Source organism: Podarcis liolepis, assembly GCF_965112155.1.
Source record: "Podarcis liolepis genome assembly, chromosome: 3".
Lineage (NCBI taxonomy): Eukaryota > Metazoa > Chordata > Lepidosauria > Squamata > Lacertidae > Podarcis > Podarcis liolepis.
Genome location: NC_139557.1, coordinates 89,311,205 through 89,559,130, shown reverse-complemented (window position 1 = coordinate 89,559,130; position 247,926 = coordinate 89,311,205). Strand labels below are relative to the sequence as shown.

The 247,926-nt window shown below is 44.5% G+C and overlaps 4 protein-coding genes and 4 long non-coding RNA genes across 25 annotated transcripts; 4 read left to right on the top strand and 4 right to left on the bottom strand.

Moving 5' to 3' along the window:
• Positions 1-46,002: 46,002 nt before the first annotated feature.
• On the bottom strand, positions 46,003-50,969 carry LOC310704155. The gene is made up of 2 exons (XR_014524607.1): positions 50,427-50,969; positions 46,003-46,241 (listed from the first exon to the last, which is right to left on the bottom strand). It is a non-coding gene; the product is annotated as an uncharacterized lncRNA (long non-coding RNA).
• Positions 50,970-57,099: 6,130 nt separating this feature from the next.
• Positions 57,100-112,925, top strand: LOC310704139 (uncharacterized protein). 4 transcript variants are annotated; one of them, XM_083497221.1, is made up of 7 exons: positions 57,271-57,971; positions 67,525-67,603; positions 69,857-69,901; positions 69,995-70,036; positions 70,228-70,716; positions 89,458-89,511; positions 110,113-112,925. In XM_083497221.1, exons 2-7 carry the CDS (start codon positions 67,544-67,546, stop codon positions 110,239-110,241), a joined length of 819 nt encoding a protein of 272 aa, XP_083353347.1. In that variant the 5' UTR covers positions 57,271-57,971; positions 67,525-67,543; the 3' UTR covers positions 110,242-112,925. The 4 variants fall into 4 exon arrangements, with proteins under 4 accessions (XP_083353345.1, XP_083353348.1, XP_083353347.1 ...); XM_083497219.1 differs by lacking the exons at positions 69,857-69,901; positions 69,995-70,036 and having other exon boundaries at positions 57,100-57,971; positions 70,226-70,716; XM_083497222.1 differs by lacking the exons at positions 69,857-69,901; positions 69,995-70,036 and having other exon boundaries at positions 57,244-57,971; positions 70,105-70,716.
• LOC310704160 lies at positions 75,375-77,540 on the top strand. The gene is made up of 2 exons (XR_014524612.1): positions 75,375-76,082; positions 77,383-77,540. It is a non-coding gene; the product is annotated as an uncharacterized lncRNA (long non-coding RNA).
• On the bottom strand, positions 106,709-110,225 carry LOC310704159. Its single transcript, XR_014524611.1, has 2 exons — positions 110,094-110,225; positions 106,709-109,509 (listed from the first exon to the last, which is right to left on the bottom strand). It is a non-coding gene; the product is annotated as an uncharacterized lncRNA (long non-coding RNA).
• Positions 110,315-126,397, bottom strand: LOC310704154. Its single transcript, XR_014524606.1, has 5 exons — positions 124,013-126,397; positions 119,702-119,790; positions 118,369-118,570; positions 117,490-117,640; positions 110,315-115,014 (listed from the first exon to the last, which is right to left on the bottom strand). It is a non-coding gene; the product is annotated as an uncharacterized lncRNA (long non-coding RNA).
• A 1,512-nt stretch (positions 126,398-127,909) lies between these two features.
• LOC310704147 (uncharacterized protein) lies at positions 127,910-145,303 on the top strand. Of its 8 annotated transcripts, none has more exons than XR_014524591.1 (4): positions 127,910-128,580; positions 128,908-128,954; positions 129,636-129,801; positions 142,193-144,171. XR_014524591.1 is itself a non-coding variant. In XM_083497235.1 (4 exons), the coding sequence occupies exons 1-4, from the start codon at positions 128,502-128,504 to the stop codon at positions 145,164-145,166; spliced, it is 315 nt and encodes a 104-aa protein (XP_083353361.1). In that variant the 5' UTR covers positions 127,910-128,501; the 3' UTR covers positions 145,167-145,303. The 8 variants fall into 8 exon arrangements, 1 of the variants encoding a protein (XP_083353361.1); XM_083497235.1 differs by lacking the exon at positions 129,636-129,801 and adding an exon at positions 145,103-145,303 and having other exon boundaries at positions 142,193-142,317; XR_014524592.1 differs by lacking the exon at positions 128,908-128,954 and having other exon boundaries at positions 127,912-128,580.
• On the bottom strand, positions 141,529-162,138 carry SLC4A1AP (solute carrier family 4 member 1 adaptor protein; the record flags this gene model as incomplete). 3 transcript variants are annotated; one of them, XM_083497185.1, is made up of 14 exons in its annotated part: positions 141,529-141,856; positions 144,178-144,247; positions 145,946-146,001; positions 146,831-146,929; positions 149,394-149,619; positions 150,142-150,253; positions 150,796-150,985; positions 151,633-151,702; positions 153,043-153,203; positions 153,532-153,671; positions 156,819-156,879; positions 159,076-159,198; positions 159,530-159,719; positions 161,156-162,138. In XM_083497185.1, the coding sequence occupies 14 exons, from the start codon at positions 162,095-162,097 to the stop codon at positions 141,807-141,809; spliced, it is 2,490 nt and encodes an 829-aa protein (XP_083353311.1). In that variant the 3' UTR covers positions 141,529-141,806. The 3 variants fall into 3 exon arrangements, with proteins under 3 accessions (XP_083353311.1, XP_083353313.1, XP_083353312.1); XM_083497187.1 differs by having other exon boundaries at positions 146,840-146,929; positions 161,156-161,758; XM_083497186.1 differs by having other exon boundaries at positions 149,394-149,616; positions 161,156-161,758.
• Positions 161,286-174,466, top strand: SUPT7L (SPT7 like, STAGA complex subunit gamma). 6 transcript variants are annotated; one of them, XM_083497208.1, is made up of 7 exons: positions 161,391-161,877; positions 163,193-163,410; positions 164,125-164,424; positions 164,939-165,457; positions 169,403-169,727; positions 171,605-171,842; positions 173,286-174,466. In XM_083497208.1, the coding sequence occupies exons 4-7, from the start codon at positions 165,045-165,047 to the stop codon at positions 173,546-173,548; spliced, it is 1,239 nt and encodes a 412-aa protein (XP_083353334.1). In that variant the 5' UTR covers positions 161,391-161,877; positions 163,193-163,410; positions 164,125-164,424; positions 164,939-165,044; the 3' UTR covers positions 173,549-174,466. The 6 variants fall into 6 exon arrangements, with proteins under 6 accessions (XP_083353335.1, XP_083353334.1, XP_083353336.1 ...); XM_083497207.1 differs by lacking the exon at positions 163,193-163,410 and having other exon boundaries at positions 161,752-161,877; XM_083497209.1 differs by lacking the exons at positions 163,193-163,410; positions 164,125-164,424 and having other exon boundaries at positions 161,286-161,407.
• The last annotated feature ends 73,460 nt before the right edge of the window (positions 174,467-247,926 follow it).

Sequence of the window (247,926 nt, the reverse complement as noted above, 5' to 3'; positions counted from 1 at the left end):
GGTTACAGACCCTTCAGGTCACAGATTTCGCTAACCCAGAAATAGTACCTCAGGTTAAGAACTTTGCTTCAGGATGAGAACAGAAATCGCGTGGCGGCGGCAGCGGGAGGCCCTATTAGCTAAAGTGGTACCTCAGGTTAAGAATAGTTTCAGGTTAAGAACGGACCTCCAGAACGAATTAAGTTCTTAACCAGAGGTACCACTGTATCCAGAGGGCACTAGCTTAGTGAGATGCTCTACACAGATGTTGATTAACTCCAACTCCCATCATCCCCATCCATTAGCCATGTTAGCTGGGGCTGATGGGAGTTGGAGTCCAACAGCATTTGGCTGCCACTGGTTCTCCATCCCTGTTTATGAAAGAAGGAAGTGCAAAACACCAAAGGGAGCTGAGCAGCAAATGAATACCTCAACTCTCCCTTTTCAGCAGACATTTGCTACAGAAGAAACTTCCTTGGTTGGGTTAGTTCCCCAAACCTGCTTTTATTTTCTGTCAAGTCACTTCCAATCCCACTTGGCCTCGCAACATACGCAGGTCTGAACTCTCTGCTGCTGACGCACACAGAGCATAGGATGACCTTTGCTCAGTCCCTGCCAGAAGATCGTCTTTCCTCTTTCTATTTCATAAGAGCTGTCCATCTGTCCTTTCTCCTGTGACACCCTCGGAAGTGGGGGGGGGGGAGAGGATTACATAACAACTTGTCTAGAAACACCGTGCTGTGATTTCAATCTGGCCGGGGGGGGGGTGTGGAGAGGGAGAGAAGATGTGGGGAGAGGATGTGTGTGTTGCTCTTTTGTAATGCCCAGTGACCACAAAGTCCAAGCTGGAGTTTAAAAAACTGTTAGAGCAAGGATGTGGCTGTTATAGCTCAGGGATAAGCATCACCCACAGCTCCTTTGCTAAATGGCCAGCTTGCAACAGCTTTGGTGAAAATAGATGATTCTAGCATCACAAAAGTAACCACTTCCCAAAGGCTGCTGCCTTTGAAATCTTCATCGTTTAATTCGTCCCCTAGTTAAATCCACACTCAAGGCTGCTAAAAACATGAAAATATTTACACAATGACAAACACAACAACAGTAGTCATTAATAAAGAAAACACATTAAAAAGCACAAAACCAAACCGAGCAAATCGCCATGTAAATCATAAAGAGATTTAAAAATAAATATACAAACATTTAATAATAACAGCAGCAGTAACAAAAACCCCAAACAATGTCCCAGCCCAAGAGTCTGTTCAGCAGCCTCTGCTTTTGTAGTTGGAGTCAGTCACAAAAGCATCTACATCACAGACTTAAACTGATTAAAGGCCATCCACTCTTCCCAGGAACGCTTTGAACTATAGTTCTGTGCGGTGAATGCAGCTATGGAAATCTCTAAAAGTGCTCTCACAGTACTACAATTTCCAGAACTCTTTGAGGGAAAGACTTGACAATAAAACTGAAATAAAATCTGCACAGTAAAGGTAAAGGGTAAAGGGACCCCTGACCATTTGGGCCAGTCGCGGTTGACTCTGGGGTTGTGGCGCTCATCTCGCTTTATTGGCCGAGGGTACAGCCTTCGGGTCATGTGGCCAGCATGACTAAGCCACTTCTGGCGAACCAGAGCAGTGCACGGAAACGCTGTTTACCTTCCCGCCGGAGCGGTACCTATTTATCTACTTGCACTTTGACGTGCTTTTGACCTGCTAGGTGGGCAGGAGCAGGGACCGAGCAACGGGAGCTCACCCCGTCATGGGGATTTGAACCGCCAACCTTCTGATCGGCAAGTCCTAGGCTCTGTGGTTTAACCCACAGCGCCACCCGCACCCCCTGCATACAGTAGATATGTTCAAAAACAGCCCATACTACGTAACCAGCATGATATTCACATAGCATTTGATGAGCTCCTTTTAGAGTTGTAGAACTGTAGAATGGAAGACACTTATTCCAATCCTAATTAACCAGAATTTTCCCTTTCTGGGAAAATTGTTTGCACTATGGGGAGTAGGAGGCATCAGAAGTGGAAAAGGCAACAGGATTTAGTGAGCAAGAAAAGTCCATGGCAGAGAGAAGTCCAGAATCAGACACAGGAGCTGGAGAGGAGCGGGGACCAAGAGACTGAGATGAGCCAGGCTGCTGAATAAGCCAGGCTCTCTCCCACTCCTGCTACGACCAAACACTGCCCCCTACCCTGATCTCCCAGATCCCGAAGAGGTATGAAGAGGGAGAAGCAAAGACAGACAAGATAAAGGAGCCTCAGGTTGCTTGGGAAGAAACTGAAGGAGACTCAGGGAGCTGTGGGAATGTGGGGACCTTCAGTCCTCACAACTGCCTCATAGGGGAAAGTTCCACCAGGAAGAGCTGCTGTGTTCACTAGGCCTGGATTCCTGGACTGTCTTGTTTCTTTGAATAAAGAGTTAACTTCACTGAAGCCGTGTGAGTTACTGCTGACCCACTCCTGGCACCCGCCCCTGATAGTTATTCTATGACTGTTGTTGCCATGCATTGTTCTTTATTATGATTTTAAGTTGCAGTTTAGGGGTCCCTTCCAACTCTACAATTCTATGATTATATGAACTGAAACAACAACAACAACAACAACAACAACAACAACAACAACAACAACAACAACAACAACAACACAGTTGTACCTCGGAAGTCGAACGGAATCTGTTCCGGAAGTCTGTTCAGCTTCCAAAACATTCAGAAACCAAGGTGTGGCTTCTGATTGGCTGCAGGAAGCTCCTGCAGCCAATTGGAAGCTGCAGAACCCGTGTAGGACGTTTGGATTCCAAAGAACCTTTGCAAACCATAAACACTCACTTCCGGGTTTGCAGCGTTTGGGAGCCAAAACATTCGACTTGCAAGGCGTTCGACTTCCAAGGTACGACTGCAATATTGTATCTGAGACATTTCCAATACATGCACAAATCAGCCCTGCTTAGCTCTGAAAACCCAATCTCCTGTGACCTTTGACAGCGTCTGCTATAAAGAGCCCCAGGAAGCAACATCTAGATCAGGTCTCCATTGCACCATAAAGAGACGCGCCACTGATACATGAGCAAAGGCCCCGAGATCCACACAAGCGTTTCCAGGCATCTCTGTGTGTCAGGCAGGAGCCTCGCCGGCTTTCTGCTCCCTTAGGAGCTTTTGGCTATATATAGTTCTGGCTCCTACTGCACCATTTGCCTCCTGGTCAGAGATCTCTTTAGCAATAACGAACTGAGATTACACAAAGAGCTTTAGAAAAGAATTTCTCCCCTGCAGGGCTCTATTACTTCCACTATCTACAACTGTCATATCTGTAAAGGGCAAGGATGGGGGGAAGTGGAACTAAAAAAACCTTTTAAAAAATCACCCCAGAATCCTCCAAGTGGAACCACATTGGGACGAAAGTCACAAAACTGTCTTGGGCCTGTGAGATTCCAGTTTATTTTTCGTGGGCCAAAATAAAAGTAAACAAATAGAATACAGTGGTACCTCGGGTTAAGTACTTACTTCATTCCGGAGGTCCGTTCTTAACCTGAAACTGTTCTTAACCTGAAGCACCACTTTAGCTAATGGGGCCTCCTGCTGCCGCTGCGCCGTCGGAGCATGATTTCTGTTCTCATCCTGAAGCAAAGTTCTTAACCTGAAGCACTATTTCTGGGTTAGCAGAGTCTGTAACCTGAAGCATATGTAACCTGAAGCGTATGTAACCCAAGGTAGCACTGTATACCCAATTTATGCATGGCGTATATTGTGAAGGCGGGGGAGAAAAACCAGCTGGAAATACCACCAATGAAATCCTAGATTGGTTTTAATATCAACCATCTCTCTTCCAAGAGAGCACCACAGGACTGGTGTGAACCACAAAGGTGCAAATTGTATTTTATTTTACTGATTTATATAGGGTTGGATCTTAACCAGGCTTAGAGTATATCCATTTAAATAAATGGGACAAGCGAGCCATGACTAGCATGCACCATTCATTTCCATGGGTCTACTCTCAGTCAGTGGAGGATGAGACTCTTACTCAGGGTCATGGGTCAAGATCCATGTTGGGCAAAAGATCCCTGCATTGCATGGGGTTGGTCTAGATGACCCATGGCCCCTTCCAGCTCTACAATTCTATGATGGGAAATTTTTACACTGCCTTTTTAAATGCATATGCAATACCTATGGTTAAGAGAATTAAAATCACATTATCATTGGAAAAAACACTCTCACAATAAGATACAACAGAGGCAGGCACAGTCAATCTAAACGTCACAGGATTATTGTGAGGAAAAATGTTGGGGGGCATTGTACTTCCTGGAGGAAAGGTGAGATCAGTGCTTTTTTCTGGGGGGATGCAGGGGTATGCATACCCCTAAACATTTTTTGAATCTAACAGGAGAAGAAACTACATTTTTTTAAAAAAAAGTTTCATCTCTAACGTAGTGAATCGTCAGCAACCTCCGATGGCAGCCTTTTGTCCATTTACTGTATTTATTTCCGCCGATTTGAATCATAAAATGGTGATTTTCTTGAGTCAAAATGAGAGTACCCCTAAACATTTTTTTAGGAAAAAAAGCACTGGGTGAGATATATACGTAATTATAAAATAAATAAATTCCGTGTGACTTCCATGCTTAGAGTCGCACCCCAAGTCAAATTTGTTGAAACAAAGCCAGTTTAGCTCAAATGATTTCCATTCAGATTGTTTTAAATCAAAATATCCTGGATAGCAGATGTGATAATAGATGTTTCTGCGCTGTTAACCACTTATTTGCCTCTTCGGAACCTGATTATATTTGATTTTTGTGGGGAGGGGAAACCTGCTAGTTAATTTACTGGAAACGCTGTCGATTGGCCATTCGACTGAACAAACGAAATGGTGAAGAAACCCAGAGAAACTCCTAACTCTTTCCTCTGAAGATGCAGAAGTCAGGGACAACAGAAGAGAGCACAGCTGTTGAGAACTAAATAGGAACAGATGCAGCCTTTATTTGGGACATGAAAAAGCAGTAAAAGTGATCAAATAAAGCGACTGGAAACAAACCAGACGGAAATGGAAGACCGAGGAAGAACTCGTACATCAGCATTATATGCCAGCTTGAAATGCTGTCGATATAAATATAGATGGATTGAAAAATAAGAAACAGGTTTCATCTATTTTATTTCAACGCTGGTCAGGTGTGGTTGTAGCACCCACCTCCCATGTGACAAATCTCAGGGGACTTTGCCGAATCAACATCCTCCACACCAGGACTTACACTGTTGTTCATTCCTATTTTTAGGAATGGGGAGTGGAAGCATTGTTTGTTATATTCGAATCCTGCCTTTCCTCCAAGTTACTAAGGGCAGTGCACTTCCTACCATCACTAGTTCCATTTACACAACAGCCCTGTGAAGTAGGTTATGCTACTGCAGGCAATAATTTGAGCTGCTTGTTCACACTGACTAGCCCGGGGTGGGGTGGGGGACACAGCTTCTGTGAATATCCAGAACACCATTCTGTGTTTCAGCCATGAATCCCAGCTTAGCTCCTGCACCTATTTTTAAGAACGTAAGAAGAGTCCTGCTGGATTAGATCAAAGGCCCACCTTGTTAAGAATCCTCTTCTCACAGTGGCCAACCAGATGTCTGTGGGAAGCCCACAAGTGGGACCTGAGTCCACACAGCATTTTCTTGTCCACAAACCCCAGCAAGTGATAGTCAGAGAGGTATACTGCCTTTGACAGCGGAAGCATAACATAGCCCTAATGGTTGGTAGCAACTGATAGTCTTCTCCATAAATCTATCTGACTATCCCATTTTTTAGAGCCATCCAAGTTAGTGGGCATCATTGCCTCTTGTGGCAGCAAATTCCAGCGCTTAACTCTGCACTGTGCGAAGACATTAATTTGACTGTCCTGACTCTTAGAATCATAGAAGGGATATTCCAAGGGGGGCCCAGGTGGAAAATGTGCAAATGGGGGGCCACAGCACAAGGCATGGAGCAGGGCCAAAGAGGTAAGTGAGAAGTGAAGAAAAATACCATTTAAGAAAACAATCCTGATTGGCTGGCTATCTTACCCTTGTGTAACAAGCCTCACGTACTAAGTCATAGAATCATAGAATCATAGAGTTGGAAGAGACCACAAGGGCCATCGAGTCCAACCCCCTGCCAAGCAGGAAACACCATCAGAGCACTCCTGACATATGGTTGTCAAGCCTCTGCTTAAAGACCTCCAAAGGAGGAGACTCCACCACACTCCTTGGCAGCAAATTCCACTGTCGAACAGCTCTTACTGTCAGGAAGTTCTTCCTAATGTTTAGGTGGAATCTTCTTTCTTGTAGTTTGGATCCATTGCTCCGTGTCCGCTTCTCTGGAGCAGCAGAAAACAACCTTTCTCCCTCCTCTATATGACATCCTTTTATATATTTGAACATGGTTATCATATCCCCCCTTAACCTCCTCTTCTCCAGGCTAAACATGCCCCGCTCCCTTAGCCGTTCCTCATAAGGCATCGTTTCCAGGCCTTTGACCATTTTGGTTGCCCTCCTCTGGACACGTTCCAGTTTGTCAGTGTCCTTCTTGAACTGTGGTGCCCAGAACTGGGCACAGTACTCCAGGTGAGGTCTGACCAGAGCAGAATACAGTGGCACTATTACTCCTCCTCTTCATACAAAGGAGAAGTACCCAACCCTTTTCTACTCCTTCCCCTAGGTGACCCAATGTCAGATGGTCAGATGGTCAGATGAGAAAGGGTTCCTGCCTTGAATTGTTGCGCCGAAGAAGACATTTCAGCAGGTAGAGTTTGTATGACACAAACTTGTTGTTTAGTCGTGTCTGACACTTTGTGACCCCGTGGACCAGAGCATGCCAGGCACTCCTGTCTTCCACTGCCTCCCGCAATTTGGTCAAACTCATGTTAGTAGCTTTGAGAACACTGTCCAACCATCTCGTCCTCTGTCATCCCCTACTCCTTGATGACATGAGCTACAGCTGCTGAAATTCCCTCTTTTACACACCTAGCAAAGCTGCAGGAGCTCTAGTCAACAAATTTGCCTCTGTACGTGATTGAGATTAACCAAAGCTGTTCTAAGAGGGATGCGATGGCAGATTTATTACTGTAGAAAAGAAATGTTATCTGTGTTCTGTGTTATATGCCCAGCACTACCCTCAGCTTCTGTTGCTATGGAGACACTGGTTGACCCGATGGTCCTTGATTTCAGGTCATTTCAGTGAAAACAATTGGATGTGATCGGGAAATACATGAATCCAATGTTCTCTCTCTCTCTCCCCTTCCTCTCAAGTGCAACTATCTCTTCTTTGACAGCACTTCACCACATCAACTCCAGGATACACTTTCAAATATAACCAGCTTTGATTCATTGTCCACAGTTCTGCCACCACCATTATTGCAAGTCCGATGGTCTCTTCCTGACCAGCAGTTATCGGGGGCAGCCCTACCATTGAGCAGACAGAGGTGATCACCTCAAATAGCTAAATTTCTTTTGTTTTTACAATGTGGTCTCACATGGCAAATACCTTGGCCAGCCTTGTGTATTATGAACCTTAGACCTGAGTGGGAGCACTATTTCCTGTTTCATCTCAGGCAGAAAAAAAAGTATTGGTCAGCCCTGCCAATTATTACTGCCAATTAGGTTTATAAAATTATAAACAGTGTGGATAAATCAACATTTTCCTCCCTCTCTCCACAACGTGGAGTCACCAATTAAGTTGATTTGCAGGAGGTTCAGTTCAGACAAAAAGAAGTATACTTGTGATACATCAGAATGAATGGAAGACATTGGCTGTTGCAAGATACAGAGACAACTAGAACTTTAGAAGACTTAGAAGCATAGCACTGTAAAGTCGGAAGCACTGGCGGAAGAAGAGGGAGCGGGGGGAGCACCACGATCCCGGTGGGGTGCCATTGTGGCTGCCTCCCCTCCCGTGTTGGGCGCCATGCCCCCAGGACACACACCATGCCCCTGTGGGCAGCATGCCACCCCCCCCAGGGAATGCGCCATGCCCTCGGGACATGCGCCAGCCACACCCCCGCCAGCTCTCCACCCCCGGTGCTGGAGCATGAAGCTCCGCCACTGGTCGGAAGTGTTCCTGAGTGTCATCTAGTCCACCTTCCTGCAATTAAAACTTTTTGAAAGCAAAAGCATGGTGCATGGTACATAGGTCTATCAACAGGAATTTGCCTGCTAAATGAGGTATCCATGTACTAACTAGAGCGGCCTTGTGCCCCACTTTACAGAGGACAGACATCTACCCGAAGGGCTGTCAGGGGGCAGACGTTTATCTGAAGGGCTATCCAGACCATAGATGCTTTAAAGAAGAGAGCACAGGGTCCTTGTCGTTGTGCATCAATAGTTAGTACAGGGGTGGGGAACTCAGGGCCTTCCAGATGTTGTTGGACTGCAGCTCCCATTGTGGCCAACGTGACCAATGGTCAGGGATGATGGAGGCTGCAGTCCAGCATCATCTGATGACCACCTGCCATGGATGCTTTAGTTGAGATTCCTGAATTTCAGGGGGTTGGACTACAATTCTGTGAAGGGCCATAAGTGCACCATTCTTCAGCGCCTGATCCCAGTCTTCCCTCACTATGGTGAGAGGCAGTGCATTTCTATTTAAGTTATGGGCAATTCTTTATAAACGTGCATACACACACACACACACACACACACACACACACATTAGTGTATGCAAATCTTTTGCAGATTGGGGCCCTCTTTCCTTTTCCTTTTCGCAATGCATTAATGGGCACCCAAACATGTCTCAATATCAGCTGCCGGAGACAAAGAACAGGAGCCAACACTGGTCTTTGATCCTCCTAAAGCTTTTTTGGCTGGTCAGCACTGCTGGCAACAGAACGCTTGGCTTGATGGACTTTTGTCCTGGTTCCTCCTATTCTTATGGAAGCTTCTCTGAGACTGAAATGTGACTTCTAAGATTCCCCCTTCCTTAGAACAGAGAGCTGGCCGGATACCAGGGATAGACACCAAATGGCACTTTCTTTTGCTCCTTCTTCCCATTTCTCCTCCTTCTTTTTTTTTTTTGCAAAGCTGGCAGCTCCTCCAAACACACATCCAACCAACGCACAATGCATTTAAACACACACACACACACACGGGGGGGGGGGGGGAGAGAAACCACCCAGGCCATCTGGCTAAATGCTCCTTGAAAACGAGAAGACAAGAAAAACAACACTCTTGGAGTTGGCAGCTGAATGAAACTCAGCCTGAATGTGGACTTTCTCCCTGTGGTGCGTACAAAGGACAGCTTCCACGTCTCCTTTGCAATGAACTGGATGCAGCCAGGGGGTGGGGTGGGGGATCAAGGCCAGTCCTTTGGCTGGGATGTGGTGACTTTTCCTTAGCGAAACATGGACTCATTAATTAACATCACTTTCGAAAGGGCCCTGCGCTCTCCACCACTAGGTGTGCCAATCTGCCCTTCTGTCAGTTCTATTGCTATAGCATTAGAGCCCTCTACTGGAATTCCAACTTCAGGTTGTCTGTTCCTTGAAGGAGCTGCTCCGTTGTGGCTCTTTAGGCCAAGGAAGCAAAGCAGAGGCTTTGCGGAAGAGCTGCAGAACTTTCCACACAAAAATCGTTTGCTCTTGGTTTACTGAATTCTTTTTCTTTATGGCCTGAAGTGGGTGCAGTTGTCCCTATAAACGCATATACTGTAGCCTTTGGGGTAGTGTACTGTAAAGATAAAACTTGTTTTTTAAAAATAAGAAAATGGAGGGTTTATTCTATCAGGTTCATCACCGTAGTTCATAGGATGGGAGATGCCTGGCTTGGCAGCAAAAGCACCTGTGAAGAGGATCTCAGGATTACCGCTGATCACAAGCAGCATGTGAGTCAGCAGTGTGATGCAGCTGCAAAAAACAAACCGGCATGTGAGATTTTAGGCTGTCTGAACAGAGCCGTTGTTTCTCAGTCACAAGAAGGAATCATTCCCCTTTATTCTGCCCTGGACAGTCCTGGACTACCTGAAGGTCAAAACAGTATGGAGCAACGTCATACAAAGGAACATAGGAAGCTGCCAGGCCATGTGGTTCATCTAGTTCAGTACTGTCTACACAAACTGGCAGCAACTCTCCAGAGTTTCGGACGGGGGCTCAGCCAGAGCATGAGACTCTTAATCCCAGGGTCGTAGGTTTGAGCCATATATTGGGCAAAAGATTCTTCTCAACCTGTGGGTCCCCAGATGTTTCGGGACTACAACTCCCATCATTCCTAGCCAGCATGACCAGTGGTCAGGGATGATCTGGGGACCCACAGGTTGAGAACCGCTGGACTAGATGATCCTTGTGGTCCCATCTAACTCAATAATTCTACGATTTGGAGACCCTTTTGTTCCTTCAGTGCTTCCCCGTTCTAAGCAGATGCCTTGCCCTTTGCAGTCCCGCAGCCTTTGATCCAGCCCTTGCAGATGGCATCTCCAAAGGGTACTTTGTTGTGTGTACATCAATGCACGCATCATGTGCACAGTTCGATGACACAGTTGTGCTCACTCCCCCATAAGCACATGCTCCCTGATTCAGAAGACAGTCACCCATGTACCAAAAGTGATGTCAATCACACAGCTCGCCCCTAAACAGAAACACATCCTCCACACCACATTGTAGCTCCATTTAGACAAAAAGATCAAAAACAGTAATTTGCTTTGCTGGGGATTAGGTCATCCATTGATTGCATTTCAACCACTTTTGGGATGATGCCATTGATTTTTATTCGGTCTGCTCATCTAAGGAATAGTTCCATACTCTATGAAGCTCCACTGCTAAATACCAGAGTAACTGCAAGTTTATACAAACAAATAGAGGCATAAACAATCAATCCATATAGACTACAGAGTGAAATCTACAATTCACATTAAATATAATTTTTTGCAGCAGAGTGCATCATAAAGCACAAAAATCTTAATGTCACACATTGCACTTAGCACATCAATTCGTTTGATATAAGAGCAGGAAATGGGTCCTTTTATTACTTATTTTCATTCAACGGGCTACCTTGTCCTTCAAAGCCTGAACTGAAAATATAAATCTGTGCTGTATCATCTCATATGAGGGGTTGTCAACCTTTTGGGGCCCACTGACATTGTTGTTGTCATTGCTGCGTTTAGTTGCTTTACTCACAAAAAATGTCTCAAAGTGACTTTACACAGTATAAACACTTAAACCAATTACAAAAAAAAACCAGCAAAAACTTTAAACACATCTATACAAATAAAAAGGCAGGCCATAGGGAACCTGCTCCACTAAAAGGGGTGAAAAGTACTCAAAACCCTTCAAATCAAGGGCCAAAAGCCGGGGGGGGGGAGGTTTCGTCTTGCACCTAAAAATAAAGATGATACCATGCAAACCTCCCTGGAGAGAGGTTTCTACAAGTAGGAAGCCCTGTTTATATGTTGACACCTTCTGGACCTCCTGTGGACATGGGCTTCAAATGAAAAAATGCAGGGCCTGGGTCAGGTCATGTGGGGAGAGGTGGAATTTTGGCGTTTTTATAAAAAAACTTTGGGGTTTGTCTCAAAAAAGCTCAGCTGTTTTGGTGGTTTCCTAAAAGAAAGCTCCACAATGTTGGGGTCTGCCACTTTTGGGGTGTCCTGGTTTTTACTTTTTGAAATATGGCAACCCTAACTTTGTGGGCTACCAAGGACACCACTGACCCTGTAGGGAGGGCTTTTTTTCATCCAGAACTTTCCGGAACACAGTTCCAGCACCTCTCAGGTGGGCACCATAGCCATTACACAAGAACAAGGGTTTGCGGTGAGTTCCAGCACCTCTTTTTCTAGAAAAGTGACACTGCCTGTGGGTGACACATTGGTGACCCCAGCCTCATAAAACTTTCAGTGGCTTGTTCATAGGGTTACATTATTTGTGGGAAGGCATTACTGGTAAGTTTGATCAGGGATGCATTAGCACATTCATATGCATAAAAGCAAACTATATTCGGAACATACATTTTAAGAGACCATTCTCCACTTTTTCTTCATAATGGCATATGATTACCTTGCCTGTACTTTGCAGCAAAAAAAATAATAATTCTCCTTCCACGGTGGACTGGAAAGGAGTGGAACAGCTTGTGCTAGCGCAGCTAATTTTCACTCACAAATTGCAAATAACCAAGTAATTAGGCTGTAGAGATCTTTCTGTGTGTTTCTGACGTAAGATGGAGATTTGGATTGATAGCAATAACCCCGCTTTCTGCAGGGAAGGGAAACTCTATGAAGATGGTCTACTCCTGGAGACTTATGGAATTTGAATGTTCTGGAAGGTTTTCTGATCCACAAGGCTGGTGATTTCTGTTGAGGTCCTGGCATCACTGTGAAATGGGGAGATGCGGAGGTCCATGGACACAGCTGTCCCCTCTCGGTCACTGCAGAGCCTCTGTGGCTCCCTGGTTCTCTAGGAAGCTGAGGGCTATGAAGATGGCCTCACGACACCTGAAGAACAAGTGGTCCAAGTCTCATAGCAAGGACAACCAAGTCCCTGCCTGAGCACATGATCACGCATGATGGTGATGAAGGTGGCAAAGAAGCAGCTTTATAGCCTGTTTGCCATTCAGTAGAGTTGTTTTTTTGAGCAGTGAAGGGGCTGTGGCAATCGAGCCAAACTAATTTGGTTCCCTATCCTAATTTGGTAGGACAAAATCACTTGGATTTGCACCAACCTTGCAGCTTGTGACGATTCCGGAGGAGGTGTTTCAGACGACGCCTGCTCGGGTGTGGTGGGCTGAATTTCATGTGGCCAGATGCTTGGATCTGCACAGCCACTTTTGACCCTCATCCTTCCTGGGAAATATGATCTAGCCAGAGTGGGGAGACTGAGTGGGTCTAAGGTGTGGTGAATGCTCTTTACAAAAGAGAGTGATACCTGCTTCCATTAAAGAGCCATTGGTGAGTCAACTTCTTACAAAGCGCCACCCTGCCCAGATCTTCAGGTGTTTGATGACTGCCCAATTGCAAATATCCCCATCCTCTGAATTTCATAGATCTACAAGCAGTGCTTTTTTTCTGGAAAAATAGCTGCAGGTACTCACCACGAAGTTGTTACAGTAAGTGCCACTCTTTTTAACAACAACAAAAGAGAGGTGCTGTTACTGCGTACCCCCTGAAAAAAACCACTGTCTATAGGTCTGCCGTGGCACTGCATTCTGGGTAAATTAAGACGGCGAGTGGCTTCTGAGGATGCAATCCAGCTTGGCTTCACCAAGCCAAGTCTTAATGCCACCCAATGACCACTAAAATCTGAGGGCCTGGCAAGGAGGGCAGTACCAGTCGCAGATTACCAAATAGGCACTGGCCTTTCAGGGGCCCTGTGACAATGGATCAAAATAATATTGATTTGATTATGAAACAAAAATACAAAGATGTATTAGGAGATAATTTGCAAAGGGGCCTCCCAAGATTTCAACTGCCTAGGGCCCTCCACAGGATTTAATCTGGCATTGTGCAGTACACTGTGTTGCTTCCACAACTATGACAGCAGCAGAAAAATGTGTGGCCACAACTGAGGATGGCCAACCCATGGGACTACTCTAATGTCTTGTGCCGGGCCTGCTGTACAGTTCAAACTCAGCTCAATACAAAGCACGCAACCTCCTATTTATGTGTTGCTTACAGGACGGGAGCAGTTGAATAGACTTCGATTGCTTAGATTTAATCTCAAACGGCTTCTTGAATAAAAACACCAGACAGACACAAAAGCGTGCTCATTTTCTAACCGCACATTTAAAAGGACTTATTATGCTCATTTATGAAACTGACATCAAGATTAGCTGTTCTGAGTTGCCAATTTGACGAACAAAGACTCTCTTTCCAAAGCTACCTCTGGGGACAATGAAACCCCATCACCAAACTTCATATTGTTCAGTGTTTAAAGGGCTACCATAGTGCTTTTGGACTCAGAGAGTTCATTATGGGCCATGGCCCCAGACATGCTGATTTGCAGAAACAGATGGAATTGTGCAAATTAAATAGCCATCTGGAATTCGCTGTGCTCCCAAGTTGCAATGTGGGACAGTCAAACAAATGTCAGAGAAGCGTACAAAAAGATTCTATGAGACAGGAGAGCACGGGAGGGCTGGAAAATACAGGAATGTAGAACCCAGCTTCTTTGTAAATACAAAATTCTAGGCAAGGCAGTAGTGGATGTTTCCTTTCTGAATACAACACAGGATCACTTTCCTGTTAAGAATGAACGGTTCTTAAAAATGCAGAACAGCTGAAATTTGTTTGTATGTTTCAGATATTTTATACACCGCCCTTTCCCCAGCACTAGGTGGCCTACAGTACATCATACAACAGAAACATTAAAATAAAATACAACAATAAAAAACATTAATGTAAAATATAACAGAATAAAATCATTCATCCATGCATGCATGCAAAACAGCAATAACAAGCCTAAGCTGCAACTGACATCAATATTATGGGGTTCCAAAGTCCTGGAAAATATAAACAAGTTTTGCCTGTTATCTAAATATAGCTAGTGTGGACAACTGCCGTATCTCAATGGGAAGGGTTCCATAAACAAGGCACCACCACTGAGAAGGCCATGTTTCGTGTCACCACCTTGCTGCTACGCTGGTCCTCAAGATTACAAACAATGTCTCTCTGGCAGATCTAAAGACTTGGGGTGATGGCTATTAGGAAACATATTATGTCATGTAAACAGAACCCAGGTCATTTAGGGCATTGCATTCCATCAACACCTTGAATTGGGCCAGGTAGTCTACAGTGCAGTACCTTCGGCATTGGACTGATATGACGGCAGCCCAATAACAACTTGGCTGCAGTATTCTGCACCAGCTGCAACTTCTGGACTATTTTCAAGGGAAACCCCATGTAGAGTGCATCACAGTAGTCTATACGAGAGGCTTTTAGTCTGTGGATAATTAAGACCAGGCTATCCTTGTGCAGCTTGACACACACCTAATCACAGAACAGGCTACCCACCTCATTCCTGGGTCCGAGAACCAGTGACCCACAGAACCTTCATCTTGTTGGGATCCAGCTTTAGTTTATGGGTCCTCATCCAGGCCATTGCAGTAGGTGGGTCTGATTCTGTGCTATAACTAAGGCCTGCTGGCCCTCCAGGAGTGCCACAAAACCCAGCTTGCCTGCCCACATCATTCACAGTACTGGGTCACATGCTGGTTGCCCATGTAACACCTTTTAAAAATGTGGGACTAATTTCCTGATTCAGAAAGCAGCAACATTGGGATCATGGACGAGGAACAGTTAACTTTGGACCTGGGAGGTTATCTATTGTATGCATTTATTACAGAGATTTTCAGCTCTCATCCTTGGAACAAGTTCCCAGGGTGTCGTACAAAGGATCAAAATATAATTACAACAATTAAAGTATATAAAGAGTGTTACCAAGAGCAGCAGACTCTAAATGAGCAGCAAGAACCCATCAGCCCAGCAGAGATAAAATGGATTAAATTAAATCAAATCAGGAACAGCCTGGGAAAATACAAACAAATGTTAGATGCTGAAATAGCATAATTGGGGAGCCACCACCAACTTGCCATCTCCCTGGTAACCACTGTCCCATCTCGGATGGTTGGAAGCCAAAAAACTTTGTTAAAGATCTGACACAGGCCATTAGAAACCCTAGACCCAGGCCAAAAAGGAGTTTACAAGGTTAAGACAAGCACTTTTAATTGAGCCCAGAAGTCAGTGCAATTGACAGATCACCAGCACAATATGATCCAAACCCACCAGAGTGACAGCATGGTGTAGTGGTTAGAGCATTGGGCTAGGATCTTAGAGACCCGGAGTTGAAACTCCCGGTTAGCCATGAAGGTCACTGGGTGATCTCTGGACGATCACTGTCTCTCAACCATAAAACAGGAAGGGGGAGAAGCATGTACACCCCACTTCAGCTCCTGACACTGAAATAATACAAGTGTAATAATTATAATTTACAAATACAGTAATAGAAATAGCAGCCAGTCCCGTTCTGGTGTTATCAGCTAAAATCCCAGTCTGGCCAATATAGTTGTTGCTTGGCCTCACTGCAGCCTCCCTTTCAGGTGTGTTGTGAGGATAAATCACTGAAGGGTGCTAAAGCATAAATACAATATTTGCCCATCTGCCTTAATGAGGATTGAGTAGAGATCTCCTCTTATGCAAATTTCATAATGGTCATCAAAAGTAAAAAGTCCAGGCTTCTTAAACCTGATTTGGAGCAGCAGTGTGAGGACTGACTGCCCTTTTTCTAATATTCCGCAGTTTGAAGTAACTCCACTGCTTGAAGTAAGGGGCGAATAAAAAAGTTACAGCTTTGCAAAATTAACATAGAAGCTTATATAGTTACCTAATGCTGGGTTTTTTCCCCGCCTAGCCTCCACATCTCTAGTTACTATACAATATTTTGGACGCTTTCCAGGAATGCTTATTTTTATTTTGTCGGTTTGTATGAAGAAACATGCAGGTGAGAATCCCCTCCTGTAAGGTGAACACTTACAGCCAGCAGACTTACCACCTTACCTGCTGCTTCTGAGAATTTAGCATTTCAGTTGAAGACAGCTGCTGTTTTATAGTACTGGCAGTTTTTAATGGATCCCTGCTTCCATGCTATGGTGGTTACCCGTGATATACTGTATACCAATGGAGGCTGGTTCAGAACATGAGAAGAAAACAAGTAACGTTTGCTGCTGTTTCTCTTTATACATATAAAAAAAAACCTGCACAATTTTGCCACTACTTGTTTTAAACCACTGCACATTAGTTTTTCTGAAAATAAACAACTAAATGCTTGCTCATTCGCCCGAAAGGTGGAATTGAACCACTCTGTCGCTAAACAGCTACAGGTTTGAAGCCTGCACCCCAGACCACTGAGGATCATCCGGGCATCAAAGAAGTAGCAGTCTTTCGGTATATAAACCTCTCCCTTTGCATGTACTTCCAGCATACAACGAGCATGCAAGCAAACGGCGGAGCAATTCTAGACGGGTCTGTCGTCCCTATAGTACCTGGCTAGGCAATGCCTTTCTCGTGTGTGACTCTATCTCTTTCTTTATCAATATTTTCTGACTATATACCCTCAAACCTTTCCACTTTGTTCTCATTTTAGTTCCCGCAATCCCTTCATGCAAATATTCCTGACGCTCATTGGCTTACTCCCTCCTTTATGGCCGGGCTTCGGAAGAAGAGGAGCGTGTTAAAGGGACAGCACCGCTTTTCCGGAGCGTCTGCGCGTGGCGGTTTGCTGGGCGACGGCGGGCAGCTGATCGAGAGCAGCCCTTCCTCGTAATCTGCCTGCATCGCCACTCGCTGCTTAGGCACATGCATGAGCGCCCAGGGGCGCTTCAGAGCACCTTCAGTGGGTGCCTTAAGGGCACCCTGGGGGCGTAAAGCACTTTTGTGGGTTTCTGAACAGAAATGCGGGCCCTGGCCTGCTCTTATATCTTCCTGGCCTAGGGTGAGACTGCTGCTTGAATATATTGACATGACAGGCGGCGTATATGAGGAGGGAACTGTACTCTGCATGTGCTCAGAGGCAAGCTCATCCCGGGCTCAGGCTATGATTTGTGGGCGCACTCTGCATTTGCTCAGAGGTAAACTCATCATGTCACAGATTTCTGCGTTTGCTCAGGGCCAAGTTCATCCAGGGCTCAGGCCTGGAGGTTTATCAAGCGTGAAGCGCATCCATTGTCCTCTGGGCCTGCTGGTTGGTGGGCATCCGTCTGCCTCGGGAGACGATGGAGGGGTGCTCCTCTGGGGGTGAGGTCGGTGCAGAGGGAGGAAGCTAAGCTGAGAAAGGGGTTAAAGGTAAAGGGACCCCTGACAGTTAGGTCCAGTGGTGGCCGACTCTGGGGTTGCAGCGCTCATCTCGATTTATCTGCCGAGGAAGCCGGCGTACAGCTTCCAAGTCATGTGGCCAGCATGACTATGCCGCTTCTGGCAAACCAGAGCAGCGCACGGAAACGCCGTTTACCTTCCCACCGGAGTGGTACCTATTTCTCTACTTGCACTTTGACGTGCTTTCAAACGGCTAGGTTGGCAGGAGCAGGGACCGAGCAATGGGAGCTCACCCCGTTGTGGGGATTCGAACTGCCAACCTTCTGATCGGCAAGCCCTAGGCTCTGTGGTTTAGACCACAGCACCACCCGCGTCCCCTCGAGAAAGGGGTTGGTGCCCCCCAATTTGCTCCCACCCATCACTGAAGAAATTCAGCCCTCCTTTATAGTAAGGCTGTTCTTCTTTGGCAATCACTTGTAGCCGAGTAAGATTGTCTTCCATAAACGCAGTTTTAACAATGAGTCCGTAAATGACTGTGGAGGCCAATTCTGGACTCACACGTCCTTCCACAGTGGGGACATTGGTTCCCGGGCGGGAACTGATCACAGTGTGGATTTCCAAGCATGTCTTCCTCTTAGCACATTTCTCCCTTGCGTTCTGAGTTCGAGTGTCTTCAAAGTCCATGACACCTTTGGTAAAGGCTGTTCTCCAACTGGAGCGCTCGCAGGCCAGTGTTTCCCAGTTGTCAGTGTTTATACTACATTTTTTTTTTTAGATTTGCCTTGAGACAGTCTTTAAACCTCTTTTTTTGACCACCAGCATTACACTTTCCATTTTTAAGTTCGGAATAGAGTAGTTGCTTTGGAAGACGATAATCGGGCATCCGCACAACATGACCAGTCCAAGGAAGTTGATGTTGAAGAATCATTGCTTCAACACTGGTGATCTTTGCTTCATCCAGTACACTGATATTAGTGTACAGTATCAGTAAGGCTGTTACTGGGTAATTGGACATACAAGAGCTGTCTGTCTGTTCCTGCAAGTGGAATATTGTGTTATTATGAAATGGCCTCTGAGAGCCAAGCTGGGGAACTTGCAGCCCCTCCATATCTTGTTAGACTCCGACACCCATCAGCCCTAGCCAGTGTATCCAATGGCAGGGGATGATGGGAGCTGTAGTCCAACGACATCCAAGGGTCCCAGATTCCCCACCCATTATTCTTCAACATTACCTTCATTGGACTGGTCATGTTGTGCGGATGCCTGATTATCATTTTACAAAGCAACGTCTCTATTCCCAACTTAAGTGTGGGAAGCGAAATGCCGGGAAGACAATGAAAGAGGTCTAAAGATGCTCTCAAGGCAAATCTTTAAAAATGCAGTATAAGCACTGATAACTGGGAAACACTGGCCTGCGAGCGCTCGGATTGGAGAACAGCCTTTGAAGAAGCAGCACGAACTCAGGGCGAAACGTGCCAAGAGGAAGGCACGTTTGGCAAACCTTCACTGTGATCAACTCCCGTCTAGAAACTTAAGTCCCCACTATGAAAGGACGTGTCGATCCAGAATTGGCCTCCACAGTCACTAACGGACTGAGAGAAGCCAATCTTCCTCGATCGCCAAAGAAAACAGCCGGGGGTCCCTTCCAAGATGCTGCTGGACTCCTAATTCCCGCCAGCAGCCACGGGCTATTTAGTCAGGTCTGCCCAGAGACTTAGAAAGTGTAGGTGATTTTAACGTACGAATACTTTCACTTTCGCAGGTTCTAAAGCACTCGTGGCGAACTGCCCCTTGCTTTCCTCGTTCTATCTATGCGGCGTTTTGCAATCAAGCGGCGCAGAAAGGGCGCGGAAATAAATGAAGTTACGCATTTGCAGCCCGGCCTTAGCTGGAGGGGCGCGCCGCGTTTGGCCGCCCCTGGCTGCAGAGTGTCCCCGAGGGGGCTGAGAAGGTCACCGGTTCACCGTCCTGATCTGCACTCGGGTCAGAGGGAGGCGCTGCGAGTGGGAAAGGGCGCGCCTTCCCTGCCGATTCCCAGAAGGAGCGGCTCCGGTTTCCCCTCGGGCGCTGCTTTCCCTCCCCACTCCGCCGGGAAATGAGAGCCGCTTCTCGGGCCTAAGCTCCCCCGCTCTCTCCTCGGCCCGGGTCGCCGAGTTCCTGCCGAGACGAGCCTCGGGTTTCTTCCCCCTACATGCTCCCGCCGGAGCCGGTGGCGCAAGTCAGCTACCGGGACGCCTGAGGCCGCGCCTTCCCACGCCTACCTAGAGATTTCCAGTGTGGGATTTTGTTTGCACTATTGGGCATAATCACCATCATTTTTAGCATCAGTTTTTTAAAATTTTATTTAAATGCATTTCAGTAAAGAATTTATAACCTGTTCTCTGTCCCTTCCCAATACTGTATAGGCAGGAATGGCTTTGCTGACAGAGAAGTCAAATAATAACCTAAAAAGTTAATTAGGCATGTCCAGGCCTCCTCTTAGTTCAATGTTTGTTGGCTTAGGACCTTAAGAGCTACCAAGAACTTGTCATTACTGAGGAGATTGCTAATAACGGTGGACAAACGGTGCTTACTATCCAGAAAAGGAGATCCCGGGCTCCAGTCTGTCTGGAAACAACGCCGTTATGTTTTTTGGAAGCGGCTTCCCCCATCCTCTTTTCATTGTTATATGGGGGTTCTCTGGATTACATCCAAATTGGTTGCACTTTACATTTATTTATTTAGGCGCGTTATTGTACAGTATCCCTCCCTTTGCAGAAGCCAAAAGGCAGCCTACAACAAAATCAAAACAGAATAAGAATATGTAAAAATCAACATAATAACACAAAGCAGTAAAGTACAAACAATTCATAATTCACTGAGCAGCAATTCACCAATAGCAGCAATAGCCACCAATCTTCCTTTTTTTAAAAAAAGGTAGTCTTTTTTGTCTGCAGGAGTCTTGGAGAGTTCCTTGCTAAGCATTATCTTATGGTGCCAAATGGCCACCAAAGAAAAGTGCGTCTTGTCCTGTCAAAAAACAAACAAACGGAAACTATAAACAGATGGGGCCAGACTTATCTTAGTAGGGAGGGAGTTCCACGTGCAATGAGCACTGACAAGGCGATGAACTTGTGCCACCGGTTTCAAAGGGTCCTAACTTAGTTTGAATCCAGCGGTCTGAATTTGTTTATTGCATTTTTGGTTTCCCCCCTTTTAAGAAACTTAGGACGGTTTGCACAGTTCTGCGCACCCTCGTTTTGTCACAACAACCCTGTGAGGTAGACTAGCCTAGAAGCGAGAGATTGGTTCAAGTTCAGCCAGTGAATTTCATGGGAGAGTAGGAATTTGATCTGCCTTGTCTTTATTTGACAATCTAACCACTATCCCACACTAGCTCTGTAGTGATTTAGTGGTGGTGGGAGAAAGTGACAATGAACAGGCAGAATGACACTTTCAACCCGTTTTTTGTTTTTGTTTTTACTACTAAATTTCTCGGAATGAACAATAGCAATGGAAACAGGTGTAGGACCCAAATTAAGCCCTGCTGAAAGATAGGCTGCCCATTAACATTGAGCTTCCCCTGCAGGAGAGTTTTGGTGCAGGGTTGCCACCTTTTTCGCTGATCCCTGCTCCTGTGCGTTTAACCACAGCATATCATGTTGTTGGAAGACTACCTGGAGCCCCCGTGAAACAACAGAAAGCAGTAAAGTAATACTGTATTATATTTCAAAGGAAAATACTTCAGGTTCACACACAAGGCAGGGACAAGGGTTGGGCAATGGAAACACATTGCCTTAGGGAATTCCTACTGTATTTATCCTGGCGCAATTCCTGAAAGCTACAAGAAGCAGCATGTTCGCTTGGGACTGATGATTGATGATGTTCTCAGCCCAAAGGTGTTGGACCCTGCTGACCTTCTAGATGTAAACCAGAAACATTGCTGAAGAGCAATCACAATTCCGGTGTTGGGTTACTGTACTTTTCAACTTTCTCATCTGTTCACCCTCCTACCTTGGTTTTGCTTTTGCTTCTTATATGCATAGTCTAATCTTAAAGTCACAGCATTTCATATGTCATCAGGGTGAATATGTGGATGTGGAGATGTGTCTCCATGGCAGATCTCGATTCTTTCCTATTTGGTTTTGGATACGACTAAACAACAAAAATTTGCCCAGGCTGTGATGCGAGTGGCGCTCTGGTCTAAACCACTGAGCCTAGGGCTTGCTGATCAGAAGGTTGGCGGTTCCGCGACGGGGTGAGCTCCCGTTGTTTGTTCCCAGCTCCTGCCCACCGAGCACTTCGAAAGCATGTCAAAGTGCAAGTAGATAAATAGGTACCACTCCAGTGGGAAGGTAAACAGCATTTCCGTGCGCTGCTCTGGTTCACCAGAAGCGGCTTAGCCATGCTGGCTACATGACCTGGAAGCTGTCTGCAGACAAACGCCGGCTCCCTCGGCCAGTCAAGCGAGATGAGCGCCATAACCCCAGAGTCGTCTGCGACTGGACCTAACGGTCAGGGGTACCTTAACGTATTTGCCCATGCATTTGAACATCATTATTATTAGGAAAGGGGAAAAAATATTTCATCATGAAGATGAGCTACCAAAGCTGTTGTCCACAGCCTGTATTGTTAGAAATCCCTACAAATTCAAAAGAAATTCTCCCAAAGATTTTGCAGTAAAGGCCCATAGCTCAATGACAGATCAACCACATAGAATTCAGAAGGTCCTCTGTTCAATTCCCCGCACCTCCAGGTACATCTGGGAAAGAGTCCTGTCTGAAACCTGGTAGACCTGGCTCCAGCCAGTATAATACTGAGCTTGATGGACCAGTGGTGTGTGTCTCTGTAGCAACTTTGGGATTGTTCTTAGAGAGCTGGGGGGAGGGATGTTCCCCCTTTTTGAGAGGCAACATGGGATCACAGAGGTTTCCTATCACCATGTATTAGCTCACTTACTTGGACCATCCAAAAATACGAACAATATATATTGCAGATTACTGATCCAAACTCTTTACTTGGGACACTCCTTGGTCCAATGTACATTAATCCAATGGGGTGGGTCCGGTGGGGAAGACATGTGGAGGAGCCTGCTTTGAGGTGGGAATAGTAGACTAGATGACCACTTCATTTGTTCAAGCCTGGCTATTCTGTTACGAGAAGCTAGAACATTCAACTTTCTCTTTATGATATGTGTAAAAAAACAGACACTGTGTAAGCTCCTTGGGGCAGGGGGCATCTTTGTGTGTGTGTGTGTGTGTGTGTGTGTGTGTGTGTGATGCACATAGAGGGCACTGTGCAAACTAAAACCCAGGCATTCTTTTCCAAAGGTCCATTGCAAGAGGCCAGATATGCTTATTTACTTGTCTAGAGGAGTTGCAGAATAAGCTGCTGAAACTTATTTGTGTGTGTGTGTGGTCATCAGTACCTAGTACTCATCAGGACAGAAACTACCTGATTTTCTTTTGTGCTATTGCTTCAGTATTATTATGTCTACTTCAAAAAAATAAAATAAACCCTTCTAAAGGACATTCTGGTTCTAGCAGCCTGTCTGAATGTTTCTAGGCATTTTCATTGCTTTGGGCTTGTGCCCTTTCCTGTCTCGTATAAGTGCCCCTGATTTTGTGTCATTCAGCCTTTATCATTAAATAATTATTTTGGGGTGAAGTGCCGGGAAGGTGGGGGTTGAAAGGGCTGCTATTTTTAGCCAAAGCAATGAAATCTCAGCTGCTGGTGACGTTGGTGCTGAAATGTCAGTGTGAAACAGATTGGAACAAATTAAGAGTGTGGTGCCGTCATCAAGAGAGCCAGGCTGCCTGCCAGTGGGGTTGGCTTGGATGCATTGCAGAGAGAGCCTAGGTGGGGTGTGGGGAAAGAGACTCAGGAACAAACAATACCAGTGAACCCCCCCCCCCAAAAAAAAAGGTCAAAGAAAAAGCACCTTTAGATGTGTCACGCCTGCATTATGATGGTTGAATAGAAAAGAGGGATCCAGGGGTAAATAAGATCTTGGGAACAAACTGTGTTATTTCCAGGTTGGTTGTGATTTTGAACAAACTGGGTCAAGTCCTTCTCTGATGTCACACCGATGACTCACGTCAAGGAACAAGGTAGCCTTTGTGCCTTGTTGCTGTTTTTCTCGGATGATGCAAATGTGGGAATGAGGGGGCAAGTTTCAAAGCAATTAGATGTTATGTGATTTCATTAATTCTTGACGGTCGGTTCCAGGAGCTCTCAGGAACTGAGCTGGAAACAGGAAACTTTTGATATGTTGAAACTGAGCTGCAGGGAAAGAGAAAAAAATATCTTCATTTAATTCCCCCACATGCTCCCCAGCAAAATGAAAAGTGGGAAGCATCTATTCTAGACCATTTGTTTATGTGCTTTCAACTGATAAAATAAAATAGAGCATCTCAGTCGCCTTTATTCATAGATATGCCTTGGCAAACTAGTCTTTGTTATGCAGAATTTCTGAAAAACAAAGTTGTTAGGTTTTGGTTTTTTTAAATCAGATGCTTAGCTCTTCCGTTGAAATCAGACAATTTGATATTCCAGAAGTTCACCCTCTAACTTTTGGAGAGTGACTGGTGGGAATGGTGATTGGGGGACAGAGGTGTTGTGCTTGTCCCTGCAGCTCTCCTTCCCGGATCAACACCTAAGAAGAATACCTGTGTGAAGACATCAGAGAATTCCTGCTACAAATCTCAAAAATTGGAGAAACCACGAATCTTTAACATGCATAAAACCACTGTACATTTGTAATGTAGAGATCGGGTAAATTTGGTTTATTAGGTCCAGAATGAGCATTCGTCCTCCCACATCTCACCTCTTTCCTAATGGGCTGTTTCAGCACTTCTAGCACGGTTTCCCATTACATCCACACTTGGAAACCATGGTTTAATCATACCAGGAAATGGTGGCTTAACCCAGATCTGGTTGGTAAGCAGGGATTCCGGTGGTGTCCAAACTTTTTTCAAAGAGGGCCAGATTTGATGAAGTCAAGGGCCGACCAAAGGGCCAACCAGAGTTGTTGACCTTTAGTTTAGGACTGAAGTTATTGATCTTTTTAAATGATTTTACCAGGAAATAAGCTGCCACAGGGGCTGAATTAAACCAACCGGTGGGCCGGATTAGGCCCCCCAAACAGACTTTGGACATGCCTGATCAAACTGTGATATCAGTGCTGAAGAAGGCTGTGCCGTAGGAGGAGAGGGGAACTGGTACATGAGCAGCTTTTTCAAACATGGACACTTCACTGCCAAGATTAAATTTCCTGTTGGAAATGAAGTCTATGAATTGCACTCAGGATGCGTTTAATGCTGCCAACATGGAGTAAGTGGCAAAAAATAAAATAAAATATCAAGCCTTCTATTACTGTACAAGAATCATTCCTTGAATGTTTTTTTGTGTGTAGAATTTGCTACTGGCTACTGTTTCAGAGTGAGAGATGATACTGGAATAAAGGGGCTATTCTGTAAACTGATCTTATCTCACTGGATTCAGGTAGGTGGCCACAGTCAAAATATATATAAAAATAAAAAATTTGTCCAGTAGCACCTTAGAGACCAACTGAGTTTGTTCTTGGCATAAGCTTTTGTGTGTGTGCATGCATACTTCTTCAGATACTGCTACTGGACTTTGCCCAGATTCTAACTTGTCTGAATTAATTTTAAGATGCATTTTAATTAATTGATGTCTGTTTCATGCATATTGTGTTGTTTTTATGATGTTTTTATGAGCCTGGCCATGGCCGGGGAGGGCGGGTTACAAATAAAATAATAAGAATAATAAGAATAATAATTATTATTTCAGTATAACACCTTTTCATGGACTCCAGGTCCATACCTTTTTCTTCAGTTTGAGAGGTCCTATATGGGCAGCCAGCAGAGGAAGTGTACTGAAGCATTTGCTTATTTATCAGTCTCACACCTGATGGTCAGAAATAGCTTGAGCAGCTGAGTTACCATAAGGAAGAAGGGAAAAAGGATGTTAGTTGTTTAACTGAATCATTCCCATATTGTTGGTGCTGATAAGGAAGGACACCTGGCAGATACTCACAGGGAGTTGTAAGAAGAGAGGAATTTTTGCACTGAGGTAATTTCCTAACATTTGTTGTGTGTCCCTCTGCTGGTAACAGTCTACATGCTTTTCCATTTTGTGCCTGGGAATTTCTCATAGATTAAGCCAGAGTCCTGCTGGATTAAGAAGGCAGTATTATACAACAATGTAGTCAATGTCGATCTCTCCAGCCCTTGTTGGACTCCAAATCCCATCAGCTAGGGATAGCCAAGGGTCTGGGATGAGGGGCTTTGTAAGCTAGCAACATCTGGAGGTCACCATATTGGCTATCCCTGTAGCTATCCTGAAATAAGCTCCATGGAACATAGTGGGACTTACTTCTGAGTAATTATGCTTAGAATTGCTTCGCTATCTGTTCAATAAGCCAAATCTATACAAGAGAGGGAAACCTGAAAGGCGAAGAAAATCATGTTTTAGCTTACAGCTAAAATATTTATTGGGGATTTCCCCCCAATATTTTTATTTTATTTTCCAAAATAATAAAACTTTTATAATTTAAATACAATAGGTGGGCACAAGTTTAGTAGTTGGTGGGAGAGAATTGTTATCCAACAAAGGTATTTCTCATTATAACCTTTTACTACCCTTCTAAGCCCAGTCAGTCGCTCTGAGACGGCTACACCCCAAATGTTGTTGAACCATACTTCGGAGAGTAGCTTATGTTTTTGACAAAAAATGTTTATGTAGGAACCACTTTTAAATTTAAAATCTTCATCATCAAATGCTCCAAAGCAATTTTATTTTTGTAGCGTTTAACAGCTTACCACACCTTACAATTCTTTACTGGGGTGGGATTCAATCACGTTCAGGCAAAATTCAGGTTGCACAGCTATGGTTGATGGGGAGGTCTTGAACAACCAACCTGCTTCCTCCAAGGAGTGGATGTTTGTGTGTGATAAATAAAATAATAGAGAAATGCACTGGAAAGTGTGGGATAGCAATTGCTTTGATGCGACGTCATCTCACCTTTCCCACAAACAAATCAGAATGAATTTTCAATAAATAGCCAGGGTCTTTTACTCTCCCTGCAAACCAGTCAGGATGAATGCTCAGCACAACCAAATGGCTGGTAGTGCCTCCGAAGAGGTCTCGCTGCAACCTTGGGGAGAAAGTTAAGTTCTGGCTGAGTTCTTTGCTTCTGGCCACTCAGGCTGACAGACAGTTGTTCTTTCTGAGTGTACTGGTATCTTCTGATAACAGGTCCTGCAGGGTTCTGTCGCCTTTTGAAATTTCAAAAACCTGGTTGCCTTTGTCCAACTTTTATAATCTCTTATCAGTGAATTTACAACTAGAACAGTGAAGCATCTCTGTCTCAAAGCACTTTCAATTTTCTTTAAAAAGGATGTCTGTCTGTTCAACCCCAGGGAGTTTCAAAGCTGACTAATAATGTGAACCATGGTTTCCTATGTCATCTGTCACGGAAGGCATAAGGGAGACACCAGGCGGGAAGCTCAACAAGACTCTTATTCTTACAGAACGGCAGCTGGAAACTCCGGGCTCCACCCAAATGCCATTAAGTTCAATGCCACCTAGCGGTGGGAAACCATATAATGAGACTAGCCACATGGTCTCCAAATTATTCACTGCGCGCACTGAAAATGTGTGGAAAAGAGGGCAGTCACCACCATTTACATTATTAGATGTTCAGATTCCAGGTGGTAGTGCAAGGTGACTTAAATAACACACAATGTGTGAGGCACGGTGTAGTTAAACTACCACCTGAAATCCATCTCTGCTACCATTTGTGAGGCTTTATTGAAGCTCATTCAGATATGGCATTGGCCTCCAGTCCAGCTGAGTTGTGTAAATTACAACGTCTTTCCTATGTGTTGAAGAGGCTGTAAAGATATAGACACCCTGTATCGCTTATGGTAGACTTGGGATAAGGTTACTGGGCATTCCTTTTGATGTGTATTCATCAAATTGTACAGCAGCCCTTAGCATCCTCTGCTTGCTTCCCTATCTACATATGGAAGGGGTTACTAGGCCTCTGTCCCACGGTGTTATGATACTGAAGCTACTTGTGGCAATATGGCTCTGTGCCTAAAATCGGGGATCCTGGTCTTTTCACACTGCACACACAAGATGCATTCATACCTTCAGCTAAGCTTGTGAAGTTCAGGGGACAGCAGATGTGATCTGTCCAGGAGCTGCCTCCTTTGGTGTGTTCTGCTACTTTAGGGGTTGTGGTGGGGTGCATATGTGCCCACAGAGGCTGTCCCTAGTACCCATGGGGTCCCCTCCCTTTCCAAGCTGCAATTCGAATTGAAAGAAGTATTCTCTTGTAGCTAGTAGAATAGGGAAACTGGGATGCAGGTGGCACTGTGGTCTAAACCACTGAGCCTCTTGGGCTTGCTGATCAGAAGGTCAGCGGTTTGAATCCTCGTGACGGGGTGAGCTTCTGTTGCTCTGTCCCAGCTCCTGCCAGCCTAGCAGTTCAAAAGCATGCCAGTGTAAGTAGATAAAAAGGTACCACTGTGGCGGGAAGGTAAATGCGTTTTCGAGCGCTCTGGTTTTCGTCACGGTGTTCTGTTGCCCCAGAAGCGGTTTAGTCATGCTGGCCACATGACCCGGAAAGTTGTCTGTGGACAAACGCCGGCTCCCTCGGCCTGAAAGCGAGATGAGACCACATCCCCATAGTCGCTTTTGACTGGACTTAACTGTCCAGGGGTCCTTTACCTTTACCTTAGAATAGGGAGCAATGTGCGATTGGTGTGGACAGGGCCCACAACAGTTTCTCCCGTTTGCAAATGTTTCTGTGGGTCCAAAATGTTTGGCAACCCTTGCTTTCCTTCCTTTCATTCGTAGCAGGGCATGTATCCAAACAAGGACATTCCTTGTTGACCTGAGTCAACCGATCTCTGACTAATCGGTCTATCCCAGTGACTATCTGTCCATAAGTCTTAGTGGCTCACCACTCCATTCATTTAAGGCCCTCTCAGGCTGCAATCCTATGAATGGTACTTGAATTCTATGCCCTGCTAAATTCTATGGATCTTCTAAATAAGCATGCATTGTATTTTGCTGCCAGTCACATACGGTCTACATGAGATGCACCCTTGCCATTGCCGCCCAATGCTGAGTTAGTTGAACAAAGGTCTTCTTTGTATCAGAGGCAATCTTTCATGCATGTAGTGCCAAAGCTTGTTGTGTTCTTGCCCTTTTATCCAGCTTCTGGTCTTCCCCTTGTTTCCTCCACCCTCCAGACATCTCCCCACAAACTTCCAGCTCAGCTGTCCCACCTTCAGTAGGTCAGGTGTCCCAGCGTGGGAGAAATGAATCTCAACCACAATTGAGAAATGTGTGGTTTGAAAGGCTTCGTTTCATCTATTTCTTTCATTTAGGTTGTCTGCATTCGGTATGATTAATATTGAAAGGTTATGTGCTACCGCCAGCTCAGATCAGAGCTGCAATCAGTAAAAGCAAGACTTGGAGATGGCTGCGGGGGGCTTGTTTGTGCATCTCATGCAATGCAACATTTCCTTGCCTGAACTTGGGAAACTTGGATCTCACTGCCTTGGAAAAACGAAATGAAACTGTGTTTATTTTGACTGATTTTAATCCAAGTCAGGGTTTGGGATTCAGTGTCTTTACGGCCAGTCAGCTGGTAAAATCCTGAAATAGTGGAGCTCAATGTGATATTCCTGTTATTTGTAAATACCCCCTTCTATGTTTTTCTGCATCTGCAATTCCTGATACAGTTTGTGACTGCTAAGCTCTTGTTTCCAGGTTGTGATCAATTCTGTGCGGCAGAGATACAGCCTGTGACTCATAAGCATTGAGTCACTGAACTGGAGCTCAGTGGTGTTCCAGCAGCAACACTTCAGCAGTGACGGAACAGGCTTGGCAATGAGAAAGCAGCCGCTACTCACTCCCAGCATGTGCATGCCGCTAGTCAGTGGGGATCCAAATCCCCTTTCCTCTGATGCTTCTTACACACCAGCAGGCTCCTAAGGTAGCCTGAGGATAACTTCAATAACCACTGGGCAGGAGATGATCAGCTTAGATTGTACCTGCCTGATGCTTACCTGTCTAGCTGCCCATTTCCCTCCCCGCCCCCCACCTCCACATAGCAGTTTATTCTTGGCTGGGTGCTGCTCATGCGTGCAGATTTGGCCTGTTGCCTACATGTAAAGGTTAAAAAATAGGTAAAGGACCCCTGGGCGGTTAAGTCCAGTCAATGGCGACTATGGGGTTGAGCCTGTGACCTATGACCTGGATTCAGGAATTAAGTAGTTATAATAACGCCAGGAGTGCCTGGCGCGCTCTGGTCCATGGGGTCATGAAGAGTCGGACACGACTAAACGACTAAACAACAACAATAACGAAAGGGTGGCCAAAACCCAGATAATGCAAGCAGGTAACCTGCCAGACAGGAGATAAACAACACACTCAGGATTCTGTTTTAGACCGCCCCTTGTGATGTATGTATGATGTTTCTGGGGGTGGTCTGGAGTTTGGGGTGGGCAATTCCAAAAGTCTATATAAGGGCGGGCACACCTTTGTTCTGGGTCCTCCTCCTCCTCTCTCCTGCGTGTAGTGGGAGAAACCTGTTGCAACAGCTTTAATAAAGATCAGGCTTACTAGCTGCTTTGCTTCTCAGTATTCTCTGGCTGGCCTCTGTTATTTTCTCCTACCAGTAGAAAACCTACAAAAGGACTCTATAAGGGCTCTTGTGTACTCCATAAGGGAATAAGGGCAGATTTTGTTTACAACACCTTGGGAAGTAAGGAACCACAGAACTGTGGAGTTGGAAGGGACATCGAGGGTCATCTTGTCCAACCCCCTGCAATGCAAGAATCTTTTGCCCAATGTGGGGCTCAAACCCACGACCCTGAGCTTAAGGATCTCATGCTCTACCGACTGAGATAACGAGGACCATTTCAAATGGGCCCCAGTAACCTACTGACCTTTTGTGACTTGTAAAGAGATTATGTCCTTCGCATTCCCCTGTGAACAATCCTAAGACTTCCAGTTCTAAGGGGATGTGAGAGTAAGTTGCATTGAACTCGGTGGCTTTTGGTTGTGAGTAAAATATGTGCAGGATTAGGATGCACGCGTGAGTCATTCAGCAAGCAGGCCCTTGGGATAAAACCGAGGAGACCTGCCTGGCAGTCCTGTGCGCCCCCAGCCCCTTTTGCTTTCCATCTGCGTTTCTTCCTGTAAAGATCTGGTGGTGGCAATAGTGGCAATGAAAGTGGGGAAATAAAATCTCTCCTTCCAGATGGCAGAGAGGATGCATGCTCTCCGTTATTGGCAAAAACAAGCTCTTCTCAGGATGTGCAAGTCACAGTATTGCAGCTGGAATAATCTCCCCCCCCCCTTTTTTTTCTTTTTAAGGATGAGCACAAGAGAAAGCGAGAAGCAAAAATGATAATTAATTATGAACATTACTGAATTAATATTTGAAACCCTCAAGGAATTAATTTCACCAGAGCAGGGGATGTGCCTGCTGGTATCTAATTTATAATTAAAGGCTCAAACAGATAATATTTTTGTCTGTTTAGTTATCTTCCTTCCTCCCCTACCTTTCGCCTTCTTACATTCTTAATCTGCGGCTGGGTATTCATCCAGAGGAAGCTGAGGCAGGAAATATATTTAGACATTTCTCCTAAGTAGGTGTTGCATTTGGGTGGAAAGACAAAATACTAAGAGCCAGTTTGCATGTTAACACTAAGCCAAGCCAGGCTGGGGGTGGGCTACGGATGAGCCACCCCTGCTGTAGGTTTATGAATCTGGCAAACATATCCCAAGAATGGACACAGCCTTACAAGAAGATCTCCGAGGACTGTACATGGAACAGATCCACCTTTAAAAACTGATATTGCAAAACATTTTGTGTGAGAAGAGGATTGCAGTAGTAAATTTACTCATTCACGTGAAGTCACACTGAAAGTAGCATTCTAAGGGGTGATGACCGTAACACTTTGGGGGTGTGAAAAATGGATAGGATGGTAGTACCTGTTCCTGATTAATAATGACTCCAAACTGAGACAGCACAAGATGTAGCCATGCCCACCAATGTGGTGGCTTTAAAAGGGGTCATAGACAAACCCATGGAGAATAAGGCTCTCAGAGGCTGCTAGCCAACCTGGCTGTGTTCTGTCTCCACTACTGGAGGCAGTACCCCAGTTGTTGGGAATCACAAGTGGCAGGAGTGCTGTTGTGCTCAGCTCTTGCTTGTGGGCTTGGGCCCTGTGAAAATAGGTGATGTATTGCCTGAAACTGGTCTAAATGTAAAATCGTGAGAGCTATTTTAGAATTTCCAATCAGGCAATGTATCATGAATCCCCAGCCCCACTCGCTGCCAGCATTGCCCCCTTCATATATATATATATATATATATATATATGTTTTCGTAGATTTTCACGGGTACAGGAATGCAGGTTTTGGTGTCCTCGGGTGTCTTCCCGTGTAAAAGTTGGGGTGTCTAGGCGACGTTTCGACGAGGTCTCACTCGTCATCTTCAGGCTGGTGCTTTCGGCTTCTTGTTACTGGAACAGAGCGGGATCTCAGTGTTTGAGTTCCTATAAATACTGTAGAGGGGTGTGGTGTATTGCCTCAAAAGTTCTGGGCAGAGGGGAAGTTCCCAGGCTAGTGTTCTTTTCTTCTTTTGTTCCTTAATTACTTGAGGGATATCTTGAGTGATTTCTTGAGTGATATTCTGAGTACCACTTAGGTGGGTCATTAGGTGTGGATTAGTTGCTAAAGCCTTCGTGTCTTGACCTCTTGAATTTGTGAAGAGTTTTTCTGGGAAGATGGCTGTACTGCACTTAGTTGTGCTTTGGCTTGGCTTCGTGTATAGGGGCGAGCTGTGGTTTTGTGCCCTGTGCCAGCCAGATCTGTGTAGGGATTGCAGGGGGGTGCAGCATCCGGAGGTGCCACTATGGTTTGGTTACTGGATGGTGTCTGTAATTTATCTGTGGAGAGGGTCTGGGTTTGGGTCTGGTGTGGTTGATTGGTGGCGGCGTTCTGTGTGCCTCTGGATCTGGTGTCGGTTTTTGTGGGGAGGGCTAATTTCCAGATGTCTGGCAGGCGGGACGTGTCGTCACGCTTGTTCATGTTGTGAGGGTGTTTCTCTATCTCGATGGCTTCCATGATTATTCTCTTGTGGTGATGTTCCATGTTAAAGAGCAATTTGGAATCTGCAAAATTAATTTCGTGTCCTGTTTCTTTCATGTGTTGGAAAAGAGAGGAAGATTTTTCTTCTTTTTTGACGGCATTCTTGTGTTCTGCGATACGTGCATTTATTCGTCTGTTTGTTTGTCCAATGTACGTGGCTGGGCAGACTTTGCAGGGTATTTCATAGACCCCTTGGTTTTCCAACTGGATTTTATCTTTGGGGTTTCTGAGGATATTGGCTATTTTTTGGTTGGTGCAAAAGGCTGTTTTGATATTGTGTTTATGGAGGATTTTGCTAATTTTATCTGTAGTGCCCTTGATATAAGGAAGGAGGGCCATGCCATTGTTTTCTTCTGTGTCTTGGTTTTTGGGGGGTGTTTCTTTTTGGATTAGCTTCGTAACCCTGTTTTGCTGGTATCCATTGGCGATTAACACATTTGAGAGATTCTGTAACTCAGTTGTCAAGTGGTCTTTGTCAGCCAGGCGTTTGGTTCTGGAGATGAGGGTCTTGGCAAACTTTGGCTCAGATATGTTGACGACACCTTTGTAATTTGGCCACACGGGAAAGAAAAACTAGATAGCTTCCTCACACATCTCAACAGCCTACACCCCAAAATACAATTCACTATGGAAATAGAAGCCAACAACCAGCTTCCCTTCCTTGACGTCCTAATCTACAAAAAACCTGATGGCTCCCTAGGACACACTATCTACCGGAAAAAAACACACACCAACCGCTACTTACATGCTCAATCACACCACCACCCTGCACAAATAAACTCCGTAGCCAAGACCCTCATCTCCAGAACCAAACGCCTGGCTGACAAAGACCACTTGACAACTGAGTTACAGAATCTCTCAAATGTGTTAATCGCCAATGGATACCAGCAAAACAGGGTTACGAAGCTAATCCAAAAAGAAACACCCCCCAAAAACCAAGACACAGAAGAAAACAATGGCATGGCCCTCCTTCCTTATATCAAGGGCACTACAGATAAAATTAGCAAAATCCTCCATAAACACAATATCAAAACAGCCTTTTGCACCAACCAAAAAATAGCCAATATCCTCAGAAACCCCAAAGATAAAATCCAGTTGGAAAACCAAGGGGTCTATGAAATACCCTGCAAAGTCTGCCCAGCCACGTACATTGGACAAACAAACAGACGAATAAATGCACGTATCGCAGAACACAAGAATGCCGTCAAAAAAGAAGAAAAATCTTCCTCTCTTTTCCAACACATGAAAGAAACAGGACACGAAATTAATTTTGCAGATTCCAAATTGCTCTTTAACATGGAACATCACCACAAGAGAATAATCATGGAAGCCATCGAGATAGAGAAACACCCTCACAACATGAACAAGCGTGACGACACGTCCCGCCTGCCAGACATCTGGAAATTAGCCCTCCCCACAAAAACCGACACCAGATCCAGAGGCACACAGAACGCCGCCACCAATCAACCACACCAGACCCAAACCCAGACCCTCTCCACAGATAAATTACAGACACCATCCAGTAACCAAACCATAGTGGCACCTCCGGATGCTGCACCCCCCTGCAATCCCTACACAGATCTGGCTGGCACAGGGCACAAAACCACAGCTCGCCCCTATACACGAAGCCAAGCCAAAGCACAACTAAGTGCAGTACAGCCATCTTCCCAGAAAAACTCTTCACAAATTCAAGAGGTCAAGACACGAAGGCTTTAGCAACTAATCCACACCTAATGACCCACCTAAGTGGTACTCAGAATATCACTCAAGAAATCACTCAAGATATCCCTCAAGTAATTAAGGAACAAAAGAAGAAAAGAACACTAGCCTGGGAACTTCCCCTCTGCCCAGAACTTTTGAGGCAATACACCACACCCCTCTACAGTATTTATAGGAACTCAAACACTGAGATCCCGCTCTGTTCCAGTAACAAGAAGCCGAAAGCACCAGCCTGAAGATGACGAGTGAGACCTCGTCGAAACGTCGCCTAGACACCCCAACTTTTACACGGGAAGACACCCGAGGACACCAAAACCTGCATATATATATATATATATATATATATATGTATAATTTTATTAACATATCAGTTCCAACAGTCATACAACATATCTTCTCATCTTATACAATATTTTAGACTTCCGTCAACACCTCTGATGATTTCCCGTTCTTTATCACTTATTCTGCATTTCTTAATTTCTATATTACATTTAATTATCCTTAACTAATAATTCTCTTCATAGTCTTTCTTGCAATATTTCAAATAATCCACTTTACAAAACTTCTTGCAGTCCTACTAACGTAATCTGTTCATCACAATTACTTTTCAAATAGTTCATATATTTACTCCAGTCTTCTAAAAATTTCTGATGCTGAAGGTTTCGAATCCTTCCCGTTACTTTATCTAATTCTGCATTGTTATGTATTGAAGTTCTCACCCTGGCCACCAGGAGTATTGTGTATGTAGTTTTCACTCAGGTCCACGTCAGTTATTTTAGGCGGGAAACCCTGGGTTGTTGTTGCTACATTGTTGACAGCCGGCTGCCTATAAAAGCAGGCCGGCTGAGCTGTTTGCTGTTCAGTTCTGTCCAGCTTACAAATAAAGAGCTGCTCTGGAGAAATCGCTGTGTTGTCTGCTATGTTCGCCACCAACTTAACATGCATAGTCAGCATTGCCCCCTTCAATCAGGCCTCCTGATGGCCACCTGATACCCGCCCACTCCCTCCCTCCACAGCCTAGCCGCCAGCCTCAAGAGTGGGGCTTGCCTGCCTGCCAGCCGATGCCTTCCTTTCTTTGCCTGGCCGCATGAGCGCTGGCAGGCTGCCCCCTCCCTGCGTTCCTCCTCGTGCCAAGCAGAATGGTGGCTCCAGGTAGCCACTGCTTGCATGTCAGGACGAGGCACAGTTGGCAATTCCGGGGAGGCTGGCGGCTCTGTGGTGCTGTGCCATGCCCTGGCTGCTGCATTCTGCCCAGGGCAGTGCCACCCACCACCAGAGCCAGTGTGGTGTAGTGGTTAAGAGCGGTAGACCCATAATCTGGTGAACCGGGTTCACGTCTCCGCTCCTCCACATGCAGCTGCTGGGTGACCTTGGGCCAGTCACACTTCTCTGAAGTCTCTCAGCCCCACTCACCTCACAGAGTGTTTGTTGTGGGGGAGGAAGGGAAAGGAGAATGTTAGCCGCTTTGAGACTCCTTTGGGTAGTGATAAAGCAGGATATCAAATCCAAACTCCTCCTCCTCCTCCTCCTCTTCTTCAAGAGGCAAAAGCTGCACATGGTGACGCTAATCTGTGGCCAGCAATTGCCCTCTTCCTCCTTTCTGACATCGTAATATACTGCCGTATCGCAAAGTTTAGCCGGCGATATTTTACAGTGTTGGGAAGCAGATATTCAAAGCACTCCTACCTCTTTAGCAGTCATGGCTTCTTGCAAAGAATCCTAGGAGCAGTCGGTTGTTAAGGGTGCCGAGAGTTTCTAAGAGACCCCTAGCAAATGAGGGTTTGCAGGATTTCTTTGGGGGAAGCCATGGCTGCTGAAGTAGTATATGTGTTGTGGTTGTGACCTAGGGTGCTGGACTGTGTTCCTGTGTTAGCTTCTGTGGGTAGCAAAGGAAGAGAATAGGAAAGACAAGTTGGGGCTATCAAACCAGACTCACACCCCGCAAGAAAGGTATTTGTGTGCGCCTTGCTGCAACAGGGACTTTTCTCCTTCCTGGGACAGGAAGTTGCGAGTGCATATCCTCCCACTTAATACTGTAGGGTGAAAGGAAAAACTCGCACAGCCTCCTGCCATGTTAGTTTAAAATACAGCCTTGGCCTTTAGTGCTCTTTGTTATATAAACACAAGTAGCACAGACATATTAATCAGCCTGCCATGGAGGGCGGAACTGAGCAGCAACCTCAAATGCCACCCACTCCTCATTCTCTCTCCCATTTGATGTTGCTATTTTAAGAAACACATTATTTCCTGCTGTGATTTTATATTTTTACCCAGCTTCTAATTCAGGCTCTGAGGTAAGCAGTGACATACATATCCCTCCTCTTTACCTCTCCGACCTCCTTAATTTGGTTCCTCTCATTCTCTCTCTCCATCACCCACTCTCGACTTCTTTTTTATGTTTGAAGGGGAAATTGCTGCCCATCTCCTGGGCAGCTGAGTGTTTCATAGGTCAGTTTGTTCCTCCAAGCCACAGAAGCCAAGCTATGCGGTTGTAGCAGAAACCTTTCTCTCTTTTTAACTTCAACTTCCATCGTCCCTGATCATCAGCGTTGCTGGCTGGGCTCCACCAACACCTGCAAGGCCATGTTCTGCATCCCTGCCCTAGATGCAATGGATGCTTCTAGAATGAGAAAGCTCCAGATCTGTCCTCTAAAGGAGAGATGGAGAAGCTGTGACTTGCCAAATGTTGTGAGGACTACAACTCCCATCAACCCTGACGGTTGGCCACGATGGGAGTTTCCTGTGCAACATCCAGTATTTTGGCATAATACCTACAAACCGGCCAGCTTGTTGACCACAAGTGCCTTCTCTGGAGACAATTTTGTCTACTTCTGAGAAAGACTTGGGGCTCTTCCAGATGCTCTGTTTATTCAGTATACATTCTGATTTGCTTACATAACGCTTAGGCTGAGCGTAGATGGTGTCCTGTTTTATTGAGCATTTGATTTGTTTGCAAAGCGTTTATATGTTTTCTGGTTGATCATTTTTTCATCCCACACTTCCTGGTCATTTCACAGTCACTTTCCGAACCACGAAAAGTTGATTTCTTTTGTTAAGTGTATTTTCTGTGCTAGGTTGACAGGGTGCTTTAATCCACTTCCATTGCACAAAACTACATTTCTGTGATGCACCTGAATCGTTCCTGCAGACTAGTGACAGTCTGGTAAGGGCACCCTTAGAAACAATGAAGAAGAAGAAGAAGTCAAGGAGTTGGCATCTTGCAGCCAAAGGGCAGCATGTTTGGAAATCAATGCTGCCTTCAAACTGTCATCATTTTGCAGAGAGATTCAAGCTCGTACCAGAACTTTTTGCACGGTTGAAGTGCTTTGGTTCAACAAATCCACTTAGAAAAACACACACCATTTTTTTGCCAGTTTGGAAAGTGACAGGGAAATGCCCCTAAAGGTGTGGGATGAACAAATGATCAATGTGCAGGTGTATGAACAATGCTCATTGTTGCATAATGTCCTCATAAACAAATCAGAACGGATGCTCAATAAAGACCAGACATAGTCTAGCCACCCTGTAAGCTTTCTGTAACCAAAAGAGGGTGAATGTTGAATACAATAAACAAGTTATCTGGAGGAGTAAGAGTCTGGAAGCACCTTTAGGGTACAGAGTGACAAATAAGTCGGTTTCAGTTTCTCTCTATCCTTTTTCCAGTCTTAACTTCAGTTCTCAACATTTTTACAACACTTTGCCATTTTTCTTTAAAAAGTCCCTATGAATGAGTGTGAATTTCTCCTAATCTGCACCTTTGTGATGTGCTTTTGCTGGACACGCACATTTTTGCAAAATAGTTTCCCCTAATACAGTGCATTTTTGCATGTTACATTCACTCATGTGTGCATTTCCTCCACACATTTTACTCTGCTATATGAATATTCCAACACATTACGTAGCCAAAGACCTCCACTGCAAAATTTAAAGAAGTGCAAATTTCAAAGGCCAGCTGCGTTTCACTTGGTGTATTGCTTTCTGCTGCAGCCAATCAGAAGCCATGGAACCCACATCACATGTTAGGGTTCTGAAGAATGCCCACAAACTGGAACACTCACTTCTGGGTTTGTGTCATTCGGGAGCCAAAACATTTGACTCGCAAGGCGTTCGACTTTGGAGGTACGACTGTACAATAAATGAGATTCCAACTCAACACTGGGAATAAATTTCTGACAGCAAGAGCTGTTTGACAGTGGAATAGACTGCTTTGGAGGTTGCTGGACTCTACTTCACCGGAGGTTTTAAACAGAGGTTGCATGGCTATCTCTCAGGGATTCTTTAGCAGTGATTCCCACATTGCAGTGGGTTGAACTAGATGCCCCCTGGAACCCCTTCCAAATCTACAATTATATGATTTTATTCCTCATCCCTCCCCTTAAGAACAATGGAACAGAAGGAAAGATTGTGGAGCATGCATCCTGCTACCAAAGGGCAAGGAGAAATTATTAAGTGGCACAAGCTAGAGAGAAGAATAAATCAGAACGAGAATCTAGGCAAGGCCTCATTGCATCAACTATTTCCCCCAAGGCTGCTCAATCAGCCTTTCCTCCTTATTGCCATTTATACTACTGTTTGTAAACACCCGTTTTTCTGTTGCTACTTGTAGGGGCTTGGAGAGAAGAGAGATGAGGCTCCTGGTGGTTTTAAGGGGTCACGGAGTCCAAATGCTGCCTTCATATTGGCATAAAAGGTAAAGGGACCCCTGACCGTTAGGTCCAGTCGTGACCGACTCTGGGGTTGTGGCTCTCATCTCGCTTTATTGGCCGAGGGAGCCAGCGTACAGCTTCCAGGTCATGTGGCCAGCATGATTAAGCCGTTTCTGGCGAACCAGAGCAGCGCACAGAAACGCCGTTGACCTTCCCACCAGAGCGGTACCTATTTATCTACTTGCACTTTGACGTGCTTTCGAACTGCTAGGTTGGCAGGAGCAGGGACTGAGCAACAGGAGCTCACCCCGTCACGGGGATTCGAACCACCAACCTTCTGATCAGCAAGTCCCAGGCTCTGTTGTTTAACCCACAGCGCCACCCGCGTCATATTGGCATGCTTGATGGTTAATAACTGCGTGCAAGAGTCAACTTTGGCATGGACAGGTATCAGCATAGTCCTCCTGGCTCCTGGGGGCCTAGAGTTGGTTTTATGGACAAGGCAGTCTCTGCGCATGCAAAGGAAGGTTCTGGAACTCGGAGGCAGCTCAGCTGGCATCGGGGAAAGTGCAGCCACTGCCCATTCCACCCACCCGTCCCGGTTCTCAGACTTAGATCACTCCCTGTGTAATGATTGCCAAGACAAAGGACGTGCTGTTTGTGCGTGGCCTGGTGCCAGCGAAATATTGACATCATATCATTTCTTTGCTCACACACTCGCCAAGTCCCGACGTGCTCAAAGAATCAAACCATTTTGTGGGGCTCTATCTCTCCCATGAGTTTGTGTAGGCACAAGCCACAGCTCAGACAGGAGGGCGGGATGTGTGTGTGTGAACTGTACTAGAAGGCAACATATTTTTCTGAGTTTGTCTTGCAAGAAGCTCTTGAAAAACTAGCGCTTTGGAATTCAACTCCTTAAGTATTTAGGCTGCCAACTTGTGCTTGCTTGCTTGGAAGAAAGGCACTGAAAGGCTTCAGAATAAAAATGAACAGGATCAGGCCGCAAATGAAATTCTGCTAATCCCAGTTCCCTGATGAGTGTATTGCTGTTGTATGATGTACTGTATTGTTGTATGATATATTGCTGATGTATGATAAAAATACATTTGTTGCACTTAACTTTTGGTTTTCAGTTCTTGGGCACACACCTGAAATGTGTAAAGATGTCCTAAGCTTAATGGTGAAAATGCAGAGAATGCTTGGCCAGTACTCCATCATGTTACAGTAGTTTTCTGTACCAGCCCGTTCTTCACTACCTTTCGCAACTGGATGATAGATAATGCTCGTAAACTGATTTGCAGCAGCCAACACAATCATACCTGGTGCTTGGATAAATGGTACTGGCAGCATCCCAAGTCTGTGGAATGCCAAACGCTGGAGCCCACCCACTTTGAGTTTCCTCCTTCCCAAGAATGGACATGAACATTCATTACAGCCAGGATGGGGAACTTCTCACCCTCCAAATGCAGTTGGACTACAACTCCCATCATCTCTGGCCCATTGGCCATGCTGGAGGGGAGTGATGGCAGTTGTAGTCTAACAGTTTCTGGAAGGACGCAGGCTCTGCCAATTTCTTTAAGTGGCAGTCACCTAAAGCTCAGCTTCTCCTGGTCTTCAATATGAGCAAGATTCCTCTAGGGTTGCCATATGTCCTCTTTTTCCAGGACACGTCCTCTTTTTCATGGGAAGAGTCGTCATAGCGATCCATAGTTAAAAATGGAAGTTGGGAGACTTCCGGGGTGGCGCCATCGGTAATGGTGGACTCCCTCTGATCCGGAGGGACCAGCTCCACGGAAAACGGGTCTTTTCTGCTACGGCGAAGCGGGGACCCTTTGAAAAATCACAGGCGGATGAAGCCTGTGACCATGGGACTTGGCGGGCACCTTTCGCGCCCCCCCAACTCGTAAAGGAACCCAGTTACGGGCTCCGGAGCGAAGAGGGGCAAGTGGCGCGGTGCTGAGAGTCAACTGCTTCTTCCGTGGAGGGAAGCTGCATAGCCGTTGCCGGAGAGCGCTGCCTTTTTCCTGGGACAATTTGGCTTTTAAAACAATTACCCGTGAGTAGCTCAATTGGACTTTAAATAATGACCTGCGAGTAGAAAGGTAAATTGGACTAAGAAATTCTTCTCAATTTGGCACTGAAACGGGAAGGTCTAAACAGGAAGTCAGCCTTCCGTTTCTTGTAGATAGATTAAAGCAAAGACATGGCAAACTAGAGATCAGAAAATCGTTTGTAAAGGATTAACTTTCATCATTTAAAATTGTTGAACCCCCTTCGGAAGCAGGAGAAGAGGGGAGATTTTTTCTGGACTGGTTAAACCTGCAGAAGAGAGTGTAAAGAAAGGTAATTTTCCACCGTCTCGGACCTGGGAGTGGGGTGTCAGGACTGACGTTCTTTGGGAAGTTCATTGACCATAGACAAACGTCTTTGACAGATAGTTAAAAGAAGAGAAACATAGTGATTCCATTGTTCTCCTTCGCATTTTAAAGGAACAAATATTGACAAAATATCTGAAAAAAGAAATTTTGTTGCCAGATCTACTTTTAAAAGAAAAGATCAAATAGAAGTTCATCCCCTAGAGGGAGCCTGTGAAACTGTTACTAAATCTAAATCGGGGAGCTCTGCAGCTGCAACAGATTACGATCGTGGGAACAGACTTCTGACCTTGTATAACAATGTATTCAGAAGCTCTGGTGCGTGCTTTCTGTAAAACAAGTGCTTTATTGGAACAGTTACATGAGAAGACAGACTTGATGACTGCTTCGATCAGATATTTTGGACAGGTAGTGGGTAACTATATACAACCCACCCAGGAATCAAATCAGGATTGTGCTCTGACTGATCAGATGAGGGAAGAAGATGTTGCTGGACCTTGGGTGCCAGAGATGGAGAGAGCTGTGACCCAGCAGGAACATGAGTGGTTGGATTTGACAAATGAACTTGGAAAAAGCCAGGCTTGGAGAGATAGAGTTTGGTTTGGAAATGGGGGGTTGGATAGACCCCCCCCCCCATGCAGGGATATTGTGACTTTCCAAGTCTGGCAATGGGCCGTGAGATCTTTGGGGATGTGGGGGCTCTTAATTCTGGAGGGATTTTGAAACATGTTTTTAAATACCACATGGAGCTTAGTGTGGACTATGGAAAAGGGGCTGATTTGTTGAGAAGGGTCAAAAACACTGTCAAGCTGGAGTTTCCACGAGTGAAAGGAGCAGGAGACAAAGTAAAGTACAGGTATAAATATGAAGAAGAGCTGCGGAAGGGACATGGAAGAGACTTAAGGGCCTCGGACATAAGATTGCCAGGTTAATGAGCTAGATTGATGGGATAGAAAGGACTGACAAAACCCAGGACCAGGAGGAAGAGACGCTGGATGAAGATTGGAAGAAAGATTTAAAAATTTTTTTATTAGGATTGTTTTATAAAATTGATGAATGTTAGAAAAATGTTGGAACGAAATTATTTGGCTTTAGAAAAATGTTAAAAGAAGTATGTAAGAATATGTTATGGTTATGAGAAACTGGTATAAATAAGATCTAAGTTTTAAGTTTTAGGGTCTTTTATAGTAAGATAAGGTTAAAATAGATTAAGGTAATTTAATGACAGAATATTACGAAAAATGGAAAGGATTTGCTGTGATAATTAACAACTAGGATACAAAAAAGGGAGGAGTGAGGAGGTCGATGAAATAAGGTAATGACAGTTAAGGATTTTGGAATATTGGATTTGTTTTAAAAATTTTGTGGTTTATTTTTGCTTTCTGATTGTCTTGTGTTACGTGTTTTGTTGTTACTTTTTGATTTTGATTTTTATTAATTGGTATTGCTTGATCGTGGTTTGTTTTTATTTTGTTTTTTCTCTTTCTTTCTTTTTGTTTTTCATGTAATTTTAAAATTCTTAATAAATATCATTTTTTAAAAAAATAGAAGTTGGCATTTCTGATCATTTCTGGAGAAGCGTGATGCAAAGTTGAGGGAGGGTGAGGCTGTTTTGCATGCGCGGGATTCTCTCGGCCACTCTGATTTCTGTCGGTGATGATATAACTTTACACTGCCGGGTTTAAATCAGTCCTTGAAGAATTAGTCCATGCCCTGCAAAGGGAGAAAGCGTTGTGTTGTGGCTCCTTTAAAGCGAGAAGCCCGTAGCTGTGGTCAGATTCACCACTGCTGGGAAATGAATCTCTGGAAACCGCATTTTTCTCAAGAGTGCCTTGCGGGCTGGTTACTAAATTTGGTTACTGGGCTTAAATAATGCAGCATGGCAGGGCCCAGTGGGTTTGAACATTGCCACATCCAGATAATCTTCGGGGTGGCTGAGATCTCTCTCTCTCTCCCTCTCTCCAGCCTCCACGTGAGGCCTTGAATCTGACAAGGGACATCATCTTAAATAATCGGCACTAGCAGAGATGAGTCCGAGCTGCAAAGTTCTGTTTGCTTCGGAGAGAGACCTCTAATTTCGACAGTGCCTTTCAGTGCGCTGTCTCGCGCAGCGCTGCCTCCCCGCAGCACACACAAATAGATGCAATGAGGGAGACACACCACGGAAGATATCAATGTGACATTGCTCCCATGAAAGCCTTCCCCACACAAAGTCCTTTTCTTCTTGCTCCTTGTCTGCTGTTGCTGAAGTACACACAAATCCAAGAGGAAGGGAGGGCAAAGGACCCACAGTCCTGCTCTGGTCTGAGCCCATAGAAATATAGAAAGTATAGGAGCAGAAACCCCTGCTTTGGGGTGATATTTGGGGTGATATTTCATGCTCCAGACCTCACCACAGTCTTATGCACCAGAGCATCCATATCTGGCTAGCTCAGTAGTGTGGATAAACCCGGAGTGTGACGGACTATTATTCCAAATATTCACTTTGGTCTCCTCCAGATGATCTTCTTATTCAGCAGTTTATTCAGCATTCATTCTGATTTGCATACAGGGTGTTTACAGAGTGGCTGGGGAAACCCAGCCAGATGGGTGGGGTGTAAATAATAAATTATTATTTTTATTATTATTACACATATGCCTGCTAATCTTTCATTCGTCTCACACGTTTCTGTGCATTTCTCATCACTTTCCTAATGGCAAAAAGTCAGTTTATTTTCTAAATCAGATTTGCTGTGCTAGGGTAACGGAGTAGTTTAATTGCACAACCCTAAATTTCCAGGATGTACTTGACTCCTACCCACAAAATAGAGACAGTTTGGAGGCAGCCTTATGTACTGGCTATGCTTGCAAAACAATTGGGGTGTTGTGTTGGGTAAGCTTTGCTTTTAAAAAGGGAGGTATGTGGCTGTTCTGTGTGGATGACTGGGTTCCTTATGAGATAGGAGAAATCAAGAATAAAATGAAATATTGAAAAGAATGAACAGCCCCATGACAAATGCCCTTAAAATATTCCGTTTGTAATTTCATCTTGAATGGATCTTCCGAACGTTGATCTGAATCTCGCCCTTCCACACCTGAAATTGCTCCCCCGGCTGCAAACCTCTGTTTGTCTGTCCACTTTGTGTGTATTCAAGTGTGCCATCAAGTGACAGATCAGACCAAGGAGACAAGATGTGCTTCACAGCTTGACTCCCACTGAGACATTCCTTAATGTGATACTAAGGTCACTTTCAGATGACTTATTGAGCATTCATTCTGATTTGTTTGCGGAGAAGTTAGACTACTTCTGTTAAGCAGGTGTTCTCCTGCACCGCCCAGAGCATTTCCTCATCACTTTTCTTACTGCAGGAAGTCTGAACTTCTGGGGAAGCAGCTTTGTTGTGCAAGACTTCTGAAATAACTGGTGTCATGGGTTTCTTTGCCAGGGGTTCCTGGAACAAACTCTTTCTGTCCTTTAGAGTGTGGTGTTAAAAAAACACACAAAAAGGTAAAGGTAAAGGGCCCCTGGATGGTAAAGTCCTGTCAAAGGTGACTATGGGGTTGCGGTGCTCATCCCGCTTTCAGGCCGAGGGAGCCGGCGTTTGTGTGGTGTAGTGCTTAGAGTACTGAACTGTAGACCTGGGAAACCAGGGTCAAATCCCTACTCTGCCACTAAGCTGACTGGGTGATCTTGGGCTAACCTCCCTCACAGGGTTGTTATGGGGTTGAAAAGAGGTGAGGAAGAACCATGCTCCTTGGAGAATTCCTTTGCCTGGGATCCCAAAGTACTATGGCAGGATTTGCTGTGGGCTCAAGTCTTACCAACTCAGAATACACACAGTTTCTTACATCCAGCACCCACCCACCCAAGCCCAACAAATTAAGCGTCACCATTACAGCGGTACCTCGAGTTACAAATGCCTCAGGTTACAAATGCTTCAGGTTACAAACTCCACTAACCTGGAAGAGTTACCTCGACAACTTTACCCCAGGATGAGAACAGAAATTGTGCGAAAGCATTAGCGAAAGCACACCTCTAGTTAAGAACAGTTTCAGGTTAAGAACAGACCTCCGGAATGAATTAAGTTTGTAACTAGAGGTACCACTGTATCCTTAACTTGCAGCTGCTTTTTGTCCTTTTCCTCGCTTTGCACAAATGCAACCGTCAAGCTGTCCATGGTGGAAAGCAAAGACGGGTTTAAAAAACCTCCAAAGAAAAATGTTGGACAAGCTCATTCCACCTCGAAGATTTTCAGAGAGAAGCTAAAGTGGGGGGGTGGGTGGAGATTTGGGGGGGGGGGTTGTTGTTGAAAACTGGTAGCCATAAATTGATTGGGATGCAATCATCTTCTACAGATTGGGTATGAAGACATGCTCAGAGCTATAATGTTATAATTTTATTCCATAATCAATCTCTTTCTGCACCGAAGGTTCCTCGGGTGCTTCCACCGACTCTCCCTTTAAATCAGGTAACACTTGGCAGGAGATTGAATTGACAACGTCTCCTATAAGCAGCAGTTTGCACAGCAGGGTACCTCGGTGGCTCTTCGGCTTGGTTAGCTGGGAGATCAACACTTGTCAGAACCCCACCAGCCTCTCCACCCTCTCTCTGCTTCCATTGTTCTAAAGCAAGGACAGATAAAGCAATATTACACCTTTCCCTTTCTATATAGAGGTAAGCTCAGCCTTTGCTCAACAGACAATGGCTCACCAGATTCAGTATGCCACATTTTTAAAACCTCTTGTTCCCCAAGATCAGCCCTGCAAGAGGTCATTGCGCTAAGGGAGGGCTGCTTTACCACTCAGTCTGATGCATGTTGACTAGGAAGTATGTCCCCTTGAGGCCAATGGGGCTGACTCCGAAGTCAGCACACACAGGGCAGGGCATGCTTGGCATGCAGAAGGTCCTAGCTTCAGTCCCCATATGGTGTCTCCAGGTAGGGCTGGGAAAGAGAGAGAGACACTGCCAGTCAGTGTCATAGACAGTACTAACAATCTTCCACAAGATACACTGAGTGGCTCCTGCTATGTAAGTTATTTAAAAGGCCTGGATGAACAGAAAGGTCTCAAAGACCACAGAGATGGCACCAAGCCAGCCTCCCAGGGAAGGCTGTTCCCAACCGGGGTGCCACTACTGAAAAGGCGCTCTCCCTAGCGGTCGCCCGCCTCCATTTGGTGCAGGCACTTAAGCAGGTCCTCTGGAAAGGATCTTAAGTTCCAGGTAAGTGAATATAGAGGTAAACAGTATTTCAGGCCACTTGGTCCCAAGCCATTGAGATCTTTAAGGGCTTAACCCAGCATTTGGGACCAGAAGTCAACATGGAGCCAGTGCAACTGATAAAACACAGGCACCATATGATCAAACTGCCCAGGTTAATAACCTTGCAGCCCTGTTCTGGATCATGGTAGCTTCTGGGTCTTTGTTAATGGCAACACATTTTTCAACACGTACTCTTAAATCAGGTGTGGAGAATCTTGGCCCTCCAGATGTTGCTGAACTACAACTCCCATCCTCCCTGGCTATTGGCATGCTTGCTAGGGCTCATGGGAGTTGCAGTTCAGGAACATTGGGAGGGGAGAAGAAATCCCCTCTCCTGCTCTAAATGGTTACCAGAGCATGGATACATGCACCCAAGCAATCGCCTCGCAGGTAAGCTCACGTGTGGCGTATCAGTTGATAAGCGGACAGGGTGAACCCAGAAAAGGTTAGGAATAATCCCAGAGGAGGCGATGACTCAGTGGCAGAGCATATGTTTGAAAGGCCAAATTCAATCTCTGACGTTGCCAGCAAAAGCCTTTTGGGTGGAAGGGCTAGGAAAAGAACATTACCTGGGGAGATCTGCTGCCAGTCAGGATAGATAGCAGCGAGTTAGCTAAATGGCCCCTGGTCTGACTCAGGGTCCCTCCCAAACATCTTTTTTATTGAGCATTCCTGATGATTTCCTCATGAGGGTATCAGGGCAGTTATATGGGGTCTCACTTTTGATAACAGTTTGTGCCTTCAGGTGTTTCAGAGCAGAAACTTCCCCCTGTAACTTTCTGGACCACGAACGTCCCAGTTTATTTTTCATCCTGCTTTTGTTGCGCTGCAGCAGAAGAGTGCCTCTCCAGACAGGAACACTGGGGAGGCATTGCAGAACAACTAATAAAGCAGAACGATGTGCGGACAGTCCAGTATCAATCCACCACTATTGCACTATCAATGACTTTTTCCAGGAAACGCCTATGAAAAGCCAAACATAAAACCCAGTCTGGAGAGCCCAGTGTAGGCTGGCTTATTAGGGAAAATGGAGCATTGCCCCCTCAGCCTCAGTTTGCTCTCAGCCAGCTCCAACCTGCCTGCCTTCTTTTTTTACAGGCAACCAGTTCAGGGAGTGGCACTGCTTGTCTGCGTCCTCTTCCTTGGTGTCAGTTTTGCCCTCATAGAACTCAGCAGGGAGCTGGCTGGGGGACAGAATTGCTTGACTCTGCCTGTTATTGGCTCTAGTTCCACCTAGTGTTGGTCCTCCTGCCTTTTGCTATGCCTTCTCCCAGTGCACACCAGCCACCACTTGGTGGGGAGGTGATCCTCAGTAAAAGGAAGCTCTGCAGCTTATTTTAAGCTTCATGGAGAGAACTCAGGTAGCTATGCTTTTGGATAATTCAAGCCTTTTCTAGCTAATGCTTAATATGAACTGAACATTAAAAAAAAAAACAAACAGGGTGTGTTGAAAGACCCTGAAAGAACTTTGACCCCATAGGGCAGGAGTGGCTCACCTGTGTGTCTCCCTCTCACCCAATGTTGCTGGAACTGCAACTCCCATCATCCCTGACTAGGGCACATGCTGGCCAGGGCTGATGGGATTTGAAGTCCAATCACATTTCGCAGGCCACAGGTGAGCCAAGCCTGCTGCAAATAGGTATTTTAGGATCATAGAGTTGGAAGGAACCTCAAACGCCATCTAGTTCAACCCTGTCCATGCAGGAAGTTCACTGCTACAGCATCTCTGACATGTAGTCATCTAGCCTCGGCTTACACAACTTCAACAGGGGAAAGTCTACCACCTTCTGAGGCAGCCTGCTCCGCTCCTACTTCCAGCTCTGCGACAGGTAACATCACTTTGCAGAAGAAATCAGTTCTGAATGCCCTCCATAACCTCTTCAGCTCCTTTTCTCTTGTAACACATCTACTGGCCGCAAATCAGCAAGCATTAATGCTCCTTTGCTGCCCTCTGGTGACAATTGCACATTTCATAAATTAGGAGTGAGTGTGAAGGTCTTATGCTGCCCCTTGCCGTTCAGCCCTTCTCATAACAGAAACTCGAACTATGCCACAGGCGGCTTATGTTTGGGTTGCCTTTCCATGTTTGCAGTTTACCTGGCTGGAGAGCTTTCCAGCATAAAAACATATGCATTTTGCTCCTGTGGTTTCCTTCTCTTGCAGGTCCTTCAACTATGGCCTACACTTTTAGAGGAGGTATTCCAGAGGGCAGAAGGCAGGGAAATCAAGGGTAGGTGCCACCTGAGCCAATGACAGGCAGAACCACCTCCTTCTGCTTCTGATCCGACCCTCCTCCTCCCTGCTGTGTTGTACAAAACTGAAACTAAAGAGGAGGAAGCTGTCAGTCGGTACAACCATTGGAGTTGTAAGTAAGAAGCCAAGAAGCCAGAGCTGGAGCAGCTTCCACTTACAGTTGCCACCATTGTTTTGGCAAAATACTGGCGGGGGGGGGGGATGCAGGGGTGGCTTTTTTTCACCTGATGCAGACTAAGCAATGCATTACAATCTATTGCAGCCTAACAGGGTGGCCCCTCTGGAATTTGCCACACACACATACACATGAATTTGTAAATCTGTCTGTGCTTTGCTGCACAGACCTTAAATACATGACATTTCATGCACCCTTTCATGTAAATGCGCATGTACAGCAATACATGCAGGCCAGGGCAAATAAGTAAATAAATGGGGGAGGGCATATTCTGACGAGGGAATGAGCTTTGTTAAATTTCTGAAAGAGAGAGAAAATATTAGGTGGGGAGCAATCCTTGTGGAGAGCTATTTCACCCCCAACCCTCCTCTTTCAAATGTCATGCAGATAACTTTGTTTGGAAATGGGGCTTCTGGGCTACGCTGACACAAAGCGGCTTGCTTCTAGAGCCTCAGAACCTGTTCCTCCTTGAAGGACGGGGCCCAGAGCTCACAGGCTGCAGCTCTGCAGATGGCTGCCTTAATTCAGCCAAAACAGCAGGGAACTGGAAGCAACAACATGAAAGCCTTGCCCTGGTTTGGTGCTCCTTGGAGGCAGGATGAGGAAAGGATCCTCTACTTGGCTGAGAGAAAGAGTACATAGCAGAATGCAGAAATATGGGACAAACACTGTCCTGCAATGAATCAATACAGGATGTAGCATTTTACACTGAAAGACAGGACGATCCTGTATTATACAGGATGGGTTGCAACACTGCCTCCATGGCTGTCGGGAACAGGAAGAGCCCAGGTTCCCCCCTTTCCTTTCCAGCTAATGTTGTCATACGGGAGAGGAAGAGAGTTGTTGTGGACCTGGGCCAATGGATGACAATTACAAGAAAGGAGATTCTGGCTAAAAACTAGGAGGAATTTTCTGACAGTGAGAGCTGTTTGACTGTGGAATGAACTGCCTTGGAAGGTGGCTGACTCTCCTCAATGGAGGTTTCTAAACAGAGGTTGGGTGGCCCTCTGTCAGAGATTCTTCAGCTATGATTCCTGTAGATGACTCCTAGGGTCCCTACAGGTCTATGATTCTAATAATAAACAAGCATGCAAATAAATCACTGCTGAGGTGCACCTACCATTGTGAGGCCTGAGGAGATTCTGGTGATGCATCCCCAGCGGTTGCCATTGGCTACGGACTACCTGTGACATCACAAAGGCCCATGGCAACTGGGTGGGTATAAAAGTGAGCCCTTTCCTCTTTCCCAACAGATCACAGTGGGCAACAGCTGGGACAGGAAGTGTTGCCCATTTTGCTACTTGGAGGAGGGGAATCAGCAGACGGACAGAAGCAATCGTCTAGCTGTGGGATGCTGTGGAACGATAATAAGGCAAGTTCACTTGCTGAGCAGAGTTGGGTCTTGAAGGTGGCTGGCACTCATTGTCAGAAACTGGCTCACATCTAGTGATGGACCTAACTGAACCTGGAAGATGTTAGTGGGTGGAAGCCAATGGGTTCTCATTCAGATATCAGTGAAATGCCATGAGGCTGAAGCAGGTGGATGTTTGTAGATTTACGCTCGTTGAAATTCACTTTCAGAAGCCAGTTGACAAAAGCCAGGGGATATTTGTGGGTTGAAGTTGGGGCACAAATAGGTAACAGTACATATGAAGGTTGAACTGTAAATATTTTTTTAATAAGAAGCAACTCACTGCTGTGGTGCCCCCGCAACCATCAGGTCTAGGAAGGTTGCGCTGTTGCCATTAGCTACAAACTGCCTCTGATGTCACAAAAGGACATGGTGGCTGAGGGGAAAGAAGCAGTTATTAGTGGGAGGGGGAGAGAGGGAAGAGCACCAGGAGAAGCAGACTGAGGCAAAGGTGCCCAAGGGGTGGCACTACCTGTTGGTTTCCTTGGTCTCAGTGTGGCCTTCGTAGGATGGGGACAAAAAATGGTTTTTGAAAATTGAAGGTGGTTTATTTTTATTGTTTTTGCATATTATGAGTAATACTACTACAACCCCATGCTTCTTCTCTTGAACATAAACAGGATGATTAACAGTTAAATTCAGGCCCAAATTCACCCTCCACCCCAACTGCTACTTCACTTTTTTGAAAAGCTTTTGAAAACCACGGTTAGGGCCAAATACAACTTTAGTTTCTGCCCTGTCTTAATTATCTCAAACGTGTATTCATTTATTTTTGTGTGTTACACAGACACAGCTGAATTCGTATTTTATGTGGGGTATAGTTTGTTGCTCATGACGGGTTCCGATTTTGACACTTGGAACAATGTTCATTGACAATGTAATGAATGGATGATGCCGCTAGATGGTGCTTGAGCCCTCTGGCATGGAGAAATTCCCCCCATCACTTTTTAAAATGTATGTTGTTGTCTTGTTCTTCCTAAAGGCAGAGGAGAAGGATTAGTCAAAAACGAGGGAAAGAACCCTCAACAAAACAGAGCTGGGAGTTGATTTGAATTTTACTTCCCCTCTCAAATGAAAATGCTTGCATATTTTCATATACATCAACAGATGCTATTACACTTTTTGTCCTTAAAATGGCAACAAAGAATGCCTCTTCCCTTAGGAGTGACACTTTCTAAACCAGACGATGCTTGTTCCGTTTCACAATTCCTTTGATTCCCTTGGGATTGGGAGGGGAAATCAATTAGGAGTGATGAAATGGAATGAGCTGACCATTGGTGGCTATAGCATTGTATCCCTTCAAACACTAACAGTCCATCAGACTCCCATCTGACCCAGCCAGCATGGCCGATGGCCAGGGATGATGGGAGCCGGAGTCCAACAACATCTGGAGGAGATGTCCCCAGAGTAGACTTTCCTTCTTCCACGAGAGCTCTTCTCTTCCCACCCACCCTCCATTAGGCTTGCATGATGATCAAGTTCTCTGTGATGCATGGATACTGTTCAACTGAAGAAGCTGCCCTTCTTGAATCACCACCTCCTGATACACATCTCTTAGGAGTCTAGGAGGCTTCTTGCAGTGGCATGGTGACTGGCTTAGTTAAAAGTGCCAGGGATTGGATGTTAAGTGTTAATAGCTGGATTTTAAATGCCCCTCTCTGTTCTTTGGCGAGAGGCTTTTTTTCTTCTTCCTAAAAAAACATGGCACGAAAATAATCTCTTCTCTCTTTGGCGATCACTCATAGCCAAGTAAGATTCTCTTCCATAAACAGGGTCTTAACAGTGAGTCCATAAGTGACTGTGGAGGCCAATTCTGGATCCACACGTCCTTCCACAGTGGGGTCATAGCTTTCCGGGCAGGAGGTGATCATGATGATGGTTTGCCAAGCATGTCTTCCTCTTAGCACGTTTCTCTCTTTCGTCCTGAGTTCGAGCAGCTTCAAAGCCCATGACACCTTTGGTAAAGGCTGTTCTCCAACTGGAGCACTCACAGGTCAGTGTTTCCCAGTTGTCTGTGTTTATACTACATTTTTTTTAGATTTGCCTTGAGAGAGTCTTTAAACCCCTTTTGTTGACCACCAGCACTGCGCTTTCCATTTTTAAGTTCAGAATCTGTTACACTGTTGATAGCATATGCCTCCATTTTGATTCTTAATTCACTACAATTTCAAATGTTTATACAGTCAGCTATTTGGTTAAGTCTGATTAGCCTTTGGGAACATCTAGCATTGTATATTGAGATATTTGGATGAACTTTACATTGACATGGCCCTACTTGTAAGTCATAAGAAAATCTGAGTATTTAATTTAGGCCTTTGATTTTTTATTTATTGGGGTGTGTGTAGACATCCTGCTCCAGAAGTCTTGGGGTGAATAATAACAACTAAAAAGCCAATGTAAAATATTCGCTTGAAATGAAATACCAATCCATCTACTAGCTCATGGGAGTGTTTCCAAAAACAGGAACAGCATGTGAATCTCATAAACAGCCAAGGCTTGAACTACAGTGCCCTTTATTTATTTTCTTACAATTATTTCCCACCTTTCATCCTTCATGGAATCTAAGGTAGGATGGTTCCCAGACACTCATCCACTCCAGGCACTACCCAGACCCAGGTTAGTATAGCTCCAGCAAGACAATGGCCTTGTGTGCCTTCAGACCAGATCTGAACAACAGAATGATCGTCATATACTGCAAGGTTTCCTGGAACAGTTCACTGGTAAGTGCCTTTGTTCTTCAGCTCAAAGGACCTTAGCTCAGGACCTGCTGGAACTCGACAGATGAACAGCCGTGAGATAATAATTATGGCATGGAGCTGCTCCGCTCTGCACAGAGTGCCCAGCACCCATCGGATAATAACGGTGCTCAGGGAGTATTCGCAAGGTCATTAGCAAATTTCCTTTGGCGCTCCTGCCTGGGTTCTTCAAGAGGACACACCACAAGGCTGTGTATGACAAACATTGCTCTGGTGTAACTTCCCCTTTTAAGCCTGCTGTACTTTTGCAATCTGTAAGGGTACAAGTGGTACCCTTTTTCAAGGAAGGAGAATGTCCTTGCTCTGCCTTCCTAGTTGCAGCTAGTTCCCTTGGGCATGGCCAGGATTTTTGGTAGGGTGAGCCTTTTTTGGAGAGAGATCGACCCCAAAAGTTGTTGAGCTTTCGGGGGGAGATAACGGGTAAAAATCCCTCCCCAAAGAGGACATTACGGGGGGCAGGCTTTGGCTAGAGGGGGCAGAACCTCAGTTAATTGAGTATTTTTAATGCTTTCCAATAATTTTTGAGGATTTCCTCCCCCCATGCTGGTTGCCCTAGTCTCCTGAATAAGCAAACTGAGTGTGGCAATGTTCTCTGATCAGAATGGTAGTCTGTCTTTGCCTTTAAAAGGAGCACGTGCACACATATGTAGTTACGTAGAAATGTACCTATCCTTTCATTTAGTTAAACATGCTTCTTTAGGCATAGTTCTGGCTTTTTTGGGTGGCGGGGGGAGGGGGAAATCATGCCAAACATAAGTTCGGTTAGATACCATGGTGAGACACCATGCCCAGGGACAACTCTACCAGCAGTGGAGTTCTAAATACACTACTGGGCTAGTCAACATGGTGGCCTCCAGATATTTTGCACTGACAACTCCCACCAGCCCTACCCATTGGCCATGCTAGCTGATGACAGCTGCCGTCCAAAACACCTAGAGGGCACCCTGCTGACTATCCCTGCACTAGAAAATAAGCTCTGATGAATGCAGCAGTGCTTACTTCTCAGGAAAGATGCATAGAGTATTGCGGTGCCAGTCTCTAAAAAGCTATCATCTGTATACTGCCTCACTACAGAACAGCTGGTAAAATGTGGACTGGATGAGGTAACTGTTAGGTGGATATGTAGTTGGATGACTGACCCAACCCAAAGAGTGCTCACTAAGGGTTCCCCGTCATCCTGGGGGAAAGTGACAAGTGGGGTGCTGCAGGGTTCGTTCCTGGGCCCATCGTTCATTGGAATTCATATTTCTTGGGAGACAGGGGAGGAGTGCGCCTTTGGGGGTGAAGTCAAACTGTTGGAAGGCTACAACACCTGCTGTGTCTGTAGAAACTGATATGGGAGAGAGATGTTTTGTTGCAGCTGGGGCAGATAAAGGCGTCTGAGAGGTCATTCCTCCTCTGGTCACTGCTATGGATGTACAACCTGACTGTCAACGTCTTTATAAATGACTTGGATGAAAGGATTGAAGAGATGCTCATCACATTTGCAAATGATACCAAACTGGGAGGGGGAAGCTAATGCTGCAGAAGACAGAATCAAGATTCAATGTAACCTTAAACAGATTGGTGAACTGACAATAGGGACAAATGTAAGTTTTTGCACTTAGGCTGGAAGAACAAGCTGCATAAATAAAAGATGGGGGACATCTGGCTTGCCAGTCCTACATGTGAAAAGGATCTAGGTGTTTTAGTAGACCAAAAGCTTAACATGAGCCAACAGTGTGAGACAGCTAATGCTTTTCTAGGCTGCATCAACGGAAGTATAGTGTCCCAATCAAGTGAAGTAATAGTCCTTCTCTATTCTGCCTTGGTCAGGCCAGCCACATCTGGAGTACTGTGTCCAGTTCTGGGCACCACCATTTAAGAATAATATTGACAAGCTGGAATGTTTGCAGAGGAGGGTGACCAAGGGCTTATTCAGCTCACACCCTGGAGTACTGTGAAGAGGAGGGCAACCAAGATGATCAAGGGTCTGGAAACCAAGCCCTATGAGGAGCAGTTGAAGGAGCTGCGTGTGTTATCCTGGAAAAGTGGAGACTGAGAGGAGATATGATAGGCATCTTCAAGTATCTAAAGGGCTGTCAGATGGAAGTCCCATATTTTTCGCGCCATTGGATGCACCGGACCAAAGGACGCACCGGACCATAGGAGGGGGAGAACAGGGAATTTTTTTTTCTTGTTCTCCCCCTCTAAAACAAGGTGCGTTCAAGGTACATTCACCAGAGCTTGATCCCTGAAGATCCCTGAAGTCTTTGGAGCGCAGCGCCCCGCTGCCCTGCAGAGGTTTGCGCACAGCCATCCCCAAGCTAGAACAGCGAGACGGAGCCCTCCATCTCACTGTTCTGGCTTGGGAACAGCTTTGCTAGCTTCTGCAGGACAGCGGGGTGAAGGCACCCTGCTGCCCTGCAGAGGTTTGCGCGCAGCCGTCCCCAAGCTAGAGCAGCGAGACGGAGCGCTCCGCAGTGCTCCGTCTTCCTGTTCTGGCTTTGGGCTTAGCGGTACAGCCTGCATTCGCTCTATAGGACACACACACATTTCCCCTTAATTTTTTGAGGCGGAAATGTGCGTCCTATAGAACGAAAAATACGGTAAGCTTCTTTTCTCCTCCTCTGGAGGGTACGACCCAATCCAATGGCTTCAAGTTACAAGAAAATAGATTCCTACTAATCATCCAGAAGTACTTTCTGATGGTAGGAGCTGTTTGATAGTGGAACGAACTCCCTGGGAAGGTGGTGGACTCTCCTTCCTCGGAGGTTTTTAAGTTGAGATTCCTTCATTGCAGGGGTTGGACTAGATGACTCTGGAGGTCTCTTCCAACCCTACAATTCTCTGCTGGAGTGTAGGCCACTGAAGCTAATGCCATAATGAATTTGTTAGTTCTGAAGGTGCCACAAGGCTCTTCATCGTACGCACATTCATGGGTGCTATACAAAAATACAGCGGCTAACAAAATAGATCAGTTATTGCTAGCAAAGCATTTCAGCTTCTGTCTTCACATTGTGCTGGAAATAATGAATCTCTGTTTTGTTAGTCTCTGTAATAAATATACAACGTTAGTGATTCATGGCATCCTACTAGGATGCAGAGCAAACTTTCTGAAGTGCTGAATAAAACTTTTAAAATCCAGAGAGCCTAGGACTTGCCGATCAGAAGGTTGGTGGTTCGAATCCCTGTGACGGGGTGAGCTCCCGTTGCTCGGTCCCTGCTCCTGCCAACCTAGCAGTTCGAAAGCACGTCAAAGTGCAAGTAGATAAATAGGTTCCGCTCCGGCGGGAAGGTAAACAGCAGTTTCTGTGTGCTGCTCTGGTTCGCCAGAAGTGGCTTAGTCGTGCTGGCCACATGACCCGGAAGCTATACGCCGGCTCCCTTGGCCAATAAAGCGAGATGAGCACCACAACCCCAGAGTCGGCCACGACTGGACCTAATGGTCAGGGGTCCCTTTACCCTTTTATGCACACATACACACACACACACACACACACACACACAAATATGTGTGTGTGTGTGTGCGCACACACACACACACACACACACAGTATGCTGCTAGTGATCCCCAGCCCTCGTCTCAAGAGTGGTGGGGGATCCTTTCGGATTTAAGGATCTGCAGCTGCCAGGGCTTATGGCATCCGGCGCCTCTGGATCTCCCAGCCCGGAGGGAGGGTGCGCGCGCGCGTGAAAGGCGACTTTCCCCTTCTTCCTTTTGGTTTCCCTTTAAATGGAAGCCCCGCCCACTGAAATTGACACAGTCCTCCTCGGCCGGGCCAATGGGCGCCTCGGAAGCGTGTTCTGTTTGTTACAAGTTTCACACAGCTCGAAAGCAGCGAGAAGGGAGCGTGGAAGACAGAAAAAGGAGCCGGGCCGGGTGCGCGAGGGAGGAAGAGCGCGTGTGCCCAGGAGGAGCGATGCTGGCCAGGGGCTGCCGGCGACGGGGAAGCGAGTGAGCAGCATGGCACGTTAGACCCGCTGCCATGAGCGGAGCCCCGGGCCTCTGCTGGGAGAGCTCGCTCATCTCTTCCTAAGTTCTTGCTGCTGCTCCCCTTTTGCCTCTCTTGCTAAGCTCCGCTATAGCTGCTCCTTTACCTCGGCTGCCTCCGCAGCCTGCGAAGCAAATGAAAGGATTTGCTGTGTAATATCTATACGTGTTGGAAGAAAAGGAAGGGGCGGGGGGGACAACAACCAAAGACTGTGCGTGGCAGTATTTTTCATCAGCAAAACCCAGACCCATCCAGGCTGTTGTCTGGAAGGAAAGGGGCGCAAGATCGAATTTCTCTCTGCAGATCCTGCCCTCTCCAAGCTACAAGTTGTGTGTACCTGAAGTTGCTGAATGCAAGCTATTCTGAGTGCCTCCAAGCGTGGCGGCGGCGGCGGCAGCAGCCGATCTAGATGTGCGTGGGTGCTTAACTCTTTCCCGGCTCTCTGGATTTGTACCATGCTCAAGATCCTCACGAAGAAGCTCAGGAATCAGAGTTTGAATGAGATCCAGCCCTTCCAGTTAAAGGTAAAAAAAAAAGGGAGCGCGGAGTTGGTTGTATATTCCAAAGCACGTCTCATTTTTTATTTTTGCGTTGAGCTGTACTGATTGCAGAAACTCTATACTGTTCTTGTTAGCATGGCCAGGGCTCGTTTTCTCCCTTTCGCATCCTGGTCGTGGCACGAGTTAACCGTGAGAGCTGCGTATGCACTTGAATAAGGCCTGTTCCTTTCGAGGGCCAGGTTGTCTTTGTCCACACAGCAGCTCAAGGGATGGAGGAGGCCTTGCACTTCCTTGGACAGCCTCGAGCCTCGAAAAGTGCACTGTGTGGATGCAAGGGTTATTAGCAAAGTGCATATTTTGTGTGTTGCGGATTATATTGGAAGGGAGACATTTTTTTGATGTTGAGAATGGCTCCTGCAAAGAGAGGGGGCTGTGCCACTCTGAAAATAAATGAATAAAACATTTGGGAAATATTTAGAAGTTGGTGAAGTGCTTTGCTAGGCACGGGTTTTGACTGCACTTGTCTTTTCTAAGTCTGTAGATATTTCCAAATTACTTGAGAGTAAGCATATCTCCCCCCCCCCCCCAATAAAACAAAACAAAACAAACAGTGGAAATTACTTGTTGTGGCTAAACATGTTTAGGATTGCATGGTATAGTTACAGTCTGGTGCTTGCTTAAGAGCAAGCCTTTGAGCTCTGCAGGACTGACTTCTGAGTAAACATGAGTGGATCAGGCCGTACCTTTTACCTGCCCCTTACAGCTCTCTTTGTTGGTAAATTACTGAGCAAGTTAATTCATTTTTATGGACTTGCCTGTGTCTGTCTGGATATTGTCAGTGAGTTCATAAAGGCTAGGGACTCCAGACACATCTGCACCATATGCTTGTGGCACATTGCATGCACATTTATTCAAAAGCTTCTCCCAAAGATTCCTGGAAAGTGTAGTAAAGCCACACTTCCCAGGACCCTTAACAAATGACAGTTCCCAGGAATTTTTGGAGGAGACCATGTACTTCAAATGTGGCCTCCCTCCCGTCTGCAGGGCCAGACTACTTTTCCTGCCTCCCCCCCAATATAACATTTGATTAGGGCCCAGTGAGGTGTGGGTGCTCTAGATAACCCTCAGCCAGCATGGGTGTGCTGAGAGATGTAGTCCAGAGCATTTGGAGGGCACCGTGTTGGGGAAGCCTGCCGTAGACAAAGTTCTTCCAGACTCCACAGTGAACTTGGCCACAGTGGTGTAGCGTGGGGGGTGCAGGGGGGGCCGGCCGCACCGGGCGCAACATCTGGGGGTTAGTGGGCGCAAATTACTTGCCTTGCCCTGGGTGCTGACAACCCACGCTACGCCACTGCTTGGCCATGCTATCTGAAGTCAAAGGGTTTCCAGGCGTCTCTAGGAGAGCAGTGTCTGGGTGGGAGCTAGCTGGGGGTGGAATTGTGACTGCCTATTCTGAGCAGTGTTGAGGTCTGCCCTTATACCTTGCATGTGTGGGTCTAGAGTGGCTTTCTAGACCCAGGGTCTGTCAAGTTTTTGTGCCAAGCTTTGGTTTTAAGCAGCTGTCCTGAAGGAATTAGCACAAGTTCTTGTAAAGCTGCCACTGCTTCTTCTCAAAAGAACACAGTTGGAGAGGAAAAGGCGTTGGAGACTTGCTCAAGCTGGAGAACAGAAAAAGTTCAGCATTTGTTCAAACTTGATTTCTCTCCCCTCTTCCCTCCCCCTCCAGATAAATATGTCTTGGAATGGGGAATATATACAGTAGGCCTCTGGTTCTTAGTATAGCTTCTAGTTAATAGCACTGAGTCGGGCTTGGAGTGTTGAAACAAACTTCTGAACATAGGCAAGTAGAAATTAGTAACTTTTGCTTTTTTAAAAAAAAGCAGATGGAAATAATGATGCTGCCCACTTCATAAAGGGACACAGTAAAGTGTACACTTCTGAGAACAAAATGGTGCCTGGTGTTCAAATGTCTCTTCATATCCAGTGGTTGTGGGCTAGCTGGCATATTAATATGTTTTGTTTCACTTGGATAAATGATTGTAGTCCTGGATTTAGCTGGTAGTAAATACAATTTTGAAAAAATATATTTTATGGGACAGAATCTATAATCTCTGTTGGGTCTGTTTCATGGAGGTGTGCCCCAAAGTAACTACAGTTGTACACAAAAGTCAGTTTATAGGGTTGTCTCTCACCTGAGCATCACACAAAGAATCATAGCCTAGGCTATGATGTTGCAGACTTTGTTGTCAGCAGCTGCAAAAGTGAATAGTTTGCAGTCGTCAGAATGGCCAGAGGAGTAGAAAGATTGGTGCTCCTTCACACCCAACTATAGAAACACTGAACTTTTGACAACGTGATGTTTTAAAATAAAGACAGCACCCTTGAATCAACTGGCATATTTGCATGGGGGCAGCTGTATTGCTATTGCTGTGCAAGAAGAGGATAGACTATTTGATGCCTGTTACACTTCTGGTTGTCCAACCTCAAACTGGTCTTGGATACCTCCAAGATGTAACCTGCAAAAAAGTAATAGATATTAGGAACTTTCTATAAACCAATACCCAGAGAGAGAAGTTTGCCTCCGAGGAATAATCTCATGTAATCTGAAACCTTGAGGGCGGGTAGACCGCCACCATCCTCCTCTCCTAACACCTGGGAATACATGCTTGTATTCGCATAGGGGGAAGAAAAATATAATAAGCATGAGCCATGAGAAAGTATGCATGGTTCAAAATCTCTCTTTAGAAATTCATGTTTATATACTTGGCCAAAACCTCATCCTGGAGCAGTTAATTCCATAGGTAAGTTTCCCCGCATTCGTCTTTTGAAATCATGTTTGTCTTTGTATATTCGTTCTTTCTCTGTCCTAATAGACAACTGCTTAAACAGAAAGCATGGGTGACTGTGTGTTCCCCAAAAGTGCAAAATGTGAGCTTGGAAGTGTGGTCCAAATCTCCACTTGGCCATAAACTTGCTGGTGGTGTTAGGAAAGCCGCTCCCTTTCAGTCAGAATGGTTGTTAGAATCATCTAGGTTACCTTTCTCCAACTTGGTACGGTCCAGATGTTTTGGACTACAATTTCTGTTGGCCCTGGGAGCTGTAGTCTAAAACATCAGGATACAGCCCTCTTCCAAGAGTTGAAAAGAGGACAATGAGAGCATTTGAGGGGGGAAATATGTATAAATGTTCTTACTGCTTTTCCACTTTCCATCGCAGTAGAGAGCCTTCTGTGTCTGTAGTGGCTCCCTGCATGTTTTAGCACCCCAATTTTCCATGGATCCAGAACACTCTCCATCTCAGACACTCATGTTCACAAGTTGGAAGGCGACGAAGGTTGGTGGTGGAAGGGGTGGAGCTAGCACTCATCCAGACCACCCCCCTCACATAATCCCATTGCTCTCCTTGCAACCCCTTAAGAGGGCTTAGGTTTTATTAAAGATAGCACCCCCATTAATCTGTGCCTCCATTCCTGCGAGGTCATTCTGCAGCCATGTTATCCTTGTGTGAACTTAAGCGGCATAATTGGATCTCTATGCTATCTTAAGGTGTGGGTGTTTGATTCCTTGATCCTAGGGCTCTGGTTTATCACAGTGTAAAGGGAGTTTTCCTGAGAAGAGGTGGAGGGAGAGTTGCCAGGGTAGTTGCAAACTCTTATCCGTGACATGACTGCGCCAGAAGACAGCCTGTTTCCTTATCCTTGCAAGAAGGAAGAATGTTCCTCTGCCCTTGTGTCAACTGTTGGGTTGAGCACCAGTGAGCAAACATTATTGAGCTAGACACAGCTCCTCCTTTTTTTAACCTTGCATGGTTCCACCTCTGAGTTCTGAAGCAGGAGTTCTGGGTGCTGCCTGTTGTCTAATTGTACTTGGTGCAGTTCAAGTGCTTGTTTTTCTCAAGATAGGGATCATACATGCAACGGTTGCTACAACCACCCTGTGTAAATGCAGAAGTTGGCTGGTTAAATCCACCCAGACCAAATGGGCACAGACCTCAGCTGTAGACAGGGAGTGACAGATTGGCAGCTGCTCTTTAGTCTTACAGATGTTTAACAATATTTCTCCATGCTACGGATTTAGGCAAGTAACAGCAAATTTACAATTATGAGAGTGAACAAACAAGGAAGAAATCCAGTGCCAATCCACAGTTGAATATGTGACAGAAAAGAACTTCCCATGACGATCTGTTTTCTTGGTCTGTACCCATTAAAACACACACACTCCTTTATCTTCCTTTACTTTTTCTTCCTTTGTCTGATCTCTCTTCACTTCCTTCTCAATTGGCTCTGCTGGCCATATGCATGTATGGCAGTCCTTCAGAAAGGGTGTCTTCTACCACCGGCACGGTGACCCAGATAAAACTCACCATGACAGCAGTTGAGAATTATGGTCTATGACCATAAGAGGAGCAGTGCTGGATCAGACCAGTGGCCCATCTAGTCCAGCATCCTATTCCGTCTGTGACCAACCAGCTCCCTGTAGGAAAATTTGCAAGCAGGACCAGAGAATGAACACTCGCCTTCCTGTAGTTTCCAGCAACTGGTATTCAGAAACATTTCTGCTAGTAGCCATTGAGAGCCTTCTCTAATGAATCTGTCCATTCCTCTTTTGAAGCCATCCAAGTTGGTGGCCGTGATTGCCGCCTGTGGGAAACTAGGTGCATGTTCCATGACTTGAATAGCAAACATGGTGCCTTCTAGATGTCCTTTGACCACAACACCCATCATTCCTGATCATTGACCATCCTGGCTGGGGCTGATGGGAGTCAGAATCCCAACAACATCCAGAGAGCACCATGTCAGCTACCCCTGGCCTACTCCGTAATTTGGAATAGTTTTGTCAGGAATGATTGGTACACTGGCTCCTGCCCACATACTAAGAGTCAGTGTGGTGTAGTGGTTAAGAGCGGTAGTCTCGTAATCTGGGGAACCAGGTTCGTGTCTCCGCTCCTCCACATGCAGCTGCTGGGTGACCTTGGGCCAGTCACACTTCTTTGAAGTCTCTCAGCCCCACTCACCTCACAGAGTGTTTGTTTTGGAGGAGGAAGGGAAAGGAGAATGTTAGCCGCTTTGAGACTCCTTAAAGGGAGTGAAAGGCGGGATATCAAATCCAAACTCTTCTTCTTCTTCTTCTAATTGGACACAAGCTTGGAAGGCAGCACTTTCAAGGTTAACATCTTCGCTTGGAGACTCCCTTGCTGTAAACTGTGACCTTTCTAACCATTTACAGCAGTTTGGCTCCCTGTCTCTCCCAATTCCCAGTCTGCTGAACAATCCTTCCTGTGCAGTTTGTTACTTGGTTCATTTGCAGAGTTGAACAGGATGCTTGGGAGCATTGTTTGGAGAAGCAAGAGTATTCAGAATTTACTTGTGGTCGGTTGTGCAGTTGTTGCTTGATCTTTCCGCTGGGCTCTAGGCAGCTTTCTCACTCAGCTGATGAAAGTCTTGCTCAACAGGATTTGTTTCCATCCTCCCATTTCCCAGAGAGGCTATTTCTCTCACCCTCTTCCTTTTGCTCTTCATCTGTGTTCTAGTTTATTCTCACCCCCTCCTGTTCAGAAAACGAGTTCCCTTAAGAGGAATACTTCCTCCCTCTTTGCTTCTGTTGGATGAACTTGGGGACTAATTTTAGTATTGCACTACCTGTAAACAGTACTGGAGGCAAGGCCAGTTCACACACCGTTAACTGTTGAACGGTTGGTGTTAAATGGCAGTGATTATAACTTTTATTTACTCTATCTGTTTGACTGTTTTAGCAGTCCATTGTGCTTTGAGCACATTGCCCTTGTTGGGCAATATGTAGAAGTTGTCTATGGCTGCATCGAGCATTTAGTGTTCTGCTTTTCAATCTGTAGTAACTTATGTAAAGTAGGGGATATAGAATAAGAAAATCAGAGAATGGTAGCGGTGGAAGGGACCACGAGGGTCATATAGTCCAACCACCTGCTGTTCCCCACCCGCCAATGCTCCATCCACACAATCTGAGCGTAACTCACGAAAGATCTTACATGGGCAGCCTTGATTCACAGGTTAGGCCAAGTGCACATGTGCAAGCTTTGTTAGCGGAAAAACGAATACGAAAATAAAAAAACCCCTTTATTTGCCCCACCCAACCAATAGAGCCAATATAATTGCCCCAGATAGTTATCTTAGGGCTGTTTTTATTACATTGGAGGCCTGGTCATGAGAAAACAATGATGCTGGCATCTTAAACAAGAACTCCCCAGGACCCTCACCACCAGCTTAACCTGCTCAATAAATATTTGTGCTCAGCATGTTCCCTTGGCAAGAGGCCAGCTCTTCCAACGGTTTTCAGCGACTTCCCACTGTTCCCTGGGCTCAGTGCTGGATTTACGTACAGTGGTACCTCAGGTTAAGTACTTAATTTGTTCCAGAGGTCCGTACTTAACCTGAAACTGTTCTTAACTTGAAGCACCACTTTAGCTAATGGGGGCTCCTGCTGCTGCCGCGCCGCTGCAGCACGATTTCGGTTCTCATCCTGAAGCAAAGTTCTTAACCTGAAGCACTATTTCTGGGTTAGCGGAGTCTGTAACCTGAAGCGTATGTAACCTGAGGTACCACTGTATAAGCTAAACAAGCTATAGCTTATGGCCCCACTCCCTTGGGGGCCCTCAAAAAATTTAAAGGAAAAAAACCACTGGATGTACATTTCCTAAATATAATATAAAAAACAAATAAAATCAAACTTACATACAGTCAGAGCTTAATAATTATTTTACTATTAATATACTTAATTGTATTTCACTATTAATATACATCTTAATTGTATTTCAGTTCAACAGTTACTATGATAAAAAACATATTTTGTTATGTGCAAATGGCTTTAGATACCTATTAGGTCCATAAATTACCACATAGCATATATTCAACACAAAAAAACAACGACAATTTGTTGTTGACAAAGGACAGCCAGACATATAAAGGGCCCCATTACCTTCAGTAGCTTAGGGCCTCATCAAACCTAAATCTGGCCCCGCCTGGGCCACACAGTCAGAGATTCACAGCTGTTGTGGACTACAATTCCCATAATCCCTGATCATTGGCTGTGTTGCCTGGGGCTGATGGGAGTTGTTGTCTGTAACATCTGGAGGGTACCATCTTGGCTACCCCAGATCTAAACATTTAAATTAACTCGGCTTCCCTAGGCTTGTAACTCCTTTTTTCCCTCTAGGTTTTCCAGCATGCACTTATACTGGGAAATGGCACCCCCAAATTGTGATTGGAGGAAACTTGGGAATTTTCCAGCCTTGAGCAGAGACAAGGAGTGAACGAGGCTGCAGCAGCAAAGCCCTCCAGCTACAGTCCAAGTTTCTTCCTTAAATAAACACAGCTGCAGCTTTCTGCTGAGACAAAGCCCAATAGCTCAGGGAATCCTGTGAACAGTAGTAGCATATCCCTGATCCAGCACATGCGTGCTTCTGGATAGCAGCCTCCATCCTATTTTTTTTCCTTTCCCATTTCTGTGCAAAAGTGTGTACGTCTGCACACTTAATATATTGGTTTTCTTTGACTAAGCCACATATAAGCAATGGCATGCACACTCTCTACTTTGAGCAATGTTTATTTAAAGTTTCTGGGTGCCTTTGTATAAGAGTAATACTAATTTTTTATCCACCCAATAGACCTGAACACCTGAGGGGTTCTGCAGTGAAGAAGGCCGCCTTTCAGATATTTGGGGACTTTATCACTTTGGGCTTTAGACATTAACGAGAGCACCTTGAATTGGGTCCAGAAATGAATGTGTGGCCAGTGCAGCAGTTTTCAGACATAGATTGTGTGAGATCTAAGGGGACCCGAGCTCTTGAAATAGCATCTCTGTTTGGAAAACCACTACAGTGTACAGTGGTGCCTCGCAAGACGAAATTAATTCGTTCCGCGAGTTTTTTCGTCTAGCGAATTTTTCATCTTGCGAAGCACGAAATCCCATAGGAATGCATTGAAATCCAATTAATGCGTTCCTATGGTCAAAAAAAGTCCAAACAAAGCCAGATTTGGTACAACAAGAGTTTATTAAGTGCTCTTTAAAGTCACACATACTGTAAAGAGCATTTCAAAAATTGAAGGAACAATAAATTAAGTTTCTAAACATGACAGAAAAATATTTAAAAATCAACAAAGTGTACAGTACATTTTATAAGACTCTGGGGGACAACTCGAAGAAGGTTCCTCTTCCACTCTTTGCTTCTTGCTGAAGAACCCCCTCCTCAACTGTTCCCCCAGCCACCCACCACACAGAAATTCAAATCCAGATTTTTTTTTAAAAAAAAACAGCAGAGTGGCCCAATGGTCACAGAAAATCATAAAAATGCAGAAGAAAAACACACAAGCTTCCAGATTCTTGCAAACCCCTCCCCAACACCAAGTCCTTGAATTCCAAACGCCCCAACCCAAAATCCACCCCCCCAAAAAAAGTTTTAAAAGTTTAAAAGAAGTTTTGGAAAAGCTTCAAAAATCACCAAAGTCTTCAAAAACCTCAAAAAAGGCTACCACACCGCATTCTATGAGTTGCTCCTCGAAATCAAGTCGCAACTGTATTAACGGTGTTAAGAAAAAGGAAACAAACTTGCAAGACGTTTTCGTTTTTCGTCTTGCGAAGCAAGCCCATAGGGAAATTCGTCTTGAGAAGCAGCTCAAAAAACGGAAAACCCTTTCGTCTAGCGAGTTTTCCGTCTTGCGAGGCATTCGTCTTGCGGGGCACCACTGTATTCTCTGGGTTCTGGTGTAATCATTCAGCTTAGCTAAGAGCTTATCTATATTACACTATGGCAGTTTTATTTGTTTTATGGCTGTCTATAGACTCTTGGGGGTTTCATTCTGGTGAAGGTGATAGAATTCTTGGCTATCCCCAGGTCATACAGTTCCCATAGCTCTCCAGGGAGATGGCATAGATATTATTTAGTTCAAGCAAATGTTAAATCTTGCCCTTCAAATTCCACCCCCCGCCGAGCTGCTGACATGACATAATAAAAACAACAGCACAAGAATGAAAAAATAGATAAAAGTGACTTGCAAAACTGAAGCAGCAGCGGCAGAAATAAAACATTTATTTAGAATGCTTGGGTGGGTGAGCGGTTTTTGAAAGTTATTTTATTTTTTATTAATAATCAAAATAAACCAAAGGCAAAGAGCATAAAGAAATACTGTTAACAGCAGGTTGAAAGCTGTTATGCTTAAGGGTGAGACATTTTCATTGATTTAATTTGGTGTTGATTACATACACATATCCACTATTACTCGCCCTCGTTGTTCCTTCAAGAAAAATAATCCTATTTCCTTGTCTGACTTTAGATTGAACCACTTCATGTTCCATTGTCATATCCAACCAATAATAGCAAGTTGCCACCTGATTCTTTGTTTTGCTTCATTGCAAACTATTTCGATTGCTTAATAAAGTTCTAAGAAAAAAAAAGTCAAATATAAATGTGATGCATGCCTTAAAAACACACCAAAAAACTGCTGAAAGAGGACAGAATGCATGCGAAAGGGACCAGGGTCAGAATTACACTGATGTGTGCATGCCTGTTTTATAGTAAACTATTTCCTAATGTGTTTCTCTCCTAGATCTCCTATCCTCCGAGTGATGAGGAAGACAGTGATGACTCTGAGGGAGAGAACCAGGAACTTGCTCAGATTGACAAAGGTAAACTGGGAAGCACGTAGGGTGCAGGGCTTATCCACTATTGATCTGCAATGCCTGCATGCTCTATCAACTCTGTTTTATGTAACTTCCACCATATACGACTCCTTCCATTGACCCCTTACTACACAGAACTTTCCCCAAGTTTGGTAGCTCTGAGACTGCAAAATGCGCCAAGAACACAAATAAAAAAATTCCTTCCTGTAGCACCTTAAAGACCAACTAAGTTAGTTCTTGGTATAAGCTTTCATGTGCATGCACACTTCTTCAGATACCTGTATCTGAAGAAGTGTGCATGCACATGAAAGCTTATACCAAGAACTAACTTAGTTGGTCTTTAAGGTGCTACAGGAAGGAATTTTTTTATTTCGACTATGGCAGACCAACACGGCTACCCATCTGTAACAAGAACACAAAGTGTGGCTTGTTTATTACCCCCATAGATTTCTCAGGGCAGTAACTCCATTTTTATCTTTGTAACAATGGAGGTAGCCTGGGCTGTATGATGGTGGTTGGACCAAGGCCCACCCAGTGAACTGCATAGTTGGGTGGAGCTTCCAGTTCTCCTCGCTCATTTTGCTGGAATGCTGCACTGAGCTAAGCTGGTTTGGCTTAGCGTGTCATCCAAAACAAGGCTTGCAGTTTAGCTGTCTCCAGGCTAATCATGAGCGGTGACCAAGGTTTGTCCCATGGCTTACAGCCCGTGCTTCATCTGGGAGAGGTAAACCCTAAGTGGGGGTTCAGACGACACACCAAGCCAAACTGTGGCTTGGTTCAGTGCAGTACAGCAGTAAAATGAGCAAGGAGGAGCGAAGCAGCTGGGATCTGCTCTCCTGAAGCCAGAATATTCACACCATGGTAGACCTCTATCTGCATTGGCACTCTAGTATACTTTATACTTTTTGTTTAGATTCTTCTGGCTGATGAGCTGCTTCCTTTACTCTTTCATATATGGAGCTTGAATTTCTGTACAGGGAACAGTGTGATGTTTTGTAAGGTATCATATGGGACGGAGGTGGTGCTGTGGTCCAAACCACTCAGCCCCTTGGGCTTGCCGACCAGAAGGTTGGCGGTTTGAATCCCCATGATGGGATGAGCTCCTGTTGCTCTGTCCCAGCTTCTACCAATATAGCAATTTGAAAGCATGCCAGTGCAAGTAGATAAATAGGTACCCCTGCGACAGGAAGGTAAACAGTGTTTCCATGCGCTCTGGTTTCTGTCACAGTGTTCTGTTGCACCAGAAGTGGTTTAGTCATGCTGGCCACATGACTTGGAAAGCTGTCTGTGAACAAATGTCAGCTCCCTCAGTCTGAAAGCGAGATGAACGCCACATCCCCACAGTCGCCTTTGACTAGACTTAACTGTCCAGGGGTCCTTTACCTTTACCTACCTTTGTAAGGTATCTATCAAAGGTGGCAAGAATATATTGTCTGTGATTGACAACCCATAGTGCAATGGCTTTGATGCAGATACTTGGCCATGAGATACTGATACCATGTGTTACGAAATATAAGTCCACGTACTTTGCCACTTTGTAGGGGAAATACATTGTACGAAGAGTCCTTGTAGCACTGTATGTTGGAAATGCAAGGTAGATGCAAAACATCTGGTACCGCTTGTTGGCACCGTGTAAAAAATATAAAATGCCAAGTTTCTTCTAACAATAATTCTGTGCCGTATGCATTTCTGCCAAGTTGGGGAATGTTGCATTACTGTTCAAAATGGCATTTGACTGAACCTTTCATTTGCCATTCTTTTCATACCGTTTCCTTTATGGTTGCGGTTACTTGAAAAGTTATGCTATTTTGCAAGTTCAGTTGGTAAAAAGAAGGCAGGATGTAAGTTCTAAAATAAAGCAAATAGCTAACCATCTTGTGTTCAAGTTTCTACTTGACTTCTTCCTCTACCCAACCTCTCTCTCCACTTTAGATATGCATGTGGTTTTCAAGAATCAGCCATGCTCTTTAAATGTACTGTGGGAAATAGGAACTCAAACAATGTATGAGGGCCCTACAGGCACCCTGGTTATGGGTAAGGGTAGTGAAGTTCAGGGGCAACAAGAATGTGTCTGTTGTATGTATATTGGGTGGAGAGCCTTGGGGAACCTCAATATTAAATTAAAAATTATATTCAAAAGGGATCCCAACGGAATAGTCTAAGGTTCGTAATTACAGAATGGTTGAAGCTCAGTATTCAAAAGGCTTGGTGTCTTCACTAACACACACAACTCTTGTCTCCTCTCTCTCATTGTATTAGTGCTCAGCTCACTTTCTTCTGCCTCTGCAAAGCTCTGCTCTGAAGGTATAGTGAGCAAGTTGCTGGGTCCTAGAAAACCAGCTGGACCTTTCCTTCTCCACAAATGAGCCTTGATTTCAACAGCTGTTGCTTTTGCAGGAGAATCACCAGTGGGTTCTTGGACTCTCTGGCCAAAGTGGGGTGTGTGTGGACATTATTATTATTATTTATTCAATTAATAAATAAATTTTCCCCACCTCCCCTTCCAGGGTCCCTGGTGAAATAGTCATTTGATGGGAAGGAGGGATACTGGCGTGGTCAGTTTCCCATCATGTGACAGCCATGACCGAGATCTCTTCAGTCACTTTTTTAAAAAATCTACTTCTGCAGAGAGAAGACGGAATTGCACCTTGACCCCCCTGGCAACCAATCAGCTGCAGAACCAAGAAAACCAGTGCTGCAAAGTACGAGCCCATTTTCCTCCTGGGCTGGACCGCCACAGCTCTGAAGAGGAGCTGGAACGTATTAGCTGCGAATTTGCTGCTGAGAAGCGAAAGTGGTCCCAGGTCAACAGGCTCTCCTGCTGCGGCGACAGCTGCAATACCTCCTCCAGCGACGACGAGGTGAAGAACTTGTGTGGCATGTCGTTCCGGCCGGTGGCGGAAGCGGTGGACGGCTTGCATGCCACCCCTAGCCCAGTGCTTTTCAGTGCCTCCCCTCCCAAGAGACTCCAGCCTTTGGTACGGACCCCGACGTCCCGGCCTCTCATCTTCACGAGCGTCGGAGCCAGCTATGAGCAAGCGATGCCTTGTAAGCGGCACCGGCAAGGTTATGGAGACAAAGTCGGAAGGCCCAGCCTTGACCTGGAAAAAATGCAGCAGGTAAGGCCATGTTGCGTTAATAGTCAGTTGGCTGATCTACGAACTATTCTACGAATGCATTTAGAATCTGCAGAGCTGGAAGCGCCTCTGAGAGCCATCCAACCCAACCCTTTGGGTTGTGGAATCTCAACTAAAGCATCCATAAGAGATGGCCGTCCAACCTTTGCTTAAAAACCTCCAGTGAAGGATAGTCTTTGGAGGGAGTCCGTTCCATTGCTGAACAGCTCTTTCCTCCAGAAAGTTCCACCTGATTTGATTCCATTTGTAGTCAGTTCCCAGTTCACGAAAATAAAGCAGGCTGTTGTGACAGTAATACATATAGAAAAGTATACAAATGAAAAGCAAAATGAAAAGAAAATGAAACACCACTGGCAATTCAACCGTTAAGACTTCTTGTTTAAAATTTACATTTACGTTAAAAAATGAACGTTAAAAGCTTACAAATAGGCCAATCAACCATAATATGTACTTTCTTATTCTGTACCTAAACCCAACAGATCTGGAAGGCCACTTGCAGTCCTCCTTCTGGCTGAGGCTCCCTTAGGAAGGCTCCTGGATCTGGGAGGTGGGATGAGGCAGGTGGGAAGAGCCACTCCCAGATGGCACACAGAGCTTCTCCGCCAGTAGTCTCACAAATTATGTGGTAGAATAATTGCTCAGACTTTCCCTCCTGGAATGAGGCACAATTGGAACTGGTTTGATTACCCTGAGCTCCCTTGCTCCCAGGAACCCAATAGCCTTTATTCCCAGGGATGGGGAACCTCTGGCTCACCAGATGTAGCTTCACTAGATATCCCATCGTTCCTCATCCTTGGATGTGGAAGCTGGGGCTCATGGGAGTTGAGGAGCTCAAGAACATCTGAGGAGCACCAGAAGTTCTCCATCTCTGCTCTAGCTCCTGGTGGTCTAGTAACTACCCTCTGCACTTCATGGAATCTGACTTCCTGTGTTCGCTTGCTGGGGGTTCTGTTTTTTCCTGGCCTTCTCTCCTTTCTGGAAACGCTTCATGTTCTCAGCCTGTTGGTTTCATTGGCTGAGGCCACCGGTGTCCCATTGACTCGCTCATTGGGCTTGGTGGTGTATTGTTTGCCTGTAATCAGTTGGAGAAAGCAGCTGCCCCATCTGCTTGTCATGCTAGGCTGCTTGTGGTGCCTTTGCAGAGGAGTGTTTGCTTCAGTGTGCATGTTCCTTTGCATTTGGCTCTCTTCCCTCCTCGGGTCCCTTTCCATTTTGTTTTTGTTTAAATGGGGCTGAAACAGCTTGGCTTGCGTACAAAGGCACTGATACATCTACAGCGTATTCAGTGGTCTCCTTCCACCCCTTGATCGCTGTCCTTGGGCAACGTCCTAATTACACCCGGGACATGCTGCCAGCCGCATGCATTTTAATGAGGCCTTTGTGTTCGTGTCCCAGAAAGCCCAGGGCTGCTGCTTGCTTCTGGATGGAGGGGGCAGACTCTTCTTTTCAGGAGAGCCTGTGGGGAAGTGTTGTAGGACAGGAGGCAGATGGTGTGTGTGTGTGTGTATGAGAGAGAGAGAGAGAGAGAGAGATCAGACAACTTGTTTTGGTTGACTTGAGGTGATGGCCGTTGCAAAGGGGCGGAAGAGCACCTGTAGTTGTCATAGTTGCCAGTTTCCTTCCAGGCCCAATTCAAGGTACTCACATTAACGTTTAAAGTCCTAAACTGTGTAGGCCTCAAACACCTGAAAGACCATTTCCTTCCCTATAGACCCTCTCAAGTGTTGGTATTGGCAGAGGGGACTCTCTTGGTAGTTCCACCACCCTCAAAAGTTCAGGCTGTGGTGGCAGAGAACATTCTCTGTGACAGCTTCTAGGCTGTGCAATTCCCTCTCGACAAAGGTGCATCTTACAGCTTTAGTACAGTCGTACCTTGGAAGTCAAACGGAATCCGTTCCAGAAGTCCATTCAACTTCCGAAATGTTTGGAATTGAAACCGTGGCTTCTGATTGGCTGCAGGAAGCTCCTGCAGCCAATTGGAAGCCCCGTTGGACGTTTGGCTTCCAAAAGAACATTTGAAAATCGGAACAATGACTTCCAGTTTCCGATCATTCGGGAGCCAGAACATTCGACTCCCAAGGCGTTTGGGAGCCAAGGTACGACTGTATATAGTTTCCACCATATGCTGTAGATGCACCTCTTTGTCTTGGGCTTTGACACCTGAGAGAGAGATTTTTAAAGGACCCAGTCCATTCCTGTGACTGTCATTTGTTTTTATTGTTTTTAATATTGGATTTTAAATGGGTGTAAGTAACCCATCCTGGAACCTGATGGTGGAGAAAGGAGATTAAAGGGAATCAATAATAAGAAAAATAAAGAAGTAATAAATTGTGTAGAAGATGACGCTTTGAAAGCCAAAACTTGTGATGCAGGGGAAGAGAAACTTTGTCACCTGCTGGAATTTCTCTTTGCTGTTGCAACTCTCTTCAAAATTGCAAGAGGATTGGCATCTGGTCAGTGGGGAGAGGAAGGAGCAAAATTCCAGAAATTCAACAGAAGCCCTGGTGAGTGCTGGTGAAGTAGGCTGGTGCTGATCTTGCAGATGAAGAGGAGCCAGAAGAGTTAGATTCAAGGGCCCGTAACAGGTAGCATAGCCAGATTAACAGAGAATTGTAACCCTCCCTGCACCAGTCATATTTTTAACAGGAGCAGCAGCAGGGTTACTCTTAAAAGCTGGACCAACCAAACCAACGGATTCAAATAACAAGAATGGAGATTGTGACTAAACATTAGGAATATCTTTCTTATGGTAAGAGCAACGGAACAGACCACCTCGGAAAGTGGTGGCCTCTCATTTCTTGGAGGTTTTTAAGCAGAGGTTGGATGGTCATCTGTCATGGATCCTTTAGGTGTGATTCCTGCATTTCGGAAAGTTGGACTAGATGACTCTTGCAGTCCCTTCCAACTCTACATTTCTATTATTATTAATACAGAAAACACCTGAATGTGTTTAAACAAACAAACAAAAAGCAAAGAAGTTCTAGTCCGCCTGGCCTGTTTTCTGTTTAATGTGCAAGACTTTAGTGGTAGGAACTTGTGTTCGCTTTCCTCCAACAGGAACATCCAAAAATGGTATTTTCCCACCTCATTCTCCTGCATGCATAGGTCAGTCCTGGCTTGATCTCTTCTGGGTTGCTTGAGGAGGAAGAGAAAAGGTTAGGCCCTCAGATCATAACAGAACTGTTTAATTTTGAAGGAGCAGATCATGGGAGGTCAGGAAATTGGAGGGAGGGAGCCCACAACCTTCTTATGGATCTCAGGCTAGGACTCAAAGGTGTGGGGAAATTGCTTTAGTGCTTGGGTGCTGCTTGTGGGCCTCCTTTGGGGATCTGGTTGGCCGCTGTGAGAACATAGTGCTGGTCTAGATTGGCTTTTGGCCTGAACAAGTGGGATGTCCCATCAGATGGAAGGAAATGATTGGTGAATTGCATGAAAATGATACGATTGGAAATTTCTGAGGAAAGCAGTCTTGACTCGCTAGCACTGTCCTGTAAGAGAGATCCCAGCATCTGGCAATAAATAATACTTCTGAAGCTGAAGCCATCAGGGTTTTGTTTTTGTTTTGTTTTTAATGGAATTGGCCTGCTCACTGGAATCTTTCCCAGCTTTGTGGCCACCTTTTGACTCTTGAGCTCAGCAGCCTGGTAAGAGGGTATTAGTTTTGGGCTGCTGCTCTGGCTGTCGTCCAGAAGGAAAGGTCATGCTGACGGCCCTTGTTGCACATACTCTGGCATCTGGGTGGTGCCAGAGTGGTGTGTCCTCAGTACTTTGAGGGTGTGAACACTCTCCAACCTGCTCTGCAATTCACTCAAACCACTCCACACACAGTGCTCCTTGTTTTAATCCACGCAAACAATGCACCCATTCTTTGGAGTGCTTGTATGTCAGTATCCACAACTGCTTGGGTTAGACTGAATGTGCGCTTGTGTGCCAAACAAGCTGTTAGCTCTGTTTGTTGAAGCCACAGGGAATGCAGCTAGAGATTGGGTTATCTCAATGACTTCAGAAATTGGGAACGGCTGCTTCATCATTCAAGCAAATGTTGGCAAATGAATTCTTGGGAGAGTCCCAGCTTCCTCTCCTACATCTTCCTGGTGGCCAACCCAGTTGGGCCAGTAGGGCTGGTGTAGTATGTTCACTCTGGCATGTTAGGTCTAACATTTCATGTGCATCCAACTGCAGAACCCATATCTTCAGGGAAATCCTACAGAAGCGTTCCGGGACTACTTTTATTATTTTTAAAAAGAGAAAACCCTTTTTGCTTGGCAGATGGTGTTTGGCTTGGTTTTTTAATATACCTGCAAGTTTTCCCGTTGTGTTTTCCTGTGATCTGTCAGTGTAGGAAGTGAGAAAGATGTGACAAAAACCTATGCAAAACAGGTTTCCTAAGCAGTGGTGCATCCATGAAGGATAAGCTTTGTTGTGGATGTCTCCATGATCCTGGGCTTCTTCCAGGGTTGATGGCAATACTCTGCTTACTTTGGGATCAAATCATACTGGGCTTCTTCCAGGGTTGATGGCAATACTCTGCTTACTTTGGGATCAAATCATACCCGGTGGTGGCCCCTAAATCAAGGATGGGGAACCTGTGGCCCTCCAAATGTTGCTGGACTACAACTCCTATCAACCACAGCCAACATGGCCAATATCAGGGTTGATGGGTGTTGTAGTTCAGCAACATTTGGAGGGACATAGGTGCCCCATCCCTGCCCTAGATGCATTTCTCAGAACTCCCCATACGACAGGATAGATTCCTACAAGTGGCGCCTATGTATCTGTCTGGTGAAGTTTATGTACTTCAAATGTGTTTGTGTAAGGCTCCTGTCAAGTGTGAGCCAGTCTTGTTGTGTTCTATATCTTGTTGCTGTTGTAAAATGCTATGAACTGCCCTGATAGCTGAGATAAAGAGACACAATTTAAAATGAGGTGGTCCTTTACAAATGAGTGGAATATTTAATACGGAATTGAACCCAGCTATGGAAAGTTTCTGTTGTCTGTTGAAGAACCTATTTATACACTGCAAATCTGGCTCCAATATGCTCGTCTATAGTGTTTGTTATAGAAGTCATCAGGAGTTTGGGTGGATGTGAATTAATGAATGGACTCCTTATATTTACATACAGAAACTTTGGCAGGCGTGTGTGTGTGTGTGTGTGTGTGTGTGTAGGGATTTCCTCAAGCGTTTGGCAGTCGACTTACCACTGAATGACTGACTTCTGTGTGAGAGGAGATGGTGCTGAAGACATTGCAAGATTTCCATTTATTTTCCCAAGCATACAGCCTTTTGTGAAGATGCCGTTGTTACAGGGAAATAAAAAACGCAGAGTGAGAGCAGCTAAACATTGTTGGTAAGAGTGCTATGATTTGCTGATGTTGAAGGCAAAATTTCCATTCACCTCTCTCAGGGGCACAGTTTCTTTCAGAATTTATATTGCCCGCTGTGTTTCGTTGACAGAGATTCTCTCCTCTGGTATACCCTGTCATAGCTCACCCATCCCAGCATTTGGGGTTGAGATGACACTGAAGTGTATAAATCACAAGTTTGACTATTCTTCTTGAGCACTCATAATGCTTACCTTTGATGTGCAAGGAACATTATGACCCTAAGTTCCTCTTTGATTCTGATTTTTAACCCAAGCTGTAGAAGAACTTACTCCAGTTAACCTTGCAGCCAATGGCTGGAGGGCGAGCTCTGCCTTCCTCCCCCTGAAAGATGCACTTTATCTCTCTCCTTTGTCCACGGTACACAAAATGTGACTTGGGAATAAGAAGCCCTTTTTTTGGGGGGGGGGGAGACTGAAACATCCCTTGCACATACACAAACTCATCATTGGAGGGAGGAAAATGCAGCCATTTGAAGAGGTTTGGAGCTCATGGGGGCAACAAATATGGGCACTCTTTAACAGAAGGAGTTCATCCTTATGATGGTTCTCTGCAGTTGCTTGCTAAGGCCAAACCTAGTTTGAATTGAGTCCACATCTATTTGTGACAGCAGAATCTCCCGTTGAAGGAGCTTCTGGAGTTTGTCTCCTTTGAGAAGCACAGCGCTACACCAAAGCTATTTTTAAGGCCTAGTAAAACACACTCCGAATACAGTGGTACCTTGGTTTACGAACTTAATCCATTCCGGAAGTCAATTCTTAAACCAAAACCGTTCTTAAACCGATGCGCACTTTCCCTAACGAGGCCTCCCGCTGCCGGTGCCCTTCCACCATTCGGCTTCTGTTCTTAGACCAAGGTAAAGTTTGCAAACTGGGACACTACTTCCGGTTTTGCGGAGTTTGTAAACCGAACAGTTTGTAAACAGGGCTGTTCTTAAACTGAGGTACCACTGTATGTAGCTGACCCCGCTACCTGGCATCAGGCATAGTACAGGCAGTCAAGCAATTAGCTGGTGAGCATCGGGGAGAAAACTCTCTCCAATCGCAGCCGTTTAATTATATGTTGCGTCAGTGGATCAAATCACTGGAGAGCGAGATCCCTTTATCCCATTAGCCCCTCTATGGCTCCCGTGGGCCCCTGTGTGTCATTCAATATGTACGTGATGCTCAGTGGGAACAAGATAGCAGAGATGGAAACTGGAGAACGGCGGGATGGTCCATGATGTTTCCTCTTTCTAATTAATTATTATTCTGCTGTCATCCTCAGGAAGCTCCTAATGATATTAAACAGACTCTTCACCCCATTCGTCGTCTTTGCTGATGGTTCCAAACAACGCTGCTTATTGATGCAAAAAGCTGACTTGTTTGCATATTATACAAATGAGTCTAATGCGGCAAGAATAAACATAGCGGCATGTGAAGGTTTACTGACTCTTAGGCATTTATGCTGCTGTGCTGTAGGATCAGCCTTTCCCAACCTGGTGCCCCCCAGCTGTTTTGGACTATAATTCCCCATCATCCCCAGCCAGCATAGCAATGGTGTGGCCTGGAATAGGATTGATAAATTTAATCTATGTGGGAGAAATGCTTGCTGGAGGGTACCCCCCTTTTTTTACACAATTTAATTATTGTTGAATAAGAGCATTTGCTTGCATTAGTTATGGTAGAGGCTCTAGGAAATAATTAGGGATGTACTAAATGAAGAAGAAGAGTTTGGATTTGATATCCCGTCTTTCACTCCCTTTAAGGAGTCTCAAAGCGGCTAACATTCTCCTTTCCCTTCCTTTCCCACAACAAACACTCTGTGAGGTGAGTGGGGCTGAGAGACTTCAGAGAAGTGTGACTGGCCCAAGGTCACCCAGCAGCTGCATGTGGAGGAGCGGAGACGCGAACCTGGTTCCCCAGATTACGAGACTACCACTCTCAACCACTACACCACACTGGCTAAGGGACGTGGGTGTGCTAAGGGACGTGGGTGGCGCTGTGGGTTAAACCACAGAGCCTAGGACTTGCCGATCAGAAGGTTGGCGGTTCAAATCCCTGAGACGGGGTGAGCTCCTGTTGCTCGGTCCCTGCTCCTGCCAACCTAGCAGTTTGAAAGCACGTCAAAGTGCAAGTAGATAAATAGGTACCGCTCCGGCAGGAAGGTAAACGGCGTTTCCATGCGCTGCTCTGATTTGCCAGAAGTGGCTTAGTCATGCTGGCCACATGACCCGGAACCTGTCTGTGGACAAATGCCGGCTCCCTTGGTCAATAAAGCGAGATGAGCGCCGCAACCCCAGAGTCGGTCACAACTGGACCTAATGGTCAGGGGTCCCTTTATCTTTATCTTTATCTTTATCAATGGGCTAGTCCTCACAAAGATTCAAAATCCCCCTTTGCAGTAGCTGTTGTAGGGAGGATCTTCTGGTAGGGACCACTAGGGTTCCCTATGAATGAAATGACATCGCCTTAATTTTGGGAAGACTACATTTTTGCCACTGTGGCCCCTGGATAATAAATTTTCCTTAAGAGATTTTCATTGCCCACCAGCACCCACTGACAGAGAAGGGGACAGGGCACCGAGAGGACACTCTGTCCAGGGTCCATCAAAAGCTGGAGCTGGGCCCTGATGCTGAGAGACAGGCCTCTTAATATGAGATAGGTATAGATAGCTCAGCTCAAGGCTTGTTATAGCATTTAAGAGACTTCTAGCGCCCCCATCACTTCAAAGGAAACCACTGTAAAGCTAAAGCCAGTGTGGTGTAGTGGTTAGAGTGCCGGACGAGGGCCAGGAAGGCCAGAATTTGAATCCCCACTCCACCATGAAGGGTGACATTGGGCCAATCGCTCACTCTGCCTAACCTCACAGGGTTGTTGTGGGGGTTAAATGAGAAGGGGAGAGAACATTTCTTTCTTTAAATTTACCGCCCTTCAGTTGAAGATCTCGGGGAGCTTCGCCAAGATAAAAATACAGGATAAAAGCACAAAATAAATAGCTAAACCAAAAGCAAAACAACAGCCCACCTTGAGCTCCATGGAGAAAAAGGCGGGATAGAAATGCAATTAATTAAATTAAGACATGGTTGGGCCAAAAGGGAATTTGCAGGCACAGCCGATTGGCAGCACTCGCATGGTGCTTTGCGAGCCCCAACCGTTGATTACTTATCAGGGTTTGCAAAGCATGACACCTTCGCCCGCACTGTTTGATTTCACAGACTTGGGGAAGAAATGGGTCACCTGATGCCATTGTGATGTCAGCGGTCTGGCAGGTAGATTGCCCTGCCCACCTGTCGAGCTTAGCCCCAGGGATATGGGGGAGAGATAAGGAATTGGCCACCCCAGTCAGATCCAGTTCCCCACCTGGGGAACGCATTTCCTGCCCCGTAATGTACCTTAAAAAATCTGCTTACCTTTAGAAACGTTGCTTAATGGCAGCTGCCTTGTGTGTATCTGTTTTATTGTTTTATTAATGTGTATTTCATTGACTGTTGACTTAAAGCTGCTTTAAGAGCAGGAAATTGTGATGATTATGATGATGGCGGTAGGGTTCAGCCAGTCCTAATCTGGTGCATGGACATTCAGTGGCAAACACAGCTGTTAGAGGAAAAGAAATCAGAAAATAGAGGGCTCTAGTTCACTGGCATTGGGGCTGTCTGTCCGTGAGATGCGTGTTTTGCTGTTGTGAATTCCATACAGTTTGAAAAAAAGATGCACATCTGTAAAAAATCATTTTAAAAAATCTGACTGCCACTAATGCAAACCCACAAAAAGTGCCCTCTCTGCATGGCATAGTGAATGGCCAGAGTGCTGGACTAAAGAGTTGAGAGACCAGGGTTCGAATCACCACTCAGCCATGCAGTTCTTTTGGTGACCGTGGGTCATTTGCTGTCTCCAACTTGCCCCACAAGGTTGCTGGGGTGGGGGTGGGGGGTGCTCTGTTTACACCACCTTGATCGACTTGAAGGAAAGGTGGGATGGAAATGTAGGTTAAAAAAAATCAGAGGGAGGAGCTCTCCTGTCACACCTTAACAGGTTGTGCAACTTATGCCTGTCATAATTTGTAACTGGGAACAAAAGGATCTGACAGTGGGGAGCTGTTCTTCTGTGTTTAGGATTGGCTATGGGGAGGGAGGGAGAAACTCAGCAAAGAATTCTCCTCTTTGAGCCAATTGCTTGCAGGCAAATAATATGTATTTGGCCCCCTCTCTCTTTGAGCATGCGTGTGCATGTGCATGCATATATATGTGTGTGTGCGCACAGACACACAAATATTTGCACACACCCTCCCTGGCCTGCTCCAGTTTGCCACGTGGTGAGATGGTAGGTGGGAGGCCATCAAACAGAAGCCTCTGGCCTCACAATAGCCACTTTGTCTGGTGGCCTGACCTCATTTGCCCACCACGCTGCAGCTGCTCCCATCCCTAGCCAGGCATTAACCCCCGGCATGCTGTGTGCCAGACACAACATTTCACAGGGATGGGGAGAGTGGTGGGCAGGAGCTATTTCCTATTGTTCTTCACTGGCTCTCCTTTCGTGGGTTGGGTGTGTTATTGCTTAGCTCTGTGTTCTGTTCCTAACAACTGTCACCGGCAGGGGTGTTGGGTAAGACTAAGTTGAGAGCTCCGGGAAACACAGAAAAGTCTTGCTTAGTTCGAGAGTCCTGCCTCCTCCTTCTCTCCTCTTGGCAGATCTGCTTATAGCTGTGAGAGAACATTCTCAATGCTGCTGAGAAAAGTGTGTCATGGGAAGGACTTCTCATGCACAAGTACAGCAGACGTTGACTTGTGTTCTCTCTGTAGGCTTCTTGCCCCTATGTTGGTGCCATGCTGTGTCTTCCCCATCCTTTGTGTGCGATGTGCTCTGAAATAGTGTGTGGATAACATGGGGGGCAGATTCGAACCCCTGTCTCTGGCAGGCTGTACCACTGGGACTAGAGGACTGGGGTCTTCCAGCATCGTATGTAGTGCTGGGGACATGCCCCCATCAGTGAAGTTCATTGTTTGCCTTCATGGGTGGTGGCAATCCCTGATAGATGGGCACTAGTGACATTCCCAAGAACAGTAAGGATGTGTCTGTCATTGCTCACCTTTTTAATTTTAATTTTTGGCCTTTTCTGGTTTATGTTTCCGTCCATTGGATTCTGCAGCCATTCTGCCTGTGCAGCAGCAGCAGTGTATCTTCAGAGTGTAAAACTTGCTCCGATGAGGTTGGGATCAGGGTTTCCTGCACAAAAGGCAGTGACTCCCGCAGGTTCGTTTTACTGAGAAACTTTGCTTTAACAAATTGGTAAGGTTCTAAAACAGTGAACAGGCAGTCAGGCTGTTTCCACCTCGCATGGCAAAATTTCCCTTGCTTGGTTTCCATGTTCTATGCCCTGTGCAGCTGCTGTAGCAGCAGGTGTGAAGATAACCAGGCAGCAGATTCCTCATGTGAACAGAAAAAGCCTGTGGGAGCAATTTAAAAGTGTGCTAGCGTAAAATTGTCTCAGTGCTGTGTGCTTCTTTTATTTTAGAAGCAGGAGATGGACTTAGGCTTGACATACTGAGCTTGCAGAACAGAACTGCAGGTTCCTGTCCTTTCCCCCCACTTTTTGGTCTGTAACAGGGCTTCAGTTCTTTCTAGCAGCAATTACTACCGTAATTCTGAGACGTGGCTTTTCCCATTATAGCATCTCTATCAGAATTTATTTTTTTTTGCCTGCCACATTTCTGTACCTGTTAAAAAGCTGAAGAGCCATGCCACAAAAAAGTTGGTAACTCTTAATAGAATGCTGCCTCTCCTAAGCTCTCTTCAGGTGTTCATTGCAACTGTGGGAAGGTCTGAAGCGGGGTTGAAAGTGTGTTGGTTCAGTCTGGGAAGGCTGCGTGTAGTTGGTGGGCATGGAAAATTCTGTCAATTTCTTTTTCAATCTTAAATTCATCTTGCCACACTTCTGTTTCATTTTTTTTTTAATCCTCACAAAAATGTCTGGTGTGCATTTCTGCCAATATATATTTCTCTATGCTGTTTTGTCTAATAAAATGCATATTTGTTATGTTCACCAGTACACGCATTTTTCACATGTTGACACAATCGTACACATTTGGGTCGGGAGCTTGCTTTGCAATAGTTGGAAGTGTAAATTTCAGAAACAGCCTGTGTTTTGATTTTGGCGTTGTTTTGGGAAGTGCAAATGAGTTTGGTTCACATTTTAAAATGTCCCTAATTTCTCCCCTTTCCCTGGGAACAGCTAGAGCTTCTGCCCACAGGGACATCGGCAGCCAGGGTGCTGAGCTCCCCACACCTTCTGCTCATTACTGGAATTCCCAGTTCAGGCATAACGCCTGTCTGTGTACTTCTCACTAAGAATTCATGGTAGGATCAAAACTGTATTAGACTTGACAGCTCAGCGACTCAGGTTGAAGAATGCAAGTCCTACCCACATCTGCAGCTAATAATAATAAATAATAGTAACTTATTATTTGTACCCTGCCCATCTGCGTGGCTTGCTCCAGTCACTCTGCGGGGCTTCCAACATATTTTAAAACGTAATAAAACATTAAACCTTAAATCTGCCTTCTAAAAGTTATATAGTGCCACAGTTTGCGAGATTCATATTGTTTCAGCTAATGCTGTGCTGCTTCCCTGAGAAGTGGAGGAAGCAGCTGAAGAAAACTCTGGAAAGGCAAGAGAGAACAAGCTGCAGCGGCCCTTCAGAGTTGCAAGGCAAGCTGTGTGTGCTTCTCACTGCTAATCTGTATAAGGCAATAATCTGGGGGTTGAAATGGCTCAGGGGAAGGGATGCAAATCTATGTCAATGTAGTTGAATCTAGTTTGTAAAGGGCCACACTTAGTGCATCTTGGCCCAAGAGGATTTCCCCGGGGACCATTTTTGCCAGCAAAAACTTGTGTCTGCTGCTTTTGAGGTACAAAACTGCTCTTGTGCCTCCCTTCCCATATTTGCTCCAATCTGACTTGCAGGATCCTCACACAGCATTCCACCCAACTTTTAGAGATGCAAAACCAGGATGTGTGTCTTCCAGGATGCACTTCTGGGTGAGAGGCATGACCCATGCCTGCCTCCGGCCCAGGAAAAAATGCTTTCTTCAGGGCAAGAGCGCATCACCCAAAATGGCTGCCACGATCTCGCCTGGAAAAATGGGACATCCCTTTTTCCCCGGGGCTCTTGGCAGGTTTATAATGCACTAAAAATGAATGGGGTCAACACCTAATGTTTTAAGTTATCTCCAGTCCAAGTAGAGACGGGAAGCGAACGCTATTTCAGACAAGAGCTTGCTTTGGTAACAGAAATATTTATGATGCAGCTTTGCAGGCCTTGGAAAAGCCTCAGTTTGGTTAAGCATTAAGACCTGTAGAACCTATGCATGTTTACTTGGAAGGTAAGTTGTCTGCGTTTCGAAGGGGTTTATTGCCAGATTAAGTGTTCTTAGGGTTGCTCCCCTAAAATTATTTGTGGCTGAGGCCAGTGAGCTTCTGGAATTTCTCGCACTTGGAAACTTGGTTGCGGCCTGACTTGCGTGTGGAGAAATAGCAGCGGGGATCCTGCAGAACCGTCAATGACATGCCCTTGTGGCAGCGCCAGGAGCAGAACGTCGAAAACTCAGTTCCAACACCTGGTTTAAAATAGAAACTGTTAACAGCACAACGAGGATGGATGAGGGAAACCTCAGGCTTTGTTTTCAGCCTGACTTCGGGCTATTGTTTTCAGAATTTGCTGGGGGAAACCAGTGTGGCAAAATGGTTTGGGGGGAAACTGAACTGAGGAGCTGGGAGAGAAATCCTTTTAACTTTCCAACTTATAGGATAGCTAGTAGCCGGGATGGGGTGGTCTGCCTCCCCGGTTGAAGGCAGCATGCCTTGAAATACTACTTTCTGTGAATCACAGGTCGGAAGAGTGCTGTTGTGCTTGGGTTTTGCTCACAGGCGTCACATGGGCATTTGGTTGGCGACCATGAGAACAGGATGCTGGGACTTAGGGCCACATAAAGGGCACCATATATTTAATGCACCATGATGACACCACTTTAAATTCCCCCAAGGAATTCTGGGGGCTGTAGTTTGTGAAGGGTGCTGAGGGTTGTTAGGAGAGCCCAGTTACCTTCCCAGAACTGCAGTTCCCAGAAGAGGGATTGATTGTTAAACTACAATCTGAGAATTGTAGCTCTGGGTGGGGAATAGGGGTCTCCTGACAACTCTCAGCACCCTTAAAAAACCACAGCTCCCATAATACCTTGGGGGAAGCCAGGACTGTTTAAAGTGGTACCATAGTGATTTAAACATTTGGTGAGAATGTGGCCTAGATGGGCATTTGTTCTGATCGTGCAGGGCTCTTTTTACATTCTGGAACACCAGAAGCACAACTGGTGGGACCCAGCAGCCTGTTTATGAGACTTGGAGAAGAAAGGCATGCAGGACACATGAGAAGGACAGCTCTTCCCTGACATGAGCAACTGGTCAGAACTTTCTGCTGCCACCTTCAACTTTTGTGGTGTAGGTCTGGGGGCAAATGCAAATCATGGGTAGAAGGCATACCGGTAATCCCAAAGAACATGACATTTTCCTCATTAGTACACCAAATTTGCTTTCGGTTCACAATTTGGTTGTTTCTTTGCCCAGTGAGTAATAGTGTGTGGTGATAGAATTGTTGTTCCACAACATGCTCCAGTATCTTTTGACAATGCAGCTAACAGATGGGGTTTGAAATTATGGTTTGTGGTGTTTAAATATTTGACTTTTGAATTATGAAAATTGTAAAATACAGATAGGTGTTGGACTTCAGGAATGTTTTGAACTTAGTGGGGTTGTAACTTCTTCACACGGCATTGAATGGAAAGTGTGTAAGGGCTACATTCGAAGCAGGGTTATAGCATATGCCTTCCATGAGGAATGCATTAGAACATTGCAGGAAGAGAATTTTCAGAAAACAGCAAAGTCTCTCTTCTAAATCAATTTACAACATCCTTTTTCTCTGCAACACGCTAAATATAAATTAAATTAGGGCTGAATTTGGATTTACATGTATGCACCAAATATATTGGGAAAGGGGTGAGAGACTGGATCAGATAAGGGACTTTTCATTTTTTAAAAGTCAGAACGATATGTTGTTGGTTAGAGGTGACTGTAATACGGTCTGTTCAGTACCAAATGAAATAAATTCAGAGTTTCAGAAGTATTACTCCAAATTACATAGGAAGGATAATGATCCTACATGGTGTGTGACTTTGAAAGCATTTTTTTTCCCAGTTGGTTCTCCTACTTCTTAAATACACAGCAAAAGGAAATTCTTGCAAAACCATTACAGATGGAAGAAATTAAGAATGCCGTTTATATAATGAAGATTGGGAAAGTGCAGGGGCCAAATGTCAGGTTCAAAGTATGATGCATATATTTCTGTTTCTCCTAAATCTTGTAAAGATCATACTCTCTGGGTAAATTATAAGCCAGTTAATTAATGTAGATGCTAAGATGCAAACAGTGAATTTGGCAAATGGAGTTGAAGCAGTGGTAACGGCAGGATGTTAGGCGGTGTATGTCAGAATCCACATACACGTCCACCATGCACATGAATCCAACCTACAACCTGAGAGGAATGGAAACATGTCGGAACTTGTGCCCATTTAAAATAAATGCACCCCAATTCACCTTCATAGCTGGTAAAGAACACATCACACAGAAAGTAGGAAAGATTGGTTTATTGCTCAGATGAGAAAAAGAGAGCATATGTGCTAATTTGGGCAGCAAGTTGATTTGCATTGAGTAGAAAGCAATGTGCCTAAAAAGCAATGTGCCTCTCTCTCTCTCTCTCTCTCTCTCTCTCTCTCTCTCTCTCTCTCTCCCCCCCCCCCCCCGCTCTCAAAAAAGCAACATTTTGTCTTGCTTTCAGAGTCCCACGCTTGAAACTGCCATGCAGGTGTTTCTCTCTCTCTCCCCATCGCCTAGGCCTCTGGTGTCCACCTGGAGTTTGAGATGCCAAGCAGGAGTGAGAGCTGGGCCTTGCCCTTGAGTGACAAAATAATTGCCTTCTCATCCGGGGAATTTCAAAACAAGCCCGTGGTTTTGTGGCAAGGAGAAAAAAAATTGTAAACCTGATAACCTTTTCTCCCGATGATAGTATTAGTACTGGCATTTTTGTAAGGGGAAATCTGCTTCTGGCTCTTCAGAATCTTGCCAAATTAATACTGAGGGAGGTGCTTTTTTTATTTACATTGAACAGCTATAGACAGTACATGCCAACGTCAAGTTTCTTCGATTCTGTGTAATCACCTGCCTTTCTACTATGTGTGTGTGTCTGTGTGTACACTACATAGACATATAGATATAAACACACACACAACAATTTTTAATGTGCTGTAAGCCGCCCAGAGTGGCTGGGGAAACCCAGCCAGATGGGCAGGGTATAAATAATAAAATTATTATTATTATTATTATTATTATTATTATTATTATTTATTACTCTAGGGCCTCTGCCCCTCCTCTCTGTGCCCACAACCCCTCCTTTCGCTGAGCTTGCCCAGTAAATACCAGCTTGATGATACTTTTCACAGCAGCATTGGAAACAAAGCCCGAGTTTGTTTTATACAGGCATTTCCAGGAAAATTATGTTCAGAGTTGGCTGGTTGCATGCATGGGTTGGGACAGCACTCCAACCACTTGGCGTATTTTGTCTGGGAACCCCTTCTAGTGCTGGAAGCTCTAGGGACGAATTTAGCCCACAGGCTTGGAACTCAAGTTGGGATGAGGGGGAAGAAGCCACTGTGTTCTTGCTCCAGTGCCTTTCACATAAGTTTAATTTGCAAAAATCAGTAGGTGAAACACTGCATGGTATGGCAAGAGGGTTTATCATGTGCCGCTTGTACATACACATCAAGCTGCTGTTAAGGGCACAAGAGCCAGGGATGTATTAAGTTGGCAGTCCTGCTTGGGTCCAGGAGCAAGCTATGTTTTGGTGAGTTTGTGGAGAGATGCTCCATTGGATGATCAGGAGGTGGAGCTAACTGGTAGAGCACATGTTTTGTGCTAGTAGTAAGTGGTTTACTGGAACCTGCCTCGTGAGGCGTAATCTGTCATCTACCTTTCCTTGCCTTTTAGAACACTGCTAAGGTAATAACTTGATATAAGTTTGAGAACTGATGGGCAAAGTTCCAAATGCTCGTTAATTTGGTTCTCACTGATAATTGGTTTTGCAATGCAATATGGGATTCATACTGGGTGGTTCGCATTTCTGGCTGTCAGTGTTGTTGTTTTGGTTCGAGAAATCTTGCTTGATCAGACTTCTAATTAAAGAGACTTCTGAACGCTGAATTGCTTAAGTTTGAAGTAGAGTCTTTTGACAACTTGATGGTTTCTGGCTGTGGAGTTTTCTCTTGTGCTCAGCTCGCTTTGATCCTAATTGGGTAGGGATGTTTTGGGCGTTCCGCTTCTGAAGGATCTCATTTGTACTGGAGTGTTTTGCTGAACAGTACTAAACTGTTCTGTTTCATGCTGAAATGTTATGATGTCACTTTTGGAATAGGGCTGCCATTTTGTAATGGGCTCAGAATAAAACTGAAAAGGAGATATATTCATTGTTTCTGTAATGCTACATTGAGCAGAGGCAACGTGTGGGTAAACCTCCTAATAGCAGAGTGTGCGGTTTTGCTGGTCCCTTCTTGTATCTCTCAAGTTTCTTTTCTCTTTCTCATTATGGGATCAACATAACCACAAGCTCTGTATTTTACTCACACATTGCAGAATCGGTGTCCATCGTTTTTAAACACATCTCAGTTTCACTTGCAGCCCATTATGCTGTTCCAAAAGTTACATTAGAATACTTCACAATAGTGGAACTTGCAGTTCTGTTGGTCCCAAAGAATGAAAAAGGCAAGATCACACTGCATTTAGGGTTCCACAGATCAAACAGACAAGTCCCCTGCTCTAGGGAAGGAACAATCTGTGCCTCGAGTATCCATGGTGCTTGTTCAGCCCTTAGGTTAAAAAAAATAAAAATATTAAAACAAGTGTGTTAAGAGTTTCATCATTACAATGCTAAAATTAAGACTCAATGACGGTAGTGTTGGAAAGGCATTTTAAATAGGTTTTCAGTGAATATATTAATGTGAAACCCCAGTAAAGTTTTTCCACAAATTCCTACACAGCTTTTTATTATTGCTGATTCATTCTTACAGCATATCAAAGCCATAGATTTACACAGGTTTAATAGTTCATCCTTCTCCCCCTGAGAATCAAACCATTTGGAATCATTTATGAGTATATTAAGATATCAAAATAGAAAAATAACTGTGAAAAGGGCTAGGAACACCAGCATTTGCCCAAGTGAAATTCTCAGGTATTCTTTGGGAGAAACCAATACAGTTACCTATGTCGGTTTTTAATACACTTTTAAAAAGTGTTGTGCCTCTGGGTGGTGGGCATTGAAGGTACAGATCAGGTGCTTTCCAGGCCCTGTGCATCACTGTTATGGGAGAAGCTGCATTTGTGAGCCTAGTACATGTCGTGCAGTTTCTGTAACAACATGGCGCCCTCATAGTGTTGATGGACTACAACTTCCATTGGCCTCGGCCTGCATGGCTGATGGTCAGGGATAATGTGAGTTGTAATCAAGCAATTTCTGGAGAGTGCCATATTGTCCCCTGCTTTACATATACACAGAGAATGCATATTTTTGGGGATTGTATTATTTTTGACTCTTTGAAGAACCCATCTTTATTCCAATCCACCTCCAGATTATGAAAATGGAAATTGTATCTTAATCTCTTGTAAAGACACCACTGTTGGCTGGTAATGAAGGGACCTGTCTCTGGTGGCCTGCTGTTCCATAACTCTCTGTTATGAGGTTTCTCAGAAACTCTCAAGCAAGGTTCTTAATCTTTGTGCCTCTTAAAGTTAATGGCCAGGAGAAATTCAGGAAATGCATTCTCCCCCCAACCCACCCCCATCAGATTTAGCAGTGATGCAAGTTTGTCCTGTGGAATGACTGCCTGCCACGCAGTTGCTCTGAAAACAGGAACTTCCTTTAAGAGCAAAGTATTTAAGGGCTAAACTGAATGTGTAATTTGCTATTGCAAAACTCATTAAAAAGCAGAATAAAATAGCCAGTGTTCCCCCATCAAGCCCCATAAGAAAGAGGGGGAGGATTTTTTAAAAGCCTTTGTTCTGATTCGATGCCACCACCTATTAATAGGAAGAAAACCCCAATTGGTACCATGGGTCTTAGAAGTGGTTCTTAAATGTTTGTTTGAACTTCCAACTCACTTTAGCACTCCAGCATTATTTAACACCCAAATTAATTGTGCAGCTACACTGCTTATATCTTGCATATCCGCTCGCTCGCTTTTACCATATAATTCTGCTTCTTTCTCAGAAGATGCTGTTTAAGAAGAATTGTGGCACAAAGACGAGAATCATCAAAATCCGGGTAAGTGGCTATTGCTTGATAGTTCTCACTTTTGTCTTCTTCCTTCTGGGGTTGGGCAATGAAGTTTCCTTGCTTGTGGGATGGTAATATAGCAATGAACCTTCGTCTTGCATTCATCCTGATTTCCTTGCAGCATGCTTACACGCCTTTCACTTAGCTCACACTTTTCATTATATTTCCATGTCACTTTCCAAACTGCAAAAAGTCTTGTGTATTTTAAAGTGGATTTGTTGTGCTTGGGTGATGGGGGCCATTCAATCCACTTCAGTTGTGCAAACCTAAAGTCCTGGCAGGCAGCTGAATTACTCCCACAAAACACTGGCAGGCTGGAGACATCCAAAATGTTGTGCTCTCCTCGGGTCCACTTCTGGAATAGCAGAAAACTTGATCTTCAATCTGTTGCAGTTGCCTCAAAAGAACTTCATGGTTTTTTCTCCAGAAAGGGGTTGTGTCTAGAGTCGAGGGTGAAGACTGGGTGAGGACTGCAGGCAGAGACAGAAACTAGACACTCCTGAACTTGAGCATCAGGGAGTTCATCTGTATATTCTGAGCCATGTGCAGGAATCCTGAAGTTTCTGATGCATGAATCACCATTGCCAGCCTTTCCCTGTCCAACAGAATTATGTATGAGATTGGGAGAAGGGACCTGAGTTAAGGGCCTTAATGTACCTCCATGGAAGAAAGGGCTTGCATGTACTTTCATATAATTTGGTTGCTTTCTTCTATCCACATCTATTAATCCTTTGGGGCCAACTACGCCCAATGCACTGCATCTAGTAGTTATGAACCATGGAGGACCGCCAACAGAGACTTCCCCCAAGTCCTAAGTGATTAGGCTGGGATATTAGGGATTAGGCAGTCTTTAAAATATTCTGGACCCATGTTGTTAAATACAAGAACCTTTTACAATTTACAATACAGGAACCTTCAAACTGGCCCGGTAGAGTATGGGCAGCCACTGCAAGCATTTGAGCCCCAGAGCAATGTGCTGGTGATAGGCTGGCCCTATACTGTAACTGCAGTATTTTGCACCAAGTGGAGCTTCCAAATGAGGTGCAAAGGTAGCCCCACATAGATCACATTGCATTGTGGTAACAAGTGCATGAATCACCACCGACAGGCTATCCCTGTCCAAGAATGGACATAGTTGGCACCCTAGCTCTAGCTGATAAAACACACTGCTAGCTATTGAGACTAGCGACAAAGAGGGAAATAATGACTATAATTTTAAATGGAAGTGCAACACCTCTCATCGCAGGTAGGAAGAAGACTGTAACAAGGTGATCTGTGTGCCTGCTCAGTTTGTTCTGCTGACGCCTGACTGGCAACTTCCATGGCCCCAGCTGTCCCTTATTGTGGCTTTTTGCCTTTAACCCATACTTGGCTTTGACAGCCCTTCAAATGGAAGAACATGTGGCCACTCTATTACTATTATTGCCAGTTGGGAATAACATCTGAATATCCTTAGATGGTGGTTTGCATTAATGACAGCATTAGTGCTAATCAATTCATCGTTGGATGCATGCTTAATATGTAGATATGTGGTGTATACAATCAGTTACGCATTAGTTGTGCCCATTAGGAAGAACTGAAATAGATGATTATCACTTCATTCAGTAATAAGGATAATTGGTCGTTGGTAGAGTATCTGATTCACATGCAGAGAAGGCCTCACATTCAATCCCTGACATCTCCAGGCCGGGCTAGGAATGTCCCCATTCTGAAACTTTGGAGAGCTGCTGACATCCAATGTGGACAATACTGAACTAGATGGACAAATCATCTGAACTGGTACCATGCAGCTTCCATTTCAGTCAAGCCACACTCACCTAGCTCAACTGAAATGGGGTTTGCAGCCACTGCTGATCAGCTGATTGACAGTGCCTCCAAAGCTCTGTGCACTGATCAGCAGGTCTTAGGAAGCTCCATTTTTAGCACTCTGTGAGGGCTGATTGGCCTATTGTTGGTGCTTCGTGGGCTGTGCTTTTACCCGCAGAGTCTGACATAGAACCAAGCAGGCAAAAGTGGGTCACCTGGTGCTATTCTGATGTCAGGTGATTGGTAGGTGGGAGACCTTGCCCACCTGACATGCTTGGCCTTCGAGGGGTGGGGGAGATAACTGTCTGTCCCCCCACCTGAACCAGTTCCTCACCCCTGTGGTAGAAGGAGGGATCTAATTCCAAAATGGAGAGGAGAGGGTGGCAAGTGCCGGGTGGACATGTGGATGCTAGGGTGAGTTAGAGAGGGAAGTTGGGAAGCTAATACACATTTCTTCAAGGCAGTGTGGATACCTGCATGAGAGCAGGTAAGAAGGAAAGAAGAGAATAGCTGAGGAGCAGAGAATTACTTCAAGTCCTTCACTGAAGCACAAAAGTGTCTTTAAAAAAAATAAGTACTAGATTGGGTTGGTCATGGTGGCAAGAATATTTTCTGCAGCCCCTTCCACTTAACTAAAACAATAATTTGTTATAGAGGTAGCATTTTTGTGGCCAGCAATGCCACAGCAGAGCTGTGTTCTTGGAATGCTTCTTTCAACACATAATATCCTCCTATTGTGATAAGGGCGGGGAAGCGAGAGCTAAGATGTGAAAGTAATCTTCTCCCATGCACTTTCCCAAGAGGAAGAGCATGAATGTTTGAAATGTGCTGGGAATCGATTTGGCAATAGATTATTTCCTGCACCTGGTGATTTTTGCTTCTTTTATCTTCTCAATGTGTGGTACAGCCCTCCTTAAATTTTGTAAGCATTCTTCTTAGTAATTGACTCGCTTTTGAGAAAAGTTAACTTAAAATCCCATTTGCTACTTTGCAAAACATTCCCCTGATTTTGCTGAGTTCTCCAGGCAAAAGATTTCAGCTGGGTAATTTTTCATGGAGTTCTAGCCAGCATGTACCTCTTGTTTATTGTGGGGGGTGGCGGTGGGCATCCCTTTCACAAATGGCACCAGAAAATAATTTCTTAACTCTGCATATGGACTGAAGCACAGAAATAAGGAAGATGATTGATATGACCTAACTCTCCAAGACAAATAAACAGGAAGTTTGTGGCTCATTTATGTAAATCTCATCTCTAAACAGCTTGTGGGCATAATCTGAGAGATCATAAAGCTGTAAAGTGGCTGATAACCACTAAGCAAACTAAAACAGTATAACTTAGTACACGATCTTTGGCAGTTTCAAAGGATCCTCTGAGAGGAAGTGATTATTATTTCTTTAAGAAACTTTCCAGTGCAGAATTCTAAATGGCCAACAGTTTAACAACAAAATAGCATTTCATCTTTTTTATCTCTTGTTTAAAAACAATCGACCATAACATCCTTCTGGACCGTCTAGAGGGGTTGGGAGCTGGGGGCACTGTTATACAGTGGTTTCGCTCCTTTCTCCTGGGCCGTGTTCAGAAAGTGGTGGTGGGGGATGAGTGTTCAGACCCCTGGGCCCTCACTTGTGGGGTGCCTCAGGGTTCCGTCCTCTCCCCCATGCTTTTTAACATCTATATGAAGCCGCTGGGAGAGATCATCAGGGGGTTTGGACTGGGTGTCCATCAATATGCAGATGATACCCAGCTCTACCTTTCTTTCAAATCAGAACCAGTGAAGGCGGTGAAGGTCCTGTGTGAGTGCCTGGAGGCGGTTGGAGGATGGATGGCGGCTAATGGATTGAAGTTGAATCCTGACAAGACAGAAGTACTGTTTTTGGGGGACAGGGGGCGGGCTGGTGTGGAGGACTCCCTGGTCCTGAATGGGGTAACTGTGCCCCTGAAGGACCAGGTGCGTAGCCTGGGAGTCATTTTGGACTCACAGCTGTCCATGGAGGCACAGGTCAATTCTATATCCAGGGCAGCTGTTTACCAACTCCACCTGGTACGCAGGCTGAGACCCTACCTGCCCGCTGACTGTTTGGCCAGAGTGGTGCATGCTCTAGTTATCTCCCGCTTGGACTACTGCAATGCGCTCTACGTGGGGCTACCTTTGAAGGTGACTCGGAAACTACAGCTAATCCAGAATGCGGCAGCTAGACTGGTGACTGGGGGCGGCCGCCGAGACCACATAACACCGGTCTTGAAAGACCTACATTGGCTCCCAGTACGTTTCCGAGCACAATTCAAAGTGTTGGTGTTGACCTTTAAAGCCCTAAACGGCTTCGGCCCAGTATACCTGAAGGAGCGTCTCCACCCCCATCGTTCTGCCCGGACACTGAGGTCCAGCGCCGAGGGCCTTCTGGCGGTTCCCTCATTGCGAGAAGCGAAGCTACAGGGAACCAGGCAGAGGGCCTTTTCGGTGGTGGCGCCCGCCCTGTGGAATGCCCTCCCATCGGATGTCAAGGTGATGGACAACTACCTGACATTCAGAAAACATCTTAAGGCGGCCCTATTCAGGGAAGCTTTTAATGTATGATATTTTAGTGTTTTTTTGTTTCTGTGGAAGCCGCCCAGAGTGGCTGGGGAAACCCAGCCAGATGGGCGGGGTACAAATAATAAATTATTATTATTATTATTATTATTATTATTATTATTATTATTATTATTATTATTAAAAACAACAGAGGTCCTTTTTCCAGCCCCTTGTTGCAGACACCAAGAACTGCAAATTATAATGTTGATCCCACTTGATTTTTCCAAACTGAAGCATGTGTTTCATCGGTCTTTTTCCCCTGTAAGAAATAAAGTCCTTCCACACAGCAAAATATTACTCTGGTTTTGTGATCCCTTTGATCATACATATCTGATACGTAAGCTTTTTTGCTACTTTACCAACTCTTCTGGTGTGGTGCTATATTCAAAGAAATCAATCATATGCTTTATGTTTTAGATGTTTCACATAACACTCTATTCAATACCTTTCTACCTCTTGACATTCTAACCAAATATATATAGGTCTCTTTCCACACCCTTTCCAAAAAATTAGTGAGACTTTCTCTGCATGCAAAAGGGTATAGTACCATCTATGTAACATTTTCATAGTATTATTTTATCCAGAATGTATGCCAGTACAAATTCATTGACTTCACTACCCACATGTGGGAGAAAAAATAGTGTAGCAAGATGGGAGCTCTAGCCTTGTGCAGGAGGAAGGGAGAACAGGTGATGCCATTTTGAGTAATCCATAAAATTCCAGGTTTGAACTGAAATAGCAAAGTTATTGGAAACGACCAAATGGATAAGGCAAGAGATGAGGAGGCTTGAAAGCAAGAACTAGAAGGATGCAAAATAGGAAGAGAAGCGCCATCTCCTTGATGGATTTCCTGAAAATAAGCCTAATCTCTGGTGAGAGTTGATGTAGATTATTGCAACTCATTTCATCTTCTGTGGATCCTGTTTTGTAGACCTGCACTCACTTTCAAGCTCTTCATTCTCACAGAATAGCAATCTGTTTCCTGCGGTTCCATGGGTTGCCTTTGCAAATGATAGTTCTTCTGCACCAGTTCTAAGTTCTTTCTGTTTGGAATAGAGAGCAACTTTAACTAACCATGGAATCCTTAGTCCTCCAAACAAGCCAACTGGCTAAGTTAGATACGAGGCAGAAACTTCATGTACAAGAGCTGAAATGCTCTTGCTAACAGAGCCATCAGTATCAGATAATGCTCCATGGAAGGGGCAAATATTTGGGTGTCCTCCTTTGCTCTTCCGAGTTTGAGGCTTATTTCTTCGTGGCTTATTTCTCCAGCAAGGTGGTAATTAGACTTTGATCATTTCATTACGTGGGTGGAGGGTGGGAGTTGAATCTTGCCTTTTATTTTAATTTTGGCATTATCTGTCAGCCCAGAGGCTTTTTGAAATTTGTCCCATTTGGGGCCTTGTTAACAATTAAATTAAATGTAGGAATAGAGTAGAAAAGTTAAGGTCATGCTGCTGTAGGAGTGGAAGCAGGAGATGTAGTTCAAATCAATGGCTCACATTCATATATATGAATTTTTTGGGGGTCCCCCTCCCCAAAGACTGGGTTGCAGGGAGGTTACAGTTTTCCACACCATAGTCTGTCAACAGATCTCTTATATTTGCCTATCTTTCTGATGAGTGTGGGAATCTGGATCTCCTTTTCATTAATTCTTCTGCTGTACATTGTGCCCATGATTCTCATCCTTGGCCTCTGCCAAGGGAAGTGATTTATCCAGAGGCAAGGGCCTAGTGTCGGCATGTGTAGTCCCTGTGCCAACAGCCTTGGTTAGAGAAAGATGATAAAGATGCACTTTGTTCTTTTCAGTTTTGATTCTTTCTACATGCATAATATTGCCTGTGTTGGGTTTGTTAGCTGTGAGCAACTGCAGTGCCTGGAGCCTAATGCAAATTGCAGGGTGTATACAGGGTGCTTGCATATATTCTCTCCCACCCACCCCCCTGCACATTTACTCCATAAGGCAGCCATTCATTCCGTGTATTGCAGATCCCGAGGCTAGCATCTGATTTGCATTAGACATAAAGGCTATAAAGTCTTATAAGCACATGTACCAGCAGTACCCGTTCAAAGCGACATGTGCCTGTGTTGGCAGAGTACTGGTGTTCCAAAGATGCCATAGCTTAGTGGCAGAGGGCACATGCTGATGGTCTGTATTTCAGCTCTCCAGGATCTTTTCCAGCCCTAACTGGAGATTAAGGGAGACAAACTACTGATCAAGGTCATTGTGCTGACTGGCAGCAGATCGCCAGCATTTCAACAGAAGTATTTCCCAGCCCTGCTTGGAGGTTCTGGAGATGGAAATGGGGACGATTTGCATGTGTTCTGCCACCAAGCAACAACTCTTCCATTACTGCCACTCCCTACAGATGGTTCAAAGCCAGATGGCTTGACTTGTTGTAAGGCAGCTTCTTATGTTCCTATGCTCTATATCCAAGGCAGCTCCATCTGGTACACCGGCTGAGACCCTACCTGCCTGTGCATTATCTCGCCAGGGTGGTACATGCTCTAGTTATCTCCTGCTTGGACTATTGCAGTGCACTCTGTGTGGATCTACATTTGAAGGTGGCTTGGAAACTACAACTAATCCAGAATGTGGCAGCAAGATTGGTGACTGGGAGTGGCCGCAGGGACCATTAACACCTGTCTTAAAAGAACTACATTGGCTCCTAGAACAATTTAAAGTGTTGGCGCTGACCTTTAACACTCTAAATGGCTTCTGCCCTGTATACCTGAAGGGGTGTCTCCAGCCCAAGGGACTGAGATCCAGCTCCAAGGTCCTTCTGGTAGTTCCCTCATTCCAAGAGGTGAGGTTACAGGGAACCAGGCAAGAGGGCCTTCTCGGTAGTGGCGCCCGCCCTGTAGAATTCCCTACCAGCAGGTGTCGAGATAAACAGCTATGTGATTTTAAAAGCCACCTGAAGGCAGCCTGTTCAGGGAATTTTTTTTAGTGTTTGATGTTGTACTGTGTTTTTACAAAAAAAAAAAAAAAAATGTTGGGAGAAAGGAAGACAGAGAGAAAGACCGCAGCCCCAGTTGCATATATGCAGCAAATCTTTGAAGGGGAATTGATCAATTAAAAGCACAATAAGCTTTGGAACAAGGGACACGGGTGGTGCTGTGGGTTAAACCACAGAGCCTAGGGCTTGCCGATCAGAAGGTTGGCAGTTCGAATCTCTGCGACGGGGTGAGCTCCCGTTGCTCGGTCCCTGCTCCTGCCCACCTAGCAGTTCGAAAGCACATCAAAGTGCAAGTAGATAAATAGGTACCGCTCCGGCGGGAAGGTAAACGGCGTTTCCGTGCGCTGCTCTGGTTCGCCAGAAGCAGCTTAGTCATGCTGGCCACATGACCCGGAAACTGTACGCCGGCTCCCTCGGTCAGTAAAGCGAGATGAGCACCGCATCCCCAGAGTCGGTCACGACTGGACCTAATGGTTTGGGGTCCCTTTACCTTTTAAAGCTTAGGAACATTGAGTGGTGCTTTATGCTATTGGTCCATCTACCTCAGTACTGTCTCCTCTGACTGTCAGTGGCTTTCCAAGCTTTCAGGCAGGCGTCTCTCCCAGTATTACTTGAAGATGCTGGGGTTTGAACCCAGGGCCTTCTGCACACAAAGCTTATGCCCTGCCACTGAGCTATGGCTCTTCCATATTGTTGTGCGTTCTACCAGTGCGGCAGTACCAAGAGCTTGCTTTTTGAGAGCTCTATAAAGACTGGCCAGATGGAGAGACAAAATAAGCAAGGTCAGTGCTGTAGGGATGGTGTAGCCTATTTTCAGGAGCAATGTCCCCATTCCCCAAGTAAGGAAAAATCAGAAAGTGGATAGGCCACAAACCTTCCGATTTCCATGCAAGTCAATGCATGAAAAATGGTTTATCAACAACCAGAGTAATTCATGACTAAATTACTTTTTAGAACGGTGTTCTTCACCTATACTGTTATGCTCTGTAGATAAGTAAACAGTTTTTATTGCATGTAAGCCTTCAAATGCTCAGCACATGGGGTTTATTTAGCTGAAACATGTAAAAAATGGTCTTTTGGAAAGCTTCTTTTACATCATAGGACAGTGGAAGTGCTTTATTAATGCAAGCACCATGCCAAAAAAAGAGGGCATTAGGGGTTGAAATGAGACTATCATGAGTTGGCGTCAGTGAGAACCCAGATCTGGCTAATTTCCTACTATGCCTGGTTATGTGCAACTGAGCATAATGCTTCTCTTTGAAGAGCTTTTCAAAGAAGCTTGAACATTGTCTAGTTGCCCCTTTGTACAGTTGCCAGTGGCCACCTGACAACTTTGTAAACACACTTGTGCTTCTCTCCCCCCCACCCCCTTATAGCGAGGACACTGGTATGTTTACTTGACCTTTTCAGATGGCGCCACCCCCTAGCAACATTGCAGAAATACAAAGGGGGAGTTGAGCAGCAATTTGTTCTCTGCGTATGGCATTGGCTTCAACAATTTTCTAAAGGTGGCAGCAGGAGGAAAAGACACTGGGGTGTCAAACCCGAGAACAGAAAGACCTTGGGATGCTAAACTCTGGGATGAGCCAGAAGAGTTGGGTTGTAGCTTAAATATGCGTGCCAATGTTTAGAAAGTGTTCAGATAAGGAATAAGTTGAAGGGCCATGATATCAGCAGGTACGCAGATTGCCCACAGGAAAGGGAGGCAAAGCACTCTGTGGAACATCCAACAAGTCCAGCTGTGCAGTTTAGGGATGGAATAAATTTCGGCTTACTAGATCTACTTTATACCTTCCCATTCCTCAGGCAAGCTCAGGGTGGAAGATAAAACAAATAATATTCTAAGGGAACATTAATGACAATCCAGTAAAAGTAGTCATAAGACGCTAAAACAGCTATGGCAGAAATTGTGTTGAGTACCAATCAATGGATTGGGGGTTTCAGATACAGAAAAGTACGTAAAACGTAATCATCCTTGGTAGCATTTTCTCAATTTGTACAGTATTGGATTTTTTTGATTTTTTTGACTAGCTGATTAGTTGATCTTTAATAATAATAATAATAATAATAATAATAATAATGTGTCTCTGAAGTCAGCAGTCTATATATTTTGATTGTTTTAGTACTTATAAAAACTACACCATCTTAAGAACATTCCTTCTTGCATTTGCGAGGATCGTCTCATCTCAGATTGTGCTTGCCACTACACATGTGTGCATCATCTGACAGCAATGCTTTCTTTCAGACTATTTCCTCATGCACATGAGTTTCAATAAATTGAATCAGCTTAAAATTAACTGATCTGAAACGGGTCGATTATAAATGGACAAGTACGTACATCAAGAGTAGTCATCACTTGTCAGCGCTCCCAGAACTGAAGGTGATAAGGCATACAAAAGTCACAGCATAAAAGCTCCCTCCTAATGACTCCCATTTACGCCGTTTCCTGCAGGCTTTCATCTCATCCAGTTCTAGTTGCCTCACCTCAAAGAGGATATTATAGAATTGGAAAAGGTTCAGAAAAGGGCAACCAAGATGATCGAGGAGGTGGAAAGACTACCCTGTGTAGAAAGTTGGCATCATTTGGGACTTTTTAGAATAGAAAAAAAGCAAGTAAGAGGTGACATGATAGCAGATTATAAAATTAAGCATGACCTGGAGAAAATGGGAGAGAGAGAAGTCTCCACCCTCATAACACTAGAATTTGTGGACATTCAAAGAAGCTGATGGTTGGACGATTCGGGACAGTTGAAAGAAAATACTTTTTCACGGAGCGTATCTTTAAACAATGGAATTCAGTCCCCCGGTAGGCAGTGATGGCCACCAACCTAGATGGCTTTAACAGAGGATTAGACAAATTCACAGAGGGCTATCAGTGGCGACTAGCCATCATGGCTACTGTTGTAGTCCCGTTTCTGAGTAAGCAGGGGCTAGGAGTCTCTGAGGAACACTGGCCTGAGAGCAGAATCCACATCCGAAATCAAGTCCATTCTGAGGGTTGGGCAGGCAGCAGGCAGCATAGTCAGACAATCCAGACGTCAGGGAATCCAGATGATCACAGAGCCAAGGGTCCAATGGGAGAGCAGGATGCAGCAAGGTAGGGCCAGGAACCACAGGCATTGTTTCGAGCATTGATGACTGCTGAGAGTTCTGTTTAAGAAGGCCAGAGCCAGCTGGTTGTCATCAGTGCCTTCTCTGTGTCCTTGAAGGCTGATCAGCTGCAGGTGGTATCAGTTCGCCTTCTCCAGGCTTCTGTTCAGCAGGAAAAGCTGACCCATGGCAGCAGTAATGTTCCTGAATACCAGCTGCTGGAAGCCACAGGAGAGGAATGTGCAGTTCTGCTTGAATCCTGCTTTCAGGTTTCCCACAGGCGTCTGGTTGGCCAATGTGAGAACAGGATGCTGGACTAGATGGGCCATTGGTCCGATCCAGCAGGCTTTTCTTGCATACTTATATTGCACATCCAGGACAAACCTGCTGAGCTGATGCTCAGAGTGTTCAAGTTTTACCTTATCTCGTGCATAGGGAGCCCATGTGGCCCTACAGATGTTGCTGGACATGCCAGCCATGGGCAGATGGGAATTCAGAGCCTACAACAGGGTTTCCCAAACTTGGGTTGACAGCTGTTTTTGGACTACAGTTCCCATCATCCCTGACCACTAGCTAGGGATGATGGGAGCTGTACTCCAAAAGCAGCTGGAGACCTAAGTTGGGGAAACCCTGGTCTTCAATATCAGAATGAGCACAGGTTCCTTATCCCTGCCATACCGTGTTTTTCTGCTGTTTCACCAATAGTTTCACTGTTTTGTTTTATTTTATTTTTTACTATTTAAGCTAGCCAGTTATTTGAAGGCACCTGCTTCAGTTTTGAAAAATAAATTAAGAGGAAGCTTTGTTTATCAGTGATTAGTGCAGAGGTGCAAATGACAGAAAGAAGCAACAAAGAGCCTGTAAAGGAATTTGACTTTTGTTTTAATAAGGAGCTGAGACTCTCTGTATTCCAGTCTAAGAAAACCTTGGCATGGCCACATAATGGCACCCAACTCTTTAGATTCTACAGAAGATATTCTGGACCAGCAATGGCTGTTGTTGACATTGTCATTAAAAGAAAGGGAATTGGTTCAATCTTCGTGGAAATTTCAAAAATGCTTTGAGTATTGCTTCACTAATACCCTCAATGTGATGAAGAAATGTTAAGAGTTGTATGTGCAACTGATCCGTTCTCTACGGCTGCAGTCTTGCATAGACTTAATGTGGGCCACAATCTTATTCATTCGTGTTACCTTGGAAATAAGTCCTGAGTTAAATGGGACTTTCACATAAGACAATGCCCACTTGATAATGACCAACTTGTCGTTTTGATTTTAATAGTCACAGTGAGAATAGTATTTGCAAGACATTGGGGGAAAGGCAGCTAAACCCTCTAAAAACTGAATGGGCTACCAAAGGTCTGGGAGGTACTACAAGCGGTGGACTTGACAGCATACAAAACTTTCCAAATGTGGTTGTGAAAAGCTGAATAAAAAAAATGGGACACTTTGTACAGAGACGCCTTAATAGGAAAGAACTTGAGCAGGGAGAAAATTGGCATTGTTTTACTTTCTTTTTGAACTTTAAAAGTAGTATGTATATGTAAATAAACAGCTGTTAGTTTTGTACGGCGTTGCTTTGAAATACTGGCTTTCTAAAAAAAATAAACTGATTGTTGCTTAGACTTTGTGGTCCTTCACAGTTTGGCATTCCTAGCTCCTTGTTCCCTTCTGCATCTAGCACAAATCCCTGGTTCTTACATTTAAAACCTATAGTCTTGCTCCTTGTTTTCATTTTTATATCCCTGCTAATTACCGTATTTTTCGCCCTATAGGGCGCACTGGCCCATAGGACGCACCTCCTTTTTTGGGGGGGGGGAATGAATAAAAAAAAATATTTCCCCCAGCCCCCAGAGCAGGCTGCTATCCGCAAGCCTTGCAAGCCTGGCGGCAACCACTGCCAGGCTCGCAAGGCTTGCGGACACCTGCGCGAAACACGGGACGCCCTCCGGAGGGCGCTCTGTGCTTCGGGCTGCAGGCTGCTGCCCGCAAGCCTTGCGAGTCCGACGGCAACTCCCTCCGGAGTCCGGCGGCAACTCCCTCCGGAGGGCGTCCCGTGCTTCGGGCTGCAGGCTGCTGCCCGCAAGCCTTGCGAGCCCGCGGGAACTCCCCCCGGGCGCGCAAGGCTTGTGGATAGTTTCCTGAAGCCTGGAGAGCAAGAGGGGTCGGTGCGCACCGACCCCTCTCGCTCTCCAGGCTTCAGCGAAAGCCTGCATTCGCCCCATAGGACGCACACACATTTCCCCTTCATTTTTGGAGGGGGAAAAGTGCGTCCTATAGGGCGAAAAATACGGTACATTCATTCTTCCAACTCCTATTTCATTAATAATAATTTTATTGTACCTGTTGCAAGTGCTGCAGCATGCATCATTTGGTTTGTAATTTAAGAATTAATTCTACTAGTGTCAAAGTTCTGCTAGCCTAGGGTGGATGTGTTGCTTAGCAACCAGAGTGGGATGCTGCTTGCTGAGGTAGCACATGCCCTCATTGGCTGTGTGGTTCTGAGGGAGTCTTTCCTCTGTACATTTGATTGAATGCCTATCTGCTATATACAAGGCCTAAAGTAAGAAAGACAAAACCTCGCTGTTCCTCAAATTATATACCGCTCAGTATAGTGTTTATCATGATTTCTTTTCTCTGTGGACTCTGTCTGTGTTATGCAAGTGGTTTTGCTAACAGTACCTTCAGCGTGTATGGCACTTTGCAGTATGAGAGGACAGGTCTCTGTTCAGAGGGCTTGCAGTGTAATCACAAAGAAGATAAAACAGGAAGGGAAAGGAAGAGTAAGCTGGAGAAGAAGAATGTCAGTAATGAGGGCTAGGAGAGCTAGGATGTTATGCTACCCAAATGATTCCACTTATTCTTCCTCATTGGTCACTGAGCCTAGAATTTCTTTCTAAAACACTTGCCTGGGGCCACAGCCCTTCTCTTCAAAACCACACACCACAATGCCTGTTTGTGTACTTGGTTGTGGCTGTAGTTAACAGACAAAAATGCAGGGTTGCACCCCCCTCTGGGAGTGGGGCTGGTAGCAAAGTAAAACACAAACCGGGAGAGCAGGCTAGTTCCTTACAAAACAACACAAAACGGAGTAAAATAGTGCCTGTGCATTTTGCTATATATGTCAGGGTCTACAAATGATTGAAATCTACTCTTAAAAATAAATAAATTGAAATTTGGGGATCTGTGGATTCCTGGCTCGCGTAGGTTCTCTCTATTTTTCATCTTATTATGTATGGCCTGTTCGGGATACCCTTTGAAATCCTCTGGGGATTGTGGTGTGTTAAAACAGGTGGCCATGTTTTGAAGACTGGAGAGACCTGGTAACCTTCAACATGATGCCCTTGGCGAAGTGATAATTGGCAAAATAAATAAATAAATTAAAAGTTGAAACTGTAGAGGCCTGATAAGTGGCTATCATCGCAGGCCAACTTCTGCTGAAGCCTCTCCTTTGCTTTTGCCATCCCTTTTTACCACAGTATGTAATTTATTAATTTTTTTTTTTTGCCAAATTAGATTTCCTGCTGTTTCCTGCTTGTTTCCCATTATCGGGACCCCATGAGAGCTTCCAGACCTTATTCTGCCTTGCGTCTTGGAGTTTTGAGTAGTTAACAAGTGTCATCCTTCCCTCGCCTGTCAGCTACATTGTCTACCTGCAACTTAACCACCCCTCCCCACATACTAACAAAAAAAGCACAAAAACCCCCACATCCAGCTGCTGCATGTTCACTGATCCTGATTGGTTGGCATTTTAAAATGGAGGGCAGTGCCAGCCTCTTTGTCCATTTCCATCTCTCTCTCTCTCTCTCTGTACTGGCAGGCAGCTTCATTGCTCAGAAGAGGGACAAATCTGTCTGATTAATTCTGCCCCTTTAGCTCTGAATAAAGGTTGCTATGTTACCCTCCCACTCTGAGGCCTGCCAGTGCATACAACCATCCATAATGCCACAGCAGGCAGCTGGTGAGTGCTCTTGAAATGTGCCTCTCCTGCTGTGTTCTTGCTGTTCGCCAAGGTTACAGGGTGTGTGCATGGGGGTGTTGGGCATGACTTTGGGGGGCAGAGCTATGGATAGACAGACATTGCAGCACTAGGATTTTCCTTCATCAAAACACCAGCTTGGGAGGATCTCTCTTTCATATCGGAATCCTTATAATGAAAAGCTGCTGCTTGACCATGCTCAGTCGTGGACAAGAGCAGGCTGGATGCCCACTGCCACCCTCGCTGATATCGCTAGTTTCTGAAAGCAGGGACCTGTGAGCCCCCAGAAAATCTCTCACCATTGGCTGTGGTGGCTGGGGCTGCCAGTAGAATGGATGATACAGTCGTACCTCGGGTTACATACACTTCAGGTTACATACGCTTCAGGTTACAGACTCTGCTAAACCAGAAATAGTGCTTCAGGTTAAGAACTTTGCTTCAGGATGAGAACAGAAATCGTGTTCCGGCAGCGCGGCGGCAGCGGGAGGCCCCATTAGCTAAAGTGGTGCTTCAGGTTAAGAACAGTTTCAGGTTAAGTACAGACCTCCAGAACGAATTAAGTACTTAACCCGAGGTACCACTGTACTGCTTTGGAATGCAGAATGGGATGATGATGATGAAAAAAGATAAGCTGTAAATTAATAGCAGAACAAAAGAAGACCTCATCACAAGTGAAAAGACAATAGGGAAGTAGCTGAGCCAAAAACATTATCTTTGTAGTGCTAGATTTTTGCTTGCAGGGAAGTTTCTGCGTGGAGGAGCGCTCCAAAAATTGCACCCCACTCCATGCTACCTGAAGTGCTCTATTCATTTAACCATCTCCTTCTGCTGTATGTGCAAACCTATGGTGATTCTAAAGCTGGAGGAAGATTTCCATGCGTCCATCAACTTATAGGTCAAATTCCCCTGTCAATCAGGATTCAAAGACATTTACTACTATGCTTTCAAGTCAGCTAAATTTTTGCAGTCTCTAATAAATCAGGTTTAGTGTAGTTGTAGATTCATGTTTGGTTGCCAATACTGGAAGCGAACATGAGATGTGATCCATTGGACCGAGGGCTCCAGACACCGGACTCAGCTACATTAGTAAAAAAAACAACATTTTGAGTGTGTTATAAACATGCAACGGCAGATGGCGCTGTAGAGCACAAAACGTTTCTATGCAATTTTACATAGCGTTTTTTTCCCTTTTGTTATAACAATTTAATTTATGACTGATTTCTAGCATTTTCCCCCTGTGTTTAGATCTATCCACCCACCCACTGGCTATTGTGTCAGTGAATGCTAGGATAACCTTTTGTCGGACTGAATGATGATAGCTGGAGTTGTTATCATTTGAATTTGGTGTTTGGTCAGAGCTTTTTCAGAGCAGCTGAAGCAAGGCATTCTGCATATAGAGCTTGTTGGACCACAAGACCTTGTTGAACTACAGTTCCCGTGACTATTGTCCCTAGTAGGCTGAGGCTGATGGGAGTTGGAGTCCCACATTTGAAGGGCCTCAGCTTCCCTATCCCTGATTAGGTGTTTGGTGGTGTTTAATCATCAGTGATCTTTGCCAATTGAATTCTACAGGTGAAAAAGTCCATTGTGGCTGTGCAATCTTCAGTCATAGCTCTCTGACAATGCTAACCTCAGAGGCCTAAACGCTAGTTAGATGGACCAAGAAGTGTTCAGGGTCACATTCAGTATTATTCCATTACTGCCCTCTCGGTACAGAAATGGGAACATCTTTGAATTGGAAATATTTTGGATTGCAAAGCCACTACTGCTGGTTTAAATTCATGGCACCTGTTCAGAGAAGTTTCCTGACGCTTTCACTTTTAACCCCAGAGGCACCTAGGGTCAGACTTCCTCAAAGTTCAGAGATATTAATAATTTTAACTACTGGCTGCTGTCACAGTAGAGAAGGATTCAAAAGGCTGGTCACTTGAATCTCTTTCTGAGTCCACATAACTGCAAAAGAGGAAGAACTTTTGTTGTTTTTTCAAGCATTGCAGAACTACCTGTCCAACTGGAACTTAGAATAACAGCACCTTTATATGTATGGGCAGATGAATCACATAGAACCTGGGGTAACTTATGCAATGGATTTCAGATATTGTCGGACTCCAGCTACCATCAGCCAATGATGTTTGACAACATCACATTGGTTATGCCTGGTGGGGAAAGAAATGTTCATTACAACCTTCTATATCTAAGGTTGGTCAGCCTGTCCCATCAAACTGGGTTATTATACAGCTTCCCAAATTTTCATTATAGTTGATTATTTGCAAATGTTTGTACAGCCATAGTAGGGATGAATGGTACAAGAGGATCACCCTCCCACTGGATGCTATCGAATGCTGGATGAAGGAAATACTTACAACGTCTTTCAACCATCTTGCGATTACCAGTTTTCGGTGGCTGCAGCTGGTAACTAAAGTGGGGCCCTCCAATTTTTATTTTTTTACTGCAACTCCCATCAGCCCAAGCCAGCATAGCCAAAGCACAGAAATGATGGGAATTGTAGGCCATAACATAACTGTTAGCTACCTGTGTGCTACAGAGAAATAGACTAATTCCTAGACTCTGTTTAATAGTTCCCGTTGGATTGCATTGAATGAAAATTTAGACTGAGTTTTAGTTAATGGGGAAATGGAGAGGAAATGCAGCACATCTTTGTCTCTTAGAGCAAGAACAGTTAATTTCCATCCCCACAAGTTCTAACAGAGAGAAACGGAGACTGTTACTGTTTAATCAATATATTCAATTTATTTATTTCGTTGTACATATTTTAAAAAAATACCCAAGTGGTGCACAAAAAGAGAAAGTGAGTCATAGTGTAAATCATAAAACAAAGCCAATAAGTATTAAAAGCTGCAGAAATAAAATGGGCCAAGTTGGGAAGACTTGAGGGGAGGGACAAAAAGTTTTCAACAAACATAAAAATTTTACGATGTTGGGGCTGACTTCTCTTGTGGTGACCAGAATTCCAGAGACCTATGCCACAACACTAAAAGCATGTGTGCTCAAGTCACTGTGTGCTTTACTGCAATTGCGCCACCTTCTGGTGCAGTTTCACACACAACCCCCTTTTACTTCAGATTTAATATCCACTGAAAAAGTCTTAATCTGCAGCTATAAACTCCAAGGATTTACTCCCTTGAATCTGTACATTATTTTTACATGCACTAGGCTTGAAGGTTACAGATTTCAGAGACCACTTGGAAGAGGATCAGTGAAGAAAAATACAGCAAAATGCCTCAACTATCCACACAAACCTGCAGGAAACACTTTAGAAATTGTTTTAATCCTTGTTATACAAACCTCATTATGTTACATAGAATTCACAAGCAGCATAACCTGAAAATGCTGCGTAGTGTGTGGACATATGGGCCCTTTTTCATACCTAGTGTGAGTGACCAGTAGCATGAGATTATTGGGATTTCAGATTTTATGTAAATGTGGTGAAGATCCAAAGTTTACTCATTGCATCTCATTGAGCAGGATAATTTTATGAACTCTGGCAAGGACCCTCGTCTCTGCTTGTTTCATGCGCCAAAATATATGGGAAGAAATGAAAATACTATTAACCGGGTTGCTGAAGATACATTGAGAAAGTACATGTTTGTCCTTTCCCCCCTTTGATATGGGGAGCAGGGAAGATAGAAAGATGGTTGATTTGCCCAACTTCGCATAACAACTCTGTCCTGGCAATTTGTTTTATGCATTATCAAAAGGAATGGATAAAATAGCTATATTGAATCTATAGGAGATATTGCAGTAGGAGTAGCTAATGTGGTGCCTTCCTGTTGTTATGGACTACAATTCCCATCATCCCTGGCCATTGGCCATGCTGTCTGGAGCTCATGGGAGTTGTAGTCCAAACTATCTGCCACCCCTGAGCTAGAGAAGGCATCAAAACCATATAAATGCATGGCTTTGGGCTAAACCCCTGTTTTTTCAAAATTGGTCTTGAAAACCCCCTGGTTTTTTTCAAAATTGGTGTATCATGCATCATTGTATAGGTAAGTACACCTAGACATTGCTTCTTACATATATTTTTACTCGCCCATGTTCTTATACTGTGCCAAGATGTTACCTGGTTGATGTTGCTTATTAATGTAGTCTGTACAAGTGAAAAAATAAAATGTGATATGGGTCTCTTCTAATGTAAGTCATTTTCAAAATGGACCTACTGAAGTAATTTGAGTCCCCTTGGTCTGCTCTGAGTTGGCTCACATTGGATATTAACCAATCTTCTTTCCTTAAAGGCCTCCCCCCAAAGTGTATGCAACAAAATCTGGACTCATAACTCAACTGATAACCCTGTGGTGTAGCGAATGCCCATGCAGAAATCTGTATGTTTAGATCAGTGAGGCAGAATACAGCAGTGCTGTCAGAAGGCTGAATCTTTGTCTTCCATTGAACCAACGGCCTCTCCCGTTTCCTATGTTAAGAACCAGGGAATGAACCAGATAATCTAATGGACCCTTTCCCCTGCTGACAAAGGGATTTGACCCTATTGGCAGGGTCAGCAACAGAGAAGACCTTTCTGTCTGTGACCTTTTCACTGTTTGATTGTAAGTCAGAATCCATTAGGGAAGATGCATGGATCAAAGACTGGGGTTCCGGATACAGTGACCACCTCTTGACAGACATGGCCATGAAGTGTCAGAGGTCACTTTGGGATAAAAGACCTGCTAGTTGGTGCTACGGAAAAGGAAAGAAAAATCCCAATGCTAAGCAAAAGGGCTGTCTCTTCAAGTTGGTTGAGTAAACGCTAGCGTTTAGGAACACTGGTGTGTGGAAGGGAAGCAAGCAAGCAGGAAAAGAAACAGCAGGGTGTCTAGAGTCAACATCACGGCAGCAACATTATGGGATAGGTGTTTCCAGTTGCCTTACCCCCCTCTCCATCTTGGAATCCTTATAAGAAGCTGTTGCAGGAGTGGGGCTATGAGCAACATCACTGGAAAGGTGTTTCCAAGACCAAGGTGAAACTCAAGCGCCCTTGCTATTTTTGCTGTTTCCAGGAAAGGTGATGATGTTGCATTTATAGTACTGAAATGTTGTTTTCTGTATGCTTCTGTATTTGCTTTTATGTTGTTGTTTTATCACGTTATTATGGAATTGTTCTTGTGACTGTTGATTTGGAGATGTACTACTTTTTTTCTTCATTGTAACCTGTAAATTGTAAACTGCTCTAAGCACGATCCTTTTTGTAGAAAGGCAGCATACAATTAAGATGAGGATGAAGCTGTGCCTTGCATAGCCCTTCGTGTTGTCTTCACTTCCCTTTTCATTTATTTTCCAATTTCCATTTTGAAATATGTATAACCCACCTTTTCTTGGCAGAGCTCATGCCAGCTAATGGCAACACATTTATTTATTTGGTTATTTAGTTCTGTAAGATTTCTTGCCCGCCTTTCACCACAAAAATAAAACATGCAGTTATAAAACAAAGGAAACAGTTTCAACCAAAACACTAGTGTAGTAACCAGTGCTGCTTCTCTAGAAAAAGAGGTGCCGGGACTCACCATGAACGCCTCCCTTGTTCTCTTAGGATAGAGGTGCTGGAACTGAGTTTTGGGAAGTTCTGGCTGGAAAAAAAAACTTGGTAGAAACAATGGAAAACAATGCCTTTATATTGAAAACAGTACAAACATTTAAGACCCACTCCACATATAAGAACAGTTTAAAATAATTTCAGTACAGATGCAGACTGGGATGAACATCTCCACTTAAAAGGCTTGTTGGAAGAGGAAGGTCTCTGGTAGGCTCTTAAAAAAACAGTGAAGATTATGCCTAGATAATATGTGGCAGAAGGGAATCGAAGGAGGGTCGATGCCTTCTTGGTGGTGGCATTCAGGCTATGGAACTCCTTGCAACAGGAAATACAGCCAAACCCCTGTCTATGCCTATAGACATTTTGTTTAAAGCACCTTTGTTTAGATGTATTTTTCAGTGGTGCTGCCTGAATATCAGCCAGTTTTATGGCTGGTGTTCAGCACTTCCCTGCTTTTTCATTTTTACTCTTTTATGATTGCTGCTTTGCTGGTTTTCTTTTGTATTATGAAGGGGGCGGGCCACCTTGGTTCTTCTGTTCTTGTTTAAATAAATAGGGTGCTCACTGCCAGCTTCCCTTGTGCATGCTAGTTTCATGTTCTCTGATACCTGTCCTCACCTTTATCGTTTCCGCGCAGCACATCCATGGGAGCCGACCACCACCTCACTTTGTGTACGACCCCTCGGCCTTCGCCTTCCGATCCCTGAGCACCTTGAAGCCTCTGAGCCCGATCGCTCCAGTTGAAGAACCATCATGTGCCTACTGAAGGAGATAACGCCAAACTCTCAGGAATCCTCATTCCAACCAACTTCCCAACAGGGACTGGGCGTGGGAGGGCATGTTTTTTTGTTTTGTTTTGCAATAACCACCAAGATTCTTGGTAACAGGAGATGGGTGGCTTTTCTCTTGCCTGTTTTTCATGCTGTCGTAACTTTTGAAGATTTGCAGAAAGGGAATGTATGTGCATTGAGCAAGCTCAGCTCATAAGCCATAGTACAATTCTCAAGATGGTGTCTGATAACGCAGAAAGCTGTTTTTCTTACAATTAAAAGTTGGCATCTTGCCCTAATGAATGAGCAGTGATCCATGTGGTGGAATGTGAAGAATAAGCAGGGTTCTATCATTTCCCTCCCCAAATCTAATGGGAGTTGTTCTCTGTAGCCCAGTGAACCTTGCCAAGGATTAGAATGCTCTCTGGTCTCATCAGCTAAAGGTCAAGGTGGATCTGGCTTAGCTGCCCCTGGAGGGTGGACCAGATCTTCTTTGTGCAACCACATTACAAGGCTGGAACAAGGAGCACATTGAGGTTGTGCAGCCCCAGGGTCGCCTTGAGACACAGCACAAACACACACTTCTAGACTACGTCCCAAAGGATTTTCTCATCTGTCGAGTTCACTAACGTCACATGTTCTTGCCCCGTGCAGTCTAGAATATGCCATGGAGCCCCAGGATGTTCTATGTCTGGGCAGATGTTAGCCAGAAGGTACTCAGGAAAGAAGGTGGGGCTGGAAGAGGCACAATTTCCTCTCACTTTGGCTAGAAAACCCCTTTGTGAGCCATGAGAGCATCACTTCCTTGGGCGCCGTCCCCATCTGGCTGGGGAATATGTATGAAAACCATAAGTGCATGGTTGGGTTCCCAACCATGTGTCTGGCTCCATCCATGTGATCACACTGCTCACATCCTGCAGCTGCATGGGTTAGCACTGCAGGGGATAGAATAATGTGTGCTTGGGTTGCCTTTGATTTATATTCACTGCACTAGTTGAGATATAATAGGCACTGGGAGCAAATATCGGCTCTCAGCCGGCTGTTCAGTTGACTCTTTGTAGATCTGAGTGAGGGAGAAAGAGGAAGACAAAATGTATTTTACTAACAGCATCTTTATGGGGGCCGGAATGCTGCTTTAACATGACTGCAGCCCCCTCTGCTCCACATTGATGATCTTTCTTCTTGCTTGTCTGCATTGACGTAAGAGGGGCTAGTTTTTGGTGCTGTTAAATGGCCCAGATTTTACAGCAGGGATGGGAAACCTATGATTCTCCAGGTGATGTTGGACTGCCACCAGTCCCAGCCAGCATGGCTAATGGTTAGGGGTGATGGGAGTTGTGGTCCAGCCAGATCTGGAGGGCCACAGAATTTGCTGCCTCTATTTACAGGGTACCCTTCAAACCAGATGAAATCTACAGTGTCTCTTGGGCCTACACTGTTTTCTCTAGTTCTGTGATTTCAAAGATGTGTATTCAGACATCTGTCTTATCGGTGTACTATAATAATATGGTGTACAATCGAGCAACCATTTCTGATGTGTAATCACCATTTTTAATTTTGAAAAATATATATATGCAAAACAATATTTGGGAAATGTGAGTCTGCCATAGCATGAACAACTTCTCTGAAACTTGGGGAGGAATTAAGTGCCGTGCTGTTCTGATCATTCCATCAGCGCAAGCTTTTCTGCTTGCCGGACAAAATTGCCCCCTTCACCCCACACACTGTTCCAGGGGGTTCTCCTCCTGACCCCCCAGAGCAGATTTGGGGGAGATGTGGAGGAGGAGGGTGGAAGCCCCATTGCACTGCCTTTGTACTAGCTCCCGCTAGCATGCTGGGTTAATTGAATCTGGGCCTTAGATCTTAATCTTGGCCATAGAACATATTCTGTATAGAAAAAGCCAACCTCAGTTGCTCATGTTCCCTATGGAATCCCAAGTCCAGAATCTTTCCAAGAGTATGAGTTGACTCTGCTGCCTTAAGTCCTCCCTGCACATAGGTGGCAGTGGATGGAATGTTTGTGATAATGGAGTCAATGCTTTGGGTTTTGGGTTTGTTTTTTTACTGCCCCATCCCATGAAAGAAAAATTTGGTGGTGTGCACAGCCTTCTTTTCACCAGCATCAATGAAATAAAAAGCAGGCTGCTTTTTGTCCGCTGGCTTGCTCTGATAAGAACAAAATCAACGAGGAATGAAATAAGGCAGGTCTTTTTTTGAAACATTTCCAGTTAAAAGAGGGGAAATTTGCTTCCTTGTCTTTTATTGCTATTTTTGCAGGCTCTATGGTCAACAGTGCATGGTGGGATTTGAAATCTTTATGGGATTTAGCCTCCCCATATGACAAGGGCAAATGTAACCTAGTTTGCCGTTTCTGCAAGTTAGGTTTGGCCTACAAACAGCCAGCATGAATCGTGGTCAGGAAAGTTTTGGGGTGCTACTTCCCCTGCCTAGAGCCAACTGCTTGTCCCACAGACACTACAGAGCGCTCCCCCCCCCCTTGCTAAGCAGGATGACTATTTCTGATTGGCCCAGAATATGCCGTCCCAGATGATGCTCCAGGATGAAGGAATGGAGGGGAGACGAACCTCTGTTAATGTTGCCTTTCTTTAGTACTTTTGTAACATTTCTCTCTCTGTGGTTTTTCAATCAGAACAATAAAGTTACATTTTAACTGCTGCTATATTCACTACTGGTTTTTTTTTTGTCTCTGAGGACATGAAAAGCAGGGTTTTAGTTTACTATTTCAAAATAGACAGGGCCCCCGGGACTCCCATGTTTAAAATATTCCTCATCCCACAACAAGGGAACCCGAGCAGCTTGACTGGAATCAGTCACACAAGTTCAGGGAAGTTGCACAGGCTTGACCTTTGCAGTTTTTGCTGTAATAAAAGAAAAGGCTGCTTTTGCAACGTTTTACTGGTCAGCCTTGATGAGCAACAATTCTGCCCTGCCCCCAGAGGGAGTCATCAACCCTATATTCAACAGCAGATTTGGTATTTCCACAGCGTTGTGAGGTCAGTGTGAGCAACTAGGTTACACATCTTGCATGCACGAAGCAACAGCCTGAAATGACTGGACACTGCCCTGCAGTGAGGAATTTGGGGCTGTGTGACTGGACACTGCCCTGCAGTGAGAAATTTGGTGTGTGTGTGTGTGTTCAAGGACTGGTTCACACAGCACTGAGAATGTGACTCCCTGCAGCTGATACTTAGGAAAGATTAGCCGTTTGCCAACAGTTTGCTGTTGAAAGTTAGAAGAGACATTGCTGTGAGAATAGAATTATGGTCTATAGGCCAGGGTGGCAATCTGGGCTCTACTCCCTTGGTGAGAGGACAGGAATCGGAGATCATGTACCAGAGTTGGGCAGAAGTGACTCTGAGGGTGGGCGAGGCCAAAACCAAAAGTTGGGTGGGCCACCCCTCTTCTCTCTTTCCCTCTCCCCCCTTCATCATCCATCCCTAGATCCAACCATTCATACTCAAAAGACAATTATCCATCCTGTTCACACAGAAGCAGTCTGAGGCATGAGAAGTTTGGCCTGGAGTTGATCAGTCCTTGACTACTCGGCAGCTGAAAGCCTCAATTGTGAAATTTGGTGAACATCTTTGAACAGTTAGGAAAGCTCTTCATATACATATATTACTCCCTTTTTCAGGAGAATAGTGCTATCGGTGTTAGCCAAGTCCTTTGTGTCCAGAAAGTAGTACATGCCATCAGCGAGAATTGCACCCGTGATCACCTGTACCCATGATCTGTATCTGAGCGCCAAACTATATATTACAGAAGGCATAAGGAAGTTATAGCCCTCTAAATGTTGTTGGTCTTCAGTTCCCATCAGCCTCAACCAGCATGGCTAATGGTCAGGATCTGGGATAATTGGAGTTGTCATCCAGCAGTGTTTGGAGAGCACCAGATTCCTGATTTTCCCGTCCACCACAAGGATCCCACCAACCCCCCCCCCCCAGGAGCTGCTATTTACCCCCAAGGTGCTGTTTGCAGCTGGAGGGGCATTATTGAAAGGAATAGGAAACTCTTCCCAGGCTGGACTGCCAACAACTATTTTCTTTAAAATAAAAGTGGCCCAGTTAAGCACACTTTCTAAAAAGCATGAATAACATAATTTTGACCGAGTGTCCCAAGTATAGATGAATGGCTGTTACTGGAGAGAATGCTGGACTACATGAAAATCTGGCCTGAACCAGCATGATCATTTTAATGCCAAGTTAATGTGGTAGCTTTTTGGAAAACGCTAAATTAAAAAAACAAACAAATTGGTACTTATTTTAAAGGCTAGTTGTGCTGGCTGCAGTTTTGGATTACCTTTCCCACTGTGATTCACTATGATGGTATTTATGTATGATCTTGCTCATCTCCTGAGTTCCATCTATGATGGAACTCAAGGTGGCATATGTCAGTTTCCCAAGAGGTCCTGTGCAAGGCTGCTGGTTCATATGCCAACTTTGGGTTGGGGTTGAGCATGTCCTCTGTTAATGTTGCACTGCTAGAGGATGAATGAAGTCCAGGTGGTACTAACATAGGAGCTGTAGTTCAGTGAATTTGTGCAGCTGCTCATATGTATGAAATCTACTGCATGTGCCCAAAGGATGACAGTTGTTTTAAATGCCTTCTCTTTTGTTCAGAGAGGTTGCTTCATGATGTAAACTGAGCGCAGCTGGTCGGCGGTTGAGCTTGCGGTTAACAGCCAGAGCACTTCCAGTAACATTTGAGTCCCAGCCCTCATCCTGTTGCCTCGGCGTGCAGGTGTTTCCCTTCAAAGGTGAAAGCAGCTTATTGAGATTCCAAAAAGGGGATGGATACTCAGAACATAAACAGAGGCTCCTGGATCAGGCCAATGGCCCATCGAGTGCAGCATCCTGTTCTCAGAGGGGTCAACCTACAAGCCAGGACCACATCGCAAGAGCACTCTCCTCTCCTGTTTCCAGCAACTGGTATTCAGAAGTATTACTGCCTCCTGACTGTTGAGGCAGAACATGACTATCATGGCTTGTAGACATCAAGGTAAAAGGTAGAGAGGTAAAGGACCCTAGCGGTTATCACCACACTGAGAAGCATATGTTTTCCCTTAAAAAAAATCTTCAGCATCCAGCCTGGGAATGAGTTTTGTATAACTCAGAAGTTTGCACATGGTATTGTGAGCATTAGTTGGTCCCAATAAAGCTATTGATTTTCCTGGGAGAGGGGGAGGTAAAGGACCCCTGGACAGTTATGAAAGGTAAAGGGACCCCTTTACAACGATCCAGTTGTGATCGACTCTGGGGTTGCGGCGCTCATCTCGCTTTATTGGCCGAGGGAGCCGGCGTACAGATTCCGGGTAATGTGGACAGCATGACTAACCTGCTTCTGGCGAACCAGAGCAGCACACGGAAACGCTAAGTCCAGTCAAAAGCGACTATGGGCGTGTGGTGCCCATCTCGCTTTCAGGCCAAGGGAGCCGGCATTTGTCCATAGACAGCTTTCTGGGTCATGTGGTCAACATGATTAAACCGCTTCTGGTGCAGTGGGACACCGTGATGGAAACCAGAGCGCACGGAAACGCTGTTTTACCTTCCCACCACAGCGGTACCTATTTATCTACTTGCACTGGCATGCTTTCAAACTGCTAGGTTGGCAGGAGCTGGGAGAGAGCAACGGGAGCTCACTCCTGGCTGTTGAGGCAGAACACAACTATCATGGCTAGTAGATATAAGTAGCCTTATTTGCCATCTATTCGTCCAGGCCTCTGTTAAAGCCATCCAAGATGGTGGACTTCACTGCCTCTTGCGCAAGCGAGTCCTATAGTTTAAGTGCCGTGTGCAGAAGTAATTTATTTCCTCTGTCCCGAATCTTGCAGTCTTGGTTGTTTTACCAGTTTTAGTGTTAATGAGAGCAGGAGAAAAACTTTCCTTTATCCCTTTCCTCCATGCTGTGCATAATTTTACAAACTGCTATCATGTTGCCTCTTCCTCACCTTTTCTTTAAACCATAGGTAGGCAAACTAAGGCCTGGAGGCCAGATCCGGCCCAATTGCCTTCTAAATCCAGCCCATGGATGGTCCGGGAATCAGCGTGTTTTCACATGAGTAGAATGTGTGCTTTTATTTAAAATGCATCTCTGGGTTATTTGTGGGGCATAGGAATTTGTTCATATATTTTTTTCAAAATATAGTCTGACCCCCCACAAGGTCTGAGGGACAGTGGACCAGTTCCCTGTTGAAAAAGTTGGCCAACCCCTGCTTTAAACTAAAAAAGCCTAGAATGCTGCAACTTGTCTTCATAAGGGCTTCACTCCACCCACTTGATAATTTTGCTTGTCCTTTTTGGAAACTTTTCTTATGGTGTTTCCCTCACCCCTACGAAACATTCCCCAGCCTCTTCAGCTCTCTGTACCTCCTGATCTGCAAAAGCACCACAGGAGGACTTAGCCCACAACATCTTCTCCTAAGTTTTAATTTGAAATTTGGGAAGCCAGGGAGACTGACTACCAAGTGGCGTAAGATTTTGTTTTAAGGCCTCCCCTAAAAAAAACTGGATTAAACACAGCACTATAAACATGATTCTTAACAGGCTCAGGGATAGCCCCCCGTGAGCCCTTGCTTAAATAATACCTTGAATGGTTTTACAGCCATAGAGTTGCTGAGAATCGACATCTTTTGCGATCGTTTCAAAGGGGCGAGTGCATTTCTATTTCTTTCCTTGTTGCCGTGTTCTCTCTTAATGAGCTCCCTCCTTGCACTTGCTGAACAACTCAACAGCTACTTGCAGCCACTGTTTTCTCTCTTGCATCCAATGCCGCTAATCAAGCCACTTACGCTCCTAGACTCGACAGCAAATCATTTCAGCAATTACTACCCAAGAACAATAAAATGCTACTGTTTTTTTCCCCTTCGTGTCATTAGCGTGTCCCAGACATTGTGTTCTCCTGCTTTGACGTGCAGTAATAGTCCCGTCCAAATGCATTGCCCGCCGCATTGCAGCTTCCCAGCTGTGCCAGCTTCCCAGCCACAATGGCTTCTCCCTCCTCGGAGACGCTGTTAATTTTCAATTGGAGCCCTCCAATCCGCTCCTGCTACTTGGGGAGTTGCTGTTTAGCCTGTGATTTGCCTAATTTACTATTCTAATTACTGAATTGGCTGGGCAGCCATCTGTCTGCTACGTGAAGTTCCTTGCAACCCCATTCCGAGTATGAGGCCAGTGAAGTTGTAGGGAATACTGAAGACCCATTTAGTCTCTGTAAGGAAAATGAACCTTTGGAGCGTTGTCAACAAGTCCAGAAAGGGTGGCTTCCTCTTAAATTTCAGGAGCTCTTGAACTTTCTTCTGGACTCAGGTTGGTCAAATTGTCTCTTTCTTCTGCACAGGGTGACCACCATCACATTGCCAAAAAGGAGAATTTGTTCCTGGTAAAAGAGGACAAAAGAGGGGAAGATTTGCATGGGCTAATATATACATGCATATTTCAATGTAATTACTGTAATTTAAACATTTTTCAGCCCTGACACTGAGGTCCAGCATCAAGGGCCTTTTGGTGGTTCTCACACTACGAGAAGTGAAGCTACAGGGAACCAGGCAGAGGGCCTTCTCAGTAGTGGCACCCACCCTGTGGAACACCCTCCCACCAGATGCCAAGGAGATGAGTAACTATATAACCTTTAGAAGACATCTGAAAGCAGCCCTGTATAGGGAAGCTTTTTAATGTGTAATGCTTTATTATGATTATATATATGTTGGAAGGTGCCCAGAGTGGCAGGGGAAACCCAGTCAGATGGGTGGCATAATATTGTAGTTCTTATTCAATAGTAAATAACAACAGCAACAGCAACAACAGCAACAACAAGTCAAAAGCCAAACCATTGGCACTTTCAAAATGCTCAGTATTAAAAGCATGTATTTGTCTGGCATTGGAAGGACAACAAAATTGGTGCCAGGTAAGCTTCACTTGAAAGAACAATGGGCGGACACCACAGAATCTATGGTACTTGGATCCCACTGACTTCATGAGGTATCCTATATTTGAAGCTGTATATATCAAAGTGCAGTTTGGGCCAGTCTTTGAGATGCCCTGAATGGAGTTCCATTCTGTCTTTGGCTGTTGAGTCTTCATCCCTGAACTCTGTAGTCTTCTTACCACTGCTGCAACCATCACTGAAGATCCATTGAAGTCCAGATTAGTCTCTTCCAGTTGCCGGGTGCTTCTTGGAAGCAATCTTCACTTGCTTTCTTCAGCCCTCTGCTCAGGTACTCTGTAGAGCTAGCACTCGGAAGCAAGTGCTCCACTTGCCCAATGGCTGGGCCAGCTGTGGCATTTAGATATTGTAGCAATGGAAACTCTGAATGAGATGTTGGGAAATTAAAAGAAAACCTCAGTGTTATGAAAACTAACCAAATGATTCAGGCCTAGGAAACTTGCAACATTACAATAGTTGACATTTGGGCCAAAGAAAGAGTCCCAGCCACCTACACCCTGATTTGGATCACTGAAGGTTCTTTTTCCCCCTTCCAATTCCTCAAAGTTTCTCAAGAGCAGTTCAGACAATTGTGCAACTGAATTATTGTTGACCTGTCTGTTTCTTTTCTTCAGGTTCACATCTGCTTCAAAACATGTGTTGATGGTTATGTAGGAATCAGATTGGGCCAGCAAGGATTCAGTAGGCTTGCTGTTGCTGGCTGGATTCAAATCTAGCTTATCAAACATGTATTTGTCAATGTAGACTGTTAAAAGCAGCACTGTGGAGTTCATATTTGACGCATAACACTTATGTAGAAAGTACAGTAAAATATCTAGATTCCCCATAGCCCAAGTTGTGTACATTCCATGCTTTGGAAAAGGATGGAAAGAAACAGGTTCTGTATTTGAATTCTTCATCCAGCTTCTGTAATCTGAATAAATCACTGCCATCAAGCAAAATTGAAAATATTCAGAGCAACTTCCAATTGCCTTGCCACTTTCCCCCAGGAAACAAATGGCAATTGGGTTTTCTGCAGTTTGCTGTTTGTTCCAGTTTGGTGCTAAAGAGCAGTTTTTTCTAAGGGAAAGCGGCAAGACAAAGGCAAAACTGCTTAGAGCCATGCTTTGTAGGCCCAGGACAAGCGGGAGTATAGCTGAGCCCTCAGTGTGCATAATGCATCCTGCTATTGATAGGAAAAATATTGAACCTCAGTCTCACCACTCACCCACAGGAAGTATGACTGATCTCATCCATGACCAACTTCTGATCTATCACCATCCACTGCTCACATATCTTCAAGCTTATATTTGCAGAAACTCAAACTTGCTTGAAAGAGCAAAAGCTGGCATTCTTAGCATGCAGAATTTTGTATCCGGCATAGAATTCCGTGCATGCACAGATCCACAGCACAGACAGATCGCTGGAGCCAGTTGTCTTTGTTAACTGCTGACAGAAACAATAGAAACCTCTTAACAACCACAAAGGAGTATTGGGATTCAGAGATATGCATACCAGAGAGATCTCTAGCTGTCTGTCCTCTTCTTTCCAGTGTTGTGTTCAGTCTGGAAGGTTGCTGTGTCTAGCAGTTGCCATTCATACCCCTGCAGTGGAATTGATGGCATAAATCAGGGTTACGCAGCCGGCAGTCCTCCATGTTGATGGACTCCAACTCCCATCCTCCTTGATCATTTGCTAGCCTAATTAGGGATGATGGGAGTTGGAGTCCAAGTGCTTCTGGAAGGGCACAAATTTATTAACCTCAATTTAGATGGATAAATAGGCCAGGTGCTAATAATAAGAATAATGATGATGATGATGATGACGATTGCTGGAAAGGCCAAAGGTGTATTTCAGGCCTAGGCAAACTTGGCCCTCCAGATGTTTTGGGACTACAAAACAAGTATTGCACTTGGGCAAAAAAAAATGAGAGGCACAAATACAAGATGGCTGACACCTGGCTTGAGAGCAGTACATGTGAAAAGGATTTAGGAGTCTTGGTTGACCACAAACTTGACATGAGCCAACAGTGTGACGCGGCAGCTAAAAAAGCCAATGCAATTCTGGGCTGCATCAATAGGAGTATAGCATCTAGATCAAGGGAAGTAATAGTGCCACTGTATTCTGCTCTGGTCAGACCTCACCTGGAGTACTGTGTCCAGTTCTGGGCACCACAGTTCAAGAAGGACACTGACAAACTGGAACGTGTCCAGAGGAGGGCAACCAAAATGGTCAAAGGCCTGGAAACGATGCCTTATGAGGAACGGCTAAGGGAGCTGGGCATGTTTAGCCTGGAGAAGAGGAGGTTAAGGGGTGATATGATAACCATGTTCAAATATATAAAAGGATGTCACATAGAGGAGGGAGAAAGGTTGTTTTCTGCTGCTCCAGAGAAGCGGACACGGAGCAATGGATCCAAACTACAAGAAAGAAGATTCCACCTAAACATTAGGAAGAACTTCCTGACAGTAAGAGCTGTTCGACAGTGGAATTTGCTGCTAAGGAGTGTGGTGGAGTCTCCTTTTTTGGAGGTCTTTAAGCAGAGGCTTGACAACCATATGTCAGGAGTGCTCTGATGGTGTTTCCTGCTTGGCAGGGGGTTGGACTTGATGGCCCTTGTGGTCTATTCCAAGTCTATGATTCTATTTACAGATAGGTAGCTGTGTTGGTCTGCCATAGTCAACATAAAAAAATTCCTTCCAGTAGCACCTTAAAGACCAACTAAGTTAATTCTTGGTATGAGCTTTCGTGTGTATGCACACTTCTTCTGAAGAAGTGTGCATGCACACGAAAGCTCATACCAAGAACTAACTTAGTTGGTCTTTAAGGTGCTACTGGAAGGATTTTTTTTATTTTGTCTATGATTCTACAACTCCCATCATCCTTAGCCAACAGGACCCAGTGGTCAGGGATGATGGGAGTTGTAGTTCCAAAACATCTGGAGGGCCGAGTTTGTCTATGCCTGGTGTATTTGAATGGCCACAAAAATTGCTCATGAAGATGGCCTTAGCCTTCATTGACTACTCCTGTGACAGAGTTATTTCTTTATGATCCTTGAAAACAGGTATCTCAAGCATGCTTAAATTAACTGCTTCAATTCATCAACAGTATAACACAATATATATTACAACTTGAATCAAGCTTGTTTGCTGGGGGTATGTGGTAGCCAAATTCAGGACCCCTGTTTGTTGCAATCACGGAAGATAGGAATATAAGAGCTGTCTTATATGAAGTCTGATCACCAGTCCATCTAGTTCAGTACTGTCTACTTTGACTGGCAATGGCTCTCCATGGTTTCAGCCAGGGGACATTCTCAGTTTTAGCTGGAGATGTCCAGGATTGAACCAGGAACCTTCTGCATGCAAGGCAGATGCACTACATCTCCAGATAAAATTGAGAATATCCCCTGGCTGAAACCATTGAGAACCATGGCAATATGATAGCCTCCATGTGCAGACAAACACAAGCTTTCAAATTCCACAGGAGTCTCCATCATTCATCTGTGTTCCAGAAAAGCGTGCATTAAAATATCCGCTTTGTTTCTCTTGCAGGCCCAGTGCTTAAGAGAAGATTTAAAACAGCCAGCCTGTTTGTTGAAATTCGCAGTTTGCATCACTCAGCTGGCATCGTGTGCAACGTCTGGCTTCGGAAAGCCATAGCAGTGTCTCCCCTTGCATGCTGCCCTTGAACTGCCGCAAGTGTGAGTGGTGACGGCTCAAGCTGGCATTTCACTCACTTGGCTGCGGGAGAGAAGAAAGGGATCATGGGGAAAAACCAGCCTCCAACTGGCTGCTGTCAGCTTGGCAGCCGTTTCTCACATTACAGTGAAGGGAGCAATGCTGTAAGCTGCCTTAGGTCCTGCACTGAGAGAAAGGCGGGATATGCAAGGTAATGAAATGAAATGAAAGCAGCAGCCAGGCTAAGTGCACCCTGTCTTGTCTATGGGATCACTGTGGTAACAGGCGGCCCTAAAGGACATTAGAATGATAGATGGGCCATCTACCTTGTGCTCACCTGCTGGAGGTGAGGTTGCAAAATGAATGATGAGAAAATTACAGCTGAGCAAGCTTTGACTCTGCAGGGCGTGGGCAGGGCACATTCCTAGCAGACAAGGGAAATAAATCCAGCCCTTTGGTTATCTCCCTGTGCATAACCCCAACACATATTTCTGCTATGCACTCCACCTCTGGGGTTATGATGTGGGCAAACCCATTCATGTCATGAGATACACACTGCTTTTACTTCCCTTGCTTGTAGATTGCAATGGCATGATCAGCTCTTGCTCCAAGAACAGTCTGGCATAATGGGGAAAGGTTCCTTTAAGCAAAAGCAGAGTGCCATTCTTCACTCTGAAAATACTCATTTCTAAAAGCTGAGGATCAGAGATTTAGCTAGGTTGCTTTAGAACCTGAGTACAAAAAGCACCACTGAGATGTAGATCTGATGCACTTCAAGGTGATGGCATAATAATAATAATAATAATAATAATAATAATAATAATTATTATTATTATTAGTATACCCCGCCCATCTGGCTGGGTTTCCCCAGCCACTCTGGGCGGCTTCCAACAAAACACTAAAATACAACAACCTATTAAACATTAAAAGCTTCCCTAAACAGGGCTGCCTAAACAGGGCATTGTAAATAGACCATTCAGGTATCACACATGGATCATTGGCAGCAGTTTTTAAAAAGCACTTTTTGCTTTTTAATCCAGGGTAAATCTGGATTGGATTTGGAGTGGATTGGAATATAGGCTGGTGTTTTGATGGCAAGGACATCATGTTGGGCTCTGCAAAACAAAAAACAAAACACCTTGCATAGATGAGTAGCACCCATCCCACAATCAACACCTGTCTGAAACTGCCCTTGGTCTTGTAAAAAAAAAGGAGGAAACTGCATCAGCAGGAGATGAAAGAGCAGAGGGGCTTATCAAACAAGAAAAAGCCTACTGGTGCATCAGTGCCTGGGGACAATGATGCAGACACATGTCTGAAGGGCAGGGGTGGGGAGCGCATAAAAGCAAAAACTGAGCAAAGATGGGGAAGCTATGACACACACACCTCTGGGAGACTGAGGGGAGGAGGGGAGATGGTCACAGCAGGAAGGGGAAACTCCTTGAATTCTTCAGCAACCTGCCTCATCTCTGCTTCTCCCCTCCTCCCCCGGCTCCACTTCTGCCTCTGAGTCTGGACTGTTGCCTACCATAGCCTCTTCCTGCTCAGTAAACCCTGTTGCCTCTTCAGCATCCAACACCTCCAACACTTTCCCCTTTTCTTGTGAGGAATCCTATTCGGAATAAGGGAATTTCCCTTAAAAAAAGGGAAAGGTTGACAGCTGTGTTCCTGCTCCCAGTCTGCCTGCCTCCCCTTCTCCCTCTGACCACTCATTGCCATCCCACCACCAATCCCTGGCTCTGAGCCTTCTTCCCTTGGAGGTTCCCTCAGGAGTTCCCCAACTGCCTCCCTCCACTCGTCTGCATCCAGCCAGTCTATGACACCGGCATCTCCAGGTACGACTGGTAAAGGCATCCGCCGGAAAACCTGGAGAGCCACAGCCATTTAGTGTAGACAGTACTGAGTCAGATGTGGAGAGCACTGTAGTAACGCCCAGCTAACTTGGTGTAAGTCAGCTGCCGGTGTTCCCACTCTGTTAACAACTGCCTCCGAAAGTGTTAAGTAAGTGTTCTTTCCAAGCTCTTGTTCCGAACAGTTTATATAGCACACGGTACAAATGAGCAAACATGCTGCCCTAGAGAGGCGACAACTTATCTGGAGGGTGTACATAATCAGGCATTTCAGAAGGAAAAGAATGCAAGTTATTTACCATTAAATCTGTTGCTGCAGGGAAAGATTTCTAAAACCCCTTCGCCAAGCAAGCTCCTTCCCCGCCCCTGGAAGGTTTCTCCGGCTTCAAAACAGCACCAGCTCATTAAAAGGCAGGGCAGCCAGGCTTCCATTGCAGTCTCACACTTTTTCTCTCAGAGTTTGCGGTTTTATATGGGTCTCCCGCAATCCCCACCCTCCCGCCTCCGTCCCCCAAAGCATCCACTTGACTGCCCAGGAACCTACAGCACCATCGGCTGAGAAAGCTGTGGCGAAGAACAAACTCCCTCGAGTTTGGAGCCCTGGAGGGCAGCCATGTTGAAACTATCATTGTTTCGGCCTATGTCTTTCATTAACGGCTGCCAGATAAATATTTACAGCTGGTCATGGGAGGAGGCAAGTTGGAGGGACCTCGGCACATTTTTCTTCATTTCACTGCTCATCTGGCATAGGCTTTTGCATCTATGCAATATTGCGTTGAATTTGTCGTTGCTGTTGTCATCTTGGTGCATTAAGAATTGTGAGCTTTCATTTCAAAATAAGCCGTATCTGAATCCCACTGTAGTACCAATATGGCAACATCTTGTAGAGGTTTTAAGGCATATGCCAGAACATAGTTCTTGGTGTTTAATGAATCCCAAATTTCAAGGGAGCTCCTCCCTGCCTGGTTTTCAATTGTGTTACATCGGGTAATCTCCCTGGAAATCTGAGACGCCCTGTGTCAGTGTGGCTTCTGGCCTTGTGGTGCTGATATGGAATGCCAGGTCAGTCTGCAATATGTTCCTTCATACATAACTGACAAAGTGGGCCTCAGTCCACAAAAGCTTATTCTACAATAAATAAATCTGTGAGCCTTTAAGGTGCTTTTGGTGTAATGGACTTATCATGGCTGCCGCTCTGGAAATTGCACTTGGCCCTAGTGGGACAAGTTGGGAATACTGTTGGTGTTGTGCCCTTCCCACTGAACTGTCTCCCTGAGATCACCAAGCTGGTCTTGGGTCAGGTGCTGAAGACCCGCTGGATGATTGTCCTGGGTGTTGTCAACTTCCATGCAAAGACCGCCTCATCAGAAATGACTCAGGACTTGAAAGTGTGCACTTAAGAGTGCACTCCAGATTTTTTTCTTTTGAAGATGAGTTACCTGACATCAAGGTAGTGTCAGGTGATCACAGTCTCACCAGAATGGCTTCAAGGCTGTGAACCCATGTTAATGGGAGAACCTGAGGTGGACCCCATGCCAGGACACAGCCTTCATTGAGTCCCTGAGAGTCCTGACCACTGAAATTGAATGCAGTCTAACCTACTGGTTTAAGCCCAGTTTAACCTACTTTGCCTCTCCATGGATGACATCCTTAGGATCATATATTTATATATTTGTGCATGGCAACAAATGGATCTGATCAAGCTGCATTAAAAAAATGGTATTTTGATGTGACTCTGAAGGGAAAGGTTACGTGATGCAGCAGTTTTGGCCTCCTGGTATGGCTATAACCACAATTTCCAAACCACGCAGCTTTCAGCGAGTCAAAGTATTCATTGAGCATCAACTGGAATAAAAGAGCTTTGGAGATGTTGAAAAGGAGCCTGAAAAACTGTCATGGAGAATGGGGGAGGTAAATACAATCCATAATAGACAGCTGGGGATTCAGCATACTGTTTAGGTCTCCTGTCTGTGATATACAACCTACATCTGTCCAAACACAGACCCCCTTCCTTTGCTTGCCGAGATGAATCAACAACAGCTCAGCAATGATCGTTTCCAGCTCACACTGAGGCCTACAGATTAGAACACTCCGGATTCCACTTGTCAAACTGTCTCGCTAGGACTTGGCCTGCGTTGGGTTTCACGGTTTGTTTTTAAAACTCCCTCAGAGATATTCGTATGAAATTGACTTGTGCTAGAAAGTTTATTTGGTTTTGGGATCCAGTAGGCCAAGACAGGGAAACTGGGAGGAAAGGGAAGGCATGTAGGGATCTCTGTCCCACAGCTTTAGGGAAGGGTAGCTCAGTGGTTGAGCATCTGTTTTGCTGAGATGCTGAGTTCAGTCCCAGCATCTCCAGAGATCTCATCTTCTCATCTTCTGTCTGAAACCCTGGAGAGCCTCTGCCAGTCAGTGATGGGGGAACCATATACAGCACCTTGAGCTCCTTGGAAGAAAAGGTAGGATAAAAAGTAATAAGAAATTAAAAAGCAAGCAAGGCAATACAGCATCTCTTTTCCCATTCATGCTTCTGCAGGCAATATTAACCCAAAGCACCCCCTGACACAGCAATTCCTCTGGGATTTAATTACTGGATTGTTTTATTTGTGTGAGAAATTCTTCATTCAGTGGATAGGGAGGAGGATGAATCAAAGAACAGGGTTAAAAGTTGTATAAATATGGGCATTTTGCAACTCCCAAGCGCTTGACATTCCAAGTGAAATAATGTTTACCAGGCCTACTATTTGGTATGTGGTTAGATATTTACCTGTGCCATACCAGAACTGTACTTCGTTAACTCCTCCATGGGTCAGCAGGTTGTAATGTGTTAATTAAAGTGTGTGATGGTGGCAAGGAAGGAAGAATTTCTTGGGGGAAAGGGTTCATGCCACATATGAAAGGAAGAATGATGCTTTGATCTGTTTATTTTAGGAAATATATTGCTTGCTTCACCAGCGCCCATTCTCTTCAAAGGGCCTCAGACTCATTGTCTCAGCAGAAATCTGGAGTTGTTTGTAGTGGATTAACAAAGGATGGATTAACAAAGGATGGACACAGTGGACTAAATATCTAAGGATGCAGTCAACGGCTGGGTATATGTGTTGTGTTTTTATTTCGCCTGTTTCAGAAATGCTGTGGTTTCTTTCCTTGCCTCTCTGTTGAAATCCAGCACCTGTTTTGCTGCCTTATGGAGAAGCCAAAATTGTCCGGTCAATGTGCTATATGCATGTTTACTTGGAACTAAACCTCACTCGGTGCAATAGGGCCTAGCACATAGTACTAATCTTTGCAACCTTCTTCGAAGGAAGACTTGGCCTGCTGGCCAAATCCAGCCCTCCAGGCAATTCTCTCTGGACCCCAGGATGCTCCCCACACCATGCCCCTCACTAGCCTTGCTCCACACTTCCCTCATTTTCTCCAGTTGGAATGTTTCTGTGAACTGTGATGATGCTTCTTGCGGAACTTGATTGAGAGATTGATGGGTGGCAGCAGCGTAGAAACCATTGGCTTTTGCGCAGCTGCAATGAAGCCCACAGGACAAACACAAGAGCTACATGTGCTGCTCCTCTCCCCTTTGCCTGTGACTACTACCTTGCACTGGCCCCTGGCAGGTTCCCTGCAAGGAAATGCAGCCCTTGTGCTGGAAAGGTCCCCTACAACAGTTTTATGGGTTGGTCCCCCTTGGTATCACTACAGATGGAGTGTGGGCTATAATAAATATTTTCAAGAATAAGCAAGTGTGCAAATAAATCACTGCTGAGGTACATCCACAATTGTGAGGTGTCACAAACTGTTACCATTGTTGAAGTAAGGGCAGTCAATCGCAGTTAAGAAGCTCAAATGATATACAGCTGACCCTCTAGTTATGTACCGCTCTGGATACGTAACTTTCGGGTTACGAACATGGCAAACCCGGAAGTGTATACTGCACATGTGCAGAAGCGGCGCCTCTGCCTACGGACTTTTCGGGTTGCAGACGGACTCCCAGAACGGATTTAATTCGTATCCGGAGGGTCCACTGTATATGACTGAAACCCTTCTTTCGAAATTAAACCAATGTCCAGACTTTAGCATTCAAAAACTTTACTTACAGAAACATATAGTTAGATAAATCAAAACATATTTACAGTCAAGCATGGGCTTACAGTCTCTTTTTCTAACTTCCAAACAACTGTATTTTCCTCTTTTTCCAGAGCTCAGCACTGAGCCTTCTGTATCACAATTAGGCTGTGCCTTGCAGCTCCTTTGAGAGATAACTGCTTTTACCTTCTCCTGCAGCCAGCTTTGCTCTCTTTCAAGCAAAGAAGCACTCCAACACTCTATGGAACTTAGCAGTGTTTACAGTGGATTCTAAAACACAGTCATCTTGCTTCACATAAAATGGAGTCTCTCTTTCACTAGATACTTCCCATGTGACCAATGTTAGCCAGCCACATGAGAACTACTGGAGAGAACTTTCTAGAATTCAGTTGCCAGCCAATCAGATTTAAGCACATAAGTAATGCATACAAGCATTTACAATTTCAGTGAACTAAATTACTAAACTTAGCAACCATTGGCTAGGGACTACCTCTGATGTCACAATAGGTAATGGCAGATGAGTGGATATAAAAGGGCCTTTTCCTCTTCCCTAACAACAATGTACAGTGGGCAACAGCTGTGATATTCAGATGCCCAGTCTTCTATCTGTAGGAGGCCCATTCGCAGATGAATGGAGGCTATCTGGTTGTGGAATGCTATGGAGCACTAATAAGGCAAGTTCACCTACTGAGCAGGATTGCAGCCTGAATGCAGCTGATGTCCATGGTCAGAAGCTGGATGATATCTACAGATGGACCTGGTGGAAGATGGAAGATGCTGGATGCTGGTAGATGGAATTTGTATTTGAAAATCAGTGGATGCCACAAGGCTGAAGCAGGCTGATATTTGTGGATGTAAAATGGCTGAAGCTGGTTGACATCAGCTGGTGGGTATTTGTGGGTTGAAGCCGAGGCCTGAATGGAGAGTGAATTATCAGTGAATATGTATGTTGGCGTTCTTCATGGATGTTGGATGGCATATGCTTGTGGGGGGTGGGTTTCAAATGTGGTCACTGTGCATGGTGTATGCATATGCATGACTGTGATGTCTGAAAGGAAACTGGTGGATATTCATAAAAAGATGAAACCGGAAAGCTGTGCTGATGCCTCTCCAGCTATTATCTTTGGCTGCAGATGTCCAGGTTCCCAGCTTGATAACACGGTAAGCGTAGGTAATTAAAAAGGAGGATTTATTGCAAAAACAAACAGATAGCTTTGGGCAGCTCTAAGGAAGCCACCAACATTATCATTCAAGATGACCCTTCTGAAGACTGCTTCCGGTTCCTACTTCCAGGTGTTGTTGGACTCCAAATCTCATCAGCCCCAGTCGTCATGGCTAATACCAGGAACGATGGATGCTGCAGTCTAACAACTGCTGTAGGACTACAGGTTTCCCATCCCTGCAAACCCATTCTCTGAGTACAAATCCATATGTAGCCGTGGGACGGTCAGCCAAAAAAGACTGCTATTGTAGGTAAGGCTGACTGATCAATAAGATGAAGAGTTGCAGATCATTTTCTAGGAACCAGCAACCAACTGCGCAATCTTGCTTCCTGTGCCTTGGAACATTCCATAGCTTTGAATGGGGGAATTGCTGAGCCAAGTGATTGTGCATGTATGGGAGGGAGAGACAGCAGAAATTGAGAGTGAAGAGGTCTAGCCTTCAACAGCTTCTGCTACTGTGCAAATATTCATGCACTTTTCAGTATAGTTGGCATCCCTTTTGAATTTAATTTTAAATCCAATACTGGAGAGCCTTGAGTCTCCGCTACTCTACCTTATAAACACTTTGGGGGGAGGGCCTGGCTAACAAACAATGAGGAGAGATCTTCCAACTCTGCAGCTTCTTACACTGGTTCCTGTGTGGGTCAAAATGATGTTCAGTGAAACCAAAAGTGATTTGTTTGAGAAGTGCACTTCTCCATTGCAACTGCTCTTTCTTGCTCTGCCTCGACCTTCCTATTTCTATCAAGGTAATCGCTTCATGTGGAATGACCGTTCCAAGTGAGGTATTCTTTGTTTCTTTTTCATCTTAAATTTAACAACACAGTAATAGCTTGTAAATGAAATGCTGCTCATTTATTGAAACCATATTCATCAAGACTGAGCTCCCACGTGGGGGAGGCATGTGTGTCCAATTGCTGCAAAACCTTGGCAAATATGCTTTTAATAAAGCCCTGGTATTATTTAATGCTCAGGGAGCAACAACTACTGAAACCCAGAGCCAAGACCAAAGACTGAGAAGATCAAGTTTTGAAAAGTACACCAAGTGGTTTGTTTCTTTGCAGCTGAAAGGGACTCCACCCAGGTTTTAATTTGAGTCCTGTGGATCATCAGAGCTTAGCCTGGGATCAACCTTGGAATATGTGAAGTAAGAATATTGGAGAGTGCCTCTAAACTTGGGCTCCTGGATACCCAAGTGGCATTTGTTAACCAGAGCGCACTGCATGGCCCAACATGATACATTCCTTGGTGACCTCTAGATGGGATTAGTGGAAGCAGAGCTGCCTTTCAAAGGAACTGCAACAGGCACAAAATACAACTGCTTTCAACAAGACCAGGCAGACAATGGAATGCAGTGGAACACAGGAAGCTGAATCAGACCATTGGTCAGTATTGCCTACACTGGCTGGCAGCAGCTCTCTGGGTTTTCAGGCAGGATCTCTTTAACCTCTATCATGAGATGCTGAAGATTGAACCTGAGATGGCCCACATGCAGAGCAGATACTGTCACTGATTTTTGGCCATTAAAAAAATAATCACTGATTCTTTAAAGTTCACAGTACAGTGGTACCTCGGGTTACACTTCAGGTTACAGACTCCACTAACCCAAAAAAATACCTCAGGTTAGGAACTTTGCTTCAGGATGAGAACAGAAATCACATGGCAGCGGCATGGCAGCAGCAGGAGGCCCCATTAGCTAAAGTGGTGCTTCAGGTTAAGAACAGTTTCAGGTTAAGAACGGACCAAATTAAGTGCTTAACCCGAGGTACCACTGTAGTGGTCTTCTTGACCTTTAATATCTCAAATGGTCTGGTGCATACAAAAGCACCTCCTTGGACTTTGAGCTTGTTGGAGGAACCTCTGCTATGGGTTCTTTTAAGATGCAGGATGAGAAGCGATTTATGGAGGAGAAGGCTATTGACAGCTACTAATAACCACAATCTACTTTTTGATTTGGGATACTTATGGACCACACTTCTTCCAAAGGAGCACAGACAACAAACACAAAGCAATACACACCAGCCATCAATACACCTATGCAATATAAAAATCATATATCGGTTAAAACATAACACGCAGCATAGCTGCTAAATATTTACCATTTCCTTCTAAAGCAGCAATGATGTTTATAATCCACCTTCAAAGTACTCTGCTTCTGAATACCAGTTGCTGGAAAACACAGCAGGGGAAAGTGCAGTTGCATTCAGGTCCTGTGAGAAAAGGATGCTAGTGGAGATGGGGTTTTGGCTCTGACCCAGCAGCGTCCTTCTTTTTAAGAGGAAGAACGTGGATTCTTCCTCCACTTCCTGCTTTAGAAATTCAGGCATTCTATATCTTCCACCTACCAATCCCATCAGCAGTGTACCTATATATAAGTTAAACATGCCAAACTTCATCTCCCTACCATGTCTTGAAAGTAGTTACAATTTAGTTATAACCACAAGGATGTGTTGGTTCTATTACTTACATCTTTCAGGCTTCATGTATCTTAGGCTTAGTTTAAACATACCATTATGACCACTTCCCATTCTGCTCCAAAGAATCCCACCACCCCCTGCAGCAGATTTTTTGGGTCTGCAAGAGGCTGCAGAAGGAGGGACTTGGCAAACATCACTCTCCCCCACTTAGTCCTTATGGAAGCCTCTGGTGGATCACAGAGCTTTCCATCAGCAGCGGGAGATAATTGGATTCAGTGCTTTTCTTTCCCAGGCTTCAGAAAAACTCCCCCCATTCCATACCTAGATGCCCATGGGATGTTCCTCATGGAGGAAAGAGGGAGGGAGAGGAGGTGATTTTTGCCGATTGCTCCTTCCTTCTGCAGGTCCCTGCAAAGTTCCTCCAGAGAGTTGGAGGAACACTCTTGAGCAACATGGGAAGCAGCCCAAGGAGAAAGGGGAATCAGTAAAATAAAAACAATTTCCCCCTTCCTCTGCTAGAAGTCAGTCCCTCCTGCAAACTGAAGGGTGATTCTGGATCCAACTCATAAACTGTGAGGGGCCTTGTAATCGGATGAAGACTGGGCACCGCTATATGTGTTTGTGAAGAAAATAGAGGAAACTTCCTCTCTGGCCAGAGATATGAGAGATGCAAACGATAAACCCAGGCAACTTAGCGGATACATGTTTCTTTAGCCAACTCCCCTTTGAAATATTTCAGTTGAAGTTGCATTAACATTCCCTTCTTGGGGCTATCTTGAGATCTGCCAGGATTCCTGCAGGCAGAGGTTCTGAACCCAGCTACAAGGCTCCAGGAAGTCTTCAGATGAACTCACTTGGCATCTTGAATGTACAAATGACAACAAGGGAGTTCCCGGAGAATTATGTGGCCCTTTTCAAAGCGCTGAGGCCCCCAGCTTTCTTGTTAAGGCTCCTCTGAGCTCTTATCGAGCCCTACCTTTCAAACCTTGGGGGGCTTTTGTTGAATTGTATGCATGCAAACCTTACAGGCATGGAGACAATCCGGAACTTTCATAAGCTTGAACCACACCACCTAGGCTGACATCAGAAATTCAGTCAACACATCTGTATCCTACAGTTCCTGAAAGGAGTTCTTGGGTAGCATATGTGGGACCATTCAATTTTATTCTCACAACATCTTTAAGGTAGATTAATTTGAGAATACAGTGGTACCCCACAAGACGAATGCCTCGCAAGACGAAAAACTCACTAGACGAAAGGGTTTTTCGGTTTTGCGTTGCTTCGCTAGACGAATTTCCCTATGGGCTTGCTTCGCAAGACGAAAACGTCTTGCGCTTTTTTCTTAAAGCCGCTTGAAGAGGCGCAGTTGCGACGGACCGTGCTCCGCAAGACGAAAAACATCGCAAGACGAAAAGACTCGCGGAACGAATTATTTTCGTCTTGCGAGGCACCACTGTAAAAGGTAAATGACCCCTGGATGGTTAAGTCCAGTCAAAGGCGACTATGGGGTTGTGGTGCTCATCTCGCTTTCAGGCCGAGGGAGCCGGCGTTTGTCCACAGACAGCTTTCCGGGTCATGTGGCCAGCATGACTAAACCGCTTCTGGAGCAACAGGACACCGTGATGACTACCTAGTGAACTTCATGGCTGAGACTAGGCTCCAAATTCAGTCCCCTCAGACCAGGAGTGAGGAAAAGGTAGATCAGGAACTACAGATAGATCAGAACCCACCAAATATCTCTAGATAGCATTGAGAGCACGGCCACTGACATGGATCTTTACACATGAGCTCCCCTGTATGGGAGCAAGTGGCTATTTCTGCGGCAGCAAAACCTGTGTCTGGACTGTACCACATCAGACTGCGGGGGGGGGGGGATTCAGAGAAGGGAATGTTCCTTCATAATAGACTCTAATTGTGCAAATAAAAACTTCTGGTATGCTCTTGAACCCCTCTCACAAAATACTGGTAGATTGAAGGCACTCTGTTACACGTGTAGAGTTTTGAGCAGTACGACACAGGTTTGCTGCCTCTCTAAGAACTCGGCCTCTGACATAGCAACCAGGGCGTGGAGAAGGCTCAGACGATGAGCATGTGCTGTCAGATGGGGCCAGCCATTGTTCCAAAGAATGTATTTCACACAGGCCAGATGTTAAAATAATCTCCTCTGCTTGTGCCCTCTCCCCGGTTTTTAATTGATCTCTGCATTTGTCTGTGCTTTCCGTGAAAGGACTGGAGGCCTTTCCTCATATTAATGAATCCCAGAGCAGCCCTTTCATTCCTGCAGCTGGAGATCGTTACAAACTGTTATGGTTTCTTAATCAGCAAAACTCTCTTGTCCCATCTCCCCCCACATCTAAAGGGGGACTCGCTATTGCCTTTATCTCTTGCCTCCTCAAACTCCCTTCATTTCTACTCTGCCTGACCTTTGATTGCATGAAATTAACTCCCTCCCCAACCCTTCTTCTTGTACACCTTGTGTATCACCTTAGCCATTGTGTGCTAAGTGGGCAGGAGTGGGATAGAGAAACAGCAAATACGCTTGGAGCAATATGCCCCAATTGCTACCTTGACCACCTCTATTTTTATTCCTTGATTAGCGGATTTTATTTGAGTCTGTTCGGAGATTCCCAACAACCCCACTGACCTTGCTCCAACCTCTGCATTTGTTTACACACCTAAGGAGCGATTAGAGGCTTAAAAGGTTCAAGCTTTCAATCCAAAACAGTGTATCTATTCTAGCAAGGAGTATGGGCAAAAAGACTATGAAAGGAATACGTTTGCCTGAGTACGATAAACCTGAAAACTTTGACACAGAGTAGATTCTAAGGTGGAATCTGCACACATAATAAAAAACGCTGTGAATTTTTTTTTAATGTGTTTCCAACACATTTAAAATGTTTTATTTGCAGTTGTATAGCTGAGTCCTAAGTATTTTATAGGCCCAGCAGAAGAGATTGTGTTCATCTTGTCTATGAGTGTTATGTTGTGGAACCAGCTGGTTTACAACAAGCTGCTCATTTTGGGGCTTTTGCAAAATGCTAACAGTCTTGCAGCTCCAACAGCTTCTGCTTGTTGTAGAAACCTTCTGAATTTTCCCTTCCTTTAACACATTCTGAGCTTATCATTGGGCTGACATGGAGGACTCAGGATTCCTTCATTGCTCACCTGATTGGCAGGAAATGTTCAGTACCCTATTTCTGTCCCAGTTGCTGGCCAAATAAGCTTTTTGCCAGGCCAGGAATCCCTAAACAGTGCACCAACAGAGAACTGCTAGTGAGCTGTAAGAAATAAATCTCAGTGTAGACAGGGATGCTTAGGATTTCTAGCTGTGAGGGTTTGTGGTCGAGGGGTTCAGTATCATCCCTTATGACTTGTCCCTTTCTAATTGGACAACAACAACAAAACAGATGATGAAGGGTTAACATACGGGGAAGGTCTCAGTGGTACAGGAAGAGCTCATGTTTTGCATGGGAGAAGATTTCCGGTTCTAGCCCTGCCATCTCAGTGAAAAGGATCTCAGGCCAGGAGGACTAAGAAATCCCTTCTCTGCCTGAGACCTCGGAGAGCTCTCTGCAGGATTTAACATGAGGGTTAAATAGGTTTCCTAGGCTTACAAATGTGCAAGATACACATGCCGCAAAATTCTGCCATTTTGGATGCAGAATTTGATATCCATCTCTCCATTGTGAAAAATAACAGACCCTTTAGTGTAAGTTTACAACGAAGTTTCCCACAACCCAGTATTATACAGACATTCTAAGTCTGAGCTTCTCTTTTTGGTTTTCTCTACCAAAGGTCTCAAAGCCCAGGAAATTAGCAGTCAGATGAAATTTATATCCACAGGTGGACAGGATGTTGCCTACTAGTCTTTTCCATCAACTGGTCATCCAGTTGTTCTGGCAGAGGTAACTTGCATCCTTTCTATTCCTCAGCTATACAAACCCATTATTTCTCATTAAATTCATTTATGAGGAAAATCCCCACATTCCTGGCTCACTAGGTTTTACTTTCTGCAACGCCTATCCTCAACTGTCTCCTTAACTGCCCAGCTGCCACCTCTCACTCTCTCAACAAACTCTAAATTCTTTCCCTTACTCAGACTTCACTGCTTCATGAAGGTGTTTTGCACAAACCAGTGGGACATTGTGTGCTTCTGGTAGATGGCTCTTTGCTTTTTTGGAATCCATGGAACTTATTCTCTGTAAGCATGTTCAGAATCCCGATATAAATACCCTGTGCGAATCATTGGCTCTGTAATTCATGCCTTTTTAAAATCAGCCTTTTGTAAATTTCTTGTCATGTCACATTGACATGGTTATTTATTTGTGGCAGCCTTCAGACACAGGGCAGATTATCTGGAGGTAGCAGGAACGTGCTCTCCTAAGAGAAGCAAGCCATGTGTTGAGCTTTTTAAAGGAAAACCCGAAAGTTATTGAGCAATCGTGATTTTTTGATTGACTTGCCTAAGTCCAGGACAAAGTGCCGCCTTTCGGAAATTCCCCCCAGCCATCGATTCCACCTTTGAAATACCAGTAATGTCTGGGAAAATCCAGACATATGGCAGTCCTATCTTGCGGTCTCTAACAACTCATTTTTCAGCCCATAGCTCGGCACCCTGATCCTTGTCAACTGACTTTAGCTACTTCAGGGACAATCAGTTTCATCTGTGCTGTAGTAACGAAAGCAGGCCATTCTGCTTGCAGAATGCAGGCAAAGGTATCCAGTTCAGTCCCATATATTCCCTCTACACAGTTGCACCGGGACTGCTAGCTACAGGGTTAACCAACAGGATGTCATATGGATATGCCACCATTAGCTTTCTGCTGGAAAAGTTCTTTGTGCAGTTCATCAGCAGAACCACACATGATCTGGGATGCATATGAAGTAGCACCAATGGTTGCTCTGGAGTGGCCAGATGTCAGATTCTGCACGGGAGGACAACTTGGGCTCCATATATTTGATCCTATGGATTGATGTTTCAACACAGCAGCTGTGTGTGTTTGTCAAGTCACAGTTTTTCTCCTGCACAGTTCTACTGTTGCTTTCTTATTAATTGAAGAACAGCCACCCTTATCAAGAAGTTCTGCTATCACATCAATCTCCTTGCCCTCCACAGAAAAAATAATATGCTCTCACCATGATGCTGGAGGGACTGTGGGGAATGGGACCCATTTGCCCCATGTGGTGGTTGTGTGAAGATACGTCTCCATTTTGGATGGGTGTCTTCCAAGAAATCGATAAAATGACCTGCCAACTCCTACTCTCTGACCCATAGATGACACCGCTGCTCATCTTTGACGGGCAGCCTAAATCAGTAATTTATAAAGATCTTGCAGCCTTTCTTTTTGTTGCTCCATGACTTGGGATCACCAAGAACTGGAGATCTCCTGCAGTCAGTTTCTTCCATTGCTGGTATCATGAGGTTTGGAATCTAGCACTCATGGAAAAGCGAGCACACAGAATCAAGGCACTAAAGAAAGAATCTGAATCAAGACAAATTCCTGGATTTCCAGGATTTGTGACATACCTTTATTATAAAAAAGGTAAAGGACCCCTGGACGGTTAAGTCTAGTCAAAGGTGACTATGGGAATCAGCGCTCATCTTGCTTTCAGGCCGAGGGAGCCGGCGTTTGTCCACAGACAGCTTTCTGGATCATGTGGCCAGCATGACTAAACTGCTTCTGGCGCAACGAGTGCCCAAGCACACGGAAACGCCGTTTACCTTCCCACTACAATACTTATTTATCTACTTGCACTGGCATGCTTTTGAACTGCTAGGTTGGAAGGAGCTGGGGCAGAGCAACAGGAGCTCACCCTGTCGACAAGCCCAAGAAGCTCAGTGGTTTAGACCACAGCACCACCCATGTTTTACCTTTATTATATACACTACTGAAGAAGGGAATGCTAGAAATCCTCTGGTCACATACAGAGAACTGTGGCCGAGTATTCTGGGTTGAATGAAGGTCAATTGATGAACTTTCCATACAACTTTGAACCTGATTACATTATGGATAATTATTTTCTCTCCATTGTTGTTATTTATTTTTGTAGTTTTGTACCAAATTTTTATTTTAGGAAAAGGAGTTGTTTGGGTCAATTATAGTGCTTCACTGTTTCACAAGTGTGACTTTGATGGGGAGAGGGGATATACCCTTAGCATACAGGGAATTGTTGAACCAGTCCATCAGTCTGTAAAGATGGAAATGCATGCAGCCCTTTCTATTTGGACAAGGGAAGGTAAAACTAGCCTATCAAGACTTACACCAAACATGAGCTTCAGGAGGGCAGGGTTGCTTGTCAGCCATGAGCTCATGTATCTCCTAGTTGCCCTTCACACTGCTGTAGGAAATATGTTTCATACTTTGAACAGCAGAGTTTTAACAGGAAGGGCAGAATTAAACTCAGACGTATAAAAGCCTAATAACACTAAGCTAAACTGAAGATCAGATGCCAGCTGATAAAAGGATTTGTTCAGTATACAATGAAATTCTACCTCTTTTAGTGTTAATTGCACACACATTGCTCTCTGCTTGCTGAACTGGTTCCTATGATTCATGCTATTTGGTTGCCCACTTGACATTTCCAAACCTAGCCTTACAAAAACAGCATTTTAGAAGTTAGCTTCCCTTCTGGGTTGGGGAGATGTGTTTTGAGTCAACGATAAATCCTTCATGGTTTGTGGAAAGGTCAAAGCAGTAAAGCCAAATTGTTTTTAAGAAAAATATATGCTTATTTTATTAACAGAGGGAGATGAAAATTTATGAGGGTGAAATTCACACTGGTTGTTTAAAGGGTTCTGAAATAACAGCTTCCCACCCACTCACATGGGAGGAAAAAGCAGAGCTATGAAACACACACTTTTAGGTTTCAGAAGATTTCAGAAGTTTGTATGCAAAAGGACAAACAAAGCCCATGTGATCTGAGTTTAATGGGTAGCAGTTAGTATGGACAGCAAAGTACCATTTTACTTACAGCAGAGTATCAATAGGCCTGAAAAGTGTCTGGATGACAATTTGCCACTAACAGGCAAGATTACAATTATTGACTTAAGTACCTTCACAAATAAAGGGGTCTGCTACATTTGTCTGTTCCTGCTTGCTCTGCTTTTAATGATCCAACCCTTCTGGCTCGAGACAAATATCTTCTTTCCTAAAAATGAATTTCCCTAGTACTCATTTTAAAAAGGACCCTTCCAAAAACACAGTTCTAATCTATCATCTTTGGTATGGCATAGTATTTTATAAATATTTAAGTAAACAAAGTCTGGAATGATCAGTGGGTATTATTTGTTCCAGGGACACTGCTGTCTGGATTAATCTCAGTCCTGGTCCTCTTACCCCATGTTAATGTTCAGCCACTAACTTTTTCTCCTCCTCCTCATTTACTGTGGGGCTCCAGGTGGCTTCCATTTCCTTCCTGATGGATGAGGTTGCTGAGTAATATTGTGCAGAGTTGTGCTATAGGCGACCAGGAGCTCCGTCTCCTTTTCATTTAACTCTGTGCTCTCGTTACACAGCTTCCGGCTACAATTGTGGCCTGGAAGTGGGCGAGTTAGCTGAAGCAGAGCTCACAGAAGGCAGAAAGACAAAGGTATCTGGCAGCCCCTGTTGTGTAAGAGAAGCAGGAGCATAACAGAATGCTAAGCCACTCAGGAAAGGGATGTGTTCTTTAGTCATTAGATTTGCATCCCACCCTTCCTCCCAAATGAGTCCAGGGCAGCACACAAGAAGTCATCAAACTTCTCAAGAACAATTCCAGTACAGACAAAGGCAGGCAAAGATCTCGACTTACAAGGTTTATTGAAAGAACAGGGTCTTCAGTAGGCACCGAAAAGACAGTGTCTGATATTCACTTAGTGCAGAAGCAGGGAATCTTTGGCCTTCCAAATGCTGCTGAACTACAACTCCTGTCCACACTGGCAATTGGTCATGCTGGCTGGGTCAGATGGAGTTGGAGCCCAATGTCTGGATTGCTGCAATTGTCTCACCTCTAACTTAAAGAATTGGGCCGAGAGGACATGCTTCACCTGAAGCCAGTTTCCCCTCACCAAATCACACCTGCACATTGTAACCGCTGTGAGCCATGTTTATACCGTTTTGACTGGAACTGGGGAGGGAAAGCTAAAGCAATGTATTTTGAATGTTCTTCTAACTTAGGTCTTAAGATTTCTGACCACATGGAATTCCCAATATTGTGTGAAATTCAGATGCACTGCTGCCAATATATGGGTTGGTCAAGGTCATGTGATATGTATTTACCATTTAAGGTGGTTGAAGCATGTTACTATAAACTATGCGAGTGATCTTGTAAATCTTAATTGGTCTGGACTGGTTAGTTGGGGATGGACAAATATGTATTTGTGAAAGCTCCCTTCAGCTAAGTTCCACTGCTAACAGTACCAAGATTATACCTTTAAGAACTGATAAGGCATCTTTCACAGTGACTCATATGTCACACAATGCTTTTTTTCTGGGGGTACTCATACCCCTAAACATTTTGTGAATCTAAGTTTGGCCTCATTGAGGGGCAGTATTTCAATATGAGTAGGAAAATGGAAGTAATAATAATAATAATAATAATAATAATAAATTTTATTTATATCCCGCCCTCCCCAGCCGAAGCCGGGCTCAGGGCGGCTAACAACACTAAAATAGTGCAACATTATAAAAACATCATAAGAATTAATTAAAATCAAAATTGATGGCAACCATAAACTAAAGTATTGTAAAGATTGCCAAAGGAGGGAATCAGCTGCGCCCTGACCAAAGGCCTGGTGGAACAGCTCTGTCTTGCAGGCCCTGCGGAAAGATGTCAAGTCCTTCAGGGCCCTTGTCTCTTATGACAGAGCGTTCCACCAGGTTGGAGCCTCTAGCTGAGGCCAGCCTAACCTCTCTGTGGCCTGGGACCTTCAAGATGTTTTTATTTGAAGACCGTAAGTTCCTCTGTGGGACATACCAGGAGAGGCGGTCCCGTAGATACGAGGGTCCTAGGCCGTATAGGGCTTTGAAGGTTAAAACCAGCACCTTAAACCTGATCCTGTACTCCACCGGGAGCCAGTGCAGCTGGTATAGCACCGGATGAATGTGATCCTAGACATACAGATATCTTCCTCATCCCTCCTACACCCAGGTTATCAATATTATTATTTTACTAGATGTGCTGAAGATTGAAGCTGCGACATTATACATTATACAGAAAGGCATATACTCTTTCTGAGCCACACACTCTCAACTTACATATCCTAAGACATGGTCTTTGCTGCTCTACCCCTAGGGGAAACGCAAGAGCTCTACAAAAAAGAGTGCATTTCCTAGGCAACTAGAAGTTAAAAAGAGATAGATGCACGCGTGTATAAAGTGGACTATACGAAAATTATATACCGTATTTTTTGCACCATAACACTCACTTTTATCCTCCTAAAAAGTAAGGGGAAATGTCTCTGCGTGTTATGGAGGGAATGCCTGCGGGTGGCATGCCTACAGATTTTCCTCCTCTAAAAACTACGTGCGTGTTATGGTCGGGTGCGTGTTATAGAGCGAAAAATACGGTACTTCTGAACAAGAAAGAGCATTTTATAAATGGTAAACGATAGGATTGAAATTGACTAAACTTCTAATGATGAAGGCATTTCTTCCTTGCAGGTTGTGAATATAATAAAGTTACAGTATATGAATGTGTTCGCATTTCACTTGGTAATGAGAGGCGAAAGGGAGAACCTTCACAGAAACCCAACACCAAAGTTATAAAAGGGAGAATAAAACTAAACATAGCTTGGCTTTGAGCAGCTCCATCTGGAGGCTACTGTTTGCAATTGTATTTTTGAGGGAATCTGGAAGCGGAGAAGAGGTCTATGTTGGAATAAATAGGGAGAAACCCTCCTAAAATCAGCTATGTACATGTAACAAAATACACATATGCAGGATTGCCATACACAACAAAATGAGCGTCACTTGACTGCCTTCTGCATAGGAAACCCATAATGAATAAAGCAGCCCTATAGTGAATTTCTTGGCTAAACAGAAGTTTGAGCCTAGATCTCTCCAGTGTATGATTTCTTTCTTCCCACCCCAATACTTGCAATGGAAAGAAAAGCACTTGGATTCTTAGTTTTTATTGTAAAAAGCCAGCCTTGTTATAGATAAGTTTGCTTTGTAAATACATAGCTTTCACTACTATATACACACTTTGATGCACAATATACACAAATTCACGTTTAGTGGGGGAAGAAGCATGTGTGGCGAGGCTCAGGAATCATTAAAAGGAATTTAAACACAATGAGCAAAAGTTTGTTGCTTGCCATGTAAATGGAGTCTTCTACTCTGTAGTGATTGCGGTACTATAGTCCTTCACTTCTCAAAGCCAACACCTGAAGTTTAATAGCCGTATTTTGCGTTCAGATGAGTTCTACCATCACCACTTTGACCTGCATCAAAAGAGGAAAATTAAGAGTGTTTCTTTTTCCCCTTTTCAAAAAAACTCCCTTGTGCCCAGGAGTGAAAACAATATACAGAGAAACAGAAATAGACGACAAGTCACAGTCACCTAGACCCTACATACTTGGCAGCGTGTTAAGTTAATCACAAGCAGTGTAAAACTTTCCTGACATGGGGTTCAGTAGAGGTGCAATATTTTGGTTATGCAACAGGTCAATGTCCATTTCAAGGAGAGGGAGATGGGGACTTATATTAGACATCATCCAGGTGTGACCTCCACTAATGGTAGATGGTTTGTTTGTTTGTTTTTTTGCATTATTCTGCAGAGGTTGGAAGTAACTAAAGGTGTAGGAATATTCATGGGGACACAGAGCAAATATGTGAGAAGCAAAAGGACATTTGCAAAGCCAAAAAAGGGAGTGAAATGGTTGGCTGGGCCTGTGGGAGGCAGGTAAGGAACTGCAAGGGATGCAAAAATATCTGGGCTTATACAATGTTTCGGCCTATTCATAAAGCTGGCTTTTAATCTTGTTCTACAAAAGGCAGAAATTTCAAAAAATAACTCTTAGAATGGAGGTTGCTCGCAATACAAGACTAATCAGAGGAATTCAGCAGCACTGCTACTTTTAAGTACACCTAAGTAATCTCTACATTATATGTAGGTAGTGTATCAAACAAGGGCATCTGGGGCAAGAAAATTCTAAGTTGCATTTGTTTACTTCAATTGATTGATGAGCATTCTTGATAACTATGCATTCCAGTTGGAGACCTTGGAACATACAAACTCCCCTCTCCTTCTACCTGACCGCTTAAGTCATTCTAAGCACTAATAATAATAATAATAATAATTTTTATTATTATTTATACCCTATTATTATTTATACCCTGCCTATTTGGCTGGGTTTCCCCAGCCACTCTGGGCGGCTCCCAACAGAATAAAAAAGCAACAAAACATCAACATTAAAAACTTCCCTAAACATAGCTGCCTTCAGGTGTCTTCTAAAAGTCAGATAGTTGTTTATTTCCTTGACATCTGATGGGAGGGCATTCCACAGGGTGGGCGCCACTACCGAGAAGGCCCTCTGCCTGGTTCCCTGTAACCTCACTTCTCGCAGTGAGGGAACTGCCAGAAGGCCCTTGGCGCTGGACCTCAGCGTCCGGGCTGAATGATGGAGGTGGAGACACTCCTTCAGGTATACTGGGCCGAGGCCATTTAAGGCTTTAAAGGTCAGCACCAACACTTTGAATTGTGCACAGAAACATACTGGGAGCCAATGTAGATCTTTCAAAACTGGTGTTATATGGTCTTGGTGGCCACTCCCAGTCATCAGTCTAGCTGCTGCATTCTGGATTAATTGTAGTTTCTGGGCCACCTTCAAAGGTAGCCCCACGTAGAGCAGGAGATAACTAGAGCATGCACCAATCTGGCGAGACAGTCTGCAGGCAGGTAGGGTCTCAGCTTGCATACCAGATGGAGCTGGTAGACAGCTGCCCTGGACACAGAATTAACCTGACTCTATGGACAGCTGTGAGTCTAAAATGACTCCTAGGCTGTGCACCTGGTCCTTCAGGGGCACAGTTACCACATTCAGGACCAGGCGGTCCTCCACACCCGCCCGTCCCCTGTTCCCCCTAAAGCAGTACTTCAAGCCATGACGGAGGATGTTCTATACCTGAGAAACATCTACCACCAGCAGGTACATCAGCATGACTTAGGGATAGAACTTTGCAGCACATATTTGCACAGGGTACTCTGTCTGCACACTGAATCCCTTTGTATGCTTGTGTCCTCCCTAAACCTCAGGTGCCACCACTGCTGCCTTTATCTCTGGCCAAGCTGGGCCAAGGGCAAAAGCATGACCCAAGTAGGATAGTGGGAAGGCAGGCAGAGAGAAACAGCAATAATGTAGTCAGAAATGTTCTGGGATCTGGAGAACTGAGGTCCAATGTCAGTCTTCATTCAGACAGAGCAAGCTTAGATCCTTTATTTGCTTGTGCTTGCTCTTCCACGCCCTCATTACATAGGATAGCAAAGAAACTGTAGTATCAGTGTGCAGGACTAGTCCTGATGCTGTCCTGCTTGCCCTATACTTCAGCAAGAGAAAGGTGAGCAGATTTAGAGACTCTGTGGTGCAAAATTATTTAGACTGCTCCACATGCAAGACATTTCAAGTGCCTGTCTCTATGCTGCCTTCTCCTCAGCTGTACAGCTTCATGCACCCCCTTCTGTTTCTCAGCAACCCAAGTCCCCTATTTTGCATTGTCTTCAAATAGATCAGGTCAAACATGATTTTGGAAAATTATAAATTACCTTCAGGTGGCATCCACACACAGTAGTCTGGGTCATCTTCTGGATATTCTGAGGACAGAGTGCGTTGAGACTGCAGAATAGATTAAAAAAAAGATGCTTTGTAATTCTAACATTTCCCTTCCTTCTTTCTGCTGCACAACTTCATGCACCCCCTTAAAAAGGTTCTATTAGCACTTGTTTGAATAATAAATTATTATTACTACTAGCTTTTAATATTTGATGAATTAATGTATTTTAATATTTTGCCCAGAGTGGCTGGGGAAACCCAGCCAGATGGGTAGGGTATAAATAATAAATTAATTATTAATTATTATTAAACTTGGGGAAATATCTTAGTGTGAATATCTTGAGAACTCAAATTGCTTTCGACAGATTCTATTTTATGACTGGATTGTAAACTGCTTTGAGGGGCTATTTGGGCCAAAGAATGACGTGTTAAGTTTGAAACCATTTCCCCCACTTTCTTTATGCAAAGAGGGTTTTCTTAGACTTTCTAAAGAGGATAGTTTGTGACAAAAGACAAACAAGAGTTTAACAAACACAAACATCATATGGTTATACTTGATGCTATAGTGGAGAATCTAATGTTACTTAAATAAAACAGAACGATACTGTTGGCACAAAGTACTGGAAGGTATAAGCTGCTAGAAAAAAAGCATTATTGCAGCCTTGTAAATTGGGATTGACAAGCCTGCTCCCCCTACAACAGTTGTTGCCTGGCTGCATATAGTTTTGTTGGCTGCAATGCCCTGCCAATGATTTCTATTAGACGAGAAAGTTAAAGCACTGCCAGGTTAGTATTAAGAAAACTCAAAATTATTTGCATTATAATTAAGTGGTGTAGCTTCCTGCAACTTATGAGTTGTGCTACCATTCCAAAATAATCAGCAGCTATACCTTTTCATAACTGTGTCTTATCTACCAGTAGTACTAGCACAGGGATGTCCAACTGGTCGACCACAATCGACTGGTCGATCCCCGGCAGCTAGCGGTTGATTGCGGGCTCTATTTCCTCCGTGCGCGGGGGGGGGGGCGCGGCTGCAACATCTGGCCCTGCCCCCTCCTTCATTTGCATACGATCACAAAAGCGGCAGATGGAGCTATCGCTGGTAGTGATCTTCTGGTGAGAGACTTTTTGACCTGCCCCCCAAAAAGCTCAACAACTCTGATTTGCCCCCCTAAAAAAAGGAGGTCAACAACTTTGTTCCCCCCCCCAAAGGGTAGATTGCTGCCAGCTTTTTATTCTGGGAGATTGCGGTCTCTTGGGAGTTGGACGTCCCTGTACTAGCACAGTATCTATCAGCCTGACATGAGACACACAACGCAGAGTACTAACCAGTATACGATCACGGCCTCACCAACGAACTGAACCGCTGCTGCACGTGGCCAGTGAGAATAGGGAACGGTCCTCCAAGCTGCTTTTGACTTGGCGGTTGACCCGCCCCAGCAATAAGCACAATAGCAATAAGCACAGTAGCACAAGAAGGCAACAGTGCCCAACCCCACTACTAGCAGCCTGAATACTTATGCCACACAAGGGCCACACACAGTGCACAAGAAGACAGCAATTCCTTCTGCAAAGTCAGGAGGACTGCATGGGTGCCAGAGAACACAGCACTAGCACTGTCTTATATTTTCCTTATCCTCTTATGGACACCATCTCCCATAAATGCCGGCATCAAGCAATTCTGTGAATGCACCAGGAAGGGAATGCAGTATGCTACAGTGCACTTCATCCTATTTATATGCTTTAGTTCCTCCAACTCACCGTATTTGCAATGTTCGTTTTCTTATTCTTGGACTTTCCTGCAGATGTTTCAGGTGCTAGGAAAAAAATAAGAAAAACTATGTTAATGCTGCCGACACTATTTAGAGAAATTATTCAAAACAAATTTCAGACAAATCCTCTATGTAAAAAAAATAAATGGCCAGGGAGCCATTAAGCACCACAGCTCCTTAGGCCCCACCAACAAAATGCACACAAGCCACAGCCAGGACAGCAAAACTGCTTTTGGGGTGTATCTCACAAAGTAAAGGTTAGCAATTTTGATACCTGTAGTAGTGCTATATTAAACCAGGTATTGCTTGCTATTTCCCCCCCCCTTTCTCCAGAAAATCTTGAATATTTTAGTTATGTGCCTAGCACTACAAAGGAGACATTCCAAATGCGCTGTTCTTCCATTCTCCTAATTTTTAAAAATATATTAATTAGTTTTCCAAATTTTAACAATTCCATCCAACTTATTTAAATTTAATACATTTTAATCCTTCTAAATTTAATCCTTCTAAATTTTGTTGTTACTTGTTTTTGAATGAAAAGTATTCATCCTTTAAAAATATGATTACTATTAAAAAAAAACCTTTTTCTCAACTTTTTAAACACACTAGGAAACTTCACACAATGATCATTTAAATAATTTCTTTATGCATTTTGCCAAAAAGAAAGTATCTCACCAAGGTATTAGTTTATTTAAGCATTGTGGTTTTATTTGTTACAACAGATTAGATGTTCAGAAAACAAGCTGAAGGAACTGCTATCTTATATTGCAAGATGTTCCAAGTATTAAAATATATTTTCCCACTCCAACCGTGCAAACCAACAGAATATGATTGCATCTACCAGTGCCGTCATCCATTTTTCTCTCGTACTCACCTGGCTCACCTTGTGGTTTCTTCTGTGATTTATTCAGTGGGGAGCTGCACTCTGGTGTCACTGTATCTTTGCTCAAAGGCTCTGATTGTGGCTGAGCTCCTGTAAAAGAAAAATGGAACCCCACAGACTTAGCCAACCAGATTCTTTAATGAACACAGAACTAGCAGATTAAATCTTAACAAATTCTAACAACTTACAATTAAACTGCCTTTATTTCTTTCAAAAAGCTGATCAATGCTATACTATAATAGCTTTTATCCAATGAAATTAGTTTTCATATCTATCTATCTATCTATCTATCTATCTATCTATCTAAAAACAGGCTTACACAGCAACGATGCTGCAAAATGCCAGAGGATCAGAAATGTTCAGAGTCCTGCTATTTCACTTGCTTTGAGCTATCAAACACAGAAACACAGAAAGTTTGAGCCAGTCAAGTAAATACACAGTACACCCACAGCAACCCTGCTACCTTCTGAGCACAGGAACTGTATCAGGCCATTAAGCAAACTGGAAGATCTGTCCATGTTTCTCATCCATTCTCCCAAAATCAACTAATGCAGGATCTGTGCATTCCCCAAAGGGTGAGGGATTAAGGGGGGAACGTAAGAATTCTGTAAAGCCTCATAACAATATTTTGGTGTGTGAAGGTGCTGTGCCCACTAGAATGAACCTAAAATCCCCATCACCTAAGAAAATTTACCTTGAAATTTATGCAATAATTATTTGTGTAGCTTCACCGGTCTTTGGAGATGCCTATGAAATTTGGTACTTTGAATTTAAAAAGAGACAATTGCAAGGAAAATATTCCTATTCAAAATGAACCTAACACTTATAAAATAAGATGAATTTTAACAGGGAGAAATGTAAAGTATTGCACTTGGGCAAAAAAAATGAGAGGCACAAATACAAGATGGGTGACACCTGGCTTGAGAGCAGTACATGTGAAAAGGATCTAGGAGTCTTGGTTGACCACAAACTTGACATGAGCCAACAGTGTGACGCGGCAGCTAAAAAGGCCAATGCAATTCTGGGCTGCATCAATAGGAGTATAGCATCTAGATCAAGGGAAGTAATAGTGCCACTGTATTCTGCTCTGGTCAGACCACACCTGGAGTACTGTGTCCAGTTCTGGGCACCACAATTCAAGAAGGACACTGACAAACTGGAACGTGTCCAGAGGAGGGCAACCAAAATGGTCAAAGGCCTGGAAACGATGCCTTATGAGGAACGGCTAAGGGAGCTGGGCATGTTTAGCCTGGAGAAGAGGAGGTTAAGGGGTGATATGATAGCCATGTTCAAATATATAAAAGGATGTCACATAGAGGAGGGAGAAAGGTTGTTTTCTGCTGCTCCAGAGAAGCGGACACGGAGCAATGGATCCAAACTACAAGAAAGAAGATTCCACCTAAACATTAGGAAGAACTTCCTGACAGTAAGAGCTGTTCGACAGTGGAATTTGCTGCCAAGGAGTGTGGTGGAGTCTCCTACTTTGGAGGTCTTTAAGCAGAGGCTTGACAACCATATGTCAGGAGTGCTCTGATGGTGTTTCCTGCTTGGCAGGGGGTTGGACTCGATGGTCCTTGTGGTCTCTTCCAACTCTATGATTCTATGATTCTATGATTCTATGAATAGTAATGCTGCTAATATATCTCTGAGTTCTTCATGGCTTACACCAGGCTTCCTCAATCTCAGCCTTCCAGATGTTTTTGGCCTACAACTCCCATGATCCCTTGCTAGCAGGACCAGTGGTCAGGGATGATGGGAATTGTAGTCTCAAAAACATCTGGAGGGCCAAAGTTGAGGAAGCCTGCTCTACACATACCATTAGAAGAAGAATAAGAGTTTGGATTTGATATCCCGCTTTATCACTACCTGAAGGAGTCTCAAAGCGGCTAACATTCTCCTTTCCCTTCCTCCCCCACAACAAACACTCTGTGAGGTGAGTGGGGCTGAGAGACTTCAGAGAAGTGTGACTGGCCCAAGGTCACCCAGCAGCTGCATGTGGAGGAGCGGAGACGCGAACCCGATTCCCCAGATTACGAGTCCACCGCTCTTGAGAGTCTGAATAGAGCAACCTATGCTTTCTATCATGACTAGAGTCCTCTGAAATGGTCTGAAATGTTGAGATGGGGGCAGCCATTTTTGCAACCAGCTGCACAGATATGTGCACTAGGTGCAAGTCACAGGGTACAGTCCCAACAGCAGTGGTTAGCATACAAATGCTAGCTCCTGGCCAGCTGAGGAGGAAGGGAGCTGGTCCAAAAGACCTGCACCCAACACTCCAAGACAGCAGTGTCCCACAGGTTCTCTAGAACAATTTATCCCAAGGCCTTAAGACCATTTAGCCCAGAGGAAGAAATTTACCCCATCGATGTGCACTTCTGTACTAAGCTCTTGAAGTCCATACTTCTTCAAAAGACTTCAGGGCAGGGTTTTCACTTAAGGAAATGAACATAGCTGAACCTAACTGTTGTTGGCAGGAGTACATATCAAGCATTCCAACAGTCCCGGCTACTGCTTTTAAGAACCTCAAAATGAAGGGGAACAGAACTAGACTAACCTCCATGAACAAATTCCATTTGCTCGCTGCTGCAATCATAAGAACTGGTAGGCTGTTTATGCTGTCTAACTGTTTCTTGTGCTGGTATCTGCATCATTGAGTTTTGTGTTCCTTGATTTACAGCCTTCATTTCTTCTTCCTCCTCCTCCTCTTCCTCCTCCTCTGGCCCCTCATCTTTCATCTTTAATAGGTTTACAGGTATATCTGGACGCTTGACAGGCAACTTCTGTGGGGCAAACAAAAATTGCCATGAACGTAGTTCTTATATCATCTGCCACTGATATATGGAACAGAATATTGCCATGCTATGAGGCAATGTGCCTTTGAACAGCAGTTATTAAGTACTTACTGAGATTTGTAGAAACATAAACAGGCTCACCAAGTAAGCCCAAAGCTGAACTGTTTCTACAATAGTTCCTCCTAGTGCCCACAGAAGTGATGTGATCCAACTATCTTTGAATGCCCATCCTAATGCATCCAACTTCTAAATAGAGCCTATCTTTTGCAATGGCTTTGACTAGACAAAATAAATAAATTAAATCAGTAAAATGGGGAGGGAAGCAATATCCAGCTATTTCCCATTTCCCCTTACCCCCTCCCCTGCTCTCAACACTCCAAAATGTTGGGGGGCAGCAGGGGAGATGGGACATGGTCAAAATGGCATCCCTTCCCATTCTGCTAAGAAGCCTTACTGTCAGCCGAAGGACACGTTTTGATACAACCCATAGCTTTTGCTTTCTTTACTTACCCCCACAGTACCAGTTTTCAGTCTGAACTTGCTTCCTCCTTTCATGGCACCAAACATGGGTAAAGTCAGCTTTTTGGGTTTGTTCTGAGTTTCCGAATCTTGACTCCCAAACCTACAGAACATTTGGGGAGGGAGGGGAAGAGAATAACGGTATCTTTATTGTCATTGTCCCATGCGGAACAATGAAATTGAAATAATTAATAAGTAGCACACACACAGCTTTAGTATCAAATTCTGAAGGACCAGCAGTAGAACTATGGCTGTGTGCACTCTCTCTCTCTCTCATGTGGAGATTCCACATTAAAAAGTTCCTTCTCATTGCAAACCTCACGCTCGTGCAGAGACAATGAAACCCATCAGGGGCAGATAACAGAATTGCAGGCTCCCTTCTCAAACAAGAATTCCTTTCTCCCCTGCCGCTATCCATGGGGACTGAAGGTTATGTGTTGGCACTGCCATTAATCACAATTAATGCTCACCAGCATTGTACGTCAAAATAGACTTGGAAACCAGTTCTTTGGAAAGTTCCAGTGCCAAAACCTGCCTCCCACCATCTCCATACTCCTCTGCATGTACATTTGGGTAGTCATCAGAGAACTATAGCTCAACAAGGAAAATATAAAATGATTACCACTCCATAAAATGAAGACTCACTCGGATTTCAGCTCCGGCAACGAAGCCGGTGTAACAATCTTAATCAATCCTTTCAATCGCTGCTGCTCTTTCCTCAGCTCAAAAGTCCGCAAATGAAGCTTTCTACGTGTCACACTGTCTAAAGCACATCCTGATTTTATTTCCGTCATGAATTCGTCCAAAGAATCTTGCGCTGCTGAATGCGATTGTGCTAAAGGAAATACAAATACAGAAAAAATCATGCCATCCCAATTTAGTTATGGGTAGTAGTGGTCCAAAATTTTAGTAGCTGACACGGAACAGATGCCCAATACAACTTTCTGAGATGAATACAATTAAGACTACAGATGTGCTTGAATTCTTTGATCTAGTAACTGTATTTGGGAAAATGCAGGGTTTATCTGTGCAAAAATTGAATTAGTATTAAACAAAGAAATGAAGGGCCTGATAAAGCTGGTTCCTTTGGCATACTGCTAGGCATGTATAACTAACTTTCAAGGACATCTCTAGGGCTGCTGATTGGAAAAGGACTTGAAAGAAGGAAGTTGAATGTTATGCCAAAAGTGTGTTATCACTTGCCCGTATTGAAGCTCCTTATCCCAGAATGAAATTTGTTTTCCTTCCACTAAATGTAACATGCTTTCCACAGAACTGAATTTGAGAGTTTTAACTTGATCAGCTTCTTTAGAAAGGCAAGTATTAGGCATTTTAAATAATTTTAATCATGATGTTACACTTGGCTTAAGTCTTTCATTTGTGGAAGACAGAAACAAAATACCCTTAATATTACGAATTAATTAATTATGCCTTATTCCTATGCAGACAACCCCAAAATTTGAATAAAGTATGTGGCCTTACTTGTCTTTGAAGATTTCAGCTTCTCTGCTATCTCAGAGAGCTCTCTTTCAGTTGTGGCTAATTTTGCACTCTACAGAGAGACAATTGAAAAGTGATGAGCATCTGTAATAGCTTTACAAAACTTTAAAATAAAAATGTAGCAACCTTTTGTCTTCCCAAATGCTGGCGAAGTGAAAAGCCTAGAAATACAAAGAAGTGTAGCAACAACCCAATTGTGGAATGCTCTCCCAAGGGAGGCTGACCTGGCTGCAAATTTCTTGTCTTATGGAAGTCAGGCAAAACCTTTAAAAGAAATTTAACCAGGCATTCGAAGTATCTTGAAAATTTTAACTCAGTCTTTTACCTTTGCTTTTTATCTGTCACTTTCCCACCTGCAATTGGTGTGTGTGTGTGTGTGTGTGAGTGAGAGAGAGAGAGAGAGAGAGAAAGAAAGAAAGAAAGAAAGAAAGAAAGAAAGAAAGAAAGAAAGAAAGAGAACTTACGTAAAATGCCTAGAAATCTTTGGCTATACAGTGGAATGAAAACATTTTAAATAATCGCCACTGGCTCATTATTAAGTTTTTTTTGCCACACTGAATCAAGTGTTTTCCTTCTGTGCTACTTCAGTTTAGAAGACCAAAAAATGATTCTTTCTAGACAAATGAACATGCCAACATGGCTACCCGTCTGAAATGTGATACCAGACAAACAACATGATAGTGGAAAGTGGTTTATATTCCGCTGCAGCAACACTCTTAGGAATGATTATTTATGGGAGCATAATTCAGGTGACAGCATTTTTAAAATTCTGGCAAGATACTTTGGGTTCTATCCAACTAAATCACTGTGCACACCAGACGATTGCTGAAAGTGCAATAGGACTTACCCTCACACTCCTCCAAATCTGCACTGGGGATTCCCCATATCCTTTGGAGCAGATCTGAAGTAAGTGCAGGGGAGAGGTCAAATGCCATTGTGCTCATGGAAGTCATTCCGCATGAACAGTGGTCGAGTTGGCTACAATCCCTTCTCCTGAGCCTGGGAAAATGCTAAGGAATCTATTAGACTTTGCACCAACTTTGGAAAGAATCAGAAAGCAAAAAGGTGTCTTCCAAGCCTCTGCATGAGATCTTCTCTTCTCAAGTGAGGACTCTAGGTGGCCTTCCACTGATATTTAAGAGATATTAAGAGAAACAGCAAGATGACCCTCTGATTTCTCAGCTCCACCTTCCCTGCCACCAGCTCAGAATTGAGGTGGAGGGGGGAAGCTTACCCCTGCACTTGTTCTGAACCCTGAAGATGCTCAGCGAACCTCCAAAACTCAACAGCATCATCAGTCAATACCCCATATCTTGGCCTGGAGGCACAGGGTCAGCAGCAGGCACAAATTTCGACTAACTACCACAAATCCCTGGCTGAAGTTGTTCCTACCAATGAATCAAAGGTTTCTGGCTTCTCATCGATCTTTCCTGCTTTCTTCATTCTGCTCAGACGTTTCTGTTCAATAACTCCTGTCCGATCAAGGAATGTGTCGTCATCACTATCGTAAAAGTCTTCCTCTTCCCAATTCTTCGCTTTTCTTTTTCGGGATACTAAGAAAGAACGAAGACAAAAATACATGAAGAAAACCGGAAAAGCTTGAAGCCAGTTACGCACCTGTACCTCTGATTTAGTGACAGGTGATCTAATGCACATTTCAAAAAACAAGCAAGTATGCAAATGGACACAAAGATGTGAAGTCACCACATCCAATAGTTGTGAAAATAAAATGCAAACAGTGGCATGCCAGCAATCCTTGTAGGTGAGCAAGATGCAAGATACTCCACATTTTACAGATGTAAATTCCTTCAAAGCTCTTGTCAATAAGACTATTTCCAAAAAGAATTCTGCGTGGCCAGAGCCTCTGGCTAGTCCACCTACCTGCCTCTTGCCGCAGCACACCCCTCGCATCCAGTATCCTGCAGGCTTCCAATGAACACTGGATCATTGCTTCCTTTTTCTTCCCTGTATGAATCGCCTCTGCCACAAGTTGCTTCCCCGAAGCATCATCTATAGGCAGCCTATTGAATTCAGAAGGTTACAGTTCAAGGAAGATCAACAAATGGCCTGACATGTCTACTCAGTGTCAGCTTGTGTACTGCTCAGAACTGTTCTTTCAAATAACCTTGGCCTCTTTGGTTATAAAACATCTCAACATTAATTATACAAGGTTTAGAATCGGAGTTGGAGGCGGCCTTCCACCCATGGCCACTTATTATGTCTCAGTCTGGAGGGAGAATTTTCGAAAGTTGGACGCATTCTGTTTCAGTGCTTTAGGCCTTAAACTTTCAGCTTGAGAAGGCCAAGCACGCAGGTTCCGGTGGAGACCTTCCCATAGTAAAATAGGAAATATACTATATAATCAACTGAGCACTCGCGGGAAGATAATGGGTAACAATTTCTATTAATCTCAACTGAAATCTCATTGCTTCATCTCTTTCCCTTAATAACAGTAACAAAAATAATTTTATTATTGATACCCTGTCCCAGCCACGCTGGGCAGCTTACAGCATATATAAAACTTAATAAAATATCAAACATTAAAAACTTCCTGATACAGGGCTGCCTTCAGATGTCTTCTAAAAGTTATGTAGTTCTTCATCTTCTTGACATCTGAAGGGAGGGCATTTCATAGGGAGGGTGCCGCTACCAAGAAGGCCCTCTGCCTGGTTCCCTGTAACTTCGCTTCTCGTAGTGAGGGAACCAGCAGAAGACCCTCAGACGAGGACCTCAGTGTCCAGGCTGAACAATGGGGGTAGAGACACTCCTTCAGGTATACTGGGCTGAGCCATTAGGGCTTTAATTGTCAGCACCAACACTTTGAATTGTGAAGATCTTTTAGGACCAGTGTTATATGGTCCAGGCAGCCACTCCCAATCACCTTTCAGTTTCATCCTTTAAACAGTTTTCTAAAAAACAGCAATCTTCCCAGCTATAATAATAATAATAATAATAATAATAATAATAATAATAATTTATTATTTATTATTTATACCCCGCCCATCTGGCTGGGCTTCCCCAGCCACTCTGGGCGGCTTCCAAAAGAATATTAAAATACTATAATACATCAAACATTAAAAGCTTCCCGAAACAGGGCTGCCTTCAGATGTCTTCTAAAAGCTTGGTAGTTGTTGTTCTCTTTGACATCTGGTGGGAGGGTGTTCCACAGGGAAGGTGCCACTACCGAGAAGGCCCTCTGCCTGGTTCCCTGTAACTTGGCTTCTCGCAGTGAGGGAACTGCCAGAAGGCCCTCGGTGCTGGACCTCAGTGTCCGGGTAGAACGATGGAGGTGGAGAAGCTCCTTCAGGTATACTGGACCGAGGCCGTTTAGGGCTTTAAAGGTCAGCACCAACACTTTGAATTGTGCTCGGAAACGTACTGGGAGCCAATGTAGGTCTTTCAAGACCGGTGTTATATGGTCTCTGCGGCCGCTCCCAGTCACCAGTCTAGCTGCCGCATTCTGGATTAGTTGTAGTTTCCGGGTTTCATAAGGTGAAAGCCACATAACCTTATCAAGTGCCATAAATAAAGAATCATAGACATCAGCTAGTCCAACTCACTTCTTCATGCAGGAAATCCAGAGCTGGCTGCTCAGCCTCTTTCTGGAAACCTGCAGTGAGTTTAAGCCCCCCCAGCTTGTTTCCATCACCTACACTACTATTTTTATTAAGGAGCTTTTCTTAATGTTCACCTTGAAATCTACTCTCGTGTAACTTGAAGACCTCTAGGAAGTGGGAACCTGCCACACCTCTAAGTAAATGGCATTACAGTCGTACCACGGAAGTCGAACGGAATCCATTTTGGAAGTTCATTCGACTTCCAAAATGTTTGGAAACCAAACCGTGGCTTCTGCTTGGCTGCAGGAAGCTGCGGAAGGACAGTCACTTCCGGGTTTGCAGCGTTTGGGAGCCACAACATTTGAGAACTAAGCTGTTCGAAAACCAAGGTACGACTGTATTGTTGACTTGCTCTTACAATTTTCTCTCACAATTTAACTAAATTCTACCCTCCTGGGGCTTGGCCATCAGATCTAGTCCTGCCATCTCAGGTAGCAGAACAAGTTTTTGGCCTCTGTTTTGTGACAGCCCATTGGGGATTTGACAAGTGCTATGATGCCCCCTTTCAGAATTCTTTTTTCCAGGATAATAATACCCAGTTATTGTAGTATGTAGTTGTAGTAGTAGTAGTAATAAATAATAATAATAATAATAATAATAATAATAATAATAATAATAATAATATATTATTTATACCCCACCCATCTAGCTGGGTTTCCCCATCCACCTTTCTTATTGGATCTGTTTTCCACACCATTCGCCTTTGCTGCTCTGCTCTGAGCACTTTGCAATTTGCCTGCATCCTTTCTAAGTATGGTGTACAGAACTGGAAAGGGTGCTCCAATTGAGGGCACGGACCTCTTCAGCCAAGCCTTGTGTGACTATTGCCATCCTTGTTTCCCAATACAACCAAGTGAACCTTTGAAAAAAAGGCACTTGAGTATTTGTGGGGTTGACACCTGAACTCTATCACCACAATCAAATATTTTAGTGAAAATAGTATGACAAATCCTTTCTATGCTTATTTGAAAGACAAAGCACTCACTTCTTTCAGAGTTATTTTCCCCATTCTAGCACACTCAGTATAGAGACAACCTAAGAGCCATTGCAATCAACAGGCATTTGGCAAACCTCCAACATTAGTCATAGAGTAGATCCATTGAGTTAAGTCACTTAAATCCATTCATTCAATAGGTCTATGATTGATGTTGGACACCACTCATCGTTTGACAAGAATACAGTGTAGACCAGAGCTTTCCATACTTTTCATGTTGGTGATGCACTTTTTAGACATGCATCATTTTGTGACACAGTAAGTCAGTTTTACTAGCAAACCAGAGGTTAAACTAACCCCTTTCCTGACCCAAAAGGAGCTTGGGGTGCATTTGTGCAATACATCTACACATTGCAGCCGACACACTAACATGTGGCAGCACACAGTTTGGAAAGCTCTGGTGTAGACAATAAATGAGATCGGAATCAATAGTCTTACATTTCCATTTAACTGCTCTAAACCAATTCTAGATGTACAAGACATAACAGCTTTCTTTGCCTCTCTGACATACAGAAAGACATAACTATACAAAATTATTACATAGAATACATACATACTTCACCCTACAGAGCCAAGTGCCAGTTCCTTGTGCATCAAATTCATACTCTAACTCTTCACCTAGGAAGAAAAGAGAGGGAGAGGAGCTGATTTACTTGCATACATTATCAGCAGCTTTGTTTTGTAGTGAAATAGATAGCCTGAATTACATTTAACCTAAATTCTTGCTCTTTACTTCTTTGTAATTATTTTAATTTTTTATGAATGGTAACAGTATTAAACTATTAACTGGCTAAGTATTTGGAATCATTGTTATTTCAGCAATTGGAGCAGTTTAATTACATGGATTAAAATTTAACTGCACAGTATCTGTAAAAATCCTTCCTAAGGCAATGCTATATTTAATATTGATTCATTTATCAATTAGCAATAAGGTCTTAAAATGATCCATCACTCTAACTCCACAGTCAAAATAAAAAATTCCTTCCAGTAGCACCTTCCAGTAGCATTTTTTATTTTGACTATGGCAGACCAACACGGCTACCTATCTACTACTCTAACTCCACAGATATTCCTGCATCTGTAAGTGGTTCAGACACATCTATAATCAGACACATTTAGAGAAATCTAGACTGGTGAATATATCACTGCTGGATCAAAGCTTTAACAAACTTCTCAGACATTTCTTTGTACAGATCAAAGATAATGCTGCAGTTAAGCTTCATTTCCATAAAGGAGCTTAAGCTGACAAAGTAATTTAAATGTTGGAAATTAGAGATCTCCACACCAATGCCGAAGATGAATTGGCACTCACATTTTTTAATGAGCTGCAGTAGCTCATAGAATAAGTAGAATTTCATTAAAGTATAATATCCCATGCTCAGTCTAAAACCAAATAGCCAGCACAAACCTATTCATTTTTACTGAAATAAGTCCCACTGTGTTCCATGGGGCTAATTCCTAGTAAGTTTGTTTGGGACTGCAGCCATCCTCTTCTGCACCCTGAAGTTTTTCAGCACAATAGGTTGATCACTTTAATTTGTTTCTAGTACCACTCTAGGTTACAAAGGTGTGTGTGGAAAACCCCCCAAGAGCAAAGCAGAATTGCCATGGAGGGACTAATACTTTCAAGTTAAACCAGGATATAACTATACAGATCTGTCCAATCTGCTTATTTCTTATTTCTCCTGCAGAAAGCAGGATGACTGTAAGCAACACAGAAGAGGTTAAAAGATCAAGAAGCAAAGTAAAGCTCTATTCAGGTGTTCAGCTGAACATGGGGGGGGGGACTGTGTAGAGGGTGCAGGAGTGAGTGTGCTAGTCCTCCCCCCTCTACTCCTGAATTTAATGCCTAAAGGTCTGTACTGCTTTGCCTGTGGCCTAACTCCTGCCATCCAAGCATGGACATTTGAAAGAGGGACCCCTTTGGTTGTAGACCTTTATATGCATAGCTTACCCTGAACCCTGGGTTGTGCATGGTTCTTGGATGCACAGAGGGATTTGGCAAAAGGCTTCTCTACCTCAAATGTCTATGCTAATGTGCAGATGGCAGGAACATTGTGTTGGCAAAGGCAGGTCTGGAGGGATGGGCCCACAGCTGCTTTGGACCCACCTTTCCCTCAGGTGAGGAACATATAATGGGGCTTATAACTCCATCTGATTCCTGAGAGGAAATGGAACACCTGAACCAGAGTCTAGGATACGTAACTGACTGGGCAAACAAATTGAGACAAAAGTACTTTTAGACAGTAGGAATGCTGTTTGGGGGAGTGTAGTTCTCCCTCTGAAGAATCAGCTTTTGACCTGTGAACCAGCTGTGACCTTTACTTGAAAATACAGATTTTGTCAAAATCAAATGACTTAGGTGTATGCTAATCAGACTACTGCAACAAGTTCAGAGTAGCCTGCCTTTGAAGAGTGCCTGGAAACTGCAGCTGCTGCAGAAGGTTGTAGCCAGGCTGCTGACTGGGGCCTCTCATTTGAAATATTTTACACAACAGCTGGCCTCTCTACATTGGCTCCCCATTTGTTTCTGGGACTGATTCAAACTGGTGGTCTGGGGCGAGGATATTTAAAGGATGACCTGCTTGCTCTTTCGGATCACCCAGAAATTACTTGCTGCCTCATTTCTTGATCTGAAGTACAGTATTTTTGCCACTCTTCTATATGTTGAGGCTTTAATGGTTTTGTTTAGAGCTGCTTGGAGGGCTTTTATCCTAAAAGCAGTGCATTATATGTATACACACTAACTTCTTGAGTGGCTCTGCTAAGCAGCACTACCATGGTAGACAAGAATGACAGGTAACACACAGGTACCTTCTCTGTCAAAAAAACCTTGCAATGCCTTCTTGGGATCTTTCAAATAAAAGGCTTCTTGATCCTCCTGAAACTCGATGGCGATAGGGTTTTCTTCACCCTCCTCTTCCTCTGCATCTTCCCCTGAAAAACAAATGCAAATAAAATTATAAATGAGAGTAGATATAGAAGAGAACAAAATACAGCCTCATTTTATGATCTAGGAGTGTGGCAAGATAAACCTTGCCCAGATACCTACAGGTGGAAGAAAGCCACATGTACAAAGCCTTTGAACAGTCTTTTTGGTAGGAAATAATCCCAGTCCTCAGTAAACATGGAATTCACATATAATTTTATTGCAATGAAAACAGAAGACAGAAACAAGCTCCACGAACTAACACCACACAAGTTTCAGTGGTGGAAGATGAAGCATAGGTAAGCGCTAAGAGTCTACCAGTAATATACTGTAACTTACCCAGTCCCCAGGAACAGGTGAAATCAGTACTCCGACTATTTTCATTTCTATGTTCATCCTTTTCCTTTTGATCTTCATCAGAATCATCGCCCAGCATGGTCTTCTCTAACTTAGCCTGCTGCTGCTTACGGAGTTCTTTCAACTGGGTTACAGTCAGCTCTGATTCTGGTTCTTGATCCTCCTCTGGGCCCTGCGGATTAAGTTACAACATACAAAATTGAATGTCAGTTAAAAAGTTGAGTTCAGTGGGATTTACTCTCTAAGAAATGTAGTTAGGATTAAAGTTCAAGTTTCTTAACTATTATAGAATGGTAAATATGTGTAAATGAGCTGCTAGGTAGATTCTTAATTCCTCTTTAAATTGGATGCAGTGAAACACAGAGCCTCTCCCTCCGCTAAAATGAAAAATCAAGAACATTTCTACACCATAAGGTGAAACAGCTAGAAAATGTGAGTCTCTCTGGGGGGAGCATTTCACATAAGGCGAGCCACAGACAAAAGGCCCATTCTCATGTTACCACCCTCCAGACCTCTCATGGAGGAGGCACACAAAGAAGGGCCTCCAATGATTATCACAGGTCTGGGTCGGTTCATATGGGGAGAGGTGGTCCTTGAGGTATTGTGGTCCTGAGCCATTTAAGGTTTTATAGGTCAAAAGCATCACTTTGAATTGGGACATCTGCAAGTGCAGTTCAGCATCATTACCTGTTACAGGATAATAGATAGTGAACAGCATTGCTCTTTGAACATGCAGCCGCTTGTTCAATTATTAAATTTATATCCTGCCTTTTGTCCAAAATGAGCCCAGGGTGGCAAACATCAAGTGATAAAACAAGAAATACATCTTAAAAACAACTCCAATTCCAAACCAAAACAGCAAATACGTTTGATCTACAGAGACACTCCTATTTTCTGTGTTAGTTGATCTTGCTATATCCAGCCTTCAATTATTCTGCTTGTCATAGCGAGCTGACGCAAGTGTGTGTGTTATATGTCCATGTCTGAAGGTGCCCCACCAGTCATTCTTTCCCTTGAGAAGGAGGATGACTGGCAGGAATTAGGTGTTGGATGCCCTGCTTGAAGGTGCTCACAGCATCTTAAATCTGGCATGCTACCCTCACAAAAAGACTGTCCGGGCAGTGGCAGACTCAGTTGGTAGAGCATGGGACTCTTAATCTCAGGGTTGTGGGTAAGTGCCCCATGTTGGGCAAAAGATAGGGTTGGACTAGATGACCCTTGTGGGCTCTTCCAGCTCTACAATTCTAAGTCTTCCTGAATGTAGTTGGGACTTCTGGGTAAACGTGTGTAGGATTGCACCGCAGATACCCCCTTGGCCAGTACAGAAACTAACGCCACAACCTGCACCCAAATGTACAGGTGGGCGTAGAGGGCCTTCTCGGTAGTGGCGCCCGCTTTGTGGAATGCCCTCCCATCAGATGCCAAGGAAATAATTATCGGACTTTTAGAAGACATCTGAAGGCAGTTCTGTTTAGGGAAGTTTTTCAGGTTTGATGTTTTATTGTTATTTTTAATATTTTGATGGAAGCTGCCCAGAGTGGCTGGGGAAACCAGGCGGAGTATAAATAAAATTATTCTTATAAATCATCATGATTACCCTCTCCTTACCTGCAAGACGAAGAGGCGGCTGCTGCCCCCGAAGCGCAGGACGTGGCCCACCCGAACCCGGCAGTAGGTGCGGGGCGGGATCCGAGCTTTGTTGAGGAAGGTGCCGTGCGCGCTGTCCAGGTCGTATATGTAGAGCCCGGGCTCGGGGCCCTGCTCTTCCCCTTCCTCCCCGACCTGGCCTCGCTCCTCCTCCTCATCCCCGGCGGGCGGCGGGCGGCGCTGGAGCACGGCGTGGTGGCGGGACACACACGGGTGAGCCAGGGAGAGGTCGCAGCCCGGCGCGCGGCCCACCAGCAGCCAGCTGCGGCCTGCCAAGCGGACGCTTTCCAGCACGGAGCCGCTTTTCACCACCTCCAGGCTGTAGTCGGACGAGGCCTCCTCTTCCTTGGCAGGGCATCCTCCCCACGGAGGCTCCTGGTACTGCGGGAGGTCGGGAGGGGGGCAAGGGCGAGGAGCTGGGCCTCGCGGGGGTTTGGGAACCGCTGCCTTCTTGGGGTCTTCTGCCCCAGTTGGAGGCGGCAGCGGCGGCGGCAACGGAGGCGGCAGAGTCGGCTTCTTAAAATCCCCCATCCCTTCGCAGCCCTCCTTTGCGGGATCCGCCATTTTAGCGCGTCCGGTTCTCAAACCGTCCCCCCGCGGAAACCGCCGCCCTGGCACTTTGGTTCCGGGAAGGGAGTCACCGTCTTCGAGGGCTCGGCCTTCGCACGCGCCCTCCCGCGGGGGTAAGTGGGTCCCGAGTTTGCATGTTCGCGGGTGTGCCTGTGCGCGCGCTCTGCGACCTAAAGGCTGGAAAGCCATGTGGCATTTTTTTATTATACCAAGCGAGGGGGAGAGAAGGATGGAGGGTCGGAAGCGATATGCTTCTGGATGCCAGCTGCTGGGAGAGAGCTCCGTCGCCGCCGCTTCACTCAGGTCGCCCTTGTGGGCTACCCTCGGGGGCATACGACACGCCGGTGGCCTTTGACTTGATTCCACAGGGCTCCTTACTGCTCTTGCGGAGGACTCCTGGTGGTGGGCATCCCGGTCAAACCCGTTTCCTTCCATGGCCCCTCCGTCAGAACCCTTCCAACTCTGCAGTTCTATGATTTGGAGGGTGGTCATCCGAGAGACTGAGAAGGGGGCAGAAGGCTTTCCCGGCTGCCTATGGAAGACCGTGTGTGTGTCTCTCTGTATGTGTACAGGAAACCTGTGCATCCTTTACCTGAGTGGAAATTTATTGGGCACGCTCAAGCGACCTCTCCTTTCCACCTGGAGTAACTCCCACCATGGGGCAGGTTTGCTTCACTTTGCACGTGTTGTTGATTTTGTTTGAACCCTCAACGTTCTTGCAGCCTGCCTCTATACTAGAAAGTCAGCCCACTTTCCCCCTGAGCCTCCTTTAGTAATCCAATCAGTGACCATTAACAGGTTTCCTGCCAGACAGGATTCTGCTCTAGACCCCCGCCATGTATTTCTGCTGGGGACCACCTCTTTCTGTGATGTATGTATGATGTTTTGGGGGGTGATCTTGGGCTACAGGCTGGCACTTTCAAAAGTCCATATAAGGGCTTGCACACCATTGTTCTGGGTTCCTCCTCCCTGCATCTGGTGAGTGAGGACCCTGTTGCAACAGCTTAATAAAGATAAGGCTTACTAGCTGCTTTGCTTCTCAATATTCTCTGGTTGGCTTCTGTTAATTTCTCCTACCGATAGATAGAGAACCCACTTAGGGACCCCATACGGGCTCTTGGATACCCCATAAGGGAAAAAGGGAAGATTTTGTTTACATCAAGCACAATGAAATGTCAGTTTCACAGGGGGGAAAAGTGATGCTCAAAAATGCATCCATCCCCTGCCCCCCCCCAAAAAAAAACCTTGGCAAAACACACATTCCAAACCAATGAAACATAGAAATAGCGTCCTCTCAGCTATTCAGCATGGCTTTGGCAGTGGCTGCATTGACTAGCAGATGCTTGTGAGCATTTATTAAAGCTAGGAACATAGGAGTCTGACTACTGGTCCAGCCAACTCAGTATTGTATTGGCTTTGGTTTTTCAGGGTTTCAGGCAGGAGTCTCCCTCAGCCCTATTTGGATACGAAGGAGATTGAAGTTTGTTGTGACGGAATTAAATCAATAGAATCCTGCAGTTATGCACAAAAACTACTTGCAAATCTTGAGACAACCCTTAGAAGTTACTTCTGCCTTGTTTGAGCTGTTTGATACCAACCTCTGTATGATAGCCTAACAGTGAAATCCTATGCCTTGTAATTCAGATGTAAGTCCTACTGTATTCCATTGGGGCTTACATGCAGGGAAGTGTGCACAGCATTGAGCTGGAAGGCGTTTTGCAATGTGTTTGGCCAGGAAACCACAGGGTATGGCAAAAAAACCTGTAAGGGGAATTGGCAAAGGGACTCAGTAACTACACCCAAGGAATGATTTACACACAATCAAATTCCTCTTCTGTTCTTTTCTGCCTTAACCTAAATAACAGAAGCTGTTTGTGGGACTTAATCTTGGTGATGTCTTGAATTGAATAGTTTACATAGAGCATGAATAAATTGAAATCTACTGTCATTTCAATTGTTTTGAGACTTTTTTTCGTCTGTGAGCCATGGATGGTGTAACCTGAATCCAATTTGCACTCTGTTGAGAAACAAGAGATTTGCAGTATTTAATTTGCACAATAGATTTGGAAGCTGCTGCATCTGTAATCCTCTTTTTTTCCCCTCCTCCTCGCCATCCTGCAAGCACCTCAGTGTCTTGGGGAAACTCAGCTCAGCATTTTGGACAATGGGGGGAAATGCCACCTCCAAGCTTTTAGGCTGCCACCCCTTTCCCCAATCCCATGCTGGTTAGTGTGATTAGTATAAATCATATGAAATGTCTGAGAAGAGTGTGGGAATGGAAGACTGTCTCATAACTTCTGCCTGAGAGTGTTATTGGACTGTACTTTCACTTTTGCTGTATGCTTTCGGTTTTCTGCCAGAGTTTAAAGGGCACAGACGTGATTATGGACTCTCTGTATATATTGTGAATAAAACGGAGTTTAGATCTACGGATGTCTCTATCTTCTTGCTGCGTGATGCCAGAAGACTTGGGTGCACTTTTCATAAGAGAAGTGTTTCAGATGGGCACTTTGGAGTGAAGGGACATGCCATTCCAGAGACGTGCCTATTGGGAGACGCTCGGAGGTACTGGGGGTCTGCCAGCCCCCCCAGGAGCATTTCCCCAATTTCTGCAGTCATTTGACAGCTATTTTGTTTCAGGGCCAAACCAGATTTGATGGGTGAGCTACATTTGTTCTCTTGTCTACTTTGCATATCTCATGAAGCAATGAGTGTATGGTTTTACTATCAAAATGGGTGGGTGGAGGAAGCCATGGTGTCTAAAACAGCAGTGTGTAGAGAGGGTTTAGGCTTCTTACCCAAAACCTTCTTAATGTTAAAAGCAGGCACCCCATTAGAGGCCCCCCCCCGCTGGAGTTTTAAATGTGACCAGAGTCATGGCTTTTTCAGTTATGGTTTGGTTCTCATACAATATCACACTAGTATTGGGGAACCTGAGCTCATCCCAGCCTTTTCCACCAACTCCATCTCTAGCGCTAATTGGAATCTATAGATCCTTTGTAAGGCCACTTTCACAGCAATTTCTGTTTTTCTAGGGTATGTATATAACTTCCTAAAGAAGATGTTGCTCAGCTTCTGATGAAGGCTGCATTATTACTCAGTTGAGCTTTTGGATGGTGAAGGAGAACTTTTGATGACACACCTTTGGATTTTTCTTCCTGTCTTTCGAACCAGGTTAAAATGCCCACCCTGTTTCTGCAAAGGACCTGCTGAGTAGCTGCTCTTCCGGCGAGAGTCCCTTAAGTGATCTCAGCAGCTTTCGTGCTAAGAAGCAAGCAAGATGCTGCGCTACTGGGGCGAGATCCCCGTCTCGTCCAGCCAAGCCAACCGCAGCTCCTTTGAGTTGCTCCAGCGAGAGTTCCGCACTGTGGAGGTCCAGGATCCCCTGCTGCACCAGCCTTCTGCCAACAAGCCCAAGCCCACCACCATGTTGGACATCCCCTCGGAGCCCTGCAGCCTCACCATTCACACCATCCAGCTGATGCAGCACAACCGACGGCTGCGCGGTCTCATTGCCCTGGCTCAGAGTCAGAGCCAGCAGCAAGCGGAGGGCATCAAGATGGAAGAAAGCGAGCCTTTGCCCCCCTGCCCTGGCTCCCCACCTCTCCCCGATGACTTGCTGCCTCTCGACAGCAAGATTCCCAAGATGCCGTTTCAGTTGCGGCACAGCGATCCAGAAAGCGACTTTTACAGGTGCGTGATGTGGGGTCTTTTGGGGGTTGGCCATGTGAGCTTTGGCTCTGAGCCACACAAATGTGAGATTTATTTCTTGTTACTGTGTTCTACACTGCTCAATATTTTCTTCTTTTAAACTGCTGAGTGAGCCCTCTGTTTAGTGGAATAGGCCCTTGGTGTTTCCACATTTTAAACCAGGAATGGCCAACCTGTGACTCTTCAGATGTTATCAGAATCTAGCTTCCATCATGCACACATGCCAATGGTCATGGGTAATGGGAATTGCAGCCAAAAAATATATGGAACGCGACAGCTTTCCCATCGTGGTTTAAACAATTAACAGTAATCCTGGGCATTTATTCAGAAGTATCTAGCCTTGGTTATTTTCTGTATGGGCAATCGGGTTGGGTTAAGATTTCCTGCCAAGAGTTCCATTCCTACCTAGAGCCCCAGGGCCTCAGATATGGAGGTGGTTAGTTATATCCTGTGACCAGCCGTCCAGTTTTGCACACGATAGCCGCCGGCCACTGAACTGCCGTGCCCTGACCTGCCACCATTTGAAGCCATCTTGGCAGTCTGTACATGCAGCGTTCAGGAAGGCAGTTAAACTTTTGCTTGGAAATCAGGCTTTAGAACCATCATGGTTATTTGGACTCTCATGAGTTCTGTTGTTTTCTAGTGCCCCTGTGTGTTTTCTTTTTTACTGTATGCTCCTCTGAGCTCCTTAGGGAGGAGGAGCAGCCTATGAATGACTTTAAATGAAGAAACAAGCAGGACTCCAGGACTGCTACACCCCATGTGAAGGAAAGGGTGGTTGGCTGGGTGTTTGGGGGTGAGGTGGGGGAAAAGGCAGGAGGAGTACGGCTACTTTGTCTCCAGATTTCACCATCCCTGTCTGGTGATGGAACTGCAAATTGGCAGTGCTAAAGGCAAGGCTTGTTGACCACTCGCTCATATAGGGGCTGTCAGTTTTACACTAGTGCTGATGGTTAAGGTCCAGCTGACAACTGCTGCTGTTTTACACTGGCAGGCCAAGGAAGGGAGGCAGAATGCATAGAAGAATTCAGGCGTTATCAGGAGGGAAGTTGGCACAGCTGAGCCAACATCAGAAAAGGGAAATAAAGAAAAAGCTCCCCATCTTTTTGAATCATTGGAGGTCACCCGTCACCACCAGGATCAGTAACTAATTCAATCTTGCTTTAAATCCACAAACATCCACCTTTTATTTTACCTGGAAGGACACTTTGGTCATATAACAGAATTCTGCAGTAATTCACTGGTTAGAAAATGCAGCTCAGCAGTGTAATGTTTCATAAAATTGGGGCAATTGCGAGAAGGCAATCTTTGCCTTCTTAAGTTGAGCATTCTGCTCATCTTTGGAAAGGCCTATCATTTCAGCCCATTATTTTATGTGAGTGAACCTCCACTGCTTCCAGATGCACCAGATTCTTTTACCTTGACATGCTGGTTAAACAGGAAATGGGCCACAGGATCTCTCTATTTAGAAAAGGGAAGGCCTTGCCTCATGTTAAATAACGCTCCTCATCACTTCAGCTGGGGGCATTTGACAGATAGCCTGCCTGTCATGTTCAGCGATCGAAACAGAAAATGACCCAGTTTATGATGCCTGAAACTTCATTAACCTGAACTCTGATTTATAAGGCTTGGCAGATTTGTCACTGTACTCTATTGAGGGGGGTAGTCTATACATCTTAGAACCAGATGAGAATGAGAAGATGGCGGAATTCCATTATCCAGTAATGTCCCCAGCCAGCCAAAATTTGATCAGTGATAGAGCACATGCTTTACATGGAATTCAAATGGCAAAACCATAAAATACTGTGTATAAAATAAGAGAAGCAACAGCAATACTATAAAAATATGAATATGGACATGTTGCAGACCACCTGAATGAAGCTCACAGACCACTGGTGGTCCATGGACCACAGTTTAGGAGCCCCCTGGTCTACCCAGACTTTGCAGTGGCTCTCCAGGGTCTTGGATGGGATTTTTTGCCAGCCTTACCTGGAGATGCCGGGGATTGAACTTTGGACCTTCTGCATGCAAAGCAGATGCTCTACCACTGAGCTACAGCACTCCCCCAATATACTTACGTGGGATGGTACAGTTAAGCTGGCAGTACAAGGGGGATCCAGTCCATGCCAATCATATACCACCTTCCCCAAGCCCTTGCTGCAGGCACTGTGTCCCGTAGTAAGAATTGGAGGGTTGGCGTGGTGGCAGGCCTGATCTGGAATTATGGGCTGTGTGCCCAGTTACCCAGCCCCATTGGTTTTTGAAACTGGCTATTTCAAGAACATGGAATGCAGCTCCCATCAGCACACTTCCTGTCCCCCATAATGGGTAGGCCCTGCCATGAACCCCTGTATGTCATGTGTTAGTGCCAGACCTGGATGATGCCCGACTCATTTCAGATCATGAGTTTGCATGGTACAGAATTTAAAAAAAAATACTTGAGTAGGTAATAGTCCGTACCCGACTTCAGCCAGGCAGGAAGGCTTCCTCTGCCACGCCATAAATGTCAAAAAATCCGGACCTGGCGTCATAATCATTAGCAACACTAGTGTGGAAACATGGAGGAATACATAAATACTGGGCCAGATTGAAGGTTATTGTGTTGATATACAAAGCTCTGAACAACTTGGGTCCAGGATACCTTAAGGACCACATGAGCCCTTACATCCCAGCTCGATCGCTGAGATCATCCAGAGGAGTGCTGTTAGTTGTCCCATGTGTTACAGAGGTCCAGCTGGTCTCCACTAGAAGCCAGGTATTTAGTGTTGCTGGTTCCATGCTGTGGTTCAGTCTTCCTGCAGAGATTTGGCAGGCATCCTCACTTTTGACTTTCAGACATCTCTTTGAAGAAATCTTTTTTAAAAATCCTGACGGGCCTTTGCTGGTGTTTAAATGGATGAACCAGCCACTTTAAGGATTGCATGTATTGTTTTGATGGTGTTTAAGGCTTTACTGCTTTGCACTGCCCTGCTGTTTTATGATATAGCAGTATAGAAATACTTCCAGAAATAGATAAAATAAATAAATAGTTAAGATACTAGAGCTGAAAGTCTAAAATAGGTTTGGTCTAGAAATACTTCGGATTAAGTTGGGGGGACCAACTGGCCTTCTAACAGCATTTGTTTCTGGCTTCCCAAGACCACTGTGATTTTGGGTAGCAGTTGCAAATAATAATAAGAATAAGAAGAAGAAGAAGAAGAAGAAGAGGAAGAGGAAGAGGAAGAAGCAGACACTGTTCAAACTTCTGCCCATCCCAACACTCTACTGGGGATGCAGATCATCCCATCCCTAGTCATAAAATTGATCACTTGATGAACTGGGTGTGTTTTCATGGTGGCTTGTTTGTTTGTGTGTGTGTGTGTGTGTGTGTGTGTGTGTGTGTGTTTCTCTCTGTATCCTGTGTGTGCTTGGTGCATGTTGTCTGTGGGTGGGTGATTGCATGTAAGAGTGTGGGGTGGCTGTAGCACTCCTGTCAAACAGCTCATGGGTGAATGCAGCCCTTGCCCCCAAAACATTTAGTCATCCATGGATTAAAATGTCACAAAGAATTCAGCTCTAGATTCTTAAGCTGTGTAGACCCCCTTAAAAAGTAGGGTGTTTTGAACCTCACTGTAATTAATATGAATGTGTTGCCTTGAGGTAAAGTTGCAGGAGTTACATATCATACCTCAAAGCAAACACTTTACTTTGAACTCGTGAGAAATTTGCAGTCGTGTTCTCTTTGCTATATATTTTACTTCAAAGAATCTAACTTTGAAGTAGCACCAAACCGTTTTTCTCAGGGGAGAAAAGTTTCCTTTGTCTTATGCCAGCCATTTCAAGCTAGCTAGAACGTTAAGCATGCTTGAAATTTTTGTCCCAGACGACACTAGCCAGAAGAGCCCCATTTTCACCAAGTCTTTTGGGTGCTGCCTTGTCTGCTTTCAGAGGCAAAGGAGAGCCAGTGATGGAGCTGAGTTGGACCTCTTGCCGCCAGCTTCTCTACCAGTCCATTGCCACCATTTTGGCCCACGCGGGCTTCGAGTGTGCCAACGAGAGTGTCTTGGAAACCTTGACAGACATCGCCCACGAATACTGCCTGAAGTTCACTAAGCTCCTGCGCTTTGCTGTGGACCGAGAAGCCCGGCTTGGGCAGAGCCCTTTCCCGGATGTCATGGAGCAGGTCTTCCATGAAGTGGGCATTGGCAGTGTGCTCTCTCTGCAGAAGTTCTGGCAACACCGGATCAAGGATTATCATAGCTATATGCTGCAGGTGAGAAGAGAAGGAAGCAGTATGCTCACAGCAAGGCAAGAGAGCTAATTCCCATGGTTCTCAGAGTACAGGGAAATCGTGAATGTGTTTTCTCTATTGATAAAGGCAAAGTTGTTCATTGCTCCGGGAGCTTGGGGGATAGATTGCACTGCACACCTGCAAGAATTGCTCTCTGTTGGGGAAAATGTCTAGCCTGGAGGGGCCTCCCATTGCTTTATCTCAAATGGGTACGTTCCTGCAGATTGCAATATATCTGTTTGCAGAGATTCCTGGAGTTCTCCTAAAGAGGTGTAGATTTATGAAGCCAATGGGAGAGTGAAAATAACAGCTGCTTGAAAGCTGCTTCTTCTAATTCTCCAGGGTTACAGGAGCCATGACAATATTGCTAATAATAATAATAATAATAATAATAATAATAATAATAATAATTTTATTATTTATATGCTGCCCATCTGGCTGGGTTGCCCCAGCCACGCTGAGCGGCTCCCAACAAAATATTAAAAATACAAACAACCTCAACCATTAAAAACTTCCCTATACAGGGCTGCCTTCAGGTGTCTTCTAAAAGTCAAATAGTTTATCTGTTTGACATCTGATGGGAGGGCGTTCCATGGGGCGGGCACCATTACCGAGTAAGCCCTCTGCCTGGTTCCCTGTAGCATCACGTCTCACAGTGAGGAAACCTCCAGAAGGTCCTCAGAGCTGGACCTTGGTGTCTGGGCTGGATGATGGAGGTAGAGACGCTCCTTCAAGTATACAGGGCCAAGGCTCCTTCCTCACTGTAAGAACATCAAGGTCACAGTTTTGGAGCTCCTTACCATTCCAGTCAGCACCACTGAACCTCTGGTGTGACCTTGGTGTTATTATATCACTGGTAAACGGTAAAGGTAAAGGACCCCGGACGGTTAAGTCCAGTCAAAGGTGACTATGAGGTTGCGGCGCTCATCTCACTTTCAGGTCAAGGGAGCCGGTGTTTGTCCACAGACAGCTTTCCGGGTCCAGCATGACCAGCATGACTAAACTGCTTCTGGGGTAATGGAACACCGTGACAGAAACCAGAACGCACAGAAACACCGTTTACCTTCCCACCACAGCGGTACCTATTTATCTACTTGTACTGGTATGCTTTCGAACTGCTAGGTTAGCAGGAGCTGGGACAGAGCAATGGGAGCTCACTCCCTCATGGTGATTCGAACCACTGACCTTCCGATCAGCAAACCCAAGAGGCTCAGTGGTTTAGACCACAGCGCCACCAGAGTGGAAGATGGCTATTCTTCACATGTTCTTTTCTACTGAGATAATGTTGGGACACAGACTTAAGACATTTGCCTTGCCTCTCAGATGTGATTCCTGCAAGGGGATTCCTCAAAGAATTTTGGGATCTGATTGTTTTTAAGGGGCTGAGTGTTCTTCAGAGACCTACTCACAGGGCAACAATTTTCAGAATTTAACAGTCAATCCTTTTCCCCAGGGAAGCCTGGGTATTTTAGGTCTCAGACAGGAATAGGGGTCTCCGAGCAACTTGGCACCCTTAACAAACCACAGTTCTGTGGATTCTTTGAGGGAATGGCATGTGGCATGAGGCATGAGCCTGCTTTGAATGTACAGTGTAGATGCAGCCAAGCACTCCATGCGCAGAGACACATTGCCTCCCCACTCTGCACAATCCAAGCCAGTCAGGCAGGAGTGTAGATGGAGGCAAGCCCATCCTGGGAGAAATATAAGGCCTTCTGTCTCCACCATAGCCCAGCCCAGGCTCCATCTTCCATCATAGACAACTTACCTTGGTAGGGGTGAGCTGGTCATGAAGAAGATGGATGCCATGCACCTCTGTCACAAACCACACCTTCTTATCTCTGCCATGTGGTTACCAACAGGTAAGCAAGCAACTTTCTGAAGAGTATGAGAAGCTTGTGAACCCTGAGAAGGCAGCAGAAGACATGAAACCCGTGAAGATCAAAGAGGAGCCAGTTAGTGACATCACGTTTCCCATGAGTGAGGAGCTGGAGGGGGATTTGGCATCTGGGGACCAGTCTTTGCCTGTGGGAGTGCTTGGAGCTCAGAGTGAGCGCTTCTCAGCTAACCTGGAAGCAGAAGTGTCTCCGCAGACCTCAGGTACATAGTTCCTTTGCGTGGTAGACCCTTGACTCATAAAAGAGGAAACCGAGATGCTTTTAAGTGCTGTGTTGATCTTTGTTTTGAAATGGAAAATGCTACAAAGTGTGGCTCATTTGAAGGCAGTGCCTTTGTAACAGTGCTAGTAGAAGGGAGATACTTGGATACTAGTTTAGAAGTTCCATCATTTTTCACATTTTTGGTTGTCTATTGAGCCTCTTGATTTTTAAAAAGTGGTGAATAAAGCTAGGGGGGGAAATGTTGCTACAATCAAGGGAACTGTTGGTGATGAACTGGACCCTACCCTTCTGCCTTCAAATTTGCAATAAAATTTAGTAAAGTTCCTAGCAGTAGTTAAAATAAAGTTTGAAAATGGAATGTTAATCCATTCTAAAGGATTAACAAAGGGCAATAGTCTTTATAATTTTTCATCTTTGATGGTTGTAAAGCCTACTTAATTTCATTGGTGTGAATCCATTGTGCCATGCAATTAAGAAACCCAATTAAACCCCCTCAAAACATTTCATGTCTTTTCTCCTATTAACTTTAATCTTAGCTGCATATGTAGCTAAAGGAGTCTAGATATCCCGCTCTGTTTTAACTGGGCTTTGAAAACACAAGTCTGTCTGTTCTGCTGGGGCTCATTGCTCTTGTGTATGGCCTCTGAAATGTGAAATGTAGCGAGGGATCCCTAAGTCATTTGGGGATGCAAATGATTCCACTGAAAAGTTCAACGTTAGTGCTTTACTGCTTGAGGGAAGAGGCTAACATTCTATAAGTATACAAAATGCCTTGTGATTCTCTGATGGTGGATTGTTGCTTATCAATGAAAAATGCCATTATTCTGCTCTTTCCCTGACAAGCTCTGTAGGCTGTTCACCAAGTTGCTGAAGAGTGTCCCACCAGGCATCCAGTGGGTACTGTTGCCGAGCACATTAAAGCTACACTGTCTTAGGATGATAAAATGGCTTTTTAACACGTTGTCCTTTGTTGTTGGACGTTTCCTTGTCTCCAGGATTAGCAGCCCAGTCTCCATTGAGTACATTGGTTCAGCCCAGTTCACTCTTCTCTTTACGTAGTTCACTTTCTCCTCAGAATTCACCAAAACTTCTGAAACCTTCCATATATACTAGGCCTGGGGAACCGATGACCCTCCAGAGGTTGTGGGGCTTCAACTCCCACCGGCCTCAGCCAGCATGGCCAATGGAAGATGGGATTTGCAGTCCAACCACACGTTGCCTAATCCTGATATAAAAATAAGACTTCATGAGTAAAGTGTTAGCAGTTTTTATATGCCAACTCCCTATTCCTTAACATGTTATTTATGCAGACTAGCTAGTCTACCTGGTCTCTTGTTTTCATCATATCTATGTTTTGTATCTTTTGCTCATCTGATGAGTAAAGTCTCTCTCTTTCTCTACCCCGCCCCCAACTGCCTTTTAGGTGGTGAAGTGAACACTTCCCCTCTCTGGAACCTTCCAGTGAAAATAGAGCCACAAGAGAGTGAGGAAGGCCACGTCCATGGGCACCATGGGGTCCTGGGCAGCGACGTGTTTGAGGAGCCCATGTCAGGCATGAGTGAAGCTGGCATGCCGCAGAGCCCAGACGGTTCTGAAAGCAGCTATGCTTCTCCTTCCCCTGATAGCCTGATGGGATCATCACCGGTCTTTAACCAACGCAGCAAGAAAAAGATGAAGAAGATGTGAATTTTCGCTTGAAAGCGATGGCAGCACAACCTGCTGAATCGGAACCAGGAGCCACATAGGACTCTGAGCAGCCTCAGCCTGAACTCAATTGTGGTATCATTGGATGGTTTGGCAGAAGAAGGTTGGATGGCAGATGCGGAGAACAGGGCAGCTGGTTTTTTTATCGTGTCAGTACAATAACATTTGGTTCATTCCATAGTGAATTCTAATGGGAATCCAGCTAGTGTCTTTTAAAAACAAAACAAAAAAAAATAAAATAAAACAAAGCAAGACAGCTGTTTGGTGCTTGCATTTATTTGTGATGTAACCTGAATAGTGAGAATAATTGTTTTGGGTTTTTGTTTTCAAAAAACCCTGCAACAAATAGTTGACAGAATGTTTAAACTGAATCTGTGAGATGGAGTTTTTTAAGAAATGGAAAATTTGGAAGAAACTTGAGTTCAGTATGAATCTGTGTGGAAACCATAATTGGTAAGACAACCTAAGTGAAATTTATGGAGTTCTTTGGACTACCATAACTTTATCTTTTGGAAGAACAAGTTCCAGATGTTGTATTTCTGTTAATATTTTTGTTATTCCTAATTGTGGTTCAATTTCATTGTGCCGAAGCTGGATAAATAAGATGTACATACATGCTGGCCTTTGTATACTTTCCCCTTTAAAAGAGTACCAGCATAACCTAAATTCTGCATCAGAAAAAGCTGAATTCTGTGACCTCTATTAATTATGCAGGTTAAGTAAATTCCCCCCCCTTTTAAAAATATTTCTTTGTCTTCTGCTAGTCATATGGAGGAACAATAAATCTCTGAGGCCTGGAGCCCTGCCCTAACCTTTGGGCCCCATGCAGTTGTATAGAATTGCAGAATTCACCCAGTCCTGCACATACCTCTGCTACAACTGAATGGAACCTGAACTTTTTTTGCCAATTTGGATGGTACCCTGCAGATTTAAAAGCTTCGTTCATGGCTTTGTAAGATGAAACACTTGGAGGACTTCAGAAATTGGCATGCTATGTTCAGGTGTAATTGGCCTTACTTAAATCAGATCTCCTTTCTCTGAAACATTTACATATATTACCATCAGATTTCCTTTAAATATGAGGTGTGATTATAGGGTTCTGTAGAAAACTTCCTTTGGACTGCAGAAAGCTACCTTAAAGATTTCACCTGACCCATCATTTACCTACTCATGTTTTAAAATGTGGTTAGTGTTAAAAAACAGAATTGAAAAATGGTAATCATGTTCTCTAGCTGTGCATTTAAAAAAAATGAACTGGCAAACTTAGTTTATAAAAATAATAAATATTCCCTGTGATACCAGGAGTGCAGTGTTAATGTTCTTACTGAATTTGAAATCTTAGAATAAAAACATAATGTGGTCCGCTAGCTGGGGTAGGTAGAATTTAAGGTGCAGACATAGAGAGGGAGTCCATAGGAACTTTATAATGATGATGTTGTACTGCTTTAATCTTTGGTTGTTTCCAGAATTCCTGAACCACAGGGTGCATCACTTGGCTTTTGAAAAATAGGGGGTCCTCAGTAATTAGCTAATTGGGAACCACTGTGCTAAACCACGTTTAGTTATATTTTTGCTTTTGATCTTGCTAACTCTCCTCCAGTCTCCCATTCTCTTAAATTTACTTTGACCATTCTGCATTACTCTCTTTTACATCTGGTCAATCAGCTCCATGGGGACCACTTGGCTGGATTATAAAGCTCTAGTGGTGGTGTAGTGGTTAAGAGCGGTAGACTCCTAATCTGGGGAACCGGGTTCGCGTCTCCGCTCCTCCACATGCAGCTGCTGGGTGACCTTGGGCCAGTCACACCTCCTTGAAGTCTCTCAGCCCCACTCACCTCACAGAGTGTTTGTTGTGGGGGAGGAAGGGAAAGGAGAATGTTAGCCGCTTTGAGACTCCTTAAAGGGAGTGAAAGGCGGGATATCAAATCCAAACTCTTCTTCTTCTTCTTCTAGTGTCCCAGGCACTTCTTCTGCAAGGATAGGCCATCGAGAACTTGCTCATTGAATGTTGAGTTCCAAGGCTTGTGATGTGGGAACTAAAAGATGAGTTTTCTCTTCTTACCTAGCACTTGCTATGATCCACACTACTAACTTAGATCTGTTTTATGCCACTTAATTGTCATAGTGTCCTCCAAATAACTCTGGGAATTAGTTTTATAAGATATATCACTGGCTGAGAATTCGTTTAGTCATTCCCAGGCTCTGCTCACAGAAGTCACAGTTCTCTGAATGGAAAGATGAAGAAATCAGAAGCCCCCAAGGATAGGTATTGGGACCTGGGCTTTTTAACTTGTTCATAACTGATCTAGAGTTAAAGGTAAGGTAAAGGGACCCCTGACCATTAGGTGCAGTCGTGACCGACTCTGGGGTTGCGGTACTCATCTCGCTTTATTGGCCGAGGGAGCCGGCGTACAGCTTCTGGATCATGTGGCCAGCATGACTAAGCCGCTTCTGGTGAACCAGAGCAGTGCACGGAAACGCCGTTTACCTTCCCGCCGGAGTGGTACCTATTTATCTACTTGCACTTTGACGTGCTTTCGAACTGCTAGGTTGGGAGGAGCTGGGACAGCAATGGGAGCTCACCCCGTAGCGGGGATTCGAACCGCCGACCTTCTGATCGGCAAGTCCTAGCTTAGCAGTAAGCAATGAAGTGGTGAAGTTTGCTGTCAATACTAAATTGTTCAGTGTTGTTATAGGGAGAGAGAGAGAGAGAGAGATTGAGATTAAGAGCAGCTCCAAAAGGACCTCTCCAAACCGAGTGAATGAGTTGTAAATGGCAAATGCAATTCAAGGCAAACAAAGTGATGCATGTTGGGGCAGAACCCCTTAATTTCATTTCATTCAGCGTCTGAACTGGTGGTTGACTGATGAGGAACAAGGCCTTGGGTTCGTAGTGGGTAGCTTAATGAAGTGTGCGGCAGCGGCGGAAAAAGGCAAATCCCATGTTAGGGATCATTAGGAAAGGAGCTGAAAATAAAACTGCCGATATTATAATGCCATTATACAAATCTATGGTGTGAAAGCATTTGGAATACTGTGTGCAGTTACGGACGTTTCATCTCAAACGGGATATTGTAGAGTTGGAAAAGGTTCAGAAAAGGGCAACCCAAATGATCAACTCCCCTTATACATAACTCCCCTTATAAGGAAAGGTTGCCGTATCTGGGACTTTTAGGTTAAAGACAATGTGAGCAGGAGGTTTTCAAGTGTATAGAATTATGTATGGCGTAGAGAAAGCGGGTAGAGGAAAGTTTTTCTTCTTCACTCATAACGTCAGAAGTTGTGGACATTCAATGAAGCTGAATGGTGGAAGGTTCAGGACAGATGAAAGACTTGTTCAGGCAGTACACAGCTAAACTATGGAACTCGCTGCCACAGGAAGAAATGATGGCCACCAACTTGGGTGGCTTTAGAAGAGAATTAGACAAATTCATGGCTTTCAGCCATGATGGAGGTTATACAACTGCATCCAGACTTGGAGGCAGTATGGTTCTGAATACCATTTGCGTGTCTACACCCCGCAACGACCCCTCGTTGAGGAATAGAACACACCAGGACATGGATATTAGGTTAATGTTATTGGGCAAATTTGGCCACAACTTTATTGATTACAGACTGTGAGTGGTATTGGCTTAGGCATTGAATGGACCCAGCTATATCAGACTCCGGCCCGTAGCGCAGGGAGTCCGGTAAGTGTAAACCACCAGAAGGGGGAGCCCTGTTGATGCAGACCAACTCAAGCTTCCCCAGGTGTTCCTGATGGAGTTGTGCCCCGGCCCAGGTTTTGGACAAGATCCATACCCCCGGATTCCTTTAATGGAATACCCTTAAGTTTGGAGGGGCAGGTGATGGCCGCACCTCCCCTCCCCATCAATAGGTCAAACAATGCCTAACCGCAAAACCTTACAAAGTTGTGACGATTGCTCCGAGGTAGGCAAAAACCAAATGGCCTGTGCCAATTTTGCCAAATGGAAAAATTCCTACCAGGCTTCTCAATGGCGACCAACCAAGGCCCATAGCAAGGCCAATGAAAACCTGCAAAAAAGGGAGGGAGGGCGGGTGATTGAGGGAGCGAGCCAAGAGGAACCCCTCTGGCTTGCGCCTCCGATGAAAAGGTCCCGGCCATGCCCCCACCAGCCAGCAGATTGGCTGGCAGAGTGCTGATGCAGCCGGGATCCCCAGGCAACGTGGGACTTTGTCCCCCGCCCCTGGGGGAGAGTGGGTGGCCACTGTTGGGATACTGCCAGGGAGACAAAGTTCATTATGACTCCACGTTGTCTCCGGACGTCCATCGATCTCCCGTAGATACAGTATCAGCAATTAGCGACATGAGGTCCAGAAATAGCTTGCCACATTCCAGAGCTCATGCACGCTCTATCAGCAGAATTCACACAGCGAAAGATGCACGCAGGAGAGCATTATTTACAAGTTTATTCAGCGTTGGTCAGAACAAAGAAAACATGACTGCCTGCTTCGGTGTCTCAGGCACAGAGAGAGAAACGAAAGCATAGACACAACAGAAACATCCTGTGAACAGGAAATACGCAGGCTGTGACACAAACATCCTGCTCCCTTTAAGGTGGAACGGAAATATCCTAACGGCCACATGGTCCACCGCAACTCCTCCCCACAATGAAGTGAAGTGGACTTACTGAAGACCACAGGAGGGAAGAGAGTTCTTGCACTCAGGTTCTGCTTGTAGGTTTCCCACAGGTATCTGAATAGCCAGTGTGAGATCAGGATGCTGTATCGGGAGGCTCTTATGTCCTTAACTACAATTCCATGAGTTCCCTAGGAACTAGGAAATGATGGTCACACTAGTTTCAGGCTGCAGTGTGGATATAACCCAGGGCAAGTTCTTTTGCGTGTGTTTCCTCCCACCATACAATGCTCTGCAAATGCTTTAAAGTTTACATTTAAATAAAGTGGGAAATTCAACCTCTATTGATCCCACAATGTAGCAGAAGTGTAAGTGGGAGATGCAATATTGATTCTCTTTTTCAGAGGGCTGTTTATGCAGAGAGAGTGGAAATGCATCAACTGTGCATGTATGTTGTTTAAAATACTGGCAAAGTAAAAACCTCCCTCCCACTCTGCTAAGTGCTGCTTTGTGTTGCTTCTGTGTTTGGACAGGGAAGCTTTCAAACATTCCTTGTAATGTTCCATACATTTCCAAGCAAAAGGCACATTTCAAGCCTGATTTAGTAGGTCACAGGGGGATGAATTTTCAAACTAGTTTGTTTGACCCTATAAAATCTCATGGATCAAAATGAAATCTTTCTCCTTCATAAACTGGCCAGGGCAGCTGACTTTATATAGGTAATTCAAAGGGTGGTACATTGCATTCTTCCAAGTGTTCCATCTTCACAAGCTGTTCTGGAACAACCACCCCTGTCAATTTTGGTGGTGGGGCTAGTTAGGTGAATGCTGCCGAAAATTTTAGACACCTACCATTTTTGTGAAAGAGCTGAAAACCCATGAATGAACTGGAAGATGTGGGATCCGCAAACCATCATGGACTGGTTGGACGCAGAGGAATGGTGGGAGGAACCAGCTGATGAACCATCAAGGGAAGAAGGCTCAAAGCCTGGGGAGTGGTGGTGGGACAACAGTAAGTGGTCAGAAGGAGAAGAGGGAGAAGACTGAAGAAGGGGTGTCGGATGCTGAAGAGACAACAGGGCTTAGTGAGCTGGTAGAGTCTGTGGCAGAGAGAAGTCCGGAATCAGAAGATGAAGCAGGAGAGTGGAAGGAGGGAGGTGAAGGTGGAATCTACACACACATAAAAAAACGCTGTGAAAATGCTTTTTTAAAAAACGTTTTGAAAAATATATTGAATTTGCCATAACTCACCATCATCTAGTGTCACATTTGTATATTGCACTTTACAACACACTTAAAACGTTTTATTTGCAGCTGTATAGCTGAATCCTTGGAAGAGATGAGTCAGTGAAGAGTCCCAGGTATCTCCTCCTTTTCTATGTCCTTAATTTCCTGCCGATCAGTTTCACTGAATGCCATTGAAGTCTAGATTTCACAAAGGAGACAAAATTATCTCTATTTACCTTCTTCACACTATGCCTAAATTTGTACACCTCTATTGTGCCTCCCCTTACCCTTTTAAAATAAATTTTAAAAATCACAAATGTAAACTGTCTTCGTAGGTGGAAGTGCTCCAGATTTTATAGATTTGTTTTTATATTGTTTTAATTCTGGTATCATTTAAGTACTTTCCCCCCTCACTATCATCTTTTATATGTTTGTAGCTTTCTGTGTTTTATCCATGTTTGTTTTAATTTTTTTTGAGCAGTCTTGAGTCCTGGTTCAGGGGAAAAGGAAGGAGATATAGATAGATAGATAGATAGATAGATAGATAGATAGATAGATAGATAGATAGATGATAGATGATAGATAGATAGACAGACAGACACGAGTGGCCCTGTGGTCTAAACCACTGAGCCTCTTGGGCTTGCTGATTGGAAGGTCGGCAGTTTGAATCCCTGTGATGGGGTAACCTCCCGCTGCTCTGTCCCAGCTCCTGCCAACCTAGCAGTTTGAAAGCACGCTAGTGCGAGGAGATAAATAGGTACCACTGCAGCGGGAAGGTAAACAGTGTTTCCATGCACTCTGGCACTAGTCATGGTCCTCCGTGTGCCAGTACAGTGGTACCCCGCAAGACGAACGCCTCGCAAGACGGAAAACCCGCTAGACGAAAGGGTTTTCCGTTTTGGAGGCGCTTCGCAAAACGAATTTCCCTATGGGCTTGCTTCGCAAGACGAAAGCCCATAGGGAAATCTCCTGGACCTCTTTTAAATGCTAGCGGTGGGGAGCAAAGCCTTCCCCCCCCCTCCGGCCTTCAGAAGAGGTCCAGGAAGGCTGGCGGGGGCCGAAAGGCTTTGCTCCCCAGCGCCAGCATTTTAAAAGCAGTCCGGGATAGCAGGGAAGCGCTTCCCGCTATCCCGGACGGCTTTTGAAGGCAGGAGAGGTCCGCGAAGCCTGGGCGCGCTGATGTCAGCGCGCGCAGGCTTCGGCATGCCGGCAACTCTCCGCCAGCAGCGGCAGCGCTGCCGCTGCTTGCGGAGAGGTCCGCGAAGCCTTGGCCGGACAGCTTTTGAAGGCAGGCGGCGGGGAGCAAAGACTTTCGCCCCCGCCAGCCTTCAGAAGAGGTCCAGGACCTCTTCTGAAGGCTGGCGGGGGGCAAAAGTCTTTGTCCCCCCTGCCTGCCTTCCCAGGGGCTTTTAAATCGCCCCGGACAGCGGAGAAGTCCTCCGCTGTCCCGGGGTGATTTTAAAATGCCGCCCGCCAGCATTTTAAGATCGCCTCGGACAGCGGAGAAGCCCTCCGCTGTCCCGGGGTTTTTTAAAATGCTGGGGGTGGGAAGAAAAGCCCTTGCCCCCCCCCCAGCCTTCAGAAGAGGTCGGGGGACAGACTGTCCCCGGACCTGGTCTGAAGTCGGTTTCCCTAGGAACGCATTAATTGATTTTCAGTGCATTCCTATGGGAAACCGTGCATCGCAAGACGAAAAACTCGCAAGAAGAAAAAACTTGCGGAACGAATTAATTTCGTCTTGCGAGGCACCACTGTAGTGGTTTAGTCATGCTGGCCACATGACCCGGAAAACTCTGTGGACAAACGCCGGCTCCCTTGGCCTGAAAAGCGAAATGAGCACCACAACCCCATAGTTGCCTTTGACTGGACTTAACCGTCCAGGGGTCCTTTACCTACACACCCACACCCACACACCATAAATCCTGGGTTGCAGCCAAGAAGCCACATTATGGCTTAGCTTCCGACAGCATCAGGCACAGGGAAGAGCAAAACGCTGGCGACTTTGGCAGCGTGCAACAGTATACTGCCATGTTCACCTTCAAACCATAGCTTAGTTTAATTAAGGTCCAAGGGGTGAAATGTTGCCCTCCAGGTCTCTCTCTATGGCCTTCTGTACTTTCCTTGGGTCACATCTCTCCCTGGACCTGCTCTACTTTATTTTACTTTTGGCCTAGCTGGAATCTATCCTTGAACTGCAACCATACCTCCAGCTTGTCTGTATGGAGAGATGTACATGTAGAAACCAGTGACTTTTGCGTTGTTGGGCTGCGGCCTACTGTGCAAATGTAAGTGTCCCATCTGGTGCCACACCGGCCACTGTCACGTGGCCCCCATAAGGTTGTGCATGAGGCAATGTGGCCCTTGGGCTGAAAAAAATATCCCTACTTCTGGTTTAAACTGACACCCGAATGAGGCCACTGTCAATAAATCTGTTTATATGTCCTGCAATAAATAAGAAATGTCCATTGCTTTTATTATTATTTGGACATGCTCACGAGCTCTTCAGTTTCCTGAAAAAGAACCTTAATCTTAGACCCAGGGGACCTATATATACATATATTTAAATGCCAAGGAATGTCTACTTTTAAGAGCTATTATTTGTGAAGCTGGAGTGAAATTATCCACTATGGCCACACCGTGGTGCCGGTTGCACAGATTTAAACAAATGGAAACCAGTGTTTGTAACAGGTATTTCTCACACGTCTTTTTTTTTTTAATTACAAAAAAAGAAGAAGTGATTTTCGATGGGGTTTTTAAAACTGGAGATTAGAAGTGGTGCCATTTGTTGCTATGGAAACTCCCCATAGAATGAGAAAACTGCCCTGTTATTATTACTCATATTGATGAGGCCCCTTCAATAGCTGCTCAGCACTCGATTGCTATCATTACCATTGATGAGGAGAAAGTGCAATCTGCCAGAGGAATCATTCTGGGATCACTTCACAGTGGAGTTGTACAGCAAGGCCACCATGAGAAGGCTTTTTTTTTTTTTTTTTTGGCACGGTGACCAACCGAATCGGGCAGGCGGCAGCAGAAGGAGGTACATTGAAGAGAGGCAGCTATCTGGAACAAACAACAACACAAGGGTCTTGCATCTTTGGGTTGCAATGACAGTAAGGGCTCACCCCCCACTTTTATTGTTCTGTTGGTCAGAACTGGCCTGGGACATTTTGCTGCCTGAGGCAAAACCCCTGGCAGTGCCACTCCCTCGTGCTCCTTACCACATGCCCACTGATCACTGCCGGACATTCACTGCCCAGTGCCAGCTGCTTGCCACTACTGGGCAGTTACCTCCTCTTGTTTCTCCATTGCTGCAGCCATGCCCTCCACCACAGTAATTCACCCATGGCCACACTTACAGAGCCCCGGTCTGCTCCACATACCCCCCTCCACCACCAACAGTGTACTGGGGTACCTGGGCCGCTGCTAGGTGTCAGTGGAGGAGGCATGGCAGCGTTCAGGCCACGACAGAGGGGCATGGCTTTGATGGTGTGTGTGCCCACAGCAGCAGAGGGGCAGGAGGTGGTGACAAGCACCTGGCAGTACTGAGCAGCAGGCATGCAACAGGGTCAGTGTGGTGGTGGCCCCCTTGCAACCCCTTGCTGCCCAGATGCAACCTCACTGCACCTCATGGGCAGGACAGCCCTACTGTTGGTGCTTCTTTGAGTGTTTGAAACTGCCCCCTCCCCTTTTATAATATGATGGTACTGTACCTTTCCGGCAAGCAAATCCTGCCCCTCCCACTGAGGTCATTATTCACCTCAGTGACAATTGCAAAGTGGGGGTCACAAATTTAGTAAAACACAGAATGATGCATGCCGAATCTGGGGTTCTCAAACTCTGGCCCGTGGACCACCAGTGCTCCATGACCACCATCATTTAGGCGATGAAAATGGGACCCATCACATCCATCACATTAAATATTCTTATTGATATTTAATTGTATTTTTATTGCTTCTTTTATTTCTTGTCTATTATTGTATTGCATTCTGAATTCTATGGAATATGACAAAGTACAATCTATTTAAAAAATACAAGAAGCAATAAAAATATAATTAAAAACCACACGGCATATAGCATAGCACATTACAATTGCTACAACAGGCAGGGGAGGGGGGCAATTCTTCAAGTGGTCCATGTGTGTGTGTGGGGGGGGAGGGTTTGAGAACCACTGTGCTAAGGCATCTGAAACAAGGCTTGCATTAAGAGATTTGCAAAAGTTGATTGATGGAGTAGGAGACGATGTCAGAAAAGAAATAATGGGAAACGACAGTCCAGAAACGGAAAGAAAACGCAGAACAAGGATGGCTGAGATGATTGTTTTTCAGCATTACTGCGTATTGGGATTCCCCAAGTCCAACTAGGCGCACAGCATGAAGCCTATTGGCAAATCCTTTAGGAAAGAAGAGGTCACGACTGCAGTCCTTGAAATTTCATTGCCTGGGCCCGAGGACAATTGTTCACACTATAATGGAAGAAAACAAACAAATTGCCTCCTCAATTGGATAAGCAGGATCCCAAACAGTGTCTCTGAACTCAAGGTTAGTCAGAATCCCAGAGGGAGTGGGAAGAGGGGACAGGATTATTTTATTTGCTTTTGCTCTGATTAGTAAATGCTTCTTTTGAGGGATTCTTCCTGTGGAGGAAAGGCTTCACGATTGCTTTGGTCTTCCTTAGGATAGCTGTGGAAACAAGCCTTGGGAGTCACTTACCGGGTTTTGCTTTGATATCAAATAAATGCTTGTAGGGTGAGGTGGGAGGAAAAAGCTATTACTTGTGACTGCAAATGAACTTCTCCATCCTGCCTTTGAGTTAATGTGCATTTTTAGTTACCTCGGAAATGTGTACTCTGGCATTATTGCCTCAGATGATTCACCACATCTTACCCGCTCCTCCCCACCTCTGGTGCCTTATATTTCTCCGACTGAGCAAAAGGTTTTCCAGGACGGCTGGGTGGAATTCGCAATGAAACGCACACATATTGTGAACACAGAGTCATTTGTAAAAATTAATCTCTCCGTGACATGTTTTAGCTTCCGACATTAATCTTAAAAGTGAAGTGGGTACAAAGGAGTAGAATGTCATACCCCGAGGGCATGCCCTCACTGCCGAAGCAACCCCATAGAGTGTTGTTAAGTGTTTTCATTTCAAAATAAGCAAGTTAAAAATATCAGAGGTAAGATTAAGCTCTGGGTAGTGCTACCGTTGTTTAATAAAAAGAAAGAATGAAGAGTGGCTTAGGAGGGCCTTTTACCAACTTTGTCTGGTACGACCATTCCTGGGCAGGGATAGCCTGCCCACTGCAGTCTATATGTTGGTTAAAAAAAAAAAAGTACAGTTGTACCTTGGGTTAAGTATTTAATTCATTCTGGAGGTCCGTATTAACCTGAAACTGTTCTTAACCTGAAGCACCACTTTAGCTAATGGGGCCTCCCGCTGCCGCCGCGCCTCTGGAGCGCGGTTTCTGTTCTCAACCTGAAGCAAAGTTCTTAACCTGAAGCACTATTTCTGGGTTAGCGGAGTCTGTAACCTGAAGCGTATGTAACCTGAAGCGTATGTAACCTGAGGTACCACTGTAGTATAAACACCGACAACTGGGAAACACTGGCCTGTGAGCGCTCCAATTGGAGAACAGCCTTTACCAAAGGTGTCATGGGTTTTGAAGACAATCACACGCAGGACGAAAGGGAGAAACGTGCTAAGAGGAAGGCATACATGGCAAACCCTCACCGTGATCAACTCCCACCCGGAAACCTGTGTCTCCACTGTGGAAGGACATGTGGATCCAGAATTCGCCTCCACAGTCACTTGTGGACTCACTTTTAAATACCGTGTTCATGGAAGACAATCTTACTTGGCTACCAGTGATCGCCAAAGAAGGAGAGTTGGTAACCTCAAGGCTGGATTACTGTAATGCACTTTATGTGGGGCTGTCCTTGGGTCTGGTTTGGAAGCTCAAGCTAGTGCAGATTGCAGCAGCCAGACTGCTGATGGGGGAATCTGGCCAACAACATGCAACACCGTTGTTAAAACAGGTGCTTGCATGAATTTACAGAGCCCTGAACAACTCAAGTCCAGAGTACCTCAGGGATCACCTGAACCCCTATATTCCACTTCAGTCACTGAGGCCCTCAGTGCATTGTGCGTTGTTCCGCAAGTTGACGAGGTTCACTTGAAAACGAGAAATAGAGCCTTTAGTGTCATCGGTCTAGTATTGTGAATTACTCTGTTACCACTTCACATGTGGTCTTGGTATTGACAAAAGGATTCTAGGGCTGAGCACCTTTGAATTAATGCCTGGTTGCTCCTCAGTTCTGAGCAAGAAATCCAGAGGCTTTAGATGTTACAAGCAGGTGGCAACAGAGTCCCAAAAGCCTATTGTCACTAAACCTAAGTACATGTAAGAGACAAACGTACATGTAAGAGACAAATATTCTTCCTCTGTTTAATCTGCCTCTCTTCCCCTCATCTCCTGCTTTTGCCTCCCTTGTCAAACCCTCAGAACAGGGACCTGCATGCTAATTCTTTGTAAAGTGCTATTTACATGGCGTAATAAATAAGAACTGAGGACATGCGTCACATATCTCTCATACTGAAAAGGTAAGTGGTGCTTCTCTTCAAATGTCTCATGATGGATGATTTTTGGCCAGTTCTTGCTTTGCACATCACACAGCAAGGCATTCACTATTGTCAATTTGTGTTCAGCCCAAAGCTTTCCATAGAGGTGCCATCCACCCAGTGGTGCAAAATTGTTAGGGGTACAAAATTTCAACACTGGGTGCTGCCTCAATACAGCTGCGCACTTCTGTCACTGGGCTCTGTTGAAAACATATTCTCCATGCAGACCAGGAAGTGCCCTCTACAGACAACGGAACAACTCTTTTTTTCTTATCTCTGCTGCTGCCGTCTCCTGGGTGACATGGATGCTGTTAGGCTGTTGAATGCACATGCATACTCCATCCATTTTCCACCAACCCCCTCTGTGCAACCCTGGGTGCTGGCAACTCACGGTACACCACTGCACCCACCAGCAAAGATTCAGCCTTTTGCCTCTCTCTTTCCAAAAAGACTTGAATCTATTAGTTTTTGTATTGGGCAACTAATAAATCTGTCCATCATCATATTGTAGCACCCTGCTTGTGGTTAACGCTTAGCTGGGATGAAATATTCAACGCAGCAATAGAGAAATTAAAATAATAATTTATTTGTCAGACAAATAAATGAGAGACACAGTGGTTTATGGTTACCAAAGCTCTGCCCACTCCAGCCCTGATGGCCAGCACTTATATTTCCTCAGCCCAGCCCCTTTGCTCCTCCTTTGGCTGCCTCTGTCCAATCAGCCTGGTTGAAATTCCTATTGGCTGTTTGCTAGAACCAATCATAAAAGATACACCCACTTCCTATTACCTTTTATGGGAGACAAAGAGCTATATTTCCTTCTATCCACAAATGGCAGACAAGTAGCCATATATCTTACATTTGCCTCGACAAGGCACCTTAATTACCAGATCATCTTTGCCCTGTTAGCCTATTGCCCTATTGCCCTATTCACTCCAAAATAGATGGCTAAAACAGATGGCTCATGGTTTTAAATTTTATCTTAAACAGAGATCTTGGGTTCACCTTCTCACACACCATCAATGAAATAAGAATCTAACATAAGAATCTAACATTTCTTACTTTCTAAATCCTTTGCATAATTACATTTAGCCAATAAATTTCATACATTAACATATATAGCTTTTTAGAAGAAAAGGCATTTTCAAAGTAAAAAGGAAACAGCTTCAAAACAGCTTCAAACCTCTTCAATTTACAACTCCCTTTCCCAGCCAGCTGCTGTTCCTATTAGCTCTTGCCCTTTAACCTTAGGAAGATGTGGCTCGAGTCTGATGGGAGGCACCTTGTATTATTTTCTGTTAAACAATAAATTTTACTATTTACCAACTCTTAATTAGTGTTTTTGCAGCTTGATTGTATTCTGTAATATGTATGGTCACTGTAACCTTTGCTCCCAGCCTGTAATTTCCTTTTACAACTTTGAGGTACTGCTATAAATCAAAGGGGCCCTGTTTAGGAAGATAAACATCTGCCAAAGTACTTAGACAGCTGGTTTCTGCCTGGCATGAAAGATACAAACATTTACAAATATATTTTTTAAGCTCATTTTAGAATACAGGTCTTGATCAGATGCCTCAATATGTAAAATGAAACTTTAATAATCTATGTAAATAAATGTTCTGTCACATATCTTTGGCCAGAGACACCAAAGCAGCCTTAAAACTAGGCCTGAAGCCTCGTTGAGTGCCAAGCTAGTCATGATGTCTGGTGCGTCACCTGCTGTTGCAGCTTTTGTTTGTTTTCATTTGTTCGTAGGTGCAACCCCCCTGATTTTCAGTAAGACTGTGACACGTGAGGTTTTTAAATTCTCCCCCCCCCACTCTGGTCTTACAAAAATCCCATTCCCTAACCCTTCATTAGCTCCAGGATGGCTTCCAATTGGCAGCATGTGCCATGCGAAGGCTATAAAGGGAAAACACTTTAAGCATCCTCTTTTATTAAACATGATAAACAGAAATAAATGTGTTGTTTTTAAATGCAAAATTCGCCTCTGATTAACAACTTTTGGGCAATCCTATGTATGCACATGCAGCTAGTGTGGTGTATATCACATTGAGGCTCCTTGAAGAAAAGGTGGGATAAAAATGCGATGATAAATTAAATAAAAACTAAAGAAATAAGCCTGACTGAGTTCAATGGGACTTGGTCCCATGTAAGTGTGCAGAGGTTTGCAGCTTTACACACGGCTACATTTGCTGGCTAAGATTTCATCATTTCCTCCAACAACCTAATTTGCATCCACTTCTAAAATTGGTCTACTTTATGGCTTGGCAGATACAAAAGGGTCCCATTGTGCATATGTAAATTTCTTTAAAAAGATAATGCTAATGTATTTCAGCAACAATAAACATAATAACAATGTATTCATAGTAATGGTGATGACTTACATTTCTGCTCAAATACGCTACTTCCCTCTTTGACATGTTTGCATTTTTTATGCAGATAGGAACCAATTAACTCTTTTGCTAGACTTTTCAACACCCAAGTTTGATACTGCCATCATTCCTTGTTTTTTTTAAAAAGCATTGTATTACTCTGGTTGGAGTAATATAAAAAATTTAGTTACTGGTTGGAGTAACTTAAAAATTGGAAGGATACATCCAATAACCATGTCAATAGCTTGGGCAGCATTCTGAGCAGAATGCTGTTATATTTACAGGTATTTGCAGGAAGAGGGAAAATGGGGAGATGGAAGGAAGGGAAGCTTTGTATGTGGATGTGAGATTTTGGGTTCGCCCTGCCTTCTAGGGCCATGTTCACACCATACATTTAAAGCAGTGTGATGTGACTTTAATCAGTCATGGTAGCCCCAAAGAATTCTGGGAGCTGTAGTTTGTTAAGAGTGTTAAGAGTTTTTAGCTGTCCTTAGCATTGCCCTCTCAGAGTTACAATTCCCAGAGTGGTTTAGCGATCCAGGCACCCCCTACAGAGATCCCCATTGCACCCTAGTGGTGGCAGGGGCTGGAGGGCACAGAGAGTAAAGATCATACTCTGTGCCCCACCCCTGCCCAGTGCACCAGCAGCGCGGGATGGGGAATGTGGAGGGCGTGTTTGCAGGTGGGAGGCTGATCTGTTTGGGGCCCCCTCAATATTGTGGGGGCTCTCCCCCTCCTCACAAATATTGAGAATGCCAAAGCCCCTTCTGCCCCTATAGTTGGTGCCACTGTTTGAGAATGGGCCCCCTTTTATCTCTAAGAATATAAGAGTCTGCTGGATCAGGCCAATGGCCCATCTAGTCCGGCATCCTGTTTGCACGGTGGCCAACCAAATGCCTGTGCATAAGCAGCAAGCAAGATCTGAGCACAAGAGTCCTTCTCTTCCTGTGGTTTCCAGTAAGAGGCATTCAGGATGCTTAGCCTGCTGTTTGGACTAGCGAGAATCTTTGCAGAGACCCAGTGTAGCTTTTGGCTTTCCATTTTATTACATTAGCACAGCAGAATGCTGGGGGTGAGGTAGCAACCTTCTGGAAGCCCCCTGAGCAGATGCTCTTCCTTCTGGTGGCCTTGATTGATACAAAGAGCCCCACAACAAGTATAGTGTGAGATTATTTGTCTGTTACTGAAGCAGGAACAGCTTGCCGGAGAACGGCATCTTGGAGTTCACAGTGTGAAGCTGGTTGATGAACACAGTACCTGCCTGTTCCTGGTCACGGACTTTTACACACTCAGAAAGGAATCTGAGAGTTACTGAAAGGTGACTATCCACAAAAGCACTGAAAAGTTAAATGTACAGTCATACCTTGGTCTTAAGCGAGATGAGTGCTGCAACTCCATATTCACCTTTGACTGGACTTAACTGTCCAGGGGTCCTTTACCTTTTGCCTTACACCTGAGAAAGACCATATCCATTATCTGAAAAAGTCCCATAAGATCATGTTGGATTAGACTCAACGTCTTTCTATTCCAGCTTCCTCTTCTCCATAGTGGCCTGTGGGAAGCCCAAAAGCTAGTAAATGTAAATTGTAAATGGACCCCTGATCATTAGGTCCAGTCGTGGCCGACTCTGGGGTTGCGGCGCTCATCTGGCTTTATTGGCCGAGGGAGCCGGCATACAGCTTTTGGGTCATGTGGCCAGCATGACTAAGCCGCTTCTGGTGAACCAGAGCAGCACACGGAAACATGGTTTACCTTCCCGCTGGAGAGGTACCTATTTATCTACTTGCACTTTGACATTCTTATGAACTGCTAGGTTGGCAGGAGCAGGGACCGAGCAACGGGAGCTCACCCTGTCGTGGGGATTCGAACCGATGACCTTCTGATTGGCAAGTCATCCTTCTCTGTAGTGTCTTCTACCTTGCACACAGGCTCTCCAAGTTAGAATAATAGCCTTATATTAGCTATTAAGCTTGAATTCAGACCAGGTTGATCCAGGGCTACAGTAGTGAGGCAGCCACCACAGGTGCTGAGGGCAGGGAGTTGTAGAAGGACAGAGTTGTGCATGCCCAGTGATTTGACCTGGCCTAAGCTAGCCTGCTGCCCTCAGGTGCAATGGAGGATGTGGGCCTTCCACCAGCATTGAAGTAAGATTCAACGGCCAGTTGAATTGTCTCCTGTATGTGGAACGGTTGGAGGGGCATCATCTTGTCTTTCACCTCAGGCAGCAAAGCATCCTGGGGAAGACATGGACCGACCTCTACATTACCCCATGTTACATAGTTCAATGCATCTCACTGGTTGACTTTGAAGATCCTTGAAGAGATCACCGTGTAGGGAAAAGCGAAGAACAATAATGAAAAATAGAGAGGGGTGAATCTGTGAATTTTGGTTTCTCTCTGTTTTTCATTTTTTCCTTAACTCTTAAGTTCAGTTCTCCACATTCCCACAACAGTTTGCATTTAAAACAAGTCCCCATGAAAATTCACCAGCATTTTAGTATGAATTTTTCCTAATACGTACATTTTCTATAGAAATTTGCCTATTGTACACATTTTTTTGCAAGGCAACTTTCCGTAATACAATGCATTTGTCTATCGTATGCATTTTTGCATATTTCACCCTAGTATACACATCTTTGTGCACATTACTTGACTGGATAACTGCATTGCAAAATTTGGAGGAGTGCAAATTTCAAAGAGTGCTTATGTTTTGATTCACGTCCTGTTTCGGAAGGTGCCAGTCAGGTGGGTTCTCCTTTAAATGCAAACTGAATCGAACTTCTTCCCCCATTCCTTTTTAGCCAACCATAACTATATTACTCATGGAAAGTACAGGTAGTTTCATTAACAAATCTAAGCCCCTTAAACTCTGGTCCTGATCTGCCTGTCAGCGCCCCGTGAACCCAAGCTTAGTCATTGTTATTCCCATCTTTCTGTTATATTGCTTTTTCACACAGGCATGAGCTGTGACTTTTATTTTAATAAGTTCATCAGCTGGGGGCCAAATTAAATGAAGATCTCAGAGATTGGCAGAGAAGGTGCAGCTCCGCTGCTTAAACCCATCTGTCAGTTCCCATTGTACGCAAAGGGCCCTTGCGAAGGCAGCAGCCCCCAACTTTCTCCTTTTCCAAATTATAGCTTCCCTTTCTGGAGTTTAAATGAAAAGAGACATCTAATTTGTGAGTGAAAAGGTTTGTCATTTCTTAGGGGGATCCAGGCATGCAAAATACAATTAACGTCTCCCAAGAACATTTTGCAGAAGTGCAGCAGCGGCTGACAGGGAAAATGAAATGAAAATAAATAAAAATCGGTTGTTCTAATGCCGTAACTCGAGTGGCAAGTGTAATCTTCTTTTTTTTATCTGGGGCTGGAATTGCTTTCCTACAACAGCTTATATTATGAAAATGTCGCGCTTCTCGGCACCAGGATATTAAGGAAACAGATGCCCACAGGGGCCTGGATCATCTTAACAAGGAGCAAACAATGCCAAACCTGGCTTTTATGCGTGTGTATTTTTTTGCGCCAAGTTAACACCTGCTTTTACAGCAAATAAACCGCTGTAATGAAAAGAACCACGTGCTTTTGCCTGTTGGAATGGGGATTCATTTTTTCTGGCATCTTTCCTCTTGGAGAAGCAGATTGCCTATAGTAGCTTTCAGAAGCTACCAGAAGGAGCAGAAAATACACAGTTTTGTGTAATATTTGCAGATGCTAATTTATATCAGCATATATATCAGCATATCATATTAGCGTTATATTAGCACGACCTTCCTCTCCTTCCATAGAGGTTTTTTAAGCAGAGGTTGGATGGCCAACTTTCATAGATGCTTAGCTGAGATGCCTGCATTGCCGGGGGCTGGACTCGATGAACCTTGGGGAACCTTCCAGCTCTATGACGCTATGATTCTATGATATATAGACGTGCATATATAGAAATAATGATTATAGTTTCACTCAGGGGTTCTCAGACTTCTTACTACCAGTCACAGCAACAGGGTGAGAGCCAGTAACAAAATGGGGGCCTTTCCTTTAATTACAGTCATACCTTGGGTTACAGCTGCTTCAGGTTGCGTTTCTTCAGGTTATGCACCTGCTGAAACCTGGAAGTACCGGAACAGGTTACTTCCAAGTTTCGGCAGCCGCGCATGTGCAGAGGCACTAAATTGCACTTTGCGCATGCGCAGAAGAGCCGAATCGCAAGCCACACGTGCGCAGATGTGCTGCTGCAGGTTGCGAATGCTGCGGGTTATGAACGTGCATCCTGCACGGATCATGTTCGCAACCCGAGCGTCCACTATAATTGATGGATGATGAGAAGAAGAATAATAATAATAATAATAATAATAATAATAATCCCTTTATCTCACTTTCTAATTTCTTTCAACTCCTCGTCTGGCCCTTTCACTGTAGATGAGGGAGACTCCTTTTCTCTCTCCCTCTCATTCCCTCCCTCCTTTCCTTCTTTATCTCCCAGCCACCTTCACTCTGCATGTAAGGAATTACTAATGCTGGCATCGATCCAGCTAAAGGGATATATGGCACAACTAGAAGGTGGAGCAGGCAAGGATACAAAGACCCACCTGGAAGTGACCAAGGCCCACTGGCGGCTCCCAGGCCACCACTTGAGAAACACTGATTTAAAGAGATATATCACACACTTCTGTTGTCCTTTCAGCATCTGTTGAAGATGTTCCTCTCTCAAGAAGCCTTGGAAGTGGAGAGTTTTACCTCAGCTGGTATTTTTACTAGATTTATTTTTTGTTTTTAATGCTTTATTGAGATTAAAACGAGATAACAAACAAAGGGGTTTACCAGAAGAAAGAAAAGAGTAATATTTGTTACATCCCATCCCATTGCGTTCTTCTTGGATTTCTTACAACTTCTGGCCACCCCATCATGCATCTACCACTTAGTCTGTTTGCACATTATTTATCATTTTCTTTTGTTAATTTCCATCAGTATTATACTCTCTTATAATGATCTATCATACCATAGAAGTTATTCAAGGCCTGCCATTGACATGTTATTACAGTAATCTTTTAGATACCTTTTGTACATGTCCCATATCTGTACTGGATTTGAACTAAACATATATACTTGTTTTTAATTACATTTATCTATACAAATGTTTGACCTGCCTTTATATATGCAATTGTTCTACAGATGTTTTTATTATATTGTGAATTGTTTTGGGATGCCTCACGGAAAGAAATTCATAAGCAAAAGAAGTATTAAAAATAATATAATACAACACATCTCACTGTGGCTGTGACCAAGTAACCTGTGTACCTGCTAAGTCTCCTGTCTATACGCTCACTGTTGACAGGCAACTCCAAGGCCCCTGCTGCTGCCCCTGCTGTAGAAATCCAGACATTTGTTGAGTTGTTGAGATTTGGGGGGGGGGGGGCAAAGTCCGCCACCCTCACCACACACACACCACATGCTGAGCTGCCCAAGCCTGAAGCCGAGCCACTAGCGCACACATTTTTTTTAAAATGCAAATGCAGACATTTGCATTTAAATTTATCAATCCCCCAAGAGGGACATGTAGGCCCCCAAAAGAGGACATGTCCAGGATTTCCCGGATGTATGGCGGAGAGAATAAAAGGGTGCACTCTCCCTACCTTGGATCAAATCTATGCTTCCAGGTGCCATAAGAAAGCTGCAGAGATAGTGCAGGATAGTGCACACCCCGGAAATGATCTCTTTCAGCTTTTGCCTTCTGGAAGAAGGTACAGGGTTATAAAGACTAGGACTAGCCGCCTGAGAAACAGTTTCTATTCAAATGCGATTTTGGTTTTAAACACAGTGTAAAGTAGTCTCTATGGGAGTATATTGTATTTAATTATGGGGTATCAGAGTTTTTAGGGGGCTAACCAGGCTGGGATAGCTGGGATAGTAGGCTTGTTGGTTTCTGAATATCTGATGTAGATTTTCAATTTCGTTGTTCTGTATGGGACAATGACAATAAAGATTATCATATCGTACCCTCAGATAGAGGGATGCGGGTGGCGCTGTGGGTTAAACCACAGAGCCTAGGACTTGCTGATCAGAAGGTCGGTGGTTCGAATCCCCGTGATGGGGTGAGCTCCTGTTGCTCGGTCCCTGCTCCTGCCAACCTAGCAGTTCGAAAGCATGTCAAAGTGCAAGTAGATAAATAGGTACCGCTCCGGCGGGAAGGTAAACGGCGTTTTCGTGTGCTGCTCTGGTTTGCCAGAATAGGCTTAGTCATGCTGGCCACATGACCTGGAAGCTGTATGCCGGCTCCCTCAGCCAATAAAGCGAGATGAGTGCCGCAACCCCAGAGTCGGCCATGAGCTGGTCAGGGGTCCCTTTACCTTTACCTACCCTCAGATAGAGGACTGTCACTCTGTAAAGTAGGACACATGGCCAACCATAACAGAAAATCCATATTGTTTTATGCTCTACATCCCCCCCCCCACTTTCCCTCTCTCTCTCTCTCTCTCTCTCTCTCTCTCGCACACATACACACACATATGGAAGCTGTCCTTGGTGGACACCAGAATCATAGTGTCCAAGCCAAATAATTCATCCCTTTTAACCAGCATTTCAGTTTATTTCAGAGATGTAAAGTAAGGGAGAAAAAACAAGATAGCAGCTTTCCCTTCCCCCAGGAAGACCACCTTCTTTATACTTTGAAGGCATCTCCTGCACTAAAAGACACCCACCCTTCTTTTTGGTTTCATAACTCATTGCGCCGGAGTCTTAACATCTAGGCCATCTAATTCAACCCCTTTAGCCAGCATTTCAATTTATTTTAAAGATTTAGAGAAAGGAGGAAAAACCCATTTTCCTTTGTGACTATAACTTCTTTTCTTTCGTTGAAGTTTGAGTCTGACACTGAGGTTTCTATTGTTGGTTGGATCTGGAGGGGGTGGGTGGAGGGAGAAATGGTGAGGTTTCCAATTACAAATATAATGACCTCCATAGAACAGAAAGCAATATCTGTCTGTAATGCAGACAGGTTGAAATAGAAGATGTAGAGGAGGAATAATAGAAAAAAGAGGACGACACACGCAGACACAGAAGCATCTGACATCTATCCCCCAAAGATGCTCTGTCATTATTTGCTGGAAAACTCAATTTACGTGTTTGGAAGGGGGGGGGGGAAATGAAATGATGAAAAGAATAGAGAAAAATCCTTGGAGGGTGGGTGTGGGAAAATATTCTGCCCAGATGCCATTCTTCACTAGTGCTGGTAACTGTAGACAACAGAGCACCTTGTAAAGTTTAGGATTTTTGCAAAATCAATTTTCTAGCACGGGTAGTACTGAAGAGACAATGAATTCCGATTTCAGTCTCTGTGGGCGAATAAAAGTGAGTAATTTCTCTCCTCAGAAAGGGCGTGAGATCATAACAGGGGGCTTCACTTGAGCCCCTTCCATGTCTTGCATTTACAGATGGAAGTACTACGCGTGTGACTGTGTACGCAAATATGGCACTGTGACGCTGACACCAAACTCGTGGCCAGTGAAAAGAAGGTCTAAATCATGAGGAGATACACCTAGACCCTAGAATGGACACACTGATGGGAATTTATACTGTTTACATGCAAATTCCAAAGGAAAGGTACCCAAAGGTACTTCTTGGGAGGCTATGATTTTGCTAGACAGGTAGCTTGTGACACTAACCTTAACCCTCAAATCAAGTTGTGTATTACCAGGTGGTTCTTCTTGGCAGCTGTTAAGGCCCACCATTGGTGATGCCAGTGCACTGAATACCTTTTTCTGGTGTTTCAGTGTATGCTCAGTGGTTGCCATTGTGATCGGATACCATATCTTGGAGCAATTCTATTATAATGGCACCCCTCAGACAGGTCCCATTCTTTTGACTGCCCTCCTGCTCTGGAAAGCCTGCCCACCTACCTTCTTCCAATAACTAGGATGAGAAGGGGAGCGGATGTCCACCAATATGGGAGACACTGATAGAGTGGACCTCCAGAAGACCCCATGCCAAGGGTTCCGTCAGCATGCTTTCAGCGGCTCCTGGCTGGTTGCCCAGGAAAGTATAAAGACGAGGTAAAGTTTCTTACAGTCCTTTTTTATTTCAGACTTTACAGAGAGAGGCTATAGAACCCAGCCTCTTGGATAATGGCATCCTGAGTGAATCTCCAACCCCTGTCTCTCCTACTTCCGTATTCGTCAGCATCACCGCCTTCTTCACGGGCTCACCAGGTTCTGGGAGATGGTGGGTGTGGAATACTTTCTAATGACAATGTGTCAGCTAGCTGCTGCTCTGGCTCTCCCATTATTTCCCATCTTTTCCCCTCATCTGCCTCTCCTGCAAACCCCTGTTGTAAATCTATACTGTCTTCCTCTTCCACCTCCCTGGAAGGGTCAGTATGGGGAGGTGGCCTCCACCATTCCTCCTCTGCCCAGTCCCTGACAGGCTCCCACAAAACTTGTCAGGGTGGCTATGTTCAGCTTCCAGTGTCAGAGACAGTATGGCTCTGTATGCCCATTCCTGGGAATAAAGGGGTACCTCGGGTTAAGAACTTAATTTGTTCTGGAGGTCTGTTCTTAACCTGTAACTGTTCTTAACCTGAGGTACCACTTTAGCTAATGGGGCCTCCTGCTGCCGCCGCACGATTTCTGTTCTCATCCTGAAGCATGAGAGGTACTATTTCTGGGTTAGCAGAGTCTGTAACCTGAAGTGTCTGTAACCTGAAGTGTCTGTAACCCGAGGTACCACTGTACACTAAAAATGTAATGTGTGAAGTGGCCCAGACACATGTTTCAGGAAGACCTGTGTGATAGATACGGTAAGACCAGCTTTCTGGAGGATGTGATCCCTTGTCTCTTCATGCTACGTTTCACGAGCAGGAGTATTTGCCCTGCATCCAGCTACCTGCTCAAAAATTTAGAAGTAAATCAACAACAAATGTTGCATGACAGATTTGTTGTGTGGTGTAACCACACGTTTCCCCACAAAGATGTAGTATACCCCTCACAGAGCTACAGGCACTGGCGGAGGAAGAGGGGTGCGGAGGGAGCGCATTGCCCCTGGCAGTGCGATCCCAGTGGGGTGCCATCATGGCTGCTCTCCCGCCTGTGCTGGGCACCATGCCCCTGCAGGCGGCGCGCCATGCCCCCAGGATGTGCGCCATGCCCCTGCGGTGGTGCACCATGCCCCCGAGACATGTGCCATGCCCTTGCGGGCGGCATGCCACACCCCCGAGACATGCACCATGCCCTCGGGACACGCACCAGCCACGCCCCCGCCTGCTCTCCATCCCCTGGTGCTGGAGCATGAAGCTCCACCACTGGCTACAGGTCTTTTTTGGGTGTATTTGTGCTTTAAATGCATAGTGTATCTGCAGCCAGAGTGACATATCTTCCCCCATTCTTAATGGCTCAGGTGAACCGAGCATCTATAAACATTTCACTCCTCAGATGCATCTGGGGGCAAGATGCTACCGAGTGAGAGGGGGAGTTAATACAACAAGCAGAGATAACAGTAACATCCTGGCTCTGTCGCATAACCTTCCGTAGAGCTGGTGTCCATTTAAAAGCCATTTCCCTGATGCTGATGCCTTGAGCCTATTTAACATTCCTCCTGCATCCTCTCTGCACTGTCATGTGTCAATGCTTTGATCCCGTTACTTCAAAAGGGGAGGAATTTGCACGTGCCAGTTGAAGGGTCTGTTTCCATAAGCAATGAGAGTGTCCATTCTGTATCGCCGTGTGCATGGCAGGAAGCAACAGGCAGAGGGAGAAAAATGGCTACAGGCAAAAGACTAGATTTTGCTGATGCAGTCTTAAAAGGGCACCGTTCATGCAATGAAGTAGCATTTGACCTCATATGCAATTCCGGGTGGTTTTATCTTTTCACAAATAGATTCAGCCAACCTGGACCTACCAAAAGCAGGTCCTAAAGTAAAAAACCCAAAACAAACCATTTCTATCAGGGTTAAGTCTTGATATAGTAGCCCTATATATTGTATAGGGCAGGGGTCTGCAACCTTTAAGACAAAAAGAGCCACTTGGACCCATTTCCGAAGAAAAAACAACAACTGGGAGCCGCAAAACCATTGCGACATTTAAAACAAATATATCTCTGGAGCCACGATCTGACAGCGGGCGGGAAGGTGACGTCAGGACGGTGCGTGACTAACGCACGCACCGCCCCCATGCGACATCACAGCCAGTACAGCGCCCGCCACAGTGAGGAGTGTCGGGGCGCACAATGCGCCTCCTCCCCTCGCTAGTATCCGCCCCGGAGCCGCCGCAAAGATGTAAAAGAGCCACATGCGGCTCCGGAGCCGCAGGTTGCAGACCCCTGGTATAGGGATATATTGTGTGGTGTTTAATTAATACTATTACCTCATCCTATGCATTCAGCCGATTACTGCTGACCAAAATAAGCTGGTTGCAGCAAAGACTGCACAACCATTGGCAGAGGAAGAGGGGGGTGGGGGGAGCGCATCGCCCCCAGCCAGCGTGATCCTGGTGGGGTGCTATCGCAGCTGCTCCCCCCACGCTGGGCGCCATGCCCCCAGGACGCGTGCCAGTCATGCCCCTGCTTGCTCTCCGTCCTCCAGTGCCGGAGCATAAAGCTCCGCCACTGTGCACAACATCTAGTAGCTGCTGTTAAAATAAGGCCTATGACCGTGCTGTGTGAGTTTTACTTCATACGCTTTTAAATGTGACAATTTTATCTGCTTAGTTGTGTTTATATGTTTGTACTTGGTACACAAACTGAAATGGCTGATTGCTGATGAAAATATCAGTCTATCCATCCATCCTTCTGTTTTGTTTACTGTGGGATGGAGTACTGCCTTGTATTATGAGTTAACATCTTGTCCCAAGTTTTGACTGACAGTCATAAAAATATCCTATTATGAGACTGCTGAACTACATGTGTTCAAAATGTCAGCTTGGGCACAGCTTTAGCTCATGAGATAATATTGTATCATTGGCAGGTGTTATTTCTATTGCAAGCTTCATGATACAACCATGAAGTGGTGTACAACCTTCCTTCCTTCCTTCCTTCCTTCCTTCCTTCCTTCCTTCCTTCCTTCCTCTCTCTCTCTCTCTCTCTCTCTCTCTCTCTCTCTCTCTCTCTCTCTCTCTTTCCCACCCTTTCCTTCAAGGAACACAATGTGGCATTCATGGTTCTACCCCTCATTTAATCTCCACAACAACCCTGAGAGTAAGGTGAGGATCAAAGGCAGTGATTGGCCCAAGGTCACCCAGTCAGCTACATGACCAATTCGGAATTTGAACCTTGGCCTTCTAAGTCCTAGTCTGGCACTCTAACCACTATGCCACACATCAGTTTATATCAATACATATTCTAAAACTGATTGAAACATCAATAGAAAATAAACACAGTATAAACTAAAACAAACAAACATAAAACCGAAAATAGCAAAACTAACCTCAGACAGATTACACCTTCTCACACTCATGCAAAATCTAAGCACAACTGATTAAACTCCGATTAAATTTTTAGCTATGTGATGTTGAATATTATCTGTCAACTTTGTTCTATCCTCTTTTTTTGTTTTTGTTTAAACCATTTCACGAACCAAGAACTTATACATTGACCACTAATAATGAACCATATTCTGTGGGTATTACTGCAAATTTATTATGCTACGTTTGTGATATACAAATGACACGAGAAGACTTATTTGTGTATTTATTTGTATCATTTATTATTCCTATGATCCTTGTTTATAAAACTCAATAAAAAGTTGTTGGGGGGGAAAGATTACACCTCCTCACATTCAAAAGTCTAGCAAAGGAGGTACGTATTCACCTTTTCCTTTGTGTGCTCTTTTCTCCCCTCTGCACTTTCCACATCTCCGCTCCCCCTGCATGTTCATCATAATGAATAACTTCCATGTTTGTTTGATCAAACTGTAGTTCACTGTTATAACAGAGTCAGCAAACTATTGTTTCAAGGATCTGTCCAAATCAAAAATTGCAAACTAGGATCGAACTGTGGTTTTGCAATCTTGGTTTGGAAGGCTCACTCAAACCACAGTTCACATAATGATAAACTATGGCTTGATCAAACTGGGAAGTGGTTCATTAAGCCAGGCGAGAGAAAAGGGAGCAAACAAGCACAAGGCTCATTTCCAGTCCTTCAGACCATGTTATTTTAAAATGTTGTCAGTGTGTATTCTTAATGAAAGAAAAGACATATTTTGTGCATGCAGCCCCCTCCATCCATTTTTGACATACACACAAAGCTTTTAGTTATAGCACAACCCACTATTTCAGGAAACACTCTTTTTTTCTGTCTCTGAGGCACCCTTTTAATAAATCAAAGCCCTGAAGCGTTTGTGAAAGGTTTAATTCTTGTTGATATGGTCTTGAGGTGACTGTTATTCCAATCAGCTTTGACATAGAATAAAACAGCATTTATTCTCTAAGTAATCCAAGAGCCTCTTCAGAATTCATGAGGTTTAAGGCCAAATAATTGCATTTATTGATCTTTACTGTGAAGAAAATTTCCAATCTAATGCAGACTTGTTTGGTGTTAGTGCTTAAATTAGGCCATGTCAAGAGTTGCTCTCCAACCTTGTAATTTATTTATTATTTACTCTAGTGTGACTTGTGAGATGTTTTACTCACTATTAAAAATCATCAGTCCTGTCAGCAATTCTGTGGTATGACTCAAGGTTTTACACCATGTGGATTTGCGTTGTCAAATAGCTCCTCAGTATGTCTGGCTACACACACACACACACACACACACACACACACACACACTTATATAGTCATCCACAAAATAAGTTTGCAACTTAATCCGAAGCATGCTTACTCAGAATTAACTGATTTCAGTGTGATTTTTTTTCAAAGTAAGGAATGATTTGGATCGTGGCCCGAAATCAGCAGTCATGGATATGCCATAGCTCAGAGTCTAAATGAGCAATGGTCTCCACGCCATAATTTCCTGTACAGGGTGCAACTGCTAGTGTGCTAGAGCCCTGATGGCCAGTTCTTCCTTTAGGGGACCTAGAAAGTGCAGCAGAGGTGTGGTGGGGATGGGTGATAGTCATCAATCTTTTCTTCAGCTTGCCTTTCCCTCTGCAACACCCTGCAGTCTAGGGTGGGGGGCTTCCAGACACACTGCATGTGGGCACTGGGCTTTAGGATACACATGTGTAATGTGTAGTATCATTGCTGTTGTTTAACAGGATGAAATCAGTGAGTGTTGATGCCCATGGCATACATTAGTTGTTGGGACACAGTTTCACTTCATCCCCAAGAGCAGGGGTCAGCAACCTTTTTCAGCCGTGGGTCGGTCCACCGTCCCTCAGACCATGTGGTGGGCCAGACTATACAGTGGTACTTCGGGTTAAGTACTTAATTCGTTCCGGAGGTCCGTTCTTAACCTGAAACTGTTCTTAACCTGAAGCATCACTTCAGCTAATGGGGCCTCCCGCTGCCACGCGCCGCCGGAGCACGATTTCTGTTCTCATCCTGAAGCAAAGTTCTTAACCTGAAGCACTATTTCTGGGTTAGCGGAGTCTATAACCTGAAGCATATGTAACCTGAGGTGCCACTGTATTTTGGAAAAAAAAAATGAACAAATTCCTATGCCCCACAAATAATCCAGAGATGCATTTTAAATACAAGCACACATTCTACTCATGTAAAAACACCAGGCAGGCCCCACAAATAACCCAGAGATGCATTTGAAACAAAAGCACACATTCTACTCATGTAAAAACATGCTGATTCCCGGACCGTCTGCGGGCTGGATTTAGAAGGTGATTGGGCTGCACCCGGCCTCTGGGCCTTAAGTTGCCTACCCGTGCCCAAGAATAACGGCAAAGACTGCAAAGAGATACACAACAAGAAGTGTGATAACCTGCAAGGTCAGGGATAAAGTGCAAGTTACAAAGGAGCTTCAGCGACAGAGCTTACAGCCATGTCCTCATGTCGGCTAGATGGAGAGGTCTCTACAAGTCCTTCCGTTCACTGCAGTGTGTTGCTGGTGCCAACATGGTCTCTTCCCTTTTCTTCCACTGTTGGTATTTGGAACTGAAGTTCTGCCAGCTGGGCGCTAGCAAAAAGCGCTTGATACATCTGATAGGTGCTTAATATATGTTGTTCAGCAAAGCGTTCCTTCTTTCCTTCTGTAATGTACTGCATTCATTTAAGATTAGCAATTCGTCATAATACTGTTTTCCCCTTCATTCTGAAGGATCCCTTTGAGGTCCAGTTCACATGCACCTGCAATGATGTGACTGCTACCAAAACCTGCTTTGGCGAAGTGCTGTAAAGGTATAAATGGTTTGCTACATTCCTCCACTGAATCAAGTGGAAGGCTTCACATTTGTCACATATTGCTGGGCAGCTGCTTCCGGCGTGGGAATATTTCATGTGATGGTAAATAGTTCCTACATTCCTGCCTGCAGCAGGTGGTACAGACCATGCCAAAAAGGGTTTGGGCAGCAAATATGCTTCTTTGTGTATATAGCTTAGCTACAGTGATCCATCATTCACTACCGCCATCATTTATACTGCTTAATTTCCAGAGTGGCTTCTTTTATTACAAGAATAAAACCACACACACACACACACACACACACACACACACAATTTAAATACACAGTAAAGCAATCCCATTGAAACGTTAAAATAAACATCTACAGTGAAAATGTACAATAAGACAACACCATTAAAATAGCATGACAATTAAAACAGTTAAGACAACAATTAAAACAGGAGGTTCAAATCAGATCAGGGGAATGTTTGTCTAAAGCTGGACTGTCAGCTTGCCAGTGCTGATGAGGCCTCTCATATTTCAACCGTGAGAGCAGTTCACAACACTGGTTCTACCCGTGAAGACCACCTCTGTGTTACCACAAGCCAAAAATCATCAGACCAAGGCAAAACCAACCAGGTTCCATTGCTGATTTATGTCCATACCAGGCATAGGAGGGGAAAATGGTCTTCCAGCTAACTTGGTCCAGAGTTGTTTAGGGATTTATATGTAAGTTAAGCCACAGAGCCTAGGGCTTGCCTATAGGAAGGTTGGTGGTTCGAATCCCCATGACGGGGTGAGCTCCCGTTGCTCGGTCCCTGCTCCTGCCAACCTAGCAGTTTGAAAGCACGTCAAAGCGCAAGTAGATAAATAGGTACCGCTCTGGCGGGAAGGTAAACGGTGTTTCTGTGCGCTGCTCTGGTTCGCCAGAAGCGGCTTAGTCATGCTGGCCACATAACCCTCCAAAGCAGCCATAAGGAAAGCCTCATTTGTACTTCACACCAATATACAACACATAGCTTTCCTTCAAAACCCACAATTCTCCAAATTTTATGATACTGTTGTACTCTAATCTAACCAAAAATGTATACCTTATATTAAGATAAGGTTTGCATTAAAAATGCATATATGAATGAAAAATACATTACATTGGAGGGGGGATGCTTGCAAACATGTGCATATTAATCAAAACTGCATACAATAATGTGTTTATCGGGAGAAATTCACACCAAAAGCCTAACAAATTATGACAAGGACCTTAAATAATCAGATATTGCTGCAGAAATGTGAAGAGCCAAACCGAAGACTGGAAAAATGAGACACTAATAGAAATGAAAATTGACATGTTTGCCCATCCCTAGAGATGAACCATGCAGTTAGGAAAGGAATCGCTGTAAAACAATATCTCCAGCCCCCAACCCACAAAGATGGGGCAGGGCAGAAGGAGAGAAGTGACCAGAGGGTACTTGCTCAAAAAATCAAATATGCCTACAGGCCTAAAGAGATTGGCAACCCCTGCCCTATATACCCACAGACCAAAGGTCTGGTAACAGTGGGAGAGGTCTTTATGCGTGGAACACATCCTGATGCTCCTTAATTGAAAGCAGTGCTGAGCTATTGGCAGAGAGAAAGCATGCTTCCGCTCTAGGCAGTGATTTATGCCAAGAGGAAGGTTTGTGTGGCATCCTGAAATCTGCTTCCTTTTGACTGACACCCAGCATGTTGGGAACATCTGAGGCTTGTCCATTACATGGGCAGCTGTGTAAGGTACATACAGCGCCTCAGGCTAATGAAAGTGTAGGGGACTTGTTTAAATGTCTCCTGTAACACCCAGTGACAGGCATATCAGCCTATATGTGTCTGCCTTGCCTTCTACATTCTGCTTGGCATTCAGCTGCCGTCTTGACAGGCAGTTCTGCATCCCTGCTCAAGCTGATCAAATGGGAAAAGCAACAAAAACAAGAGGGCTGTATGAATGCTACTTCTCAGGTGGCTTTGTCCCAGTAGGCCAGGCTTGATGCTCCCTACATTTTTGTCTGACATTCCGTTCTGTTAAAGGCGTTGGAGCCCTGTTGGGAAAAGGCGGCAACCCTAAATATGGTGGGTGAGAGCATGGGGTTAGGGAGGGAAAGAAGGGAACCATGTGGGGGGCTTCGTCCTTCAACTAGCTCTGGAACAGCATGAGGAACACTTGTTCCCCTCAGCCTAATTTCATGTAGGTGAGGAGAGGCCAGAGGGAAAGAGAAAAGGGGGGGGGGGGCAAAAAAGCCAAAAATCAAAATGTAAATATGAGGAAGGCGGGTCTGAATACTCAATCCCTTCCCTTGTTGCAAAGAGGGGTAAGTGGCAGGTGTGAGGGAGGCAGAGAAGGCACCAGTCAGCAGATAGTTTTCAAGTTCCTTTAGCCATCATACATTGGTCTGTCCCTTGACAGACAGTACAGGTTGTACTTCCAACTAAATCTGACCACCGTCTGTTTCTTCATACAGGGTTCTCTACTAAGCAGGCACTGAAAGTTGATAAAGACCTTGGATTAGTCTTCTGGAGGGGCTAGGATCTCTCCAGAATCTTCTACCTGGCCTCTGTCAGGCCCTGTGTGGCTGAAATCAAATTTGTGAGACTCCCGACCCATTGGATTGCCTCCAGTTGGCAGCACAAAGTAAACTAAGTCCGCCTTCTTCAGTGAGCGCTCAGCAAAATCCCCTCTGTGTATCCAAGTGAGCAATCATCTTTTCTTCAAAAGCCAAAACCAAACCCTGAAAACCACAGTTAAGTAGAGCAGAACTCTTTCCTCTTTCAATCTCCCATCACCCATGTGTGGAGATGGGACAGAATTTTAAGCAGAATGGGAAGAAAGGCCTGCCTTGCCAGCGGTAAAAAGAGTTGGATAAGGCCAGTGCACTTTACAGAGCAATTCCGTACGCTTCGCCTGATGTATATGCACTCGTCCTGAGGGGAGATATTTGGTAAAGGAGAGAGATAGGAGATGGAAAGGAGATGGGAGATGGTTTTGCTCCTTGTTCCCCAAATGGGAGAGGAATAGCTTTAGATAAGGGGGGATTGGGTCAGTTTTCTTAAATGATTAATGCAGTTATTCATTCTGCTAGGGTCTGGAGCAATGTTACACCCTTCAGTGTTGTTTGTTCATTTATCACATGACAAGAGAGCATTTGTGCAGAGCCCTGTACCTAAAGTTTTCTTTGGAAGTATTTACCCGTGAAGGAATGAAATGGTTCCACCATTTAGTGTTTGGTTTGATGATTGTAAAATGGTTGCTTTTTGTTGTAGAGGCTCTTCTGTACAGGAGGAACAAAAGTTCACAGAAAGGTTAGAGGTAAACAAGGGAAAGTTCTGCATAGGAGGGTCAAAACTACAAGGGGATCATTGCTCAACAATCTGCCGCATGTTTACTTGACCCTTTCCCTTCCTCACTTATTGCATTTAAGAGGGGGTGGTTGTGGCCACTACTAAATAAGGCCTTTAAAGCCCTCACAACTTCTCCAGCTACCTATCAACTGCAAATTTTCCATTTTTGGACGAGGAACTCAAATAGGTCAGGCAACTCAAGCATCAGTTGGATGACACTGATTATTTGGATCCATTTCGGACTGGGATTTGGCACACAAAGTTTTGGTCAGCCTGAAGGCAGGAGAAGGACAGGGGGAGTCCATTTTCATGGACTACTTATTAGCTTTGCTGTCCTTCTGGGTCAGCTATTTGGGATGGATACTGGAGACCTCATCCAGTGGTTCTTTTCATGAAAGCTCCATGAAAGCTATGATATGGCATACCACAGGGATCCATTTTGTTCCCATCCTGTTCAATATCTACGTGACACTGTTGGTGACATCTGACACCTTTTCATCAAATACAGGTGAATCCTCACTACTCAGTGGAAGAGAAAATGCAACCCCCACCAATATGTCAATTAAAATGCCATGATGCAGTTTCGTTCCTATGGGGGTATTCTGTCTCAAATTATTAGGGTGATAATGTAAGGCTATTAAGGGCAACCAAGACAGTAACAAAACCCCCAAAGTTATTCAAATCACCCATCTCTTGGAAGCAGCTGTCATCCATTTTTCCCTATCTTCATGAAAACTAATATAAAGGTCTAAATCAGTTCAGCCTTAATCTTTGCCAGTTTTTCAGTCTTCTTACTCAGAATGCTTGTGAATGTCTTTAGTAGGTCCCAGGCCTAAGGATTCATCCCTGCTTACCTTTCAGGGGTAAACTTCAGCATTCTTCCTGCTTGAAAATTAAACATTCGGACGCTGGTGGCTGCTCCTCTGACACTTTCTGTTAATGATGAAGAATTACCTATTACACTAGCAATGGGCTAGTTTGACAATTCCATTACATATTACTAATAGTGCTATTAATGCATGGTAGCTTATCATTACAGTAGGATGTGTGCATGTGTCCAAATGCTTTGGAGTCTGCAGAAAGTGGGACAAGAGGCAAAAGTACATGTTGGTGTTTGTGGAAGATGACAGCCTCTGGATTCAGGACTTCTTACCGTCCAAGAGAAAAATAGATTTGACACAGGATACACCTGGGTAGTGTTAGACTCTGGGATATTGATTTTTTTTTTTTAGAGTCCTGCATTAGCAGTATAGGAAGAAGCAGACCGAGAACATAGAGGTTGATAATTTTATTTATGAAGTGTCATTTTGGGGGAGTGCTCAACAGAGGTCTCCAAGAGTTCATTGTATCGGAAGATTAGGGAAATTGATTATTATCATCCCTTCTGCCCAATACATCATTTCTATCCATCTCACCTTCCTTCTTCCATGTTGGTCCTGAGCCAGAAGAAATCACGTAATGTAGATTTATCTACTGGATTCCAGATGTGTTCAGTGGTGCCTGAACTTATCAGCAGGCTTGCTGCTTCTTCCACATAAAATAAATAGCTTGTTTTCAGCATGTGATATGATGGACTTCCAAGACAACACCTACGCCATTAGGTTTAGGTTCACCAAGTGATAGATGGCCATAGCTGAAAGGAATGTGAAATGTGGGGTTCAGGCCCTTGAGAACTCCAAACAATGAACTTGTGGGAAATTGCAAACAAAAGATTAGGTGCAGATAATGCATGAAGGGGTTAAGACACAGAATTGTATTCCTAGACTTAGTTAGGTCATGTCTCCCAACTCCAATGAAGGAGGAAGTGAAGCTTCTTTCTTCATTCTCTTTCACCATGTGAAAGCTGACCAGACAACACATCTGGGCTTTGATCGATTCAAGCTTAGACTGCATGCTCATGGGTTTTTGGAAGACGCCTGTGCATGAATTTGTTTTATGTGTGTAGATCAGTGCATGCTGACCAACGCACAGTCTTCGCAGTAGGGCTCTGTTCCGATGGCATGAAGTAGTCACGACAAACGGTAGATTCCTATCTGCTGCAGCCTTCATCCACCTTCACAGCTGTTGTAACATACCGCTTGTTATTGTTCGCCTGTTCTGCCATTGAGGACTTCTTGGATCATTCTTTGTCTGGCTCCTTCCCTTTGACCTTACCACCTTGGGTGACCCTGCTAGGAGTACGAGATTCCCAACGGCTTCGCTCACAAGGGTCATAGGAACATGCAAGCCCACTCACCATGGCAAGGTGATGATCCAGCGAGTGGGCCTCCACAGTCACTTATGGACTCATTGTATTTTAAATTTAGCTTACACAAAGTTTTTGTTTGTGTTAACTTTTATTGATGTTACCTTGTGTTACTTTTAAACTTTTGTGACTAGGTACAGCATCTTAAAAAGCAGAAACATCACCTTGCCAACAAAGGTCCATATAGTTAAAGCTATGGTTTTCCCAGTAGTGATGTATGGAAGTGTGAGCTGGACCATAAAGAAGGCTGATTGCCGAAGAATTGATGCTTTTGAATTATGGTGCTGGAGGAGACTCTTGAAAGCCCCATGGACTGCAAGAAGATCAAACCTCTCCATTCTTAAGGAAATCAGCCCTGAGTGCTCACTGGAAGGACAGATCCTGAAGCTGAGGCTCCAATACTTTGGCCACCTCATGAGAAGAGAAGACTCCCTGGAAAAGACCCTGATGTTGGGAAAGATGGAGGGCACAAGGAGAAGGGGACGACAGAGGACGAGATGGTTGGACAGTGTTCTCGAAGCTACTATGGGAGGCAGTGGAAGACAGGAGTGCCTGGCGTGGTCTGGTCCATGGGGTCATGAAGAGTCAGACACGACTAAACAACTAAACAACATCCGAAGGGATGTTTCCTTTAGTCTCCATCATCCCGGCCTTTGCTACTCTGAAATTATATGCAGGAGAGAACAACAACAACTGGAAATAGTCTGAGCTAAAAAGAAGACAAAGGGGATTGGCTTTGTCTTGAAAAATGTAACATTGCTTCCTGCACTTCTACTGGCCATCACAGCACTGCCACCTTGTCTTCCTCACTTCCAATCAATTTGTTTCTTATGGATTCATTTGGTGTCATCTTCCAAAAGATTGTTCACTTTTCTCCCTTTTGCACATTTATATCTGTCCCTTTGTTAAGGCTGCTGAAAATCCCTGTTCTCAGCCTCTTCTTCCCCAGACTTTCCATGCTGCAAAAAGCAATCCATCTAAGCAAAGGCAATTATGAAGCTGTGGGGGTGTGTGGCATTCCTTTAAAACAAGTCCCCCATAGTGATAAATATGAAGAATATTTCCCTGTGTGTTGCAAAAAGTCAAGTGCGAAAGCAATCAAGGGAAGTTTTGCATTTGTATTCTGGAAGTGTTTCCTGTTTGTGAATCTATTTGCAGAACTCCTTCAATGTTACTGAGGGAGGGAAAAATTTAATAATAATCTAAGCAGTCTCCCAAGTGGCAGTTGGCCATGAGAATGAATTGGAAGGACAATTTATCTCCTCAGCCACTTTGAAGCCTTTTAGCCTGGGGGAGATCCCTTGTCTAATGAAATTAATTGAACGCATCTATACTCTGGATACTTCAGCTGAAGTTCAGTTTTTCTTTTATTTAGAAGCTGCAGTGAAACCACTTATCATCCAAACTAGCAAATGCCAATGAATAATAAAACTGCTTTAAATGGTAGACACTCCCATTGAATGGAATCACACCGGAACTGCTAGGAAGCATGTTTCATGCTAGGCAGAACATAAATTATTTCTCCTTTTAGAGCTACTGCCCCTTGTTGCTCTAGAGTGGTGTATCCCAAACTAGGTCTCCAGCTGTTGTTTTTTTTTGACTACAGTTCCCATCATCCCTGGCCACTGGTCCTGCTAGCTAGGGATGATGGGAGTTGTAGTCCAAAAAAAGCAAAAGGAAAAAAAAAGCTGGAGACCCAAGTGCAGGAAACTGTGCCCTGGAACAATTCTCTAGGTTGTGGTTTTTTTTTTAAAAAAAATATGGAGACCATTAAGTCCAAATTTACTTGGTATGGTGAGCTATCAATTTAGGGATCACATGAATTTTGGACCTTGGGTCCTTGGCAGCTGTAAGTGCATTTTAACTGTGGTGTTGCCTATTTTATAGCCATTACTTCAGGCACCCAAGAAAACAATTGCACAATACCCCTTTTAATGTGGAATTTGTTGCCAAATTTATAGTACTTAAACAGTTACTCATAGTTTTGTCTATGGGAATGTAAGAACACTGAGCACCTGACTGCAGGATATTCCCGTGCATCAGAGGGGACCTGTAACAGTCTCTCAAAACAACTCTCTGTATGAGCACCTTCTAGTGAGACACCACTACATCTACACCAGCTGGCAGAAAGCAGTTCTCAAGTGTTAAAATGTATGACTTAAGCCTTTACTGCATTTGGCTGCAAGTTGGAAGAGGTTCAGTTGCAAGTTTTAAGCTGTATTCATCGTACTCATTAAAGATTAAAAGTGATTGTCTGGAGTTTACTTATAAAGCCTTGCACAGGCTCCATGGCTGGCTTGTGGTTCAGAAACACTGCCCTAGAGTGGGGATCCTGTGGTCTTTCAGATGTTGCTAGATCACAACTCCTATCATCCATGCTATCAACATCTGAGCATTTTTATTTATTTTTTGCCCAGGAGCTTTCCCTGCAAAAACTCACTCTTTAGAGCTTAGTTGGAGCGAATGCCAATTTGGGTTTTCTACAGATTGCTGTTTGCTCCGTTTGAGTTTTAAAGAGCAGGTTTTTCATGGGAAAGCTCTGGGGCAAAAAAAAAAAAAAGGACACTTGAACACAGAACTTTAAAGTGCGGACCATGGCTTATTTAGTTGTTGATAGTTTTGTATTAAAATGAAATAATATTACTTTATAAGTATGATATGAATGATATGATATGAACATATATGCAGAGAGAAGATTGATAGCAGAGATCTGTATGAGAGACAGAATAGAGTGGTTTTTCTCAGGGTTTGAGGCTGAGAAAGATGGGAACTGTTCCAGGTGGGAGCTGGGAAGACACGGATCTCTGTTTGTGAATTGAAGATTAAGATAGAACATTTATAGAATATACAATTTTGTGTTTGTGTGAGTGTGTCCACCCCATCTCTTTCCTTTTCCTTTTTATTATTTTTGCTCTAGATATTAGTTTTACTTGGTTTTTATTGTATTCTATGTTGAAAACCTTTAATAAAATTGATTGAAAAGAAAAAGCAGAAGAAAGGTAAGTGTGGATAAGCACTATGCAGATTAAAGCAATTTTTTTTTCTCTTTCTTGCGGTGACCCTCTCAAAAATTATTCAATATGTACATACCTTTCCCCCACTTTTAAAAAAAGTTCTGATGAAATCCACCCACTGCCCCCATCTCTCTTCTCTGACAAACACTGCTGCTCCAATCAATTAAAACACAGCACCACTCCATTTCTGTATTCCAGAGAGCTGGGCTTCTTAATCATACAGCAAATCAATACAGATTTCACTTCAGCCTGCCCTGCTCACCAGGGGTGAAAAGGCCACTGGCAGAGAGAGGGATTAAAGAGGCTTCCTCTCTGTGTATCTTCCGCTGGTAGGTGGGTTGGTAAACTCACTAAGACTAGAGTGAATTAAAGCTTTGCAATACCTAGCAAAGAACTGCCAAAAGTATTTTCCCTCTCTTTTGCCTTAAAACAAATCCAGAAAGTCAGGGAAATTGGGCAGGGGGAGGCAACAGCCACCAAAAACTCTGAACTGGAGTGTTTTCTGCAGCAGTTGATTGATCTCTTTATGAAAAGGCTGGAGAATGTTTTCAGAACAAAGAGCTGCAGTGGAAACTTATCTTCCACAGGGAACCCGAGCTAATTTTTCATATTTAATCCACATGCCCAGGAAGAGTGGCACCTAACATTGTTTCCTCTAACAAACAAAGCTGGAGCAGGATTGATGCAGGGGACCACCTGATGCCTGCTGCAAATGGGGGTTGCTAGGCTCATTCGTCACAATTTATGCAAGAGCCTGTTCAACTCACTTTAAAAGGGTACGATGCAAAATGACAGTTTCTGCTTCAGGCATTTAGGAACACAGGAAGCTGACTTATACTGAGTTAGACACTTGGTCCATTTAGCTCAGTATTGTCTGGCTCTCCAAGCTTTCAGGCGGGGAATATTTCCCAGCCATCCCTTGCGGCACCAGGCATTGAACCTGGGACCTTCCGCATGCAAAACGGATACAGTTATTACCAGTGGCGTAGCGTGGGTTGTCAGCACCCGGGGCAAGGCAAGTAATTTGCGCCCCCTAACCCATGGATTTGCGCCCCCTGTGGATTTGCGCCCCCTAACCCATGGATTTGCCCTAACCCCAGATGTTGTGCCCGGTGCGGCCGGCCCCCCCTGCACCCCCCACGCTACGCCACTGGGTTGGCCAGTTGGTGTTAAAAAAAGATAGAACTTTTTTTATGTATGCTACAACAGCAGCAAGAATACTCATTGCAAAGTATTGGAAGACGCAAGATTTAGCCACACAGGAAGAATGGCAGATGAAGTTGATTGACTGCATGGGATTGGCAGAAATGACTGGCAGAATCCGCAACCAGGGAGAAGAGTCGGCAGAAGAAGATTGGAAGAAATTTAAGGACTATTTACAGAAATACTGCAATATTAAGGAATGTTGAATGATGTTGGATTGAAATTAAGTGGTTTCTAGCTGTAATGGTATAAAAGGTTATGAAAAAATGGTTTTTTAAAGTAAAAGTTTAAGTTTCAAGAACTTGGATAGAAAATAAGGTGTTATTTAGCGGTAATGCTATGAGATAAGGATTTGCTGAACAAATAATTTGAACTAGAAAACAAGAAGGGGAGGTATGAGGAGGTCAGGGAAATATGTTATTGAAAAATAAGTTGTGAATTTTATGTGTTTTTAATATATATTTTTTTCTAATTTTTTTGCATTTTTCTCTGTGTATAAAATTGAAAACTTTAATAAATATCTTATTTAAAAAAGGAATTTATTAAATTTATTATTTGTGGAGCCCCCGCGGGCCGAGGCAGCCGAAGCCCCCTCCCCTTGGGCGCCCGGCGGAGGAAGGAACCACGGCCCGCCGGGCGGCCAGCGGCCTCTCTCCCGGTGCTGGGGGTGCACGGAGGCGGCGGCAGCGGCAGCGGCGGCTTCTCCTCCTCCTCCTACGGAGGCTGCCCCAAGGTGAGCCCGAGCCTTTCTCCCTGCTCCGCGTCTGGCTGCCTTGCTCTGCCGCGGGGGCGACAGGGGGTGTGTGTGTTGTGCGTTGCGTTCTGCCTCCCGGGGCGGGAGGGAGCATCCCGGAGCCGCCTCCTCCTCCTCCTGCGCGGGGCATGTGCCAGAGGAGGCTCCCCGGGAAATGGCCCTGGGCGCTGGGGGGTCTGGGCGGCATCCGCGGCGGCGGCGCTGAGCGAGGCGAGGAGGGGAAGCTGCCGGCGGGCGAGGGATGCGCGGGCTGAGCGAGGGGCGTTCCCCTTCCCTCTGGACTCGCGCCCCCCCCAGAAGTTGCGCCCGGTGCGGCCGGCACCCCTGGCACCCCCCACGCTACGCCACTGGTTATTACTGAGCTGCAGCCCTTCTCTATTTCATTGCGAGACTTCTCACATGAAAGGTAGAGGTGTGTCAGGCTTCGGGGAATCGGATCCCTTCCCCGGTGGCAGTAAATAAGCAGATCAAATGAAAGGAATATTCTTTCCAGTTAGTTTCTTGAATAATAACAGCGAGAGACAAAGGAATGCATATCTCTCTAGAAATGGCGTTGCTCCCAGTAAAGGCTTACCCCTTCAGCCCCCATTAATTTACGTCACTCCTATGCCGGGCAATATGAGCTTGTTGCTGCTGAGCTCTCTGTTCTATCACTCTCAAAGCCTGTCTAGTCTTAGGTGAAGGGGGGGTCAGGAATGCTTTCCAAGGACTCTGAATCTGCCAGCTGTCTCTCTCCTGGCGTTTTCTCTTCTAGTTGTTCCTCACCCAGTATTTCGCAGCTTTCCCCCTCTGGATTATGCCCCTCTGCAAACCACTGTTCTAAATCAATACTGTCCTCCTGCCCTTGGGAAGGTTCAGGAGAAGAGGAGGGTGGCTCCCAGCATTCCTTCTCAGTCCAGCCCCTGGTAAGGTGTTTGTCCCAACTCTTGGGATTCCTTTCTCCATCTCCGCAGTTACTTAGAAAGTCTTCCTGTGTCTTCACAGCAGCAGCAGCAGTCCAGCCCTCTCTTGGTGAAATCCCGTGATAGGAACAATCACTTCACCTGCCCAGTTCTTCTCTAAAGTCCTTATTATTTACCTTACAGGTTGCACAATGCTACTGGTCTACATATAAAACAAGAAACAGAACTATATACAGATCTCTGCTCCCTTCAGCCATCCGGCCTGAGAGACAAGCTCACAGACTTTCACATATTCTGGTAGACCCACTGACCAACAGTGACTGCCTCACACCCCACAGCTTCGCTCCTCCTCCAGACATGCTCTGAGAAGGACACCTGTTGCAGGGGAGAATTCCCATTGCTGAGCAGATGTTTTAGGCGTGCCTCAAGGGCGTGCTTCAAGGCTTGTTTCAGATTTATTTTGGCAATACACCAACATGTCCCACCTTACCATAATTACTGTCCAAAGGTGTGACTATGTGTTTTCTCTTTGCCTTCTAACTCCTATTCTCTCTCTCTCTCTCTCCCCCCCCCCCACCTTAGGAAGTCTAATACTATATTTCATAGGGAGTAGATCACTAGATGCCACTGCTGTGCTGTCTTGGAGTTGGATGGGATGATACTTCCACATCTTGCCGTTTGTGGGGAAGGAAGTTGGATTGTGGCTGCCCTCCCCCCCACCTGGTACTTGCAGGGTTAGAACATCAGACACCATCCATTGTAAAAATCCTATGTGGGCAGGCCAAAGCCACACCGTTAGCTACTTTTCTCTAGCTCACTCCCTAGGATCAACTGTGTAATAGGGTTTATGCGCCTGGACCATATTTAGATCTTGCATTACCACCCCCAGGGCTGGAGGAGGTGGGGGTGAGCAGGACATCTCCATCATCCCTCCTCATAATGTTTAAGACAGGGACAAGGGTATTGTCTGATCTGGCCCTTTGTTTTTTGCCCATTAGGACTAATACTATGCTGTATTTCCCTGCAGAGATATATACTTTTAAAAACAGAACCTACAGATGTAGAGTTCCAAAATACAGGAATATAAACACACATATTGAAGCAAGCCTTGCCTATAAAATTAACTTCCCTTTACCATGATTCCTCGATTGTTGTCACTCCATCTCTTCAGTATAACAGATCTAAGCCTGGTTTATAATCTGAGAACTTGGCATAGCCACTCTGAACCTACTTAAAAGAGCAGCAATAAAGAAAAGAGAACATTAAATTGAATTCAATGGACCCTTGATATGTGAAATCAATTATTCCCATTAATTTTGCTCTGTGTCCTCCTCAACCCCCGATGTTTCCCTCTTGCCACAAGCCCATTGCCATTGCTCTTCATTTCCTCATCCACGTATCCTCCTTAAGGTCCTTGTGCCATTAGTTCTCTTGAACCTGCTCATCTTCTTGTAGCCTGAGACCCCAGAAAGTTGTCTTCCTCGGGTTGTAAGGAACGCAGCTACTTCAGCTAAGGTCCTTCTTACTTCCAAGTTATAGCTCAGTGGCAGACCTCATGCTTTGCATGCAGGAGGTCCTGGGTTCAATTGCTGCCATCCCCCCCTGACAAGGAACTTTGAATATCGGAATAGGTGGTACTGGATTTAGATAGACCAATCGCCTGATTCAGCATAAGGTGCCTTGCATGGCTTGCCCTACCATTAGGCAGAATCAGGCAGCTGCTTCAAGTGGTAGATGCTGAAGATCAGGTAGGTGTTGGAGCACAGAGGTGTGTGAGTGTGCCAGGTGGCCTGCCCTGCACATCCTAACCTAACCTAACCTAACCTAACCTAACCTAACCTAACCTAACCTAACCTAACCTAACCTAACCTTCAGGTGTAGTGCAATATGCTGTTCCATCACCAAAGTTAAAGTAAGATTCAACTGCAAGTCCAGTCGGCTTCTGAGCATGGTATGGACTTATCCTTTGCCTTAGGTGGCAAAATGACTTGGGCCAACCCTCATGCCTTCGTACGTATGATTGGAAGGGATGGACACACAAGGAATTCACTGCCATATGGCTTATTCTGTGTGTATACAAGCAACTGACTGGTCCACCTCTGGCTTTAACTCCACAGCACCATTCTTCAAGCTGCTGTTAATAACACAGAAGGCAGTGGGGCTGTGGAGTTTTCCTCTTGCATGCTTATCGATTTCACAGGGAAGTTTGACGGGGAATTAGAGGCATTTGTCTGGTAAGAGAAGATTGGGGTTTTTTAAAATTGCAGTCATTGTAACAAGGGTTGGCCTTGCAAACCTTTCATACCCCATATGCACCCAGAGATTAACAATATCTAAAATATATATGCAGTAATACATAGAATGTATAAGCTCCTGGATGCTGGTTTATTCTGGCTCCCGCCCCCCTACCTCCAGTGTCATTGAAAGCCCAGCTATTCAGACAGGAGCAATCCTGTTTAAGCTGCTTCCAGTGTCACCATAATGAGCCTGCAGGTAGCTAAAGAACCGGGGCAGACAAAGCAGTCGAGAGACCTATCTCCTTGCAAGCTGTGAGGGGGCAGGGTTGGGGCACACATCATTTCTCCACACTTCCCCTGGTTGCCACCCAGTTTCATGGCAGCTGCAGAAGCAAATTACTGCAGGGCACAGCAAAGGTCAGAGTTGCCATCAGCTAAGTGATAATAGTCTGGCTGGCATTTCCTGCTGCCATATCAGCTGTCAATACAAGGTGCTTTCATTATTAGCAGTGGGCTGGGATTTTGTGAGAACATTTTCGTATATTCTATTTCACGGAATCTCATCTCATGCCTGCCAGAGCAAAGCTTTTTCCCGGTGAGGTTCTGCTCACCCTGCAGTCAAGAGGCTGCGTTGGGATGTGACTCAAGGACTCAGAGGCGGCGACAGCATGGAGTCTGATAACCCATGCAATTTTGGGCGGAGCTTGCTTTTAAACTCCTGAGAACCCTTCTTGTGAGCAAGCTCACAGCCCACGCTTGGGGGCTGACCTAGGAAATGGATTTCCTGCTTGTTCATCATCCCAAAATTGGGAATTGCATGGTTGTATTCGCTATGGGGTGAGCTCCCATTGTGGTCCCAGCTCCTGCCAACCTAGCAGTTCGAAAGCACGTCAAAGTGCAAGTAGATAAATAGGTATGGCTTTGGCGGGAAGGTAAACACCATTTCCGTGTGCTGCTCTGGTTCGCCAGAAGCAGCTTAGTCATGCTGGCCACATGACCCGGAAGCTGTCTGCGGACAAACACCAGCTTCCTTGGCCTATAGAGCGAGATGAGTGTGCAACCCCAGAGTCATCTGCAACTGGACCTAATGGTCAGGGGTACCTTTACTTGTTGTTGGATGGGCATTTTAGCAGCTAGGTATTGTATGTCCTTTTTCATGTGACTTTTAATCATTTTTCTCTGTATGTGTTTGCTTTCGTTGCTAAGTCAGTTTGAGACTTTTTAATGCAATCATTATTATTAATAATAAATGCACCCCCAAAAGGTAAGAGATCTGCATACATTTTGTATATGCTATTTTTTTTAGGTCTCAGTGCATACTTAGAAATAGTTGCTTTAATCTAAATGATAAAAACCCCAATGTAGCTCAGTGGGGAAGATTGTTATCAGGTGGTTCATGTGTGCCTTGCTAGTCTGCTGTCTAGGTGCTAACTGCTGATGGCAACTTCAAGACCCTTTCTGCTCTCCCTTCCAATAGTTCTTTATCATTAAACCAGACTTGACTCAAACAACCCTTCAAACAGAGAATATCTTCAAATAGAAAACAGCCCTTTGAAAGCCCTTTGAGCAGAGAATTGCCCTCTGTATGGCAAGACACCCACCCACCCTATCTTGGAAGTCTTTTAGCAATAAAGTGGGCTGTACCCCATCAGGCTGCAGTTGGAGATGCCATTCTTAATGCACTCCCATGTTAAAAATTCTGCCAGTTAAAATTCTACAGCATCCCTAATAGGAGGCTATCAAGTGTTTGCTTAAATAATGAAGGAGAGTCCGCCCCCAGCCAAGGCAGGCTGTTCCACTATCAAACACAATGTTCTCCCTCATGTTTAGTCAAAATCCTTAAAAAAAAAGAAAAGCTGCCAGGATTTTTAGCCACAGTACCAATGTGATTGGTTGTTGATTTCTAGCTGGTCATCATCGGGTTTTGATGCTGCATTATTTATTTGCTGTGTTGTTTTCCTTCAGTCTTCTTGCAAGCCACCCTTGGAGGCCATGTGTGGGAAGGCAAGTGTCTAGATGTATCTGTCCTCATGCAGCTCATTGTGCAATAGAGACTCGAAGTCTGGTTGCCCATGTCCAAGTCCATCTTTCCAGCCCCTGGAGCATCAGTGGTCCAGGAGGAGCATCCCTGCTTCTGTGGTGTGTTTTCTACTTGGCGGATTCCTGTAGATCAGACAAGAATAGCTTCGTGTACAATCAGGGGGATAGGTTTACAAGGAATACTTAGCAGTCCTGTCATATGCAATGAGATTTGTTTTACCCCTCCCTTGCTCTTTAACAAAATAGAGCTGTCCCATTACAGCTAAGCTTCCTAAGTGTGTAGCTCCCTTAATGAAAGGCGTACATTCATTGCCCTCTCCTTGGAAGCTGATGAAAAGTGTGCGTGCATTTTGCATCTAATTTGAAGCAATCACAGTGCTCTGGTCCCCTCATTTGCATTTCTCTCTGCACACATACTGGTCTCTTGCTCCCCATGGCCTCCTCCCCATACGTGCCCTGCCTGCTATGCTTCCCTTTCAAGGCGATGCTTCTGATGTCTCCACCAGCTAATTAGGAAAACAACTGAAAGAGATGCCATCAGCCTGTGCTGCAGCTGTGTAAATTTATCCTGACATTCAGACGGCCTTGATCGCTCCCTGATCTGGTGTGTGGGTGAGTCCAGGGAGAAGGAATTATTTGTGTTGTTTGGAAACAACGGCGGACGTGAGCAAACTGGGGAGATGAAAACGGGGGTGGAGAAATGCCTTGCAATGCGAACCCTCTAGAGGGAGCACAACCTTATGAAGGAGTTCTGAAACATTTGCATACCGCCCTACTGTTTTATTTTTTAAAAAGGAAGGAATATCTTTGGATGTCGGGCTTGCAGACTGTGCTTCACTGTACGCTGCATCATTGCTGTGGATGCACTGGGATGATCAGATCCTTACCCTTAATAGTTTTGCAGAAAATGGCATTTTTGTTAGTGCTGTAGGCTATGCAAGCATAAGAAAAGTAATGACTGGGGCCCATTGGGACTGGTAGGGTGTAACGCAGGAGGCCAACAGCAGGTGGAGCCATAGGTTATGACAGCTGCATCCGCAGCCAACAGCAAGAGGCGATTGATTCTAGTTTTGTCTCCAACTTCCTCTCTGCTGACTTCTACAAGGACAATACTGAGACTAAGGAGGAGGAAGCCAATGTCATCCTCTGGACCGCTTGTCAGTAATAAGGCAGGGAGGTGGGGTATGTGCTGAGGGTAGATCAATGTGGGAGGGGCATTATCCCATTTAATGGACCAACCTCCAGTGCTATGTGCTCACAAGCAGCCTCCCAATGGGATGATTAAATATCAAAATGCAAGGGTCAGTACAAGGAGCAGAAATCCATTGGGGGAGGGCCATGTTAGTTTCTGTTGCCACTGTGCAGTGCTTTTGGAGTGGCAGGACTCTGTTTACATTCCAGGGATTCCAGACTGTTGGAAGTCTCACGGAAGACAGGATGTGATGTTACTGGTTTCCTGTTCCTTTGTTGTTTCAGTTGCGCTCTGCTCTCACAGAGAGAGGATGTATTTCTTTTCTGTCTGCATAGCTTAGTAATAAAACTCTTAGCAATGTAGCTCAAACTTCTCGTCCCTTCCCTGTGCTGGAAACTCTGCTGAATGGGAAATGTGCCTGAGGCTTATCAAAGGCTCAGGTCGTTAATTATTGTCGGAGGCGATTCTGAAGGACTCAACTCCGCTCGGTCGTAGCGGAGGCTCCGACAGGACATAGCTCAGCAGCAAGGCATTTGCCTTGCAGCCAGAAGGTCCAAAGTTCAATCTCCAGCATCTTCAGGTAGCTCTGGGAATGTCCTCTGCCTGAAACCCTGGAGAATCACTACCAGTCAATGCAGATAGTACTGAGCTAGATAGAGCAATGGTCTGACTTGGTACAAAACAGGTTCCTGCTCCTGCCAAGTTGTGGGGATTTTTGCTGTTCAACTCGTCCTCATTTGCACATTGCCGTGTGCCCATGCTCTATTTCTCTCCATGGCTACTGTTTAGTATAGCTAGTATCAGCAAGGGAATTGGCAACAGTCACCCTAGGGCTAAACCCTGACCTATGAATCCATCATCTGCCCTGCTCCACATTGCAGAAATGAAATACGCTCTCTCCTGACTCTAAATAGCCTCTTGCAAGACCCAGAGTACGATCTTGTCCCATTGTTTGTAGATTCTTTTTTATGTACAGCACTAAGAAATCCAAATAATTAAGCAATATACAAATGTCTTAAATAAATAAAGGTGCCCTAAGGCTGGCCTTGCTTTGAAAACCCAGTTGGTTTGAAAATCATTAAGTCCTTTTAGTGGCTGAACACACTATGAGGCAGACTACTCTGATCTGAGTCTGTGTAGTTGCATTCTCTACAGGGAATTCTCTAAACACCTGTAGCTTAATGAAGTGGATATCATACTGGATGCTAGTCAACTAAATTTTACTCAGATTAGACCCACTGAAATGAATAAATATGACTAACAGGGCCATTAATTTAATTGGGTCTACTCTGAGTAAAATGTAGTTGAAAACCACTCATTGGCTTCACACAGCGTGTTCTCCCTCATGGAGAGCACGTGTTGCGGTGGGGGCTGACAAGACACCTCACTGTTGCTGGGCAAAAGAGTTTGGCCATCTTTTAAGCAGGGGCGGGCTGTTACTGGGGAGATTTATATGTTGCCATTTATTGATTGACAGCCCTGTTTGTTAAATACACTGCATGCAGTGACGAGCTTCCTCTTTCACTGCATGCTTCGGATCACCCGCCCTCCCTCCCTAATGTTAGGCTGTTTGCTTGACCTTGCTATGCCTGTCATGGGGTTGTCTGCTTTGGGGCAGGGGCCTGGTAGGAATTTTGTCCATTTGGCTGATTGGCTGGTGCCATTTGGTTTTTGCCTACTGTGTAGCAAATCGTCACAACTTGTAAGGTTGCGGTTAGGCATTGGTTTGGGAATTGGTTGGTGGAGGGGTATTGATTTGGCTGTGCCTGCCCCTCCAAAATGCTGCTGTTGCAAGGGTTTTCCATTAAAGGAACCCAGGGGCTTGCCATGCTTTTGTCCGAACCCCCTGGCAAGGGGCTAGGGCCACGCAAGAGCCCCTGGGAGCATTCTGGGGAGAGGTGAGGCATGGTTCCCAGTCCCGTCTCTCTCCCCAGGTGACTTACCCTTGCTGACTTTGTGGGGTGTGTGAATGTCAGAGCTGTCCCCGTGCGGGGTCAGTTAGTCACTACCAATGCCTAAGCAACCACTCACATTGCTATATTTTTAATAAAGTTGTGGCCAAAATTATGCCAAAAACCTTAAACAAAAATCAAGTGTCATTGTGCTCTTATTTGGGGTATTTTGGGGACCTCAACGGTCAACTATAATGGCAGTGGGCTTTAACCCTTGAAGGGGAAGCAGAACTCATGGTGGGATCATTGGCTGTATTGTCCAAGGTATGCTGGTCATGTAAAAATGCTGTCTCATATTGTAACTTGGAAGACAAAAATAAACACCTTGGAGCCTTGCTGTGGTTTCATCTCTTTGCCTTTGGCGTGGCTCATAAGGAAGGATGTGAGCTGACACTTTTACAAGCCCCAAAGTACAGCACTGTTCAATTGTCTGTTCTCATTGCAGCCGTAAAAGTTGTCACTGTGTCATTCTCAGTTCTTGTTACTGTCTTTGTCAGGAAAATGAAGTGTCACCGAATCTACAGGCCTGGTCTCTTCCCATTAAGCACTCTTCTGAATCCAAAAACTGGGGCCATATTTAATGAGAGCAGAAAGCGCTCCTGAGTGAGTGCATTTATGCTGAGCAGCTATTTCAGATGCTCTTTGGTTCAGTGCATGTGTTTTACAACCATTGAGTCCCTGCAAATTGATAGTGAACATTGACAGTTGTGGTGTTCTAGTCTGGGCATCACTAACTCGGGCACATCTGTAGCCAAGAGAAATTGTCATGGGCACCACCCACCCACATCACAACTATTCTGCTAGCTACAACAGAAAGCTTCTTTCAAGCCTATTTCCAGTGAGGCAACATCAGGAAAGACATTTGTGTCCATGGACATTGCATTGGTGACTTTAGTTATAGACAAACCTGGGGATGTGGGACCATGTTCCCCTTCTAAATGGAATTTTTTAATGGGAGAGCTCCAAACTTACTGGGCAACTTGCCATAGGTAGGAAGGTTCTAACCCTTTGCAATGCAGAGAGGATTCAAGAAGGCTAAACATGGCTGAAGCGGAAGGTTGGAATCTCCAGGAGAGACAGAAGAAGATACTTCTTTACACAGCATTATGTGAAATTATGGAATTTGGGCTCACAGGAGGCGATCAACTTAGCTTTAAATGATTGGACAAATACGTGGAGGATAATGCTGTCAATGTGCTAGCAATGATGGTTATGCGCTACTACTCCACAGGTGGAGGCAGTAATACTTCAGAATACCAATTGCTGGAGACCACAGGAGGGTCTTGTGCTCAAATACTCTTTGAGTGTTCCCCACGGGCATCTGATTGGCCACTATGAGAACAGGATGCTGAACTAAATGGGTCATTGGCTCAATTTAGCAGGCTCTTCTTATGCTCTTCAGTTTCTCCTACATCTCCAGTATCTACTACCTCCTTCCCTTTCATCATACTGGTCCTTGCCAAAAGCAATCTGAACCTTATAAACACAAAAACACTGAAATTAAATCCGGTGTGTAATTGAGCGCAGCACAATTTATCCCACAGGCTGAATTTCTCTTTCCTTGTGGTCTACCTGTAATATTTTGGACCATGCCATGCACAAATAACAGGAGTTTTATAATTACTGCGAATTGCTGTTCTTGAAAAAAGGCTGGAGGGGAGTCACCGTCCTCTGGGAGAGCTCCACTGATGAGCTTGGAGGTAGGGCCATGTGCTGACTGACTTCTTCTCGTGACTTCTCTGACTACCACAGATCGAACTGGTTAAAGATGCTGGAATTTCATCTATATGAAATAATTGAACTGAAAATTAATCACTATGCCAGCTATGCAAGTTGACGTCCACCACTGCATCTTGGAGAAGGACTAATATATGTTGAACAATGGTGAGGCCAAAACTTGAGGATTGTGACCATCGAATAGGAGTAGGAAATCTCAGACCCAGGGTGGCGGTAGCAAAATGTATCCATCTATCGTGTTCTCTCTCTCTGGCCCCTGGACCTCTCCTCAGGCCACACCCTCTACTGGTCCTGTTTTGTATGCTTTTTGAGTGTTTTCACCTGGCTGGAATGTATCCTTGACCTTTGATAATGCCTGATAATGAGAAGGATGCATCAGTGTGCAAAGAAACTAGCCTCCTGTACAAATGTCAACATTTACACCCATTGCTTCACCCACTTTTCACCTCTGGAATTGCATCACCTTGCTCTCCTGATTTCAAAGTTCTGGGGGAGCCATTCACATCAGTACCATAAGGCTTCAGGTAATGAAGTGTGGTGTGTTGACCTGAAGAAGAACAGAGTGCTGCCACTCTCACACAGGGCTAATTGCCACTTGGCTGCAGAAGAAGGAGTGAGTAGCTAATTCCATCATTTATTTGATCTGACATTGTGAACTCATTCTCCTGAGCTCCCCCCGTATGCATCCATTTCAGGTTTTGAATGGTCTGTGCAATGCAAGAGTCTCTCTGTGAAATGCAAATGTCTGGTCTGATCTGGTGTGGTGTGGCCTATGGTGAGGTGGTCATCCCTGGCATCCTGCCCAAAGGAAGCTTTTTTGGCTAGGAGCTTACAGAGAAGGCCAAGGAGGTCCAATGTGCTAGAGTTTCTTGAATCGTTAGATCTGCTAAGGAATATTAATCCAGAGTTCTAAGGAGGAGGGGAACAAGCCAATGCCAGGCATGCAAATCCATCTGATTTATATTCTGACTGATGCAATCAGCCACAATCATGAAATCCATTTAGCCGGGTGAGGACTCCAGCTACTTCGTTTCAATTACGCAATTATCATATTCCATTTAATCCCCAAATCAATTCCTGTATTTAGAATTAAGATGCTATGGCAATTATAGCCAATTAGGTTCTATCAGTAAAGTAAATAAACACCGGGATGTGCCAGTCAGGGTAATGGGATAGCAAACGAAGCAAAAAAGAAGCCCAGCATCTCCTGCTTGGGTGATGATTTGGTTATTTGGGTATTGCAAAAGGAATATGCATTGCCTTAGTGCAAATGATAAACATTGTCTTGAAGCCATTACTTGTGCTGCAATTGGTTTCAAAGTGATGGCGCTTTGATTTCACGCTTGTTGCCAGGTCTGCTTGCGTTCCTGTTTACACATGTATGTGAAGTTATTACATATGTATGCAGGGCAAATCTATTTATTTACTTCAACATGCCTCCTACAAAGCATTGGGATTGGAGAGCCCTGGTGAAATCATTCCCTCTATTTACAAACTAAATCTTTCAGTCACAATTAAACTCCCCCTCCTCCCCCCGCCCCAACTTCACTCTCCTATATGGAAAGTGTAGAAACGTTAGTTTCACTTTTAGCAGACACTTGTCTGCAGTATTATTATTTTTTAATGTCTGCATCACCAAGGCACCACGAGACATTTCAGCTTCCCTCTTTTGATTCAGGGCACTTTGGACAGATCTAGAATCACCTTGAGCAAGCACAGGATTCCTCTGAAACACCCTGATTCATCAGGGCAAGATTTGTCCCAATCCATCGTGTATCTGCAGCAGTCTGGGTATATGTAGTGAAGTGATAGATTTTATAACAACAACAATAACATATTTATTTATACCTTGCCCATCTGGCTGGGTTTTCCCAGCCACTCTGGGCGGCTTCCAACAGAATATTAAAATGCAATAGTCTATTAAATACTAAAAGCTTCCCTAAAGAGGGCTGCCTTCAGATGTCTTCTAAAAGTCTGGTAGTTGTTTTTCTCTTTCACACCTGGTGGGAGGGTGTTTCACAGAGTGGGTGCCACTACCAAGAAGGCCCTCTGCCTGGTTCCCTGTAACTTGGCTTCTCACAGCGAGGGAACCACCAGAAGGCCCTCGGCGCTGGACCTCAGTGTCCGGGCAGAACAATGGGGGTGGAGACGCTCCTTCAGGTATACTGGACCATGGTCTTTTAGGGCTTTAAAGGTCAGCAACAACACTTGGAATTGTGCTCGGAAATGTACTGAGAGCCAATGTAGGTCTTTTAAGACCGGTGTTATGTGGTCTTGGCGGCCGCTCCCAGTCACCAGTCTCGCTGCTGCATTCTGGATTAGTTGTAGTTTCTGGGTCACCTTCAAAGGTAGCCCCCATAGAGCGCATTGCTGTAGTCCAAGCGGGAGATAACTAGAGCATGCACCACTCTGGCAAGGCAGTCCGTGGGCAGATATGGTCTCAGCCTGCGTACCAGCTGGAGCTGATAAACAGCTGCCCTGCACACAGAATTAACCTGCGCCTCCATGGACAGCTGTGATTCCAAAATGACTCCCAGGCTGCACACCTGGTCCTTCAGGGGCACAGTTACCCCATTCAGGACCAGGAAGTCCTCCACACCTGCCTGCCCCCTGTCCCCCCAAAACAGTACTACTGTCTTGTCAGGATTCAACCTCAATCTGTTAGCCGCCATCCATCCTCCAACCGCCTCCAGACACTCACACAGGACCTTCACCGCCTTCAATGGTTTAATTTAGACATGTTCCTTTATATATTATGGAGCTGTGTTAAAGAATCTGTAATCTGTGGCTAAACCACATGGGCCTAAAGGAGGATGGCTGGGGTCTGTTCTATGAATGGTTCAGTCATATTTTTTTTGCAGCTAGGAGGGTTTTATGCCAGTCTGTGGCGAGTGGCCTGCAGTTACGCTGCATTCCAAATCAACCAGAAAGTATGAAAAGCAAATAATATGGTTTATTGTGCTTCCCTAGCAAACAGAACAAGACAAAAGCAATGTGTGTATTTACAAAGCAGCAAGAGCAGCCAAGGGAAAACATACAATTTTGTGTCTTTTCCCTTTGTTTCTCTGACTCTGTGCTTCTGCAAAGCTGAAGCCTTTTATATAAACATACAAGTCTACTCAAAAGCAAGTTCCACTGAATTCAATGGAGCTTACTCCCAGGTAAGTGGTGATAAGATTGCACCCTTGATATTATTATTATTATTATTATTAGTCGCTTAACTCACAAAAGTGACTCAAAGCAATTTACTAGCACAACAGAAATGCTAAAACCTATTACAATAATCACAGCCCTCCCCAACTGCTGCTTCCATTTTGTATAGCACATAAAACTGTGATTTGACAAAAAACCAATCCCTTTACAGATTTTCTCTCTGAAAATTATTTGTGTGAACTCTTCTATATTACACAGACCTCTTCCTTAAAAACAAACAAACATAGGCACAAAAAATGCTATATGTACTCTCAAAAAGGGCCTTTCAGTTATTCAGGAACTTTCAGTGCAGATTTTTTTAAAAATAGGCTGATCGCAGAATAAACAAGAGGCAATGGCCAACAGGGAGTCAAATATATTACAAAGAACTTTAAAAGTGTAATAACAGCTTAGTAGGAATGGGAGATGTGGAATATGCTGTCCTGTTTTTGTTTTTGTTTATGCATCATGGACATGTATTTATTGCATGTCTATAGGGGATGGGAAATGGGAATAAAATTGGTCCTGCTTTTTGGGAGGGACTGGTAGCATAATATACTAAACCCCTTTCAAAGCAATTTCATGGGCACTGTCTTTTGTAGCTAAAAGGGGAATCTGAATTGCACAGATGAAAGGCCCCATTATAGGTGAGAAGTATATGTATTATTTCTGCCTGTGCTCTTCTTGCTAATAGCCCCGTAAAATGTAATTACGAATTTCTTTTTTTAATAAAGGTATTGTTATAAAAAGGAAATATATTATTCACCTGCTACACTGCCAATGACACACTTATTAAAATCCAGCTCAAATGATCTTAAGTGCAAAAAAAGAAGAAGAATGCTTAATTATGTTGTCCTATTTAAAAAACATCAATAACGGGCTGGATGGCTTCTTATACACTGAGCAGCCATTGACTGTCAACAAACTAATGAGTTTCATTTATATCGCCATACCATAATATTTAGTGATGACTTTGCGGAAAACAAGAGTGTTTTATGGCGAGGCATTATATTGAAATTAATTGGTATTTATGAGCTGGGACATCTTCCTATATTATTACATATATTTGTTTTATAGCCTGGTTTTCAATGTGGGAAACTCAGAGGAGTCATCATGAAGCACAACCGGTTTCTGCAGCTCACAGGAGTTCAGAGCAGAGCAAATGCCCTCTTTTCCCCTTAGAAAGGAAGATAGGCAAAACACTACCTTGCAAAGAAAGAAAGAAAGAAATTACTGAGAATGGTGCTGTGGTCTAAACCACAGAACCTAGGGCTTGCCTATCGGAAGGTCGGCAGTTCGAATCCCCACAATGGGGTGAGCTCCCGTTGCTCGGTCCCTGCTCCTGCCAACCAAGCAGTTCAAAAGCACCTCAAAGTGCAAGTAGATAAATAGGTACCACTCCAGCGGGAAGGTAAACGACACTTCCGTGTGCTGCTTTGCTTTGCCAGAAGCGGCTTAGTCATGCTGACCACATGGCCCAGAAGCTGTATGCCTGCTCCCTTGGCCAATAAAGCGAGATGAGTGCCGCAACCCCAGAGTCGTCTGCGACTGGACCTAATGGTCAGGGGTCCCTTTACCTAGGTAACAGGAACTAACTCTTTAAAGCAGGGGTGGGGAACTTCAAGCTCAGGGGCTGAATGCAACCTTGCAGCTTTCTCAGTCTGGCCTCAGAACCTCCCTGCTTCTTTGTTGCCTAGCCAAAATGCATCCTTGAACTCTGATAATGCCACTCTGCGCAGCTTCCAACACATATAAAAACATAATAAAACATTTTTTGAAACTTCCCTATACAGGACTGCCTTCAGACGGCTTGGGGGTCAGATAATTCTACACCCTCCAACGTTTCTTCAATGAAAATAAGGACATCCTAAGGAAAAGTGGGACATCAAATCAGAAACTGGGACAGCTTCTCTAAATCAGGGATGTCCGTGGAAAATACACCCAGAATGGAATTTGGTCCGTAGGCTGCTAAAAGGTTCAACAAAGGTTGGCATGGGAATGCATTGGGGGTCTTTATTCAAGGAGGAAGAGGTAGTTCAAGCCCAGAAGACTTCTGTTCTGTATTTGGGGGAGGTGTTTCTTTCTAGCCAGACGGATTCCTTCAACACTCAGCCTCAATAGCATCTTGCTAGTCCAAAAAGGGCAGGTTTGCACTGCATCTGCATTTTAAGCAGGGACACAGGGAATGGCCACAAGTCAATTGGGAAGGAAAACAAGACAAAGAAGAAGATTTAACAGGCAGGCAGTATCTCGGTCTGGATTGTCCATGCAAAGTGAATGAACAAAGGATGGCAATTCCAGGTTAAGCAGCCAGGGTGGAAATAACCATTACCTGCCTTGTTCAAGATATGTAACAAGGTGGAAGAAATGGGAGATGAAAAATCTGTAAAGGGTGCATTCTCTCTAAAGAGGTCACTATCTATTTCTGAGGCACCTTTTCGCCCTCTGGTGATATTTCCTACTCTACCACTGTGTGCTGAAAAGCTTTGCTTCCTGATCGGTATGCGTGCTGCTTGAGAAAGACGAATGAGATACATTTCCCTGCACTGATATTTGACCTTTATGTCTATGTAAATGACTGGAATATTTATTACTACTTCCTCCCATTCCATATCCATCCTGATAAAAAGAGAGAGAATCATGGGGCCTCCCTCATCACAGATAGTTTTTATTGTTCTTTGCATCCACAAATGATTAACACCACCAACTCGCTAAATTAAGCATTTTGCCAGTGTGGTATTCAGAAATAATTGAAGTTTCTAATGATAGCACCATGATAAATGGAGGAATTAATGCCTTCTGATGGCGCCCAGACAGTGCAGGCAAAAAAAGATCAAGCCACATCCTGGATCTCCTCCTCATTGCCTCTGGCATGTCTCAATCTTTAAAAGTGATTAGATCTCTAAGCCAAAATAGCAGAGAGAAGTTTGAATATAGGGAAGCTATCTGAGTAAAGGAGGAAGTGGGACTATTGTGCACTAAAATGGTGCTACTACTTGGGTTTTATATATATTTGGGGTGTGATCAGTAGAGATGAGGGGGAACTATATGATCCTACTGTTCGATGACACTGTTAGAGGGCACCATCGTATATGTATTGATAGACAGCCTACCTGTGAAGAGATGTAGAAAAGGGTATGTGAAAGGATATTGTTAGGAAAATATGCTTCCTACCGTATTTTTCTCTGTATAAGACGGACCCGTGTATAAGATGCCCCCAATTTTTGGGGACTCAAAATTAGGAAAATGGGGGGAGATTGCCCACAGTTGTTGAGCCAGGACCCCCGGGAACCCCAGGGGTGAGCACCAGTCAATATACACTGACGGAGATCCCCCTGCTGGTTGTTACCCTTCCAGGCTTCCTGCAGAGTGGGGCAGGAGCCAGTTATAGTTTTGATACCAATGCCTAAGTCAATACCAGTCACATTTGTGTATTTAATAAAGTTGTGGCCAAAATTTCCCCATTAACATTTAAACAAAATTCTGTCTCCACTGTGTCTTTATTTCCATGAGGGATGGGTTTTGGGGCTCGGAGCACAACAGGAAGCATTTTCCCTCTTGTTTCTTTTCTCTTTTTTGGTAAACAACAGACAAAAATTAAAAGACGTAAAACAAAACTATAAAATAGGTCTGTAGAATCAATAGCTGCATATGAGTTAAAACATTTTTTTCCTCTTGTTTCTAATGGAGCCTGATTATGCCTGCAGTGCTGCTAATTCTTTTCCATACATTAAAAAATAAAAAAAGGAAGAAAGGAAAGCGACAGGGACATATGGTTCGCACAACTTAAGCAGCAGGAGGGCTTTGTGGCAAGTGTACTCATCGCAGTACCATTCTCTATGATTTGCATACCTAACGCCTGAGGTTTGGACAATCAAAGGCAGTCTCCATATAGCATGCATCTAACGCTGTACCAGTTGGAGGATTAGCCCCAAAGCAATGCACAAGGCTATAGCCTTGAAATCTGCCAAATGGAGAGCATTATTGAAGAGGGTGTGCATCACCCCGTCACACATGAAGACAGTTGGTAGGGAGGTTTGTTTGCTTGTTTGTTTTTAAAAATATGTTTACTCTGATAATTCCTGGCATGCAAAGAACAGAGATGCCCACTCCAAGTTAAAAACAGTGCCCATTTATCCCTGTGAAGAAGAAATATGATTCAGAATGATGAATCTAGCTAGTAAATATTCCTCATTGTGTAATAAACCATCTGCCACAAGATACTTTGGAGGAAGCTGGCAATTAGGCCCCTTCAACATATAGGAATCTTGCTCTCCTTTGCATCTGCTCCCTCTTTTAGCAATAGTTGTTGTTGTTAGTTGTTTCAAATAGATGCAGAAACACGTTTGTGAAAATCGCCATTGACTAAATGAGATGCTGTATAATTGCAGCTGTTCTTTGCTTTCTTCTGCCAGTGACTTTGAGTCACTTTTAGAGAGATGTCCACTTTAAAGTAATTTGCCACTTGTAGGACCACTAACGTTTGGCAGTAGAACTTAGCCACAAGGAAAATAGAATATGGAACAGTGGTGGCGACTCCCAACTCCACCTGCAAGCATGTTCCATTGCTCCAAGTCAAGTCTCAAGAAATAAAACAGTGTTGTGTAGTGCTGGAGATGAATACATTTGGTTTGCATTTTTATGTGAACTCACCTCAATTGCATGCCTTGAACAGATATGTGGACTAAAACATAGCTAGGCTTTAAAATTTGCACTTCACATAATTTTGTGAATCAGATCTCCAACCAAAGAATGGATATGAAAATATGTAGTTTAGCGAAAAGTGTGCACAAAAATCCACATATTAGTAAAATCAACATTTTAAAAATTCAGATAAATTGCTTGCAGAAATACATCTTTGGGGCATGCATTGAAGGCACTGAAAAGACAACAGAGGTAAGGCCTAATATGTAATGGGAAGAAATTACAACTATCATCATGGGGAAAATTATGGAAGGAGAATTGGAAATTTACGGCTTGCGAGACAATAAAAGAAAATTTGATAAAGATGTTTTACAGATGGTATCTAACACCAACCAAAATATGTAAAATGTATAAAACAAAATCAAAATTATGTTGGAGGTGCAATCAAGTAGAGGGGACGCTTTTGCATATGTTGTGGCCGTGTGATAAAATCAAAGGCTTCTGGGATATGGTATATGAAGAACTAAAGAAAATGTTCAAACAAAATTTTGCCAAGAAAAGGATATTGGATATAGAGATTACGAAGGAAAATAAGAAAATATTTCTTTACGCCATGGTGGTAACGAAAACATTAATTGCCAAAAATTTGGGGAAAAGAAGTAACACTGACAAAAAAAGAATGACAAGATAAATTATTTGATTATATAGAATTGGCCAGAATGACAGATGCAATTAGGGGTCAGACCAAACAAAAATTCCAAAAAGAATGGGAAAAATATAGAGAATACCTTAAAAAGCAATGCCCTCAAATTAATACTTGGACCTGTTTTGATTAACTTTTGCAAAACGAATTATGGTGTAAAAGCTAAAAACAGAAAGAAAAAGGGGTAAAAATCAAACAGTTTACTAAAGATGGAAATAGAACTGTGCTGAGGATGAAGGAAGTCAATTAGAGGAAAAGAAGAATTGGAATATGGTATATACATATTGTTTAATATTTGTTTAGTATAAGTTTTTGTATTTACCTTTGATACTGATTTTTTCTTTTTCTTTTTTGTGCTTTTTCTTTTTATTAGTGTGTGTTTGTGGGGCAAAATAAGAAAAAGAGTAACAAAAAAAGAAAAAGAAATTCCCAAGAGTAGGTGCCGCCATACTGAAGGTCTGTTTCCTACATCATACACAATGATCTTCCTGATAAATATTTGCGGGAGACCCTCACCTGCAGATTGCAGTGATGGACTAGGTATGTAAGGGGCGAAATGATCTTTTATGAATCTTGGTCCTGAGCTATATAGGGCTTTGTGCACCAGCTCCAGCACCTTGGACTTAGCTCAGTAGCTAATTGGCAGTCAACAGGCCAGATCCTTATTTCCCTTGCCTCCTGCGGACCAAGTTTGACAGGTGAGTGGGGCCACCCACTTATCAATTTGCCTGACATCACAGTGACATCCAGTGGTGCTTGTTTGCCACATGGATGATCAGGGCTTGCAAACCCTTTGGCCTTTTTACCTGCTCCATACCTGATGTCATATATGATGTTAGGTGTAGGCCAGGTGAGTGCATGTCAGGTGAGTGTGACTTCACTGAAACAGACCCATGGGTGGAATGGAGAGGCCTGGTGGGCTCAGTTAGGCCTGCAGGGCCAGGCATTCTCCACTGCTTATATAGCAAGATGGAAAGGGCCAATGGGGACAGGTAAGAAGAAAATAAGTACATTCCAAAAACCAGAGTCACACAACTTTGTACTTAAAAACCAAAAAGTATCAGTAAATGTATAACGGGTGCGTGTGTAGTATCTATGGATATGCATAATAACCAGAACCAGAGGACTGGTTTGGAAATCAGTCTAGGTGAAATCCATAATTCCCTGTTTCATATTTTACATCAGAAGGGCGACTCCCAAAGCAGCAAAGAGCAGCATCACAGAAAGGGTTAACCCCCTCCCAATCATGACCAGTCCCCATGGCTGCTATTTAACAACAACAAAACAGAGAAGCGAAACAATCACGTTTTATGCATTGTCTAATATGGCCAAAAAATAGACACAAATACTGCTTTCATGTATGGGATCAGGTACCTTAAAAGTACCATTTGACTAGATATTGTTAGGGGAGAGAATAAGAGGTGTTATCCTTTGGTATTTCTGGTATTTCTACATAGACACATTGCTTTCAGCTGCCTGGATTAATTTAGGTCAAAGAGTTTGCTGTGGAGTTTATCTGAGGCCCCAAAGAAACACTTGTTGGGCAGGCTCAGAGCACCGGAGGGTGGGTTACCTAAGGTCCCCCATAAGTACATGTTGTGCCAATTCTTTTTTTGAAAAACAGGTTGTGGGGTGATAGAGCATAAGGGAATATAAGCTGACATGTCTTCAGCATTTGTTTTTTGACTCATGCAACTGTTGGTAATTCCTAGAAATGGGTAGCTGTCGTGACACCAGCTTCTGCTAAAGACTGGATGAAAACTCTCAGGAGGGTCCTAGTAAATTATGCACTAGAACAGAGTGATTCGTAGTGACAGGTCAAAAGATTTGTAATGGAAGCCATTTTGTTGGCCTCTGGTTGCTGTTTGGCAGCATATAGTCAGGAACTGGCTCTTTGCCTATATTTTGCAGGCTTAAATACTGTGAGGGAGTCAACCAGTAGTTTTCATCGTGAGATACAGTACAGACTGAATGTCTTTGCTCTCTTGAGAGAAGACTTCTTTGCCTTCTGTAACTCATTCTTCCAGATTTCACGCTGCCACTTATGGTTACCCAGACAAATGGCGGTTACCTCATTTTACTTCAGGAGTAAGGGATTCAATTTTATCCTGCACCTTCACCACATGATCACAGATGCAATAAAATGTGTGTGCACACGTACACAGGTTTCTAAGGGGTGGGGCAGACTCCCCATAATCTCTACGTTCAGTGAGGATGCAAAATAAGGATGCAAAAAACCAACATCAGCAACACCCCAGCTCAAGTTCAGCAGTGGCAGCGTTTGTCGCTGGAGTCAGTCAGGACCTGGGTCCCCCATGCCAGGCGGATAAAGGCCTGCAAGGCAGGCAGTACTCACAGCCAAGTAATCCGGGAAACTGTCATTTATTATATGTGCTGGGATTTGTAGCGTTCCCAGTTTCCAAGATTCTTTCGGGATGTGTGTGCATGCATGCAGCCAAGGTCTTTAAGCATCCATCTCATAGATGAGAGCCACCATTAGTGTGGCTGTGTTGTTGCACACATTTGATGCTTCTTCCTGAGACACCCCCCAGAGCTTGCTTCTGTTGGGTTTGACTGAGAAACTGGTGCAAGCCCTGAGAAGTTGCTCTGCCCATTCCAGCAGGCTGTAATTCCCTTTCTGGCACATTTGCTGGTGCTGCACTTGCTCTGGCTGACACAGGTGCCTTGCAGATGATGGCACAAATCCTCTCAGAAAAGAATACATTATCTATTTTTTGCCAGAGGCACTTGCTTTATAACCCTTCAACCCGCATCTTCAAGCGTGCCCAATCTGATATCTTTCAAAGGGACTCTGTGCCTGAACCATAAGTGGCCACTCATTATATTAATTTCTCATGCCTGTGGTTCACACTTCAGGTGAAGCTCTTTTTCTTTCCTGCAGATGATGGATTCATGAATATGCATGGCTCTGTCAGATAATGTCCAGGTGCAAGCCTATGAATATTCAAAAGCCATTGTTGTGTGTGAGCATAAATCTGCATTATCTCACAGCAAATGTGAAATTGCCCATGTAGCACCTGAATTTAATATTCATCATCTGATAAGATTCTGAATTGCCTTTAAGAAACTGTCTCATTTTTTAGCTACTTGATCTACCAGTTCTTTCACTGGCGTGGAACTTGACAGCCTGGTCAAAGAAGAGGCCTGAACTGAAAGCACATTTGTTCACATTCATCCCCTGCTACCCTCCTCTCCTTTTCATCTGTCACTTTACCAACTGTCTAAGCTTAGATGTTAAGTTCTTTGGGGGCAAGATGTCTTCATTTGTTATCCTTTCTTTTTAAATTTTTTTTAATTATTACATTATACATGAGATCTAAACACAAACAAGAACAACAACAACCAACACAGAAATACAGTGGTACCTTGGGTTACAGAAGCTTTAGGTTACAGATGCTTCAGGTTACAGATGCTTCAGGTTACAGACTCCGCTAACCCAGAAATAGTACCTCAGATTAAGAACTTTGCTTCAGGATGAGAAAAGAAATCACGTGGCAGCAGCGGGAGGCCCCATTACCTAAAGTGGTACCTCAGGTTAAGAACAGTTTCAGGTTAAGAACGGACCTCCAGAACGAATTAAGTTCTTAACCTGAGGTACCACTGTATTAGAAATGACAAAGGGAACCACATATCCATTCTCTTATTTGTCATCAAACTTGGAAGGTGTGAGGAGACACCTGTTAGTGGAAATATCATGAGGGCCATATTTCTTGCATTGGTGGCACCAAAGAGTTTACCTGCCACCCTACATAGTTTGGTGCTGAATCTATATTTGAAACCACAGATTGGGGAAATATTTGCATTGTGGTCAGTTGTACTGGTATTTTGTTTTATTTTAATTAGTATACTGCCCTTCATCCATAGATCTCAGAGTGGTTCTCAACATAAAATTACAATATAAAAAACACAAAATAATTGATAACTGATATAAATGATATAGAGTCCCGCCACACATTATAAAAATGTTTTGGATCTTTGAAGCCTTTCTATTCTGGCTTGTCTTTTCTGCAATTTCCAGACTCTACATTTTTACAACTACAAAGTCTTCTGGTTTTTGTTTTGCTAAGGATAACCCAGCTGCTACCAGCAGTCATATTACCAGTTCTTTGCATAGGACCACCCCATATATTTAGCAATGAAAGTTACGGGATTATATGTACGGGAATCTCTAGGATAGGTGACAACTCCTGTTTAGGCCAGAAATGATTTTACCAGTGAGCACTCCCACCATGTTTCAAGTCAGGTTTAAAGATGAAGCCATAGAAAGGGGCATAGGAGGATCTTGAAGTTATCCACCGAATTCTCCACCAGTTATCAGTAGCACCTGAAAGCAGACTGATCAGGTACACAGGTCAACAGATCACAATCTACAGTGAGATGTATGCCAACTTAAAGAGTAATTTTTTTCTACATTCAGATCTCTGTATAAATTAGCATACTACAAAAATCAGCGTTCTCTCTCGTTCTGTTTTTTGGTGATGTGCAACTGGGAGACTCTTAGCAATTTTGTCCCGACATCTCTCCCTCTTAGCTGTATGAGTGAATGGAGTCCCTTTCAAAACAGTCAAGATCTCTGGCTACTGGAAGCTATCATCTCCTACCTATTTGATCGCATACTGAGAGAGGTCCGTTGTGCATTCTGGGCTATTTGCCTAATGATACAGTAACAAGCAGCTAGAATAATACCGTATTAGTTAGGGCAATTTATCACTGTGGTTGCTGATGTTAGAAACAGGTTTGGCTCTCATCAATGTGAGTGAAATGAACCCAGCACCATCTCTTGTTCCTCAGTTGAACATCAAACAGGATGCGGAGACAAGCATGACCCGGTGCAAATTTTGTTTCCAAGGTTTTTATCCTTACGAGATCCCCCCCCCCTTTTGCATGGAGCTCATTTGATCTGGGTCATAGTAACATTTTTCTAACTTGGAATTTGCATATTGGCAGGCTTTTTGTATACCCATTATGTGCACAGTTGATGAATGATTGAAGTCAAGGGTGGCAGATTGTGTGAGACAGCTTCTCAGGGCATAGATATCCTGTAGTGTATTTATACCTGCCAGGTTTTTAAAATCCACAGGAAGGGATGGAGCCTCCTTCCTCCCTTCCTATCCAACCACGTGACCAGAGATGAAAGCAATGAAAATACAAGAAAACCAAGGTAAATATATTAATTAGTTACAGGAAACTCCACTCAGCTTGAATTGGTTCAGCAATTATGAGTGTTGTTGGAGAACCCTTGCATTCTCATTGACTTGTAATGTTGCACATTGTTTTTGGATTATATTCCTTCCTAAATATATGCTAAAAGCGAGTACATTACATGGTGCCCCACTGCCATACTACCTCTCTATGCTTCTACTTTGCTAGTCAATTCTAATTTAAGAACCCCATTCAGTTTGCAACGGAGAGAGTGAAGGAAATCTTGCAAGAATTGAATGCAAAATTTAAGCCTAAGCAAACACATCTATCAATCTTAATAAAAAATTAATTTGCAAAGGTTCCAAGAACTTTTGTGGAAGTCCCGTTTGATCTAGCAGCTCAGGTTTTGCAAAGCCTCTTTTAATTAGCTGCCGAGGGACAGTCTAGCAATGAGTTTTGCTTTGCCCTAGAATGCTCAGCTCACATTATTGCCAATACTACTAAGTAATTTTTATTTTAAAAACAACCTCTTTAAAAACACATTTGCTGTGTTTTTATTATGTTGGAAGCCACCTAGAGTTGCTGGGGTATAAGATAATAATAATAATAATAATAATAATAATAATAATAATAATAATAATAATACAGTTATGTTTACACTTAGGGTTTACCTTTGTCATAATCAGTTTAGCTGTCATAATTTTCATGATAGAATCCTAGTGTAGGTTGGCATACATGGTTATACTTTCTTGTTAGAGATCTTTACATAACTGAAGTTCACTGGGTTCCCTTGAGAGAGAGAGAATGATTGTTAAACTAGCTTAGGCATTCAGTAAAGACATGGCCTTAGAACTGAAGGCTTAGGTGAATCTAACCAGAGCAAAGGCAAATTCGATTAAAACAATTTCAAAGCAGCAACAAAGAGTTAAAGTGCCCTTCAAAAGTGAAAGCACTGTTCTGTCTAGACTGGTGCATAGGCATGATTTGAAACAAGACAGAGCTCAGAACAGATCGGTGGAGTGTATGCCATTAATCGGTCTGTTCAAGGCATGTGGGAGCGTTGAATGGGATTGCAATCAATAGCCATGCCTTGGATGCCGATTACCTGTCTAGCAGCAAAGCATGGCAATTGTGTGAAAAGGGAAACTTGTGACCACTCATCCCTCACACAAAGGATCAAGGGAAGGATGCGACCCTTTTGGAACAAAACTAAACTTTTATTTACATACACTCACTGAGGGTTATAGCTTAAGGTTACTCTAATAAGGCACAACCCTTTGTGGCCGACATATGCTCTTCACAGAGATAATTCTCTATTTAAACCTGTCTCTGAATGGCAAATGCTCTTTACACTGCCAGTAAAACAGTCTCCCGGCCATTTCCAGGATCTTTACCTTCCCCTCAGGGAAACAACCTGGTTTGCCTTGCCTTGCCTAGCTAACCCTTAATTCAGCTCTAAGTGCTAAACCGATCCTTATCTAGATGCTTTCCAAGCTCTAACTAGTGCTCACTGACCGGCCAGCCCCATTTGAGCTCTCATAGTCAAGCCCTATTTGACACTTATGATTCCAGGTTTACTCTCTCTCACCTGATTGGAGGACACTCCATCTGAAATATACTCAGAGTCGCAAAGTGATTTTATGCTCTTTATTCAGCTCATAGTGGTGAGGAGGAATGAATGAAAGTCCCCTCAAAGTATCTGCTTTATATACATTATTTACACAATGATTGGCTAATTCTGGAATTCTACTGTAAGCCAATCAGGTTGTGGATTCACTTATATCTGGAGCATGATTGGGTGGTTCCTGCCAACCAATCATACTGCTGCATTGTTCTAGGACCAATCAGACTGCTGCAATTTGGATCCTATTGTTCTAGGACCAATCAGACTGCTTCAGTTTGGATCCTATTGAACTCAGTACATAACACCATCCAGCTTTGATTGGTTTCTGGATGACTGGGAGGCTGGCCTAGGGTCTATCACAGATTCAACTTTAGAAAGAAAGAAGTTTATTTAGCATAGTGGGGAATGTACTTGCCCTCATGCCCTGCTTCTTTTAAACTTTCCCAAAGGCATTTGACCGGCCACTGCAATGAGTGCCTGCAACCATGAGCTAAGTACAAGGCAGAGGCTGGGTCTGAATCTCAAAAGCAAACTTGCATAGTTGACCCCACATTTGCTACCACAACAAAATTCTCCACCAGGGTAGAAATAATATATTGAACAGATGGAAAGCTCTTTAACTTGAATAGGCTGAAAGCAAAGAGTAAGGTTACCATAGCTTCCATCACAGAGGTTCAATATACTGATGACAACGTAGCGTGTGCACAATCAGGGGATGACCCCCAAACCATCCTAAATATCTTTGCAGAAGCTTACGAAAAGCTTGGCCTATCGCTCAACATCCCAAAAAACCCCAAAGTGCTGCACCAACAAGCACAAAACAACCCTTCGGCAGTGCCACAAATCCAACTCAATGGTGTAATGTTGGAGAGTGTTGATCACTTCTCCTACCTGGGCAGCTTTATTTCCCCAAGGGCCGACATTGATGCCAAAATTCAACCTCACCTGAGCTCTGCGAGTGCAGCTTTCTCCCAACTGAAGTGCAGAGTGTTTGAGGACCAGGACATTCGCAGGGAAACCAAAATGCTTGTTTACAAAGCTATTACACTACCAGCCTTACTGTATGTTTGTGAAACATGGACCACTTACAAACGCCATCTCCAACTCCTTGAACTATTCCATCAATGGTGTCTCCGAAAAATGTTACATATCACTTGGGAAGGCAGGTGAACTAATGCCAGTGTACTGGAAGAAACAAAGATCACCAGAAAAGATCAGAAAAATATGGTTCCAGCAATTTGACTGTAAGATATAGAAAATTAAGTGATATGTATGAAAAGGTCGAAACTTAAAGTAATACTATGTTTAATCTAAGTTACAATTAAATTGATAAAAATTACTCTAAGTTTAGAAATATAACATTGGAGAAGTACAAAATAAGAAATGAAACAAGGTAATAATTTGCTGGTATTTTTATTATAGAGAATGCAGAGTAGGGAGATGTGAGGAAGTCCAGTTAGTTATGCAAAAAATGTTACGAACAGTTGTGCCTTTTTCTTCTTTTTTTCTTTTCTATATTGTTCGTTGGTATAATTGTATGTTTTTCTGTTTGTTAACTTTTTTGGTGAAGGGATTTTGTGTGTTTGTTTTGTGATTTCCTATTTTATGTTTGAAAACTGAATAAAATATTTAAAAATAAAATAAAATAATGCCAGTGTACTGGAAGAAACAAAGATCACCAGCGTCAAAGCAATGATTCTTCAACATCAGCTTTGTTGGACTGGCCATGTTGTTCAGATACCTGATTATCGTCTTCCAAAGCAACTACTCTATTCTGAACTTAAAAATGGAAAGCATAATGTTGGTGGCCAACAAAAGAGGTTTAAAGATTCAAGGCAAATCTTTAAAAAGTAGGATAAACACTGACAAGTGGGAAACACTGGCCTGGGAATGCTCCAGTTGGAGAACAGCTTTTACCAAAGGTGTCATGGACTTTGAAGACGCTCAAACTCAGGACAAAAGGGAGAAACACACTAAGAGGAAGGCACATTTGGCAAACCCTCACCATGGTCAACTCCTGCCTGGAAACCTATGTCCCCACTGTGGAAGGACATGTGGATCCAGAATTGGCCTCCACAGTCACTTACGGACTCACTGTTAAGACTGTGTTCATGGAAGACAATTTTACTTGGGTAAAAGTGATTGCCAAATAAGAAGAAGCTACTGCAACAAAAAATGGGACGCGGGTGGCACTGTGGGTAAAAACCTCAGTGCCTAGGACTTGCCAATCGCATGGTCGGCGGTTCAAATCCCTGCGGCGGGGTGCGTTCCCGTCGTTCGGTCCCAGCGCCTGCCAACCTAGCAGTTCGAAAGCACCCCCGGGTGCAAGTAGATAAATAGGGACCGCTTACCAGCGGGAAGGTAAACGGCGTTATGTGTGCTGCGCTGGCTCGCCAGATGCAGCTTGTCACGCTGGCCACGTGACCCTGAAGTGTCTGCGGACAGTGCTGGCTCCCGGCCTATAGAGTGAGATGAGCGCACAACCCTAGAGTCTGGCAAGACTGGCCCGTACGGGCAGGGGTACCTTTACCTTTACCTTTTTACTGCAATAAAACATCCACGCCACCAAAGTTGAACTGGTGTGGCTGACATACAATTAAACTTCTCCAGAAACTGAGTACAAGGCAGAGGTGGGATCTGAGCCCCCAAACACCAAACCATTCACTTGAGCCCACATTTTCCTGCTTCAACAGAATACCCAATTAATTCCCTATCCAATCCTCACCAACATCACCTCAAATACATTTTTCAGCTGATTTACGCCCTGTCCCAAATCATTATCTTTGTCTAGATCACCCCAAATCAGTTTTTCTTAAATAAATTCCCCAAGTCTGCCCCAGATCAAGTTGCCTTCAATTAATTACTCCATTATTACCTCCACCTCAGATAACCTCTAAAGAATTTCCGCTTAATTTCATCAAATTAATGTCCTTCCTCGAATTAATATCCTCCGAAATCACCCCCAAATTATTCCGTAAACCAATTATCCAATGTGTGTGAGAGTGAGAATTTGTGTCTGTATTAGTGTTTACAGGAACGAGAAATGAACAGAACTGAGGATTCCAAAAGGCAATTCTATAAATAGAATAAAAATGCAATTCACATTGCACATGGCCAGTCATGGTTCCCTATTACTATACTATTTGTTTTAGATGTTATTGTATGTTAAGAACAGCCTGCTGGACCAGGCCAATTGTCTGTCTAGTTCTACATCCTTTTCTCACAGCAGTCAACCAAATACCTGGCAGAAACCCATAAGCAGGGCCTGAGCACAACAGCACTCACCCCAATTGTGATTACCAGCAACTGGTATATTCAGAAGCATGATGCCTCCATTAGTGGATTATCACTCACGAATGTGTCCATTCCTCTTTTAAAGCCATTTTATGCTCCCTCCCCCTTTAAAAAAGGATATTTTAGAATATTTACATTTGTTCTAAAATCTATGTGTCTCACCTTTACCAACAGTAAAAGAACAATAACTAGCATTCCTTTGAGGAGGCCAGGCAGTGGAAAAGCAAGAAGGAAACTGGTAGATCAGAGGATATATACCTGCAGTTTGAGATTTTAGTTACTGTCGGCCCTTGGGCCCCTGGCATATCTCTTTAAAAAGAAAGCTTTGAAATGTCTGCACTTGTTTGCCCAGCAAAAGCATGTGGCTTTACGATCTCCCTGGTAAATGATTTTGATAGAACCTGTTTCTTGCTAGGAGGCTACTGGATGCTCGACAAAGAACTAGGCAATAGGAAATGACGCGTTTGGAGTTCAGTCGGCTCTTGAGGGCACTCCAGGACACAGGGCTCTCCATATGAGGGAATTAGGCATTCAATGCTTCTGAGAACTTTGGTTCCAAAACAATGCAAGGCCTTATCTTATTATAGCAGCTGTTGACTCTAACCTGCTAGAACCAGGATGACTCTTAGCATCCCTGGAAGATATGTGAATAATAAGTACCCACCTGCTGACCTCTAGGGGCATAACTTACCTGGGCAAGCACACTCTTTATAGTGTTATAGTCTACTTGTATATGCAATTAAGTTAACAATAGTTGTTTTTAATGATTTTTATTTTGTTTTTAATGGTAATTATTTGATGTATATTTCATTTAAAAAATAGTTTTGTGGATCTTAGCTATGTTTTATTTACAATTGTTATTATGCACATCACTGAGAGAGCTTTTTGATTCAGTGGTTGATAAATCTTTCTAAAGAAATAAAAACTTAACTACTTTAATAGTCAATGCCAGGCTTCCTCAAACTTGGCCCTCCAGATGTTTTTGGCCTACAACTCCCATGATCCCTAGCTAGCAGGACCAGTGGTCAGGGATGATGGGAACTGTAGTCTCAAAACATCTGGAGGGCCGAGTTTGAGGAAGCCTGGTCAATGCTATGGACTGGCTGGACACAGAGGAAAGGTGGGAGGCACCAGCTGGGGAACCCCAAAGGGACAAAGGCTCAGAGCCCCGGCATTGGTGGTGAGATGGCAATGAGCGGTCAGAGAGAGAAGAGGGAGAAGCCTGGGAGGAGGAGGTGTCAGAAGCTGAAGGAGGTAACAGGGTTTAGTGAGCAGGGGGAGTCTGTGGCAGAGAGAAGTTTGGAAGCAGACTCAGGAGAGGCAGAGATGAGTCAGGCTGGTGAAGAAGCCAGGGTGTCTCCCCCTCCTGCTGAAATAAGCTCCCCTTCCCCTGGTCTCTGAGAACCAGAAGAGGCATGAAGAGGGACCAGCAAAGACAGGCACACTGGCAGAGACTCAGATTGCTTGGGAAAGGTCCTGGAGAGGAGGAGACTTAAGCACCTTTAGGCTCCACAACTGCCTCATACGGGCAAGATCGGCTGAGAAGAGTTAATGTGCTCATTAGGCCTGGCACAGTTTCTTCTAATAAAGAGTTAACTTCACTTACTCTGTGTGATTTATTCCCAACACCCATTCTTCTGTCTCATTTTTGTTTTCTCAATTTCTCTCCCCCACAGTCCATTTTTTCCTAGAATATATGCTAAGTCACTCTCATGCTCATTTCCCCTCACTGTGCTTCTGAACTAGAGATGGAAAATCAAATACTTTCTCTGCTCCAGCAGTTCTAGAGGTCTGTCAGTCATGTGTAGTCAGTGTTTGTAGACCACTACGCCAAGCACTCTGCTCTGAGCCTTTTTTTATTTTTAGCAGGATGCATTAGCCAAAAAGCTGTAAAAATTTAGCCTGGTTGAGCTTCTCTTTGGAAAAAGCCTGGTGCCGAATGGAGCTGGAAAGAGAGGCAGTTGCAAGGAGGGGAGGGGACAGCAAACTTGAGATTGACACTGGCTGCTAACTAGCTGAGGTGGTTGTTGATTTTGATGACTTTACCCAGGAAAATAGCTATCTTGCTCTTTGTCGTGGGGAAAGTGTAATGATGGAGGATGAAGATCATAGTGGGTTGGATCCAGAGACGTCAAAGTGGCTGGAGGCAAGGGCACTTCCTTTCTCATCTTCACTCTGACAGCCCCAAGACTCACCTGGGGTTAGGGAGGCCATGCTAAATGGGATACGATATGGTGTGGGTGCTCCCTGAGGGGCAAGGGGGAATGGCCGAAATCAGCTGAAGGCATCTTTTGTGGGTTCTGCTCACAGAAGGTGCCTGCACTTCATTTTCCACTATCTCTTCCTGGCCCCTCAGCCCCCTCCCACCAGAGCCTGCCCCATTCAGCAGGGCCCCCAACCTGTTGGGGAGAGTCACCCCCACCTCCTTCCATGGGCAGATATCTAGATCCAGCCATTTAGCCTTGTCCAGAAATTAGCAAACACAACAAGACGTAGGTCTTTATTCTCCAGTTCCTGTTTTGAACCAATTCCTGTTTCCTGACTTCCATTTCTTGATGTGCTTTAGGGATACACACACACAGTGGTACCTCGGGTTACATACACTTCAGGTTACAGACGCTTCAGGTTACAGACTCCGCTAACCCAGAAATATTACCTCGGGTTAAGAACTTTGCTTCAGGATGAGAACAGAAATCATGCTCCGGCGGTGCGGGGGCAGCAGGAGGCCCCATTAGCTAAAGTGGTGCTTCAGGTTAAGAACAGTTTCAGGTTAAGAACGGACCTCCGGAATGAATTAAATACTTAACCCGAGGTACCACTGTGTGTGTGTTGTGTGTGTGTTGTGTGTGTGTGTATTCTTGCACATTGCCCTGGGTCTCTGAGCGGAGAGGGACTGAATACATTTTAAAAACAAGAAGTGTTAGGTTTGAAGTGTTGCAGGGTGAGAACATAAGCCCTGCCTGGGATGCTTGAGGCTGAGCTGCGTGCAGTAAATATTTCCCATGGGCAAGTCTTCCCTTCATGTTGTGGTCAGCATGTGATGTGTGTGTGTGTGTGTATGAGAGAACGAACTTGCCACCAGGTATCCTAAACTGAGTCAGGTCTTGCTCAATTAAGGACAGTACACAAGGAATGCATGAAAGCATCCAGGGATTGGAACTCAAAACAATCTCCTCCTCAGACTAGCTCTTAAAGTGTCCCCACCTACATGGTAAGAACTGAATGAACAGCATTGTAGCAATTATTTGTGGAAATGCAGTACATCCCTTCGATCTACAAGCACAACACAGTCATGTCTGTTACTCGGATTAGAAGTAGTGGCATTATCTTCTGGAAATTGCTTCTACATACTTTTCAGAATACACTACCTATTTTCTGAATCGTGTGCACTAATTACTGTTGTGTAGCAATTTGTACCTAACACTGGAGTCCATTATCTGGATGAAGCTACCAGGCTGGTAGATTTCCACAGCTTCTGCTCTGGAGCCAGGTTTAATGATTGTTAAATTTTTACTGACTGTTGTATTTCTTTTCTTTTCTTTTTAAGGATGCGGAAAATTTGTACAACATACATCTGAAAAAAATAGTCCATATAAAAATGTATTTCAATGTGAGAAAAACTAACTATGAAACGAAGACTGAAACTCTGGACAGGCTTGGAAATTGGCTCCACCAAATTTAGCAGAAATTTCTTCTGTGTAAAATGTGTGCATCATTGATCTGCATATGTTTTCTGCCTCCCCCCCCCCCAGTGTTAGATACAGTTGTCTAAGGCTTCCCCATTTATACTAGTCATAAACCAAAGTTTTGTTCACATTTCCCAATTAGAAATGCCAACTGTTTTTTTTCTGTCCCCTGCCATTATGTGCAACTTCCATTACCTATCTCTGTGCTAGGCAGCATTCACCTGTAAATTAGCCCTTTGCAACCTGGTGCCTTTCAGATGTTGTTGGACTACAACTCCCATCATCCCTGACCAGTGGCTGTGCTTGTTAGGGCTCATGGGACTTGTAGTCCAAAACATTTGGAGGATATCAAGTTGGGGGGAAGGTTGCTGTTGATCAAGCTGTTGGTGGTGGTGCAGGAAGAGACCAGGCTGTTACTCCCTTTGCCCTTGCTCAGGTAGCAATTTCATGTCTAGTGCAAGAACAGAGGAAGCTGACAAGAGTCAGACCATTGATAATTAACACAGTGTTGTCTACACTGGTGCGCAGTGGTTCTCCAAGATTTCAGGCAGGCTTCTTTCTCAGCCCTACCCGGAGATGCTGGGGATTGAACCTGGAACCTTCTGGATGCCAAGCAGATGTTCTACCATTGAGCTATGGCCTTGTGCCTACGAGTTCTCCTTTCACACAATGCAAAACAAGTGTCCCGGATTTAACCGAAAGAGAATTGCAGGGTGTGCTTCTGCCTAAGAGAGTATTAGAAGGGAACAAAAATCAGAAATGCAACATGATGTTGACAATGTCTTTTGAAACACCTGACTGATGGAGGGCTTGCTTCCTGTCATTCCCTGTGCTGAGGGAGTCGGTGCTGTCATTAATAAAACAAAAAAGGAATGGAAATAAAGCCCATTGTCTTAGGTATTCTCATGTTTTGTGGTGATATCTTGTACGAAGGGGAGGTGCAGTCATGCATTTTAATCACAGTACAGAGTATTCATTATGTATGGGCTGATATATAGACAGCATAGGGAAGCTACAAATATGAGATGGGAAACAAGTTTTGGACTACAACTCCCCCATCACCCCTAACCATTAGCCATGCTGGCTAGGTGGCCTGGGACTGAGGGGAGTTGCGCCTCAACAACACCTGGTGGGGTGAGGTCCCTCATTTCTTGTATAGATGCTGGTGTTTTTATTTATTTATTTTGGCATGTGGAAGAATCAACAAAGGCAAATAACTGTTGCCAAGAAGTGGATGTCTCCCAGCTTGGCTGCTATCAGGGATGGAAGGATCTGTTGCTTTTGATTGTCTCACGTTCTCATTCTTTCATACTTAAATTCAGCTCTCCATAATTGGCAGCAACTAGGGTTTCTTCTTTTTAGAAAAACACCTCATGAAAATCTGACACCATTTTAGTGTGAATTTTTGTATGCAGCTTTAACTAAAGTGTGTACACACACACAATTTCCCCAAATATAATGCCATATTGCATATTGAGGCATGCTGCCCAGGGCTAAAAAGTGAGCTTATGCTATAGCTAAGATTTGAACTGGGCATTGTCTTTACTTGTATGGGACTCTGGGCTCCCAAATAAGAAGTCTCCACAGACTTTTGTCTCCTCAACACCCACTGCAAGGCCTGATGCTGGTGTTATATATTATGTTTCAACTTGGCGCCATAGTTTTATTTATACTAGGCACAGGGGATCTTTTTCAGCCCATGGACCACATAGCCTTGTGGTTAACCTTCCAGATTGCTAGCTGGGTTTCAGATCTCGTATAACTCATAGAAACATCAGTAAGAACTTTCCGACAGTAAGAGCTGGTTATCAGTGGAACAGACTCCCTCATGAAGTTGTAGACTCTCCTTTCTTGGAGGTTTCTAAGCAGAGGTGGGATGGCCACCTGTCATGGATGCTTTAGTTGAGATTCTAACCTCCATTTAAAATAGCTGTGCTGCTTGCTGCTTTGGTTCCAGGTGCATGCATTAGTGTTCAAAGCCCTAAATGCCTCAAGTCCTCAAAGACCAAAGGTGCTAAAATTGGCAGAGGAGCCCCTCTTGATTGTTCCACTGCCCTCAGAAGCATGGTTGGTGGTGACCCAGGAAGGCATTCTCTGCAGCAGCCCCTACATTGGCCTCGGCCCAGTATACCTGAAGAAGCATCTCCACCCCCATTGTTCAGCCCAGACACTGAGGGCCTTCTGGTGGTTCCCTCACTGCCAGAAGCGAAGTTACAGGAAACCAGGCAGAGGGCCTTCTCGGTAGTGGCGCCCGCCCTGTGGAATGCCCTCCCATCAGATGTCAAGGAAACAAACAACTATCTGACTTTTAGAAGACATCTGAAGGCAGCCCTGTTTAGGGAAGTTT

What these genes read in the sequence shown, in the direction of transcription:
- LOC310704139 (XM_083497219.1), top strand. Translation starts at nt 57,798, where the DNA reads ATGCAAGCTATTCTGAGTGCCTCCAAGCGTGGCGGCGGCGGCGGCAGC. An exon ending in TCCAGCCCTTCCAGTTAAAG is followed by an intron (nt 57,972 to 67,524) that starts GTAAAAAAAAAA and finishes TTTCTCTCCTAG; the next exon opens with ATCTCCTATCCTCCGAGTGA. An exon ending in CGAGAATCATCAAAATCCGG is followed by an intron (nt 89,512 to 110,112) that starts GTAAGTGGCTAT and finishes GTTTCCGCGCAG; the next exon opens with CACATCCATGGGAGCCGACC.
- LOC310704147 (XM_083497235.1), top strand. Translation starts at nt 128,502, where the DNA reads ATGCAGCTGATGTCCATGGTCAGAAGCTGGATGATATCTACAGATGGA. An exon ending in ATGGAAGATGCTGGATGCTG is followed by an intron (nt 128,581 to 128,907) that starts GTAGATGGAATT and finishes ATGCCTCTCCAG; the next exon opens with CTATTATCTTTGGCTGCAGA. An exon ending in GTTCCCAGCTTGATAACACG is followed by an intron (nt 128,955 to 142,192) that starts GTAAGCGTAGGT and finishes ATTATTCTGCAG; the next exon opens with AGGTTGGAAGTAACTAAAGG.
- SUPT7L (XM_083497209.1), top strand. Translation starts at nt 165,045, where the DNA reads ATGCTGCGCTACTGGGGCGAGATCCCCGTCTCGTCCAGCCAAGCCAAC. An exon ending in CCAGAAAGCGACTTTTACAG is followed by an intron (nt 165,458 to 169,402) that starts GTGCGTGATGTG and finishes GTCTGCTTTCAG; the next exon opens with AGGCAAAGGAGAGCCAGTGA. An exon ending in AGTGTCTCCGCAGACCTCAG is followed by an intron (nt 171,843 to 173,285) that starts GTACATAGTTCC and finishes ACTGCCTTTTAG; the next exon opens with GTGGTGAAGTGAACACTTCC.